General features: G+C 43.1%; 3 protein-coding genes across 5 annotated transcripts in view; 1 reads left to right on the top strand and 2 right to left on the bottom strand.

The window, feature by feature from the left end:
• The window catches only part of EEIG2 (EEIG family member 2), a 78264-nt gene extending 34439 nt beyond the window's left edge, over positions 1–43825 (top strand). For all 3 annotated transcript variants that reach the window (XM_056523442.1, XM_056523441.1, XM_056523440.1), the window contains exons 3-12: positions 4548–4668; positions 5527–5556; positions 7818–7934; positions 14613–14659; positions 16279–16382; positions 16478–16573; positions 35380–35566; positions 39392–39519; positions 41594–41663; positions 43590–43825. In XM_056523442.1, coding sequence (XP_056379417.1) covers positions 4548–4668; positions 5527–5556; positions 7818–7934; positions 14613–14659; positions 16279–16382; positions 16478–16573; positions 35380–35566; positions 39392–39519; positions 41594–41663; positions 43590–43632 — 943 coding nt within the window. In that variant the 3' untranslated portion in view covers positions 43633–43825. The remainder of the gene's footprint in view (positions 1–4547; positions 4669–5526; positions 5557–7817; positions 7935–14612; positions 14660–16278; positions 16383–16477; positions 16574–35379; positions 35567–39391; positions 39520–41593; positions 41664–43589) is intronic.
• Positions 43826–56041: 12216 nt separating this feature from the next.
• Positions 56042–148859, bottom strand: ASPM (assembly factor for spindle microtubules). Its single transcript, XM_056523443.1, has 30 exons — positions 148466–148859; positions 138656–138799; positions 135164–136826; positions 134140–134232; positions 132949–133056; positions 128481–128627; positions 126791–127036; positions 120998–121065; positions 119349–119490; positions 119027–119157; positions 112643–112818; positions 111582–111727; positions 110373–110458; positions 108785–109003; positions 107723–107927; positions 107012–107160; positions 106184–106312; positions 103312–103506; positions 96135–100628; positions 93567–93716; positions 92576–92742; positions 87512–87671; positions 85220–85429; positions 82178–82327; positions 80424–80615; positions 70646–70838; positions 70098–70252; positions 67583–67759; positions 65237–65409; positions 56042–57273 (listed from the first exon to the last, which is right to left on the bottom strand). The coding sequence occupies exons 1-30, from the start codon at positions 148709–148711 to the stop codon at positions 57171–57173; spliced, it is 10617 nt and encodes a 3538-aa protein (XP_056379418.1). The 5' UTR covers positions 148712–148859; the 3' UTR covers positions 56042–57170.
• A 3620-nt stretch (positions 148860–152479) lies between these two features.
• Positions 152480–177914, bottom strand: ZBTB41 (zinc finger and BTB domain containing 41). The gene is made up of 10 exons (XM_056523452.1): positions 176418–177914; positions 176120–176327; positions 173473–173542; positions 172048–172195; positions 170842–170971; positions 170309–170404; positions 170070–170176; positions 168898–169003; positions 167257–167345; positions 152480–160651 (listed from the first exon to the last, which is right to left on the bottom strand). The coding sequence occupies exons 1-10, from the start codon at positions 177436–177438 to the stop codon at positions 160119–160121; spliced, it is 2508 nt and encodes an 835-aa protein (XP_056379427.1). The 5' UTR covers positions 177439–177914; the 3' UTR covers positions 152480–160118.
• Positions 177915–288358: the final 110444 nt, after the last annotated feature.

The following is a 288358-nucleotide window of genomic DNA, read 5'->3' on the forward strand; positions in this document are numbered from 1 at the left end:
TGTATAGCAAAACATGTTACTGCAATCCTTTTCTGTGAGAAATACTTTATTTTCTAGAAAAATTTCAGGGGTGCCAACATTTACGGCCATGACTGTATATTATTGTTGTGATATTTGGGTGTGCACCTGTATATACAGTGAGTAGTGTTCTGTGCTATTTTGAATTCTGTGTAGCCGCACTGTTCTGCACCCCAGTCACCATATGTAGCTGAGCCCCCCCCCCGCCTGTTCATATTCATCCCTATGATGTCTTGACGAAATTGATCTTTAGAAGTTTTGAGAATTCTTAAAGGGGTTCTCCGGTGCTCACACATCTTATCCCTTATCCAAAGGATCCGCCGCTGGGGACCCCCGTGATCTTGCACGCGGCACCCCGTTTTTAATCAGTCCCCGGAGCGTGTTCGCTCTGGGTCTGATTACCGCCGACCACATTGCCGGCGGCATGTGATGTCACGCCTCCGCCCCCGTGTGACGTCACGCTCCGCCCCTCAATGCAAGCCTACGGGAGGGGGTGTGACAGCTATCACGCCCCCTCCCGTAGGCTTGCATTGAGGGGCGGAGCGTGACGTCACACGGGGACGGAGGCTTGATGTCACACGCCGTCTCCCCTGTGGTCGCCGGTAATCACACCCGGAGCGAACACGCTCCGGGGACTGATTACAAACGGGGTGCCGCGTGCAAGATCACGGTGGTCCCCAGTGGCGGGACTTCCGCGATCAGGCATCTTATCCCCTATCCTTTGGCTAAGGGATAAGATGTCTAAGCACCGGAGTACCCCTTTAACCCTCTTGACAATTCGGCTTTATTTCACATAATGTGCGGCTGTCGGTGGGCACAAGTGCCTATGGATTTCGGCACATTACAGGTGTCCTAGCAAGAAGGTGACTATGCCCTATGAGGACTACACTACAAACAAGACCTACCTATGGTTGTGGGTACTAAATATATTACATTCTACAACAATTGACAATGAGTTGTAGAAAGGCGACAGGACAGGCCCCTTTTTTAATCTCTTTGGAGCCCATTGGAAAAACAATTATATGATGTCATTAAGGGAGCTTTTATAACCCCATGTCAGCATGTTTGAGACTCATTGTCATTGGCGAAATGTTGAGGGGGCATTGTGTAGGTGTTTTTAACCAAGCAGTATGCAATAGTCCTCGTTTGAGGAACATCACCTGCAGAGATGTCCCTCATATAATATTAATGTGTAGTTGGATAGAGCCAATTTAGCCTAAGTACTATTTCCAAATAAGATAATGAGGGGCAGTTTGCACACAACATAGTTTTTAATTGTGTGTTTTTTTTAACTTTGATACTAATAGATAATGTACATAGAGCACTTTATATTATTGGTTGGTAAATTTTGCGTTTAGTGACCACCCCAAGGTGGTTTATCGTGTGTACTATGCCCTATGAGCTCATCAGGAAGTTAGTGGAATAATTTTTTCTATGCTTCCAATTCCAGAATTCAGGGTGCTGCAGCTAAAATAGACATGCTGGTGTACATGCGCATAATATAGGGCAGCATTATGTGATACACAATGACTGCTTCTTCCATTCTGTCTAGCTGTGACTGCACCTGCGCAGGCTTAAGACTTTAGCTCACTATTAAAAGCATTATCCTGTCATTAAATGGGTACTGTCACTTTAAAAAAAACTTTTGACATGTTCTAGAGACATGTCAAAAATTTGATTGGTCAGGGTCTGAGTGTTTAGACCACAACCAATTGCTAGAACAAGCTGAGAGAAGAGCGTGTTAAGTCAGACAAACTTACAATGTAAGTCTATGGTATCGTCTTGATCAGCTTGCGTCTCTAGGACATGTCAAAAGTTTTTTTTTTTATATATCGGGTACTCTTGAAAAGTTACCAGAGAATTGGTATAACTGTCTTATCCTACCGATCACAAGAACTGAGGTCAAGAGTCCCCCAATTGGTGCGATAGCATTCATACTTAACACGCACACAATTTCTTTAGGGCTTTTGAACACTGGGGATCTGAGCTCAGCTATGTTTGGAAGTTCTAAAGAGAGTGAATATATGCATGGCCGAGCATATGTTCTGCCATAGAGTTCTGCCATCTGACTAGTGAGGGTCTGACCTTGACACCTCCCACCAATCACGAACACTGAGGTCTAAGTATCTGACTGTGGGGGGCTGGCTATTGATACAATCCACCAATCACGAGAACTGGAGTCTACTGTCCACCAAGTGGGCTTTATTCACTTGGTGGACAGTAGACCTCAGTTCTCCTAATTGGTGAAGGTGTCAATGGCCAGACCCCCACCAGTCAGATACTTAGACCTCAGTGTTCATGATTGGTGGAGGTATCAACAGCCAGACCCTCACTAGTCAAAGTATCTATCTGACTGGTGGGGTTCCAGCTGTTGATACCTCCACCAATCACGAACACTGAGGTCTAAATATCTGACTGGTAGGGGTCTGGCCTTTGACACCTCCACCAATCACGAACACTGAGGTCTAAGTATCTGACTTATGGGGTTCCGGCCACTGATACCTTCATCTGACTAGTGAGGGTCTGGCTATTGATACCTCCACCAAACACGAACACTGAGATCAAGTATCTGACTAGTGGGGTTCCGGCCATTGACACCTCCACCAATCACAAGAACTGGGGTCTACTGTCCACCGATCCGCATTCATTCACTTGGTGGACAGTAGACCTCAGTTCTTCTAATTGCTGAAGGGGTCAATGGCCAGACCCCCGCCAATCAGATACTTATCCTCCATAGAGGTTAAAGGGGTACACCGGGGAACTAAACCCATAGCCCATCCTTTCCCTCTCACCAACCTATGTATTTGTCTAAATATCATTCATTAGCTGTATACAGCAGTTTCCTTCTTTCAGCTGTCACTTACAGGCAGGAAATGAGAGAAAAATGTAATTCTCAAATCCACCTTGTCTTGGTGTAAACCCCTCACTGAGACTAGCCCCCACCCTTCAGGAAAACACCACCGGATTTCTGTCTGATTTCTCTTTGGTCTAGAGCTCTGGCTGTACCCCCCCCCCCTCTTGTGAGGAGCTTGTGAGCTGTGAGAGAAAAGCAGTGAAGATTCTTAGCCACAACTGAGCACATAGCTGCTGTTTTTCTGCTGAATATCTAATCACTGACTTCTGCTATTCAGAGCACAGCATGATTTATTGCCGGGGGAAGGAAGTCTGAAAGAAAACACATGTAAAGTGTCTGAGCTGCGGTGTAATCATGCACACAGATAGTGAAAGCAGTTAGCTGGCAGCCATTACACAGAGCTGCACTGACTTCTGGGGGTTGTAGTCTGGGCTGCAAACAAGGAAAACATATTTAGGAGACATCAGGGGCCAAAGGAGCAGACAAAAGCACATGAATAACTACAGGGGACACAGAGCAGGTATTGTGGTGGCTTTGGGGCATTTTATTATTTTTCTTAACTTCCCTGGAGTACCCCTTTAACTAACCTATAAAATCACTAACGACAGAAGAACCCCCAACGGTTACTATGCCGACTAGAATAATACATAAAGCGCCCCTTGATTTTCTTAAATTTTTTTGTGGAAAGAAATAAAGAAAATCTGTCACGACCAATGCATCCTGTGTTACCAGGAGCAATATTGTGGAGATGGGTCCAGGATCTCTGCGCATATTTTTAGGGTGGTTAGTAAGCTAAAATGGCTCGGGCCCAGCGCTTGCTATTGAATTGATCTGTGGAAAATAAAATAAGGAACAAATCTGCTTTGGTATCTGACTGGCTCGAGGAAGCGATGAGTCAGGATCTCAGGAAGCAATGTCCTACATCAGCCGTGCGCTGAGCAATTTTTGTTTAGTTGCCACGAGCGACCAAAAGTGCCAAAACCACATCTGTAACCAGAGTGTAACCCGAGCGTACATGTAATGACGCCCTGGACCGTGACTGAAATAAGATTTACTACCGAAGCGGGAAGTATCAAAAATAAAGTCATACATTTCGTTTCACAATTTTGCCATTGGAAAGAAACCTGTCTGGAATTACCTAGATCCAAGTACATTGTTTCCCAACCAGCACGTCCTCAGCTGTTGCAAAACTACAACTCCCAGCCGTTGGCTGTCCGGGCATGCTGGGAGTTGTAGTTTTACAACAGCCAAAGGCGCACTGGTTGGGAAACCGTGATCTAGTGATTCAGGAACTACTTTGTCTTAGCTCAGAAAATTATATATATAATATATATGTCATTGTAATAGAAATAAAAAATAGTTAAAAAAAGCACACACATATATATATATATATATATATATATATATATATATATATATATATATAAAATTAAAAATAAACAGTTATATATATAAGAAAAATGTAGTCTGATTTTTATTTTATTCATTCATTTTTTTAATTTACTGTATTCATTTATTTATTTTTCTTCCCCCGCAAGATGCAGCACCGCTCTCGTGGGTATTGCCTGGTATTGCAGTTTTATGCCCCTATTATTTGTATAGGCCGGTTTGTTTTATACTTGCACTTATATAATTTATTTATTCATATAATTTATTTATTTATTTATTTTTGCAGAGAGGTTGTCCAAGCGAACTGTGTCCACTGGAAGAAATGCTTTTCTTTCATGTGCAAGATGAGCGCAAGTGCGGCCTCCGGTATCCTGGACCCGTGTATCTGCAGAGTATCCGTCCGCAAGGTAGGACTACCCCCCCCCCCCCCCCATCTACAGGATGGCGCAATATGAATGTGTGAAAGCGATGACACTGTAATGGATAAATCATATGATGGCTCCAAACAGGGACCAGCAGGAACCTATAGACTAGTGTTTCCCAAGCAGGGTGCCTCCAGCTGTTGCAAAACTACATCTCTCAGCATGCCCGGACAGCCAAAGATTCGGCCTGCTTGGAGTTGTATTTTTGCAACAGCTGGAGGCACCCTGCTTGGGAAACTCTGTTCTAAAGGATATATCCTTTATATGATGCCATCTGCCCTATAAATAGGGGGGTGATTCATGGCACAGCTGTATGCAGATGCTAATGGAGCCATCCTTCATCCTTCTAAAGCAGCCTTTCCCACCCAGTGTGCCTCCAGCTGTTGCAAAACTACAAAAAAGTTGTAGTTTTGCAACAGCTGGAGGCACACTGGGTGGGAAACAATGCTTTATACTTTCTAAAATGGGATCTGTGATTGTTTTGTCATCCTTCCATTATTTTGATTGCAAGACTAGTGCGACTTTTTACATAAAAAAATTACCGATACCCCTGATTAAAGGGGTACTCCGCCCACAGACATCTTATCCCCTATCCACGCCCACTCCCATAGAAATGAATGGAGAGGGCGTGGTGGGATGTCACATCTCTGGCCGCCCAAACCCAGCGTTTTTAAACGTACTGTAGTATGCCGGGTGTGGCATGCGTCCTGCATGGAGATCGCAGGGGATAAGATGTCTGTGGGTGGGGTACCCCTTTAAAATGTCTACTGTAAATGTCTTGATATCTCTTATTTCATGTAAAACGCTTAAATCGCTGATCTCGTTCTCTTTACCTGTTTTTAGGAACTGAAAGGCGGAAAAGCATATGCAAAGGTAAGACTGGTAACTAGTATTTACAGATCGGTTGTTATATGAAATGGAACTGTAGTTATTACTATTAATATTTAAAAGAAATGTATCTCCAAGATTTTTTAACTGTTTAGAGCCAGAGACTGAAATATGTTCTTTTTTTAATTAATTTTTTTTTTTTTTTTAAATCTGCTTCTATTTTCAGATATTTTTTTTTTTTTGTACATTATTATTTAGGGCAGATATCTTGCCTGTTTTTAACAGAAATGCTTTACGGCAAGTCCCATGGGCATAGACAATAATAGACAGGAGCTGTACCCTTCTCATGAGTTGAAAAGGTTACTGAGCATGCTCTGTGACTTTTCCACAGGGAGGGGGAGGCTGAGCTCTGAGCTTCAGCTATTGCTTTACTTTTGTCTTCTCTATCTATAGGTGTCACCTTTTTCTGTACAGTTCACTTTCCAGCAGCCTCCTCCTTAACATCACAGACTGAAGAGGAGGTCTCCTGTGTGAGGTCTAGTGGCCAAAATGAAAACTACAAGAATTTGGAATTATTTTACAATATAGATTGTAAAATGGAAAATTTGAAAAAAACATCACAATGTGCTTAAAGGGGTACTCCACTGCTAGACATCTAATTCCCTATTCAAAGGATAGCGGATTAGATGTGTGATCACAGGGGTCCCCCTGCAAACTTTTGCAGCACTCGGCATTCTAAACAAACGCCGGATTCCTGCGGCAGTGGTCGTGACGTTGTGTCTGTGATGTCACAATCACGACCTCCGGCTCCGAGCATTCTGAACAAAATGTTCAGAACGCTGGAGCACCGGAGTAGCCCTTTAAATCCTGGTGTTTATCCTTTCATGGCCTCTAATTCCCTTGTTTATCACACTGCATGCAGTTCACTGAGGAGGAGAGGGTGTTCAAATTTCCTCCCTCACTCCTCAGTGGTGATAACTGGCTGCTCTGTGCACTGAGGTCCTGTGACATTTCACCTGGATCACACAACAGGCTGATTGACAAGCCAGGAAACTGCACAGAGCCCTATTGTCCCGCCCACATTTCCTGTATTTTGACTCTACACAGAGACACACAGGCAGTAGCTGCAGGGACAAGACAGTGTTCTGGACAGTGGAGGGACCTCTAGTGGTAATAAGTATAGAGCATGTTTTCACCCCAAAATATACACATTTTTTTAACCAATGTATATTACAAATACACATATAGTGTCATTATGTACATTATATACATTTTTTTTTGCATTTATTTGAGGTTAGGGAGATATATAAATATATATATATATATATATATATATATATATATATGTGTGTGTGTACACAGACATTTTGGGGGGCAGGGGCGGAACTAAAAAAAAAATCATATATGTATGTATCGCTATAGTAAGGGCAGAGGCCACTGTCTCACCTTTGACCTGGAATTTAAATGGACACTGTCATATATTTGACCAATCACAAGAGCAAGAAATGAACGCTTAGTACATTCTTTCCCGACTCTGAATCTCGTGACCAGGACAGACTTACAACGTAAGTCTATGAGGCCATCTAGGTTCTTGATAAAGTCCTTGTTATGCGTCGGTGACTGAACACTCAGGCCCCGACCCTTAAAAACCTTTGGTGTGTTCCCTAGAGACAGTAATGTACATTATCTATGATAGTTGGGAAGCATAGGAAGAAGGTAGCGGCTACCTGGTAGCCCATGTACCTAAAATTTAGATAATCGCACTTAAAGGGGTATTCCAGGAAAAACACTTATTTTATATATATTAACTGGCTCCAGAAAGTTAAACAGATTTGTAAATTACTTCTATTAAAAAATCTTAATCCTTTCAGTACTTATGAGCTTCTGAAGTTAAGGTTGTTCTTTTCTATCTAAGTGCTCTCTGATGACACGTGTCTCGGGAACCGACCAGTTTAGAAGCAAATCCCCATAGCAAACCTCTTCTAAACTGGGCGTTTCCTGAGACACGTGTCATCAGAGAGCACTTAGACAGAAAAGAACAACCTTAACTTCAGAAGCTCATAAGTACTGAAAGGATTAAGATTTTTTAATAGAAGTAATTTACAAATCTGTTTAACTTTCTGGAGCCAGTTGATATATATAAAAAAAATTTTTTCCTGGAAAACCCCTTTAACGTTTTGGGTCTTTTTCTCTATGTTGCTGTTTGTTTGATAAATGTTCTCCTGTTACGTTAAGCATAGTTCCAATATTTAATTTTTTATTTTCTCCTGTTATTATTGTTTTTGATTGTTTGTTTGTTGTATCAGCTCGGCTTTGCAGACTTGAACCTTGCAGAATTTGCTGGATCTGGTAACACTGTTCGGAGATGCCTCCTAGAGGGATATGACACCAAAAACACAAGACAAGATAACTCTATCTTAAAGGTTTAGTAAAATTTGATTCTTTTTGATTATCACCTGCATAAATTTCTTTCATCCCTGTAATGCAGTGTCTCCCAACCAGGGTGCCTCCAGCTGTTTCAAAACTACAACTTCCAGCATGCCCGGACAGCCAACGGCTGTCCGGGCATACTGGGAGTTGTAGTTTTGCAACAGCTGGAGGCACCCTGGTTTGGAAACACTGCTGTAGTGAGATATTTGTGAGATCATTCACCCACGACTATATTTGATCATATGGATGGTTATGTTACGGATCACTACAAATGCAGACATATATTTTTTATATTACAATACAAGAAAACAATAGGAAAAAGTTGCAAGTCGGTTCACCGTCCATATGAACACCATCCAAAAAGGGAAAGTGAATTATGCATGGGCAGCATGGAGAAAAGCAGCGGGCTGGATACTAGTGTAAACTAGTAGACGATATCCAAACAATGATTCCAGCTCCCAAATATAAAAAGAAAAACTTTAATAATTCACATTAAAAATAGGGGGGAAAAAAAAACGTTGAGATATTTCATACTGAAAAACGTATCCTCTATCCGCAAGATAGGGCATAAGTTTTAGATCGCTGGGGGTTCCCGGCGGTCGACCCCCCTGCAATCTAAAACTTTTCCCCTATCCTGCGGATCTCCTGTAGGAGACCCCCAAAAAATTAGGTTTAGAGGTTAGGATTAGGGGTAACGATTAGGGTTAGGGGTTGGGATTAGGGGTAAGGATTAGGGTTAGGATTAGGGGTAAGGGTTAGGATTAGGGGTAAGGGTTAGGATTAGGGTTAGTATTAGGGGTAAGGATTAGGGGTTAGGATTAGGGGTAAGGGTTAGGATTAGGGGTTAGAATTACTGTTAGGTTTAGGGGTAGGGGTTAGGATTAGGGGTAAGGGTTAGGATTAGGGGTAGGGGTAATGGTTAGGATTAGGGGTAAGGGTTAGGGGTAAGGGTTAGGATTAGGGGTAAGGGTTAGGATTAGGGGTTAGAATTAGGGTTAGGATTAGGGGTAAGGGTTAGGATTAGGGGTAAGGGTTAGGATTAGGGTTAGTATTAGGGGTTAGGATTAGGGGTAAGGGTTAGGATTAGGGGTTAGAATTACTGTTAGGTTTAGGGGTAGGGGTTAGGATTAGGGGTAAGGGTTAGGATTAGGGGTAGGGGTAATGGTTAGGATTAGGGGTAAGGGTTAGGGGTAAGGGTTAGGATTAGGGGTAAGGGTTAGGATTAGGGGTTAGAATTAGGGTTAGGATTAGGGGTAAGGGTTAGGATTAGGGGTTAGAATTAGGGTTAGGATTAGGGGTTAGGATTAGGGGTAAGGGTTAGGATTAGGGGTAAGGGTTAGGATTAGGAGTAAGGGTTAAGGGTAAAGATTAGGGATAGGGTAAATATTAGAGGTTAGGATTAGGGTTAGGGAGTGAGAGGGAGTCGGCTGTAAAGCAGAATAGTGTGTCCCTGGGTGGGTCACATTCCGCTACAGGGACACAGTTTTCTTCATTACACCAAAATGGAGAGTCACAACCCTCCACCGAAGCGGGGGCTGCCACACCCCTTTCATATATCTCTATGGGAGAACTTTTGGCTATCTTCGGCTCTCCCATAGAGATATATGGAGGTGGCTTGGAGGCCCCCCGCTTCGAGCGGGGGTCATGAAGCTACATTACAGAGGAGAGCTGGGTCCCCGTACAGAAGATCACCGGGGGTCCCAGCGGTCGGACCCCCCCGCAATCTTAAACTTAGTCACAGCGTTATGGTAATCTCACAACATAGCCATTTAACCCCAAGACAAGCGCAGATCCTTGCTAAGCATGTCCATTACTGTCTGGCAGGTAAATGCTAAAATGCTCCAGGAAGATCTTTTCTTTTTTGAATTTCTTTTCAGTCTGACCACAGTGCTCTCTGCTGCCACCTCTGTCCATGTCAGGAACTGTCCAGAGCAGGAGCAAATCCCCACAGCAAATCTCTCCTGCTCTGGACAGTTCCTGATATGGACAGAGGTGTCAGCAGAGAGCACTGTGGTCAGACTGGAAAGAAATTTAAATAAAAAAAATAAGAACTTCCTGTGGAGCATACAGCAGCTGATAAGTACAGGAAGGATTAAGATTACTTAATAGAAGGAATTTAAAAATCTGTTTAACTGGCCATTCAGCTTCCATAAATCTTGGTATAAAGGGGTATTCCAATTATTTTTATTATTATTGTTATTATTATTTTTTTTTTAAATGGACTGTCCCAATCCGCTGCTGCTGCCTTCGTTGCGACAACACTAGGTCCTCACGGCTCATTCTGAATAATAAGCTTTTAGTATGAAGAGTTGGAATCTATAGTATATCTTCTAACAGGGCTCGATGGGGTGACGCCTATAAGGATGCATGCTCCATTGAAACAGATGAAATCAATGGGATTATTATGTATTTCTTTAACACTCTAAAGCAGCGTTTTCTACCCGGTGTGCCTCCAGCTGTTGCAAAACTAAAACTCCCAGCATGCCCGGACAGCCGTTGGCTGTCCGGGCATGCTGAGAGTTGTAGTTTTGCAACAGCAGGAGGCACCCTGGTTGGGAAACACTAATTTTAAAGTGATATATGCAAAAACATGTAGCATTATAATGATAGATGCCCTTTGAAAACATTACAATCCACCTTCCTATTAGCTAATGAATACAAATGTCAGCACAGACTGAATCGCTGTGACAGCCATTAATCTAGAAGCGCGTCGTGTGCGTGCGCTTCAGCCCCAGAACTCATCTGGAAGATCTTCCGTCATTGCTGGAATAGTAATCACAGTCTATCTGAGGACATCATTGTGAATTATTAAATCTGCTTCTTCCTGGCTAATGCACTCAAATGCTCTGGGATATAAACACTTTCATATCCCAGAGCAAACATCTTATCCCCTATCCTTTTGGATTAGATTCATCAAGACATGTGCAAAGGAAAAGTTGACCAGTTGCCCTTCGCAACCAATCAGATCGCTTCTTTTATTTTCCAGCTGCCTTTTCAAAAATGAAAGAAGAGATCTGATTGGTCAACTTTTCCTCAGCACAGGTCTTGATGAATCTCCCCCAAGATATATAAAGCCGCAATACTCCTTTAATTTCCCAGGAATCACTGCAGCTCTGCTCTGCCGTCCAGCTCACTCTCTGAAAGCAGCCCCCACCCTCCCGCACTGAGCAGCAGAGAGAAGTTCAGTGTGTGATTGGCTGAGACCAATACTGCTTGCGCCGTTTTTTTCTTCCGCTATTCCCGTCAAAAAACAACGGCGCCCGACAGCCCCCATAATAGTTAATGATGTGCCCCGTCACGAGAACAGCAGTTAAAGGCACAAAAAGAAGAGACTTTAACAGCTGTTCTTGACGGGGAGCAACAGCAGTGGGAAAGGGGCCTTACCGAGTTCACCATGACCACCTCCTCCAGAAGAGAGTTCCACAGTCTCACTGCTCTTACAGAAAAGAACCCTCATCTGTGCTGGTGTAGAAACCTTCTCTCCTCTAGACGTAGATAATGCCCCCTTGTTATAAATACAGTCCTGGGTATGAACAGATCATGGGAGAGATCTCTGTACAGTCGTCCCTCAAGTTACAATATTAATCGGTTCCAGGACGACCATTGTATGTTGAAACCATCGTATGTTGAGACCATAACTCTGGAAACCTGGTAATTGGTTCTGAAGCCACCAAAATGTCATCCAAAAATAGGAAAAAGTGAGGATTAACGATAAATACAGTGGTCCCTCAACATACGATGGTAATTTGTTCCAAACGACCCATCGTTTGTCGAATCCATCGTATGTTGAGGGATCCGTGCAATGTAAAGTATAGGAAGCTGTACTCACCTGTCCCCGCCACTCTGGATCAGGTCCCCACCGCTCCCGATGCTGTCCCAGGGGCTCCCGATGCTGTCCCGCTGCTCCGGTGTCTTCTTCAGGATCCTCCGGCTTCTTCCACATCTTCTGCAGGGTCCGGGCCTCGCTTTCTGGTGACGTTATTACGTTGCCGCGCCAGCGCTGCGTGCGTAGTGACGTAATAATGACGCCAGAAAGCGAGGCCCGGACCCTGGAGAAGATGCGGAAGACGCCGGAGGATCGCGAAGTGGACCCGGAGCATCGGGAATAGGTAAGTGAACATGCCCAGGATGCTTAAACTGCTATCCGACAGGAGCTTAAGCATTTTGCGCTGTCAAATAGCAGTTAATGCGATGGCCCCGACATATAAAAGCATCGTATGTCGATTTTATCATATGTCGGGGCCATCGCAGGTCGGGGGGGTCACTGTAGGTAGATAACTAATACAGATAAAGCAAATCCTTACATATAAAAGTAAGAAAGATCTGCAGGGAGCTGTAAATCACTGTCTATTTCAGTGTTTCCCAACCAGGGTGCCTCCAGCTGATGCAAAACTACAACTCTCAGCATGCCCGGACAGCCAAAGGCTGTCCGTGCATGCTGGGAGTTGTAGTTTTGCAACAGCTGGAGGCAACCTCTTTGGGAAACACTGGTCTATGTGGAGGACAGGAGCTTCTTCAAGGTCCTGTAAAGAACACGCAATGTCCTAAAAAAAGGAAAATGGAGCCGCCCTCACCTGGTGTCCAAAGGAGCAGCTAACCCTGGTACAGGTAAAGAGTACAGAACAATGTAATACCTCCCTGTACTGTAGGGGGCGCTACCAGACACCAGTCAGTGCATGCACTTTAGGAATACACGGATTTTAGCAGTGAAATATCCATTCTGATTGGTCGGTTCTTCCAGCCATTGACATGTTTCGCAGATTCCATAGCATTGTATGTTGAGTCTGGTTTCAAGTTACATTGGTCCAGAAAAGACCATTGTATGTTGAAACTATTGTATGTTGAGGCCATTGTAAGTTGAGGGATCACTATACTGTCCCCTGATATATTTATACATAGTTATTAGATCTCCCCTAAGCCTTCTTTTTTCTAAACTAAATAACCCTAATTCTGATAATCTTTCTGGGTACTGTAGTCCTCCCATTCCCCTTATCAGTGCAGGGCAGAAACCACATGATCTCTGTCTATCAGGAAGGTGGGGGCTGCTTTCAGAGAGGGACTTGGACAGGGATACAGTGGATGGCTAGATGACATATTTTCCTCACTCCCTGCATGTAAGTGACAACTGAAAGAGGAGACACTGCTCTATATAGCTAAGAAAGATATTTACACAATCAAATAGGTTGGTGAGAGTGAAAGAATGGGCTATGGGTTTAGTTCCCCGGAGTACCTCTTTAAATGTTCACTCGACTCCATCGACTTTTTCAGGATAAGGAGGAGTACCACAATTCCTGACCATTATGTAACTTCTATATGGCCTTATTTTACCAGCTTTTCACTCTGCCCTATCCCAGAGCTAGTGGGTGGAGACGAGACTTTATATGGCTCCATAGACTGAAATCACACAGAGAAAGGGATTCTGCTCCCATATATATCTATTGTACACCCAAAGAAGCAGCAGCAGCATGGAGGACTTTGCAGAGCAGAAGTGATCCGAGTAAGGCTAAGTTCTAATCAGCATTGTGCTCTGTCCTATACTGGGTCTGATAGTCGGGCGTATGTTACTTAACTAAGGGTCCATTCTATGATATCTGAGGTAGATATGTGTGATGAATTCGGCCGAAGTGCAGAGAAAAAACAACCACGTGAGATCAAGTTTGGCTATCCGCTCTCTCTCTACTGACTGGCTCAGTCTAGGAGCTCTTCTATATTACATTTTCTTACTTAAAGGGGTACTCCGCTGCTCAGCGTTTGGAACAAAATGTTCCGAATGCTTAGAGCTGGCGCTGGGAGCTCGTGAAGTCATAGCACCGCCCCTTACGACGTCACACCCCGCCCCCTCAATGCAAGTCTATGGGAGGGGGCGTGACAGCCGTCACGCCCCCTCCCATATACTTGCATTGAGGGGGCGGGGGTGTGACATCATGAGGGGCGGGGCTATGATGTCACAAGCTCCCAGCGCCAGCTCTAAGCATTCGGAACATTTTGTTCCAAATGCTGAGCAGTGGAGTACCCCTTTAACAGGACAGTGAAGGCGGACAATAAACATTTAGAGCAATAACATTATCGAAAGAAAGAAAAGTATCAAAACTGGAAAGTGGAATTTTACAAGTATTCAAAAGTGAAAATATTATTTTATGTCAAAAGTTCAATGCAGGTGCAACCTAGAGACAGATCTTCGCTATGACAGTAGTTCTGTGGCTTCAGTTTTAACATGTGTCTAGCTTCTGCATGTGGCTCACCAATCCCTCTGTTCTGCTGCTCACTCACTCTGACATCCACTGCTCAGGAAGGGGCATGTAAGAGGCAAGTACTAAGCCCGTTCTCACCATGCATTATTTCAGTCAGGAGTATGATAGGATAGGACACGAGTGAGCACAGAGGAGTGCTAGTCCTTCCCTCACTTACTGGACTTTGTCCCAGCCTGTGCCTCAGCTGGGACAAAGATGATGCTGCAGCCGGACAGGATTATGTTCTGAATGGTATAGGGACCCCTAGTGGTCTTTTTTTTTTTTTTTTTTTTTTTTTTTTTTTTTTTTTTATAAGCAATGATTTCTATAAAGAAGAGAACATTTTTATGAAGTGTGTTAAAAAGCTTAATGTTTGCCAAGTTTTTGATTCTGACACTGCCCATTTAACTTTCTTATAGTAAACTTTGTATCTGTCTGTAGGTTGGAATCACTATGCAGCTCATGTCTGGAGACCCCTGCTTTAAAACGTAAGTTACAAAACATATGTACACTGCGTTTTATTGTGATTGTACTGATAGAAATGCCCATCACCTACTTGGATACAGATAGAAGCCATGGTTCCTTTGTGTAGATATAAAGGGTTATTAAATACATGTCCCCTCCAGACTATAGGTAGAAAACCACACCTTTATCACTCTTTTGATGAGGCAGCAAGGAGCCCCCCTTCACATCACTGGTCTTGTCCTGAGCAGACAGGAAGGGAGGGGGAAGCAGAAACAGGAGCTCTGCATTCAGAAAGTGTGACGTCACAGCTACAGGCAAGACGGCACAGCTTTTATGGACTATCTGCGCACCAGGGCTAATAACATATTAGTAAATTGATTTATTATGCTTTTTAACACCAGATCCATAGCAGATTACTATGTCATATTTTCCATAATGTAAGGTAATACAAAACTTTCAATAGGGCGAGCTGCAATACCAGGTACAGCCACTGCCAAATGTACAGCCACTGCAACACCTTCTGTCAGATAATCCACAGGGGTGTCAGACCCCCGTGATCTCATGTCATGTTGATGATCTATCCTAAAAGATTGGGTATCAATAAAAAAAGTCTCAGAAACCCCTTTGAAGCTTTATTAAAAAATATAACTGTTGCTGTGTAGTGAGGTAAAATTAGAAAATTTTCTAGTCACATTAAATGATGAGGGTCCGAAAGGGGTACTCCGGTGAAAAACAATTTTTTTCTTTAAATCAACTGGTGCCAGAACGTTACACAGATTTGGAAATTACTTCTATTTAAAAATGTTAACCCTTCAAGTACTTATCAGCTGCTGTATGCTCTAGAGGTACTTCTTTTCTTTTTAAATTTCTTTTCATTCTGACCACAGTGCACTCTGCTGACACCTCTGTCTGTCTCAAAAACTGTCAAGATCAGGAGCAAATCCCCATAGCAAACCTCTCCTGCTTGGGACAGTTCCTGAGACAGACACAGGTGTCATCAGAGAGCACTGTGGTGAGACTGAAATTTTTTTTTTTTTTATAGAAAAGAACTTCCTCTGGAGCATACAGCAGCTGATAAGTACTGGAAGGATTAAAGGGGTATTCCAGGCCAAAACTTTTTTTTATATATCAACAGGCTCTGTAAAGTTAAACAGATTTGTAAATTACTTCTATTAAAAATCTTAATCCTTCCAATAGTTATTAGCTTCTGAAGTTGAGTTGCTGTTTTCTGTCTGTTTTCTGATGACTCGCATCCCAGGAGCTGTGCAGCTCCTATGGGGATATTTTCCCATCATGCACAGCTCCCGGGACGTGACATCATCATTGAGCAGTTAGACAGAAAACTTCAGAAGCTAATAACTATTGGAAGGATTAAGATTTTTTAATAGAAGTAATTTACAAATCTGTTTAACTTTCCGGAGCCAGTTGATGTATAAAAAAAAAAAGTTTTTTCCTGGAATACCCCTTTAAGATTTTTTAATAGAAGTAATTTACAAATCTGTTTTAACTTTCTGGCTCCAGTTTATTTAACAAAAATAGTTTTTCACCTGAGCACCCCTTTAGACTGAAGTCCCCTCTATTAACTTAGAATTCCCTAGTTAGGGGGACCCCACTTTTCTAACATAAACCCTTTTGCTTCCAGACCACCGTCCACCGCCACCTCAATTGCCATAACTGGAGATTCGGACTCTTTGCACGAAGACCGGAAAGGACGTGAGACCATGAAGCTGCACTTGGGAGTTGCCGGTATGTACTTCATTCATTTTCCTGATATACTCTGATATTCTCTCCGTCTCTTCTCGTTTTAATGTATAACGTATATATATCTATATTATTTTGAGACCTTTCGTCAAAGAGCGCCTCCGTCCCTGACGAACTCGGAGCATGCGGACATTCCAGGACGTCGAGTTACGCCAGTCAGCAGTCTAAAGCATCAGGTACTCGCACTTTATACGCTCAAGGAAAAGGCACAATGGAGGGTTTGTCTTTTTTCCTGAAGAATAAGATAATCTTGCTCAACCTGCCCGTCCTGTGGTGGAGTCTGTGACTTTTATTGTTTTAGTTGGAATGTGCTTCCTACATTTAAATTATAATTTTTTTATTGATTAGAGCCAAATACTGAAAATTGTTCTTTTTTTTTTTTTTGTCTAGTCTGTTACTATTTTCTGATTATAATTTTACATCTTAGGCTGCATTCACACCACGTTTTTGCAATACAGTTCCCATATCAGGTTTTTGATGAAAAACTGATTCCTCAAAACCTGACTAAACTGTATCAAAACGTGTGTACAAAGTTTAATCGGTATACGGTTTAAAAAATGATGTCCGGTTGCATCCGTTTTTTAAGAAAAAAATGTATACGTTTTTAACTTTTCACTCCATTATGAATAAAGTTTCACTTGTTTTGATTGAAATTCCAAGAAAACAAAAATGTGTAAAGTCAAAAAACGTATGGTGAAAACTGGATGGAACCGTACGCACATACAGTTCTGTACGGTTCCCATTGACTCCCATGTTAAAAAAAAAAAAAAAAAAAAAAACATACGGTTTAATACAGTTTTTCACCCGGACCCAAAAACCGTGGTGGGCTACAGTTTTGAGTACGGGAAAAAAAAACTGACAAAACCTTACAGGATGCAAAACTGACACAACCTGATGCATCTTTTGGCATACTGTTTTCAATGGAGAGTCAATGCTTACGGTTTTCAATACGGTTCCGTACGGTTTTCACATAGAAAACGTATACGGGAAATGTACCGCAAAAACGTGGTGTGAATACAGCCTTACATCTAGAGATTATCTTAAAGGAGTACTCTGCCGAAAAACATCTTATCCCCTGTCCAAAGGATAGGGGATAAGATGTCTGATCGCCGGGTTCCCACCGACTGGCACTCTAGTCATCCGTGCACAGAACGAACTCCGCTCCGTGTCGGATGACTGGCAACTACAGCCACCACTCCCCCTCCATTCATGTCTATGGGTGGAGGCGTGACGGCTACGTAGTAGCCGTCACGCCTCCTCCCATAGACATGAATGGAGGGGGCGTGGCATGACGTCATAAACACAGAAGCTCCAAGCTTCTGTGTTCTGGACGCCGCCGATGCTGCCAGCCCAGAGATTGCGGGGGTCCCCTGTGTCCGGACCCCCGCGATCAGATCAGATTGGTTCCTATGCCCTTTGGGGCTCTCAAGCTAAATTTAGTCTGATTAGTAGCATTGTGGCTCAGTGGTTAGCACTGTTGCCGTGCAGCGCTGGGGTCCTAGGTTGCAATCCCACCAAGTGCAACATCTGCGACAGATTTTGTATGCTGTTCTTCTGTTTGCGTTGGTTTCCTCCGGTTAGTCCAGTTTCCTTGCACGCGGCAAAATAACATACTGATAGTTTAATATAGATTGTGAGTCCCAATGGGGATAGAGACCAATGTAAGTGTACTATGGAATCTGTGTATGTATGTTCCAGTATCACGTCCAAACGGCTAAAGATATTAACATGAAACTTGGCCACATGTTACTTATATGTCAACAACAAACATAGGATAGGTGATTTAACCCTTACTCACCCCCATTTGCCAGGGGCGGGGTTTTTGTTTAAAGTCCAATACAAGTCAATGGGAAATATATGTTACTGCATAACTTCCAAACGGCTGGAGATATTTCGATAATACTTGGTTACATGTTACTTATATGTCCACTTAAAATATTGGATAGTTAATTTAACCCTTAACTACCCCCATTTGTGAGGGTCAGGGTTTTTGTTTAAAGTCCCATGCAAATCAACGGGAAATGTATGTTCCCACATAACTTCCGTACGGCTGGAGATATTTCAATAATACCTGGTACACATATTACTTATATGTCAAATAAAAATATATGATAGTTAAATTAACCCTTACATACACCCTTATATAAAAGATGGGTTTTTGTTTCAAGTCCTATGCAAGTATATGGGACTTCCAGTACCTTACTCCACAAGCTCCGCTCTGCATCTCTTGGTGAATGTGACAGTCCGGCTTGAAATGAGGTCGAGATAGGAGGTCGGGATATGAGGTTGAGATATGAGGACGGAATATGAGGACTTGATAGGAGGTCGAGATATGAGGATGGGATATGAGGAGGGGATATGAGGTCGAGATAGGAGGTCAGGATATGAGGATGGCATACAAGGTCGGGATATGAGGACGGGGATAGGAGGACGGGGATAGAAGGTCAAGATATGAGGTCGAGATGTGAGCTTGAAATATAAGGACAGGATATGAGGACGGGATGTGGGGTTGGGATATGAAAACAATATATGAGGACGGGATATGAAGTCAAAAGCTTCTTCCTTTTTATTGATTTTTCTCCCCAACAAGCATTAGGAAGGAAAAACCGAGATATATATAATTTTTTATTTTTTCTGCTATGTATTTTTATTATTATTATTATTAACAGTATGTTTTTGGAGTGTGGGAGGAAACCCACACAAACATGGGAAGAACATACAAACGCCTTGTAGATGTTGTTCCCAGTGGGACTTAAACCTCGGATCACAGCACTTCAAGGCAACAGAACTAACCACTGACCCACCATGCTGCCACTAATCCCCTGAACCAGGCACTGCTGTTCTCAGCTATAGGAGCTGGGTCGCTATTGCACCTTTTGCTGTGTCAGCTATCCATCTCTCTACATGGCCTTTAGCACGGCACAATCATCACCTGTACGAGCGTTCAGCTGGGCGTTTGTTCGGTCCTGCAATTGGCCGACAAAGGAGAAAATGTCGGACCGGTGATATTGCAGAAACGAATAAAGATCAGTTATAGGACCACGGAGCAAACAGATGGGATTTGCCAAAAGGTTGTAAAAAAAAAAGCATTAAATATATAGAATGAAGTGCAACAAAAAAAAGTTGAGTTTTTTATGCACAACACGGACAGGGGCCGTTGGCTGTCTGGGCATGCTGGAAGTTGTAGTTTTGCAACAGCTGGAGGCACATTGGATGGAAAACATTGGACAAGGATGATGATATCTTGTAGATTTCCAGCCTCGTAGAACATTTCACAAGCAGATCTTGCTGATAGAGACGTGTATTTCGGACTTGTGGTGCGAGGAGCTTCTCATCTCTTTTGCAATAAAATTCACAGCATTCCGATGACTCACACTCTGCTGTTACTCTGCTAAATATTTTCTTAGGTTGCTAATGCCCAGTAATCTTATATCAATATTCCATAGACAGAATTGTCTCGAACAAAGAAGTTTCGCCTTCGTCTTTTTTTTTCTTTTTTGTGTGTATTAGACAAACCTTAAAGGGATATTCTGGGAAAAAACATTTTATCCCCTATCCAAAGGATAGGGGATAAGATGTCTGATCGCGGGGGTCCCTGCAGCACCCCCGCGATCTCCCTGCAGCACCCGCATTCTATGGGGGTGCTGAATCTCCAGTTTCGGAAATCTCCGGGTTTCTGGTACTGGGGACATGATGTCACGCCACGCCCCCTCCATTCATGTCTATGGGAGGGGGCGTGGCAGCCGTCACGCCCCCTCCCATAGACATGAATGGAGGGGGCGTGGCGTGACATCACATCCCCAGTCCTGAAAACCCGGAGGTTTCCTATATATATAATGCAAATGATACCTAACATATGTAGACAGGTTTAGGCTTATGGCGACTGCCAACCACTTCTGTGCCTTGTTTCCTTTAGCTATTTTAAAGGGGGTCACCCCACCATAAAAGCAATAAAGGTTTCCCTGTCATATTACTAAACAAAATTATTCTTCTCTGCATTCCTCTCTTTACATGTCTTTTTTATGTGTCTATCCTCTGTATTTGGCTCACAAATCCCTCTGTTCTGCTCACTCATTCTGACTCCGCTGCTCAGGAAGGGGCATGTCCGAAGCAAGCACTGAGCCCGCCCTCACTTTCCATGCATTCACTTCCTCCCTGAGTCTGCTGTGCTGTGCTGGTGCTCTTCATCCAATCACTGCAGGCTGCTCAGTAACCCCCTCCTCTCTGTTTTCATGCTGCAGTCTGATAGGATAGGAATGAGCACAGAGGAGTGCTAGTCCCGCACTCACTTCCTGGACTTTGTCCGAGCCTGTGCTTTAGCAGGGACAAAGATGATGCTGGAGCCGGACAGGATTATGTTCTGGATGGTATGGAGACCCTTTAGTGTTCTTTTTTTTTTTGTTTGTTTGTTTGTTTTTTTATAAGCCATGATTTCTATGAAAAGGAGATAACACTTTTATAAAGTATATTAATGTTTTGCCAAAATGTACAACATGCATAAAGTTTTTAAATCTGACAGTGTCCATTAAAATATTATTCTATCCATTGCTTAGATCGTAAAAATTAAAGGGGTACTCCACCCCTAGACATCATATCCCCTATCCAAAGGATAGGGGATAAGATGTCTGATTTTCGGGGTCCCCTGTGATCTCGGCTGCGGCACCCCAGACATCTGGTGCACAGAGCGAACTTCGCTCTGTGGCGGATGATTAGTGATGCGGGGCGGAGGCTCGTGACGTCACGGTCACTTCCTGCTCGTGATGTTACGGCCATGTCCCCTCAATGCAAGTCTATGGGAGGGGGCGTGACGCCCCCTCCCATAGACTTGCATTGAGGGGGCATGGCCGTGACATCACGTTTGTGCACGGCCGTGACATCACAAGCCTCTGGTGCTGAACCCAACTCTCTTAACGAATGCCGGGTGCAGCACGGAGATTGCTGGGGTCCCCAGCGGCGGGACCCCCGCGATCAGACATCTTATCCCCTATCCTTTGGATAGGGGAAATGATGTCTAGGGGCGGAGTACCCCTTTAACATTATTTGCCTTTGATATGCTGTTATGAAATTGATCCAGTAAAGAGTAATGACATTTGCTTAGGTAGTATGGCCCCACCTGGTGTTCAGAGAGTATGGCAGTGTGCATATCCACCTACTGAGCGGAGTGCTAGAGGATACACACTCAGTCACTTTCTTGCCTTACAGTCTCTGCCAGAAATCAGCCGACAAATGGGCAAAAGCTAATTTGTCTCTTGATGGGAGCTTTTGAGCCATTTATATTATAACAGTAGGCTGCACGTGGTCCTGTGTAAACAGGTTATATGCGCCTGATAGTGATGAATTTAATGGGCCTCATAAGCGATCGATCAATCATGCAAACAAGTGCCTGATCATTGAAATCAGCGCTCATCATCTGCAGCCCGTCAGCCCATCTAGAAGGGCCCTAACACAGATTAAATAAATCATATTTTAAACGGGCACTGTCAGATATAAAAACTTTTTATATGTTGTACATAAGTTTTTCTAATATACTTCTTAATTTTTTTATTTTTTTTTACATTTTATTAAATAAAACTGCCTTTGAAAATCCCACCACTAGGGGTCCCCATACCTCCTGGGACACTGATGAGTACCACAGCATCATGAGCTTGTCCAAGGGTCATGGACACGCGATGGCTGATTGACAAGGCTGCAGGAGGAACACAGCCTGCAGCAACACTGCTGTATTACCAAACATGTGCCTCCAGCTGCTGCAAAACTACAACTCCAAGCATGCCTGACAGTCTTGTAGTTTTGCAAACGCTGTAGGCACACAGCTGAAGGCAACACAGCTGCAAACACTTTACCTCCAACTATTCCAAAACTACAAGTCTCAGCATTACAGGACTGCATAAGGATGATACACATGAATGACAAAGGGAAAATATATAAAAAGTATGCATAAAAAACCACTGTACTTTTAGCACTAAACCTTTGCACTAATTTAGGAAGATGTAATTTGTACACTCACCATAATGTCTTTGGTGGTAGAGTACAGGCAATCTTCAATAATAATTTTGTGTGTGTGTGTACGTACAGCATAAAACCAGAAAGGAAAGGGTTACAGAGCAGGGCTGCCAGTTACCATCCAGAGTGAGTCAGCAGATTGAGGGAGGGGGAGGAGTCATAACAGTGCAGGCAAGGGAGGACATGCCCTCTCCCTTTGGATAGATGGAAAAAAAACATCGAGCAACTGTAATATGGTATTTTTTTGTGAAATATGGGTGATAGATACATAAATTACATATATATGATCAGGATGAGGTACTGAGATCTGACAGGTACGCTTTAAATATTTATTATCTTTCTTGACAGAGCTGATATGCCGGTTGACGCCTTGTTGCTTCATAGGATGTTATGTTAAGGGGTGTGACAAATTATAGCATTGTAACCATATACTGTAACATAGTTCATAGTTAAAAAAAGACAAGAATCAGTAAAGTTCAACCTATATCCCTAATGAGTCCCTAACTGAGTAGATCCAGAGGAAGTCAAAAATAAACCCTCATACTAGAGGTAAAAATTCCTTCCCGACTCCAAATATGGCACCAGAATAAATCCCTGGATCAACGTTCTGTCCCTATAAATCTAGTATACATAACAAGCAATGTTCTTACTCTCCAAAAATGCATCCAGGCCCCTTTTGAACTCTTTTACCGAGTTCACCATGACCACCTCCTCTGGCAGAGAATTCCACAGTCTCACTGCTCTTACAGTAAAGAACCCCCGTCTGTGCTGGTGTAGAAACCTTCTTTCCTCTACACATAGAGGATGCCCCCTTGTTATAAATACAAGAAGCTGTCCGACTCGGTGGTAAGACTCTCTGTGAGGCTGTGTTCACACCCGCATCATGAGTTCTGTTTTTAAAGGATCCACTATGGATCTATTTTATAATGGATTCTTATATATCCCATTGATTTATAATGTGGCCATCAGGTTCACATTGCGTTTTTCTGCCACTGACCTCACTGTCAATGACAAGAAAACCTTGACACCAGTGTGAACTGAACCTTGTAAAAGAGCTTTTAAAAAAACTATAAACAGATAGCAAACCCAGGACAGGTCTCGGCTGTAGACGCCTGTGCCTGCAGCTACTGACCCCCCACCCAAAAATACTTGTTCTGCAAAAACATTCAGGAATGAGCACGGTCCTGTCCTCTTTAAGTAGGGGGCTGGTTTTGGTGAATTTTAAGAATGTCTCTCAGTTTACACTTTTTTCCCATAGTTTCTTACCTTGTAACAGTTCTTTTTATTCTACTATTTGTATATGGCGGAAAGCAAATATTTGCCTTGTACTTTTGGACGTGCCAGGGAGATAACTCATTCCTGTGTAAACATTTCAAGAAACATAGACAAAAAGTCAGGTGCTGAAATGGATTCGCTCAAAACACTTTTGTTTGACCAAACATTTCACAGGGAACATGAACACATACTGTATCCGCTGCCGATCTGATGTTGTGGACTTCATGCTGTTAAATTAATACAAATAATTGAACGCAGCATCACATGGTATGGTATGTGTGACTGTACCCTTAAAGGGGTACTCCGCCCCTTGACAATGTTATCCGCCCCTAGATGTCTGATCGCTGTGGACCCCCGTGATCTCTGCTGCAGCACTCCAGACATCCAGTGCACAAGGCAAACTTCACTCCATGCCGGATGACTGACGATGCGGGGCTGAGGCTCGTGGCGGCACGGCCACACCCCGCTCGTGACATCATGGCCACTCCCCGCTCCTGACATCAGGGCCACGCCCCGCTCATGACGTCACGGCCAGGGCCCCTCAATGTAAGTGTATGGGAGGGGACTGACGACAGTCACGCCCCCTCCCATAGACATCAAATGAGGGGGTGTGGCCGTGATGTTATGAGCCTCCTACGCTGCACCTGATGCTCTAAACTAACGCTGGGTGCAGCAGGGAGATCGCGGCAACAGTGGGACTCCCGCAATCAGACATCTAATCCCCTATCCAAAGGATAGGGGATAAGATGTCTAGGGGCGGAGTATCCCTTTAAAGATTCAGACCAGCGTTGTGGTACAGGGTAAAGGTAAATACACATAAGATGGCTGTTGGCCATACTGTCGCTCTCTTGGGATCGGAGGCTTCATGTGTTCAGATGACAGATGGTTGGATAAGTCACTGCCAGACACCTCTTGTTCATCTTCCTTAAAGACAATATGCCCGTGCCCGATCCTCCGGGGAGATTTATCAAAACCTGTCCAGAGGAAAAGTTGCTGAGTTGCCCATAGCAACCAATCAGATCGCTTCTTTCATTTTTCCGAGGCCTTTTCAAAAGTGAAAGTAGTGATCTGATTGGTTGCTAGGGGCGACTCGGCAACTTTTCCTCTGGACAGGTTTTGATAAATCTCCCCCCCTTGTCTCTCACAACAGATGATGAGTTGGAGGCCACCATACACATTAGAGCTAGTCCTGCCGAAGTACCAGGTTTAGCCGCCACATGGTGCCTAAAACTGCAACTAGGCCTTATGCAGCTGCTGTATGTATTTTGTTATATACCAGTGATAATCATGTACATGACGTTAGTAAAAAAAAAATATTGCACAAAGCCGATTACAATATGGCAGAACATATATATATATATATATATATATATATATATATATATATATATATATATAAAAATATAATCTGGCTCCAGAAAGTTAAACAGATTTGTAAATTACTTCTATTAAAAAATCTTAATCCTTTCAGTACTTATGAGCTGCTGAAGTTGAGTTGTTCTTTTCTGTCTAAGTGCTCTCTGATGACACCTGTCTTGGGAACTTTCCAGAGTAGAAGCAAATCCCCATAGCAAACCTCTTCTACTCTGTGCAGTTCCCGAGACAAGCAGAGATGTCAGCAGAGAGCACTGTTGCCAGAAAGAAAAGAACTCAACTTCACCAGCTGATAATTAATGGAAAGATTAAGATTTTATAATAGAAGTAATTTACAAATCTGTTTAACTTTCTGGAGCCAGTTGATATATATATATAAAAAAAAGTTTTTTTTCCTGGATAACCCCTTTAATTATTTCTGCACAGTCTGCTTGGAAATGCCTTGCCCTGTTCCTGAACACTGGGGGAGATTTATCAAAATTTGCCCAGTTGCCCATAGCAACCAATCAGATTGCTTCTTTAATTTTTAACAAGGCCTCTGCAAAATGAAAGAAGCGATCTGATTGGTTGCTATGGGCAACTAGACAACTTTTCCTTTGCACTGGTTTTGATAAATCTTCCCCCCACTGTTCCTATATCTCTTTATAGAGGGGGCCTGTCATAGTTTCGTGATGCCCATGGTTCTGAAAAACTGGTGTTGGGTCCCTTTTTAAAGGGGTACTCCTGTGGAAAACTTTTATTTTTTTCTTTAAATCAACTGGTGCCAGAAAGTTAAACAGATTTGTAAATTACTTCTATTAAAAAATCTTAATCCTTCCAGTACTTTTTAGGGGCTGTATACTACAGAGGAAATTATTTTCTTTTTGGATTTCTCTGATGTCACGACCACAGTGCTCTCTGCTGCCCTCTGCTGTCCAGAGCAGGATATGTTTGCTATGGGTATTTCCTCCTGCTTTGGACAGTCCCTAAAATGCACAGCAGAGGTCAGCAGAGAGCACTGCGGTCATGACATCAGAGAAATCATTTCCTCTGTAGTATACAGCCCCTAAAAAGTACTGGAAGGATTAAAAAAAATTTTAATAGAAGTAATTTACAAATCTGTTTCACTTTCTGTCACCAGTTGATTAAAAAAAAAATAAAAAAATTCTGCGGGAGTACCCCTTTAAGTGTTTTTGCTTATGCCAGTGTATCACAATCTGTGACTCTCTAGACCAGTGTTTCCCAACCAGGGTGCCTCCAGGTGTTGCAAAACTACAACTCCCAGCATGCCTGGACAGCCAACGGCTGTCCAGGCATGCTGGGAGTTGTAGTTTTGCAACATCTGGAGGCACCCTGGTTGGGAAACACTGCTCTAGATGTTATGATAAAACTACAACTCCAGTCATGCCCTGATAGCTGCAAATAGAGAAAGGTGGAGAGTATATGGCGCCATTTTACATTACTTTCAATTGAACCTTATACGATGCGTTCGGAAAGCCTTCAATCTTTTTTTTTTTTGCATTTTGTTATTTTGCAGCCTTGTGCTAAAATAATTCTTATTATGATGGTGGAAAAAACTTTTTTATTTTTTATTATTTTTTTTTTAATTTTAGCACCAGACTACAACATAACACAAAATGTGAAAAAAAAAAGATAAGACTTCCCAATGTACTTCCCATTTCTTATGAACATGGTACATGAGGCTCCGGCGCGGCCCGACCGTATGGCATCCATTATTTACGGCTGTTGACAGCCTCTGAGAACACGGAGCTGAACAGCAGTGATTGTGTGAAGGACATGGCAGATAAAAGCTTGTCGCACTCTTCTGGTAAGAGCCCAGCGGATGCCACCTCTGCCAACCTTGTCATTACGTGGAGATGTTTCTTCCCATGTGCAGTCATGTAGATGGATGAATGTAAATCCAGTGCTGGGAGCTGGCTAGACTGGTTACCTTTTGCATTCTTCCCTGCTTTACATATGACTTTGACTAAAACCAGATCTGCAAAACAAACAGGAGATTTTGTGATTATCATTTTATAGTACATTATGTAGCAGCTCCTTGAATTCCAAGGACAAAAAACACAGATTTGAGTATATTTTACCTAAAAAAAGCAATATCTAAGGACCCATGACGTACCGGTACGTCATGAGTCCGCTCCCGTTCTATAACGCGGGTCGGGCCCGGCCTCTAACAACGTCCGGGACCCGTGGCTAATAGCGTGCGGCACTGATCGCGGTGCCGCGCGCTATTAACCCTTTAGACGCGGCGTTCGCGTCTAAAGTGAAAGTATATCATTGCAGGTTAGCTCAGGGGGCTGTTCGGGATGTCCGCGGCGAAATCGCAGCATCCCGAACAGCTGTGACACAGCAGGAGGGTCCCTTTCCTGGTGTCCGTTTGCCGAATGACTGCTCATTGCCTGAGATCCAGGCATGAGCAGTGAAGCGGCCGAATCATTGATCAATGGTTTCCTATGAGAAACCATTGGTCAGTGTAAAAGATCAGTGTGTGCAGTGTTATAGCCCCCTAGTGGGGGAAAAAAAAAGTGAATAAAGATTATTTAACCCCTTCCCTAATAAACGTTTGAATCACCCCCCCTTTTACCATAAAAAAAAAAAAAAAAAACTGTGTAAATAAAAATAAACATATGTGGTATCGCCGCGTGCGGAAATGTCAGAATTATAAAAATATATCGTTAATTAAACCACACCACGGTCAATGGTGTACGCGCAAAAAATTCCAAAGTCCAAAATAGTGTATTTTTGGTCACTTTTTATATCATGATCAATAAGTCCTATCAATGCAAAAATGGTACCGTTAAAAACTTCAGATCATGTCGCAGAAAATTAGTCTTCATACCGCCCCATACGCGGAGAAATAACAAAGTTATAGGGGTCAGAAGATGACAATTTTAAACGTATACATTTTCCTGCAAAATCAAACCTATATAAGTAGGGGATCATTTTAATCGTATCGACCTACAGAATAAAGAGAAGGTGTCATTTTTACCGAAAAATGTACTGTGTAGAAACGGAAGCCCCCAAAATTTACAAAATTGTGTTTTGTTTTTTTTTTCAATTTTGTCTCGCAATGATTTTTTTTTTTCCGTTTCGCCGTAGATTTTTGGGTAAAATGACTGACGTTATTAGAAAGTAAAATTGGTGGCGCAAAAAATAAGCCATCATATGGATTTTTAGGTGCAAAATTGAAAGAGTTATGATTTTTTTAAAGGTAAGGAGGAAAAAACAAAAATGCAAAAAAACGGAAAACCCCCGGGTCCTTAAGGGGTTAAAGGGGTGCTCCGGTGGAAAACCTATTTTTTTTTTTTTTTTTTATCAACTGGTGCCAGAAAGTTAAACTTATTTGTAAATTACTTCGATTAAAAAATGTTAAAGGGGTTATCCAGGAAAAAAACTTTTTTTTATATCTCAACTGGCTCCAGAAAGTTAAACAGATTTGTAAATTACTTCTATTAAAAAATCTTAATCCTTTCAGTACTTATGAGCTTCTGAAGTTTAGGTTGTTCTTTTCTGTCTAAGTAATCTCTGATGACACCTATCTCGGGAACTGCCCAGTTTAGAAGAGGTTTGCTATGGGGATTTGCTTCTAAACTTCAGAAGCTCATAAGTACTGAAAATATTAAGATTTTTTAAAAGAAGTAATTTACAAATCTGTTTAACTTTCTGGAGCCAGTTGACATATAAAAAAAAAGTTTTTTCCTGGAATACCCCTTTAATCCTTCCAGTACTTATTAGCTGCTGAATACTACAGAGGAAATTATTTTCTTTTTGGAACACAGTGCTCTCTGCTGACATCATGACCACAGTGCTCTCTGCTGACATCTCTGTCCATTTTAGGAACTGTCCAGAGCAGCATATGTTTGCTATGGGGATTTTCTCCTACTCTAGACAGTTCTTAAAGGGGTATTCTAGGAATTTATATATTTTTTTACTATGCTACAGGGGTTGTAAAGTTAGTGTAGTTCATAATATAGTGTCTGTACCTGTGTGTGATGGTTTTCTCACAATTCTTATGTGATTTTTACCCCAGTATTTCATTTTGACAGCATACAAAATGACTGTTGTCTCAGATTTTTCCCAGCATGCAATGCGGCTGAGACCTGACTCACTAGTCAGCTGTTGACAGGGAGCCTGTCTGCTTCAATGGGTGGAGGGATCAATCTGCAACTAATGCAACAGCTGTCGGCACCCTGATTGAAAACCACAGGTCTGAAGCTCATTTATGTTTCAGTGGGTGGGGTGGCTGATGTGTGGGAGGGAGGAAAATGGAATTGTGGGATTTGTAGTCAAAAAAAGAAAAGTCAAACAGGAAATACCAGTTCACAAAAAGCTAGCCATAGTGTTATGGTAATCTCACGACATAGCCATTTATCCCCAAGACAAGCGCAGATCCTTCCTAAGCATGTCCATTACTGTCTGCCAGGTATGTACTAAAATCACCTTATGGTGGAGAACCCCTTTAAAATGGACAGAGATGTCAGCAGAGAGCACTGTGCTCGTGATGTCAGCAGAGAGCTCTGTGTTGTTCCAAAAAGAAAAGAATTTCCTCTGTAGTATTCAGCAGCTAATAAGAACTGAAAGGATTAAGATTTTTTAATAGAAGTAATTTACAAATCTGTTTAACTTTCTGGCACCAGTTGATTTAAAAAAAAAAAAAAAAAAGTTTTCCACCGGAGTACCCCTTTAATGTGCAAAATAACTTGGCAACATGTCAAAAGTTTTGATCGGTGGGGGTCTGAGTGTTCAGATGTTGACCGATCAGGAGAACGAGCCAGAAGACTATACGGCCGCGAGCTCCTCTCCCTGCTTTGTGTCACCTGATCAAGACACGCTCCATAGACTCCCATTATAAGTGTATCTCAATCACGTGATACAGAGCCGAGCAAGAACGCAGTCTCCTCCTGGCTTGTTCTCCTGATCGGTGGAGGCCTTAGAAACTCCCCACCAACCAAAACTTTTGACATATCAAAAGTTTTTCCCAGTGACAGGGCCCATTAAAGGAAGTACTAAAGGGAAGCATCACCTGGAAGCAAACTGCATTGTCATCATTTTTCCAATCCTTATTCATTACTACACTGCTCATAAATATAAAGGGAACACGTAAACAACACAATGTAACTCCAAGTCACTGACACTTCTGTGAAATCCCACTGTCCACTCAGGAAGAACACTGATTGACAATCAATTCCACATGCTGTTGTGCAAATGGAACAGACAACAGGTGGAGATTATAGGCAATTAGCAAGACACCCCTAATAAAGGAGTGATTCTGTAGGTGGTGACCACAGACCACTTCTCAGTCCCTATGCTTCCTGGCTGATGTTTTGGTCACTTTTGAATGCTGGCGGTGCTTTCACTCTAGTGGTAGCATGAGACGGAGTCTACAACTCACACAAGTGGCTCAGGTAGTGCAGCTCATCCAGGATGGCACATCAATGCGAGCTGTGGCAAGAAGGTTTGCTATGTCTGTCAGCATAGTGTCCAGAACATGGAGGCGCCACCAGGAGACAGGCCAGTACATCAGGAGACGCACCAACCCAGCAGCAGGACCGCTACCTCCGCCTTTGTGCAAGGAGGAGCTGGAGAAGCACTGCCAGAGCCCTGCAAAATGACCTCCAGCAGGCCACAAATGTGCATGTGTCCACTCAAACGGTCAGAAACAGACTCCATGAAGGTGATATGAGGGCCCGACGTCCACAGGTGGGGGTTGTGCTTACAGCCCAACACCGTGCAGGATGTTTGGCATTTGCCAGAGTACAAGAAGATTGGCAAATTCACCACTGGTGCCCTGCGCTCTTCACAGATGAAAGCAGGTTCACACTGAGCACATGTGACAGACGTGACGGAGTCTGGAGGCAACGTGGAGAATGTTCTGTTTCCTTAAGTTTTTGAGCAATGTATTACAAAGCCAAAGTCCAAGAGGTCAGCTCACTTGGGTGTGGTGCACGGCCAGCTCCGCAAACAGACTGCACACATGATCAAATTGATCCAAAAGGCCAGCATTTGTTGAAAGTAAAACGCTTCTTTTTTGAGAATCCAAAAAATAGTTTATGACGAATGAAGAAAACCACAAGAGCATTCCTGAGAAGTCCCAGAAGGCCTGGTTTCGTGTCTTGCGATTCAATTCTTAGTTGTAATCAAGAGACGCAAGACTCGAAACGCGTCCTTCTGAGCTTTCCTAGGGATGCTCGTGTTATTTTCATCATTGGGCGTACACTATTTTTATGGATCCTCAATGCTACAAATGCTGTCCTTTTGGATCAATGTGATTGTGTGTGCAGACCATTACTATTACGTGCCATATAAGTCTTCTTCAAAATCCTGGATGCAGTTAATGTAATAGATAGTAAAATGATTGGTGAAATAGATAGACATTGGAAGGCTCGTACCTTACTGAATCCCCCCCAAAAAATGGGCCCATGTGAACCCACCTATTACAAGAGAATAAATATAAAATAATAACATGAAATACAATGACACCACTTATGAACTGTAATTAAAGGGGTATTCCAGGAAAAAACTTTTTTTTTTTTTTATATCAACTGGCTCCAGAAGTTAAACAGATTTGTAAATGACTTCTATTAAAAAATCTTAGGGTGAGATTTATCAAAACCTGTCCAGAGGATGAGTCCAGAGGATCGCTTCATTCATTTTCAAAGAGGCCTGTGAAAAATGAAAGAAGCAATCTGATTGGTTGCTATGGGCAACTCAGCAACTTTTCCTCTGAACAGGTTTTGATAAATCTCCCCCTTAGTCCTTTCAATAATTATGAGCTGCTGTAGTTGAGTTGTTGTTTTCTGTCTGGCAACAGTGCTCTCTGCTGACATCTCTGCTTGTCTCGGGAACTGCACAGAGTAGAAGAGGTTTTCTATGGGGATTTGCTTCTAAACTGGGCGGTACTTGAGACAGGTGTCATCAGAGAGCACTTAGACAGAAAAGAACAACTCAACTTCAGCAGATCATAAGTACTGAAAGGATTAAGATTTTTTCATAGAAGTCATTTACAAATCTGTTTGACTTTCTGGAGCCAGTTTATATATATATATATATATATATATATATATATATAGTTTTTCCTGGATAACCCCTTTAATATTATTCCACCAGTTGCAGTCCACTAGGGATATCCCTGGTATGATATAGCGCCAATTTAAATGTCTCAAGCGAGCTGTACAGTATCTGTATTGGTGGCCTAAATGCAATAGTTGTTTGCCACAGATATACGGTAGTTATTTTCCAGGTAATAAAGGATTATTCAAATTAGACAATTTCTCTCCAGTTAATATCACTAATAGCGGATAATATCACTAATATCAGATAATATCTTTAATAGCAGTGATATTAACTGGAGAGTAATTGTCTAATTTCCTTTAATCCTTTATTACCTGGAAAATAACTATATCTGTGGCAAACAACAATTGCATTTAGGCCACCAATACAGATACTATAATACAACAATATTGTAATTTTATATTTTATCCTTAATAAATATTGTAATTATAAATAGGTCGAGTCCAGATATTTTGAGATCTTGATCGCTAACATATTTGTGACTGGTGAAATAATTCGCTTTTGTTAGCGGTGATAAATGACAAACATACAAAGGGAGAGATTTATTAAAACCTGCCCAGAGGAAAAGTTGCTGAGTTGCCCATAGCAACCAATCACATCGCTTCTTTCATTTCTGAAAAGACTGCTGAAAAGTGAAAGAAGCAATCTGATTGGTTGCTATGTGAAACTCAGCAACTTTTCCTTTGGACAGGTTTTGATAAATCTCCCCCAATGTGTTTTAAGTTAAAACATGGAAGCATGGCTCTGTTGTCTGGCCATACCTCTACTGCAGTCATACACAGACAGGCCAATCTAAAAAAAAAATAATAATAATAATCTATCGTATCATGTCATACAAATGTATGTTAAGTAGAAATGTAGTGTATGATATATATATATACGAGAGGAGCAGAGATCTTATTATTAGAAAAGGTCCTTATGGTCATGTTAACATATTACTCCCTAGTGCAGTTGTATTCAACAGGTTTTGGTAAAGATAGACTTGGTAGTCTGGGTTTGCAGTCAAGTTGAAGAAGTTGTCTTGGTTACATTTTTCCAAACCTTTGTAGAACTGTACATAAATATTTATTATTTGTAAGTGGGAATACCAGACCCTAGAATTAAGTTCCAGATTGGACCCATAAATTCATTTAGACCTTCGATCAATCTCTTAAGCTCATTCAGACCTAGACCAGACATCTAAACTCATTCAGATCCCAGACCAGACATCTAAACTCATTCAGATCCCAGACCAGATATCTAAACTCATTCAGATCCCAGACCAGACATCCAAACTCATTCAGATCCCAGACAAGACATCTAAACTCATTCAGATCCCAAACAAGACATCTAAACTCATTCAGATCCCAGACCAGACATCTAAACTCATTCAGATCCCAGACCAGGCATCTAAACTCATTCAGATCCCAGACCAGACATCTAAACTCATTCAGATCCCAGACCAGACATCTAAACTCATTCAGATCCCAGACCAGACATCTAAACTCATTCAGATCCCAGACCAGACATCTAAACTCATTCAGATCCCAGACCAGACATCTAAACTCATTCAGATCCCAGACCAGACATCTAAACTCATTCAGATCCCAGACCAGACATCTAAACTCATTCAGATCCCAGACCAGACATCTAAACTCATTCAGATCCCAGACCAGACATCTAAACTCATTCAGATCCCAGACAAGACATCTAAACTTATTCAGATCCCAGACCAGACATCTAAACTTATTCAGATCCCAGACCAGACATCTAAACTCATTCAGATCCCAGGCCAGACATCTAAACTCATTCAGATCCCAGGCCAGACATCTAAACTCATTCAGATCCCAGGCCAGACATCTAAACTCATTCAGATCCCAGACCAGACATCTAAACTCATTCAGATCCCAGACCAGGCATCTAAACTCATTCAGATCCCAGACCAGGCATCTAAACTCATTCAGATCCCAGACCAGGCATCTAAACTCATTCAGATCCCAGACCAGGCATCTAAACTCATTCAGATCCCAGACCAGGCATCTAAACTCATTCAGATCCCAGACCAGGCATCTAAACTCATTCAGATCCCAGACCAGGCATCTAAACTCATTCAGATCCCAGACTAGGCATCTAAACTCATTCAGATCCCAGACCAGGCATCTAAACTCATTCAGATCCCAGACCAGGCATCTAAACTCATTCAGATCCCAGACAAGACATCTAAACTCATTCACATCCCAGACCAGGCATCTAAACTCATTCAGATCCCTAAACAGATCCAGACCCCTAACCTCATTCAGACCATAGATCTAACCTCTAAACAGTTCAGACCCTAGACCAACTCCCTAAACAGATTCAGACCCCAGACTAGAAAAGTACCCTAAACTCCTTCTAATCCGGTTAACCCTCGCGATCATACAAAACTCATTTTGATCGTAGTTTAGCTCCCTAAAGAAATTCAGACACCAGACAAGACCTCTAAACTCAATCAGACTCTAGATCATGCTCTTAAACTCATTTAGACCCAAGACCATACTTCATTTAAATTCTTAGATGCCTATACAGATTCAGACCGGAGATTAAACCCCTAAAATTATTCAGACCCCTAAACTCATTCAGAACTTGGATCTGACTAAAAAGATTGAGACCCTCTACCAGTTTCCTAAACTCATGCAGACATTTAAACTCATGTAGACCCCAGACAAAAATGTCTAAACTCATTTAGAACCCTGAACATATAGAAACCCTAGATTCAGAAGTCCTTAAGAACCGCAATCTCTGAACTTATCTAGAACACTGACTAAACCCCCAATTATAATTCAGACCACAGACCAGGCTCCTAAATATAATCAGACTGCAGACCAGACGGCTAAAATGAATTCATAACGAAGACAGTGACGGGCAACATTTTCTCTGTATACTGTATATTGCATTTATTCAGCATTGGTATCATGTACTAGATGTAATGGAATATTTTTGAACCTTGTCCCCTGCTATAGCTACTGGACTGTGTGATCTTGTGCAAATTGCATGTATCCAATAGAAAACCATTTGGTATTTATGATCCTATTTTGCATTTGTCCAAGTCTGCATGAATAAACGTGAGCTGAAAGCGTCCATGAAGTGACCCATCTGTGCTTTTTGAAGCATAAAATGTAGAATTTGCCATACATATTATATCTGACGCACACTGTCTGACCTCTGAATTGTTGGGTTTTAATTATTATGGTACAAAAATAGAAGATTACAAGCTTTTTCTTTCTATTATGTTTCCTTTATTTAGGATACAGCACAAGCCACTCACGGTCTTCCAGTTTGTCCGAGTTGAGCCATCGGAGAAACACATCGGTAGGCAGCGCCTCCACTGGAATCGGGAGTATTCCAGAACCAAGTGAAGAGGACAGCAACAGAGCTGCAGCATTTAACCAGGAAATAAAGGAAGAAGGGTCTTCCTCGGAAAAACTAAATAGGTACAGCAGAGACATCAATATCATGTGTAGAGTTAAAGGGGTACTCCGGTGGAAAACTATTTTTTTATTTTTTTTTTTTAATAAACTCGTGCCAGAAAGTTAAACAGATTACTCCTTTTTTTAAATATTAATCCTTCCAGTACTTATCAGCTGCTGTATACTACAGTGAAAGTTGTATGTTTTTTTCTGTCTTAACACAGTGCTCTCTGCTGCCATCTCTGTCCATGTCAGGAACTGTCCAGTGTCCAAGCAAATCCCCACAGCAAACCTCTCCTGCTCTGGACAGTTCCTGACATGGACAGAGGTGTCAGCAGAGAGCACTCAAAAAGAAAAGAACTTACTCTGGAGCATACAGCAGCTGATAAGTACTGGAAGGGTTAAGGATTTAAATAGAAGTCATTTACAAACCTGTTTAACTTTCTGGCACCAGTTGATTTAAAAAAAAAAATTTCCACTAGAGGACTCCTTTAAGTCTTCCAATTGTGACTTGTCCAACTGTAGAGAAGAATAGCAGCCCTCCAGGAATATAATCCACAAATAGTGGGGGACCATATGAAAAGAGTAGTGTGATTTTCGCACCACTTTTTACCCTGTTTTGTTCAAAATATTTGGTGCAAAATTCAGTAAAATTGGCTCAAAAATCACACTACATTTTCAAAGAAGTTTACTCCAATTAAAAAAAGTTAGATTTTACATGATGCCAGGACACAGGTCAACTCTGGGCATCGCAGATCGGGCCTTTGCACGGCATTAACCCTTTAGATGCCACAATCAAAGGGTCCCGATCAGCTGAGTGGACGATGGGAGGGCCCTTACCTGCCTCCTCGCCGTCCGATCGGTGCTCTGAGGCTCTGGCCAGCGATGGCAGGCTAGAGCAGCAGAACACCAATAACACTGATTTATGCTATGCAATGGCAAAGCATTGAACAGTGTATGGAATCTACAGATTCCATGATATAACCCCCTATGGGGTCTTAAAAAGAGAGAAAAAAAAAGGGAATAAAAGGGAATTAACCCCTTCCCAAATAAACATTTGCATAACCCCCCTTGTCCCATTTTTTTTAAATAAAATAATATAATCAAAATAAACAATCATGGTACTTCTGCATGTGTAAATTTCTGAACTGTTAAAATATAAGATTAGCTAAACCGTACGGTCGATGGCGTACAAGTAAAAAAAACAATTTCAAAACTGTGCATTTTGGATCACTTCATACACTTAAAAAAAAAAAAAGAAGAAGCGATCAAAAAGTCCCTTCAAAATAAAAATGGTACCGATAAAAACTACAGATCACTGCGCAAAAAAATAGCCCTCATATAGCCCTGTATGTTGAAAAATAAAGGGTCAGAAGATGACAATTTTAAACATACTAATTTTGGTGCATGTAGTATATAACTTTCTTTAAAGTAGTCTAATAAAATATAACCTACATAAATTGGGTAGAATTAAGATAAGGTGTCATTTGTACCAAAAAGTGCTCTGCGTAGAAACAAAGCCCTAAAAAGTTACAAAATGGTGTTTGTTTTTTTTTTTGTTTTTTTTCAATTTCACCCCACAAATATATATTTTTTTGGTTTTGTTGTAGATTTTGTTATGAAATGATTGATGTCATTACAAAGTACAATTAGTGACGCAAATAACAAGCCCTTACATGGGTCTGTAGTGCAAAATTTAAATCTAAATGATTTTTAGAAGGGGAGGAAGAAAAAACTAAAGTGCAAAAACAAAAATTGGTCTGGTCCTTAAAGTGTACCTGTCATCAACAAAAACTTTTTATATATTGTAGGTAATACTATTATATGTATTTGTAATATACATTGGTTAAAAAATATGTATATTTTTGTCCCTGCAGCAATTGCCTGTGTGTCTCTATGAGGAGTCCAAATACAGGAAGTGAGGGAGGACAAGCAGGGCTCTGTACACCGAGGACAAGCAGGGCTCTGTACACCGAGGACAAGCAGGGCTCTGTACACTGTAGCTCTGTGACATGCTCCTGGCTCACACATGAGGATGATTGACAAACGAGGAGCTGCTTGTCCTGTCCTTACTTCCTGTATTTGGACTCCTCACAGGCAATAGCTGCAGGGACAGCACTTTTTCACCCATAAATATACACGTTTTTTAACCAATGTTTACAAATATACATATAATTGTATTATCTACATTATATATTAAAAGTTTTTGTTGAAGACAGGTACACTTTAAAGGGGTACTCCAGTGGAAAAAAATTTTTTTTTATATCAACTGGTGTGGTGTCAGAAAGTTTAACAGATTTGTGAATTACTTCTGTTTAAAAATCTTAACCCTTCCAGCACTTATCAGCTGCTGTATACTACAGAGGAAGTTATTTACTTTTTGAATTTCCTTTTTGTCTGACCACAGTGCTCTCTGCTGACGCCTCTGTCCATTTTAGGAACTGTCCAGAATAGGAGCAAATCCCAACAGCAAACCTTTCCTGCTCCAGACAGTTCCTAAAATGGACAGAGGTGTCAGCAGAGAACACTGTGGTCAGACAGAAAGGAAATTAGAAAAGAACAGAACTTCATGTGGAGCATACAGCAGCTGATAAGTACTGGAAGGATTGAGATTTTTAAATAGAAGTAATTTATAAATCTAACTTTCTGGCAGCAGTTGATTCAAAAAAAATTTTTTTTTCCAGGGGAGTACTCCTTTACAGTGAAAATTGGCTGAGTCCTTAAGGAGTTAAATTGGCACAAAATTGTTACATTTAGGCGCAAAATGGGAAAAAAGTTGTCCGAAACCAAAACCTATTTTTAAAGCCACAGGAATGAGTTATGAAAATGTGGTGTGAAAATAAAAGGTGCAAATTACACAGGTTATTTGTTTGTTTAGCCAACGTCCATAGACAATGTTCCAACCCATCTATATAATCTTTCTCAAGCCTCACCCTATAGACGGTATGAATGGTTGCTGGCACAATAAACACACTTGCCCTCATTTACTATTGCAAACCCGACATGTTTTGTCGGGTTGTGCCCCAGAATCTGTCACATTGCGCCCGAAATTCTGCCTGCGTCAGATTTTGCGCCAGCATTGAAAAATCCCAACTAACTCTCCATTTTGCTAAGAGAACTCGGGGAAAGGGGCGTGACCACGGGGAAAGGGGGCGTGGTCTCAGAAAAGGGGCGTGTTTCCGAAATTTTCACAAAAACCCAACATATTTACAAAGGTTTCCACATAAAATGTGGTGGATTTGAGCTGAGGAAAACCCGACCGATCAGAGCAGGTGTGAGATAAAGCAAAGTGTAGGGAAACCGTAGTAAATACCGTGGAAAATAAATTGTAGGGAATTAAAACCCGCAAAGAAAAATACACTCCACTCAGTTGCTGAGTTGCCCATAGCAACCAATCAGATCGCTTCTTTCATTTTTCAGAGGTCTTTTCAAAAATGAAAGAAGTGCGCTGATTGGTTGCTATGGGCAACTGGGCAAATTTTCCTCTGCACAGGTCTTGATAAGTTGCCCATAGCAACCAATCAGATTACTTCTTTCACTTTTGAAAAAGGCCTCTGAAAAATGAAAGAAGCGATCTGATTGGTTGCTATGGGCAACTCAGCAACTTTTCCTCTGGACAGGTTTTGATGAATCTCCCGCTATATTTCTAGAGGGCTGCTATTTGTCTCTACTGTGGATTTGCCATTGACGGTTGGCCCCTTGGAGCCTTGCACCCAAACATTTCTGCCCTATTATTGGTGTGGACTTGTCTGACCAGTGATTGTGGTTGTTGCCAGCTGAATACGGTACTTATAATTAATACAGTGTAAATGGCTGTTCTAAATGTTACCGTGTCTTCTTCACCCATAGGCCTCCGGTGAAGCAGGACTCTGTTGAGTCACAGCTAAAAAGAGTGGACGCCACCCGCGTGAATGCAGATGACGTCATAGAAACAATTCTCCAAAGCCAGGATTTTACCCTCGACTCAAGTGCAGAAGGTAAATAGGTTTATTATGTAGCAGTCTCCTAACTTTAAAAACTTGTGACCCATTGTAGAGACAAGTCAAAGTTTTGATCGGTCGGGTCTGAGTGTTCAAATCACTAGAATGAGCCAGGAGAAGTGCGCACTCACGAGACAGACTTCTCTTCCTGCCCATTCTAATGATCAGTGGGAATATGAACACTTGGACCCACCAAAATTTTTGACTTGTCTCCGGGACATGTGAATTTTTTTTTAAAGCAACAGGTACGCTTTAACCCCTTCCCCTGGCATGTCATGTGGCCTTAAAGGGGCTATCAACCATAAGATGATTTTAGAACGTACCTGGCAGGCAGTAATGGACATGCTTAGGAAGTATCTGCGCTTGTCTTGGGGCTAAATGGCTATGTTGTGAGATTACCATAACACTGTGGCTAACTTTTTGTGAACTTGTATTTCCTGTTTGACTTATGTTTTTTTTACTACAAATCCCACAATGCCATTTTCCTCCCTCTCACACATCAGCCACCCCACCCATTGAAACATAAATGAGCTGCATCCATTCAAAAGACCTGTGGTTTTCAATCAGGGTGCCTACAGCTGTTGCATTAGTTGCAGATTGATCCCTCCACCCATTGAAGCAGACAGGCTCCCTGTCATCAGCTGACTAGTGATGTCAGGTCTCGGCCGCATGGCAAGCTGGGAAAAAATCAGAGACAACAGTCATTTTGTATGTTGGTAAAAATAGTGAGGTGAAAATCACATAAGAATTGTGAGAAAACCGTCACACACAGGTACAGACACTATATTATGAACTACACTAACTTTACAGCCCCTGTAGCATAGTCAAATAAAAAAAAAATCCTGGAATCCCCCTTTAATGCCCAAGCAATTTTTTTCACAGCTTTTCCATTGTCGTCTTCTAAGCGCCGTAGCTTTTATTTGTTTATTTATTTATTTTTTTTGTCAACAGAGCCATATGAGGGTTTTTTTCCCCTTTTTTTGTAAGCTATTTTTGATTAAAAAATTTTTTTAAAGTAAGAAAATAGCAGTTACAAAGAAACATCTAGCAAAGTGCAAATACATTAAAGAAAGGCACAGGTACGTGTCACAGTACCTACAATGGCATTAAAGGGGTACTCTGCTGGAAAACATCTTCTCCCCTATCCCAACGATAGGGGATAAGATGTCTAGTTGCGGGGGTCCCGCCGAAATCTCCGCTGCGGCACCCCAGTCATCCAGTGCATGGAGCGAACTCTGCTCCGTGCCGGATGACTGGCGACTACAGCCCCCACACCCCCTCCATTCATGTCTATGGGAGGAGGCGTGAGGTCACGAACACGGAAGCTCCAGCGGCGCGACCCCTGTGATCAGACATCTTATCCCCTATCTTTTGGATAGGGGACAGATAAGATGTTTTCCAGCGGAGTACCCCTTTATCATGGAACATAATCAAGAACATAAGACTATAGACCATATGTAACACAGAGACAGAAAAAAGTCTTCCCATCAAATCCCAATCCACACAGAGGGACAAAAGAATGGGGGGGGGGGATAGGAGGAGCACATTTTTTTTAATTTTTTTTTATTTTTACTTTTTCACTAGTCTGACAAGGGGACTGACGGCAATCACCAGATCGCTGGCATAATATACCGCACTAGTTCTCTAGTGCAGTGTATTCTGCCTGTCAGCATAACACTAACATGCAGTGTACCCGGCCATGCTGAACAGCTGGGTACACAAACACCATTGCAAACCTGGGGGCCTGCTGCCATGGAAACCGGAGAAGAGAAACGCTGGAGTCCGGTTCCCTGGGGCTGCTGCAGGTTAGCGGCATACATACGATCCTCACATGCAGCAGTCATGAATAGACCTCGGTATGTGATGGGTTAAACTACCAGGTGCGCAGGTTTCTCCCTGGTTGGGAACCACTGGCGTAGTGTCTACTCGCAGCAGCTGTACCTACTTGTCAGAGTTCTTCAATGACACAAGCAGGAAAGCCATTTCCTTCTATGTAATGAAAAGTGTAAATATTAATTATATTAGATTATATGATATTGATATCATTCTTTTTTATCTTTGCTTTTTGTAGAAGAAGGTCTAAGGCTGTTTGTGGGTCCTGGAGGGAGCACGGCTCTTGGAAGTCATCATTTACCAAACAGGTAAGTGCTACAGGACTAAGAGATAAAGAGAGGGGGTTCAAATTTACTGTTAAATAAAAAAATATATATTAACGCCTTTTTTTTTCTCCATGAATAAAAGAGAAATCTAAATAAAATTCAACTTCTGACAGTCCAGTGCAACGTTCTATTCCCCTCCCAGCATAAGCATGGTAAGTATAAAGGGCCGCCCTGCTCTCCCCTCTTACTGGCCACTCCGTATTCACAATAGGATGCCAATGAACACCCGCTCCACTCCCCTCTGCATTGCCGATTCACACAGCGCTTGCTGACAAGCCCAGTGTAAGGCTGCATTCACATCACTTTGTGACTAACGGCTACCGTACCCCATTTATTTCAATGTGCCGGACTGAAAACCATGGTATGCTGCAGTTTTCAGTCCCACAACAAAAATGTATGCAGTCCTAAAAGAGTCTGTCCTGCACATTAAATGGGTACTCTAGTGGAAAAAAAAATTCTAATCAACTGGTGCCAGAAAGTTAAACAGATTTGTAAACAACTTCTATTAAAAAATCTTAATCCTTTCAGTACTTATGAGCTTCTGAAGTTAAGGTTGTTCTTTTCTGTCTAAGGGCTCTCTGATGACACGTGTCTCGGGAACCGCCCAGTTTAGAAGAGGTTTGCTATGGGAATTTGCTTCTAAACTGGGCGGTTCCCGAGACATGTGTCATCAGAGAGAATTTAGACAGAAAAGAACAACCTTAACTTCAGAAGCTCATAAGTACTGAAAGGATTAAGATTTTTTAATTGAAGTAATTTACAAATCTGTTTAACTTTCTGGAGCCAGTTGATATATAAAAAAAAGTTTTTTCCTGGAATGCCCCTTTGAAAATCTTAATCCTTCCAGTACTTATCAGCTGCTGTACCCTCCTGAGGAAGTTGTGTAGTTATTTGCTGCCTGACCACAGTGCTCTCTGCTGACACCTCTGTCCGTGTCAGGAACTGTCCAGAGCAGAAGCAAATCCCCATAGAAAACCTCCTGCTCTGGGCAGTTCTTGACATTGAAGACATTGAAGAGAGCACTTTGCTAAGACTGGAAAGAACTACACAACTTCCTCTGGAGCATACATGAGCTGGAAGGATTAAAGGGGTATTCCAGGAAAAAAACTTTTTTATATATATATATATATCAACTGGTTCCAGAAAGTTAAACAGATTTCTAAATTACTTCTATTAAAAAATCTTAATCCTTTCAGTACTTATGAGCTTCTGAAGTTAAGGTTGTTCTTTTCTGTCTAAGTAATATCTGATGACACCTGCCTCGGGAAACGCCCAGTTTAGAAGCAAATTCCCATAGCAAACCTCTTCTAAACTGGGCGGTTCCCGAGACACGTGTCATCAGAGAGCACTTAGACAGAAAAGAACAACCTAAACTTCAGAAGCTCAAAAGTACTGAAAGGATTAAAAAATTTTAATAGAAGTAATTTGCAAATCTGTTTAACTTTCTGGAGCCAGTTGATATATAAAAAAAAGTTTTTTCCTGGAATACCCCTTTAGAAAAAAAATAGTTTTCCACCCGAGTCTTGTAGGGATACGGCAGCAGCCGGTTTTCACATTCTTCCGCCGGATCCGGCTCCCGCGTACCCCAAACTTGATGTGAATGCAGCCTAACTCTGACACGCTCCGCCAGTCTCATAAAGTAGCATTTTGTAAGTGCCTTTCGGTCCACACTCGGACCCGAGTGTAAATCGGCTGGCGACACTGTGGAGCGGAAACTACGTCCTATTGGGAAAACGAAGCACCTGGTATGAAGGGGGGAGCAGGGCAGCCCTTCACCCCCACCGTAAATATGCTGGGAGGGGAATATATATAACATTGCACTGGTGTGACCCTTTAACCATAAAGATAAAGAAAGATCCGGAGTTGTCCGTGTGTCTCAGCGTCTCCTCTGCTTTTCTTTTTTCCCAGGGTCGGAGCCGGAGCCTACGAACAGGTCGTCATCAAACGCTGAGAAGTCTACAAGTGAAGAGTGGTTTTGTGGGAAATATTTATTATCCAGCCTATATGGTTTAATACTTTGCAGACTTTTATATGGGGGGGGGGGGGGGAATAAACATGTTTTTAGTTTTCCAAGTGACCATGCATGCCGTGCAGCCATAGGTCAAGGATGGTTCTCTTATCATCCCAGATTTATATGAAAATTGTTTTGTTGGCAGAGGTCAACTTGCGGACCTCCAGAGGTTGCAAAACTACAACTCCCAGCATGCCCGGACAGCCAACGGCTGTCCGGGCATGCTGGGAGTTGTAGTTTTGCAACTTCTGGAGGTCCGTCGGTTGGAGAACCACTGTCCTAGAGCATCTCAACGGCCAATGATCACATTGACCGCCATCAAAATCTCCCCTGAACATGGATGGCAAGTGCACTTGAATTGATCTAAACGTATCTGACAGTGATGGGCATCCTCTTAGCCACATTAGGTACAGACCGTTGCTGCAATTGTCACATGACTAGGTCCATGAAGTGCATTCTTATGAAGCACTGGTTCCACAGATGACATTGTATTCTATGGGATATAATGTATCGTAGACAGAAGACCAACTAGGCTAGAGACCAGATTGAAGTGCAATTTATAGACTAAATCAGCAGCCGAGCGGTGTGATATAATAAACCTAATATAACCCACAAGATGCTAAAATGCAGTGATATGCTTATACAGGTTAAATATTAGAAGGTTTAGCGATAGGGAAAATTCCCCTACGGCGCTACATTCATACAAGTATGTCCGTCCTTTAGCTTCCCTCTTGGCTCTTCATATCTAAACCTAAGTGGTGTGAGATGGCCCGCTTCGGGAGAAAAAAAAAGAATTGTGATATTTCCGAGACTCTGTTGGGAGTTGTTTTTGCTATCCTTAACACTATGTGGCCACCCAGTGGTTGCGCTGTGAATTGCACCCTGTTGGTATCAATATATATATATATATATATATATATATATATATATATATATATATATATATATATATATATATATATATATAGTATAAATATAAAATAAATATAGTATAAGTATAAATTAAATTAGATTTTTATATTATAATATATATATATATATATAATATAGTAGAAATATAAAATAAATATATATATATATATATATATATATATATATTCATGTATATTTTAGAATATATATATATATTTTTATATTATATATATTATAAAAAAATATATATTATAAAATATACATAAATATATATTTATTTATTCTGTATTTATAATATTTTTTTATATATATGTATATAATATAAAAATCTATATAGATTATAATATATATATATTATAATAAAAAAATATATATATTAAAAAAATATATAAATATATATTTATTTTATATTTATACTATATATATATATATATATATATATATATATATATATATACCGTATATATACATATTTTTTTATATATATATATAGATATATATTATAATATAAAAAAAAAAATATATATATATATATATCTATCTCTATAGTCAGCGGTATGCACACATCACTTTTAGAAGTCTGCAGATTGAGCTTGCACTTGGCGATTTTTGCTGTCCAGAAGGCATATTACCAAAGAGTAAAATTTTACAGTCTTATTTTACAGTCTTAAGGCATGTTCCTATATGGCAGTGTTTGGAATCTTGTACCATACAGCATCCAATGCAGTCTGTATTTTTTGGGGGGGATTCACGCAGACAAAAAAAAATGTTGTATATTTGTATAGGATAGTGTTTACCAATCAGTGTGCCTTCAGCTGTTGCAAAACTACAACTGTCCGAGCATGCTGGGAGTTGTAGTTTTGCAACAGCTTGAGGCACCCTGATTGGGAAACACTGGGATAGAGATACAGAGGCATATCAGTCTCCCAATGCACATCTGTGAGAGACCCCATTAGAGCTCTATACAGAAAGGCACAGTAATGATTGTTTTTAACTGTGGATACGAAAACCATAGTTAACCAGATAGCAACACTGCTTCTGCTGTGATGTACTGGACAAACCACCGCTTAAAGGGGTACTCCACCCACAGACATCTTATCCCCTATCCAAAGGAGATGGAGTATGCCTTTTTTTTTTTTTACTCAACTGGTGCCCGAAAGTTAAACAGATTTGTAAATCCCTTCTATTAAAAAAAATCTTAATCCTTCCAGTACTTTTTAGGGGCTGTATACTACAGAAGAAATCCAAAAAAGAAATGCATTTCCTCTGATGTCATGACCAAAGTGCTCTCTGCTGTCCATTTTAGGAACTGTACAGAGCAGGAAAAATCCCCATAGCAAACATATGTTGCTCTGGACAGTTCCTAAAATGGACAGCAGAGGTCAGCAGAGAGCACTGTGGTCATGACATCAGAGGAAATGCATTTCTTTTTTGGATTTCTCTTTAGTATACAGCCCCTAAAAAGTACTGGACGGATTAAGATTTTTTAATAGAAGTGATTTACAAATCTGTTTAACTTTCTGGCACCAGTTGTTTTAAAAAAAAAAAGGTTTTCCACGGGAGTACCCCTTTAAATTACTTTCAGGGTTTTCTGGGCTCAAAATATTAAAAAATAAAAAGTTATACATCTCTATAGTGTCAGCAGATGTAGAATATGATTGATAAATATTTAGTTTTTTTTAGTTCTGATTTTATATCCTTGTCCCAGATCAAGCTCCTTGCTGTATTTCAGGAGAGGGGTGCATTAGTTTCATCTATAGCTGAAAACTACATACAACAAAATCCCCCATGATGCATGACAGATTCCGCTGGGTAAGGTGCTATGGAGCATTTCCACTGCAGCTACGGCAAAGTAGACTCACTAGCTGTTGGGTAACCAAGTCCAATTTATGTGATCAAAGAAGCAAATGTCCAACATTATTCAGTGCAGTAAAAGATTTCTAGGTTTATTTTATGCTGATGTGCCGATAAAATAAACAATGGCACGTTTCTGGTCTTCCTAAAACTTAGTCGTACCATGAGTAAGGATCAGGAAGACCCAAAATGTGTCAGTGTTTATGCTCCGTAATGATGTACTGATAAAAATAAATTCCCAACGCATTTCAGGTCTTCCTGACTCTTAGTTATACCATGACTAAATGTCAGAAAGACCCGAAACGTGTCTGTTTACACTGTGTAATGCTGGTGTTCATACACACACACATATATATATAAAACACTGATCTATTTCGTGTCTTTCTGACCCTAAGTCATGACTTTTAGTTATACCATGCTCTGGAATGCTGGTGTTCTGATATAATAAAACATACAACTTTTTACTGCACGAAATGCCGCTGGACCTTCACTTCTTTTGACTCATTTGGATAATAACTAGGAGCGCTGCTGCTGAGGCGATACACAGGTGCATACAGGAGGTTGAAGCTGTCCATTTGCTTCAATAGATGTAGGAGATGTCACCATCACAGGAACATGAAAGAGAAGGCACAATCACCTGAGGGGGGAGGGGGCATTAGTGAAATGGGTCTCTTTTATATAAATATTTGTTACGCTTAAAAGAACAATGGTAAAAGCTAAGAAAGGAAAAAAACCCTTTTAAGTGCAGGAATTCAGTATGGATAGATAGATAGATGTATGTATGTATGCATATATGTGTACAGTGGGGATCAAAAGTTTGGGTACCCCAGGTAAAAAGAAAAGATGGAAAAATCTCCAAAAGGCATCAAATTACAGATTAGACATTCTTATAATATGTCAACAAAAGTTAGATTTTATTTCCATCATTTACCCTTTCAAAATAACAGAAAACAAATAAATGGTGTCTGCAAAAGTTTGGGCACCCTGTAGAGTTATTATCTTGTACTGCCCCTTTGGCAAGTATCACAGCTTGTAAACGCTTTTTGTAGCCAGCCAAGAGTCTTTCTATTCTTGTTTGAGGTATCTTTACCCATTCTTCCTTACAAAAGTCTTCCAGTTCTTTGAGATTTCTGGGCTGTCTGTCACGCACTGCTCTTTTAAGGTCTATCCATAGATTTTCACTTATGTTGAGGTCAGGAGATTGTGAAGGCCATGGCAAAACCTTCAGTTTCCGCCTCTTTATGTAATCCCCAGTGGATTTTGAGGTGTGTTTAGGATCATTATCCATTTGTAGAAGCCATCCTCTCTAACTTCAGCTTTTTCACAGATGGCATCAAGTTAGCATCCAAAATTTTCTGAAATTTTATTGAATCAATTTTTCCTTCTACTCGTGAGATGTTCCCTGTGCCACTGGCTGCAATACAACCCCAAAGCATGATTGATCCACCCCCATGCTTAACAGTTGGACAGAGGTTCTCTTCATTAAATTCTGTTCCCCTTCTTCTCCAAACGTACCTTTGCTCATTCTGGCCAAAAAGTTTAATTTTAACCTCATTGGTCCACAGAACTTGTTTCCAAAATGCATCAGTCTTGTCTATATGTTCATTTGCAAAGTTCAAACGCTGATTTTTGTGGTGAGGACGTAGAAGAGGTTTTCTTCTGATGACTCTTCTATGAAGACCATATTTGTACAAGTATCTCTTTATAGCGGAATAGTGTACCACAACTCCAGTGTCTGCCAGATCTTTCTGAAGGGATTGTGCAGTCAAACCTGGGTTTTGAATTGTTTTTCTCACAATCCTGCGAGCTGTTCTGTCTATTTTCTTGGTCTTCCAGATCTTGCTTTTAACTTTCACTGCCATTTCTTAATTACATTCCAAACAGCGTATATTGACTATCTTCTTATAGCCTTCTCCAGCTTTGTGAGCATCAACTATTTTCAGTTTCAGATTTCTAGACAACTGCTTAGAAAAACCCATGGTGCTGATTGTTGGGGCAAGGTCAGATGAGTCTGGGCATTTAAAACCTTTGAGATTGACATCTCCTGGTCTTCCCAGATGATGATTGAGAACAATCTATGACACTGGCAGGTCTCAGCTTTGCAAAGGGGGCAGTGCATGTTCTAAATTCTGCAGGGTGCCCAAACTTTTGCAGACGCCATTTTTTTGTTTTCTGTTATTTTGAAAGTGTAAATGATGAAAATAAAATCTAACTTTTGTTGACATATTATATTCTTATAATATGTCAACAAAAGTTAGATTTTATTTTCATCATTTACACTTTCAAAATAACAGAAAACAAAAAAATGGCGTCTGCAAAAATGTCTAATCTGTAATTTGATGCCTTTTTGGAGATTTTTCCATCTTTCCTTGGCTTCTTTATGCACATTAGTACAAATTTTTACCTGGGGTGGCCAAACTTTTGATCCCCACTGTATATATGTGTATAAATATATACATACATACATACAGCATTCACATAACCATTCCACTTCAGCTTCGCATCCATAGCATATTGAATAAATACGGCATTCCCCTTATAGATAGATGCTAAACTTAAGGTAGAACACAGAATGTGCAATAGCCTTGTCTTAGACAATCATAGGACCATGTCCAGTCAGAGGTCTCCCAGCTATCATGTGCAGCATTCTACAATGTTGATGCATTGCATGGGCCAAATTGTGGACCTCCAGCTGTTGCAAAACTACAACTCCCAGCTGTTGGCTGTCCGGGCATGCTGGGAGTTGTAGATTTGCAGCAGTGTGGAGACCACTGCAGTAGACTTATGTCCTTACCATTTTCCTGCAAAACTGGATTTAGAGTATAGATAAATAGATATATTTATACAAATATATAATGTGTGTCTATATATATATATATATATATATATATATATATATATATATACACACACACACAAAAACTAAAAAATATATATTTTATATCTAGATATATATTTATATGAAATATATATTTATAAGAAATATATATTAATATTTATCTATATATAAAATAAATATATATATGACACTATCCAGTGCAATGTATACAGATCTTTGATCTTTCTAATATGACCATCAATGTTTATATCTAGCGCTCACCAGTCATCTTCTCTCCATTGACTCCCCATGGCATGCGTATCCATTATCCAACGTAAATGTACAGTAAGAATTTCACTATTGTGCTAAACAGGTGAAAAAGAATATTCTAGTGTGGTAATCTGCCATCAAAGGACCAAGGAATGGGTCTTTGGGTATCGCTGTATGTCGTACATTACACTACATATAACCTGTACCCCCCCCCCCCCCCCCCACTACCTTCGCTAGGCGCCCATATTGTATATTAGCGCTGACCACGCGACTCGCTAATGTTTACACGGTTCTATTACGCGGGGGATTCCTTTACGGTAAAGACTATCACAAATTGTTCTTACATGTTGTATTTGTTCTGTGTATAGTGAATCTATAGACTCCTTATAGGAAGGATTAACTAGAATAGACTGGAAAATGGGATAATTTTTATGGGGGAAAAAATGAAACCTTTCATTTATGGTGCAATTTTGAATTTTTGGTTTGTTAAATTGTATTTTTTATATATATATTATATATAGCATTTGCTGGTGTTGTGTTTTATTTTATGACCCTTTTCTAAAAAATAAAAAAATAAATTAAAAAACTGAGGTGCTGGTACACTTGACTGGCACCGGTGACTTGCAGTAAATACACTGCTCAAAAAAAATAAAGGGAACACTTAAACAACACAATGTAACTCCAAGTTAATGACACTTCTGTGAAATCCCACTGTGCACTCAGGAAGAACACTGATTGACAATCAATTTCACATGCTGTTGTACAAATGGAACAGACAACAGGTGGAAATGATGGGCAATTAGCAAGACACCCCCAATAAAGGAGTGGTTCTTCAGGTGGTGACCACCGACCACTTCTCAGTTCCTATGCTTCTTGGCTGATGTTTTGGTCACTTTTGAATGCTGGCGGTGCTTTCACTCTAGTGGTAGCATGAGACAGAGTCTACAACCCACACAAGTGGCTCAGGTAGTGCAGCTCATCCAGGATGGCACATCCATGTGAGCTGTGGCAAGAAGGTTTGCTGTGTCTGTCAGCGTAGTGTCAAGAGCATGGAGGCGCTACCAGGAGGCAGGCCAGTACATCAGGAGACGTGGAGGAGACCGTAGGAGGGCAACAACCCAGCAGCAGGACCGCTACCTCCGCCTTTGTGCAAGGAGGAGCACTGCCAGAGCCCTGCAAAATGACCTGCAGCAGGTCCCAATTGTCCACTCAAATGGTCAGAAACAGACTCCATGAGGATGGTATGAGGACCCGATGTCCACAGGTGGGGGTTGTGCAGGACGTGCTGGACCGTGCAGGTTTGCCATTTGCCAGAGAACACCAAGATTGGCAAATTTGCCACTGGCGCCCTGTGCTCTTCACAGATGAAAGCAGGTTCACACTGAGCAGATGTGACAGACGTGACAGAGGCTGGAGATGCCGTGGAGAACGTTCTGCTGCCTGCAACATCCTCCAGCATGACCGGTTTGGCGGTGGGTCATTAATGGTGTGGGGTGGCATTTCTTTGGGGGGGTCGCACAGCCCTCCATGTGCTTGCCCTGGGTTTCTCCTAATGTAAGACAATGCTAGACCTCATGTGGCTGGAGTGTGTCAGCAGTTCCTGCAAGAGGAAGGCATTGATGCTATGGACTGGCCCACCCGTTCCCCAGACCTGAATCTGATTGAGCACATCTGGGACATCATGTCTAGCTCCATCCACCACAGACTGTCCAGGAGTTGGCGGATGATTTAGTCCAGGTCTGGGAGGATATCCCTCAGGAGACCATCCTCCACCTCATCAGGATCATGCCCAGGCGTTGTAGGGAGGTCATACGGGCACGTGGAGGCCACACACACTACTGAGCCTCATTGGGACTTGTTTTAAGGACATTAGATAAAGTTGGATCAGCCTGTAGTGGGGTTTTCCACTGTGATTTTGAGTGTGACTCCATATCCAGACCTCCATGGGTTGATAAATTTGATTTCCATTGATAATTTTTGTGTGATTTTGTTGTCAGCACATTCAGCTATGTAAAGATGAAAGTATTTCATACGATTAGTTCATTCATTCAGATCTAGGATGTGTTATCTTAGTGTTCCCTTTATTTTTTTGAGCAGTGTAAATATATTTAAAATATTTGTGGATTTAGACCTGTGATGGTCTATACCAGTGTTTCCCAACCAGGGTGCCTCCAGATGTTGCAAAACTACAACTCCCAGCAAGCCTGGACAGCGTTTGGCAGCCTTTGGCTATCCAAGCATGGGGGGAGTTGTGGTTTTGTAATATCCGAGGCACCCTGGTTAGGAAACGCTGGTCTATACCCTAGACCTCCAACCGGTGTGCCTCCAGCTGTTGCAGAACTACAACTCCTAGTATGCCCGGACAGCCAGCTGCCTGCCAGGAGTTGGTTTTGCAACAGCTGGAGGCACACTGGTTAGGAAACACTGCCCTAATTGTTTCCACCCCAGGGTGTTTTCTAATTCTTGATAACCATATCACGTATTTCACGCTGCGGATTCTACTACGAGTAGATGCGCAGGACTACCCCGCCGCAGCCCTGTGTGTGCAGTAAGGTTTGGAGGCGGGACCATGTATCAGTCATGTTGGCATGCTGGGACCAGCCTCCGAATCTTTCTGCATACACAGTACTGGGCCCTGTATGTTTGCTTATAGCAGAATCTGCAGCGTATTTCACGCTTTATGCACTACGTGTGATCTGACCTTTAGTACCTATCATCCATCAGACACATTCATGTGCTCTAAGTGGAAAAGGATGAGCCACTTCCAGACACTTAGAGAACAATAGGGTCAGGCAGTTAAAACCCAACTTGCCCGACCCTTCTCTGCCCCTAATGTTTATTGGCACCTGAACAATCTTAGCTACTTCTGCCTGTGGCTGTCCAGGCATGCTGGGAGTTGCAGTTTTGCAACAGCTGGAGGCACACTTGTTAGGAAACACTGAGCTATAGCTATCAATGTTTCCCTTCTGCAGACATGGCAGTGCCCATCTCCTAAAAGAGAACTCCAGCCAAAATTAACTTACCCCCTATCCACAGTATAGGGTATAAGCAGCTGATTGTGAAGGGGTCTGACCGCTGGAACCCCCTGCGATCTCCTAGTAAGGGCAGTGTTTCCCAACCAGGGTGCCTCCAGGTGTTAGCAAAACTACAACTCCCAGCATGCCTGGACAGCCAAAGGCTGTCCAGGCATGCTGGGAGTTGTAGTTTTGCAACACCTGGAGGCACCCTGGTTGGGAAACAATGTCCTAGTAAGGGTCTCTTCGGCACTCCCATAGAAATAAATGGAGTGATCACCCTCCTTGTGATCAGCTACTTATCCCCTATCCTGTGGAGTTCTCCTTTAAATAAAGCGTTATCACTCTTCACAATATTCAGGAAATTTTGACAATTGACGAGATTTATAGAAATGTGGAATTTTGCTGTGACCCAATGTTTTGTTTTATAAAAACTTGTGCAATGTTAAAAAAATAATTAAAAAAAATGGTGGACAGCGACTACTCCCAGTGCTTTAATTTCCAAACCTGCCTTAGAAAAACACATGACCCATAACCTGAATTGGTTGCTATTGGTAACAGTTGCGTTTTGCACTAGTTTTTATGAATCTCCACCGCGCACAGCCATTTTCACAGATGCCTTAAAACCAGTGTTTCCCAAAACAAAAAGCCTCCAGATGCTGGGAGTTGTATTTTGCAACAGCTGGGGACACATTGGTTGGGAAACACTGCCCTAGAGGTTTCCTCCACACTATCAGTGTATCCCCATCATGCTGAGAGTTGTATTTTTTGCAACAGCTGGAGGCACACTGGTCGGGAAACACTGACATAGTGTGAAGGAAACCTCTAGGGCAGTGTTTCCCAACCAATGTGTCTCCAGCTGTTGCAAAATACTACTCCCAGCATTTTTTTTTTATTTTTTTATCTAATGTGCTGGAGGATGACTTTGAGTTAAGAATTTGCCTTTGGCTGTCCGGGCATGCTGGGAGTTGTAGTTTTGCAACAGCTGGAGACACCTTGTTTGGGAAACACTGCCTTAAACTATTTTTTTTTTTTCGATTGGATCAGTGCAGATTTAGAATTTTTTTTTTTAAATGTGTGCAGAAAATGCTGTCATTTACTTAAAATAATTAAAGTGGATTGTGGTTGTGAGCATTGGTACCAGAGATAGAAAAAGCTTCTTACGTCTCGAATCGCGACGTTACAGTGATTCGATATGTCACGAACTTCTCGGCTCAGCGGTTGCTGACTTTATCCTGCATAAATTAGTTCAGCTTTCAGGTGCTCCCGCGGACTGGAGACTCTCTCCTGGGACTGTATCCACCTTTTCCAGCCCACCGGAGCACCTGAAAGCTGAACTCATTTATGCAGGCTAATGTCAGCAACCGCCGAGCCGAGAAGTTCGTGACGAATCGAATTTACTGTAAGTTCACTCATCTCTAGTCTCGATCCCTGGCTGTACCAGTCTTAAGTTTCAGAGGTCACTTTTTTACAAAAGTTTTTGTATTCTTATTATTGTAAAGTATTTGTAAATGTGAGGTCTTCCTTCTGAATGCAAATAAAGTCTTATCCTCAAGTCACTTTGTTTTTTGTTCTACTTTTATTTTCGGATTTCTCCAAGAGAGCAGAAAGCCGGGTGCAACACTTTCCACTTGTGACAGACCAAAGCCACACCGGGGCAGAGCCAGCCCTCCATTGAAGTTGCTGCAAACCCATTTTAAAGGGGGGGCACTCCACTATTTTAAAACGTATTAGGGGAGATTTATCAAAACCTGTGTAAAGGATGAGTGGAGCAGTTGCCCATAGCAACCAGATTGCTGCTTTTGTTTTCAATAAGGCCTGTGAAAAGTGAAAGAAGCTCTGACTGGTTGCCATGGGCAACTGCACCACTCTTCCTCTGCACAGGTTTTGATAAATCTCCATTGAAAGGGATCCGACCTCTGGGACCACTAGCCATCTCCAGAAGGGGCCACGCGTCCTCCTATTGACATGAATGGATGGGGCGTGGCATGACTTCGCGAACGGGGAAGATGGAAGCTTCCGTGTTCCTGACGCCGCCGCTGCAGATACAGAGATCGTGGGGGTCCCCAGCCAGGGACCCCCGCACTCTAAAATCTTATCCCCTAGGGGATAAGATGTTTGCGGCAAAGAACGCCTTTAATGGGCATCTAAAGTCCTACCCCCTCCAACTGATACCAATTCCCCTTTTCCTACAGATACGGGATGAATTTTAAAAGTAGTAGAGGTACCCTTTTAGTTTGGCTATCAGTGGTCCCCTAATTTACAATTGCCTCAGGTTACAATATTTTAGGTCTTTTTCTGGACCATTGTAACATAAAACAAGACTCACCATACAATGCTACAGACCGTCCAGATCTATACAACATGTCAATGGCTCGAAGAACTGATCAATCAGAATGGGCATTCACTGGTAAAACCCCTGTATTACTGAAGTGTATGCACTGACTGGTGTCTGGTAGCGCCCCCTACAGTACAGAGAGGTATTACATGTTCTGTACTCTTTACCTGTACCAGGGTTATGTGCTCCTTTGGACACCAGGTGAGGACGGCTCCATGTAACTTTTTTAGGACACTGTGTACTGTACAGGACCCTGAAGAAGCTCCTGTCCTCTACATAGACAGTGATTACCGCTCCCAGCAGATCTTTATTACTTTTATATGTAAGGATTTGCTTTATCTATATAAGTTATCTACTTATTTTTCAACAATACTCACTTTTTCATAACATACAATGATCGTCCTGGAACCAATTCATATTGTGGCTTGAGACACTGATCAGGAGTGGAGCTGTTTTTGCAAGAACAAGCCCTTTACATGAGAAAATTTATTATTTTAAAGACCATTGGCTGTTTAATATTAAAGTGTAACATCACCTTACTATTATGGTGCAGATACCTTCTTCATCCAGAAATAATGTTACCCAACACATCACAGCTGAAGCCGACCACAGACTGTATAAATGACTCCACTGAGGTCACAGGACAGGGATTCTCAGCTTAATAGCCCATTTTCAGATGATACATTATGGATTAAAGGGGTACTCCATTAGAAAACTTTTTTTTTTAATAAAATGGTGCCAAAAAGTTAAACAAATTTGTAAATTACTTCTATTTTAAAAAAAAATCTTAATCCTTCCAGTACTTATCAGCTGCCGTATGGGCCACAGGAAGTTCTTGTCTTTTTGAATTCCCTTTCTGTCTGACCACAGTGCTCTCTGCTGACACCTCTGTCCATTTTAGGAACTGTCCCATCCCATGTCCATTTTAGGAACTGTCCCAGCACATCCCATTAGCAAACCTCTCCTGCCTGGACAGTTCCTGACATGGACAGAGGTGTCAGCAGAGAGCACTGTGGTCAGACAGAAAGAAAATTCATAAAGAAAAGAACTTCCTGTAGATCATAAAAACAGCTGATAAATACTGGAAGGATTAGGATTTTTTAATAGAAGTAATTAACTAATTTGTTTAACTTTCTGGCACCAGTTGATTTAAAAAAAAATGTTTTCCAGTGGAGTACCCCTTTAAGTCTGTGTTTCCATTTTCAGGAAGCACAAACACAGGAACAGTGCTGTGTAGAGTTCTAACAAAAGATGATCTAAGCTAAGACGTGTCAGAACAGACACTTCCTCTTTAAAATCACATGAACTAGGTCCATCCTGGGGTAAAGAACTTTAATAGACCTTGAGCAGAATTATTATTGTCATTTTACCCCCTTTTGGCAGGGCGTACGCCATGTGTATGTCCCCCACAATTATCTAAGAGGTGCACGTTCTTCGTAAACAGCAAAATAGCTTAGAATGTGCAAAAATGTGGATTTGCTGGAAAAAAATGTGCCAATTTTTAAAAGTTGCTAATAGATCACAACCATTGCAAAAGCTAACATGCCAGATTACATTTAAGTTGTGTTCTTGAAAGAAATTATATATTTTTCAAAACATTGAGACTGTTCACCTATTGTGCAAATAAAATTCAAATTAACTGTTGCCGTAAAGTTACAGATTTGAAAACTACTTCTAATTAATAATCTTAATCCTTCCAGTACTTATCAGCTGCTGTATGCTCCAGAGGAAGTTGTGTAGTTCTTTTCAGTCTGACAACTCTGTCCATGTCAGGAACTGTCCAGAGCAGGAGAGGTTTGCAATGGGGATTTGCTCCTATTATGGAAGTCCCTGACACTACTGGGCACTGCCTGAGAATGTAACACAGTGAAACCCCTGCAAACATGGCTGTGTATAGGAATCCCATGAGTTCAATGATACAATGTTAAAGAGTACTTGTCATCAAACCATATTTTCTAAACTAACACAGATTATATTTCCTAACTATTACTAACATATTTGGAGATATTAAGCACTGTATTTTTAATTTTTTTTTTAGCTGTACAAAAGGCTATTTACAACAGGAACATATAATACAGCGGCGTTCCAAAAAAAAAAATTTTTTACAGCTATGATTAGCAGCATAACACTGCGATGATAAAAGAGGCTCAGCTCCAATATACAAATATTGAAAGGAAAAGGAAAAAAAAGTGCTTTACATTAAAAAGTAAAAATATCCAAATTTACAATCTTTAAAAAAGAAAAAAAAAAATCCAGAATTTGGTCATCAGACTCATATGGGCATGCCGAAGGTCACCATCACCATCTGAATGGCTTTCAAGGGGTCGATCACTTCCCGCATGTTGTCTTTTCTTAGCACCCAGTCAGGCTTTATTCTGTAAAAATATTTTGGATAAGAAAATAATTTGTAACATACGAAAAGATAATCCTAAACAAAACATACATAAAAGGAGCAGGCTCAGTCACGGTTCAAAGATGGCGCTACAGTTGCCAAGGTATCGGTGTGATCTAATGGCAGGGGTAGATGACAACTGGATCTGTGAACAGAAGGATCAGACTACAAAGTTTTTTTGTAGTCTGTGACCATGGAGACACATAGGACTGTAAAGTCACAAAATGTTAGATTTTTTTCTTTCTTCCAAAATTGCTTAAAAGGGGTTGTCCATTGATGAAACATTTTCAACTGTAATAAATAAAAATATTTAACATTGGCAAATAAAAAAATTTTTTTACCACTTTTCTGTGACCTTTAAAGGAGTACTCCGGCGCTCACTTTTTTCATTTTATCCCGTCCGGGCTGCAAAATAAAAGAAAACACACTTTCTCTTACCGGCCAACGAGCCCCAGTACAGGTGTTCGGTCCCCTGGCTGTATTCTTCTTACTTCCTGTTAGTCCGGCACGTCACACGGAGCTTCAGCCTATCACCAGCCGAGGCGGGACATCGCTGCGGCCGGTGATAGGCTGAAGCTCCGTGTGACGTGCTGGGCTAACAGGAAGCAAGAAGAATACAGCCCGGGGACCGAACACCTGTACCGGAGCTCTGGGGGCTCATTGGCAGGTAAGAGAAAGTGTGTTTTCTTTTATTTTGCAGCCCGGACAAAATGAAAAAAGTGCGCGCCGGACTACTCCTTTAAATCTTTTCTTCTGCTTTTCAAGCAAATCTGCTCTGTTGTGTTCATGAGCCCAACTTCCTCTCTGCTATACATCCTGTAATGGACTTATTGTTCCTGTGTACACTCTAGCTTGGAATTCAGTCAATTCTACCTATCTCCCACATGGTGGAAGACTATAGAGTTGGCTAAATTTCCAGCTAGTGTGTACACAGGAACAGGAAGTCCATTACAGGATGTACACCAGACAGGAAGTTAGGCAATAAAGACAGTGCAGACCGTTTGTATTAAAAGCAGAAGATAATCATAAAATACTTAAAGGTGGTAAAATAACTTTATTTACCAATATATGTTCATTTATTAGACAGTTGAAATTTTGTTTTATTGTCAGACAACCCCTTAAAGTTTATCTGCACACACTGCAGCCTTTCAATGGAACACTCACTGAAACATACACTTGTTTCTAATATAAAGGGACAGAAAAGGACACAAACTTGATATAGATATATATAATGTAATATAAATATATAAATAAATGTTCTATCTATACACACACACACACGTATAATTTTGACATGACCTAGTTTTGATCAGTGGGGTCTGGGGACTAAGAACACCACATTAATAAAACAAAAAAGCAGAAGCACTTTGCTTATCACAGTACCCCTCCTTATTGGCTATGCTAATTCCGTTGAAGCACATCGTGTAGACTTTATGCATCCTCACAATGCTTCCTCTGCAAGCTGATCGCTTTTGCCCCCTTTATTTTAGTTATTGTTGGTTTTAGTTTCGTTACTTTTTGCTTTTTTTTGCTTTTGACTTTTTATTTATTTATTTATTTTTTTACTGCTTTTAGAATGGAGTCTTTTACATATGTTTGAGCTTTTTTTAAAGCAAAAACGCCATAGCCTCAGCATGCTGCGATTTAAGAAAACGGTCACAAGCCAAAAAAAATAAAATAAAAAAGCCAACGTAGAGTGGAAAAAAAAATGCAGAGTAGGTTTTGTGCTTCATAATAAACTTCTAGCCAACATCTGGCAGCTGCGTTATTTTCACACAAAAAAAAAAAAAAAAAATGCATCAGGTATGGCAGTTTTTTGGCACTTTTGCAGCACCCCTTTCTCTATCGGCTCCATTGGGGGACACAGACCGTGGGTGTATGCTGCTGTGTGTGACACTATGGTAATTAAAAAAATCAGCTCCTCCCAGCAGGATATACCTGTCTTCAGGCTCTGAGCTAGTCAGTTTAAGCTTAGTGTCTGAAGGAGGTGGACATGGTCTGGATTCTCCAGACCAGGTCTTCTGATTTTTTATTTTCCTAGTATAGGGACGTGTTAAGAAAAGGAATAAAAAACTTTCAGTTTTCAGGTGGGGGCTCAGGGACTCCGGTTCCCTGTTTCCCCATTGTGAGTAAGGGGGCACAGACATTGCGTTTATATCGCTGTTCACCCCCCCTCGCCAACGGTCAGCGTCTGGGTGGTACCTCATGGGTCCGGGTCCCCCTATTTCTCTGCTCACCTCGCTCGCGCATAGCAGCCAGGCGTGATGCAGGGACCATAAGCTGACTGAAGACTTCACTGAAGACTCCATTAGGTAAGTACTTCCCCCTTTTTTTCTCCATAGGTACGGACTCGCAACCTCTGGAGACCCCCTGTTTTAGGCCCACCTTCAGTTATGGGGCTTGATTATACAGGGGCTGCACTTTATGCTGGGGGAGCAGTGGCACCTGAGGGGGCATATATTATAAGGCACCTTACTTTATGGGGCATATAGTATGGGGCACTTTATTATGTGGTGTGTGTGTGTTGGTGCAACTACTACAGCACCTTATATGTGGCTGTCAGCCGCGGCACTGCTCCGGGCCGGGCGCTCTCAGTGCCGGCTTACTTTCGTTATGCTTCTACTGCCTCTACTCATTCTCATTCCCCTGGTGAACTGATGGACGAGGCTTCCGAGCCAGCATCTGACTCAGAGGATCGCTCAGACTCAATTGCAATGGTGAACTTATTGGTGACAGCCATAAGAGACACCTTTCACTTGGAGGACCCAGGATCTTCGGATGTCAATCCAGGAGTATCCTTTCATCGTGCTAAGCCAGCACCTCAAAGGTTCAGCTCTCACGCTGACTTTGACGACATTCTGGAATCCGCATGGAAACATCCAGACAAGAGGTTCCCGGGAATCAAGAGCGGTATCCATTTGACAAGGACTTTTTCGCTAAGGTGGTTTCCCCTCCCTCAGTGGATCCACCAATCTCCCGGATCTCTAAGGCGACTACACTGCCTCTGCCTTCAAGGATCCTGCGGACAAGAAGGTAGAATCTTTAGCGAAGTTTCGCTTCTGAAGCAGCTGGCTCTTCTCTTCTTCCCATCTTCGCCTCAACATGGGTGTCCAAGGCCCTGTCGGAGTGGTGCCAAAAGCTCCATCAGGATATCTCAACGGGATCCCCCCCCCCCAGAGGATCTATCTGCTCTGGCTCTCCAATGCGCTAAAGCTGGGGACTTTCTGTGCACAGCTTCCATGAAGTCAGCCCGTTCTACCTTTGCTGTGGGTCACCTAGCGGCTCTCCGCCACTCTATGTGGCTTAAAGCTTGGAATGCGGATGCCGCTTCCAAAAGGTCTCTCACTGAGCTTCCCTTTACGGGTGGCCGTCTTTTTGGAAAACGCCTTCATGAGATTATCTCTGAGGCAACGGGAGGTAAGAGTTCCTTGTTACCTCAAAATAAGGCTCGCCCTACTTCCCAGAGGAAGTCATTTTCCTTTCGGTCCTTTCGGACCTCTGGCCCCAGTAAAGGGTCCGGGCAGGCGCCCTCGTGGGACAAGAAGGCTCCCTCATTCCGGGCACGCCCGTCTTGGAAGTCGCACTCCAACCGGTCCGGCCGTTTTGCACCCAAATCGGGCAACCGCAAACCCTCTTCTGCATGAAGTTTTCTTTTCGGGTGGGAGGTAGTCTCTTGTTCTTCCGACACATCTGGACTTCACATCCCTGACCCAAGAGTCCTGAATGTGCGGTGTCCAACAGTTACTGGATCTAATTCGCCTCCCTTCTGAGGGATCGCTTTTTTTTCGATCCCACGCCCCCCACTCCTCTGGTGAAGCAATTTCGAGCGGCTCTCCAGTCTCTGCTTCTCCAGGGGGTTATCGTTCCCGTTCCTCCAGGGGAATGTTTTCTATTCAAATCTCTTTTTGTGGTCCCCAAAAAGGACGGTTCTGTGCGACCAATCCTAGACCTCAAACGTCTCAACAGTCACCTTCTCATCCGCCACTTCAGAATGGAATCCCTCCGTTCGGTGGTGGCATCCCTGGAACAAGGAGTTTCTTTCATCGGTGGACATCAAGGATGCCTACCTCCATGTGCCAATATTTCCGGGCCATCATTGGTACCTCCGCTTTGCGGTTCGGGAGGGGGCACTTTCAATTCGTAGCCCTCCCCTTTGGTCTAGCCACGGCTCCTCTGGTCTTTACAAAGATCCTTGCGCCAGTGATGGGCCTGTTACGGTCAAGGGGGATCTCTGTGATACCCTCTCATCAAGGCTCCAACCAGAGCCCAGACTCGGGAGAATCTGGACGTCACTCTCCACACTCTGACTCGCTACGGGTGGATGGTCAACCGGGACAAGTCAGTCCTCCGTCCTACCCAGTCTCTAACCTTCCTGGGACTTCGATTCGACACGGCCTCTGCCCGAATTTGTCTTCCGCCGGACAAACGTCTGGCGCTCCGGTCGGGGGTCCGCTCCCTTCGGACCCAGGTATCAATCTCCATCCGCACTTGTATGGAAGTCCTGGGTCGGATGGTGGCAACTATGGAGGCCGTACCCTTTGCCCAGTTTCATTACTGCCCCCTTCAACTGGTGATTCTCTCTCGATGGAACAGGTCTCCCCTGACCCTCGATCGTCAGATTGTTCTCCCCCCGCAGGGTCCATCAGTCTCTGCTCTGGTGGCTCCGCTCCCCCCTTCTCCAAGGGCGGTCCTTTCTTCCCCTTCACTGGCAGGTTGTTACAACGGATGCCAGCCTGTCGGGCTGGGGTGGCGTGTTCAGGGATTGGACGGTTCAGGGACTCTGGTTTCCCCCGGAGACCCTTCTTCCGATGAACATATTGGAATTACAGGTGATTCTTCTTTGTCTTCATTGGGAGTCCCGTCTTCAGTCCCGTCCTGTCCGCGTTCAGTCGGACAACGCCACAGCCGTGGCGTACATAAATAGTCAGGGTGGCAGTCGCAGCTCGGCAGCCATGGCCGAGGTGACCAAGATTCTCACCTGGGCTGAGAACAAAGTTCCGGCCATTTCGGCGATTCACATTCCGGGAGTGCTCAACTGGGAAGCGGACTTCCTCAGTCAGTCCTCACCCGACCCCGGCGAGTGGTCTCTTCATCTGGAGGTCTTCGCGCAGCTCTGCGACCTCTGGGGCATTCTGGACGTGGACCTCTTCGCGTCCCGGCACAATCGGAAGATCCTTCCTTTGTGTCCAAGTCCCGGGACCCTCAGGCTCTGTCCGTGGATGCCCTAGTGATTCCTTGGGCGGGGTTCGCCCTACCTTCCGATCCTTCCCAGGGTGCTGAGGAAGCTCAAGGCAGAGGACGTCCCCGCCATTCTGGTAGCTCCAGATTGGCCCCGAAGGTCGTGGTACGCCGACATAGTCAGGCTCCTGGACGAAACTCCACTGCGCCTTCCGCTCTGCCCGGACCTATTTTCTCAGGGTCCTCTTTGCCACCCCAATTTACAGTCGCTGCATTTGACGGCGTGGCGGTTGAGACCGCGGTTTTGAGGGCCCGCGGGTTCTCTCCCCAAGTCATTCACACCATGCTCAAGGCTCGTCAGCCCTCCTCTGCAAGAATTTACCACCGTACTTGGAGGTCTTATTTTCGTTGGTGTGAAGCTCAGGACTTCTCCCCGGTGACCTTCTCGGTTACCTGTCTTCTCTCTTTTTTGCTGTCGGGGCTGGAACTGGGGTTGTCTCTCAGTTCCCTTAAAGGTCAGGTTTCGGCCCTTACTGTTCTTTTCCAGCGACCCCTGGCTTCTAATTCTCATGTCCGGACCTTCCTGCAAGGAGTGGCACATGCTGTTCCTCCTTATCGGTCACCTTCTCCCCCTTGGGACTTGAATTTGGTTCTGAGTGCCCTTGAGGGTGCACCCTTTGAGCCCCTTAGCGGTGTGTCTTTCTGCCTCCTTTCCTGGAAAGTGGCGTTTCTTGTGGCTATCACCTCCATCCGGAGGGTGTCTGAACTGGCAGCTCTTTCCTGCCGTTCTCAGTTTCTGGGGATCCACCAGGACAAGGTCGTTTTCCGGCCAGATCCTTCCTTTTTACCTAAGGTGGTCTAGGCCTTTCATCTCAATGAGGACATTGTCCTCCCGTCCTTTTGTCCGGCTCCTTCTCATCCTAAGGAGCGCTTGCTACACAAGCTGGATGTAGTTCGGGCTGTTCGGTCTTATCTCTCCATCAGTTCTTCGTTTCACCAGTCTGATTGCTTTTTCGTCCTTACGGAAGGTCGTTGCAAGGTACAACCTGCTTCCAAGGCCACCATTTCTCGGTGGATTCGGTCCTCCATTTCGGAAGCCTATGGCTGTAAGGGGAAGATTCCTCCTTTCAGGGTTGTGGCTCATTCCACTCGTTCTGTTGGGGCATCCTGGGCTCTCCAGAATAGAGCCTCGGCCTTGCAGATTTGCAAGGTGGCTACCTGGTCGTCTTTGCACACTTTCTCGAGGTTTTACCAAGTTCATACTTTCGCATCGGCTGATGTTAGTCTGGGTCGTAAGGTGTTGCAGGCGGCAGTGGATCGGCCGTCTGCCTGATTACTTATCTGCCCACCCAAGGGACGGCTTTGGTACGTCCTACGGTCTGTGTGCCCCAATGGAGCCGATAGAGAAAAGGAGATTTTTCTTTAAACACTTACCGTAAAATCTCTTTCTCGAAGGATCCATTGGGGGACACAGCTCCCGCCTCTTTTTTGGGTTTTTTCCTTGGTTCTCTGTCCGAGGGTGTGTTCAGTTATGTTTTTTCTTCTGGTTCTCGGACAGTTTTGGGTTTTCTTTGACCTATTGGTCTCCTCCTATTGCTCTGGAACTTAAACTGACTAGCTCAGAGCCTGAAGGCGGGTATATCCTGCTAGGAGGAGCTGATTTTGTTATTACCATAGTGTCACACCTCCTTAGAGACAGCAGCATACACCCACGGTCTGTGTCCCCCAATGGATTCTTCGAGAAAGAGATTTTACGGTAAGTGTTAAAAAAAATCTCCTTTTTGCCTTGCACTGTACCAGTTTTGCATAGTGTTCCTAAAAGGGGTGCTCTGTCCACAGACCTCTTATCCCCTATCCAAAGGATAGGGGATAAGATGCCTGATCACATGGGTCCCGCTGCTGGGGACCCCTCCGCGATCTCCATGCAGACACCCATCATTTGAAACCGTACGTTTAGAATGCTGGGTTTGGGTGGCTGGAGACATCACGCCACGCCCCCTCCATTCATGTCTATTGGAGGGGGCGTGACAACCATCAAGCCTCCTCCCACAGACATGAATGGAGGGGGGGTGATGTCACATCGCCGGCCGCCCAAACCCAGCATTATAAACATACTGTTTCAAATGGTGGGTGTTTGCATGGATATCGCGAGGGGGGGGGGGGGGGGGGGGGCGGTGGGTTGTCGCAGCAGCGGGACCCACGTGATCAGGCATCTTATCCCCAATCCTTTGGATAGGGAATAAGATGTCTGTTGATGGAGTACCCCTTTAAAATCTGAGTATGGCTTTGAGACTCTAGCACTTCTGCACGGGTGAAGGGCAATACAATGACTTGTGCACGGTTGCCAAAATCCTCTTTTTAACCCTCTAGATACAGAACATAAAAAGTAGAGATGAGCGAATTTACAGTAAATTCGATTCGTCACGAACTTCTCGGCTTGGCAGTTGATGACTTATTCTGCTTTAAATTAGTTCAGCTTTCAGGTGCTCCCGTGGGCTGGAAAAGGTGGATACTGTCCTAGGAGACTCTTTCCTAGGACTTTATCCACCTTTTCCAGCCCACCGGAGCACCTGAAAGCTGAACTCATTTATGCAGGAAAATTCATCAACTGCCGAGCCGAGAAGTTCGTGATGAATCAAATTTACTGTAAATTCGCTCATCTCTAATAAGAAGCATCTCTGCAAAGCTACAAGAAGGAATTTTATTTCCACTTCTTGTGACTTCAGCAGTTAAAGTATAACAAACCAATATTAGCGGATAGATCATACCTCGAAACAATTCTCGTGCGCACTGGCGTTGCCTGGAAGGAGAAGTTCCCAAGATTTTGTGAATTGTTCAGCTGTTGCCGGATATTTCTCGCGGTGTCCATCTTGTGCTTTCGTGCGGTCAGTTTGTAAATGCTGCCGATACGGTCTACAGCTTTAGGTATGGCACGGATTTCCTGAGAAGAATAAACCCGGTTCAGTAAATTCAGTGTATTAGCAAACCATGTGTAAAATCACATTCATACAACTAAGGATTCTTCTATATTTTATGGATATTGTTATGTTGCAGAAGGAAATAAAGGGGTACTCCGGTGAAAAACAATTTTTTTTAAATCAACTGGTGCCAGAACGTTAAGCAGATTTGCAAATTACTTCAATAAAAAAAAAATATTAATCCTTCCAGTACTTATTAGCTGCTGTATGCTCCACAGGAAGTTCTTTCCTTATTTTGTCTGTTATTTTGTCTGACCACAGTGTTCTCTGCTGACACATCTGTCCATGTCAGGAACTGTCCAGAGCAAGACAGGTTTGCTATGGCGATTTTCTTCTGCTCTGGACAATTCCTGACATGGACAGAGGTGTCAGTAGAGAGCACTGTGGTCAGACAGAAAATAACTCCTCCACTTCAGCTGATAAGTACTGGAAGGGTTAATATTTTTGTAATAGAATTCATTTAAAAAACCTGTTTAACTTTCTGGAGCCAGTTGATAGGAATTAAAATTGTTTTTTTTGGAATACCCCTTTAATCCACTGGTTGGTGCTTTATCTTTGGGAATTTATCAAGGGTTGTGTAGGTCAACGATGCTACACTTTTAAATTTATGTGGCGATAATATATATTTAAGAAATTCAAAAAGAAAATAACTTCCTGTGGATCATACAGCAGCTGATAAGTACTGGAAAGATTAAGATTTTTAAATAGAAGTAATTTCCAAATCTAGAAACAAACATTTCAACCACCCCCTCAAGGACACCACCCTACTGGGTGCACAGTGAAAAAATGGTTTGAAGACAGTTTGTTTGAACAATGCAAAAAATATTTATTAAAATACAATTAAAATTATTCAATTAAACATTTTTTATTGAATAATTTTAATTGTATTTTAATAAATATTTTTTGCATTGTTCAAACAAGCTGTCTTCAAACCATTTTTTCACTGTGCACCCAGTAGGGTGGTATCCTTGAGGGATGGTTGAAATTTAGTTTCTAAATTTATTTTACTCAGTCAGTGGGGACTGATTTGTCAACCACAATTTAACCTCGTAGACAAGGTTGTGAGCTGCACAGACATTTCCATTTATCTCTAATTTACAAATCTGTTTACTGTATTTTTAGCCGTATAAGACGCACTTTTTCTTCCCCAAAACTGGGGGAAAAAGTCGGTGCGTCTTATACGGCAAATACACCCCTATCGCGGCGGTCCCTGTGGCCCTCAACGTACGGGACCAGCAGCTAATACAGGACATCACCGATCGCAGTGATGCCCTGTATTAACCCTTCAGATGCGGCGATCAAAGCTGACCGCCGCGTCTGAAGGGAAAGTGACACTAACCCCGCTGTTCAGTCGGGCTGTTCGGGACCGCCGCGATTTCACCGTGGCGGTCCCGAACAGCCCGACTGAATAGCCGGGTTAATGCTTACAGGACACCAGGAGGGACCTTACCTGCCTCCTCGGTGTCTTCTCCGTTCAGGGATCCCCTGTATGACCGGCGCTCTCCTTCCTCCTCATCAAGTCGTTGCGTACGTGCGTAACGACGTGATGACGGCGACGGAGAGCGAGGATACTCGGCCGGCAGCAGAGCGACAGGGACACGGCGACAGCGATGGAGCGACATCCAGGGCAGTGGAGACGGGTCCGGAGCGGCGGGGATACGTGAGTATTACCTCCTGCAGTGGTCTTCAATCTGCGGACCTCCAGATGTTGCAAAACTACAACTTCCAGCATGCCCGGACAGCCAACGGCTGTCCGGGCATGCTGGGAGTTGTAGTTTTGCAACATCTGGAGGTCCGCAGGTTGAAGACCACTATTGGGTTCAAAATCTTAAATTTTTTAGATTTTGCACCTAAAATAGGGTGCGTCTTATACGCCGGTGCGTCCTATAGGGCGAAAAACACGGTAACTTTCTGGCACCAGTAGATAAAAAAAAAAAACTTTAAGCAAGATCCGTGGTCTCCAAAACTGTGGACATTCACCTGTTGCAAAATTACAACTCCCGGCATGCCTGGACAGCCGTTGGTTGTCCGGGCATGCTGGGAGTTGTAGTTTTGCAACAGCTGGAGGTCCATAGCTTAGAGACCACTGGGCAAGATGAACACACACAATACAATCACTTTCCATCGGGCACCTACCCGAGCTCTTTGGGAGTTCAGGGCGAAGATCGCCAGGAGGCAACAGGTCTTTGTAAAAATGCTGCCCCCTTTATCGGACACTTTGTCTCCAGCTTTCTCCCTGTAGATCTGCATCAAGTCGAGGAGAACGTCCACGGAATTCTCCACCTCGTAAACCGCAGATGCCGTCTTTTCATACTGTAGAGAAAGTAAAGAAAGAATTCCAGATTTGTTTTTTTTTTTGTGAACACAACTGCATGAGGCATTCTATACAACTATCCATTAAGGAGGCAGAAAACACTGAAGATGTGATGTTTTAAGGCAGATAATCTTTGAAGAAAGTGTTCATGGTAGAAAGGAGAATGAGAACGCACCACTTTATCAAGGCAATCCTGCAGCGCAGTCACTGATAGGACAGGTGATATCCACAGTATAAGGATAAATAGGGGTGCACGAGATGAAGCAGAAAAACAAAATCCAGAAATGTAGGTCTGTAGAAACAAAGCTTCAGCACTCACCTATGTTCCAATAATCCTTTATTTGAGCATCAAATCCGAAGAAAACCGCTGGCCAGGGGTGGGGAGGGAGAGAGGCAACTAGTTTCGCGGGTGAAACCGCTTTGTCTGGCCTTACCTCGTGTCTCCACAGATGCACCTATACCTGGGCGCTGGGGTGACGTCACCCAAAAGGGGAGGGGTGAACGAAACCTGGTCGGGTAAGTGGAAAAAATAATATGGATGCTCCTGCAGCGGCGTCCTCTCTCCCTCCCCACCCCTGGCCAGCGGTTTTCTTTGGATTTGATGCTCGAATAAAGGATTATTGGAACATAGGTGAGTGCTGAAGCTTTATTTTTACAGACCTACAACCTTTAAAGAAAGACACCGTAAAATTTACACTGCTGCTTTACCCCAGACAAAATTTTAAGAAAAAAAAATATAATAATTACATTAATTATTATTAATTATTATTATTAGTATCTACTACTATTATTACTATTAATTAATAAATACATTTTATATATTATAAATTAATAAATTATAATTTAGTATATTATAATAAAAAAAAATATAATTACATACCGTATATACTCGAGTATAAGCCGAGTTTTTCAGCACGATTTTTCGTGCTGAAAACACCCCCCTCGGCTTATACTCGAGTGAACTCTCCACCCGCAGTGGTCTTCAACCTGCGGACCTCCAGAGGTTTCAAAACTACAACTCCCAGCAAGCCCGGGCAGCCATCGGCTGTCCGGGCTTGCTGGGAGTTGTAGTTTTGAAACCTCCGGAGGTCCGCAGGTTGAAGACCACTGCGGCCTTCGACATCATCCAGCCCCCTCTCACCCCCCTTTAGTTCTGTACAGTACTCGCCTCCGCTCGGCGCTGGTCCGGTCCTGCAGGGCTGTCCGGTGAGGAGGTGGTCCGGTGGGATACTGGTTCCGGGCTGCTATCTTCACCGGGGAGGCCTCTTCTAAGCGCTTCGGGCCCGGCCCCAGAATAGTCACGTTGCCTTGACAACGACGCAGAGGTACGTTCATTGCCAACGTACTTCTGCGTCATTGTCAAGGCAACGCCTCTATTCCGGGCCGGAAGCGCGGAGAAGAGGCGCCCCCAGTGAAGATAGCAGCCCGGAACCACTATCCCACCGGACGACCTCCTCACCGGACAGTCCTGCAGCACCGGACCAGCGCCGAGCGGAGGTGAGTACTGTACAGAACTAAAGGGGGTGAGAGGGGGCTGGATGATGTCGAAGGCCGCAGTGGTCTTCAACCTGCGGACCTCCGGAGGTTTCAAAACTATAACTCCCAGCAAGCGCGGACAGCCGATGGCTGCCCGGGCTTGCTGGGAGTTGTAGTTTTGAAACCTCTGGAGGTCCGCAGGTTGAGGACCACTGAGGGCGGATGATGACAAGAGGATGATGAAGGGGGGGGGGGGGGGTGGGATGATGACAAGAGGATGATGAAGGGGGGGTGTGGGGGATGATGACAAGGGGATGATGACAGGTGATGATGATCTGGATGATGACAGGCGGTGATGATGATGAGGATGTTAATGACGGGGGTCTGGATGATGACAGGGGGGGATGATGTATTTCCCACCCTAGGCTTATACTCGAGTCAATAACTTTTCCTGGGATTTTGGGTTGAAATTAGGGGTCTCGGCTTATACTCGGGTCGACTTATACTCTAGTATATACGGTACATTATTAAATAAATTAGGTGTTATTAAGTTGTTTTTATAAAAATATTTTATTACATTATTATTGTTAGAATGGTTATTAAAAATATTACCCAATTATTAGTGTGTATGTAAATAATAATTATAATAAATATTACCACATTTTTTATTATTATTAGTATTAATAACAATTTTAACAATAATGATCTAATAAATAAAATAAATATTTTTATAAAAACTTCTGAACACCTAATAATTTAGTAAGAATTTATTTAATAATAATAATTTACTAAATTAATACATTATAATTAAATCCTTTATAAAATATTTTTATTATTGATAATCACATCTACATTCATTACCTTTGTAAGATTGAGCAGCACTTGGATAGCCAGCTTGATCACTTCCATGCAGGGAAGGCTTCGGTTGCAGCTTCGAATCAGGGTAAATATGGTCTTTATGGCTCCGCTCTGCGCCATGTTCTCACAGCAAACAGAAGAGAGTCTGGTGGCAACTTCTACAGAACAGTTAAGGGACACACACGACATGTAAGACTCACAAGGTCACAATAAAAGATCTAAGACCGTGTTTACCAACTAGGGTGCATCCGGCTGTTACAAAACTACAATTCCCAGCATGCCCAGACAGCCATAGACAAATACTTAACTCGCAAAGAGTCATCCTCCAGCACACAGAAGAGGAAAAAAACCTTGTAGAAGAAACCTCTAGGCCAGTGTTTTCCAACCAGGATACCTCCAGCTTTTGCAAAACTACAACACCCAGCATGCCCAGACAGCCGAAGGCTGTCTGGGCATGCTGGGAGTTGTAGTTTTGCGACAGCTGGAGGCACCCTGGTTGGAAAACACTGATATAAGACTGAAGATGTTGCCATATGAAAGCACAATCTCACCAAGATGCTGCAGAGCGGCCAGGATATAGGAGAGATGTTTGTAGGTCAGCAGGTAATTCAGCGCCACCATCGTCCTGTTACATAGACGATCTTCATCTTTGATTTGTTCGTTTACTTTTCTTAGACTCGTGCGCAACTTTTTCACTGCTTTGGTATCGGAACGTTTCCTCCACTGGTGACCTCTCCAGAGAGCCTGCGGGGAAAAGATTATCAACTTCAGTACGGAACTGAACTTTGTATCTCGTACAAAAATAAGCATAATACACTATATCAATATTCATTTAACCCCTTAAGGACGCAGGACGTAAATGTACGTCCTGGTGCGGTGGTACTTAACGCACCAGGACGTACATTTACGTCCTAAGCATAACCGCGGGCATCGGAGCGATGCCCGTGTCATGCGCGGCTGATCCCGGCTGCTGATCGCAGCCAGGGACCCGCCGGCAATGGCCGACGCCCGCGATCTCGCGGGCGTCCGCCATTAACCCCTCAGGTGCCGGGATCAATACAGATCCCGACATCTGCGGCAGTTCGCGATTTAAATGAACGATCGGATCGCCCGCAGCGCTGCTGCGGGGATCCGATCATTCATAACGCCGCACGGAGGTCCCCTCTCCTTCCTCCGTGCGGCTCCCGGCATCTCCTGCTCTGGTCTGTGATCGAGCAGACCAGAGCAGGAGATGACCGATAATACTGATCTGAAAAATCCCCTCCCCCAATAAAAAAGTAAAACGTCAGTTTTCTCCTATTTTACCCCCAAAAAGCGTAAATATTTTTTTTTATAGACATATTTGGTATCGCCGCGTGCGTAAAGTTCCGAACTATTAAAATAAAATGTTAATGATCCCGTACGGTTAACGGCGTGAACGAAAAAAAATTAAAAAGTCCAAAATTCCTACTTTTTTAATACATTTTATTAAAAAAAAAAATTATAAAAAATTTATTAAAAGTTTTTTATATGCAAATGTGGTATCAAAAAAAAGTACAGATCATGGCGCAAAAAATGAGCCCCCATACCGCTGCTTATACGGAAAAATAAAAAAGTTATAGGTCATCAAAATAAAGGGATTATAAACGTACTAATTTGGTTAAAAAGTTTGTGATTTTTTTTTAAGCGCAACAAGTATATAATAATGGGTATCATTTTAATCGTATTGACCCTCAGAATAAAGAACACATGTCATTTTTACCATAAATTGTACGGCGTGAAAACGAAACCTTCCAAAATTAGCAAAATTGCGTTTTTGTGGGGAAATTAAAACGAAAAATAGTGTTTTTTGGTTGCGCCATACATTTTATGATATAATGAGTGATGTCATTACAAAGGACAACTGGTCGCGCAAAAAACAAGCCCTCATACTAGTCTGTGGATGAAAATATAAAAGAGTTATGATTTTTAGAAGGCGAGGAGGAAAAAATGAAAACGTAAAAATGAAATTGTCTGAGTCCTTAAGGCCAAAATGGGCTGAGTCCTTAACCTCTTCAGGACATAGGGCGTATGGATATGCCCTGCATCCCGAGTTCTTAAGGACCGAGGGCGTATCCATACGCCCGTGGGAATTCCGGCCCCCACCGCTAGCCGGTTGGGGACCGGAGCCGGATGCCTGCTGAAATCGTTCAGCAGGCATCCCGGCATATCGCCCAGGGGGGTCATTATGCCCCCCCATGTCGGCGATCACCGCAGATCGCTGGACAATTCAGTCCAGCGATCTGCGGCGATTCCGGGTCAATCGGGTCTCCAGTGACCCCATGACCCGGAATTACTGGCTGTTCGGGGCCGTTCGGCCCCGAACAGCCAGAGCCTGCAGGGGTGAGGTGGCACTGGTGCCACCTCACGATCGCCCTGATTCGTCGGCCGGATTACCGGCCGACCAATCAGGGCGCCTGCTGCGGGTGTCACTCCCGCACCCGCTCCGCCCCTCTTCCGGAGGGCGTGATCGGGTGCGGGACGTGCACCCCGGGTGCTGGGGACCCCGATCCCCGGCGCCCCTGTTGGGATCGGGGCCCCAGGAGCAGCTGCGGCGGCGGAGACGAGGGACTGACCTGCAGCGTCTGGATCGTTGGAGGTGAGTGACAGCCTCCTGCTGTTGCTTAGCAACAGCTCCCAGCATGCAAAAAGGGCATGCTGGGAGCTGTAGTTATGCAACAGCAGGAGGCAGACCACCACAACTCCCAGCATTCCCTTATGGGCATGCTGGGACTTATGGTTTTGCAACAGCTGGAGGCACATTCTTTCTATGGAAAAGTGTACCTTCAGCTGTTGTATAACTACAACTCCCAGCTTGCACAAACAGCTAAAGTGCATGCTGGGAGTTGTAGTGGTGCATCTGCTGGTTGCATAACTACAACTCCCAGCATGCCCGTTGGCTGTCGGTGACTGCTGAGAGTTGTAGTTTTGCAACAGCTGAAGGCACACTGGTTGTGAAACACTGAGTTAGGTCACAAACTCAGTGATACATAACCAATGTGCCTACAGTTGTTGCAAAACTGCAACTCTCAGCAGTCACCGACAGCCAACGGGCATGCTGGGAGTTGTAGTTATGCAACAGCTGGATGTCCCCCCCAATGTGAACGTACAGGGTACACTCACATGGGCGGAGGATTACAGTAAGTATCTATATAAATCCAAAAAGCGAGTAAAGAAAGAAGTACCGCACTCACCCACTGTCAAAAGCCGGGAACGGGAGAGGTTTATTTCAGATCATAAGATCGGAATAACAGGTGCAGGACGTGGAGGAGAGAAAAAAGCCACACACGACTAGTTTCACGCCGGACGGCGCTTTCTCTGGCTGACTTGGCTACGTAGCCAAGTCAGCCAGAGAAAGCGCCGTCCGGCGTGAAACTAGTCGTGTGTGGCTTTTTTCTCTCCTCCACGTCCTGCACCTGTTATTCCAATCTTATGATCTGAAATAAACCTCTCCCGTTCCCGGCTTTTGACAGTGGGTGAGTGCGGTACTTCTTTCTTTACTCGCTTTTTGGATTTATATGAATACTATACCGTTACCTGCACCTCCAGGTCTAGCCTGGATTATCAGTCCACCTGCACAGCCTCGCATTGTATGCTAAGAACTTCACCTGTTACTAAGGGAGACCACACAATAGTGCCACTCATCTTGTTGGACTGCTTACAGTAAGTATCTGGCTGCAAATTTGAGCTGCCGCAAACTTTCTGCTGCAGCTCAAATTGCCAGCGAGAAACTACTGTGAACCCCCGCCCGTGCGACTGTACCCTAAAAACACTACACTACCACAAAAAATAAAATAAAAAGTAAAAAACACTACATATACACATACCCCTACACCGCCCCCCTCCCCTCCCCAATAAAAATGAAAAACGTCTGGTACGCCACTGTTTCCAGAACGGAGCCTCCAGCTGTTGCAAAACAACTCCCAGTATTGTCGGACAGCCGTTGACTGTCCAGGCATGCTGGGAGTTTTGCAACAGCTGGAGGCACCCTGTTTGGGAATCACTGGCGTAGAATACCCCTATGTCCACCCCTATGCAATCCCTAATTTAGGCCTCAAATGCGCATGGCGCTCTCACTTTGGAGCCCTGTCGTATTTCAAGGCAACAGTTTAGGGTCACATATGGGGTATCGCCGTACTCGGGAGAAATTGTGTTACAAATTTTGGGGGGTATTTTCTGCTTTTACCCTTTTTAAAAATGTAAAATTTTTGGGAAAACAAGCATTTTAGGTAAAAAAAAAATTTTTTTTTTACATATGCAAAAGTCGTGAAACACCTGTGGGGTATAAAGGTTCACTTAACCCCTTGTTACGTTCCCCGAGGGGTCTAGTTTCCAAAATGGTATGCCATGTGGGTTTTTTTTTGCTGTCCTGGCACCATAGGGGCTTCCTAAATGCGGCATGCCCCCAGAGAAAAATTTGCGTTCAAAAAGCCAAATGTGACTCCTTCTCTTCCGAGACCTGTAGTGCGCCAGCAGAGCACTTCTCACCCCCATATGGGGTGTTTTCTGAATCGGGAGAAATTGGGCTTCAAATTTTTAGGACTAATTTCTGCTATTACCCTTTTTAAAAATAAAACATTTTTGGGAAAACAAGCATTTTAGGTAAAATTATTATTTTTTTTTTTACATTTGCAAAAGTCGTGAAACACCTGTGGGGTATTAAGGTTCACTTTATCCCATGTTACATTCCCCGAGGGGTCTAGTTTCCAAAATGGTATGCCATGTGGTTTTTTTTTGCTGTTCTGGCACCATAAGGGCATCCTAAAGGTAACATGCCCCCCAAAAACCATTTCAGAAAAATGTACTCTCCAAAATCCCCTTGTCGCTCCTTCGCTTCTGAGCCCTCTACTGCGCCTGCCGAACACTTTACATAGACATATGAGGTATGTCCTTACTCGAGAGAAATTGGGCTACAAATACAAGTAAAAATTTTGTCCTTTTACCCCTTGTAAAAATTCAAAAATTGGGTCTACAAGAACATGTGAGTGTAAAAAATGAAGATTGTGAATTTTCTCCTTCACTTTGCTGCTATTCGTGTGAAACACCTAAAGGGTTAAAATGCTGACTGAATGTCATTTTGAATACTTTGGGGGGTGTAGTTTTTATAATGGGGTCATTTATGGGGTATTTCTAATATGAAGACCCTTCAAATCCACTTCAAACCTGAACTGGTCCCTGAAAAATACTGAGTTTGAAAATTTTGTGAAAAATCGGAAAATTGCTGCTGACCGTTGAAGCCCTCTGGTGTCTTCCAAAAGTAAAAACACGTCAATTTTATGATGCAAACATAAAGTAGACATATTGTATATGTGATCCAAAAAAAAAATGTATTCGTAATATCCATTTTCCTTACAAGCAGAGAGCTTCAAAGTTAGAAAAATGCTAAATTTTCAAATTTTTCATCAAATTTACGGATTTTTCACCAAGAAAGGATGCAAGTATCGACAAAAATTTACCACTATGTTAAAGTAGAATATGTCACGAAAAAACAATCTCGGAATCAGAATGATAACTAAAAGCATTCCAGAGTTATTAATGTTTAAAGTGACAGTGGTCAGATGTGCAAAAAACGCTCCGGTCCTTAAGGCCAAAATGGGCTCCGTCCTGAAGGGGTTAAGGGGTTAAAAGAGTAGTGCAGTGAAACATAACTTCACGCCGGGGTCCGAGCGCTGGGACCCCCCACAATCTCCTGAACAGGGCCCCGGCAGTCTGCTGGAAGGAGGCATGCTGACCCCCACACTGAGCGATGGCAGACACCCCCCCCCCCTCCTCCATGTATCCCAGAACTCGGAACCCGATCTATAACTTATCCCCTATCCTTTGGATAGGGGGATAAGTTATGTTTCACTACAGAACTCCTTTAATTTAGCAACGTACTGTGTAAATTCATTGTATAATACAGTATATCGAGCCCGAACTAATCCCACAATAAAAGGAGTTTTAGGGGTCGTTTTTCATTTTTATTTATTTTTCCCCATGTATGGATCTGTGAGAGTCCCTTTTTCGTGACGTGATCTGTAGTTTTTTTTTTTCTGAACCATTTTGTTCAAATGAGACTTTTTTGATCATATTTTATAAAAAGTTTCCTAAAATATATGATCTGGCAGCCCGATCTAATCCATTTCAACTTTGGTTAGAGAGCCATCTCATTTTCTGTTTACGCTCTCCTAAAATATGATCTGACCAAAAATCTGCAATTCTGGCATATGGTAGTTTTTCCCTTAATCCAGTTTACTAAGTAGGGTCATTAAAGGGGTATTCCAGGCCAAAACTTTTTTTTTTTTTTATATATCAACTGGCTCCGGAAAGTTGAAACAGATTTGTAAATTACTTCAATTAAAAAATCTTAATCCTTCCAATAGTTATTAGCTTCTGAAGTTGAGTTGTTGTTTTCTGTCTAACTGCTCAATGATGATGTCACATTCCAGGAGCTGTGCAGTTCCTATGGGGATATTCTCCCATCATGCACAGCTCCCGGGACGTGACATCATCATTGAGCAGTTAGACAGAAAACTTCAGAAACTAATAACTATTGGAAGGATTAAGATTTTTTAATAGAAGTAATTTACAAATCTGTTTAACTTTCCGGAGCCAGTTGATATATAAAAAAAAAGTTTTTCCCTGGAATACCCCTTTAAGTACCTGTCATCAAATCATATTTTCTAAACAAACTCTGATTATATTACCTAACTACTCCTAACACCCCTCCAGCCCTTAATTTTTTAAATTTTTTTAAAGCTCAGAAAAAATTAAGTATAGGTGTCCCCCTATGAAGAGCGACCCCGAAAAGGAGATTCTTTTTGTACTCACCGTAAAATCTCTCTCTCGTAGCCTTCATTGGGGGACACCTATACTGATGGGTAATATGCTCTTGCCACTAGGAGGCGCTGACACTAGGAAAAAGTTGGCTCCTCCCTGGCAGGATATACCCGCCTACTGGAAGTGAGGTTAATCAGTTTTGTCACAAAGCAGTAGGAGAAGCCAAGAACCTAGAAAAGAATCCCGGATAAAAACCCAATAACCGGAAAAGATTATCCAGACAAAAAAGAATAACTAAGTGGGTGATGTGTCCCCCAATGAAGGCTACGAGATTTTACGGGGAGTACAAAAATAAAATCTCCTTTTCTCGGTCGCTCTTCATTGGGGGGGGGGGGGGGGGGGGACACCTATACTGATGGGATGTACCAAAGCAGTCCCCTAGGGAGGGAAAAAACTACCAACAGCAAAAGGGGAATCAGTCCAGAGACCGAACCCTCTCGACCCCAAGACCTGCGGACGAGATCCCGGGCAGAGACCACAAAGGCCCACAAACTGTGCTCCCGGGAGAACCCCCGTCCATGGAGAAGGACTAGGACGCCAAGGAAGAGACCGTCCTATGTAGAGACTCCAATGCTACGGTCCAGGAAGAGAGACAAGAAAAGGTCGACTAGGAAGCCAGATGGGCTGGAACCATCCCGGGAGGAGGTAGGAAATAACTCCAAGGAACACAGAACCAGACAGAGGGCTAACCCGGCTGGAAAAAAAAATGAAAAAGGGCACTTAACAAGAGAACCCCTGGCGGAAAAAAAGCACCAGGGAGAGCAGCATACGCATGAGCAGAATAAGAGTATGGAAGGTGGAGACCAGAAAAACACTGGAAAAAAGAAAGAAGGATGGAGATGGCTGTGGAGAGGCCTGATGCAGAAAGTCGATGACCAGAACAGCTGCAGACCAAAAACCTTTGTCCCAGGGGCCCGCTGCAAGCACCTGGGAGGCAAAAACAGCTTGAGTAGAGTAATCCGGATGACCGGAACGCCCACCGCACCCGGGAGTACATTGACCCATGGAGGAGGAGATGGAAGGAATAAGGCCAAAAACGGAGAAGAATGCCTGAAAAGGGGCCTCCCGAAACACCAGAGCGTCAGACATGGTAACTGGAGATACCAGGGTCACCTGGAAGATGTACACCTATAGCGTAAGTAAAGCCAACTTCGCGAAACGCTCCGGGTAACAAACTTCTACGTCTAGACAAGAGGAAATGTGGTACAGGAAGACCACCCCACAAACAGGACTGCGGAGAAGTCGGGGCAGGAGAGCTAACCTGCCCAAGACCACACATCATCACTAAGGCCCAAAGAACCAGAAGGGTCGACCAAGAAAGGAAGACATGCCACAACATTCTAGGATAGTGTCCAAGACACAGACTAACCAGACATGAACCCCAGCAGTCAAAGCGAACTGAAGCAACATCCCGTCAGGACGGAAACGGAGGGGCAAACAAAAGGGGATGTTACTCCAGAAGCTGTAGTGTCAGATATTAAACTGATAAAAACAGATGTGACAGGCCAAGGCTGTAATAGCGCTTGGTTGCCACAAGTGGGAGCTCAAGAAGCAATGAAAAATCCAGCGCGCAATACAATTGAACCCCCCCACCCCCCACCAGAGCCGGCCTCAGACTAGAAGCAAAGGGCACCAGGCCGTGTGAACAGGGGCGCTAGCTGCACGATATGCGGCCATTACAGGAAGGGGGCTGGGGAACTGGCTGAAAGACGCCCTGGAGTAACCGGCCGCATGGGGAGCAGTAAGCAGGCTAGTGTGCCATGTGGGACCAGCTGTAGGTCTCCAGTCAGCCCATAAAGAACACGGCCAGGACACTTATTCCCAGGCGCCTCTTCCCAACAGCAATTTTAAGATCTCTCGACAGGTGTTCAATCGGATTTAGATCTGGACTCATTGCTGCCACTTCAGAACTCTCCAGCGCTTTGTTGCCATCCATTTCTGGGGCTTTTTGACGTATGGTTGGGGTCATTGTTCTGCTGGAAGACCCAAGATCTCGGACACAAACCCAGCTTTCTGACACTGCTGTACAGTGCGACCCAAAATCTGTTGGTAATCCTCAGATTTCATGATGCCTTGTACACATTCAAGGCCCCCAGTGCCAGAGGCAGCAAAACAACCCCAAAACATCATTGAACCTCCACCATATTTCTGTAGGTACTGTGTTCTTTTCTTTGTAGGCCTCATTCTGTTTTCGGTAAAACAGTAGAATGATGTGCTTTACCAAAAAGCTCTATCTTGGTCTCATCTGTCCACAAGATGTTTTCCCAGAAGGATTTTGGCTTACTCAAGTTCATTTTTGGCAAAATGTAGTCTTGCTTTTTTTATGTCTCTGTGTCAGCAGTGTGGTCCTCCTGGGTCTCCTCCATAGTGGGGTCCTCCTGGGTCTCCTACCATAGCATTTCATTTCATTTAAATGTTGATGGATAGTTTGCGCTGACAGTTCTGCTCCCTGAGCCTGCAGGACAGCTTGAGTATCTTTGGAACTTGTTTGGGGCTGCTTATCCACCATCAGGACTATCCTGCATTGACACCTTTCATCAATTTTTCCTTTCCGTCCATGCCCAGGGAGATTAGCTACAGTGCCATGTGTTGCACACTTCTTGATAATGTTGCGCACTGTGGACAGAGGCAAATTTTGATATCTGGAGATGGACTTGTAACCTTGAGATTGTTGATATTTTTCCACAATTTTGGTTCTCAATTCCTCAGACCGTTCTCTTTCTGTTGTCCATGCTTGCATCCACAATGCAAAGACTAAGTGAACTTCTCTCCTTTTTCTCTCCAAAGGAGATAACTTTCAGGTGTGATTTTTATATTGCCCACACCTGTTACTTGCTCCAGGGTGAGTTTAAAGGAGCATAACATGCTTGAAACAATCTTATTTTTCCACAATTTTGAAAGGGTGCCAATAATTTTGTCCAGCCCATTTTGGGAGTTTGGTGACATTATGTTCTATTTGCCTTTTTTCCTCCTTTTTTGGTTTAGTTCCAATACACACAAAGGGAATAAACACATCTATAGCAAAACATGTGTTACTGCAATCCTTTTCTGTGAGAAATACTTAATTTTATAGAAACATTTTAGGGGTGCTAACATTTACGGCCACGACTGTATGTACTTGCATTGCATTCATCACCTATATACAGCCATGATATGTAACCTGGAATCGCCATCTTTTCTGTGACTGTAGTCTGTGCCTTTACCCTCCGTTTATGCCTTTTTTAAATGGTTTTTTTATGTATATTCATTAATAAAGTTTTTTATTATTTTGTGATGAATCTTAGTGGTTGGTGTTCTTTTTTGGGGGGGTTAATTTAGATTATATCCCAGTCTAGGCTTTTCTTTGCCCTTTTTTTTTCTTTTTTTTTTCCGAGTAGTCAATTTACAAACTTACTACCCAAAGACATTAGGAAAAATGTAGCAAAATTAGCATAGAGCATAAATAACAGACACATATACGTGGATCCTACATCATTAATATGCAGTTGGTACCTGGAATTTTACGATTCCGCTCATCACTTTAGCATGTTTCCTACGTTGAAGGAAAACCCTGACACTTCTCTGGATTTTAGAGGCGGCTTCATGTCTGCGATGTAACCACGCTCGTACTGCGCGCTGCAAGGTGATAGTCTTCTGCCGCATCACATGGAAGTTTCTTTGCTGTATTCTTGATCGATACCATCTCTGCAAAAGCAAATCGCATCCTTGAAGATCTAAAGATGGCCATAAACCTTCAATATGTCTACCAATGGCAGAGACTACTTTCCCTTTGGAACAAAAGATGGGAGAACCAGTGGATTTCAGTGGGACTAGATCGATTTTTTTTTTTTAATAGATTAGAGAGCCAGACAGCGAGAGAGCCAGACAGCGAGAGAGAGAGAGAGAGAGAGAGAGAGAGAGAGAGAGAGAGAGAGAGAGAGCCAGACAGCGAGAGAGAGAGAGAGAGCCAGACAGCGAGAGAGAGAGAGCCCAGACAGCGAGAGAGAGAGAGAGAGAGCCAGACAGCGAGAGAGAGAGAGAGAGAGCCAGACAGCGAGAGAGAGAGAGAGAGAGAGAGAGCCAGACAGCGAGAGAGAGAGAGAGAGAGAGAGAGCCAGACAGCGAGAGAGAGAGAGAGAGAGAGAGCCAGACAGCGAGAGAGAGAGAGAGAGAGAGAGAGAGAGGAGAGAGAGAGAGAGAGCCAGACAGCGAGAGAGAGAGAGAGAGAGAGAGAGCCAGACAGCGAGAGAGAGAGAGAGAGAGAGAGAGAGAGAGCCAGACAGCGAGAGAGAGAGAGAGAGAGAGCCAGACAGCGCGAGAGAGAGAGAGAGAGAGAGAGCGCGAGAGAGCCAGAGAGAGAGAGCCAGACAGCGAGAGAGAGCGAGAGAGCCAGACAGCGAGAGAGAGAGAGAGAGAGAGAGAGAGAGAGAGAGAGAGAGAGCCAGACAGCGAGAGAGAGAGAGAGAGAGAGAGAGAGACAGACAGCGAGAGAGAGAGAGAGAGAGAGAGAGAGACAGACAGCGAGAGAGAGAGAGAGAGAGAGAGAGAGAGAGCCAGACAGCGAGAGAGAGAGAGAGAGAGAGAGAGAGAGAGCCAGACAGCGAGAGAGCCAGAGAGAGAGAGAGAGAGCCAGACAGCGAGAGAGAGAGAGAGAGAGAGCCAGACAGCGAGAGAGAGAGAGAGAGAGAGAGAGAGCCAGACAGCGAGAGAGAGAGAGAGAGAGAGAGAGCCAGACAGCGAGAGAGAGAGAGAGAGAGAGAGAGAGAGAGAGCCAGACAGCGAGAGAGAGAGAGAGAGAGCCAGACAGCGAGAGAGAGAGAGAGAGCCAGACAGCGAGAGAGAGAGAGAGAGAGAGAGCGCGACAGCGAGAGAGAGAGAGAGAGAGAGCGCGACAGACAGACAGACAGAGAGAGAGAGAGAGAGAGCCAGACAGCCGTTGGCTGTCCGGGCATGCTGGGAGTTGTAGTTTTGCAACAGCTGGAGGAACACTGGTTGGGAAACACTGCTCTATGGGATTGTCTTGGTCGCTGGTTGGGAAACACTGCGAGAGATTAATTGTTCGTCTCAGTTCAGTGGCACATAGCTGAACGCTTTTCTTCCGCCTTGTTTTAGAAAAATCAGTTGGGGTCCCAACACTGAGGCACGACAGATTTAAAAACGTGAGACATGTTTTGTTTTGGTTTTTATTCAAAATGACGGTGCCCATTTAACATTACACCCCGGCGTTCACACACCATAATGGCAGGGTGTCTTAATAAAGTACATACCTGAATGTAAAGGACATAGGCAATTTGTGTCTGCGCCTTTCTGAGAATCAGGTGTTTGCGGAAAAATCTCTGGATCCGCACAGCACATAGATGGTGATGGACAGAAGAAGTGAACTTCACCAGTTGCCTCTCTCGAGTCAGACGTGCAACCTGAAAAACAAAAGGTATTGAAGCCAAAACTCATAAAGTGAAGACTGAACAGAAAGTCAGTGCGAAGTATGTGTGCGCAAATCTTAAACTGGTCACATGTGAAAGCTTCCACTTTCCACTTTTAGTTTAGGCCTCCAAAAAATACATTTTGGCAGCATGTTGTGAAAGCCTCAGGAGCATATTGTAAAGGATGGACACCTGTGCGGATTTTTCTCTTTTTCTTGATTATTTTCTAAACTTTGTTAAAGGGGTACTCCGGTGGAAAACTATTTTATAAAAAAAATTTTTTAAATCAACTGGATTACTTCTATTTAAAAATCTTAATCCTTCCAGTGCTCCAGTATCAGATGCTGTATGCTCCAGAGGAAGTTGTGTAGTTCTTTCCAGTCTGACCACAGTGCTCTCTGCTGACACCTCTGTCCATGTCAGGAACTGTCCAGAATGCAAGCAAATCCCCATAGCAAACCTCTCCTGCTATAAACAGGTCCTAAAATGGACAGAGTTGTCAGCAGAGAGCACTGTGGTCAGACAGAAACGAACTACACAACTTCCTGTGGAGCAAACAGCAGCTGATAAGTACTGGAAGGATTAAGATATTTGTAATAGAAGTAATTTACAAATATGTATAACTTTCTACCACCAGTTGATAAAAAAAAATTCGCCGGAGTACACTTTTAATAGTCTTTATTAACTATTTCCTACCATTGAGCAGCTAATAAGACAAAAACTAGATAAGTCTGTAAGACCGTCTGTTCTCCCTATAAGAGATGATAACAGAGGGAGGTTATAGACCAATTCAGATAGTACACAGGGGAAATAAAGGCAGAGAATCATATATGTTGTGTACAAGTATATAGAGAAAACAAATTTTAGTAGCTGTACAAGCAAAAGTAGGCAAAATGTTCAATTAAGATTTATGGGGAAAGTGTGTGTTGCACCATAAAAGGTACAAAACAAGAGAGGAGGAAAAAAAAAAATAAAGTTTTACAAAAGAGTAAAACTTTAAGACAGAATATTGCCAGCAGTATTATTTAGGAAATAGTATAAAAAAATCGGTATCTCAAATACTAGTCCTATTTGTAAGTGGATTTCCCATCATAGCTCTGCAGATTCTTCATCCTCAGAATCAGTAGGGAGCCTCTTACTTATCGGAAAGTGACATTGTAAGCTGGCAGTGAAGTGAATAGGAGTTAAGCTACAGTATGTCTGTCTGCTTCAGGCTCTGTTCCCTGTGTGTGTCGCAGAGGCCATGGCTCTGGCAAATAGCTGGTCAGCAGAGTGCCAAGTCATGGACACCACCGATAAGATAACTTAAGGGGTACGCTGGTGAAATTTTTTTTTTTTTTTAAATCAACTGGTGCCAGAAAGCTATGCAGATTTGTAAATTACACAAAGCAAGAAATGTAGATGGCACTCACCAAAGTCGTAGCTTAATAATCTTGAATGTTGTGAATAGGAGTGCGGTGTCAGGCAGGTATCGTGGCAGAGACGCAGAGGACTTCCACACTGAGGTCCACAGCGCCTCCCCCACAATTCAAGATTATTATATCAACATGTCCTGCTTTGTGTAATTATGGAACTGTCTACCACTCTCTAGACTGAGCACCTATACAGTCGGTTTGCCTCATTTAATACACCTGCCTAAGCTCCCTAACTACAGCAGTGCCGGTTTTTCTGTCTCTCCAATAAAGTATTCAGATTTGTAAATTATTTCTATAAAAAAAATAAAGAAAAATCTTGATCCCTCCAGTACTGATCAGCTGCTATATGCTCCACAGGAAGTGGAGTTGTTCTTTTCGGTCTGACCACAGTGCTCTCTGCTGACACCTCTGTTCATGCCATGAGCTGTCCAGAGGAGGAGTGTTATGTGGATTTGCTTCTAACTCTGGACAGTTCCTGATATGGACAGAGGTGTCAGCAGAGAGCACTGTGGTCAGACTGAAAACAACAACAAAGAACTGTACTTCCTCTGTAGTATACAGCAGCTAATAAGTTCTCGAAGGATTAAGATTTTTAAATAGAAGTGAGATTACAAATCTGTTTAACTTTCTGGCACCAGTTGATTTGAAAAGAACAAAAAACAGTTCCCCTCTAAAGGGGTATTCCGCCCCTAGACATCTTATCCCCTATCCAAAGGATAGGGGATAAGATGTCAGTTCGCCTAGGTCTTGCTGCTGGGGACCCCCAGGATCCCCGCTGCGGCACCGCGCTATCATTACTGCACAGAGCGAGATCGCTCTGTGCGTAATGACGGGCGATACGGGAGACGGAGCAGCGTGACGTCATGGCGCCGCCCCTCGTGACATCACGGCCCGTCCCCTTAATGTAAGTCTATGGGAGGGGGCGTGACGACCACCCCTCCCCCTCCCATAGACTTGTATTGAAAGGGGCGGGCTGTGACATCACAAGGGGCGGAGCCGTGACGTAACGATGCTCCGGCCCCTGTACCGCCCATCATTACGCGCAGAGCGAACTCGCTCTGTGCTGTAATGATAGCGCGGTGCCGCAACGGGGATCCCAGGGGTCCCCAGCAGCGGGACCGCGGCGATCTGACATCTTATCCCCTATCCTTTGGATAGGGGATAAGATGTCTAGGGGCGGAATACCCCTTTAAAGGGCATATTCACATGTGCCACTTTTGCTGTGAATCTAAAACTGCTTAATCAATATAAATAAATTGTTCAACACAGGATCAAATCTGCAATAGAAATGGCAGACGAGAATAGAGAAAATAAATAGGAATTAATAAATTTAAGAAAAACAAAGAATTCTGAAAGTATTTGGTTTACAGACAAACACCCATGAGACAACCTCCGCAGCACGACTTCTATGAGGAATATACACTCTGCATCATGTATAATCAGATGTATATTCTGTATTTGCTGTAGTCACCTGTCTTCTGAGCAGCCAGCCCCGGGCACAGGCTTGTATTCTGATGACGGAATTCTTCCCTTGTATGTATTGTAGCTGCTCACGTCTTCCTTGTTGCAGAGCCCTGAAGCGCTGCTGGAGTGTCACCGCTGCAGCTTTCAGCCTGAGGTAGCGCCGCCGATGCCAAAAGCCTCTGAACGCTGCTTGTATGACGCAGGCCGCACGCTGCATCTAACAACAATAAAACCAGGAGAGAAACTTTAAAATTTATGATTTACAGACAGAAAAGTTGAGTCATTTACAGGCTGTGTGTAAATGGGTCATAAAAAAATAACTTCAAGGCTACGCTCACCTGGCAGACTTTTCAAGCGAAATTCCGCACATTTTAGTACACATTGTGTTAAGAGATGAGCGAACTTACAGTAAATTCGATTCGTCACGAACTTCTCCGCTCGGCAGTTGATGACTTTTCCTGCATACATTAGTTCAGCTTTCAGGTGCTCCGGTGGGCTGGAAAAGGTGGATACAGTCCTAGGAAAGTCTCCTAGGACTGTATCCACCTTTTCCAGCCCACCGGAGCACCTGAAGGCTGAACTAATTTACGCAGGAAAAGAAATCAACTGCCGAGCCGAGAAGTTCGTGACTAATCGAATTTACTGTAAGTTCGCTCATCTCCAATTGTGTTAAATGGGGATTCCGCTGTCTACAGTGGAATCCCTTTGAAGTCAATAGGGATTTGAATTCTGCCCAGAACCTGTGTGTTAAAGTGTCCCTTTCGTCAACAAAAACCTTTTATATAATGTAGATAATACCATTATATGTATGTTTGTAATATACATTGCTTAAAAAATGCGTATATTTTTGTCCCTACAGCTATTGCCTGTGTGTCTCTATGAGGAGACCAAATACAGGAAGTAAAGGTGGACAAGCAGGGCTCTGTGCAGTAAGAAAAAGCAGGACATAAACATGCTCTATAACCGTGGTCTCCAACCTGCGGACCTCCAGATGTTGCAAAACTACAACTCCCAGCATGCCCGGACAGCCGTTGGCTGTCCGGGCATGCTGGGAGTTGTAGTTTTGCAACATCTGGAGGTCCGCAGGTTGGAGACCACTGCTCTATAACATGCTCCTCAGGATGATTTACAAGCCAGGAGTCCCTGCACAGATCCCTGCTTGTCCTGCCCTCACTTCCTGTATTTGGACTCCTCATAGAGACACACAGGCAATAGCTGCAGGGACAGCATTTTTTCACTCATAAATATACACAATTTTTAAGCAATGTATATTACAAATATACATATAATGGTATTATCTACATTATATAAAAAGTTTTTGTAGACGTCAGGTCACTTTAAGGACGTCACTTTAAGTAAGTCACTTTAAGCGTGCACAGAAATTCGGCAGCCAGCTTTGCAGAACAGAACTTGAGCGTAATCACAGAATTTCCACCATGTGAACATAGTCTAATGCTGAGAGGGGTTTCAACCCAGAGGAAAGAAAGAAAGAAATTGAACTCCAAAAAGCGTTCACCCCTTGAAACCAACAGCAAAAAGAGGATGATCACACAGGGGTAATTTGGAACTTGGCCTAGAGGAGAGACCAAAAGGCTTGAAAACACATTCGCAACACAATAAAGAGCTCTGGAAAGAAAGGGAAGGAAAATTTGTTGCGCAGAATTTTGCTCTTTATAGTTGTTGCTAGAGATGAGCAAACTTACAGTAAATTCGATTCGTCACAAACTTCTCGGCTCGGCAGTTGATGACTTATCCCGCATAAATGAGTTCAGCTTTCAGGTGCTCCCGTTTGCTGGAAAAGGTGGATACAGTCCTAGGAGACTCTTTCCTAGGAATGTATCCACCTTTTCCAGCCCACCGGAGCACCTGAAAGCTGAACTAATTTATGCTGGAAAAGTCATCAACTGCCGAGCCGAGAAGTTCGTGACGAATCGAATATACTGTAAGTTCGCTCATCTCTAGTTGTTGCAGTAACTTTGGCAACTTTTCTATGCCACAAAAAAAAAAAAAAAAAAAAACTAAACCCATAATACATTGCCTCCCAAACTTTATCAAATGCATTTTTTTTGTGTTTGTAGGATACACCCAAGAATAAATCTTTGAATCCCTTAAAAACAGCTCTTCTAGAAAAGTCTCCTAATGCATCTATAGTGTAATTCAGTGACCTCCAACCTGCACCTCTCCAGCTGCTGCAAAACTACAACTCCAAGCATACTTTATCATGTACTGGAGCGCCACAGGCTTAGGGCACCAGTGGAATTTTAACATCAGTGTGGAGGAAAAAATTGAGAAAACCTACCTTGTGAATCTCTCTTCTGACAACATTTCCTCTGTACACAGACTGGAGTCTTTTTGCAGCTTCTTGTTTTTGCATAAAGTCTTTGCGGATAGTCCTTGACCAAAGGGTCTCCCGCCATCTCCTCTGGATGCACACAGAAGCCTTTCGGGTTCTTATAAACCTTACCCCACAAAAAGAAATGCAGCCATTATGGATCTATTAGCATGCTCTTTTATGTTTTTATTGCACAAATAGTTATCCAGGAAAATTATATTTATATTCATATACACACACTATATACCGTATTTATCGGCGTATAACACGCACTAAAAATTTTAGCCTAAAGTCTGTGTGCGTGTTATACCCCGATACACCCCCAGGAAAGGCAGGAGGAGAGAGGCTGTCGCTGCCCGCTTCTCTCCCCCTGCCTTTCCTGGGGTCTAGAGCGCTGCTGCCGGCCCTTTTCACCCCCTGGCTATCGGCGGCGCTGCCCGTTCTGTCCCCCTGACTATCGGTGCCGGCGCCGATAGCCAGGGGGAGAGAAGCGGCGCCGACAGCCAGGGGGAGAGAAGGGGCAGTGGCACCCATTGCCTCCCCCCATCCCCGGTGGCATAATTACCTGAGTCGGGTCCGTGCTGCTGCAGGCCTCCGGCGTGCGTCCCCTGCGTCGTTGCTATGCACGGCGCGGCGCACTGACGTCATGCGCCGCGCCGTTCAGCGCATAGCAACGACGCGGGGGACGCACGCCGGAGGCCTGCAGCAGCGCGGACCCGACTCAGGTAATTATGCCACCGGGGATGGGGGGAGGCAACGGGGCAGCGGCGCCGGCAATGGGTGCCGCTGCCCCTTCTCTCCCCCTGGCTGTCAGTGCCGCTTCTCTCCCCCTGGCTATCGACACTGGCAGCGGCGCCGATAGCCAGGGGGTGAGAAGGGCCGACCGCAGCGCTCTAGACCCCAGGAAAGGCAGGGGGAGAGAAGCGGGCAGCGACGGCCTCTCTCCCCCTGCCTTTCCTGGGGGTTTATCGGGGTACACACGCGCACACACGCACCCTCATTTTACCATGGATATTAGGGTAAAAAACTTTTTTTACCCAAATATCCTTGGTAAAATGAGGGTGCGTGTTATAGGCCGGTGCGTGGTATACCCCGATATATATATATATATTAATAATATATAATATAATATATTAATAATATATAATATAATATATTAATAATATATAATATAATATATTAATAATATATAATATAATATATTAAAAATATATAATATAATATATTAAAAATATATAATATAATATATTAAAAATATATAATATAATATATTAAAAATATATAATATAATATATTAAAAATATATTAAAAATATATTAAAAATATATTAAAAATATATTAAAAATATATTAAAAATATATTAAAAATATATTAAAAATATATTAAAAATATTATATTAAAAATAAAATATATTAAAAATAAAATATATTAAAAATAAAATATATTAAAAATAAAATATATTAAAAATAAAATATATTAAAAATAAAATATATTAAAAATAAAATATATTAAAAATAAAATATATTAAAAATAAAATATATTAAAAATAAAATATATTAAAAATAAAATATATTAAAAATAAAATATATTAAAAATAAAATATATTAAAAATAAAATATATTAAAAATAAAATATATTAAAAATAAAATATATTAAAAATAAAATATATTAAAAATAAAATATATTAAAAATAAAATATATTAAAAATAAAATATATTAAAAATAAAATATATTAAAAATAAAATATATTAAAAATAAAATATATTAAAAATAAAATATATTAAAAATAAAATATATTAAAAATAAAATATATTAAAAATAAAATATATTAAAAATAAAATATATTAAAATAAAATATATTAAAATAAAATATATTAAAATAAAATATATTAAAATAAAATATATTAAAATAAAATATATTAAAATAAAATATATTAAAATATAATATATTAAAATATAATATATTAAAATATAATATATTAAAATATAATATATTAAAATATAATATATTAAAATATAATAAAATATATTAAAATATAATAAAATATATTAAAATATAATATAATATATTAAAATATAATATAATATATTAAAATATAATATAATATATTAAAATATAATATAATATATTAAAATATAATATATATAATATATAATATAATATATAATATATATAATATATAATATATATAATATATAATATATATAATATAATATATATAATATAATATATATAATATAATATATATAATATAATATATATAATATAATATATATAATATAATATATATAATATAATATATATAATATAATATATATAATATATATAATATAATATATATAATATAATATAATATATATAATATAATATAATATATATAATATAATATAATATATATAATATAATATAATATATATAATATAATATAATATATATAATATAATATAATATATATAATATAATATAATATATATAATATAATATAATATATATAATATAATATAATATATATAATATAATATAATATATATAATATAATATATAATATAATATAATATAATATAATATAATATATAATATATATAATATATAATATATAATATATAATATATAATATATAATATAATATATAATATATAATATATAATATAATATAATATATAATATAATATAATATATAATATATATATATATATATATATATATATATATATATATATATATATATATATATATATATATATATATATATATATATATATATATATATATATATATATATATATATATATATATATATATATATATTATATATATATATATATATATATATATATCCTGCCACACCTGTTTTTAGGTTGTGTGTGGTATCGCAGCTAACTTTCGTTGAAGTCAATGGAGTCAAATTGCTATACCACATACAACCTGAAGACAGGGGTGGTGTTTTTGCAAGAAATTATCTCTGTTTTTCAATTCCTGGATAACACCTTTAAAGGGGATATGCAGGAAAAAAAATGTTTTATAAATCAACTGGCTCCAGAAAGTTAAACAGATTTGTAAATTATATAAAAATGTGGGAGCTCTACGTAAAAAGAGAAAACCTATACCGAGGATACTGCGTTGCACATACCCATGTGCCAAGAAAGAGTACTAATAGTGTAAAAAGGGGAGGCAGTCCTTCTAGGCTAGGTCAGAGTAAACGATATAAGGTCAAAAATTAGAAGAAAGAGGGAGAGAGAAAAAAGAAAAAGTGTCTAAAATAGCAGAAAATGATAACATTTATTTGGAAAAATGATGTGAGGTCTGCGGCAGGGCCCTTGTCCTAGACTGGTCACTAGATAAAATGGTTACAATGGTATAAAATGCTAAAAATATAAAATATACACAGTGGTATTGCACTTCACTAATTGGACAATGAGACAATTAAAGTGCGGCAATGGGACAGTGCAAACAGTATCTGTTTAGTTATACTGTAAAGTCATATTATAGGAGCCGGTATTAGTCCAGATGAAAGTACATAGCAAAAAAGTTGATAATCCAATAAGGCAAATTTTCGGTAGCTCTGGAGCCTCCCAGATTGGGGCCCACTATAAACGTTTTTAGGTGCAGAGATACAGGCGATGCCCCCTCTACCCCGACGGCACGGGGACTGAATGCAAGAGGGCAATCGCTATACAGTTCAGGCACTTAGTGCCTCTTACCGGCTACAGTGTGCACAGTCAGGTGAGTGCAGCTGTGCTTGCGATCCGGATACACGTCCCTCTGTCCCCGCGGCACGGGAGAAATGTAGGAGGGGTGATATGATCCGGTGCTGGGGGTTGGAGATGATGGCTGGGAAGCAGCATGTGGCAGGGCTGTGAAGCCTAGCGGTTGTAGCAGCGTATGGCAACGCTGGAGGTATCCTCTCTACCCCGGCGGCACGGGAAGCAGGTGAGAGAGTAGGTGAGGACCGGCAATGCGGTAACGATTGTCTCAGATGATGTGCAGGGTTGTGCATCCGGATCGCAAGCACAGCTGCACTCACCTGACTGTGCACACTGTAGCCGGTAAGAGGCACTAAGTGCCTGAACTGTATAGCGATTGCCCTCTTGCATTCAGTCCCTGTGCCGCCGGGGTAGAGGGGGCATCGCCTGTATCTCTGCACCTAAAAACGTTTATAGTGGGCCCCAATCTGGGAGGCTCCAGAGATACCGAAAATTTGCCTTATTGGATTATCAACTTTTTTGCTATGTACTTTCATCTGGATTAATCCTGGTTCTTATAATAGGACTTTACAGTATAACTAAACAGATACTGTTTGCACTGTCCCATTGCCGCACTTTCATTGTCTCATTGTCCAATTAGTGAAGTGCAATACCACTGTGTTTATTTTATATTTTTAGCATTTTATACCATTGTAACCATTTTATCTAGAGACCAGTCTAGGACAAGGGCCCTGCCACACATCATTTTTCCAAATAAATGTTATCATTCTCTGCTATTTTAGACACGTTTTCTTTTTTTTCTCTCTTTCTTCTAATTTTTGACCTTATATCTTTTACTCTGACCTAGCCTAGCAGGACTGCCTCCCCTTTTTACACTATTAGATTTGTAAATGACTTCTATTAAAAAAAATCTTAATCCTTTCAGCACTTATGAGCTGCTGAAGTTGAGTTGTTCTTTTCTGTCTAAGCGCTCTCTGAGAACACGTGTCTCAGGAACCGCCCAGTTTAGAAGCAAATCCCCATAGAAAACCTCTTCTACTCTGTGCAGTTCCTGCGACAAGCAGAGATGTCAGCAGAGAGCACTGTTGCCAGATAGAAAACAACAACTCAACTTCAGCAGCTGATAATTATTGAAAGGATTGAGATTATTTAATAGAAGCAATTTAAAAATCCGTTTAACTTTCTGGAGCCAGTTGATATAAAAAAAAAAAAAAAAAAAAGTTTTTTTGCAGGAATACCCCTTTAATTCTCTTTGTATTTTACAAGATAACAACAAATCCTACTAGGCATGCTGTTATCCTCTCTACAATGCCAGTGCCCACTTACCTTGCCCTTTCCTGGTTGGCTCTCACACGTCTTTGAAGATTCTCCACAGTCCTGAGGAGGGTGATGTAGTTCCTACGGACAGTCCAGGATCTATAATACCTCTGGATGACACAAGCAGCTTTCTCTTTCCTTAATAACGTCCTGGTTTGTGACCCTCTGTAGGCAGCCTGAATTTAGCAAAAACAAAGTAAAATATGGGATGCCAGCCATTCATGCTAGGGAGTCAGACATTGAACCAAGATCCCAGGGCTGTAGGTTGTACAGTGGTCCCTCAACATACGATGGTAATTCGTTCCAAATGAACCATTGCTACCCGAATCCATCGTCTGTTGAGGGATCCGTGCAATAATATAGAAAGTTACACTCACTTGTCCCCGCTGCTCCGGACCGGCAACACTGCCCTGGATCGTCGCTCTCCATCGCAGTCATCACGTCACCACGCTCGCCGCTCCTATTGGATGACGGGACGGCGTGCGCAGCGACGTGATGATGACGAAGGAGAGCAACGGCCATCCGGAGGAGCCTGAAGAGGACGGTCCGGAACGTTGGGGACAGGTGAGTGACACTCACCGGACCACACAGGGCCCATTAAACGGCTATCCGGCAGCAGCTGAAGCAGTCTGCGCTGCCGGATAGCCGTTTATGCGATAGCCCCGACATACAAAAGCATCGTATGGTGATGCTGCCTTCAACATGCGATGGACTCTGAGAGTGATGGTATGGTGAAATGATCGTATGTCGGGGCCATCGGGGGGGGGGGGGTCACTGTACATTAATAGGGAAACTGTGGCCCTTCTTGTATACTCATCTTTCCCATCCAGGGTGTCGCCAGCTGTTGCAAAACTACAACGGCTGACCGGGCATGCTGGGAGTTGTAGTTTTGCAACAGCTGGAGGCACCCTGTTTGGAAAACACTTCTATATGAGATGTCCCAATTCCTCGGGAAAAATAAAAACAATGTGCCTCTCTTCTATAAAATGCATAGTTTTACCTGCAGAACAATGGCCGCCGCTCGGAGCCTTATGTAGTAGTGCCGATGGAGCATCTGCAAACAGCGCGCTCTGTATCTCTGTTGTAGGATTAATGCAGCCTGTTTATACTGGAAGAAAGTCTGTCTTTGAACATATCTGCGCCAATGGGTCTGTAGAGAAAGAAAAAAATACATTTTATCTCTGTTCTCATGAAGCTGGACCCACACGAATGAGCTATATGCTCTTAAATGGACACTGTCACTTAAAAAAAAAAAAAATTTTATATTATATACACATATATATACACATTTGACATGTCCCAGACACACTTCAAAAGTTGAGATTGTTAAGGGTCTGAGTGTCCAGATCTTCATTGATCGGGAGAAATCTGTGCTCTCTTCCGTCACATGATCAAAACACGCTCTATGGAGTCTATGGAGTCTGCCTCAATCATGTGACACAGAGCAGGGAGGGGAACACACAGCCTTCTCCCTGCTCTCTCTTGATCCAAAAGCTTAGACCCCCACCGATCGATTTGTTTACACTAATGTGGTCTTAACCCACCTATTTATGCAAACTGTCTTCTATCTAATGTATATGGGGTCTCCCGACTATGCACCGCCAAACGGAGAGAAAGCTATGTCTGTTGGATTTTAACATAAGTGATCCAGCAGCAACTTACTCCCTTCTACCCATTCAAAACGTATGCACACTCAGGTATGTCAAGCATGCATGCACCAGTGCAGGGGGAATCGGGAGGAAAAAATATTGGGTGAACAACAGCCACCTAAGGTGTACGGCCAGATTAGCACGTGACTGCAAGGGGATCTATAACAATGGAGACACATAGCTCGGCATTAGGCGGTGAGGACACAAAATAGTAGGAAATGTTCAATTACTGTGATTAAAGACAACTTTTTACGTGTTGCAAGTTTTTTATTGCAACGGGTCTCACTCCTTGCCTTGGCAGTCGTGGGCCTCATGTGATCAATAACTTTTGATATGTCTGAGCAACATGTTAAGAGAGTGGTTTTTAATGACAAGAAAGCTTTAAAGAAAACCATTTAAAAAGATTTGCATTACAGTGGTCCCTCAAGTTACAATATGAACTGGTTCCAGGACGACCATTGTATGTTGAATCCATTGTATGTTGAGATCATAAAACTCTATGGAAACCTGGGAATTGGTTCTGAAGCCACCAAAATGTCATCCAAAAATAGGAAAACGTGAGGTTTAAAGGAAAATAAGTAGATTAATATAGATGAAGCAAATCCTTACATATAAAAGTAATAAAGATCTGCTGGGAGCTGTAATCACTGTCTATGTAGAGGACAGGAGCTTCTTCAGGGTCCTGTACAGTACACAGTGTCCTAAAAAGTAACATGGAGCCGCCCTCACCTGGTGTCCAAAGGAGCAGCTAACCCTGGTACAGGTACAGAGTACAGAACATGTAATAGCTCCCTGTACTGTAGGGGGCGCTACCAGACACCAGTCAGTGCATACACTTCAGTAATACAGGGGTTTCACCAGTGAATGCTCATTCTGATTGCTCAGTTCTTCCGGCCATTGATACGTTTCACAGATCTAGACTGTCTGTATGTTGAATCTGGTTATAAGTACCATATATACTCAAGTATAAGACGACCAAAATATATATGCCAAAGCCCCCAATATCACCCCAAAATCCCAGGAAAAGTTATTGACTCGACTATAAGCCTAGGGTGGCAAATACATCATCACCGCCTGCCATCGGCTGTCCGGGCTTGCTTGGAGTTGTAGTTTTGAAACATCTGGAGGTCCACAGGTTGAAGACCACTGCAGTCTTCGACATCATCCAGCCCCCCACCCTCTCACCCACTTTAGTTTTGTACTCACCTCCGCTCAGCTGGACATTCGTGTGAGCTGGTCCGGGCCATCTGTGCTGCCGGTGGGGAGGGATAGTCGTTTCGGGCTGTCCATCTTCACCGGGGGGGGGTTCTTCTCCACGTTTCGGGCCCGGAATAGAGGCGTTGCCTTGATGACAACACACAGGGACGTTGCTAATGAACGTCCCTGTGCGGTGTCGTCAAGGCAACGTGACTATTCCGGAGCCGGGCCCGAAGCACGGAGAAGAGGCCCCCCCGGTGAAGATGGACAGCCCGGAACGACTATCCCTCCCACCGGACGGTCCTGCAGCACAGATGGCCCGGACCAACGCACCCTAACGTCCTGTCGAGCGGAGGTGAGTACAAAACTAAAGGGGGTGAGGGGGGGATGGATGATGTCGAAGACCGCAGTGGTCTTCAACCTGCGGACCTCCAGAGGTTTCATCTGGAGGTTCGCAGGTTGAAGACCACTGAGGGCGGAGAGTTCACTCGAGTATAAGCCGAGGGGGGTGTTTTCAGCACGAAAAATCGAGCTGAAAAACTCAGCTTATACTCGAGTATATACAGTAACAATGGTCCAGAAAAGACCATTATATGTTGATACTATTGTATGTTGTGGCCATTGTAAGTTGAGGGATCACTGTATTTCTATTTTTTTTTAAAATACATTGGAACAATATCTTTTTTTCTACAAAATAGATTTTTACATTGATAGCTACCCACCTGAATTATTACGGCAGCACACCGAGCCTTCATAAACCTCCTCTGAGCACAATATCTTCGTACTGCTGCCTGCAGACAGATCACTCTTCTCCTGAACTCCAGGTAAGCCATCCTCTGCTGCCTCATAAGAATAAGGGATCTGTATCGCTGCTGGAGGAGGATAGCCGAGGTTCTCTCCTCATGATATAGCGTCATCTCTCTGTGCATCCTGTAGAGGGCCTGCAACGTCACAGCCGATCTTCTGAGCAGCACAAACCTCCTCCGACACACAACCATACGTAGGTGAGCCTGTATTTTTCTTGCAGCTTTTTCTTGGCGCACAATCCTTCGTGCCTGCAACCCCCTGAACGCTGACTGGATTACTATAGCGGAGGTCCTCAACGATAGATACCGCGTTCTCTGCACACGACCTTGGAGACATCTTCTGAACCAGTTCTGTATACAGCGAGCAGATGCCTCCATTACTTTGAGCCTTTTCCTGACCAGATAGGCTCTGAAGGCGGCTTGGATGGCCACCGCTGCAGACTTCATCTGTAAGAAGGTTTTTCTTTTCCGATACATCTTGAAAGTGGCCTGTATTACCAGAGCAGCTTCCGTCTGCCTCAATTCTTTTTTCCTTTTCATGGCACGGAATGCAGATTGTATGCACCTTGTTGCGTTCCTTAGTTTCGTGAACTGCTGGACAGCTTCATCTCTTAACAAGTTTGCTCTAAATCGTGACTGAATTCTCCTTGCTGCTTGTTGCAAGGTGATATAGGATTTCCTTTGTCTGTACATACGATGATAGGACTGGATCGCTACCGCTGCTTGTTTTTTCCGCTCCACTCTCTCCCTGGCTTTATGTGCTCTCCATGCGGACTGGATGCAAACTGCAGACTTCCGAAGTTTAAGAAAATCCCCACGTTCAGATCTGCCGAGAATCAACGCTCTATATCGTCTCTGGAGACTCACTGTCGCAGCCCTCAGTTTTCTATATTCCTTTCTTTGCAGATAGGCTTTAACACACTTCTGGACGCTTGTGGCCGAATGGTGCATGCATTTTATCTGTCTTCTCACTTTTGCTCCCCTAAAGGCTGCTTGAAGCAATACTGCAGATCTTCTTGTGGTTTGGTAGAAATGCAAATCTCGGTCCCTTGACTTCTTCTCCCTGTATCGTTGCTGTATAGTTCTGGTGGCTTTTATCAGACTTTTGTAGTATGCGTGATAAACGTACATGCGGAAACCAGACTGGATGACAGTGGCAGCTTTATTCATTGCATTAATATTTCTGCGAACTCTCACTCCCCTAAATCCTGCTTGAATTGTGACAGCTGAGCTACGCATCTTTAGAAACTGCCCTTGTACCCGGCGACATTCGATGACTGAGCGGTACCACATCTGGATCTTGCAGGCTGCCTCACGCTGAGCCCTATACACAACCAGACTTCTGTGCATCCTGAAATAAGCTTGTATTTTTGCTGCCATTTTGTGTTTATGACCAAGCTCTTTTCTTATTTTATATCCTCTATAATAAGCCTGAATATGAGATGCTGCTTTTCGCATTGACCGATAGTTCCGGTAATGTCTGCGTGTAGCAACAGTTGCTCTATAAAGTCTCTGAATGCGAATGGTTGTTTCCTTTAATTCCAGGTACAGACTACGTTCAACGTACATCCTGAATTGTCTCTGGATGATCATAGCTGCTCTTTTCTGGTTTCTGAGTTCTTTTCTGACGAGCCAACCTCTACAACCGGCCTGGATACAGATGGTGGCATCTCTAATGAAAGAGTAGCGCAAAACTTCAAAGTCCCTCATCTTCTTTGCCCGGTATCTCTGCTGCACCACCCGTACAGCCCATTGAGTCTGTTCATAATTCTGTTTGCTTCTATACATCCTGTATGCTGTCTGGATTTTGGAAGCAGCTTTGTGCATTTTAGTTATTGCTTGTCTCGTCTTCGCACCCCGATAAGCAGCCTGAAGTTTTATTGCAGATTCTCGTAACTCTAAGAATTCTTCTCTAGTATGTAAAGCAGATCTATATGACCTGTAATGACTCTGTATTGTGATTGATGCACATTTTAGATTCCTATAATACTTTTTAGTCCTATGCATCCTAAAGAGGGCTTGGACGACTATGGCGGCCGAGTGCATATGCTGCAGCTTCTTCCTCTCTCTGAAACCCCTGTACGCAGCTTGCAAAACCAGAACGGCCCTTTTTAACTTTATGAACTCTTGTCTATGATGATCGCCAAGTCTTTTTAACCTAACTCTTCTCTGAACAATTACAGCTGCCCTTTGCAGCGCTAGAAAACGGCGTCTTTCTATAAGTGACCTGACAGCCCACTGGATGATCCTGGCTGCACAGCGTTTAGCTTGGAATTGATGCCGCAGCTGCATTGTCCGGTAAGATGACTGGATGCATAAAGCAGCACGTCTAATGTTGCAGTACAGTATCCTCTGTTTATTCTTCTCCTGACAGGCGCGGTAGCGACGTTGAACAGCTATAGTGACCCGTCTTAACTTGTTAAAGTAACATCGTTGTTTGAACATTAGATATTGCGACTGGATCACAGCTGCAGCCACATGCATGCGACCGATCCGCTTCCTGGCACTTCTTCCTCTCCAGGCCGCCTGCACAGTGTACGCAGCTTTCTTTAGGTTCACATATTCATCTTGCACTTTCCTGCCTTGCAGTACTGTTCTGTATCGCTGCTGGATCACAACAGCCGACTGCCTTATTTTCAGGTACTCTACTCTCTGTTTGTGCATCCTATAGATGGACAGGATCAAAGTTACAGACTTTTGCATCTGCATTACTCTTTGTCTTGTTTTCCTCCCTCTGTAGACAGACTGAAGTTTGATCACCGTCCTCCGGAGCTGAACATATTCTGTTCTTTGCCTCCGAGCAGCTATGGCTGTGCGGTACCACCTCTGTATTGTGGTTGTGCCCATCCTCCATTTGTGATATTGTTTTTTTATTCTGTAGGAGCGGTAGTATCCCTGAATAGTGCAGGCTGCTTTGTGAAGATCTAAAATACTCTTCCTGGTCTTCCACCCCCTATAGGCAGCTTGAAGGACTGTAATGGCTGCTTTTGTCCTCAAATACTGGGATCGCTGACACTTCTGTGAAAGGTAAGCCCTGTAGCGCATCTGAATGAGCTCAGTAGCCTGCTTTAGGGTCTTATACTTGGTTTGGCAGACATGCATTCTGTAATAGGATTGCATAAGACTTGCTGCTTTGTGCAACCTCAGAATCTCTAGTCTATCTTTTCTGCCCCTCCAGATGGCTTGTATCTTTGTTACCATCAGACATAGCTGAAGGTATTTTTGCCTTTCCTTTCTACCAGTCAGTACAGCCCGATAGCGCCGCTGGATCGTTAAGGTCGCCTTCTTGATCTTTTCAAACCCCTTCTGAGCAAGGTACCGTCTGACCGCAGACTGGATGACAATGGTGGCAGCATTCTGCTTGCGAAGTTGCCTCCTCACTTTAAAGCCCCGGTATGAGCTTTGTATAACCACAATGGCCTTCTTAGATTTTAGGAAATGTTGCATATCTTTCTTTTTTTGTTTTTGACCTCTGTACCAACTCTGAATAGTAAGCGCAGATTGCCGCATGTTCAGATAATGCTTCCTTGCTCTACAACGTCGGTAGTTTGCTTGTATGGTCATCGCAGCGGCGTGCTGAATTCCCAATCTTTTACGCACTATGTACCCCCGGTAGATTGCTTGTATCTGAACTGCAGACTGTCTAATTAGCAAGAAAGTTTTCCTATGATGCACACGGTCATTGTGAGCCTGAAATCTCCTCTGTAGGACCACGGCAGCTCTGTAAGTTGCGAGATACTCCTTTCTTGCCTTGTGCATCCTGTAGTACGCCTGCAATGTTGTTGCAGCTTCATTGCACACCTTCATTCTCTCTCTCACCAGGTATCCTCTTATGACGGATTGTATTCTAACACAGGCGGCCTTTTTCCTGCAGAACGATTTTCTCTCTTCAAGCATTAAGCGGTTTGCTCGAACTAGTCTTTGTAAAATTAAAACCTTCTGCTTCAGGACAATATAACGATTCCGTTCTTGCTTCATTTTAAACAGTGATTGTATCCTTAGGGCGGCAGCCCGCAAGGTCAGGTATTTGTGCCGTTGACTAAACATACGGTACTGTGACTGAATTATAATGGCAGCATCTGTCTTGGCTTCCAGCTTGCGCTCCCGCCATCTCCTGTAGGCTTTCTGAAGCACCAATGCAGCTTTATTCTCCCTTTTCATCTTGTCACATTTCCACCTCCTATAAGCAGACTGGATAACGGCAGTAGCAGCTTTTAGGCGACAATAATGGTTACACTCCTTTGTAGCCAATAGCCAAGAGCGAACATGATCTTGAATGACCCTCACAGCATGCAGCGTCCTTTGGTATGAAGCCACAGCAATCTTCGCTCGGACTCTTGCTTGCATGAGGACTACGTGTGCCTTAAGGGATCTGAAGTATTTTAGAGCAGCAAAACCTCTCCAGCGTTTCTGTAAAACAAAAAGTAATGTTTAGTTTTTTGTACTTCACAAAAAAAAAAACCAGAAGCTTAGATTTCGCACACTACATGTACAACATGGAGACTGTGCTGAGGATTTACGGTAGATTTCACCTCGCTGCATTGAAAGAGGTAAAAACAGAAAGTGATATGATGTGGATGAATTAATCCGCACCACAGGTCAGAGCTAAATATTTTTTTTATTTTTAGCAACAAACAAAACCAAGTTTATTGTGGTTCAAGATAGCTAGACAAAGCCTTGAATTTCCCGGGGCGCAGCCCGGGTGTCAAAGCAATAATAGTGAAATAACATAAATAACCGAACATAGGTATGCCAAGACATCAGGTATAAGGACACAAAGTAAAATAGCAAAGGGCGTGCCAGGGAGACTAATACAGCGAGAATGGGTATCTAACGTCTGGGGAGTATGAGGAAGAGATCCATGGGGACCATACAGACTCAAACCTGTCCACCGCAACCTTTATAATAGCATTGAGTTTCTCCGCCAACATAATAACATTAACCCGATCCACCACCCTTTGTAAGGACAAAGACGGTTGTTTCCAACAAGTAGCAATATGTATACGTGCAGCTATTAGGATAAACTGCGCTAGACGGAAGATCTTGTTAGGCATGTTAGTAGGATGGGCCCCCAGCAAACAAAAGGTAGGTTGAAGGGGGCATCTAGAGGAACACACAACTCTCAATAGAGCTATTACAGAGTTCCAAAACTGTCTGACAATCGGGCAACACCACCAGATAGGATACATGTTCCCCGCCAGGGGGCAGCCCCTGAAACATAGCGGGGAGACCGTAGGATAAATGGCGTGGAGCCTAGAGGGGACATAATAGGCCCTATGTAGAATTTTCAAGGAAGTTTCAGTAAGAGATACCTGTCAGCTGCCTTTAGTAAGAGTCTCGCAACTTGCCTGCCACTTGTCAGGTGTGAGTGTAACATGGAGGTCGGATTCCCATTGTATCATAAAAGGGAAGTTTGCAATCTTTTGGGGGAGAGTTCAGGTGTGCATAGACCAGGGAAAGCAAACCGGAGCGAAGAGGTGAATATAGGGCGGTAGATTCAAAGAAGGATGAAGAGACAGTATTAGAAGGAGGGGACAGTGTGGACAAAAAGGAAAACATTTGACGAAGACGGAGGAGTTCAGAGCCAGGAGGTGAGTGCTGTAATATGAATGCCTCCATCGTCGTCAACTTATTGTGGGATAAAAAGTCATGGAGATACCTAAAATTATTAGGTGTCCACCACGCAAATGGGGTTGTATGTAGACCAGGGGGGAAAAAGGGGTTATGACAGAGAGGGGTGAGAGGAGAATCAGCAGATTGCAAAGAAAACTTAAAACGGACCCTTCGCCAAAGAGACAGAGTATAGAGTCAACAAAGCAGAAGAAGGAAGAAGACGGGAGACAGATGGTATAGACCAGAGGAGAGTGGAAGGAGAATACGGGGAAGTGAGAGAGGATTCTAGGCATACCCACAGGGGAGCACCAGAGGGGGCATGAAACAACATAAGCTGAGCTAGCCTAGCTGCATGGTAGTACCTAGTAAAGTTTGGCACAGACAGACCACCCAAACGTTTATGAAGATACATAATTTTCCTCGGAATACGGGGGGGCCCTTCCACGCCAAATAAAACAAAACACATCTCTCTGCAAAGCACGGAGATCAGCAGGCGGGACTGGGATAGGGAGAGAACGAAATAGATAAAGACGACGGGGGAGCACAACCATTTTAACCCGCCCTAACCACGACAGAAAAGGCAGGTCCCAGTAGCGAAGGTCAGAACGGATAGACTGGAAAAGCGGAGGATAGTTAGCCTGATACAGCGTAGAGATAGTTGGGGTAAGGATAGTGCCCAGGTAGGAAAGTTTAGAAGTAGAGTCTGGGAAGCCAAAGTTCAGATTAATTAGCTTTTGTGTGGGGTGTGGAAGATGGAGATAGAGGGTCTCTGATTTGGAGTTGTTGATCCGTAAGCCCGAAAGGGCTGAAAAGCGAGAGAGAATACTGAACAGATTAGGGAGGGATACAAGGGGGTTGGTGATGGTAAGGAGCAAATCAACAGCAAATGAACTGAGTTTATAGTGATCAGAGCCTATCCTCGCACCCGTCACATCATGAGAGGCACGGATAGTGGCCGCCAGGGGTTCCATCGCCAGCGCAAAAAGATATATATTTTTTATTTTAAATTTATTTACTTTATTTTTAAGATGAGGGGACATTAATGACTGACACACTGGGAGATAATGTGACACTAATGACTGGCAAGGAGAGATAAGGGGACACTAAAGACCATGGGAAGATGAGGAGATACTAATGCCTGTGACACCCATTTGGGAGATGAGTGGACACTAATGACTGACACGGGGGGATAAGGCGACACTAATGAATGACAGAGAAAATGGGAAGCTAATACCTGTAACACGGGGGAGATGAGGGGATACTAATGACTGACACAGATTGTGCTATCAGGGAGATGAGATGACAATGACTGATCATATGACGTGTGGTGTAAAATGACATGACTTGATGCATCATGCCTCCTCTCTTTTTTGCTGGCTCCTAGATTGATAAATCAAGCCCTGCCCTATGGATTTATGTAGTGAATAATATTCAAAAACACAAAAAAAAAATAAAGTCAGAAGAACATTTTTTTACGCACCTGAATAACTACAGCAGCACAAGTCTCTATTTCTTTTCGTCTTAAAGTTCTTAATTTCACCAACTCCTTATAGGCCTGGTATCTTCTCCAGCACTTTTGGATAAGGACGGCAGAGGTTGTTCTCTTCAGAACCCGACGTCGTGACAGGAAGCTGCGCACCACACGCTGGACCACACAGGCTGCATTGTGCTTTTTCTGAAAAATCAAAATGGGAGGGAAATAAATCTAGAGTCATTAAGTCAAAATACCCAAACTCCTAGTTACGTCCAACTGTTTTTATGGGCACCTTCAGCATATTTCAGTACAGTGGTCCCTCAAATTACAATATGAATTGGTTCCAGGAGAAACATTGTATGTTGAAATCAAAACTATGGAAATCCAGAAAAAGATTAATCACCCAAGAGGCTCCTCTGCTTCACGGACAGTGCTAGGCAGCATAAATGGCTCCTAGAGCAGTGTTTACAAACCAGTGTGCCTCCTGCTGTTGCAAAACCAACTCCCAGCCTGTCCGGACAGCTGTTTGCCATCCAAGCATGCTGGAAGTTGTAGTTTTGTAACAACTGGAGGCACACTAGGTGGAAAACACTGTGCTAGACTCTATAAATCAATTTATACATAGACAGAAACTTCTCCAGGGTCCTGTACAGTACGCAGTGCACCGGAGATACAATATGGAGCCGCCCTCACCTGGTGCCAAAAAAAGGAACTAGTACTGGTAAAGGTAAAGGGCAGAACAGTACCGCACTATACTATAGGGAGGCGCTACTAGACAGCAAATCAGTGCATGTACTTAAATATTACAGAGGTTTTACTAGTGAAATGCCCACTCTGATTGGTCAGATCTTTCGCCCATTCACACGAGCCACGGATCTGGGCTATTTCTGGAATTGTATGCTGTGTATAGGTTCAAGTTACAATAATCCAGAAAAGACCATTGTGTGTTAAATCTTGTAACTCAATATAAATACTTAAATGGGCACGGTTATGAAATAAAAAAATTGATATGTTGTAGTACTTAAGTACTACAACATATCTCTAATATAGTTTAATTAAAAAAAGTTATTTTAAACCAGTTTAAAATTACTTTTAAATTCGGCCACTAGGGGTCGCCCTCCTAGTGTCCGAATGCATTCGGCAGTGACGTCACTACAGAATTTCGTCTCATTTGAGCGAGCACAGTGAAATCCAGGGCTGCGCCTTGGCTCCCTGGACTCACACACTGGCCGCCTTCCTGCTGCATATTCTCCCTGCAGCAGAGAGGCATGTGGCTCTTACCTCTCTTACAGCCGTGGCTCCAGTTGGGATACGCCGCCTCCTCACTGCTCCTCGCAGCTGTGTCCTGTCATTACCGGGGGGAGCGCTTTATACGGAGAGAGGGGCGCCATTTACAGGAGGGCCCATCACACACTGAGCAACAAGCGTGTGCCCGGCTTCCTGTCAATCCTCCAGAAACAGAGACAGTTTCCAGAGTGTACGGGCATGACAGGAAGCCGGGCACACGCTTGTTGCTTGCTACGGACCCCCGCTCATGGTCCGGCACAGGTGAGGGGGGGGGGGGGGGGGGGGAGGGGCGATATTGGTCAGGGGCTGGGTGTCTTCCAACACAGGGTGCCTCCAGTTGTTTCACCACTACAACTCCCAGAATGCCCTGACAGCAAATAGATGTCAGGGCATGCTGGGAGTTGTAGTGGTGAAACAGCTGGAGGCACCCTGTCAGGAGAACTAAGGGCGGAAGTCGGCCCCCAGCAGGCATCAGTGACGTGGTGCCTGCTGGGTAAGTCTGCCTGGTAGTGAGCACACTACCAGGCAGACAAAATGCCATTTTTAAGATAATAAAAAAATATATAAAGGCAGGGAGGGGGTTAGGGATAGATGGGCAATAGGCAGGGACAGAAAGAAAAAGAAAAAAAATAGAGGATGGTGGGAGCTACCCTTTAAATATTGTAACTCAATGTAACTTGAGGGACCATATGCCACATTAAAAATGTAGTTCACTCTGTAGAGCAGGAAGCTGAGCAGATATATTTGTTTGCAAGAACTAAAACATAATTTAATTAATTAATTAATTACATACATCTTTTGATTCTGGTCTTTAGGAGTCCGGTGAGCGGTCCTAATCAAAATCACTGAAAGTTCCCTTTATATGCCCACTAATAAGGGGAGGCTGTTAAGTATTAATTAGGACCACCCATTGAACACCTAAGGCCATATAATATATATACACATATACACACACATACACACTGTTTCTTCTCAGCTCCTTCTGCTCTATACCACTGAGCCAACAAACAGGACTGTATTTTTAATGTTCAACAAATTCTCCAAAATAAGAAAAGAGGTGGATCACTCAGCGCTCCGATGCTGTGCACTTTATCAAGAGATGAATACAGTGGCTACACGCGGATAGAAGTAAACGGCAGGGCAAGAGGTGTTGCGGAGCCCCGTCCGAAGCGACGGCGCCGTTTCAGGCCCCATGGGCGTTTCTTCAGGCCCGGAATTCCGGGCCTGAAGAAACGCCCCGGGGGCATGAAACGGCTTCAGACGGGGATCCGCAACACCTCTTGCCTTGCCGTTTACATCTATCCGCGTGTAGCCACTGTATTCATCTCTTGATAAAGTGCACAGCATCGGAGCGCTGAGTGATCCGCCTCTTTTCTTATTTTGGAGAATTTGTTGGACAGCAACTGCATTAGCGTGAGCACCACCGTTACACCAGCACTATCCCCCGACAGTCATACAGCTATCTACAAATCCCTGAGCAGTGCCAGGTGCTCTGTTATAGTCTGTATTTTTAATGTGACAGGTTCCTTATTAAGGAATAAAACTTTTGGGTCTTAATATAAATCTATGTATTACTCATATGAGCCCCTACCTGTAGCAGCTGTTCTTCTGCTGCCAGTCTGTGTTTTCTCCAAGCTGCCTGTATGACTCTGGCTGCCCGAGCTTCCTTGCGAATATCCAGAAGCCGAGCACAAAGAAATGAAAGGTAGATGATCACAACCTGTAAAAGAAAAAAAAAACATTAGCTTTAATAAAAATAAATTCAGATTTACAAGCTTTTATAAGGATTTAATGCAATGTAATAAAATCACGTAACAGATGCTGTGCCCTTCTGTTATATTTGCGATGTAGAAATTATGAATTTTTGGGGGCATTCGATAATTTATAGACCAGGCATAGGCAACCTTCAGCACAGCAGATGTTTTGGACTACATTACCCATTATGCTTTTGCAGCATTTTGACAAAGAGCATCATGGGAGATGTAGTCAAAAACCATCTGCAGTGCCGAAGGTTGCCTATGCCTGTTATACACAGTCCATTGGACTTAAGTACTAGGTAATTGGCTGTAGATGGCACATGCACGCCAATCGCAGCCATCATCTTGTAGACCGGTCCACAAGACTATGCTCTGGAGATACCCATTGTATAAGCCTCTATTGCTATTATGTAAATAGACAGCTTTACACTATGGAGGTGGGACCTGGCATGCAAGGTATGCCGAGTCCTGCCTCCATTATGTAAATTGGCCATTTCTAGATTAACAATGTCGGTTATTACAGTGGGTACATCTCCAGAATAGGACTTCAGATCCAGATAAGCGATACCTCATTGTAATCTGGTTCACCCACACTATAACCCCCTGTATTGGGTTTAAAGCAAGTGAACTCGCTGTCAGTCATTATGAAAGGTTTCCCATACCTTTTCATCTGGTATAGTATTAGACATGTCAGAGTGATGGATCATCGCAGGGATTCCTCCAAGGTCGGATACAGCATTCTGCACCAGACTGAAGTTTGCCTTCTCATTCTTTAGCAGCTCCTCAAACAAAGCTGAAGACGATGCAGAACCTGGAGGGGAAAAAACGGGTCCAAGTTAGTAATTGGCAGCTGATTCAGTGGTCTGGCGGTGGAACAGGAGAAGACAGAAGTGGTTCAGGTGACCAACCCCAGTGCACCAATGTACTGTAAGCCTACAGGATAACTATCAATATATTTTAATTAGTGGCAAGGCAGTATATATGGTGTAATTACCCTTTTATTCTACACTTATTCCGAAGAAAACTGACGCAGAAATAAGTGCAAAGTCCACATAATTTATGCTCCATTTACCATGGAACAGAAAGGGGCACGTCCCAAGAGGAATAAAGTGAGACATTTTTCCTGCTAATTCCCTAATGTGATCATATCCTAAGACAGTAAGGGCAAGTTCACACTGGACAGATTAGTTGCAAACTTGTGTAGGCAAAGTCTTCAGTGCACTACAACGGCAACCAAATCAAAGTGACTATACAAGCCTCTTGGTGCAAATGGTCTGCAGCAAATTCAAATTTTGTGAATTCCTAATAATTCTTGCTCATTTCTTTTCATTAACAAGCACGGTAATAAAAGTCCTATACAAAACACAGGTTACCTTGATCATACATTGCTGGCAACATATCCAAAGAGCTGTCGGAGTCCGAGGAAGAATTCAGACCTATGGTTCCAGTTCTACTGCACTCCACGGTCTGAGTTGTTCGCTCACGTATAGTATCGGCTGGCACGTAACTCGGGTGGTAATGATTGAGGAGGTAACAGAATATCCGGCCATCAGAAAAGGACACAGTGAAGTTTTCAATCTGCCAGAAATGATAAGACGTCAGTTGGTTAAACTTTTATTTGATTAAAAAAAAAAAAAAATTATATAAAACAAACAACAACAACAACAACAACAACAACAACAACAACAACAACATAATTTAAATAAGCAATATAATATATAAATATATACAATAATATCTAATATATTATATATGTATAATATTATATACACACACACACACACACACACCATTTTTATTTATTATTTCTCTCTCCACTTAAAGTGTACCTATTAATAAGAAAAAGAAAACTTTTGCCATGTTCTTGGGCAGAGTTTCCCAACCAGGGTGCCTCCAGATGTTGCAAAATTAACTCACAGCATGTCTGGACAGCCTTTGGCTGTCCGGGCATGCTGGGCGTTGTAGTTTTGAAACAACTGGAGGCACCCTGGTTGGGAAACACTGCACTAGGAACAATTTAAAACGAGCAGGAATAGACATGGACGGCCACTAGTTTTTTGGCAGACCTGGACACTGGTCCCTAAGACTTACATTAGGAGGCCGTCCTGGTAATGTGACATCAGGAGAGAACGCACTGGGGAAGATTTATAAAAACCTGTGAAGAGTGATGCAGCTGCCCATAGCAACCAATCAGCTCACTTTAAAGAAATGAAAGACGCAATATGATTGGTTGCTATGGGCAACTGCACCACCCTTCCTCTACACAGGTTTTAATACATCTCCCCCACTGAGCAAACACTTTCTGTCTCGTTCTTGTGATTGGTCGGTGTCTGACCACTAGGACCCTAACCGATCAACACTTAATATGTCTCTACTACCATCGGATACGAGACTACACTAAATAGTAAATCATTGCATTCATATAGACATCTTACCTTTGTGCTATAGAAGGCACATACAGCATTAACCCATTCCATAAGCAGCAGGACTCGTTCGCTGTAGTTGTCAGGTGTGAAAGTGTCGCTGACGCGTTTCTTTGATATTGTTGGTGCAGAGAAAGCTCGGAGGGCGGCAAGCCTTTTCTGCACACTGTAAGTGTGTCTTAGAAACTTTATCTCCTCCTTCAAGTGATCAGTATTGAGCAAGACGTCCACCTATACAATTACAAGCAAGCTTTAGTAGGTTCTCACAGTTTAAGTATATCGTACAATAATGCAAAACACAACATAATAGTCATTACATTAGGGGCCACATTTATAGAATGGAGTTTTTTTTATGCCACTCAAAGTTAGGATGCCTTAATACATTTACACTGTAAACCCTGAAGCGCTGGTGCAAGGCAGGGTTTCCCAAACAGAGTGCCTCCATCTGTTTCAAAACTACAATTACCAGCATGCCCGGATAGCCTTTGGCTGTCTGGCATGCTGAGAGTTGCAGTTTTGCAACAGCTGGAGGCACCCTGGTTGAGAAACACTGGTGCAAGGTATTTTACAGGAATCATGTTCTCCTTTACAGGAAAATATTGCAGTACTTTACAACTTAATAAGGAAAACTAAGATTTCTTCCCCCGCACTAACCAGCGGTACTTGCTGGTAGTGCGGAGGATGCTGATCAGTTTGAACCTTACTGTGCCCGGATCCACCGTGCCGTTCGCCCGTTATCTTCTATTATCGGTATATTCAAATGAGGTGCTAACTGGCACTCTGACGTCAGTGCCGGGCCGCAGCGCCGCCCAGCTCATCAATATTCCTCCCCTCTCTTTTCATTACGGAGCAGGGAGAAGAGGGAGAGGCGGAGGTAGGGGAGGAATATTGATGAGCTGGGCGGCGCTGCGGTCCGGCACTGACGTCAGAGTGCCAGTTAGCACCTCATTTGAATATACCGATAATAGAAGATAACGGGCGAACGGCACGGCGGATCCGGGCACAGTAAGGTTCAAACTGATCAGCGTCCCCCGCACTACCAGCCAGTACCACTGGTTAGTGCGGGGGAAGAAAGCCGACAGTTTTCCTTTAATTACAAAAAGCATGTCATCTGCACATACGAGCCAATGAGCAGATATTAGAGCTTATTACTTCCAAAAACAGCGCCTCCCCTGTCCTTGGGTTGTGTGTAGTATTACAACTTGGCTCCACTCACTTTAATCGAACTGAGCTGCAATAACACAAACAACCTGAGGACTACTGATGGCCTATCCTGAGGCTTGATAGTCAGTTTTAAAGCAGAGTTTCCAATTAAGGGTGCCTCCAGCTGTTGCAAAACAACAACACCCAGCAAGCCAAGATAGGAATTTTAGCATGCCAAGATAGGAATGTAGTTTAGCAACAGCTGGAGGCACCCTGCTTAGAAAACACTGTCCTAAAGGCTCTTTAAACTACTTTAATGGTTTTCACCATATCAGACTTACTAGTTGTAGTCCATCCTAGAAACCTGTCTAGCACAGAGTCAGTGAATGAGGGATTTGCATGTGGATTCCTCACTTTTTTCTTAATAAAAATAATTTAAAAAAAGCAGCATTTATACCTGAAATGTGAATACAATATGCCACAGCAATGCCAGGGTACGTTCACGATGCCTGTCCACAATGTCCTTGGGAGTGACACCGACACCTACAAAACACAGTTACATAATAGTGACAATACACAATAGTAAAGCCTTTGGCTGTCCGGGAATACTGCCAGTTCTAGTTTTGCAACAGCTGGAGGTGCACTGGTTAGGAAACACTGGTAGAGAGTTATTGAACAATAAACATTAATGCCAAGTCATGTCTGGATTAACCGGGTTTCCCTAGAAATGCAAGTCCATGGTGGGAGTCTGTCCTTTGTGGTTGGTTGAGTAATACAGATAGTGATCCCTCAACTTACAATGGCCTCAACATACAATAGTTTCAACATACAGTGGTCTTTTCTGGACCATTGTAACTTGAAGCCAGACTCAATGTACAATGCTATGGAATCTGCGAAACGTGTCAATGGCTGGAAGAACTGACCAATCAGAATGGATATTTCACTGGTAAAACCCCTGTATTCCTAAAGTGCATTCACTGACTAGTGTCTGGTAGCGCCCCCTACAGTACAGGGAGGTATTACATGTTCTGTACTACTCTTTACCTGTATTACTGAAGTGAATGCACTGACTGGTGTCTGGTAGCGCTCACTACAGTACAGGAGGTATTACATGTTCTGTATTCTTTACCTGTGCCAGGGTTAGCTTCTCCAAGGGTGGCTCCATTTCCCTTTTTTTAGGACATTGCGTGTTCTGTACAGGACCCTGAAGAAGCTCCTGTCCTCTACATAGACCATTGTTTCCTAAAGAGGTTTCCTCCAGCTGTTGCAAAACTACAACTCCCAGCATGCCCGGACAGCCGAAGGCTGTCCGGGCATGCTGGGAGTTGTAGTTTTACAACAGCTGGAGGCACTCTGGTTGTGAAACACAGAAATAGACCGTGATTTACAGCTCCCTGCAGATCTTTCTTACTTTTATATATAAGGATTTGCTTTATCTGTATTAGTTTTCTACCTATTTATCTTTAATCCTCACTTTTTCCTATTTTTGGTTGACATTTTGGTGGCTTCAGAACCAATAACCAGGTTTCCATAGAGTTATGGTCTCAACATACGATGGTTTCAACATACAATGGTCGCCCTGGAACCAATCAACATTGTAACTTGAGGGACCACTGTACTTAAATATTTTGTAGAAATTGGAATCCTATTATAGAGAGTAACTCACCACGTTCATCTTTTATCTCGACTCCCCTTTGTGTCAAAACATTAAGAGCTACTTCAATATTGTGCATTTTCTGCAGGCGGCTTATTGCTGGGACTCTCAGCTTCTTAGATAAGCTCCAGTTCTGAGTGAGAAGTTCCATCGTCCTCCTGTTTACAGAAGAGAGCAATGCATGAAGCTATGTATACAAAGCTCTTACTTACCATCAGTGGGGTAATCTTTGTCTGAGCTGGCAAAAAATCTTGTGAAGACCTTAAAGGGGTGCTCCGGCCCTAAAACATCTTATCCCCTATCCAAAGGATAGGGGATAAGAGGTCTGATCGCGGGGGTCCCGCCGCTGGGGACCCCTGCAATCTAGCATGCAGTACTCACCTGTGAGCACTGCAGGAAGTGCTGGAGGCCTCCCGACCACGGGGACGGAGTATCGTGACGTCACGACTCCGCCCGGTGTGATGTCACAATCCGCTCCCTCAATGCAAGTCTATGGAAGGGGGCGTGACTGCCGTCACGCCCCCTCCCATAGACTTGCATTGAGGGGGCAGATTGTGACATCACACGGGGCGGAGTCGTGACATTACGATACTCCGTCCCTGTGGTCGGGAAGCCTCCAGCACTTCCTGCAGTGCTCACAGGTGAGTACTGCATGCTAGATTGTGGGGGCCCCAACGGAGGGGCCCCCGCGATCAGACATCTTTTCCCCTATCCTTTGGATCGGGGATAAGATGTCTTAGGGCCGGAGCACCCCTTTAAAAAGGGTATTAAAATTTATCCCAATCCACGAAATAGAGTTGCGCTGGTCTGACCTCAGGTACTCAAGTCTCCCGTCAGAATAGATTGGGGTGTTAAATATGCGCACTGCCACTCAGTTCTCTACAGGAGTGCAGGGAACAGGCAAGCATTGCCTGTAATGCTGGGCACAAACATCTATAATTGACTTCACAGGTTACCCCCAGCTCTGAAACTTAAGCCCCTTTGCTGACCTAGTATCGGCCAAGCAAACAAAGACCAAAAATATACGTGTGTTAAATATAGGTAATGACGATTTAGACAAAAAAAATACTCACACTAGACGAACGCCGCACTGCAAATCCACAGCCAGGTTTGTCACCGCAAAGTCAAATTCATCTAGAGGAGTCTGGACGTGGCCGACCGCTAAACCTAAATAGCCGAGGTGACGCGAGAGATCTCCTTCTCCGCTCAAGAAGTCACGAGAGAAAGCCAACAGTAGGTCCTTACTAGCCTGCAAGGAAAATATACAGAATATCAGGAAATTCTATGGCAAGAGAACAGATAACAGTGACCATTAATATCTTTGTGTATTGTCCTCAGTCAGGACAGCAGTGTGACCGGCAGATCTCCTGTCAGGGAAATTTTTTAAATTAATTTATTTATTTTTATTTTTTTAGCAAATTGGGTGGTGGGACCATTTAATATTTTTTTTTTTTACATTCTGCAACTGAAAACCATTCCAATTTATCTAAATAAGGATATAAATAGGACAGCTGCAGAAATTTCTTCAACAAGTCAGACACACATGAATTCACCCTTTATGTTCACACTGTCAAATGATTAAAATTGTAAAATTTAGCTACAAATATGGACATATTTTTGCAAAATGTGTTGGATGAAAGAGCGGCCACCAGTGCGCACATTGTATGAAAAGCGATAGCTCCTAACAGACATTAAAAAGGAGATTTTTTTAACATTTACCGTAAAATGTCTATCTCGAAGGATCCATTGGGGGACACAGACCGTGGGTGTATGCTGCTGTCTCTAAGGAGGTGTGACACTATGGCAACTAAAACGGTTGGCTCCTCCCAGCAGGATATACCCGCCTTCAGGCTCTGAGCTAATCAGTTTAAGTTCCAGAGCAATAGGAGGAGACTAACAGGTCAAGACAAACCCCAAACTGTCCGAGAACCAGAAGAAAAAACATAACTGAACACACCCTCGGACAGAGAACCAAGGAAAATCCCAAAAGGGTGGGAGCTATGTCCCCCAATGGATCCTTCGAGAAAGATTTTACGGTAAGTGTTAAAAAATCTCCTTTTCTCTATAGGCTCCATTGGGGGACACAGACCGTGGGATGTACCAAAGCCATCCCTTGGGTGGGCAGATAAGCAGTCAGGCAGACGGCCGTTCCACTGCCGCCTGCAACACTATACGGCCCAGACTAGCATCAGCCGATGCGAAGGTATGAACTCGGTAGAACCTCGAGAAAGTGTGCAAAGACGATCAGGTAGCCGCCTTGCAAATCTGCGAGGCCGAGGCTCTATTCTGGAGAGCCCAGGATGCCCCAACAGAACGGCTAGAATGAGCCACAACCCTGAAAGGAGGAATCTTCCCCTTACAGCGGCCTCCGAAATGGAAGACCGAATCCACCGAGAAATGGTGGCCTTGGAAGCAGGTCGTCCCTTGCGACGACCTTCCGTAAGGACGAAAAAGGAATCACACTGACGAAACGAAGAAGTGATGGAGAGATAAGACCGAACAGCCCGAACTACATCCAGCTTGTGTAGTAAGCGCTCCATAGGATGAGAAGGAGCAGGACAAAGACGGGAGGACAATGTCCTCATTGAGATGAAAGGCTGAAACCACCTTAGGCAAAAAGGAGGGATCTGGCCGGAAAACAACCTTGTCTTGGTAGATCACCAGAAACAGAAAACTGCAGGAGAGAGCTGCCAATTCAGACACCCTCCGGATGGAGGTGATGGCAACAAGAAACTCCACTTTCCACGAAAGGAGGCGGAAAGACTCCTCTCTAAGGGGCTCAGAGAGTGCACCCTGGAGAGCACTCAGAACCAAATTCAAGTCCCAAGGGGGAGAGGGTGACCGATAAGGAGGAACAGCATGTGTCACTCCTTGAAGGAAAGTCCAGACATGAGAATTAGAAGCCAGGGGCCACTGGAAAAGAACAGTAAGGGCCGAAACCTGACCTTTAAGGGAACTGAGAGACAACCCTAGTTCCAACTCCGACTGTAAAATGAGAGAAGACGGGGAACCGAGAAGGTTACCGGGGAGAAGTCCTGAGCTTCACACCAACGAAAATAAGACCGCCAAGTAAGGTGGTAAATTCTTGCGGAGGAGGGCTTACGAGCCTTGAGCATGGTGTGAATGACTTGGGAAGAGAACCCGCGGGACCTCAAAACCGCGGTCTCAACCGCCACACCGTCAAATGCAGCGACTGTAAATTGGGGTGGCAAAGAGGACCCTGAGAGAGCAGGTCCGGACGGAGCGGAAGGAGCAGTGAAGTGTCGTCCAGGAGCCTGACTACGTCGGCATACCACGACCTTCGGGGCCAATCTGGAGCTACCAGAATGGCGGGGACGTCCTCTGCCTTGAGCTTCCTCAGCACCCTGGGAAGGAGCGGAAGGTAGGGCGAACCCCGCCCAAGGAATCACTAGGGCGTCCACGGCCAGAGCCTGAGAGTCCCAGGACTTGCACACAAAAGGAAGGATCTTCCAATTGTGCCGGGACGCGAAGAGGTCCACGTCCGGAATGCCCCAGAGGTCGCAGAGTTGTGCGAAGACCTCTAGATGTAGAGACCACTCGCCGGGGTCCTCGGGTGAGGACTGACTGAGGAAGTCCGCTTTCCAGTTGAGCACCCCCGGAATGTGAATCGCCGAAATGGCCGGAACCTTGCTCTCCGCCTAGGTGAGAATCTTGGTCACCTCGGCCATGGCTGCCAAGCTGCGAGTGCTGCCCTGTCAATTTTTGCACGCCACGGCCGTGGCATTATCCGACTGAACGCGGACAGGACAGGACTGAAGACGGGACTCCCAACGAAGACAAAGAAGAATCGCCCGTAATTCTAATATGTTTATCGGAAGAAGGGTCTCCTGGGGAGACCTGAGTTCCTGAACCGTCCAATCCCTGAACACGCCGCCCCAGCCCGACAGGCTGGCATTCGTTGTAACAACCTGCCAGAGAAGGGGGAAGAAATGACCACCCTTGGAGAAGAAGGGGGGGAGCGGAGCCACCAGAGCATAGACTGACTGACCCTGCGAGGGAGAACAATCTGACGATCGAGGGACAGAGGAGACCTGTTCCATCGGGAGAGAATCACCAGTTGAAGGGGGCGGTAATGAAACTGGGCAAAGGGTACGGCCTCCATAGTTGCCACCATCCGACCCAGGACTTCCATACAAGTGCGGATGGAGATTGATGCCTGGGTCCGAAGGGAGCGGACCCCCGACCGGAGCGCCAGACGTTTATCCGGCGGAAGACAAATTCGGGCAGAGGCCGTGTCGAATCGAGTTCCAGGAAGGTTAGAGACTGGGTAGGACGGAGAACTGACTTGTCCCGGTTGACCATCCACCCGAAGCGAGTCAGAGTGTGGGAGTGACGTCCAGATTCTCCAGGGTCTGGGCTCTGGTTGGAGCCTTGATGAGAAGGTCGTCCAGATAGGGTATCACCGTGATTCAACTCGACCGTAATAGGCCCATCACTGGGCAAGGATCTTTGTAAAGACCCGAGGAGCCATGGCTAGACCGAAGGGAAGAGCTACAAATTGAAAGTGCCCCTCCGGAACCGCAAAGCGGAGGTACCGATGATGGCCTGGGAATATTGGCACATGGAGGTAGGCATCCTTGATGTCCACTGATGAAAGGAACTCCCCTTGTTCCAGGGACGCCACCACCGAACAGAGATTCCATTCGGAAGTGGCGGATGAGAAGGTGATGGTTGAGACGCTTGAGGTCCAAAATTGGATGCACAGAACAGTCCTTCTTGGGAACCACAAAAAGATTTGAATAGAAACCCCGTAACCATTCCCCTGGAGGAACGGGGACGATAACCCCCTGGAGAAGCAGAGACTGGAGAGCCACTCGAAATTGCTTCGCCAGAGGAGGATACCGGGGGGCCCGGGAGCGAAAAAGCGATCCCTCGGAAGGGAGGCGAATTTGATCTGGTAACCGTTGGACACCACATCCCTGACCCAAGAGTCCTGAATGTGAGAGGTCCAAATGTCTCGAAAAAACAAGAGACGACCTCCCACCCGAAAAGAAATTGCGGGTGGGGGCCTCACTTCATGCAGAAGTGGGCTTGGGTTGCCTGATTTGGGCGCAAAGCGGCCGGACCGGTTGGAGTCCGACTTCCAAGACGGGCGTGGCCGGAACGAGGGAGCCTTCCTGTCCCTCGAGGGCACCTGCCCGGACCCTTTGCTGGAGCCAGAGGTCCTAAAGGAAAAGGGCTTCCTTTGGGAAGTAGGGCGAGCCTTATTTTGAGGTAACAAGGAACTCTTACCTCCCGTTGCCTCAAAGATAATTTCATCAAGGAGTTTGCCAAAAAGACGGCCGCCCGTAAAGGGAAGCTCAGTGAGAGACCTTTTGGAAGCGGCATCCGCATTCCAAGCTTTAAGCCACATAGAGCGGCGGAGAGCCGCTAGGTGACCCACAGCAAAAGCAGAACAACGAGCTGCCTGCATGGAAGCTGTGCACGGTCTGTGTCCCCCAAGGTCTGTGTCCCCCAATGGAGCCGATAGAGAAATAATGAGCATATTTATTTGCCGATATCTATATATATATATCTATCTATTTAAAACTCAATGTGTGTGTGTGTGTGTGTGTGTGTGTGTGTGTGTGTATGTTCCAGCATCACGTCCGAAAGGCTAAAGATATTAACATGAAACTTGGCACACATTACTTATATGTCAACAACAAACATAGGATAGGTGATTTAACCCTTACTCACCCCCATTTGCCAGGGTCGGGTTTTTTTTTTTTTAAGTCCCATACAAGTCAATGGGAAATATGTTACTGCATAACTTCCAAACAGCTGGAGATATTTCGATAATATTTGGGTCACATGTTACTTATATGTCCACTTAAAATATAGGATAGTTAATTTAACCCTTAACTGATTAAAGTCCCATGCAAATCTACTGGAAATGTGTGTTCTCACATAACTTCCATACGGCTGGAGATATTTCAATAATGCCTGGTACATATATTACTTATATGTCAAATAAAAATATATGATAGTTAAATTAACCCTTACCTACACCCTTATATAAAAGATGGGTTTTTGTTTCAAGTCCCATGCAAGTATATGGGACTTCCAGTACCTTACTCCACAAGCTTCGCTCTGCATCTCCTGGTGAATGTGTAAGTCCGGCTTGCAAGCCACACCCCATCTCATAAAGACACGCCCACTGTTTAGGCCCCAAGCCTTTTATTCTCTACCCTTTTTGTGCATCGATCTGGCTTGCAAATCACGCCCAGTCCCACAAAGCTACGTCCCCTTCTATTTTCAGCTTACAATATCTTCATCACAAATCAGTCCCAACTGAGGCGGGATAGGAGGTCGGGATATGACAACAATATATGAGGACGGGATATGAAGTCAAAAGCTTCCTTCTTTGTCGATTTTCCTCCCCAACAAGGATTAGGAAAGAAAAACCGGGCAACGCCGTGTAATCCGTAAGTAAGTAATAAATAACTTTCCTTCCTCTGGGTAGGGAGACTGTGTTTATATGCTTGTATAAAAATGTAAAAGAAAAATGTTATAATTAATATATATATATATATATATATATATATATATATATATATATATATATATATATATATATTTATTATGGACAGCAACTAACGATTATTATTGAGAAATCAATTTGTTGCTTTAGCCCTACATACCTGTCCCAGTCCGTTGTTCAGTTCAGGCGGTAGACTTGGGGAATGGGTGGAGCTTCCTGACTTCACCAAGGAAGCAGCAGCAGTGACGTCAGGAAGCTCCGCCCTACAGCCCGAACAAGAGAGAACGGAGGAAAAGAACTGTACAACGGACGGGGACAGGTATGTAGGGCTGAAGCAACAAATCAACTAATTGATAAAAATAATAATAGGAGAGATAGAGAGCCAAAAATTGCAAAATTTTGTCCCACATTTTTTTTGTTGCTGCCATATTTAATTTTTTTTTTCAACTTGTCAAAATTGCCGATTTTGATGCCAAATTTTACATCCCGGAAAATTCTGGTGGAAGCATCTCATGTAATGTTCCATGATTACTAGTGCCCAGACAAGTGATAACTGTATAAATAAAACATTTCTAGGGCTAAAATGTGGGTGCCGTTGAAAGAAGAAAAAAAAATTTTGTAACATTTTCAATAAATTGATTAAATAACACCTTTTCCCAAAAAACTAAAGAGAAAAAAAAAAAAGTTATTTCTGTGATTTCTACACTAGCAAAAAGCTGGTGTAATTTTCTCACCCCTCTCTCTACACTCATGTAAAACATGAAACTTACATAGCCACGCCCACTTTTGCAAAACTGGTAACTAGTGTAAACCTTGGTTCATTCTCATGTAAAACACTTTGAATAGGTCATGTCAACTTTTTAATAGCAAAATTTTGGCGCAAAGCGAGACTTTTTTTTTTTATGTTAAGAGTTTTCAATATGACCCTCACTGTGTGAACATAGCCTTATACAATTCTATAAAATGTACCTACCTTGAATTCGGCATCCTTACAGAACAAGCAGGGGTCGTGATCGATGAGTCTGGACTGTTTGGCATGGTCAAGGAAGAAAACCAACAGCAACAACTTCTTCAAAGTGAACTTGGATAGAGCCTCTTCATGACCTATAACAGATGAAGCCAGAGAAACTGAGCAATGTCTCACCATATGGAGGACACGTTTATACAGCCAGGTTTCAGACATCTAAACATTTTTCTTGTTTTGTATACATATAAGACTGTTTTCTATTGAGGTCTATGATATCTGCTATTTTGAGACTAAAAAGTTCAGATTTGCCCAATGCATCAGTACTCACCATCACGATACAGGTGCGGGACGGAGGGGTGTCTGTATTCTGCTCCAATGTCCGGGTTCCAAAGCAAGCGATTCAAAATGAAAACGGCAAGGCCGGTGACATCACTGTTACTTTCCAAAGAAATTAGCTCTCCGTATATAGTCTGCCGAGCAAACAAGGTAACAATTAAGGTAACAATTCATATAACAACATTGTACATAAAAAGTCTTCACCCCTATTAGGACAAATTTTTGTAGGCACGGTGCAGCAGAATTCTACTGAAAACAATAGGAGTGTGCTGCAACGGAATTTCAGAGCAGAATTTTTCTGCCGGATTCCGTACAGAAATTTCGAGATATGCCCCCAGTAGCTAGGTGGTGAATCCACCCTCTATAAAAGGTAGAAGCCCCCAGTAGGTAGTCAGGTAGGGAACCTCCTATTAGGTAGATGCCCCATTAGTTTCCCCCAAATAAGTCCCCTCCAAAAGAAAATAATAAAAATTCCTCTTGCCTCTACTCCGTTACTGCACTAAGACCTCTGCTGAGTATCAGCTGAGTAATCCAGAGTGATGCAGAACCTGGTCCTTGTCTTAGTTATCTGGAGTAGAGCAGGACCTGCCGCGTGCTGAAATAATTTCAGCGCACAGCAGATCCTGCACCACGCCGGATAACTGAGCCAAGGAGCAGGTCCTGCACCAAACAACAAAACAAAAAGGAGAAGGTCCTGCACCCTTCTGTTATTCGGAGACAAGAGAAAGAGGCCTGAGCGCAGGAACGGAGGGAAGGTGAAAAGGATTTACTATTTTTTATGGAGCATTGGGATGGTTATCTGACGCATTTGCACGAGTACAAGTACTCATGCAAATGTCTGGTATCAGGGCCGATAATGATACCAGTGTTTGTATTGAAACATCCCTTCTTATAACTACTTGAGGCTCATTTAAAGAAGAAGTCCCATGTAAAAAAAAATGAATCCCCTATCCAAAGAATAGGGGATGAGTGTCTGATCACTGGAACCCTGCACGATCTCCTGTCTGGCTATCCTCGTGCACACCAGCTTGTGTATCTCCTGCTCTCCCATAGAGATGCATGGAGGGCAGTGTAGACCCCCGCTTCTTGGGCATGAAGCCAGAGCTCCGCACAGGGGATAACAGGGGGGTGGGAGATACATTTTCCAATATAGGCCTTCTCCATTAAATACAGCACACATTATTTATAAAAGATAATCGTCAGATTTACGGATCAGGCAGCATTCAGAGGCCGATTAAGTGAGTGATGAGTGATTATGTCTGGAGTACGTAGAATCAGTCCAGTTCTGTGGGGCAGTGGAGGCTGAATCTGCTCCCAACATTCTAAGGCAGTGGTCTTCAAACTGTGGCCCTCCAGATGTTGCAAAACTACAATTCCCCGGCATGCTGGGAGTTGTAGTTTTGCAACAGCTGGAGGACCACAGTTTGAAGACCGCTGTTCTAAAGGAATATATGAATCCAACTACTGGGCGAATGCAGCCATAATGCTGTGAGCTACAAACCCTGATGAAGTAACTAGAAGGACAAATGCAAAGTAACCCTGCAATAGACAGAGAAAGCAAGAACCTATAAGAGAGCATGTGATAAAAAGATGACAGACAGTTAAATAGATAAACCACATTGTATATACAAAAGGTATTACCTCAAGTCCTACACGAAGCCACAACGGATTATAGGAGAGAAGCCAGTTAACGATTTTCTGACGTTCGCCTAGAAAAAAAAAAAAAGATCCAATACTGAAAAACTTGCAGTAGTTCTTTATAGAGTACACCGCAGCAATTTACTCAATTTTTTTGGGGGGGCTGGGATTTACTATTGGGTATACATTATTTTTTTTTTTTTGCAAAAAAAGTTTTGTGCAAAAAATTCTGACTTTTTCCATTGCTTTCAATGCCCCCAACACTTTGGAAAAATGTAAATGGGCACCATTAAAAGGATAAACTACAGCTCCAAAAGTCATACAGCTCCAAATGTCGGGTCCATTTATTTTAGTTCCACTCCGCTAAAGAGAGCAGTATACAGTGGTCCCTCAAGTTACAATATTATTTGTTCCAGGATGACCATTGTATGTTGGGACCATAACTCTATGGAAACCTGGTAATTGGTTCTGAAGCCCCCCAAAATGTCATCTAAAAAATAGGAAAAAGTGAGGATTAAAGTAGATAAGTAAGAGAGATAAAGCAAGTCCTTACATATAAGTAAGAAAGATCTGCTGGGAGCTGTAATAGCTGTCTGTGTACTGTACAGGACCCTGAAGAAGCTCCTGTCCTCTACATAGTGTCCTAAAAAAGTTACATGGAGCCGCCCTCACCTGGTGTCCAAAGGAGCAGCTAACCCTGGTACAGGTAAAGAGTACAGAACATTTAATACCTCCCTGTACTGTAGGGGGCGCTACCAGACACCAGTCAGTGCATGTGCTTCAGTAATAAGGAGATTTTTTTGTACTCCCCGTAAAATCTCTCTTGTAGCCTTCATTGGGAGACACCTATACTGATTGGTATATGCTCTTGCCACTAGGGGGGCACTGACACTAGGAGGAAAAAAAAAAAAAAAGAAAAAAAGTCAGCTCCTCCCTGGCAGGATATACCCGCCCACTGGAAGTTAGGTATTCAGTTTTGCCACAAAGCAGTAAGAGAAGCCAACACAGAAATATTTCCGAAGGACCCTAGAAAGGAATCAGAGATAAAAAATAAAAGAAACAAAACAGGGGAATCAGTTCAGAGACCGAACCCACTCGACCTTAAGGCCTGCAGATGAGATCCCGGGAAGAGAGAACCAAGGCCCACAAACTGAACTCCCGGGAAAACCCCCGTCCATGGAGAAGGACTAGGACGCCAAGGAAGAGACCGTTCTATGTAGAGACTCCAAAGCCACAGTCCATAAAGAGAGACAAGAAAAGGTTGACTAGGAAGCCAGAAGGGCCGGAACCATCACGGGAGGAGGTAGGAATCAACCCCAAGGAACACAGAACCAGACTGACAGAGGGCTAACTTGGCTGGTAAACAAAAATGGAAAAAAGGGCATAAACAAGAGAACCCCATCCAGAGTCAACCAAGCCAAGAGAATATGGTGGAAAAAAAGACAGGGAAAGCAGCGTACGCCTGAGCAGAAGGCAAGTACGGAAGGAGGAGACCAGAAAAACACTGGAAAAAAGAAAGAAGGATGGAGACTGGCTGTGGAGAGGCCTGGTGTTGAAAAATCTATGACCAGAACAGCTGCAGACCAAAAACCTCCGTCCCAGGGGCCCGCCGCAAGCACCTGGGAGGCGAAATAAGCTTGAGTAGAGTAATCCAGATGACTGGAATGCCCACCGCCCTGGGAGTACATTGACCCACGAAAGAGGAGACGGAAGGAATAAAGGCCAAAAAGGGAGCGGAATGCCCTGAAAAGGGGCCTCCCAGAACACCGGAGCGTCCAGCATAAGAACTGAAGGTACCCGGGTCACCTGGAAGACGTACACATAAAAATAAACGGCCAAAGGGAGCATCCCGGAACACTGGAGCAGCCGACATGGGAAACTGAGGTTCCCGAGTCGCCTGTAAGATATACACCTTTAAAGTAAACCCAACGTCTGCGAAAACACTCCGGGGACAAACTTATACGTTTAGACAAGAAGAAGTGCAGTACAGAAACACCGCCCCACAAATGGGACCGCGGAGAAGTCGGGGCAGGAGAGCTAACCTGCCCAAGACCACAACCATCACTAAGGCCCAAAGAACCAGAGGGGCCGACCTAGAAAAGAAGACACGCCACAGCATACTAGGATAGTGTCCAAGACACGGACATGAACCAGACATGAACACCAGCAGTCTGAGCAAACCGAGGGGGAGGTTACTCCAGAAGACTGTAGTGTCCGTGTAGCGCAACTGACACTGACAAGGAAGGAGGAACAAACCCCTCCAGGGAGATTGCACCGAGGGAGGAGGAAAGCAATGGCAGAACCCAAACAACAGATGGTGCTAGACCGGCTGTCACTGAGCCCTACATAGTGCATAAGCTCCTCCAGAGGAGAGTGCCAAGTCTGTATGAGCAGCAGAAGATAACCAAGAAACAGGAAGAGAGCCAGGCGGCAAAAGTGCGCAGCTCAGCTGATCGCTCTCAGCATAAAACAAGGGCCAAGCCAGTTGCCCCACCTACATAGAGGAGGGGAAAACAAGGGGTGGTCTCTATGAAACCCAGGCCCAGACCATGCCAAGCTCCCTGATCCCCGTACCACATGTGGAAGGGGGATGATCAAAGTGAGCCAGGCACTATAGGAGCAGTGAAATGCCGCCTGAAGGTAAGAGGGCAAAAGTACTGGGTGGACGTAGTCCCCAGAAACCCTGCAACAACATATCAAGGAATGGAGGAGCTAATTTGAGTACTGACTACGAATGGAAGTAGTAAAGCACACATACCCCCAAAGCGTTGAGGGGGAACACCTCAACATGGTGTAAGCCTAGACCAGAATGGCATCAACGGAGGCATTCTAGTCATTCCCTAAGGCAACAGAGCCGGCGTCTGAACCACCCTGCACAGGAACCCACGACAGACACCTGGAGGCATGGGGGGGGGGGGGTTGAACCAACTGTGCCGCCTCATCCTGCCCAATGCCAGAGGAGTTCGACCGCCTAAACCTGTGGAAACAAGATCACAGGAAGGCCCTAGGCACACCCCACAGAAAATAGGGAAGGTGGACTCTACACGTGCAGAGTGGCCTGGCATATGTAGGGACACAGAGGGCATGCTAGATGAACACTGCCCCCGGAGCCAGCCTCAGACTAGGAGAAGCATGGGGGGGGGGGGGGAGGGACTTGTGGTAAGATGTGGCACCCAGCAGCATAAATGGGGCGCTGGACACACGATCTGCGGCCATTACAGGAAGGGGGCTGGGGAACTGGGTGAAAGACGCGGCCCGTTCCTCCCCCACCGGGGAAGCACCTGGCCGCATAGGGAGAACTGAGGGCAGTCGGCCACGTAGACCCGCTGCCTGCAGCTGTAAGAACGCGGCCAGGACATTGCACCTGGCCGCAGCAGATACGAGTAAGCGGGCTGATGTGCCCGCAGTAAAAACGCGGTCAGCCGGGTGGGAATGGAGACCCGCTGCCTGCAGCTATAGGTCTCTGGTCAGCCTATAAAGAACCCAGCTAGGACACTGCGCCTGGCCGCACAAGGTAGTAAGCAGGCAGATAACTCCCCCACTGAGGAAGCGGAAACCCTCTGCCCCAGAGAATGAAACCGGGGCAGCAGCATAGAGTCTCCGGCCGGTAGTGAAGATAATGCTCCTGAACCCCAACCTGAAAAAGGGAAACAAAAGGGAGATAAAAACCTAACTAAACAGCCCTTACTTGAAAATAAAAAAAAGACCAGGTCTGGGGAGCTCAAAGACCTGTGCCTGCCTCCTACTGGCACTAGCTAAAACTGATTACCTCACTTCCAGTGGGCGGGTATATACTGCCAGGGAGGAGACAACTTATTTTCCTAGTGTCAGCACCTCCTAGTGGCAAGAGCATATACCCATCAGTATAGGTGTCCCCCAATGAAGAGCAACCGAGAAACAGGTGCTTTACCAGCGAATGCCCATTCTGATTGGTCGGTTCTTCCCGCCATTGACATGTTTCACAGATCTGGACTGTCTGTACATTGTATGTTGAGTCTGGTTTCAATTTACAATGGTCCAGAAAAGACCACTGTATGCTGAAAATATTGTATGTTGAGGCCATTGCAAGTTGAGGGATTAGTGTACAGAATTGCCGGAACTTACATAGCCTTACATTGCAGTCAATAGGAGTGTACTTGAAGTGATAAATACCCTTTAGGGTGTATTCACACATATAGCATATTGCGCATACAGTGGTCCCTCAACATACGATGGTAATTCGTTCCAAACGAGCCATCGTTTGTCGAATCCATCGTATGTTGAGGGATTCGTAAAATGTAAAGTATAGGAAGCTGTACGCACCTGTCCCCGCCGCTCCCGATGGTGACCCCGGGCCTCCGCTGGGCTCGCCACTGTCTTCTCCGGTCCTCCGCTGTCTTCCGCAAGGCCTTACTGGGCCTGCGTAGCGACGTCATTACGCCACTGCGTACGCCATTCCTATTGGATGACGTGCGCAGCAGCGTATTGACGTCATCGGAGAGGGCCGAGAAGACACCGGAAGACCAGCGCTGGACCCGGAGGGCACCCCAGAGCATCGCGGAGGGGTAAGTAATACTTACAGCACCACACGGGGAACATTAAGCTGCTATCCGGCAGCAGCTTAAGCATTTTGCGCTGCCGGATAGCACTTAATGCGATGGCCCCGACATAAAAAAGCATCGTATGTCGATTTGATCATACGTCGGGGCCATCGTAGGTCACTGTATTTGATGCGCAGGATTTGAAGTTGCAGATTTAAAACTGTGCTCAGTTATTTAGCCGACATTGAAATCTGCAGCTTCAAATCCTGCACATCAAATATGTGCAGGATACTGTACGTGTGAACGTACCCTTAAGGGGCATTTAAGCGGGATTTTACACAAAGTGTCCTTGTCATTATACAAAACCTTTGGACATGTTGGAGGGTCATGTAAAAAGTTTTGAACAGTCAAGAAACTCAAAATTCTCTTTTTCATCTCTCATTCCTCCTGTTATTTCTCCTTGAAACTTAGAAATAAAATTGACAACTAGTTGTTACCAAGCTGGGACCTTTGAGGAGATCTGTCAAAACCTGTGCAGAGGAAAAAGTGGAGCAGCTGCCCCTAGCAACCAGACTGCCTCTTTTTAAAAATGAAAGTAGCAATCTGATTGGTTGCTATGGGCAACTTCTTAGCCAAACTTGTGCAGAAGAAGTCGCCCATAGCAACCGGATTGTCTTTTTAAAAAGAAGGTAGCAGTCTCATTGGTTGCTATGGGCAACTTCTGCTCAAGTATTGCTAAATCTTCCCCCCGTGTCCCTACACCAGTGTTTCCCAACCAGTCTGCCTCCAGCTGTAGCAAAACTTCAACTCCCAGCATGCCCGGACAGCCAACGGCTGTCCGGGCATGCTGGGAGTTGTAGTTTTGCAACAGCTGGAGGCACACTGGTTGGGAAACACTGCCCTGCACTGGTTCTATCCAGTCAGAACTGATACTGTCAGACAGGGTTGGAAGTGGCCCTAACTGGTATGATACAAATTTTCAATTTATTTATAAATTTCTATGAGAAATAACAGGCTTTTCAGTGCAATTTTGACATTTTGAATGGTCTTCTCAAAAAGGTGTTGCTGTATTTACACACATTTATGCGGTTCTTTAAGTCTGAAAGAGAAGCCAAACGGAAAATACTAAAAAATAAATAAAAATAAAAAAAACACAACATTAAAAAATAAAACAACACACACACACACACACACCATACAATACAACATAAAGTCACAGATATATATGGATCAATGGTGAATACAAAGCAACACACACACAGAGACTTCCCCGTACCAATGTCCTTCCACAGATGTCGGTCTTTCCTCACTAGAAGACGCCGAGCCTCGATCTCCACCTCTAGTCTCCGGATCGCTCTCACCACAGGTTCTGAGGTAAAGAGGCGGCAGGCGGATCTCCTCAACTTATTCAGCCTGCAGCGCGCCGTGTAGGCTTTAAGGGACACCTCTTCCTTGGTCGGGGCCTTTGGCACGCTGGCTTTATGATTGTTCTCCGCACCGAGGATCAATGCGGCTGCATTAACTACAAAGAGACACAGAAAAAAATTTACATCAGACCAAAGAACTACTGGATAAAGTTTGAAGGAGCCTCCGGTTATATTCGATGGTAAATTTCGAATTGTTGCAGAAATGTCCGTGGGAAAAAAAACAAAACATGAGTTCTATTCATCGGACAGAGTTCTTCAATATGAATGGGGTGGTCAGAGAAGTCTCTGAAACAAGCTCTGCTGCATCAAACTTATCTGCAAGCGGCAAGTTAAAGGGGTATTTCGGCCTTATACATAAGATTTCTGATCGAAGGGGTCCCCCGATGGGACCCCCGCGATCTCGGTGCAGACAGAGACGTCACGGCAACGCCTCCCTCGTGCCGTCACATCACACCCCGTCCGTTCATGTCTATGGGAGGGGGTGTGACGGCCGCCACACCCTCTCCCATAGACATGAATGGAGGGGGCGTGGTGTGACGTCGTGAGGGGGAACGTAGCCGTGATATCACGTCTGGGAGGCAGCGCCTGGCACAGAATGCAGAGGGCTGCACCAAAGATTGCGGGGGTCCCAGCGGCGGGACCCCCTGCAATCAGACATCTTATCCCCTATCCTTTGGGGGGGATAAGATGTAAAAGGTCGGAATACCCCTTTAAAAGGTGGTGGGGGGGGGGGGGGGGGGTTTATTGGTTTACCCTGTTTTTGTGGCATCGATTTGTAGCAGTTGCTATTTAACCCTTGAAAGACCTTGCTAGATTTTGTTTCAACCAGTGGATTAAAAGGGGTATTCAAAAAAAAATAAAAAAATAAAAATATTTTAATTCTTAAACAGATTTGTAAATTAATTCTATTACAAATATCTTAGCCCTTCCAGTACTTATCAGCTGAAGTGGAGTTGTTCTTTCCAGTCTGACCACAGTGCGTGCTCTCTGCTGTCACCTCTGTCTGACTCAGGAACTGTCCAGAGCAGGATAGGTTTGCTATGGGGATTTGCTCCAACTCTGGACAGTTCCTGAGACAGACAGAGGTGTCAGCAGAGAGCACTGTGGTCAGACTGAAAATAACTCAACCTCAGCAGCTGATTTTTTTAATAGAAGTAAATCTACAAATCTGTTTAACTTTCTGGAGCCTGTCGATATAAAAAAAAATGTTTTTTACTGGAATACACCTTTAAATGGGCCGCACAGCTCCAGTAGGTTCTGCAGTCTCTCCATTATATACCAGGTATAGCGGCCTAGTTTTTGCAGTAGCCGTGTCTGGTATTGATGCCAAGTCCTATAAACTTGAATGGGACTGCACTGCAGACCCAAGTAAAGCCAGTACAAGTTGTACCGAGCTGTATCTGGTTAGAAAACTGGCTGAAGCGCCATGACTACTTCATTCAGCTGGTTGTGGAGGTGTCGGACCCCCTCTGATATCATATTGCTGGCCTATTCTAAACCTGAGAGACATAGGTGGATAATGTTTCTTAAGCGACAAACCTTTCATAGAATCTGTTTTCACAGCAAAGTCATCCGGAGTGAGAATGAAGTTCAGCCACCAGGTAAAGCCCCGTTCCTGCTTCGCCATCCAACGTTCGTCATAAAACATGTTCTTGGCAGCAAATGGCATCGGGTGTCGAGGAATAACTTAGAAAAAAAAAAAAAAAAAAAGACAAAAATAAATAAATAAAAAACACAAGAGGATTGTGAACAGTCGACATATACACTTCATAAGTTATGTATTGACTAGTTTTTTTTATTTTTGAAAGGATTAAAGTCAGATACTGAAAAAAGTAATTTTCCCAATTTTATTTCTATTTACGGGCATGTTGGGAGTTGTAGTTATGCAACAGCTGGAGGCACCCTGGTTGGCAAACACTGAAATAGCTCATTATGGCGAAGGAGCAGAATCTAATCAGACCGTTCAAGGTTTCAACTTCAGGACAGCTGTCCCGATACAAATACTGGTATCTGAACAGATACTGGACATTTGCACGAGTACTTGTACCTAATCCGATACCTGCCAGTGGGACCCCCGTCGGCAGGTATCAAGGGGGTGCCCTGTGCATGCTATTGAACTACGCGGCATGCTCAGCAGCTGAGCGCACATCATAGCCGGGACCTGTGACTAAGGCCAAACATCACAGATCACGGTGATGTCCGGCATTAACCCATTAGATCCTTAACCATTTTGACCGCGGCGTCTAAAAATCCTGAAATAACTGCTCAGGGATGCTGATCGGGATCACTGCAGCTACATCAGTGTCCCTATCAGCTGAGAGGACGTCTGGAGGTCCCCTATTGTGCTCCGTGCCAGCCGATCATCGCTTCTATACTGCAGCCAGCCATGACAGGCAGTAGTAAAGGAGCGCCGATAACACTGCTCAATGTTTTGCAATATATAGAATAGTACTGATCAATGTATGCAATCTACAGATGTCCCTATGGGGACTATAAAATAGTGGAAAAAAGAATGTGAATTAACCCCTTTCTTAACCCCTTAAGAACCCGGGCTTTTTCCGTTTTTCCTCCTTAACTTTAAAAAATCATAACTCTTAAGTTTTCACCTAAAATTATATATAATGGCTTAATTTTTGCGTCACTAATTCTACTTTGTAATGACATTAGTCATTTTACCCAAAAATCTACGGTGAAACGGGAAAAAAAAAATCAATGTGCAACAAAATTGATGAAAAACACTATTTTGTAAGTTTTGGGGGCTTCTGTTTTTACGCAGTACATTTTTTGTCAAAAATGATACCTTATCTTTATTCTGTAGGTCCATACGGTTAAAATGATACCCTACTTGTATAGGTTTGAATTTGTATCACTTCCGAAAAAAAATCATGAATACATGCAGGAAAATTTATACGTTTAAAATGGTCATCTTCTGACCCCTATAACTTTTTTATTTTTCTGTGTTCAGGGCGCTTTGAGGACTCATTTTTTGCGCCGTCATCTGAAGTTTTTAGCGGTACCATTTTTGTTCTGATCAGACTTTTTGATCACTTTTTATTCACTTTTTTGTGGTATAAAAAGTGATCAAAAATGCGCTATTTTGGACTTTGGAATTTTTTTGCGCGTAGGCCATTGAACGAGCGGTTTAAAAAGCGGTATATTTTTATATTTCGGACATTTCCGCACGCGGCGATACCACATATGTTTATTTTTATTATTATTTACATAATGTTTTTTTTATTTTTGGAAATGCCGGGTGATTCAAACTTTTATTAGGGGAAGGGATAATTGAAAGGGTTAATGATTTTTTACACTTTTCTTATGCAATATTATAGCTCCTATAGGGGGCGCTATAACATTGCATGTACTGATCTTTTACACTGATTGATCCATCTCCATAGGAATGGATCAATCAGTGTTTTCGGCGATTGAATGCTCAAGCCTGGATCTCAGGTTTGAAGCATTCATTCGGCGATCGGACAGCACAGGAGAAGGTAAGGAGACCTCCTCCTGTGCTACAGCTGTTCGGGATGCCGCGGCGATCCCGAACAGCTCCCTGAGCTAGCCGGCACATTTTACTTTCGTTTTTAGCCGCGCGGCTCAGCTTTGAGCGCACGGCTAAAGGGTTAATAGCGCGCGGCACAGCGATCAGTGCCGCGCGCTATTAGAGGCGGGTCCCGGCTTCACTATGACGCCGGGCCCGCCGCAATATGATGCGGGGTCACCGTGTGACCCCGCGTTATATCGCAGGACCGGGACTCATGACGTACGCATACGTCATGGGTCCTTAAGAGGTTAATAAAGGTTTAAATCACCCCACCTTTTCAAAAAGTTTAAAGGAAAACGGACATGTTTTCTCCCGCACTATCCACAGGTACTGATGGATAGTGCAGGAGACGCAGATTCCTATGAGCCTTACCTTGGCCGGATCCTCCCGGTCGTTCGCCAGCAATCATAGTTTTATTATATGTGGAAATCTGGCTGTAACTGGCACGGGCGGGGCTTCTGTAGCTTAACTGGCATTGACGTCAGTGCCGCTTATGAATATTCATCCCTCCTGCTCTCCCTCTCTTCGCCGCTCCTAACTGGAGGAAGGGGGGGGGGGGATGAATATTCATAAGAGGATGGCGCTGCGGACGAGTGGCTCTGACGTCAGTGCCAGTTAAGCTACAGAAGCCCCGTCTGTGCCAGTTACAGCCAGATTTCCACATAAAATAAAACTACGATTGTGGGCGGATCCAGCCAAGGTAGGGATCGTAGGAATCAGTGTCTCCCGCACTATCCATCAGTACCTGTGGATAGTGCGGGAGAAAACATGTGACAGTTTTCCTTTAACCCCTCAAGGACTCAGCCCATTTTGGCCTTAAGGACTCAGACAATTTAATTTTTACGTTTTCATTTTTTCCTCCTCGCCTTCTAAAAATCATAACTCTTTTATATTTTCATCCACAGACTAGTATGAGGGCTTGCTTTTTGCGCGACCAGTTGTCCTTTGTAATGACATCACTCATTATATCATAAAATGTATGGCGCAACCAAAAAACACTATTTTTGTGGGGAAATTAAAACGAAAAAAGCAATTTTGCTAATTTTGGAAGGTTTTGTTTTCACGCCGTACAATTTCTGGTAAAAATGACATGTGTTCTTTATTCTGAGGGTCAATACGATTAAAATGATACCCATTATTATATACTTTTATATTATTGTTGCGCTTAAAAAAAATCACAAACTTTTTAACCAAATTAGTACGTTTATAATCCCTTTATTTTGATGACCTATAACTTTTTTATTTTTCCGTATAAGCGGCGGTATGGGGGCTCATTTTTTGCGCCATGATCTGTACTTTTTTTTGATACCACATTTGTATATAAAAAACTTTTAATACATTTTTTATAATTTTTTTTTTAATAAAATGTATTAAAAAAGTAGGAATTTTGGACTTTTTAAATTTTTTTTCGTTCACGCCGTTCACCGTACGGGATCATTAACATTTTATTTTAATAGTTCGGACATTTACGCACGCGGCGATACCAAATATGTCTATAAAAAATGTTTTTTACGCTTTTTGGGGGTAAAATAGGAAAAAACGGACGTTTTACTTTTTTATTGGGGGAGGGGATTTTTCACTTTTTTTTTACTTTTACTTTTACATTTTTTTTTACACTTGAATAGTCCCCATAGGGGACTATTCATAGCAATACCATGATTGCTAATACTGATCTGTTCTATGTATAGGACATAGAACAGATCAGTATTATCGGTCATCTCCTGCTCTGGTCTGCTCGATCACAGACCAGAGCAGGAGACGCCGGGAGCCGCACGGAGGAAGGTGAGGGGACCTCCGTGCGGCGTTATGAATGATCGGATCCCCGCAGCAGCGATGCGGGCGATCCGATCGTTCATTTTAATCGCGAACTCCCGCAGATGCCGGGATCTGTATTGATCCCGGCACCTGAGGGGTTAATGGCGGACGCCCGCGAGATCGCGGGCGTCGGCCATTGCCGGCGGGTCCCTGGCTGCGATCAGCAGCCGGGATCAGCCGCGCATGACACGGGCATCGCTCCGATGCCCGCGGTTATGCTTAGGACGTAAATGTACGTCCTGGTGCGTTAAGTACCACCTCACCAGGACGTACATTTACGTCCTGCGTCCTTAAGGGGTTAAAAAAAAAAAAAAAATTATAATATTATATATATATATATATATATAAAGATAAAACTTTTTTTTTTTTTTAAACACCCTGTCAAATGACATTTAATTGGTAATTGGAGTTTAAAAAAAAAAATGTTTTTTTAAAGTAGCGGTACTTGTACTCTGTCTTAAAAAAAAAATATTTTTTTTTATCGGGACAACCCTAGTTTCCACTGTATGAAAGAAACCTGAAGTAAAACATTTAAAAGTAACATAAAAGTTATTGCGATATTACAGTAGCAGACTGTTTCTACCGGTTCTGTATAGTTACTGGCACAATCGACTAGAAACACACATTCCAGTAGGAGACCCCTCTCACCTGTTTTGGGCGGCCTCATAAACGTCAGCTTTGACTGGGCGACGGCAATGATTCTATTGGAATTCTTAAAAGTGACGGCGGAGTGCAGCTGTGGTAGTCCTGTGTTATCTAACAATGTAAAGGGAAGAGCGACTTATCCTAATGCTCTGAGGGTACAAGCATTTAGTCACATACAACATGACTTATTTGACAGTTCTGCCTCAAAATGTATGTAAGCTTCCATAATTATTTAATGTCTGCTGTACTGTGAAAGTGCCAGGTCTGCTGTAAAGTGCCACAAGATAAATCCCCTAGGGGTCTCTGGGCCAATTTAAGTAATGTTTTAATAGCACACTGTACCAGTGACCTTTCTAGGTAGTACACCGAGTGTCCGAGCTGCAGCAGGGCACTGGAGTACACTAGATAGCAATGATAAAATAGTAGTCTGCATGACAGACACTTTGTGATCCCATTAGAGAGGATTTAACTGGGCAAAGTGTTGATAATTTTAAATACCACTGCCATCTAGTGGCAATAAATGTGCAACACACCAAGTTGAAAATTATTTTAATGAGCATAATTAAAAGTTATATTTTATGGGGGTTCTTTAGTCAGGGTTAACCCTGAGGGGATTTATTCCCCAAGTAGGTTTTGTGTTACCAGGTCTACTGTAAAGGGGTACTCTGCTGTAGAACATTTTATCTTAAACATTATTCACACCCGGCCCAACCTGATTTCAGATCATTACTTAAAATTAAAAAAAATTAAAAAATAAAAAAGAAAGAAATCTCTATCTGGATAGTTATTACCCATGTAAAAGGACTGGGGAAAGAGAAACATATGAGGGGCTGTACAGAAATAGAAAAACAACTATCATGTCTAAGTGAGGGGGCATGACTGCTGTGTTGGCCCGAAGCCAGCGTTCTGGCATCCTTTGGATAGGGGGGGGGGGGGGAGGGATAAGATGTCTAGGGGCGGAGTACCCCTTTAAAGCTAGAACAAGGTCTTTCTTATTGGTATTATAGCAATGTCATACGTTGCACATGTGGCTCTATGCAAAGGACAAAGGATTATTTTGGGTAAAAAAAATTAAATAAAAAGATATTATTAGAACAATAAACCGTAAAATCAATAAATGTTTAATGTTTTTCCATTTTTCGCAAAAAAATAAAAAAAACATTTTTTTGTTTTTCCAACCAGACATTTCCATACCTCTAGGATGCGTTTTTGCCAGAATAGGTTTTGTTTTCATAGCTTCAGATTTGATGTTGTGGCTGTTTCCAGCTTTTTTCAGTGATGAGTTGGCTGGAAAATGATATAAGAAATGTCAGAAGAAAACAATTGGGTTGTGTTATTTATATAAACCGATGACTGAAATTCATCCACTATACAGGAAGAGGAGACGTCATATTTTAGATTGAGATTTTACATCCAATCATAGCACCCAGACTGGCTGAACTCTGGGGAATGGGTAAACTAATATATAGTTATTGTGGTTAAATACGTTGCAGATGGGCTACATGTGACCCTACCCTTAGGGTAGGTTCACACATACAGGATCCTGCGCAGGATTTGTAACTGCAGATTAGAAGTTGTGCTCAGTCATTTAGTTTACATTGAAATCTGCAGCAGAAAAATCCTGTGCATCAAATCTGCGTACGTGTGAACATACCCTTAAGCGGTATTCTGGTACAAGAAAATGTTGCTGTGGCTAATCTGAAAATATAAGAAAGAAAAAAACAAACGTATCTACCCCAGTCCCCCGCTGCTCTTTCCAGGCCCCCACTTCACGTCACTTTTGACTGTTTCTGGAATGGTATTTCAAAGGAGGACCCGCCAAATTACTAGCAAACAGGACATTACTGTGACCAGTAATTGATATCTCAGGATCAGGAACGAGCAGTGAAGAGCTGGGGACCAGAAGGAGTTGTAGTACGAGCAGCAGGGGAACCAGGTAGGTAAGTATCGTCTGTCTTGTATGGTCCTATACATAGTGAAGCTGGGACCTAGCAATAGATGGATTATTGGTCATATGATTCTTCATTGGGCTGATTCATTGAGGGATTATCCGGATCAAGGATGTTCTATCAATCAAGCACTAACAGAACTAGAAGCGACAATATAACATGTATACTGGATGATAATAACGTTTATAAAATAGTCCCCAAAATGCAATTCTAAATATGGTGTCACCACTTAACTCTTGCAGACCTTTCTGTGTTCCTTATAGATTTACCTGATCTGTTCTGCGGCACCCGCTTGCTCACATGCTGTGAGGGCGTTGGTTTGGAGATCTTCTTGGCCAGGGTGGTAGCATTCTGTATGGAGTCACTGGACATCGCTGTAGCATCTCTAGAGATTTCCTCACTTCTTCTCTTGCGGCCACAGATGGACAAAGGCTTAGATACCTTCACAGCGGATTCTGAGCTGCTGGTGGAACTCTGTAGACTAAGAACCGTAGAGTCTGAAACGCTTATCACCGGCAAATCTGGCAAAAGAACGGCCTGAGAGTCAACACCTCCATCGGATTCAATGTTCTTCAGTCTTCGGCGGGACTTTGGCTGGGGGTTATGCTGCGTTTCCAAGCGATCCGCTGCCTTGACTTTCACCACAGTGGCTGAGGCTATAGGTGGCTTTACAGGAGCCTTGGTGGCCGCTTCATTATTGATCACTAGATGTTTAGGTTGGTTTTCAATGTCCTCTTCAGCCTTTACTGATATTATGGGCAATTCTGGAAGATCCTTTATGTCGGTCACATCATCATTTAGAAGAGATTGAAGTCTCGGCTGTTTTCCGCTGCAATCTCGTACTTTTGTAACAGTGGCCGATATTACGGGAGGTTTTATGGAGTTTATCACATCACTTGTGTCTTCAGAGAGTGGAGACTGAGCCTTCACCTTAGTGACGGTGGATGTTATTATTGGCGGCTTGGATACAGTTCTGTCATTTCCTTTTTGCTTTTTTACACAGAAAGTTAACCTGGCGCTAGGCGGCTCCAGATCCTCTAATGTTCGTGTCACCGTCACCTCTTCTTGGATGACAGACGACTTACAAGGTGTATTTAAGCTAAACCCATCAAAAGCTACTGCCTGAGCTGGAGGCGTAAGAAAGTTTTCTTTTACAAACTGATCCGGTGACAGGATCGGGGTATGCGGCGCCGCTGTCAGATACTCATCCGAAACCACATAGCTGTTATTGACAAACGAGTCCGGACTTAAAATGTTCCTTTGCGGCGTCCCCGAGACTAGAGGAGGACTCTGGCTCCTGGAGACGACACTTCTGTGGAGTTCATGAGAAGATTCATGGAAGGAGGAAGATGTGTGAGAACGTTTCACTGTCACCTCAGTCTTACAGAACTCTGTAGGAGACACCGTAGGGTAATCTGTGTGCTCATGGATTATACCAGGGGTACAAATAAAATGACCGTGATGAATAGTCCCAGGGTGAATCGGGGATATTGATACTTTGTTTATTCTCTGTTCGCTCTGAGTCCACTCTTCTTCGATGAGCACGTCTCTATGGATAGTAGACGTGGTGGTAGTAACTTCTTCAATGGTCTCGCTGTACTCAGTCGTACACAGGACCGAATAGGTTTTTGACCTCTTTAGTGACCCTGGAGTAAAGTCCTGGAGCTGGTTGGTAAGAGGACTAATCAATCCGGCTGGAAGTCTATGTTCTGAACTTTGTCTAGACTCTCTGACCGGAGAAGGGCCGGTGCGCAGATTCTCACAGGACTGCAGAGGGCTCCTTGTCCTCTGCGCCGCCCCAAGACCGCTCTTCTGCGGCACGATGAAGGTTTTGTTTTTTCCATCATGAGCACAAGGAGCTTTGGTCTTCAGACAAGAAGCTTTGGATCCCACAGGAGAATATTTCTTTTTAACAGTATTCCATCTGCTTCTCTGTAAAACATTAAATGTGTTGAAGACATTAAAAAGGGGTATTCCGGCCAAATATTTTATTTATCCTATATGCCCAGGCTGCGGCCATTAAAATATTATACTTTATCTAACCTTTCCCATGCCGCCAGTCTCTGTCTCCTATCCTCAAGCCCTGGTCTTCTTCCTGGTTTTGGTCACGTTACACTGTGCATATCTAATTGGCGGCCATGGCGATGTCCAACCTCAGCTGGTGATGTTATATAGCAGGCCCTGCCGCTCAGCCTATGACTGGCCAAGGTAGGACAGCACTATGATCATCTACTATCTGAGTGCAGTGTGACGTGTCAGGCTCCAAAACCAGAAAGAAGATGGGGCTGTAGGAACAGAGACCCAAATCGGAAGCACCTGGAAAGTGGCCAGAAGTAAGTTATAGTTTATTATTTTAAATGGTGGCAGCCCAGACATATAGGATAAATAAAACATTTGACCAGAGTATTCTTTTCAAAAGGGGTTGTCATTTGAAAATTATCTTCTCTAATTGGGAGGGGACCAACCACTAGAAACCTTGCGATCTTTAAAGGGTACCTCTCATCAAATAAACTTTTGATATATTTTAGATTAAAGAATGTTGAATAACTTTCCAATAGCATGTTAATGAAAAATATGCTTCTTTCTATTGTATTTTTCCCGATCAGTCCTGTCAGCAAGCATTTCTGACTCCTGCTGGAGTCCTAAACACTCAGAGCTGCCAGCCTGCTTTGTTCACAGCCAAACAGGCTGTGAACAAAGCAGGCTGGCAGCTCTGAGTGTTCTCCTTTGTGAACAAAGCAGACTGGCAGCTCGTAGTGTTTAGGACTCCAGCATGAGTCTGAAATGCTTGCTGCCAGGACTGGTAGGGAGACCCCTAGTGGTCATTTCTTCAAAGTGGAAAATTAAATAGAAAGAAGCATATTTTTTAATAACATGCAATTGTGAAGTTATTCTGCATATATTAATCTATAATATATCAAAAGTTTTTTTTGATGAGAGGTACCCTTTAAACCGGAACCTCAGCTCTCAGAGAGAGCACATGCTGTAGACGGCACATGCTATATTATATAGGAGCGCCAAAGCTACCAGAACACAGCACTGCCCAGACAAACGAATGGAGTGCACGCAGTCTACAGTACACACGGTCACAGGAGGTCAGGTTACAGAGATCGCGGGGGCTCCCAGTGCTCTTTCAGATACTTATCCTCTGGTTACCTGGTGGATAAGGAATAAGATAATTTTTAATGGACAACCCCTTTAAAGAATTTGCTCTGAAATTGAATATTATTAATGAACACACTAGAAACTAATACGATGGACATTCAAAAAGTTTCTGCACTTTATATCTTTGTTGGAAAATAGTGTAGTGACTGGTCACATGTCAGCCCGTCACAGAACGAGTAACGGAATTTGTTTTTGATGTAGATTTTTTTGTTTTGAAAAAAATAAAAAAAATGATAAAATAAAATCTGCCCCACTGCTATTTATTGAGGCAATGTGCCCACAAAAACAGCTACTCTTATGGAACTCACTAATGTGGTCCGTTGTGTTAAATAGCATAACCTAACAAAATGGGCCCCACTGCTGTTCGTTACAGTATGTCGGCATCTCGTTCTTGGCAGGATACCAACAGTTACCTCTAAATCAGTGGTCTTCAAACCTGCGGACCTCCAGATGTTGCAAAACTACAACTCCCAGCATGCCCGGACAGCCAACGGCAGTCCAGGCATGCTGGGAGTTGTAGTTTTGCAACATCTGGAGGTCCGCAGGTTGAAGACCACTGCTCTAAATGTTGTGTGTTCCTAGCCTTGGGCGTTTACCTTTTTTTTCACAGGAAGCTCGGCGCGTCCCAACAAAACGGCCTGGTGCTTCACAACATCGTTCAGAAGAAACGTCAGCAGTTCTCGGATCCCTCCTTCCTCTAGTGGGGTCCATGTGATCGTAAGCGGAAAAGTTTCATAAGGCTGAAAACAACAGAAATGTAAGGAGGTCAGCAGAATAGAAGGTCAGAATTTACTATGTAACATTAAAGGGGTACTCTGCCCCTGGCATCTTATCCCCTATCCAAAGGATAGGGGATAAGATGTCAGATGGCCGTGGTCCCGCTGCTGGGGACCCTGGGGATCGCTGCTGTGGCACGAGTTTGCTCTGTGCGTAATGACGGGCGATACAGGGGCCGGAGCAGCGTGACATCACGGCCCATCCCCTTAACCCCTTAAGGACCCAGCCATTTTACACATCAGGACCCCTGTCACTTTAAACATTAATAACTCTGGAATGCTTTTAGTTATCATTCTGATTCCGAGATTCTTTTTTCGCGACATATTCTACTTTAACATAGTGGTAAAATTTTGTGGTAACTTGCATCCTTTCTTGGTGAAAAATCCCCAAATTTTATGAAAAATTTGAAAATTTTGCATTTTTCTAACTTTGAAGCTCTCTGCTTGTAAGGAAAATGGATATTACAAATATTTTTTTATTTTATTCACATATACAATATGTCTACTTTATATTTGCATCATAAAATTGACGAGTTTTTACTTTTGGAAGACACCAGAGGGCTTCAAAGTTCAGCAGCAATTTTCCAATTTTTCACAAAATTTCCAAACTCACAATTTTTCATGGACCAGTTCAGGTTTGAAGTGGATTTGAAGGGTCTTCATTTTAGAAATACCCCACAAATGACCCCATTATAAAAACTGCACCCCCCAAAGTATATAAAATGACATTCAGTCCGTGTTTTAACCCTTTAGGTGTTTCACAGGAATAACAGCAAAGTGAAGGAGAAAATTCACAATCTCCATTTTTTACACTCGCATGTTCTTGTAGACCCAATTTTTGAATTTTTACAAGGGGAAAAGGGAGAAAATGTATACTTATATTTGTAGCCCAATTTCTCTCGAGTAAGCACATACCTCATATGTCTATGTAAAGTGTTCGGTGGGCGCAGTAGAGGGCTCAGAAGCGAAGGAGCGACAAGGGGATTTTTGAGAGTACATTTTTTTTAAATGGTTTTTGGGGGGCATGTTGCATTTAGGAAGCCCCTATGGTGCCAGAACAGCAAAAATCCCCCACATGGCATACCATTTTGGAAACTAGACCCCTTGAGGTACATAACAAGGAATAAAGTGAGCCTTAATACCCCACAGGTGTTTCACGACTTTTGCTTATGTAAAATAATAAAAATAAAAATTTCACTAAAATGTGTGTTTCCCCCCAAATTTCACATTTTTGCAAGGGTTATTAGCAGAAAATACCCCCCAAACATTGTAACCCCATCTCTTCTGAGTATGAAGGTACCCCATAAGTTGACCTGAGGTGTACTATGGGTGAACTACAATGCTCAGAAGAGAAGGAGTCATATTTGGCTTTTTGAGCGCAAATTTTGCTCGGGGGCATGTCGCATTTAGGAAGCCCCTATGGTGCCAGGACAGCAAAAAAAAAAACAAAAAACACATGGCATACCATTTTGGAAACTAGACCCCTCGGGGAACGTAACAAGAAACAAAGTGAGCCTTAATACCCCACAGGGGTTTCACGACTTTTGCATACGTAAAAAATAAATTTAAAAAAAAAATCACTAAAAGGTGTGTTTCCCCCCCAAATTTCACATTTTTGCAAGGGTTAATAGCAGAAAATACCCCCCAAAATTTGTAACCACATCTCTTCTGAGTATGGAGGTACCCCAAAAGTTGACCTGAAGTGCACTACGGGCGAACTACAATGCTCAGAAGAGAAGGAGTCATATTTGGCTTTTTGAGAGCAAATTTTGCTCGGGGGGCATGTCGCATTTAGGAAGCCCATATGGTGCCAGGACAGCAAAATAACCCCCACATGGCATACCATTTTGGAAACTAGACCCCTTGAGGAACGTAAGAAGGTGTAAAGTGAGCATTTACCCCCCACTGGTGTCTGTCATATCTTTGGAACAGTGGGCTGTACAACATTTTTAATTTGCACAGCCCACTCTTCCAAAGATCTGTCAGACACCAGTGGGGTGTAAATTCTCACTGCACCCCTCATTACATTTCGTGAGGGGTGTAGTTTCCGAAATGGGGTCACATGTGTTTTTTTTTTTTTTTTTTTTTGCGTTTGTCAAAACCGCTGTAACAATCAGCCACCCCTGTGCAAATCACCTCAAATGTACATGGCGCACTCTCCCTTCTGGGCCTTGTTGTGCGCCCCCAGAGCACTTTGCGCCCACATATGGGGTATCTCCGTACTCGGGAGAAATTGCGTTACAAATTTTGGGGGGCTTTTTTCCCTTTTACCTCTTGTCAAAATGAAAAGTATAGGGCAACACCAGCATATTAGTGTAAAAAGTTTATTTTTTTTACACTAACATGCTGGTGTAGACCCCAACTTCACCTTTTCATAAGGAGTGAAAGGAGAAAAAGACCCCCAAGATTTGTTAGTCAATTTCTCCCGAGTACGGCGATACCCCATATGTGACCCTAAACTGTTGCCTTGAAATACGACAGGGCTCCGAAGTGAGAGCGCCCTGCGCATTTGAGGCCTGAATTAGGGATTTGCATAGGGGTGGACATAAGGGTATTCTACGCCAGTGATTCCCAAACAAGGTGCCTCCAGCTGTTGCAAAACTCCCAGCATGCCTGGACAGTCAACGGCTGTCCGGCAATACTGGGAGTTGTTGTTTTGCAACAGCTGGAGGCTCCATTTTGGAAAGAGTGGCGTACCAGGCGTTTTTCATTTTTATTGGGGAGGGAGGGGGGCTGTGTAGGGGTATGTGTATATGTAGTGTTTTTTACTTTTTATTTTATTTTGTGGTAGTGTAGTGTTTTTAGGGTACAGTCACACGGGCGGGGGGTTACAGCGAGTTTGAGCTGCCGCGCAAAGTTTGCTGCATTGCAAACTTGCAGCCCGATACTCACTGTAAGCCGCCTGCCCATGTGAGTGTACCCTGTACATTCCCAGGGGGGACCTTCAGCTGTTGCAAAACTACTACTCCCAGCATGCCTGAGAATGTTTGGGAGTTGTGATTTTGCAACAGCTGGAGGCACACGGGTTGGGAAACACTGAGTTAGGAAACAATGTTTCCCAACCAGTGTGCCTCCAGCTGTTGCAAAACCACAACTCCCAAACATTCTCAGGCATGCTGGGAGTAGTAGTTCGGCAACATCTTTAGAGCCAGATGTTGCCGAACTACAACTCCCAGCATGCTTGGAGTTGTAGTTTTGCAACATCTGGAGGACTAGTTTGCAGACCACTAATACAGTGGTTCCCAATCTGTGCCCTTCCAGCTGTTGCAAAACTACAACCCCCAGTATGCCAAAACTGTCCAGGCATGCTGGGAGTTGTAGTTCTGCAACATCTGAAGGGCCAGATGTTACAGCACTACAACTCCCAGCATGCCTGGACAGTAAGGGCATGCTGAGGATGTGTAGTTTTGCAACATCTGGAAGGGCACAGTGGTCCAAAAACTGGACCTCCAGATGTTGCAAAACTGCAACTCCCAGCATGCCCAGACGCCAAGGGCTGTCTGGGCATGCTGGGAGTTGTAGTTTACAGGGTCCTATTACAGCAATGCATGTCGCTTTACGGCGACGTGCATTGCTGTAAAGGGCCCGACCGCGGCTGAAGAGGAACTCACCTGTCGCCGCCATCTTCATCGTCTGGATCCGGGTCTTCAGGGACGAGGTAAGTACCGGGGCTGGTCCCCAGCACTCCCCCGTCCCCCGCCGCGTCCTCCGGTCTTCCTCCCGTCCTGTCCCGACTTTCAGGGGCCGGGCAGGACGGGAGGAAGTAACCGTCCCCCCTCCTGCGATTGGTCGGTTAACTAACCGACAGATCGCAGGGTATAGGAGGAGGTGGCAGGCTTGCCACCTCGCTCCGATACTCCAGCATGGTCCTGGCTGTCTGTGACAGCCGGGATCATGCGAAATTACCGGGCGGTCGGGTCCCAGAGACCCGGTCAGCCCGGTATCGCCGCAGATCGCAAGGGCGATTTCCCTTGCGATTTGCGGCGATCACCGACATGGGGGGCCTACATGGCCCCCCTCGGCGTTTGCCCTGGATGCCTGCTGAAGGATTTCAACAGGCATCCAGTTCCGATCTCTGCCCGGCGCGCGGCAGAGAGCGGAAAACGCCAGGACGTACAGGGACGTCCTGGGTCCTTAAGGCCCAGGGTGCGGGGACGTCCCCGTACGTCCTGGGTCCTTAAGAGGTTAACGCAAGTCTATGGCAGGGGGCGTGACGACCGCCACACCCCCTCCCATAGACTTGTATTGAAAGGGGCGGGCCGTGACGTCACGAGGGGCGGAGCCATGATGTCACGCTGCTCCGGCCCCTGTATCGCCCGTCATTACGCATAGAGCAAACTCGCTCTGTGCAGTAATGATAGCGCGGTGCTGCAGCAGCGATCCCCGGGGTCCCTAGCAGCGGGACCCCGGCGATCTGACATCTTATCCCCTATCCTTTGGATAGCGGATAAGATCTCTAGGGGCGGAGTACCCCTTTAAATGTATACGCAGGTAAAAAGTTAGCACCTAGTTGGGCCCTGCAGGTTTATAAGGCCGGGTTCACATAGCCCAAAATGTGCAAAATGTCCGCCTGGAAAATTCGGCCGGACATATCGCACATTTGAATAATCCGACAGGCGCTAGGACCGCTCAGAAATGCGCAGTCTCATAGACAGCAATACATTTTCGAGCAGAATCTGCAAAAAGGATAGACAAGTCTTTTCTTTCTGGAGACATTGAAACCGGAATTTTCACGGCAGAAATATCTGCTGCAGAAATTCTGCCATGAGTACAATCCCAATTAAATCGATGGGACTCTGCTGCAGCAGAATTTCCGTGTGGAATATTCCTCCAGAATTCCACTCGACATTCCGGCGTGTGAACATAATAGCCTAATAGGGCAGTATCCTGTAATCAGACAGAATAAGTGCCGAACGAGGGAGTGAAGTGCCCTAACGTGAGCCTCACCCAGCTATATTTAGAAATCGGAGAACGTCCCCAACCAGTAAAAATTTTGGACACGTTTGTAGGACACATTGAAAGTTTTTCTATACAGCGGGTACATGGAATAGAAAAAAAAATAAATAAATATATCTCATATAGGATTTGTATATCCATATTTTCATCCCTAAAGTATTTTTTTTAATATGTATGTTTTAAAACTCTTCCAGTCTCTTTAGAGGACATTTATGAGCAATCATTTGATTTAGGGCTGCACAATTTAACACAAAGAGTCAAATAGCAATATTATAGAGTACCTGTCAAACCATATTTTCTAAACTAACTCTGATTATATTCCCTAACTACTCCTATCACCCCTTCTGCCCTTAAAAAAAAAAAAAAAAAATTATACCTTTCCCCTTGCTTACATTGTGTGAGCTCCAAGCAGGAGAAAGTGGGCGTTCCCCAGCAGGTGCGACGTCACTGAAGCCTGTGAGAGCTGTGCCCTGCCATGCACTTCCTGAGTTTGGACTGCAAGTCCGGGTGGAGTCCAAACTAACTGTTTGACTTGTGCAGGGAAAAAAACAGAGCCATCTAGTGGCCGTTTTTTCAAACATATAAAAAAGGCTGAAAATATTAACAGCAAGTAAATAGCAAAGTGTCTTCTAAATACATAAGGAAAAATATATTAAATGGGTACTCTCTAAACTATATTTTTTTAATTAAAAAGATAATGCCAAAATAAATATCTTTCTAATGTAAAAAAAATAAAAACGTTTTCACAGTTTTTTTTTTTTACATTACAAAACCTGGCCACTAGGTGTCACCCTATATGGCTCAGGAATCCTTTCCCCAACCACAGCCCCCCCCCCCCCCTGACGTTGAGCACGTTCAGACCACTGCTGGGCAAGCAGTGTGGTTCGGCATGGTCCAAAATGCTCGCTCACAGCTCGCTCTCTGCCTGTATATGAAACGGGCAGAGAGTGAGCACAGTGCCCGGAAGCGCGCAGCGCGCAAAATTTAAATATCACCACCCCCTGCATCTCCCTCTTCTCTGTTCAGCTTGTGCACGCGCAGCGCCTTTAATTTAAATGTCAACGCCCCACGCATCTCCCTCTTCTCAGTGCAGGAAGATGGGCGGAAGGCGGCCGGCCTGGCTTCAGTTGACATCACACCTGCCGGGCCACGCCCACTTCCTGCTCTCCGCAGAGAGCTCTACACTGAGCTACCGAAGAGGCTATATAAAAAAGGTATTTTAATGGGGTTTTAGATAAAAATAAATACAGGGATAGAGGTAGTTAGTGTCAGGGACAGATGGGGAGGGGGTTTAGAGAAAGTTTAGTTAATGATAGCTACTCTTTAAAAGTTTAGTTTGGCGACCGATACTCTAAATATTTGCAATTATCTTTCATTTGAATTTCAGCAGCCAACGACCCGGGACCCGACATACGTGTGTGTGTTATATGGTGCAGAGGGATGGAGGACATTTATATACTTAAAAAAAAAAAATTATAATAATAAGATACTTACCTAGCCATGGTCCACCAGGACTGCCGCAGATCAAGTTCCCTTCCAAGCGTTTCTGGGCATCTTCTGTACTTCCTTCTTCAGAAACAAACAGCTGGTTGCAGGACCTTCTTGCTCAGCCAATCTCTGGCCAAGATAGGACACTGTTGAGCTAAGCGGGAAGGTCCTGCAACTAGCTACTTGTCTCTGAATAGGGAAGCAAAGAAGACACTGGGGAGAACGGGATCTGCAGCAGACCAGTTTTTTTTATGTTACCCTGGGCCCGGTACCATATTAAGGGGGATGGACATGACACTGGGGAGGGGCAGGGACTACGGCGGCAAATTTGACAATATTGCAATCTCATATCAAAATTGCAATATTTACCTACATAATCACAATACTTCATTTTCCCCAATTCATGCAGCCCTAAATTTGATTGCTTATATAGATCAATGAAATGCTTATGTATCGATCAGTCGGGCTGGTTCTCTGACAACCAATCGGCACCCCACAATTTGTTGAGGCACATGCCATCTAACTTCCTGGTCACTAAAGGCTCCGTAGCTGTCATTCTAAAACAAAACTAAAAATAGTTTTGAGATGCTCAAGAAACACGTCAAAAGTCTTTATTGGTCGGGGGAAAGGAGGAGGGGGGGGGGGGGGCAGAGCCACGAGACGGGCGGCTGAAAAACTTCTCCCCCTGCTCTGTGTCTATGAGACCTGGACGGCCCCACAGACTTACCGTATATACTCGAGTATAAGCCGAGTTTTTCAGCACGATTTTTCGTGCTGAAAACACCCCCCTCGGCTTATACTCGAGTGAACTCTCCACCCGCAGTGGTCTTCAACCTGCGGACCTCCAGAGGTTTCAAACCTACAACTCCCAGCAAGCCCGGGCAGCCATCGGCGGTCCGGGCTTGCTGGGAGTTGTAGTTTATAAACCTCTGGAGGTCCGCAGGTTGAAGACCACTGCGGCCTTCGACATCATCCAGCCCCCTCTCACCCCCTTTAGTTCTGTACAGTACTCACCTCCACTCGGCGCTGGTCCGGTGCTGCAGGACTGTCCGGTGAGGAGGTGGTCCGGTGGGATAGTGGTTCCGGGCTGCTATCTTCACCGGGGAGGCCTCTTCTAAGCGCTTCGGGCCCGGCCCCAGAATAGTCACGTTGCCTTGACGATGACGCAGAGGTACGTTCATTGCCAACGTACTTCTGCGTCATCGTCCAGGCAACGCCTCTATTCTGGGCCCGAAGCGCGGAGAAGAGGTGCCCCCGGTGAAGATAGCAGCCCGGACCACCTCCCCACCGGACCACCTCCTCACCGGACAGCCCTGCAGCACCGGACCAGCGCCGAGCGGAGGTGAGTATTGTACAGAACTAAAGGGGGTGAGAGGGGGCTGGATGATGTCGAAGGCCGCAGTGGTCTTCAACCTGCGGACCTCCAGAGGTTTATAAACTACAACTCCCAGCAAGCCCGGACCGCCGATGGCTGCCCGGGCTTGCTGGGAGTTGTAGTTTTGAAACCTCTGGAGGTCAGCAGGTTGAAGACCACTGAGGGCGGATGATGACAAGAGGATGATGAAGGGGGGTGGGGATGATGACAAGTGGATGATGAAGGGGGGGTGTGGGATGATGACAAGTGGATGATGAAGGGGGGGTGTGGGATGATGACAAGGGGATGATGAAGGGGGGGGGGGGGTGTGGGATGATGACAAGGGGATGATGAAGGGGGGTGGGATGATGACAAGGGGGGTGTGGGATGATGACAAGGGGATGATGACAAGGGGGGTGTGGGATGATGACAAGGGGATGATGACAGGTGATGATGATGAGGGTCTGGATGATGACAGGCGGTGATGATGATGATGAGGATGTTAATGACGGGGGTCTGGATGATGACATGGGGGGGGATGATGTATTTCCCACCCTAGGCTTATACTCGAGTCAATAACTTTTCCTGGGATTTTGGGTTGAAATTAGGGGTCTCGGCTTATACTCGGGTCGGCTTATACTCGAGTATATACGGTACATTACGTGTCCTGTCAAAACTGTGCAAAATTATAACTCCGTTCGCTCCGTCACTGATTTTATCATATTTTGACAGGTAAAATGTAATAAATAACGCAGTTGACAGCATTACGGCTCTGTTCACACTATCAGCTTTGGCGCAGAACGTGGCAGATCCCAAAATAAGTCACTGGCGTCCATTGTGGGAGACTAGGTTGTTAGCTGTCATTCTGGCAGGTCCGGCGCTGTCGTCACAGATGCGAACAGAGGCTTAGACTATCTTTAAAAGGAAAGTGGGGGGCGCGGTCATCTGTTTGGTTTCTATTATGCAGCAGAAAATGCGAAGTGTGAACGGAGCCTAAAACATTGGGCGCTACAGCGGTAGATTTGGGGAAGAATGGCGCAGCAGGTTCCAATATAAGTCGTATCTGTTATATGAAGATGCTGTCGCTTTTGTTATATGCGAAAACGTGACTCAAGTGTGAACAGAGCCAAAGCTTTGTGCAGAGTAGTGCTAAGCGCGAATATTCGAAATGCTAATTTTTACCGCGAATATTGGCTCTTTGTGAAGATTTAGACTATAGTGATATATATTCGTAATTACAAATATTCACTTTTTTTTTGAGAATTTATGCCAATATTCATGCGACTATCAGCATTTCCAGACTGGACACTGATCCCTCCTTTCTTTTAAGTGAAATATATAATTGCGCATGCGAACTATGTAAATTTCATTACGAATTTTCGCATATAAAAAAAAAAAAAAAAACAGCGAATATGCGACGAATATTCATCCATATATTCGTGAAACATCACAAATTTGAACATGGCCCCTGCCGCTCATCACTAGTGCATAGTCCTATCGCCAACTGTTGCAAAACTACAACTCCCAGCATGCCCGGACAGCCTTTGGCTGTCCAGGCATGCTGGGAGTTGTAGTTTTGCAACAGCTGGAAGGAAAGTCACAGGTTAGGGAAGACTAATAGACAAAGTTTAGCACAAGCAACCTTCGGCACTGCAGCTGTTTTGGACTACATCTCCCATGATGCTCCTTCAGCCAAAATACTGCCAAAGCATCATGGGAGTTGTAGTCCAAAACATCTGCCGTGCACTATATATATATATATATATATATATATATATATATATATATATATATATATATATAGTGATGCTGGGAGTTGTAGTTCCACATACCGGTACTAGGATCTCGCTCTCCGGCACGCTGAAGCCTCGGTGCTGGGGCAGCTTGTGCACGGTGACCACGGCCGGGTCCTCCGAGGGATTCCTCAATAATAGAACCGCACTGCGGGCCGAACCGGGCCGGACACAGCCGAAACTGACGAACGGCGGCCGGGAGAAGTGAGTGAGGCAAAGCACCGGGGTATCCTCCGGGGGCGGCTTCTTGTCTCCCCCCGCCGCCGGGGGCGATATACTCAGCATGTCCCGCTGTCACCGCCGCTCTCCTATACACCGCAATGTCTACAGCTCCGGGACAGACACACACAGGATTCAAAACTACGGAGGTCGCTGATAGGTCCAACCGTCCAGGATCATTCCGCCCACATTGTGGGCTCATCCAATCGCAGCACGAGGTGGATAGACGTTCTAGCCAATCAGCGCCCTCGCGATTTGACATGAGGCGTGGCCAAGGAAAGGAAACCAATGAGAGGACTGAGATTTATTTAAAAAAGCAACTTCCGGGCGTGGCTTCCGGTGGCCACGTGACGGCAACAGGGAAAACAACTGCGTAACAACCGCATCACCAGGAGGAGGAGGAGGTGCGGTACCGCCGACACTATGAAGGTTATTTACAGCAGCAACAGATATAGTGCTGGGTTCACTCCTAGAGTTCCGTGCACACTGTCATTTAACCACCCCGACCATTTGTACCTTAAGGACCCGGCCATTTTTTGCACATCTGCCCACTGTCACTTTAAGCATTAATAACTCTGGGATGCTTTTACCTTTCATTCTGATTCCAAGATTGTTTTTTCGTGACATATTCTACTATATTATGTTAGTGGTAACATTTTGTTGATACCCACATCATTTCTTGGTGAAAAATTCCAAAATTTGATGAAAAAATAGAAAATGCTGCATTTTTTCTTTTTTTACTTTGAAGCTCTCTGCTTATAAGGAAAATGGATATTCCAAATAAATTTATATATTGATTCACATATACAATATTTCTACTTTATGTTTGCATCATAAAATTGATGAGTTTTTACTTTTGGAAGACACCAGAGGGCTTCAAAGTTCAGCAGCAATTTTCCAATTTTTCACAAAATTTTCAAAACCGGAATTTTTCAGGGACCAGTTCAGTTTGAAGTGGATTTGAAGGGTCTTCATCTTAGAAATACCCCATAAATAACCCCATTATAAAAACTGCACCCCCCAAAGTATTCAAAATGACCTCATATGTGTATGTCAAGTGTTCGGCGGGCGCAGGGGAGGGCTCAGAAGGGAAGGAGCGACAATGGGATTTTGGAGAGTGAATTTTGCTGAAATGGTTTTTGGGGGGCATGTCACATTTAGAAAGCCCCTATGGTGCCAGAACTGCAGAAAACCCCACGTGGCATACTATTTTGAAAACTACACCCCTCAAGGCACGTAACAAGGGGTCCAGTTACCATTAAAGGGTAGCTCCCACCATCCTATTTTTTTTTTCTTTCTGTCCCTGCCTATTGCCCATCTATCCCTAACCCCCTCCCTGCCTTTAAATTTTTTTCTACTATATTAAAAATGCTTTTTTATCTGTCTGGTAGTGTGCGCACTACCAGGCAGACTTCCCCAGCAGGCGTGACGTCACTGATGCCTGCTGGGGGGTCCGACTTCCGCCCTTAGTTCAACTATACAGGGTGCCTCCAGCTGTTTCACCACTACAACTCCCAGCTTGCCATGACATCTATTGGCTGTCAGGGCATGCTGGGAGTTGTAGTGGGGAAACAACTGTAGGCACCCTGTGGTGAAAACAGTCTCAGCCGCAGCTGCCACACATCCCGCTCCCCCAGGCCCCGCCACGCAACACCCCCCATCCTTCTCCCTCCATCCGCCCGAAAAAGACATTCCGCTCCCCCAAACTCTGCAACTCCATCACCCTCAAACCAACCCACCCCCACCCAAAACTACAAGAAGAAAGTAATTTGTAATGTATTATAAGACCTCAGATCAGACTTACCCATCAGGAGGATCAGCACAGCAATGAGTGCGCGCGCTGCCTTCGGACAGGGTAACAGGGGCGGGGCCGCGCGCGAGGCCAGTGGAGCTGGCCAGTGCGCGCAGCCCCAGCTATCAGCGTGCTCGCTCTCGCCTGTTTGATTGACAGGCGGGAGCGAGCATCGCAGTGACTGAATTTCGACTCGTTGCCAGGCTTAAATGAGTCAAAATTCTGTAGTGACATCACTGCCTAATGCATTCGGCCACTAGGAGGGTGACCCCTAGTGGCCAAATTTAAAAGTGATTTTAAACTGGTTTAAAATCACTTTTTTAATTAAAGTATATTAGAGATATGTTGTAGTACTACAACATATCAATATTTTGATTTCATGACAGTGCCCATTTAACACCCACACAGGTGCAATAGCACCGCGGGCTAGGGGTTACAAACTACTGCACCACCAACCATGGCCGTAACCTACATTTACATGCCGTAGTCAACTTTGAAAGCCGGATGTAAATGGTTAAAGGAGATATGTCATGTACAAGGACTTATCCCCTATCCGCAGAATAGGGGATAAGGTTTAGATCTCGGGGGTTCGACTGCGGTGACACCCCCCCCCCCCCCCCCCCCCCGCACAGGCCCCTGGGAGTGCTGGAGATAGGCGAACGGCTCTCCCATAGAGATATATGGAGGGGGCGTGTCAGCCACAGATTCTGTTCCCGGAAAGAGCAGAAGGCCCCTGCAGGACCCCCCAGTCGTACCCACTGCAATCTAAAACTTATCTCCTATCCTGCAGATAGGGGATACGTTTTGCACATCTATTCACACGTACAGTATACTGCCCATATTTGATGCACAGGATTTGAAGTTGCAGATTTGGTGCTGTGTTTAGTCACTTAGTTTACCTTGAAATCTACATATTAATGTATGTGTGAATAAACCATTAAAAGGAGTCCTCTAGTGCAGACTATTCCTCCTCTGTTGCGCCCGGGCTAAAAAAAAAAAGAAAAAAAAAAAAAGAATGTTCACTCACCTTCCTGCATTCCCCCAAAGCGCCGCTAATGCCTACAGCTGATCAGTCCTCCAGTCCCGTCTTCTTCCGTGTGCACAGATCATCACATGGCCCTTAGCCTATCACCGGCCACAGGAATGTCCCGCTGAGTCCGTGCACACGGAAGTAGGAAGAAGCCCAGACCGAAGGACGGATCAGCTGTAGTGGCACCTGGGGGAACGCAGGAAAATGAGTGAAAGTTTATTTTCATTTTTTTTTCAGCCTTTAAGGTGATCAGCTATTACCCCGGTACCTAACACACCAGGACATAAATTAAGGTTCTGAGCAGCATACCAACTATGAGGCGACCGCAGGAGCTATAAGCAGCCGTGCACCTTCAGTCAATGATGGTTCTCAATCGCTGCCCCCCTAACCAATCCGTATCCCTGCAAAATGTGTGCAGGGGTCCGATCAGTTTAAAGGAGTACTGTAGTGGAATATAACTTCCTATCCTTTGGATAGAGGATAAGTTATATAGATCACGGGGTGTCCGACCGATAAGACTTCCCGCAATCTCCTGTACAGGGCCACAGCAGTCCTCAGGAACTGCCGCGCCGTCCCCAGCAGGAAGCCGCGGCCGACATGCCCCCTCCATGTATCTCTATGGGATACTTGGAGGGGGCATTTCAGCCACCGCAACATGCGGGAATGGAACACCCCCTTCCTGCGGACTGCCGTGGCCCCATACAGATCACAGGGGGGCCCAGCGGTCGGATGCCCCTACGATCTATAACTTATACCCTATCTTTCGGATAGGAGAAGTTATATTCCACTACAGCATTCCTTTAATTGTCCGCCAGAGGTTCGCTTACCTGCTTCGTACGGGTCCCGGCTTGATCTGCTGCAAGACCCTGCTGAGCCAGGCTCTACCAGCAGATCACCGATAACACTGAGTAATGTTACGCAACAGCATTACTCAGTCTAAGCAATCCGATGAGTCCCCTATGGTGACTTAAAGTGTAAGTAAAATAAAAAGTATTTCACGCGTCAATAATCAATTATTTTACATTTTTATTTAATGCATAAAAATTTTCATGGTAAATTTCGAGTCTGTTTCACATTTTTCTATACACTATTGCTTTCATTATATGACCTAACACAGACATGTTCAACAATATGTAGGTAGACAATATAAATCAGCTAAACCCTCCCCTAGTATCCAGGTGTAGTAAAGTTTTTAGGCAAAATAAATACAACTTTGTGATACCTACTGTAAAAAAATTTAATGTTGAACAAAAATGTAATGTAAGAACAAAGATAGCAGAGTTTATTAATAACCTGCAATATATGGGCTTTGGGCATAAAAAGTAAAGGATTACCCCTTGACCACTTAGATTTAAATACATATCCATTAAAAAATGTAGGCCAAAAATGCCCGGTAGTTTTGCAACAGCTGGAGGCACCCTGGTTGGGAAACACTGCTGTGGGGAATCATCTGACAGCTACCAAGTGCCATACAGAGTAAATGGAGCAATGGCCTAAGCAAATACACTGCTGGGGCATTCACTGGGGGGCAAGGGACCCCTGTTTTATGATCAGTGGGAGATCTGACTACAGGGGCCCCCACTGAGCAGAACAGGTGTCCCTTGTCCCCCCTTAGTAACTGAAGCGGGAGCCTGCATGATCAGCTACTACTTCAGTCACTCACTATGGTACTTAGGGTGCATTTACACCATGTTCTAACAATCCGGCAGCCGGATACGGTGGGAGAATTTAAAAAAAACGGGCGATGCCATGTCCCTGCCGCTCCCTATTCATTTCAATGAGCCGGACGGAGTCAGCAAGTGACTCTAGTCAGCTCATTTTTTTAACCGCTTTGGTTGCCGGAATAAAACCCACGGCAGACCATGGTTTTCAGTTTGGCAACAAAACCAGATACGGTACAAAAATGAGTCGACCAGAGTCACTATCTGACTCTGTCCGGCTCAGTAAAGTGAATGGAGCAGCGGACGGTTTTAAAATTCTCCTACCGTATCTGGCTGCCGTATTGCCAAAACATGGGGTGAATGCACCCTTACAAAGATAAGCCATCCCAAGATGATAAGATACAATCTGAGGCAAACACCTTTAAAAACAGCACACAGATATACAGGAATTTGGCACCCCCCAACCCCCCCCCCAAAGGGAGAGAAAAAAAAACATCAGTGACTGAGGTGCAGAGCAATGCAATAAAGGACAGGAGACAGACCCACATAGTAAATATTGTAAATGGAAAAAAAACTACAGATCACAGCACAAAAAACAAGCCCTCATTCAACCCTGTATATAGACAAAGTTATAGGGGGCAGAATATGGCAATACAAATAATTTTTTGGGGGGGATAATTGTTGTAGTCATACTGGCCCGAAGAATAAAAAGAATATGTCGGTTTTACCACACAGAATATGGCTTAACCCTTTAAGGACTTTTCAGTTTTTGCATTTTTGTTTTTTCTTCCTTACCTTTTAAAATTCATAACCCTTTAAAATTAAATTTTCCACCTTAAAATCCATATTATGGATTATTTTTTTGTGCCACCAATTCTACTTTGCAGTGACATTAGTCATTTTACCCAAAAATCTACAGCGAAACAAAAAAAAAAAAAAAGATTGTGCGACAAAATTGAAAAAAAACCCCGCCATTTTGTAACTTTTGGGGGCTTCCGTTTCTGCGCAGTGCATTTTTCGGTAAAAATGACACCTTCTCTTCATTCTGTAGCTCCATATGGTTAAAATGATCCCCTACTTATATAGGTTTAATTTTGTCGTACTTCTGGAAAAAATCATAACTACATGCAACTTTATTTATCCGCATACGGGGATGTATGAGGGCTCATTTTTTTGCGCTGTGATCTGAAGTTTTTATCGATACCAGTTTTGTTTTGATCGACCTTTTTGATTGCTTTTTATTTATTTTTTTATGGTATAAAAAGTGATCGAAAAAACCCTATTTTGGACTTTGGAATTTTTTTTAACGTGTACGCCATTAACCGTGCGGTTTAATTAATGATATATTTTCATAGTTCGGACATTTACGCACACGGCGATAGCACATATGTTTAGATTTCTTTTTTTTTGAGGGGGGGGGGGACACGGGACTATAACATTGCACACACTGCTTTCCTACACTGATCACTGGCATTGATCAGTGTTATTGCCGCTCAACTGCTCCTGCCTGGATCTCGGGCACTGAGCAGTCATTCGGGGATTGGACAGTGAGGAGGCCAGTAGGGATCCTCCTCGCATCCTGCAAGCTGTACGGGACGCCACGATTTCACCACGGCGGTCTCGAACAGCACCACTGAGCTGCTGGGAAGGTTTCACTTCAGACGCGGTGATCAACTTTGAAGGGTTAATACTGGGCATCACCACGATCGGTTATGTCCGGTATTTGCCACGGGTCCCAGGCGTTGATGGCCGCCGGGACCGACCCGATATGATTATATCGCGGGAGTCGCGCAGGACGTAAATATACATCCTGCGTCATTAAGGAGTTAAAAACCAACAATTTTTTTTTTTTTTTCACAGTCCTAAATTTTTTATTAGGCTCAGTTAACATCCGTGTTGGAGTTTCATTCACAGAATCTGTATAAAGGGAACCAAACAGCAGCATCACCTGCACTAACCTGATCATACAAGGTAACAGATAATGCAGATGGTAACACAGGTTAGAGTTTCATAATCTGACATTCCGGAGATAGACGGAAAATTCCTAAAATGTTAATTAATTTGAAGCACTGAGGGAGTCCCCAGCCCCTTGGTGCACCGTTCTATTCACCTGGCTGGATCATATAATACAGTCCCCATTATAAATACAGTGACCTACGATCATTTCAACATACGATGGGCTCTCAGAGGCCATCGCATGTTGAAGGCAGCATCAACATGCGATGCTTTTGTATGTCGGGGCCATCGCATAAACGGCTATCCGGCAGCGCAGACTGCTTCAGCTGCCACCGCAAAGCCGTTTACGGTGCCCCTTGTGGTCCACTGATGATCACTTACGTGTCCTCGGGGCTCTGTAGTGTACTCCTCAGGATCCCCTGCATCGCCAGCGCTCTCAGTCGTCATCACGTCGCCGCCCCGTCATTCTAAGGAGCGGCGTGCGTAGCAACGACGGAGAGAGACGTTCCCAGGCAGCAGAGACCTTCCCGGAGCGTTGGGGACGCGGCAACAGCGATGGAAGGCGACATCCAGGGCAGCGGTGACGGTCCGGAGCGGCGGGGACACGTGAGTATAACCTCCAATACCAGTGGTCTTCAACCTGCGGACTTCCAGATTTTGCAAAACTGCGGGGATTTGTAGTTTTGCAACATCTGGGAGGTCCGCAGGTTGGAGACCACTGTCCTATACTTTACATTGCACGGATCCCTCAACATACGATGGTTTCAACAAACGATGGTCCATTTGGAACGGATTACCATTGTATGTTGAGGGACCACTGTATTCATCTTCTCTTCAGCACCCTGCTGTGTCCGCTTCATCATGTGCAGCCCTGGACCACAAGCGCACATGCATCCCTTCTACGTGCTGCAGGAGACAAACTAGGCGGCCAGAACGGTGCACAAAGGGACCGGGAACCCCCCCCAGTGCTCCAAGATCATTTGCATAATAGAGTTTATCTATACATGTCTGGAATGGAAAGATATTAAAAAGGTTAAGCGCGTTAAAGTCTCACCCACACTATGGAGGAGATTCATCAAAACCTGGAACCAGATGAAGATTCCACCAGTTACCCATAGCAACCAATCAGATCACTTCTTTCTTTTTAAAAATGCATCTGAATAAATGAAAGAAGTGATCTGATTGGTTGCTATGGGCAACTGATCAACTTTTATTCAGCACAGGTTATTGATAAATCTCCTCCTTTGACCCTATATAAGCAAGTGCAGGTGATGCTGCTGACAGATTTATTTTAACCCCTTGCCGCAGAACGCCGTTTATAAACAGCGCAGCGGCATGGCAGGGGTATAAGGAAAGCTCAGGAGATGTCCGGCATTAACGTAATCAAAGTTTATCACAGTGTCTAAAAGTACCGAAATCTGTTCCCAGCAGCTCAGTGGAGCTGATCGGGACCATCGCGCGGAAATTGCGATGACCCAATCAGCTGTCCGGACAGAGGCCTGACGCTCGATCAGCGCTTCTATGCTGCAGCCAGCTATTGCAGGCTGGAGCAATATAGCATAGCATTGAAAAGTGTATGCAATTCAAGGATTGCACGTAATAGTAAATAGTAAAATTGTGTGAAAAATAAAAAAAAAGTTAATACATGTGATTTGACTCCTTCCCGAATAAAAGTTTGAATCACCCCCCTTTTCCTGTTTTTAAAATAAAATTATGTAAACAAAAAAATATATATAATGTGGTATTTACACGCACATAAATGTCCAAACTGTTAAAATATAATGTTCATTTAACCACACGGTCAATGGCGTAAAAAAAAAAACAGTCAAATATTGTGTATTTTGGTCAATTCTAATACCAGAATTTTTTTTTTATACAAAATGATCAAAAAGTCCCATCAAAACAGATAGTATCATAAAAACTTAAGACCATGGCGCAAAAAAGTATACGTCCCCATATACGGAAAAATAAAGAAGTTATAGGGGTCAGAAGAGGTCAAGTTTAAAGGTGTACTCCAGCAGTAATTTTTTTTGTCTGCTCAAATCCTGCTAAAAACAAACACCAGGGGGACGCCATTAGTTGTGCAGCTGACCACCCAGTTCCGTTTTTCTGTAGTGACCCCGATCGGTGCCTCTGATGCGAATATGAACTTAGCCTTATGGTAAAATACAAGGTGCCATTACAGAGTACAATTGGTCCAGCAAACAAAAAAAAAAGAAAGAAAGAAATACAGCTCTGAAGATGGAGAAAGAAAGAAAAAATATGGCTTTTAGAAGTTTGGGGAGGGGGAAAAATAAACTGTCCGTGTCCCCAAGGGGTACTCTGCTGCTAGACATCTTATCCCCTATCCAAAGGATGTCTGATCGCGGGGGTCCCACTGCTGGGGCCCCCTGTGATGTCCCGCAGCACCCAGTATTCTATACAAACACTGTGTTCCTGCTTTAGTGGTCGTGACGTCACGGCCACGACCCCTCGTGATGTCACACCACGTCCCCTCCATTCATGTCTATGGAAGTGTCGGCAAGTGGAGAATCTGTAGTGTGAATGGGCCTTGACTATTTGAGTCAGCCATGTTTATGCCTATACAATCCCTGTGTATGGAGTTAGGCCATGTTCACACGGCAGAACAGCTCAGAATATCCACTGCAGCAGAGTCCTACTGATTTCAATGGGATTTTGCTGCACTGTGCACATGGCGGAATTCCCACGGTGGAAACATCTGCCACGGAAATCCTGGTTTCGGCATGCACAGAAACAATGAATGTTTATTGTGACTGTGGCTTCCGCTCGGAAATGCATTGGCGAGCGGTCCTAGCGCCAGCAGAACATGCACATTTGCTAAATGTCTGCCTTTGTTTTCCTGGTCATTCCGCAAATTTTCCGCTGTGTGAACATAGCCCAAGCCTGAATTTCTTTTAAGAAATCAGCTTTTTAGGAAATTTCTCTTAACAGCTTCCCACCCTTTACATCAAGGGACGAAAGAAAATGCAGCAATTTAGATAAAAACATAAAAAATTTATACCCCAGTCTCAAGTATAACTAGAAAGTTTTGGGGAGATATTGCTTGCCTCAAAATGTGAAAAATAAGGCTTTGGTTGTTATCTTGGGCAAAACTAGCCATATACATTAGACGGATCACATCACATGTTGAGGAGTATACCACCAGATTTATTTTAAGGCCAGCATTATTATTAATCTCTTTCCTCTGAGATATCAAACATTGGGGGGATTGGAGAATCATTTAACCCATAAATAAATTTGTCATATATTTAGAGCAGCGTTTCCCATCGAGTGTGCCTCCAGCTGTTGCAAAATGTTGTGAGTTGTAGTTTTGCAACAGCTGGAGGTACACTAGTTGGGACATAGTGGTTTAGAATATTTGACTGACAGATATTCCACCTGCCCCCATACAAACACTCAGCTCAGCCCAACCAAGCATATGTGTTCTGAATAAAGAGAGGGGAGTAAGTCAATGCCAGACTCCTCCGGCAGCGGCTTATCTCCTCTGAAAACTAAAAGGATCACATACGTCGAAATCCAGCAACCCGGCATATGTCACCACGTGAAGTTATGACAAACCTATCACATTACATGACAACGTGTACAGCCACCTCTAGCACAAAGGGCCAATACTAAAAGAGAGTTATCCAGGATTAGGAAAGCAGAGCCGATTTCTTCCCAAAACAGCACCATGCCTGTGTGTATAGTACTGCAGCACCGTTCCATTGAAATTAATGGAGCCACTTAGTTATACCGCTCACAACCTGAGGACAGGAGTGGGACTGTTCTTGAAAAAAATTAAAAAGTACTCTATTTTTCTATTCCTGGATAACCCCTTTAAGTGACCACATTCTAATTGCATAAAACGAACCTTTAGGGTAGGGTCACACGTAAAGGATCCGCAGCGTAGTGCACTGCGCATGTGTCTGAGTGGACTCGCCGAATCACAGGCCCCCTGTGTGGCTGCTCGTGGCGGCGGATTGCCGCTGCGAGCAGGCCAGAGGTGGGGGAACAGGTGGGTGGCAACAGCTGGAGGCACAAAACGGGTCGGGTCACCACCGGGTCAGTTACGTGTGACCCTACCGTTAAGAAATTTTTTAGGAACTTTTTTTTTTCTTTTTAAGGACAGTAACATTTATACCTGATATACTGATTTATTAGGTCTAAAATTAAATTTAAAAATCTGGTTTACACTTAATCTTTGGTATGAGGAAGTAGTTTTTTTTTTTTTTATGATTACGCTATAAATAAGGTGTGGCATAGGAAACGGTTACGGATGGTAACCGCGCTATCCTACAGCCGTCTAGAGATCAAAGTAACTTGCTTGCTCCCATCTACAAACATTCACAGATCGCACAGATAAAACTGAAAAATTCATCGTACAGCAGTGTAAAAACAAGTTAAATAAACAACGTAGATAAACGCAGCGTCTGGGTGCGTTCAGACGTATTGGGATTTGTGGCGCAGATTAAAGAATGGGGTTTCGAAATCTTCACCAGCATGTAGCATTGTGGCCTGTAAACTGTGGACCTCCAGCTGTTGTAAAACTACAACTCCCAGCATGCCCGGACAGCCAACGGCTGTCCGGGCATGCTGGGGGTTGTAGTTTTGCAACAGCTGGAGGCACACTGGTTGAGACACAATTGAAATAGCATACTGGGGATTGTAGTTTTGCAACAGCTGGAGGCCCATCGTTTAAAGACCGAGAAGCTAAAGGTTGCCAGGGCATGATGGGCGTTGTAGTTTTGCAACAGCTGGAGGTCCACAGTTTGGAGACCACCGATCCACGTGGAAAAACAATAATGATGCGGATTCCAGTCATGCTCATTCTGCTGCAGTGTATAGGGCTGAAATGCGCAGCAAAACCCGCCCATGTGGATTCTGCTGCGGCATAGTTGTGGCGGGATCAGTGCCAGAGAAATATTGTCATGTCTGAACACACCCTTAGGTGTTTCCCAAGGGTGGTGCCTGCCCTTAACCCCTGTAGTGCAGCCGCTGCGTTCTACATAACGAAAGTGGAATGTCTCCCCAATGTCAGCGATGCTCAGCGCCGGAAACAGTTTGCACAGTCGGCTGAGGGTCCAGCCCAAGCAATGTGCCCAAATATGAATGTTCTCTGGTCTCCATGATTTGTTCAGGTCTGACGGGATGTAAAAGAGTCGCAGGCTGAGGGTTAAGTGTGTATTTTTCCAAGAACGCCAAGTCAGGGGGTCGCTGGTAGTCATTGGGCTGGGCCAGCACAGAAGATCCAGCATGTGTCTCCAGTTCGGCCTCATTTTCGCCCATTTCAACCGGGACCAACGTGATGGGGACACATATATCAGCGTCCGAACTCTGGGAGGCGGCCGGGTAGGTCTTTGCCTCCTCTCGCGCTGCGTCTTCCTCCTCTGCCTTAGAGCCGTGAACGTGGTCAATGTGATACTTGAGCTTATCCTTCCGCTTGAAGGTGGCATTGCAGTGCTGGCAATTGAAGGGACGTGCATCTGAATGTATGACTAAATGTTTAGTCAGAGTCTTTTTGATGCGAAATGACTGGTTGCAGATCTGGCATTTGTACGGCTTCTCGCCTGCGGATCAAATAAATGGTCACTCATTCTGCACCTAAATCATAAAACATTCTATGTAGTCTTAGGAAACCTAGGAAGCAATTTCTGGTGCAAGTAAACCTTGTTCAACTTATATCACAGTGTACAGTACACAATGATATTAAAGGAGTAGTCCAGCTTAGAAAAATTTGTCAGTGTCAGATCTCGGGGGTCCGATCGATGGGACCCCCAGCGATCTCCTGGACGGGGCCCTAGCTCACCTCCTGCACAGAGCTGTGGTGGCAAAACTACAACCCCCAGCATGCCCGGACAGCCGTTGGCTGTCCGGGCATGCTGGGAGTTGTAGTTTTACAACAGCTGGAGGTCCACAGTTTACAGGCCACAATGCTTCATGCATCTCTATGGGAGAGCTGGAGATACCCGAGTACAGCTCTTCGGCTCTTCCATAAAGATGAATGGAGGGTGTGTGCCGACCCCTGCTCCATACAGGAAAAGACTCGCGGGAGGTCCCAGTGGTCGGACTGCCCGCAATCTGACACTAATCCCTTATCTTATGAATAGGAAATACATTTTTTTTAAGCTGGATAACCGCTTTAAAGTGGTAGTTCAGGGAACTGAACTTATCAGACACTTATCCCCCTCCTGGACGAACGCAAGTGACAGTCCGTACAGCCAATCACTGGCTGTGGCGGGATCTCAACAGGGCCTGGTAATGAAGTTCAGTGTGGATAGGGGATAAGTGATCTTGTTTTATTTGAAAGAAATTAGCTTTCCATTATCATAAGTAGAACAGAACTGTCCCCTCAAAGAGAATCTGACAGCTGTTTCACCAGCACTTAACTCAATATACTGGGTAATAATGCGGGTGAAGAGCTTTAAAATGAGGGGTTACTTAAATCTGCTGGATAGGTGCAGTGTGGTAGTAAATAGTTCTATTCCTGATACGGGGGGGGTGAACCGTATCTCCTTACCTGCGCCACTGAAGCCACGCTATGCCCTACTTTGGGGTGTAGCATCGCAGAGTGCTCGGCTCCACCAGCCCCCAACCCACCCCCGCAAGCTCTCACATCCCATTGACTTAAGAGTGAAGAAGTTGCATACTCAAGACAGGGGTGGGCTGTGGGCAGAATATAGAGGAGGCAGGAAAGCGCCCCGACTACAATACGTGGTGAAGTGCATTAAGAATAAAACTATTTACTACCATAACATTGCACATAACCAACGGATTGAAGTAAGTAACCCGTCATTTTACAGCTATTCATCCGCACTATAACCTAGTATATTGGGTTTAGGGCGGGTGAGCCTGCTGTCAGGTTCTTATTAAAGGAGTAGTCCGGCGTGCACTTTTCTTATTTTATCCGGTCCGGGCTACAAAAGAAAAAAAAAAAAAAGAAGAAGACAAACTTTCTCTTACCTGCCATCGCGCCCCAGGATCTCCGGTACAGGTGTTCGGTGGCCGGGCTGTTTGCTTCTTACTTCCTGTTAGCCCCACACGCCACACGGAGCTTCAGCCTATCACCGGTCAAGGCGGGACATCGCTGAGGCCGGTGATAGGCTGAAGCTCCGTGTGACGTGTCGGGCTAACAGGAAGTAAGAAGCAAAAAGCCCGGCCACCGAACACCTGTACCGGAGCTCCTGGGGCGTGTTGGCAGGTAAGAGAAACTTTTCTTTTTGCAGCCCGGACGGGATAAAATTAAAAAAGTGTGCGCCGGACTACTCCTTTTTTTTTGCAGCCTGGACCAGATAAAATAAGAAAAGTGCGCGCTGGACTACTCCTTTAAAGCACAAAAAATGTAAACATTTTTTTTTTTTTTTTTACAATCTACTTTACTATTTTCTGAGTTAGTCTAAACTCACATTGTGTATGTGCCCTCTCTGTCACAGGTACATCAGCTTAATAAAGATTTATCCATGCACAGACAGGCATGGGCCCCAGTGATTTCAAAGACACAAACAGTGAGCTAGTGATTACATTCAGGACATTTTGGAAGCATATACAGTGGTGCCTCAACACAAAATAGTAATTGATTCTGAGACGATCATTGTATGTCGAGTTCATAGTGCCTGAAATGTCAACCCAAAATTAGAAAACATGAAAAAAAATTTAAAAAATAAATAAAAAACACAAAAAAGTACAAATAACCATTATATTTAAAGGGTACCTTTCATAAAAAAAAACTTTTGATATATTATAGATTAATGTATGCAGAATAACTTTCCAATTTCTTTCCAATAACTTTCCAAAATATGCTTCTTTCTATTTAATTTTCCACTTTGAAAAAAATTACCACAGGGATGTGGGACAAGTAGTTTTGCCCGACGCCCGGGACAAGTAGTTTTGGGCGCCGGGCAGGTGAATTTTTCATAGATTTAGCCCTGTATCGGCTAGCAGGGCCGGACCGACTTCAGAAATCTCCCCTCACACCGTCACTCAGGGTGTATGGAGGGGGCGGCGGCCCCCAGCTGATTTCAGTAGCCGGGGGCCGCTGCTCAGAGAACCCACCCTGTGCCCCAGTCTGTCCTCCTCACACACAGAAATCCTCAGCCCCGTGCAGTGCAGTCTGTCCTCCTCACACACAGAAATCCTCAGCCCCGTGCAGTGCAGTCTGTCCTCCTCACACACAGAAATCCTCAGCCCCGTGCAGTGCAGTCTGTCCTCCTCACACACAGACATCCTCAGCCCCGTGCAGTGCAGTCTATCCTCCTCACACACAGAAATCCTCCCCAGCCCCGTGCAGTGCAGTCTATCCTCCTCACACACAGACATCCTCAGCCCCGTGCAGTGCAGTCTATCCTCCTCACACACAGACATCCTCAGCCCCGTGCAGTGCAGTCTATCCTCCTCACACACAGAAATCCTCCCCGTGCCCCAGTCTGTCCTCCTCACACACAGAAATCCTCAGCCCCGTGCAGTGCAGTCTATCCTCCTCACACACAGAAATCCTCAGCCCCGTGCAGTGCAGTCTGTCCTCCTCACACACAGAAATCCTCAGCCCCGTGCAGTGCAGTCTATCCTCCTCACACACAGAAATCCTCAGCCCCGTGCAGTGCAGTCTATCCTCCTCACACACAGAAATCCTCAGCCCCGCGCAGTGCAGACTATCCTCCTCACACACAGAAATCCTCAGCCCCGTGCAGTGAAGTCTGTCCTCCTCACACACAGAGATCCTCAGCCCCGTGCAGTGCAGTCTGTCCTCCTCACACACAGAGATCCTCAGCCCCGTGCAGTGCAGTCTGTCCTCCTCACACAGAAATCCTCCCCAGCCCCGTGCAGTGCAGTCTGTCCTCCTCACACACAGAAATCCTCCCTGTGCAGTGCAGTCTATCCTCCTCACACACAGAAATCCTCCCCGTGCAGTGCAGTCTATCCTCCTCACACACAGAAATCCTCCCAGTGCAGTGCAGTCTGTCCTCCTCACACACAGAAATCCTCCCCGTGCAGTGCAGTCTGTCCTCCTCACACACAGAAATCCTCCCCGTGCAGTGCAGTCTATCCTCCTCACACACAGAAATCCTCCCCGTGCAGTGCAGTCTGTCCTCCTCACACACAGAAATCCTCCCCGTGCAGTGCAGTCTGTCCTCCTCACACAGAAATCCTCCCCGTGCAGTGCAGTCTATCCTCCTCACACACAGAAATCCTCCCCGTGCAGTGCAGTGCAGTCTGTCCTCCTCACACACAGAAATCCTCCCCGTGCAGTCTATCCTCCTCACACACAGAAATCCTCCCCGTGCAGTGCAGTCTATCCTCCTCACACACAGAAATCCTCCCCGTGCAGTGCAGTCTGTCCTCCTCACACACAGAAATCCTCCCCGTGCAGTGCAGTCTGTCCTCCTCACACACAGAAATCCTCCCCGTGCAGTGCAGTCTGTCCTCCTCACACACAGCAGTCATTATGGAGGTCAGGAGCTGTGCACAGATGTCCTCTCTACCCTCCCCCCCTGCTCTGTGTTTTCCCCATGCAAACTTGCAGCCTCTCCGTGGTAGATGAGGTCCTGAGGAGACAGAGTAGGGGGAGGGGGATGGAGCTGTGTGCGGGGGAGGAGCTGTGTACCGAGCTGTGTTCGTCCTTGCTCTCCCCCTGCTTCTTGTGTAATGTAGAAGCAAGTGAGTGTGAAGCAGTGTGAGGAGGCCGAGCATGCAGGCGGCGGGAAGTGTGTTTGTATATGTATGTAATGTATAATTAGGGGGGTGTATCAGCGGCGGGTGTATGTGTGATGTGTTCATATGTATGGTGTATATGTATGGTTTGAGTGTGTGTGTGATGTGTTTATGTGTGATGTGTGTATGATGTGTGTGTATGTGTGTGTGTGTATGAGGTCTGTGTATGTATGATGTGTGTATGATGTGTGTGTATATGTAATGTATGATGGGGAAGCAGCGGCGGGTGTATGTATGATGTGTCTGTATGTATGATGTATGTATGTAATGTATAATATAGGGGGCAGTGGCCGGTGTATGTCTATGTATGGTGTGTGTGTTATGTATAATATAGGGGCAGTGGCCGGTGTATGTATGATGTGTCTATGTATGATGTATGTATGTAATGTATGATATAGGGGGCAGTGGCCGGTGTATGTATGATATGTGTATGCATGTATGTTTTGTACAGGGCGGACTGACAAGTGCTGCTGCCAGTTGTGCTATTTAATTTTAGTTATTTTTAGTGGCTTCTGGCCACTCGCACTAAATTGCACCCCCAGAATCCCACCCCCCTTCATACTCACATGTCGACCAAGAGCCACACGGATGCACGCAAACACGCCCGAACCAAAACTACAACTCCCAGCATGTTGCACCGTAACCTAAACTGTAGAACTATAAAGTGTAACATGCTGGGAGTTGTAGTTTTGGTTCGGGTCAGCTGCAGAGCCATAGGCTGTATCAGGGCATGCTGGGTGTTGTAGTTACTAACTGTAATTCCCAGTATTCCTTGACACAGAATATGGCTCTGCAGCTGACATGAACCAAAACTACAACTCCCAGCATGTTCCACAATAACCTTAACTGTACTACTATACAGTGCAACATGCTGCAACACCCACACAACCATAGGCTGTATCAGGGCATGCTGGGTGTTGTAGTTATCTAGTAACTAAATGCAACTTCCAGCATTTTCTGACACATAAATTAGAGTAAATAAAATGCACCATATAAACTGGAGAAGCAGAACCCCCCCCCCCCCAGTAACACAGCGTTGTTCAGTGTTATCCAATCAAAAGACTCCGTGTATAAGTCCCTATGAAGACTGAAAATTAATGATTACAATATTTTAAAAAGTGCGTATATATGTGAATAAGCCCCTTTCCTAATAAAAGTTCTGATAATAAATGGTTCCGTTAAAAACTACAGATCCCGGCACATAAGATTACCCTCATACATCCCTGTATATGGAGAAATTGGAGTTATAGGGGTCAGATGGGGGGGGGGGGGGCTTGCCTCGGGTGTAAGCTAGCTCTCCCGCCGCTAATAGTCTGGCATGCTGCGATCGCCGTGGCCGCTATTAAACCATTAGATAACCGCTGTCTAAGTTGACAGCAGTGTCTAAAGGGATCTTGTAACCATCCCTGGTGGTCTAGTTGGGGGGGGTCGTACTATTTTGGTTGAAATTATTTCCTCTACCAGGACAAGTGGATTTTCTTGAGGGACAAGTAGATTGTGTTCCGCTTTACTCCCTTGGACAAGTAGTTTTTTTTTTTATTTCCACACCCCTGGACCACTAGAGGTCTCCCTACCAGTCTGGGCCACAAGCCCTTTTTAAAGATTTTAGACTCATGCTGGATTCCTAAATCTCAGACTGCAGCTGGGACACAGACAAGCTCAGCTGGCAGCTCTGAAACTTCTCCTATCTCTCTTCTCTGTTTACAACTGCATGTGCAGAGAGAAGAAAGATCAGAGCTCAGATAGTAAAATGAGAATGAGAAGAAATAGAATGAGGGCATGCAGTCAGGCAGAGTCAGTAGTATGCCCTGCTGTGCTATGAGCACAGTGCTGGCTCCTGCCTGTCTGATTGACAGGCAGGGAGCAGTGCTGAGCTTGTCTGTGTCCCTGCTGCAGTCTGAGATTTAGGATACCAGCATGAGTCTGAAATCTATCAAAAGGGCTTATGGCCAGGACTGGTAGGGAGACCTCTAGTGGTATGATAGGGCCTGAAGAAGCGCTAATGCGTGACACGATCCGTAGCCCGAAGGTCTCTACTAACGTCCCCTCTCCCCACCTGTCCACATGGATGATATGTGATTCTGAATTAAGAAGTCTACTGCAGATTTACGGTCAGTGCTCCGTGCTTTCTTCTCTATCAGACTACAATATTTTTTTAATAACATGCAATTGGAAAGTTATTCTGCATACATTAATATATAATATATCAAAAGTTCTTTAGATGAAAGGTACCCTTTAAAAGCTAAAGGATTGGGGATAAGTGTCTGATTGGGGTCTCCCCCATGATCCCTTGAATGGGGTCTGGCTCTTACGTCAAACACTGGCAGCTGCTGCTTCTCACTAGAGCGCATCAGCCCCCACCCTAGGAGACACGCTGGTGCTGAATAGCAGTGACGGACCACTCAGCCAATCACCGGCTGAGACATGAAACTTAAGTGAAGCATAGGCTGCTGTTATGTATACTTACCAGAATGGGTCCTGAAGTGCATTTCAAGACTTGATTTTCCTTTAAAGACTTTCTTGCATACTTCGCATTGATGAAATGTGGCCTTGTACCTGCAAAATAGAGAAAAGTGACTGACTGGAAAAAAAACTCCAAATTGTACATTACCTGGACAAGATAGACATACAACATGACATGATAGCAAGAGCAGAGGTAGTTATTGTGATATCTCAGAAAATCTACAGGGTCATTCTTTCTCATGTCCAATGTCAAAATGCAGGGTTGGTCACACATGTACACTGCTGCTCCGTTTAAACAGAATCTGTCAACTGGAGATCATGCTCAGACCAAAAATGTCAGAAAGGATGCGCTAAGCAGCAACATGCACACCTCATTTCTTCATCTCCCAAAACCCTGCCTTGATTAATTGATGTGTACAACGGAGTTCTAAAAGACGAGCCATGTAGGTCAATGGTGGCGGGGAGGGAGGAGTGCATCATGCGGATCACACCACCTCTTTGACACTTTAGCTCTGAGCCTGATCTAGAGTTGACAGATGCTCCTTACGGACCAGGAGAAGACATCTGAGAATAGCACTTATCTCTCTTTATCAGACCCAAAGGGCTGAATGGAGCAGCAGCATGCTTGTGCAATCACCAATCCAATCAATGAGAGGGATAGGACCCACATTCTCATGATCACTGGGGGTCTCAGCAATTGGAATCACATTAATCAAACAATCATCCCCTCTCCTGTAGATAGGTGTAAAAAGTGTTGCTCTTTAATTCTTGAAATTAGGTATGCCATAACGGAACTATATATTCAGACAATGGCAATAATAAAGGTATTACACCAAATAGTGTCTGTTTGGTTTTATCACTTGAGAATATACCATAGTGAGTGCACCTTGGCAATTGCCGATTCACTGAACTATAAAGAAAAGGGGAATTCATAATTTGTTTACAGCTGGAGGCAGTGGCAAGATTCTGAGGGTACAATCACATTACATTCTGGCCCCTTTAAATCGCATCTATAGGCATCACGCTGAAAACGAAATGCCGACGTATACTGTTAACAAAGCAGCGGTCGAATGGAGTCGCCCCTAATGACTAAGTTGAGGACGTATTCACTATTTTAAGTGGACTCATGATGGGGGCTATTGCGCTTTTGAAACAGCACATACATCCCAAACTGAGTCACTAAGTAATTCAGTTCGGCCACAGAAGTGAATAGGGCGCACTGCTCCCGTTAACAGTATACGTCGGTATCCCATTTTCGGCAGGATGCCAATGGATGTGATCATAGCCTGAACCCTTAGTTTAAAAAAAAAAAAAAAAACGCTGTGCTAGAAGTATGCCTTCTGCTCTGGTAAAACAGACTCATGTTTTTTCTCTGCCACAAAAACAGAAACACAGGTCCCCAAAAAAATGCACTTGTCTTTGCTGCATAGCGTGAAGTTGGTTTTCTAGAATAAGCAAGTCAGCCCACATGTGGTTTGGTTGCACTCAGATACTAAGTTCCCCCTGAAGTTCTGCAATCTGAATCATGACGGCTAAATACCCAAAATGGAAGCTCCAAATATGACAGTGCTGCAGTAAACTATAGACTGGCAACAGCAACATAATAAAAGTATATGGTATTATCAATAGTAAAGATTGTGCTTACTTCTGCCAAACCTTCTCTCCTAGATGAACACTTTTATAATGTACAGTCAGATGGTCACGACGACCAAAACATTTCCCACATTCTTCACACTGATGAGCTTTTTCTCCTTTAAAAAGATAAAGCAAATATATAAGCAAAACATTTTCATCGTTGTTCTTTAGCACTCCTTATACTATATGTATAATACACATCAGCATGAACCCCTTCCCAAACTATCATATATAGTAAAGTCTCCCTTAGCGGACACCTCCCAATAGGGGACACCTCCCAATAGCGGACAGTTTTTAATTCCCCAGCATCCCATTCAACAATGTAATTGCACCCTCCGAATAGGGGGCATTCCCAATAGCCGATGAACCCGAAAGGGGACAAAACACTCCCAATTGGGGACAACCAGCCTTATGTGCCGGCCCTACCTTGTACACAGGGCCGCCGTCAGAGGGTACAGCCAATACCCCAGTAAGGGGCCCAGGCCCCCCGCTGCAGAAGCCCCAGCACAGGAGCAGAAGACAGTGGTCTCCTTCTTCTGTAAGTCTGCTGGTGCTGGCCACATCATTCGCCTCCCCCCCCCCCTCCTTCTCTAATCCCTCCCCCCCCCCCCCCACTTTATTTTCCCTGAGCCAAATCATCCCCTCCTTTATTACCCCCCGGGGCCATATAATTTCCTTTTGATCCCCCATGTGCTATTTCATTCCCCTTTATCCCCCTGAGCCACTTCATAAAGAGGGGGTGATGAATTTACACAGGGGCTAATAAGGGGTGAATGATGTGGCACAGGGGTAAGGGGGGGGGCAATAATTTGGCACAAGGCACTGGGGAATAAGAGTGGGATGAAATGATACAGGGGAGGGATAGGGGGTGATTAAACAGCATTCAGAGATTGTACTGTTATATTGCTTTTTATCATTTTTTATAGGTAATTACACTCTGGAGTGAGTGCAGGACAGTATTCCGTCATTAAGAAAGTTTTTGAGCCTTTTTCCCCCAATAAGGGACATCTCTCAATAGCGGACATTTTTTATTCCCCGTGAGTGTCCGCTATTGGGAGATTCTACTGTTACATGTACAGGCAACGCCACATTAGCTGTGCCTCAAGCAACTATCTGCCAGCACTACCAGCCGGAATCAAAGAAAACTCTGAACTTTCACACATTTAGTTATCTTGACCTTACCAGAATGTATCTTTTTGTGTTTAGTGAGGTGATCGTGGCGGATGAACGTCTTCCCACATTCATCACACTCGTAGCGTTTATCATCATGGTGGACACGAAGATGCAGTCTATTAAAAAAAACAAAAAACAAAAAAAAAGCAACATATTTGTGGGTTAGCTTCCACATGTAAAGCTATATCCTAATGCATGATGGTTACACTTAAACTGTGGCACTCTTTATCTTTAACCGATATTGTTACCTGTACGAGCTACCATGACGGAAATTCTGCCCACAAATACTGCATAGGTGTGGCTTTTCCCCACTGTGAATTCGTAGATGCTCCTTCAGTGTTGTCCTGGCAAAAAGTAAAAACAGAAAAATTTTCACTTTCCATCAGCTATAGCATATCTACATGTTACCAGGGACACGCATAATCTGCTAAAAAGCAACAAAGCTGGAAAAAATAAATAAGTAAATAAAACATTGCTAAGTTGGACTTCACAACATATGGGAAAATAATAGAGAAGGAAACTTTCAGGACAATATTAAAAATGTAGATGCAAAATGTATATAATGTAGATGTACATAAGATACATATAAACAAAAATATAGTTCTAAACATAATAAAAACCCACAATATGTCACATTCTGGAAAAAAAATCAGGGCAGCAGGTGTCAACATTTCTTTTTTCTAGCATCTTCTGGAGTCTGTACAGGGTCTCAAACATGTCTGATCTAACATATTGTAATGTTCTTCCCTGACCTACACTCCCAGCTTTCCTCATTCCTTACCTTTCTCTTACCGATTTTCCACAGATGAAGCAGGTCCACTTCCTCTTCCCTCCGTGTGTATACTCAATGTGACGCTTTAGATTTCCAGAGTCATTAAACTGACGTCCACAAATGTCACATGGGAAAGGACCTAAAAGGCAAAGAAACCCTGTGAAATTGTGCAAATGACATTTATTCCTCACACTGTCCTATCTGCTGGACTGCAGAACAAGCAAGTCATAGGTCTAGATGTGGATTGTCTATTGATAGTTACAGATCTTAACCCTTTAATGACGCAGCCTTGTTTTGGCTTTAAAGGGGTTATCCAGGGAAAAAATTATTTTTATATATCAACCGGCTCCAGAAAGTTAAAAAGATTTGTAAATTACTTCTATTAAAACATCTTAATCCTTCTAAAGTGGAGTTGTTCTTTTCTGTCTGACAACAGTGCTCTCTGCTGACATCTCTGTCTCGGGAACTGCACAAAGCAGAATAGGTTTGGTATGGGGATTTGCTTCTACTCTGGACAGTTCCCGAGACACGTGTCATCAGAGAGCACTTTGACAGAAAAGAACAACTCAACTTCAGCAGCTGATAATTATTAGAAGGATTAAGATTTTTAAATAGAAATAATTTACAAATCTGTTTAACTTTCTGGAGCCAGTTGATATATATAAAAACATTTTTTTCCTGGATAACCCCTTTAACCTGTTAAGGACTATAACGTGGGGCCACGGCGTGGCTAATAGTGAAAGTAAAACAATGCCGGTTAGCTCAGGGAGCTGTTCGGGATCGAAGCAGCGAAATCGCGGCATCCCGAACAGCTTACAGGACAGCCGGAGGATCCCTACCTGCTTCCATGCTGTCCCATTTATAAAAAAAAAGGGTAAATAAAAATAAACATACGTGGTATCGCCGCGTGCGAAAATGTCAAAATTATAAAAATATATCATTAATTAAATCGCACAGTCAATGGCGTACGTGCAAAAAAATTCCAAAGTCCAAAATAGCGTATTTTTTTTCACTTTTTAGATCAATAAGTCCTATCAATACAAAAATGGTCCCGCTAAAAACTTCAGATCACGCCGCAAAAAATGAGCCCTCATACCGCCCCATACATTGAAAAATTAATAAGTTATAGGGGTCAAAAGATGACAATTTTAAATGAAAAGACAAGCCCTACTAGGTTATGTTTCATTCAACATGTAAAATACAAAACCTTCATACCCAGGTGATATTTTTCTTGATGCTTCAGCCTTTTAAAGCGCGATTTGAACTGTTCATCGCAGTAAGTGCATTTAAATGGCTTGTCCTGTGAATGGAGGATCATGTGCTCCTGTAAATGGGGCCGCCGTGTGAAAGATTTATTGCAGATCTAAAAAGAAAAAAAAAAAAAACAGCAACATAAAACATCAAGCCAATAAGCAGAGTTAAAAATAATTTGTGAAGGTGACAGGACTATTTGTACAGGAAATCATATGTGGATTAAACTATATATATATATATATATATATATATATAGATAGATAGATAGATAGATAGATAGAGAGAGAGCAATAAATTCATGCAGATCTCATGCTTCAATCTCACTTTTGTGCTTGTGTCATTAAAGGGGTATTTCGGCCTTAGACATCTTGTCCCCTATCCAAAGGGTAGGGGATAAGATGTCTGATCGTAGCCTCTGGCATTCTGTGAAGGGCGCAACTACAGAGACGTGACATCACGACCACGCCCCCTTGTGACGTCACACCATGCCCCCTCCATTCATGTCTATGGGAGGGGGCGTGACTGCCATCACGCCCCCTCTCATAGTCTTAAATGGAGGGGGCAAGGCCGTGACGTCAAGTCTTGGCCTCGAAAGCAGCACCTGGAACGGAATACTGGGGGCTGCGCAGAGATTGCGGGGGTCCCAGCGGCGGGACCCCTGCGATCTGACATCTTATCCCCTATCCTTTGAATAGGGGATAAGATGTCTAGGGCCGGAATACCCCTTTAACACAATTCTGGAAATGTATGATTACTGACTAAGATAGTCAGCATAAACTAGCTAAGGCTGGGTTCACACCACGTTTTGTTAAATACGGTTCCCGTATATGGCTGGGAGGAGGGGGGCGGGGCTTAATCGCGGCACCCGCACTCAGCCGTATTCGGGAACCGTATTTAATGCATGTCTATGAGCCGACCGGAGTGAACTGCAGCTTCCGGTCGGCTTCGTTTTCGGCCGTATGCGGTTTCCCGACCGCAGGCAAAAACGTGGTCGACCGCGTTTTTGACTGCGGTCGGGAAAGCGCATACGACCGAAAACGAAGCCGACGGGAGGCTGTGGTTCATTCCGGTCGGCTCACAGACATGCATTAAATACGGTTGCCAAATACGGCTGAGTGCGGGCGCTGCGATTAAGCCCCGCCCCCCTCCTCCCAGCCGTATATGGGAACCGTATTTAACAAAACGTGGTGTGAACCCAGCCTAAGCCTTTCAGAATAGAAGCCTGTGTGTCAATAACACAGGCACAGCTCATGTTCAGGTGCGATCACCATGATGTCATGGCGTGCCACTGTGGCTTTATGTAAGGCAATCCATGATGTGGTGGCTTAAGGGGTTAATAAGACATTTTGCAGTTATTATATTGTACGCATTGATCAATACTCTTACATCACATTTCCATCCGTCACTCTTTATTCTTTTGATAGTGAGAAATTCTTGTGCATTTTCAGCGTGGAACCTGCCAAACAAGATCAAATTAGCATTGTGTATAAAGACTGGGTAAGACACCTTTGCCACTCATAGCAACTGGCATCAAAGTTTCAGTTTTCCATTGCACTGAAGTGAAAGGCATAGGCACAAAAAACACAATTACACTATACATAATAAAGGTGTATTCCAGGTATTTTTCTAAAAAGGCTGAGGCTGCTATTAAAAAGAAACAAAAAAAACTGTACTCACCTTGCCTGCTCCCCTGCCGCCGCTGTTTCCACAGTGCCCAGTCTTTAAGCTCAGCACTTTCTTATGTCACTGTCAACACATAGAAGTGCTGGTATAAGAAAAAAAAAAAAAAAAAAAAAAAGACCGACACAAGGGCGCCTCGTGTATTACCACTAAGTCTCTTGAGATATAAATCAAGCAGGAGGCACAAAGAGCCCTTAGGTAATTGCTCACTTGCGTATAAACCCACATACAGGTGGTGTAGGAAAAATTACCGTAAAATGGCGCTGCCAGTTCCAAGTGGAGTATAACAAACCAAAACCAGAGATGCATTAGTACAAAACAATGGAGAGGTTTACTGTTGTAAAATAAAAAAATTAAAACAGATAACGCATTTTGGGGGAGCCACCCCCTTCCAATCACCAGTTAAGGCTGGATACCACTTCAGCGAAAAGAGCTGTGACGAGGAAGGCAAGTATTTTTTTTTTTCTTTTTTTATCTCCAGCCTGAGTCTAATTACATATAAAACAAAGTCCCTGGAATTCCCCTTTAGGGTTAGTTCACATGTCCATATTTTTTTGCTGCAGCAGATTTTGCCACCCACTGAAGTCAATGGGCAGCAAAATCTGCAGCAACAAATATATATATATATATATATATATATATATATATAGATATGTGAACTGATCCTAAAAGATTCCATTCACACGTGCAGATTATGAGTTTGCTACCATTGACTTTAACAGGTCCGCAGAAAACCTCTGCCACTATTGCGGATTTTCTGCTAACCCACCGGAGTCAATGGTAGCACAATCTGCAATGGGTTTTCCGCAGCACATACACCGGAAAATCTGCCCTAAATCCTCTAGGTGAGAACAGACCGTAAAGGTGTATTCCCAACTACAGTATTTTGCGCATACTTCATGCTGTTTATTTGAATCTGCAGATTTTATGCTGTCTATTTAAATGTATACTAAATGATTGAACCTAGCTCCAAATCTGCAGCATCAAATATATGCAGGATACTGAACGTGTGAATACACCCTTCATAAAAAATAAATGTAGTCTAACATTCTTAAAATAGAAGACAAAAACATAAAAGAGACCTCTTGGGTTACACTGCTATTAAGCTTAAAGGGGTATTCCAGGCCAAAACTTTTTTTTTATATTTCAACTGGCCCTGGAAAGTTAAACAGATTTGTAAATTACTTCTATTAAAAAATCTTAATCCTTCCAATAGTTATTAGCTTCTGAAGTTGTGTTGTTGTTTTCTGTCTAACTGCTCTCTGATGACTCACGTCCCGGGAGCTGTGCAGTTCCTATGGGGATATTCTCCCATCATGCACAGCTCCCGGGACGTGACATCATCATTGAGCAGTGAGACAGTAAACTTCAGAAGCTAATAACTATTGGAAGGATTAAGATTTTTTTAATAGAAGTCATTTACAAATCTGTTTAACTTTCCGGAGCCAGTTGATATATATAAAAAAAGGTTTTGCCTGGAATACCCCTTTAAAGGAGTACTGTGGTGCAGGACAATGTATCCCCTATCCACAGAATAGAAGGATAAATGTCTAATCACAGGGGAAGCCCTGTCCATCTCCAGCTCTCCCATAAGAATACATGGAGGGGGCGTGTCGGGCACTGCTTTGTGTGGGGGTCAACACAGCTCTGTACATTCGTGCATGGGAGAGCCGGGGCGCTGTGCAGGAGATCGGGAGGGTCCCAGCAGTCGGACCCCCGTGATTAGACATTTATCCCATATCCAATAAATTGTCCTGCACCACACTACGCCATTTAGGTGTTTCTTTCACTTTAAATAACTTTTGAGATTTCAAAAGTCTTTTTCGGTGGGGGTTTAGTGCAGAGAACACCATCAATCAGGAGAACAAGTGGACATATGCAAGCGCTAGTGTGCTTTACTATCAGTCTCTCAGCGATCTTTGTCTTACTACATTCTAAGTACACTACCATATGCTTCTTCCAGCTTGTTCTCCTGATCGGTGGGGGTCTCGGCACCAAAACCCTGACCGATGAAAAAAAAAAAAAAAAAAAAAACTTTTGCCAGCCATCGGTTGTCCGGGCATGCTAAGAGTTGTAGCTTTTCAACAGCTGGAGGCACATTGTTTGGAAAACATTGTTCTAGAGACATGTCAAAAGATTTTAAGTGACAGTGTCCCTTTAAAAATAGTGTATCCCCTATCTGTCCACTGCCCCATACATGCAGGGCCCCTATCTTAACATTCCGGACCCCCACAATCATCCTGTAGATAGGGGATATGTTTTTTAGGGCTGGAATACTCCTTTAAGTCATTAGGCTCTACCATCCCATAGAAAATAATCAGCTCACAAAACGGACATCACATATGTAGCCCACCTCTTGACGTGTTTAACAAGGGTCTTCCTACTGGCATGGAGCTTGCTGCAAAACGGACACTTGTGGTCCTTCCTGGGCAGCTCTGTGTCACTGTTGTGCCTCTTGCGGTGCACCGTCAGGTTGGATTTGGTGGAGTATCTCATGTTGCAGATGTCGCACTCGAACGGCTTCTCTCCCGTGTGGACGCGAGTGTGACTTTCGTATTTACCTGGGAAATAAAATAACATGTCAGACGTCCACCATACGATGCTGCTACCCCTACACTCCTGACACACAAAGTATGACAACATTCACCTACCTACTCGATCAAATACTTTTTCACACTTTGGGCACTTTAAATACTTTTTGCTGCTTTTCTCTAACACGACAGGGGCGAGACCATCGGGAAAGGTCCCAAGTGAACCCGGATTGTCCTGGGTGTCTTCAGGTTTATCCAGGCCCTCGCTGGGTCCCTGGTTGCTTTCAGATACCTCCTCCCCATTCTCTCCTTGCACGGACCGGTCACCTTCCTCCACCTCGCTGCTGGAGTCCTCAGACTCGGAGGCATCCTGACTGCTTTTGTAGGATTCACTACTCGATGAGCTGTCACTTTCTTCTTCTTCCTCCTCATCCTCCTCTTCTTCTTGATCTTCGAACTTTGCCGGACACTTCCTCCGCCGGGCAGACTTCCTGGTGGAAGAGTCAGGGTCCTCACCATCTGTCGCCCCGCACTGATGGGCTCGGTCCATGTGGTTCTCCAAGGATTTTTTGTAGCAGAAGACTCGATCGCACAGAGGACACTTATGACTGTGTTCCGGTTTGCTCCCCTCCGCGTTTTCGTCTGCAGGTAATTGTTCGGCGTCTTTGGGAGCCAACAGCTTGACGGCGTCTATGATATCAAGAAACTTCGCCGCTTCTAAGACGGCGCCGATCTCTTCCTCCGAAACCAAAAACTCTGATGTGTACAGAAAGTCAAGCAAATGTTGGAAAACCGCACTGCCAACGTGTTCTAGAGTCACCGCCTCTGTGTCGGGGTTCTTACTCAGACAGGCATGGAAATAGCTGCTCCCCACCGCCACCACCACCTTGTGCACCGGAAACTCCTTCCCCTCAACCACGATGACCAGGTCGCAGAATGAGCCAGGACGCTGGCGGTCGTCGTTCAGATATTTCAGGAGGTTCTTGTTGTAGTGAAGAGACGTCAGGACTCTGCGCCCATTGGAGACACCATAAATATCTGGATCGCCATGGATACATGTGTCATCTTCAGTCGCCGGCTCCTTTTCGTTCGCTTCTGGTAAGTTAATGTTTTTTGGACCCAATTTTCTCCTTTTCTTCATTGTTAAAAATATAAATAAATGTTAAAAATGCTTAAAATTTAGGCTTCCAGCAAGTGGTTAAAATGTGTCTTAAATCCTTTAAAACCCATAAGGTATAACAGAGCTCAGAGCTGGAATAGGCCAGCAGACAGGTCCGCCCTTACATTGTAGAACCCGGGTCCATTGCACCCGCTAAATGTAAAAGATGCCAGCTATCTTGTCACCGTTCACACCTGACGGTACCGCACGTATATAAATCCCTGTACGTCATATTAACGGAACCTCCGCATCACATGACCCCCTCAGAAGCGACCGCAAGAGATTCAAACTGCAGCCGAGTCATCCCAGACGCACAGACTAGCCGATAGCAGAGAAAACACTTCCGGAAACGTCACTTCCGCTCAGCGGCGCCGCCATGTTTCCGAAGTCCAATTGTCCTCAAGGTTTTGTCATGGTAACAAATGGATGACGTAGTTACAATGAAAGTATTATGGTATAAGACGGTGTTTCCCAACCAGGCCACCTCCAGCTGTTGCAAAAGTACAACACCCAGCATGCCCGGACAGCTAAAGGCTGTCCGGGCATGCTGGGAGTTGTAGTTTTGCAACAGCTGGAGGTGCCCTGGTTGGGAAACACTGCACAACATCTGCTATCCGCAGCCTTCATACATTATAACTGCTGTAAAGGTAATTGAACGTTTCTTTTGTAGCGGCTGTCAAGGAGACGCCGTTGCTATGACAGCGCAATCACAGCTTTCCTTTCTTCTAGTTTAGAAAATTGAAAGAAGCTTTTGTTTTCTATCCTATTTGTTTTCTATTAAAGAGGTGTTATGATTGGTTGCTAAGGGCAACAAAGCCAGACTGTTTGTATACTGTATATACATATACCGTATGTGTGTGTGTATATATATATATATATATACAGTGGTCCTCAACATACGATGGTAATTCGTTCCAAATGGACCATCGTTAGTTGAAACCATCGTATGTTGAGGGATCCGTGCAATGAAAAGTATAGGAAGTTATACTCACCTGTCCCCGCCGCTCCGGACCATCTCTGCTGCCTGAGATTGTCGCTCGTCATCACGTCACTGCGCACGCCGCTCCTATTGGATGACGGGACGGCGTGCGCTGCGATGTGATGATGACGAAGGAGAGCGATGGCAATGCAGGGGGGTCCTGAAGAGAACGGTCCAGAGCGCCGGCGACAGGTGAGTGATCATCACTGGACCACACGGGGCACCGTAATAGGCTATTTGGCAGCAGCTGAAGCAGTCACCGCTGCCGGATAGCTGTTTATGCGATGGCTCCGACATAAAAAAAGCATCGTATGTTGATGCTGCCTTCAAAATGCATTGAAATTATCGTATGTCGGGGCCATCGTAGGTCGGGGGGTCACTGACTGTATGTATGTATGTATATATATATATATATATATATATATATATATATAGTGTGTATGTATGTGTGTGCATATATCAAAGAATACCCAGAATGCCCGCGGAGTGCCTAATGGCCTTCTGAAGCTCCGTTACACCAGGAGTGGTGGCCTTGCCCTGAGGCAAATACTCAAAAATTCTCTCTCTCTCTCCCCCTCTCTCTCTCTCTCTTCCTCTCTCTCTCTTCCTCTCTCTCTCTTCCTCTCTCCTCTCTCTCCACATCCAGGTACACAGTAGTAGAGTAGTAGGTGCAGGCAGGTCTATGGGGTCCCAGTCACAGGGCCCAAAAGCATATCCAGGATATATATATATATATATATATATATATATATATATATATATATATACCTTTAGGGCTTGTTCACACAACAGATGTCTAGGAGGAAAATATACTTGCTGATTTCCTCTGTGGATCAGAGCCCCTTTCATTGAGCAGAAATGATCCAGAATCAGTGCTTATTTTCTGTAGAATATTTACCATAAATAAGCACCAAAATTACATTTCCTATTGATTTATGACCTTTTACTAATGTTAAAGTGTACCTGTCGTCAAAAAAAACTTTTTATATAATGTAGATATCATTATATGTATATTTGTGATATACATTAGTTAAAAAATATGTGAACTCACTTAATGTAAACAAACCCTTATTTGCTGCAAAAGCACAGAAATACATAATATGCCATGTGTGGTGTCATCCGCACTGCACACTGCTGCTCCACAGTTGCAATGTGTGAATCTAGCCATAGCCCCGCCTTTACATACATATTTTTACATCCGTGTTACTTAGGCTACATTCACACTACATTTCGTCCATACAGGGATTGGATACTGCTGGGAGATGGGAAAACCAGACGCTCCCGTATCCCAGCCGGACCCGGCCCCTTTCTCATTCATTTAACCTCTTCAGGACGCAGGGCGTATGCATACGCCCTGCATCCCGAGTCCTTAACCCCTTAAGGACAATGGACGTACTCCTATGCCCCCGTTTTCGAGTCCTTAAGGACCGAGGACGTAGGAGTACGTCCTGTCCATTCCCGGCCCCCCGCCGCTAGCCGGAGGGGAGCCGGTGCCCGATGCCTGCTGAAATTGTTCAGCAGGCATCGCGGCATATCGCCCAGGGGGGTCATTATGCCCCCCCATGTCGGCGATGGCCGCAGATCGCTGGACAATTCAGTCCAGCGATCTGCGGCGATTCCGGGTCAATCGGGTCTCCAGTGACCCGGAATTACTGGCTGATCGGGGCCGTCAGAGACGGCCCTGAACAGCCATAGCCAGCAGGGGTGAGGTGGCACTGGTGCCACCTCACGATCGCCCTGATTCGTCGGCCGGTTTCCCGGCCGACCAATCAGGGCTCCTGCTGTGGGTGTCACTCCCGCAACCCGCTCTGCCCCTCTTCCGGAGGACGTGAGCGGGTGTGGGATGTGCACCCCGGGTGCTGGGGACCCCGATCCCCGGCGTTAATGTTGGGATCGGGGCCCCAGGAGCGAAGGTGGCGGCGGCGGGACTGACCTGCGTGGCGTGGATCAGCAGCAGTAGGAGGTGAGTGACAGCCTCCTGCTGTTGCTTAGCAACAGCTCCCAGCATGCAAAAAGGGCATGCTGGGAGCTGTAGTTATGCAACAGGAGGAGGCAGACCACCACAACTCCCAGCATTCCCTTATGGGCATGCTAGGACTTATGGTTTTGCAACAGCTGGAGGCACATTTTTTCTATGGAAAAGTGTACCTTCAGCTGTTGTGTAACTACAACTCCCAGCTTGCACAATCAGCTAAAGTGCATGCTGGGAGTTGTAGTGGTGCATCTGGTGGTTACATAACTACAACTCCCAGCATGCCCATTGGCTGTCGGTGACTGCTGAGAGTTGTAGTTTTGCAACAGCTGAAGGCACACTGAGTTAAGTAGAAAACCAGTGTGTCTCCAGCTGTTGCATAACTACAATCCCCAGCCAAAGTAGTATGCCTCCAGCTGTTGCATAACTACAAGACCCAGCATGCCCTTCCGCTGTCCGTACATGCTGGGGGTTGTAGCTTTTGCAACAGCTGAAGGCACACTGGTTGCAAAACACTGAGTTTGTTACCAAACTCGGTGTTTCACAACCAGTGTGCCTCCAGCTGTTGCAAAACTACAACTCCCAGCATGCACTGATAGACCGTACTTGCTGGGAGTTGTAGTTTTGCAACAGCTGGATGTTTCTCCCCCCCCCAATGTGAACGTACAGGGTACACTCACATGGGCGGAGGATTACAGTAAGTATCCGGCTGCAAGTTTGAGCTGCGGCAAATTTTCTGCCGCAGCTCAAACTGCCAGCGAGAAACTACTGTGAACCCCCGGCCGTGTGACTGTACCCTAAAAACACTACACTAACAAAAAATAAAATAAAAAATAAAAAACATTACATATACACATACACCTACACAGCCCCCCTCCCCAATAAAAATGAAAAACGTCTGGTACGCCACTGTTTCCAAAACGGAGCCTCCAGCTGTTGCAAAACTACAACTCCCAGCATGCACTTATAGACCCTACATGCTGGGAGTTGTAGTTTTGCAACAGCTGGATGTTCCCCCCTCCCCAATGTGAACGTACAGGGTACACTCACATGGGCGGAGGTTTACAGTAAGTATCTGGCTGCAAGTTTGAGCTGCGGCACTACACTACCAAAAAATAAAATAAAAAGTAAAAAACACTACATATACACATACCCCTACACAGCCCCCCTCCCCAATAAAAATGAAAAACGTCTGGTACGCCACTGTTTCCAAAACAGAGCCTCCAGCTGTTGCAAAACAACTACTCCCAGTATTGCCAGATAGCCGTTGACTGTCCAGGCATGCTGGGAGTTTTACAACAGCTGGAGGCACCCTGCTTGGGAATCACTGGCGTAGAATGCCCCTATGTCCACCCCTATGCAATCCCTAATTTAGGGCTCAAATGCGCATGGCGCTCTCACTTTGGAGCCCTGTCGTCTTTCAAGGCAACAGTTTAGGGTCACATATGGGGTATCGCCGTACTCGGGAGAAATTGTATTACAAATTTTGGGGGGTATTTTCTGCTATTACCCTTTTTAAAAAAGTAAAATTTTTGGGAAACCAAGCATTTTAGGTAAATTTTTATTTTATTTATTTTTTACATATGCAAAAGTCGTGAATCACCTGTGGGGTATAAAGGTTCACATTACCCCTTGTTACGTTCCCCGAGGGGTCTAGTTTCCAAAATGGTATGCCATGTGTTTTTTTTTTTTTTTTTTGCTGTTCTGGCGCCATAGGGGCTTCCTAAATGCGGCATGCCCCCAGAGCAAAATTTGCTTTCAAAAAGCCAAATGTGACTCCTCCTCTTCTGAGACCTGTAGTGCGCCAGCAGAGCACTTTTCACCCCCATATGGGGTGTTTTCTGAATTGGGAGAAATTGGGCTTCAACTTTTGGGGGGTATTTTCTGCTATTACCCTTTTTAAAAATGTAAAATTTTTGGGAAACCAAGCATTTTAGGTAAAAAAAAATGTTTTTTTTTTTACATATGCAAAAGTCGTGAAACACCTGTAGGGTATTAAGGTTCACTTTGCCCCTTGTTACGTTCCCCCGAGGGGTCTAGTTTCCAAAATGGTATGCCATGTGTTTTTTTTTTTTTTGCTGTTCTGGCACCATAGGGGCTTCCTAAAGGTGACATGCCCCCCAAAAACCATTTGTCGCTCCTTCCCTTCTGAGCCCTCTACTGCGCCCGCCGAACAATTAACATAGACATATGAGGTATGTGCTTACTCGAGAGAAATTGGGCTACAAATACAAGTAAAAATTTTCTCCTTTTTACCCCTTGCAAAAATTCAAAAATTGGGTCTACAAGAACATGCGAGTGTAAAAAATTAAGATTGTGAATTTTCTCCTTCACTTTGCTGCTATTCCTGTGAAACACCTAAAGGGTTAATACACTTATTGAATGTCATTTTGAATACTTTGGGGGGTGTAGTTTTTATAATGGTGTCTTTTGTGGGGTATTTCTAATATGAAGACCCTTCAAATCCACTTCAAACCTGAACTGGTCTATGAAAAATAGCGAGTTTGAAAATTTTGTGAAAAATGTCAAAATTGCTGCTGAACTTTGAAGCCCTCTGGTGTCTTCCAAAAGTAAAAACTCATAAATTTTATGATGCAAACATAAAGTAGACATATTGTATATGTGAATAAAAAATTTTTTTATTTTGAATATCCATTTTCCTTACAAGCAGAGAGCTTCAAAGTTAGAAAAATACAAAATGTTCATTTTTTTCATGAAATTTGGGGATTTTTCACCAAGAAAGAATGCAAGTTACCATAAAAGGATAGGGGATAAGTTTCAGATTGTGGGGTGTCCGACCACTGGGCCCCCCCCCCCCCCCCCGCGATCTCCTGTACGGGGCCCCGACAGCCTGCGGGAAGGGGGCGTGTTGACCACCGCACGAAGCAGCGGCTGACACGCCACCTCAATACAACTCTATGGCAGAGCCGAAGCGCTGCCTTTGAAGTGAAGGGCATTTGAAAAGGTAAAGGGGTTCTCCACCATAAGGTGATTTTAGTATGTACCTGGCAGACAGTAATGGACATGCTTAGGAAGGATCTGCACTTGTCTTGGGGCTAAATGGCTATGTTGTGAGATTACCATAACACTGTGGCTAGCTTTTTGTGAACTGGTATTACTTGTATGACTTTTATTTTTTTTACTACAAATCCCACAATTCCATTTTGCTCCCTCTCATACATCAGCCACCCCACCCATTGAAACATAAATGAGCTGCATCCAGTCAAAAGACCTGTGGTTTTCAATCAGGGTGCCTATAGCTGTTGCATTAGTTGCAGATTGATCTCTCTCCCACCAAGCGATCACTCCATCCATTGAAGCAGACAGGCTCCCTGTTATCAGCTGAATAGTGATGTCAGGTCTCAGCCGCATTGCAAGCTGGGAAAAATCTGTGACAACAGTCATTTTGTATGCTGTTAAAAAGAAATATTGCAGTGAAAATCACATAAGAATTGTGAGAAAATCGTCACACACAGGACTCAGGGTTTTTCCATTTTTGCACTTTCGTTTTTTCCTCCTTACCTTTTAAAAATCATAACCCTTTTCAATTTTCCACCTAAAAATCCATATTATGGCTTATTTTTTGCGTCGCCAATTCTACTTTGCAGTGACATTAGTCATTTTACCCAAAAATGCACGGCGAAACGGAAAAAAAAAATCATTGTGCGACAAAATCGGAAAAAAAACGCCATTTTGTAACTTTTGGGGGCTTCCGTTTCTACGCAGTGCATGTTTCGGTAAAAATTACACCTTATCATTATTCTGTAGGTCCATACGGTTAAAATGATACCCTACTTATATAGGTTTGATTTTGTCACACTTCTGGAAAAAATCATAACTACATGCAGGAAAATTTATACGTTTAAAAATGTCATTTTCTGACCCCTATAACTTTTTTATTTTTCCACGTACAGGGCAGTATGAGGACTCATTTTTTGCGCCGTGATCTGAAGTTTTTATCGGTATGATTTTTGTTTCGATCGGACTTTTTGATCACTTTTTATTCATTTTTTTAATGGTATAAAAATTGACCAAAATACGCTTTTTTGGACTTTGGAATTTTTTTGCGCGTACGCCATTGACCGTACGGCTTAATTAATGATATATTTTTATAGTTCGGACATTTACGCACGCGGCGATACCACATATGTTTATTTATTTTTTTTTTTTACACTGTTTTATTTTTTTTATGGGAAAAGGGGGGTGATTCAAACTTTTATTAGGGAAGGGGTTAAATGACCTTTTTTAACACTTTTTTTTTAACTTTTTTTTTTCAGTGTTATAGGTCCCATAGGGACCTATAACACTGCACACACTGATCTCCTATGCTGATCACTGGCGTGTATTAACACGCCTGTGATCAGCATTATCGGCGCTTGACTGCTCCTGCCTGGATCTCAGGCACGGTGCAGTCATTCGTCGATCGGACACCGAGGAGGCAGGTAAGGGCCCTCCCGGTGTCCGATCAGCTGTTCGGGACACCGCGATTTCACCACGGCGGTCCCGAACAGCCCGACTGAGCAGCCGGGTCACTTTCAGTTTCACTTTAGAAGCAGCGGTCAGCTTTGACCGCCGCTTCTAAAGGGTTAATACCGCACATCGCCGTGATTGGCGATGTGTGGTATTAGCCGCGGGTCCCGGCCGTTGATGAGTGCCAGGACCGACGCGATATGATGCAGGATTGCGGTGCGATCCCTCTTTATATCGCGGGAGCCGGCGCAGGACGTAAATATACGTCCTGCGTCGTTAAGGGGTTAAAGGGGTATTCCAGGCAAAAACTTTTTTTTATATATCAACTGGCTCCGGAAAGTTAAACAGATTTGTAAATTACTTCTATTAAAAAATCTTAATCCTTACAATAGTTATTAGCTTCTGAATTTTTCTGTCTAACTGCTCAATGATGATGTCACGTCCCGAGGGCTGTGCATGATGGGAGAATATCCCTTGCATGATGGGAAAATATCCCCATAGGAGCTGGACAGCTTCTATGACGTGAGCCATCAGAAAGCAGTTAGACAGAAAACAGCAACTCAACTTCAGAAGCTAATAACTATTGGAAGGATTAAGATTTTTTAATAGAAGTAATTTACAAATCTGTTTAACTTTCCGGAGCCAGTTGATATATAAAAAAAAGTTTTTGCCTGGAATACCCCTTTAACAAAAAACCCCGGGGAGGGGATAGAAAAAGGTTACTATTAAATAGGGAAACATTCTGGATGTTTGTACTTAACCCCTTATGGTCCAAGCATTTTTCTGTTTAGGCATTTTTGTTTTTTCCTCCTTACCTTTTAAAAATCATAACCCTTTAAATTTTGCACCTAAAAATCCATACGATGGCTTATTTTTTGCGCCACCAATTCTACATTGTAATGACATCAGTCATTTTACCCAAAAATCGATGGCGAAACGGAAAGAATATCATTGTGCGACAAAATTGAAGAAAAAACACCATTTTGTAAATTTTGAGGGCTTCCGTTTCTACGCCGTAAATTTTTCGGTAAAAAATGACACTGTGGCCCTCATTTACTTAGAAAATCGGGTTGTAAGTCTATGTTGCTTTCTTACCCGACTGCTTTTTTCCCCTGGTATTTATTATTATGTCGCATCCTGTTTGTCGCACGTGGGTTTTGTTGGTTTTGGTTTCCAACTCCTCTGAATTGTCGGGAAAAAATCCACAACAATTCAACAAATTCGGGTGGGAAAGCTCAGAAATGTCGGGTTACGCCCCTTTTTCAGGTTTGGGAGAATCCACATCGGGTCCGTCGGGAAAAAATGTTACATCGTGTCGCAGACTGGCGCACGATGTCTGCGACATGTCGCAGACAAAGATTCGCCAAAAAAACCCGACAAAACGAGTCAGGTTTAGAATAGTAAATGAGGGCCTTTATCTTTACTCTGCAGGTCCATACGGTTAAAATGATACCCTACTTATATAGGTTTGATTTTGTCGTACTTTTGGAAAAAATCATAACTACATACACGAAAATGAATACATTTAAAATTGTTCTCTTCTTACCCCTATAACTTTTTTCTTTTTCGGTGTACGGGGTGGTATGAGGGCTCATTTTTTGCGCAGTGACCTGAAGTTTTAATCGGACTTTTCGATCGCTTTTTATTCTTTTTTTTATGGTATGAAAAGTGACCAAATATACGTTATTTTGGACTTTGGAATTTTTTTGCGTGTACAACATTGACCGTGCAAAACTACAACTTCCAGCATACACAAACAGCAAACGGCTGCTGGGTGTTGTAGTTGTGTGCCTCCAGCTGTTGCATAACTACATATCCCAGTATGGACTTCGACGATCAGTACATGCTGGGAGTTGTAGTTTTGCAACAGTCAGAGGCACACTGGTTGGAAAATACTGAGTTAGGTAACAGAACCTAACTGAAGGTTTTCCAACCAGTGTGCCTCCAGCTGTTGCAAAAGTACAACTCCCAGCATGCACGGTCTGTCATTGCCTGCTGGGAGTTGTAGTTTTGCAACAGCTGGAGGTTTCCCCCCCATGTAAATTTACAGGGTACATTCACACAGGCAGGGCTTTCCTGCTTCAAGTTTGAGCTGTTTCAAATTTTCCGCCACAGCTCAAACTCCTGGCGGGAAACTCACTGTAAACCCCCTGACTGTGTGAATGTACCCTAAAAACACTACACTACACTAACACAAAATAAAAAGTAAAACACTACGTATACACACACCCTTACACTGCCCCCCCCCCCCCAATAAAAATGAAAAACGTATCATACGGCAGTGTTTCCAAAATGGAGCATTCAGCTGTTGCAAAACAACAACTCTCAGCATTTCCGGACAGCCATTGACTGTCCAGGCATGCTGAAAACGTAACAACAGCTGGAGGCACCCTGTTTGGGAATCACTGGTGTAGAATATTTTTGATAGCGGAGACAATTGTAACGCTTGCATCCAGGTCTGTCCCATGTAAATCCCTAATTTAGGCCTCAAATGCGCATGGTGCTCTCTCACTTTGGAGGCCTGTCGTATTTCAAGGAAACAGTCTTGGGCAACATATGGGGTATTTCCATACTTGGGAGCAATTGCTTTACAAATATTGGTGGGGCTCTTTCTTTTTTTACCCCATATGAAAAGGAAAAGTTGGGGTCTACACCAGCCTGTTAGTGTAAAAAAATAAAAATGTTTACACTAACATCTTGGTGTTGCCCCATACTTTTCATTTCAAAAGAGGTAAAAGGAAGAAATGATCCCCCAAATTTGTAAAGCAATTTCTCCTGAGTACGGAAATACCCCATATGTGGACGTAAAATGCTCTGCGTGCGCACAACATGGCTCAAGAGTAAGAGCTCACTATGTACATTTGAGGCGTAAAATTGCACAGGAGTGGCAGATTTTACAGCGGTTCTGACAAACGCAAAGAAATAAATACCCACTTGTGACCCCATTTTGGTAATGACACCCCTCACGGAATGTGACAAGGGGTATAGTGAGCCTTAAAGTTAAAGTTGGATTGGAAAAGGAAAAAAAAAATTCACACTAAAATGCTGGTGTTTCACAAGGGAAAATAAGGAAAAAGCCCCCCAAAATTTGTAACCCCATTTTCTTCTGAGTAAGAACATACCCCATATGTGGATGTAAAGTGCTCTGCTGGCACACTACAATGCTCAGAAGCGCCATTGGGCTTTTAAAGAGAAAATTTGTCTGGAATTGAAGGCCACGTGTGTTTACAAAGCCCCCATGGTGCCAGAACAATGGAACCCCCCACATGTGACCCCATTTTGGAAACTACACCCCTCATGTAATGTAATAAGAGGTGCAGTGAGCATTTACACCCCACAGATGTCAGACAGATTTTTGGAACAGTGGTCTGTGAAAATAAAAAAAAATATTTTTCATTTGCACAGACCACAGTTCTAAAGATCTGTTCTGCACCCCTTATTAAATTCTGTGAGGGTGTAGTTTTCAAAATGGGGTCACATATGGGTTTGTAAACGCACATGGCCTCCGACTTCCATGCATCAGCAGAGCACTTGACGTCCACACATGGGATATTTCCATACTCATAAGAAATGGGGTTACAAATTTTAGGGGGCATTTCTCCTATTACCCCTTGTAAAAATTTAAAATTTGGAGGGAAAACATCATTTTAGTGAGAAAAATTGGGGGGGCATTTACACATCTGACTTTAACGAAAAGTCGTCAAACATTTGTGGGGTGTTAAGGCTCACTGTACCCCTTGTTACATTCCTCGAGGGGTGTTGTTTCCAAAATAGTATACTATGTTTTTTTTTTGCTGTGCTGGCACCATAGGGGCTTCCTAAATGTGACATGCCCCCCAAAAACCATTTCAGCAAAATTCACTCTCTAAAATCCCATTGTCGCTCCTTCCCTTCTCTAGTCCTCTAGTGCACCCACGGAGCAATTTACATCCACATATGAGGTATTTCCTTACTCAAGAGAAATGGGGTTACACATTTTTGGGGGATTTCTCTCCTTTTACCCCATGTAAGAATTAAAAAAATGGCTCTACAAGAACATGCAAGTGTAAAAAATGAAGATTTTGAATTTTCTCCTTTGCTGCTATTCCTGTGAAAAACCTAAAGGGTTATTCCTGGCAAAAACATTTTATCCCAAAGGATAGGGGATCAGATGTCTGATCGCCGGGAGCCCGCTGCTGAGACCCCCCGCAATCTCCCTGCAGCACCCGCATTCTATGCGGGTGCTGAGTTTCCAGTTTCGGAAACCTCCGGGTTTCCGGGCCTGGGGACGTGACGTCACGCCACGCCCCCTCCATTCATGTCTATGGGAGGGGGAGTGACATATTGCATATGTGAACCAATATATAATTTATTTGGAATATCCATTTTCCATACAAGCAGAGAGTTTTAAAGTTAGAAAAATGCTAAATATTCAATATTTTCATGAAATTTGGGGATTTTTCACCAAGAAAGGATGCAAGTAGCGCCGAAAATTTACCACTATGTTAAAGTAGAATATGTCACAAAAAAAACAGCATTCTAGGAATCAGAATGAAAGGTAAAAGCATCCCAGAGTTATTAATATATAAAGTGACAGTGGTCAGATTTGCAAAAAAGGGCTGTGTCTTTAAGGTGAAAATGAGCTGCGTCCTTAAGGGGTTAAATGATCCGACTGGAGTCAGATAGTGACTCCAGGCAGCTCATTTTTGCCCTGTATCCGGTTTTGTGACCGGACTTAAAACCGTATACCACAGTTACCACTGAAATCACATTACTATCAAGACACCTATTGATATTGATGTGATTTCAGTGAATCTGTTTGTGTGAAAAATTTCTGTGTTAAAATTTTTGCTGCAGATCCAGATTCCGCTGAAAGAATTTACATGTCAATTGCATTGCCACCTATGGAGACGGTGTAGTTGTCCTAATGCTGGTTTATTGTGCCAGTGCCTGGTGAATGACATTTCCCCATGTGAATGGGGCCTGAGGGTCGGTTCACACTGTACAATCTCCTTATTGCCTGGAATCCTTGTGGAATCGAAACCCCATTGATGTCATTGGAAAGTCCTGACAATGATTATTTTCAGCTTCAAGAATGTATTGCAACCAAAATTAACTTATGCCCTATCCACAGGATATGAGATAAGTAGCTGAGCTCTTGGGGGGGGGGGGGGGGGGGTAATTTGTCCAATACCACATTGGACACTGTGATGGAAGTCTGACAAAACATTTTAACACCTTAAGGACGCAGGGTTTACAGGTACTCCCTGACGTCCTGGTACTTAAAGGGGTTCTTCGGTGCTTAAACATCTTATCCCCTATCCAAAGGATAGGGGATAAGTTGCCTGATCGCGGGAGTCCCGCCGCTGGGGACCCCCGGGATCATGCACGCGGCACCCCGTTTGTAATCAGTTCCCGGAGCGTGTTCGCTCTGGGACTGATTACCGGCGACTACAGGGCGGCGTGTGACGTCACGCCTGCGCCGGCGTGTGACGTCATGATCCGCCCCTCAATGTAAGCCTACGGGAGGGGGCGGGATAGCCACACTCTGCCTGCCCTGTAGTCGCCCGTAATCTGACCCGGAGCGAACACGCTCCGGGGACTGATTACAAACAGGGTGCCGCTTGCCTGATCCCGGGGTTACCAGCGGCGGGACTCCCGTGATCAGGCATCTTATCCCCTGTCCTTTGGATAGGGGATAAGATGTTTACGTAACGGAGAACCCCTTTAAGGACTCAGGGCGTACCTCCTGAATCCCGTTACCAGGCTTTAAAGCCTTCTCACGAGGGCAGAACGCTTTAAAGCTGGTGGGTCCCAACTGCTTTCAGCAGCCAGGACACAGGGTTAATGCCGGGCATCGCCGATTGGGCCGATGGCTGGCATTAACCGCATCATCTAAAGTGAAAGTAAAACTAACCCGGTGACAGAATCGCGATGTCCCGATCAGCTTGCTTGACGATGGGAGGGTCCTCACCTGCCTCATCGTAGTCCGATCGCCGATCTACTGTGCCATGCCTGCTCTGCAGGCTGGAGCAGCAGAGCACCGATAACACTGATAAATGCTATGCTATGGCATAGCATTAATCATTGTATGCAATCAAAAGATTGCATGCTGTAGCAAATTAAGCATAAAATGTAAAAGAAAAATAAGTTAAAAAATGTGAATAAGCCCCCTCCCCTAATAAAAGTTTGAATCACCCCCCTTTTTTAAATAAAATTTTTTTAAATAAAATCGAGTAATAAAAAATAAAAATAATCACATCCTTACATAGTTAACCCCAAACCTCTCCCCCGATAAAAATTTATAGGGATGAGCGAATCAAATCTGATGAATCTGAATTCATTACGAATTTCAGGAAAAAATCGCTCCGCAACGAATATGATTATCGCCACGATTCGATCCCACAAATCATATAAAGTTACATACATAGTTAGTACTGTCGAAAAAAGACATATCTCCATCAAGTTCAACCAGGGAATTAAGGGGTAGGGGTGTGGCGCGATATTGGGGAAGGGATGGGATTTTATATTTCTTCATAAGCATTAATGTTATTTTGTTCCAGGAATGTATCTAATCCTGTTTTAAAGCTGTTAATTTTTCCTGCTGTGACCAGTTCCTGAGGTAGACTGTTCCATAAGTTCACAGTTCTCATGGTAAAGAAGGCGTGTCGCCCCTTGAGACTAAACTTTTTCTTCTCCAGACGGAGGGAGTGCCCCCTCGTCCTTTGGGGGGGTTTAACCTGGAACAGTTTTTCTCCATATTTTTTGTATGGGCCATTAACATACTTATATACGTTTATCATATCCCCCCTTAAACGTCTCTTCTCAAGACTAAACAATTGTAACTCCTTTAATCGCTCCTCATAGCTAAGATGTTCCATGCCCCATATTAGTTTAGTCACGCATCTCTGCACCCTTTCCAGCTCCACAGTGTCCCTTTTATGTACAGGCGACCAAAACTGAACAGCATATTCCAGGTGAGGCCGTACCAATGCTTTATAAAGGGGGAGTATTATGTCCCTGTCCCTTGAGTCCACGTCTCTTTTGATACATGACAATATCCTGCTGGCTTTGGAAGCAGCAGCCTGACATTGCATGCTATTCTGTAGTCTGTGATCTACAAGTACACCCAGATCCTTCTCTACCAGTGACTCTGCCAGTTTAATCCCCCCTAAGACATACGACGCATGCAGGTTATTAGTACCCAGATGCATAACTTTACATTTACCCACATTGAACCTTATTTGCCAAGTGGATGCCCAGACACTTAGTCTATCCAAGTCATCTTGTAACTTATGCACATCCTCTATAGACTGTACTGTGCTATAAAGCTTGGTGTCATCTGCAAAGATAGAAACAGAGCTGTTAATACCATCCTCTATATCATTGATAAATAAATTAACAGCGGGCCCAGTACTGAACCTTGGGGTACACCACTAATTACCGGGGACCAATCAGAGTACGAATCATTGACCACCACTCTCTGGGTATGATCCATGAGCCAGTGTTCAATCCAGTTACAAACTAAAATTTCCAAACCCAAAGACCTTAACTTACCTGTCAGACGTCTATGAGGGACAGTATCAAATGCTTTAGCAAAATCCAGAAACACTATATCCACAGCCATTCCTCTGTCAAGGCTTCTACTCACCTCTTCATAAAAGCAAATTAGATTGGTTTGACAACTTCTATCCTTAGTAAACCCATGCTGGCTATCACTTATAATACTATTATCCCCTATGTATTCCTGTATGTAATCCCTTATAAGTCCTTCAAACAATTTACCGACAATGCACGTTAGACTTACCGGTCTATAATTGCCTGGGGAAGACATAGAGCCCTTTTTGAAGATTGGCACCACATTTGCATTGCGCCAGTCCCTTGGCACAATACCAGACACCAGAGAATCTCTAAATATCATGAACAGGGGTACAGATATTACTGAACTTACGTCTCTAAGAACTCTTGGGTGTAGTCCATCCGGCCCTGGAGATTTGCTTACATTTATATTACTTAACTTACCTTGTACCATCTCTACATTAAGCCAGTTCAGTACATTACATGATGTGTTACCATCACTGACCTGGCCAATGTCAGCTCCTTTTTCCATAGTGTATACAGAACTATAGAACCCATTCAGTAGCTCCGCCTTCTCTTGATCGCCCGTGACAACCTCCCCATTATCATTATTAAGGGGTCCTACATGCTCTGTCCTTGGTTTTTTTGTATTTATATATCTAAAAAAATATTTAGGATTAGTTTTGCTTTCTTTGGACACCTGTCTCTCGTTTAGAATTTTTGCTGTTTTTATTACATTTTTACAGATTTTATTAAGCTCCTTGTACTGTTTAAATGTTATAGCTGACCCAACAGATTTGAATTTTTTGAAGGCTATTTTTTTGTTGTTTATTGCTCTTTTAACATCATTTGTCAGCCATGTAGGATTTAGTTTTAATTGTTTATATTTGTTCCCCTTTGGTATATATTTAGCTGTATAGTTATTTAGAGTTGATTTAAAGATGTCCCATTTACCTTCTGTATCAGTATTTGAGAACACCTCCCCCCAGTCTATGTCCTGTAGTGCAGCTCTCAGCCCAGGGAAATTTGCCTTTTTAAAGTTATATGTTTTTGCCTTCCCCGCCTGTCTTTGTTTTATACATTTTAAGTCAAAAGTAACTATATTGTGGTCGCTATTACCAAGGTTTTCCCGCACAGTTACATTACCAACCAGCTCTGCGTTGTTGGAAATGATCAGATCCAACAAGGCATTACTTCTTGTTGGGTCCTCCACAAACTGGCCCATAAAATGATCCTGCAATAAATTTAGGAATTTTCTCCCCTTTGTAGTTTTAGCCAACCCCGGACCCCAATCTATATCTGGATAGTTAAAATCTCCCATTATTACCACTGTACCTGCCCGGGCGGCCCTCTCTATTTGTTTATGAAGCCGAACTTCTATCTCTTCAGTGATATTAGGGGGTCTGTAGATTACCCCAAATATTATTTTTTTAGTATTTCCCTCCTTTTGTAATTCTACCCACAGTGATTCCACCTCCTCAGAATCATCACACACTATGGCATCGTTCACACTGACTTTCATACCACTTCTTACATACAGACAGACTCCACCACCTTTTCTGTTCATTCTATCCTTGCGAAACAATGTAAACCCCTGCAGATTGACAGCCCAGTCATGTGAGGAGTCCAGCCATGTCTCAGTGACCCCAACTATATCAATATGTTCCTTCAGTATCAAGGCCTCAAGCTCCCCAATTTTATTTGCTAGGCTTCTAGCATTTGTGAACATACACTTTACATTTCCATCCTTTATGTTATTGGGGTTAATGGGATTCAAGGGTGTAAGTTTTATTTTCCTATGAAGCCTATTCCTATTAACTATTCTAACCCCTCCCTCCGCTCCACCCCCAGGTACATTTATAATTCCTACCTCTCTATCTACACTTTCTTCCCCCTCTTTGCTGTAGGTTCCCTCCCCCCAAGTCCCTAGTTTAAACACTCCTCCACCCTTCTAGCCATCTTCTTCCCGAGCAAAGCTGCACCCTCCCCACTTAATTAAACTCCATTTAGTGCGGTTCAGGCTCCAGGGCATCTAAGATGACAGTGTGGTAGAGGGTGTGATGCAAAGGGCACATGGAATTACCCTAGGGGCAGATGGCATTAACCCCTTGTATTCGTGATGCCAGTGCGTGGTTTATCCTCAAAACCACCCGAAGGTATACCGCTAGATCCTGGGCTAGGCACGGGGGCAATAATGCTACAGATGCTAATATATATAACACTCTAGGGCCAGAACTATTTATCTCAGTCATTTTGAAATATTATTTATTTATTCATACATTTTAAGGGATATATATCTTATTTTTATGGGAAGGAGGGCAGGATTAAAATATTAGGTTTAAATGCTGGGTGCCGGCTTCGGGGATCACCCAGCCCCCTCGTGACGTCACACCCCATCCCCCTCCATGGAAGTTTATGGGAGTGGGTGTGATCTTCATCACGTCTCCTCCCATTGACTTGCATTAAGGGGGCATGGAGTGACATAACGAGGGGGGGGGGGAGACCCCCGAAGCCCGCACCAAGCGTATGGAACTAAATTTCCCGAACGCTGGGGATTCCTGCAGATAAAAAACAGATATTAGGGATCATATATGTTCCTAATCTCTGTATCTGAGATATGATTGTGTTATATAAAAAGCTATCCATAGACGATATACTTATAAACAACACATATATCTTCATGTAAAAGGTAGAGACTGTGACATCTCTGCAGGTCTAGATTTTACATCTACGCTGATTGTTATCAGTAATTAATATAAATATTAATTACCTGTCTCGTAGTTCATTTATTGCAGCTGACGGGGGTATGTGTCAGGTATACCTTCTCACTGGGCATCAGTCACCTGTAAAAAAGACACAACTATGATAACATGTTCCTGATACATGCTACAGATGCTAAAATATGTAACACTCTAGGCCCAGAACTATTTATCTCAGTCCTTTTGAAATATTATTAATTTATTCATACATTTTAAGGGATATGTATCTTATTTTTAATTTTTGTGGGAAGGAGGGCATGATTAAAATATTAGGTTTAAATGCTGGGTGCCGGCTTCGGGGATCACCCAGCCCCCTCGTGACGTCACACCCCATCCCCCTCCATGGAAGTTTATGGGAGTGGGTGTGATCTTCATCACACCTCCGCCCATTGAATTGCATTAAGGGGGCATGGAGTGACATAATGAGGGGGGTGCGACCCCCGAAGCCCGCACCAAGCGTTTGGAACTAAATTTTCCGAACGCTGGGGATTCCTGCAGATAAAAAACAGATATTAGGGATCATATATGTTCCTAATCTCTGTATCTGAGATATGATTGTGTTATATAAAAAGCTATCCATAGACGATATACTTATAAAAAACACATATATCTTCACGTATAAGGTAGAGACTGTGACATCTCTGCAGGTCTAGATTTTACATCTAGCCTGATTGTTATCAGTAATTAATATAAATATTAATTACCTGTTTCGTGGTTCTTTTATTGCAGCTGACGGGGGTATGTGTCAGGTATACCTTCTCACTGGGCATCAGTCACCTGTAAAAAAGACACAACTATGATAACATGTTCCTGATACATGCTACAGATTCTAATATATATGTAACACTCTAGGGCCAGAACTATTTATCTCAGTCATTTTGAAATATTATTTATTTATTCATACATTTTAAGGGATATATATATCTTATTTTTATTTTTGTGGGAAGGAGGGCAGGATTAAAATATTAGGTTCAAACGCTGGGTGCCGGCTTCGGGGATCACCCAGCCCCCTCGTGACGTCACACCCCATCCCCCTCCATGGAAGTTTATGGGAGTGGGTGTGATCTTCATCACACCTCCCCCATTGACTTGCATTAAGGGGGCATGGAGCGACATAACGAGGGGGGGGGGGTGCGACCCCCGAAGCCCGCACCAAGCGTTTGTAACTAAATTTCCCGAATGCTGGGGATTCCTGCAGATAAAAAACAGATATTAGGGATCATATATCTTCCTAATCTCTGTATCTGAGATATGATTGTGTTATATAAAAAGCTACCCATAGACGATATACTTATAAACAACACATATATCTTCATGTAAAAGGTAGAGACTATGACATCTCTGCAGGTCTAGATTTTACATCTAGCCTGATTGTTATCAGTAATTAATATAGATATTAATTACCTGTCTCGTGGTTCCTTTATTGCAGCTGACGGGGTTATATGTCAGGCTCACCTTCTCACCGGGCATCAGTCACCTGTAAAAAAGACACAACGATGATAACATGTTCCTGATACATGCTACAGACGCTAATATATGTAACACTCTAGGGCCAGAACTATTTATCTCAGTCATTTTGAAATATGATATATTTATTGATACATTTTAAGGGATATATATCTTATTTTTATTTTTGTGGGAAGGAGGGCAGGATTAAAATATTGGGTTCAAACGCTTGGTGCTGGCTTCGGGGATCACCCAGCCTCCTCGTGACGTCACACCCCATCCCCCTCCATGGAAGTTTATGGGTGTGGGTGTGATCTTCATCACACCTCCACCCATTGACTTGCATTAAGGGGGCATGGAGTGACATAACGAGGGGAGGCGACCCTCGAAGCCCGCACCAAGCGTTTGGAACAAAATTTCCCGAACTCTGGGGAGTTGAGTACCCCTTTCAGACTTAAATCTGCCGTCAGTCAGCCCACGGACTAAAGTAAACTTGTAAACTCTGCGGTCATTCTAGTCTATTCTTTTACATATTGAAAAAGGGATTCCTGCAGTTAAACAGATATTAGGGATCATATATGTTCCTAATCTCTGTATTTGAGATATGATTGTGTTATATAAAAAGCTATTCATAGACGATATACTTATAAACAACACATATATCTTTATGTAAAAGGTAGAGACTGTGACATCTCTGCAGGTCTAGATTTTACATCTAGCCTGATTGTTATCAGTAATTAATATAAATATTAATTACCTGTCTCGTGGTTCCTTTATTGCAGCTGACGGGGTTATATGTCAGGCTCACCTTCTCACCGGGCATCAGTCACCTGTAAAAAAGACACAACTATGATAACATGTTCCTGATACATAATACAGATGCTAATATATAAAACACTCTTGGGCCAGAACTATTTATCTAAGTCATTTTGAAATATTATTTATTTATTCATACATTTTAAGGGATATTTATTTTATTTTTATGGGAAGGAGGGCAGGATCAAAATAATAGGTTTAAATGCTGGGTGGCGGCTTCGGGGATCACCCAGCCCCCACGTGACGTCACACCCCATCCCCCTCCATGGAAGTTTATGGGAGTGGGTGTGATCTTCATCAAACCTCCACCCATTGACTTGCATTAAGGGGGCATGGAGTGACATAACGGGGGGGGGGGGGGGCGACCCCCGAAGCCCGCACCAAGCGTTTGGAACTAAATTTCCCGAACTCTGGGGAGTGGAGTACCCCTTTCAGACTTAAATCTGCCGTCAGTCAGCCCACGGACTAAAGTAAACTTGTAAACTCTGCGGTCATTCTAATCTATTCTTTTACATATTGAAAAAGGGAGTCCTGCAATTAAAAAACAGATATTAGGGATTATAAATGTTCCTAATCTCTGTACCTGAGATATGATTGTGTTATATAAAAAGCTATCCATAGACGATATACTTATAAAAACACACATATCTTCATGTAAAAGGTAGAGACTGTGACATCTCTGCAGGTCTAGATTTTACATCTAGCCTGATAGTTATCAGTAATTAATATAAATATTAATTACCTGTCTCATGGTTCCTTTATTGCAGCTGAAAGGGGGTATATGTCAGGTATACCTTCTCACTGGGCATCAGTCACCTGTAAAAAAGACACAACTATGATAACATGTTCCTGATACATGCTACAGACGCTAATATATGTAACACTCTAGGGCCAGAACTATTTATCTCAGTCATTTTGAAATATTTTTAATTTATTCATACATTTTAAGGGATATATATCTTATTTTTATTTTTGTGGGAAGGAGGGCAGGATTAAAATATTAGGTTTAAACGCTGGGTGCCGGCTTCGGGGATCACCCAGCCCCGTCGTGATGTCACACCCCATCCCCCTCCATGGAAGTTTATTGTAGTGGGTGTGATCTTCATCACACCTCCGCCCATTGACTTGCATTAAGGGGGCATGGAGTGACATAATGAGGGGGAGGGGCGACCCCCGAAGCCCGCACCAAGCGTTTGGAACTAAATTTCCCGAACACTGGGGATTCCTGCAAATAAAAAAACTGATATGAGGGATCATATATGTTCCTAATCTGTGTATCTGAGATATGATTGTGTTATATAAAAAGCTATCCATAGACGATATACTTATAAACAACACATATATCTTCATGTAAAAGGTAGAGACTGTGACATCTCTGCAGGTCTAGATTTTACGTCTAGCCTGGTTGTTATCAGTAATTAATATAAATATTAATTACCTGTCTCATGGTTCCTTTATTGCAGTTGATGGGGTTATATGTCAGGCTCACCTTCTCACCGGGCATCAGTCACCTGTAAAAAAGACACAACTATGATAACATGTTCCTGATACATGCTACAGACGCTAATTTATATAATACTCTAGGGCCAGAACTATTTATCTCAGTCATTTAGAAATATTATTTATTTATTCATACATTTTAAGGGATATATATCTTATTTTTATGGGAAGGAGGGCAGGATCAAAATATTAGGTTTAAATGCTGGGTGGCGGCTTCGGGGATCACCCTGCCCCCACATGACATCACACCCCATCCCCCTCCAAGGAAGTTTATGGGAGTGGGTGTTATCTTCATCAAACCTCCTCCCATTGACTTGCATTAAGGGGGCATGGAGTGACATAACAAGGGGGGGGCGACCCCCGAAGCCCGCACAAAGCGTATGGAACTAAATTTCCCGAACGCTGGGGATTCCTGCAGATAAAAAACAGATATGAGGGATCATATATGTTCCTAATTTCTGTATCTGAGATATGATTGTGTTAAATAAAAAGCTATCCATAGACGATATACTTATAAACAACACATATATCTTCATGTAAAAGGTAGAGACTGTGACATCTCTGCAGGTCTAGATTTTACATCTAGCCTGATTGTCATCAGTAATTAATATAAATATTAATTACCTGTCTCGTGGTTCCTTTATTGCAGCTGACGGGGGTATGTGTCAGGTATACCTTCTCACTCAGCATCAGTCACCTGTAAAAAAGTCACAACTATGATAACATGTTCCTGATACATGCTACAGATGCTAATATATGTAACACTCTAGGGCCAGAACTATTTATCTCAGTCATTTTGAAATATTATTTATTTATTGATACATTTTAAGGGATATATATCTTATTTTTATTTTTGTGGGAAGGAGGGCAGGATTAAAATATTGGGTTCAAACGCTTGGTGCCGGCTTCGGGGATCACCCAGCCTCCTCGTGACGTCACACCCCATCCCCCTCCATGGAAGTGTATGGGTGTGGGTGTGATCTTCATCACACCTCCACCCATTGACTTGCATTAAGGGGGCATGGAGTGACATAACGAGGGGGGGGGCGACCCCCGAAGCCCACACCAAGCGTTTGGAACAAAATTTCCTGAACTCTGGGGAGTTGAGTAACCCTTTCAGACTTAAATCTGCCGTCAGTCAGCCAACGGACTAAAGTAAACTTGTAAACTCTGCGGTCATTCTAGTCTATTCTTTTACATATTGAAAAAGGGATTCCTGCAGTTAAAAAACAGATATTAGGGATAATAAATGTTCCTAATCTCTGTACCTGAGATATAATTGTGTTATATAAAAAGCTATCCATAGACGATATACTTATAAAAAACAAATATATCTTCATGTATAAGATAGAGACTGTGACATCTCTGCAGGTCTAGATTTTACATCTAGCCTGATTGTTATCAGTAATTAATATAAATATTAATTACCTGTCTCGTGGTTCCTTTATTGCAGCTGACGGGTGTATGTGTCAGGGATACCTAATCACTCGGCATCAGTCACCTGTAAAAAAGACACAACTATGATAACATGTTCCTGATACATGCTACAGATGCTAAAATATGTAACACTCTAGGGCCAGAACCATTTATCTCAGTCCTTTTGAAATATTATTTATTTATTCATACATTTTAAGGGATATATATCTTATTTTTATTTTTGTGGGAAGGAGGGCAGGATTAAAATATTAGGTTTAAACGCTTGGTGCCGGCTTCGGGGATCACCCAGCCCCCTTGTGATGTCACACCCCATCCCCCTCCATGGAAGTTTATTGTAGTGGGTGTGATCTTCATCACACCTCCGCCCATTGACTTGCATTAAGGGGGCATGGAGTGACATAACGAGGGGGAGGGGCGACCCCCGAAGCCCGCACCAAGCGTTTGGAACTAAATTTCCCGAACGCTGGGGATTCCTGCAGATAAAAAACAGATATGAGGGATCATATATGTTCCTAATCTCCGTATCAGAGATATGATTGTGTTATATAAAAAGCTATCCATAGACGATATACTTATAAACAACACATATATCTTCATGTAAAAGGTAGAGACTGTGACATCTCTGCAGGTCTACATTTTACATCTAGCCTGATTGTTATCAGTAATTAATATAAATATTAATTACCTGTCTCGTGGTTCCTTTATTGCAGCTGACGGGGGTATATGTCAGGTATACCTTCTCACTGGGCATCAGTCACCTGTAAATAAGACACAACTATGATAACATGTTCCTGATACATGCTACAGACGCTAATATATGTAACACTCTAGGGCCAGAACTATTTATCTCAGTCATTTTGAAATATTATTAATTTATTCATACATTTTAAGGGATATATATCTTATTTTTATTTTTGTGGGAAGGAGGGCAGGATTAAAATATTAGGTTTAAACGCTGGGTGCCGGCTTCGGGGATCACCCAGCCCCGTCGTGATGTCACACCCCATCCCCCTCCATGGAAGTTTATTGGAGTGGGTGTGATCTTCATCACACCTCCGCCCATTGACTTGCATTAAGGGGGCATGGAGTGACATAACGAGGGGGAGGAGCGACCCCCGAAGCCCGCACCAAGCGTTTGGAACTAAATTTCCCGAACGCTGGGGATTCCTGCAGATAAAAAACAGATATGAGGGATCATATATGTTCCTAATCTCTGTATCTGAGATATGATTGTGTTATATAAAAAGCTATTCATAGACGATATACTTATAAACAACACATATATCTTTATGTAAAAGGTAGAGACTGTGACATCTCTGCAGGTCTAGATTTTACATCTAGCCTGATTGTTATCAGTAATTAATATAAATATTAATTACCTGTCTCATGGTTCCTTTATTGCAGCTGACGGGGTTATATGTCAGGCTCACCTTCTCACTCGGCATCAGTCACCTGTAAAAAAGACACAACTATGATAACATGTTCCTGATACATGCTACAGATGCTAAAATATGTAACAATCTAGGGCCAGAACTATTTATCTCAGTCCTTTTGAAATATTATTTATTTATTCATACATTTTAAGGGATATATATCTTATTTTTATTTTTGTGGGAAGGAGGGCAGGATTAAAATATTGGGTTCAAACACTTGGTGCCGGCTTCTGGGATCACCCAGCCCCCTCGTGACGTCACACCCCATCCCCCTCCATGGAAGTTTATGGGAGTGGGTGTGATCTTCATCAAACCTCCTCCCATTGACTTGCATTAAGGGGGCATGGAGTGACATAACAAGGAGGGGGGGCGACCCCCGAAGCCCGCACAAAGCGTATGGAACTAAATTTCCCGAACGCTGGGGATTCCTGCAGACAAAAAACAGATATAAGGGATCATATATGTTCCTAATCTCTGTATCTGAGATATGATTGTGTTATATAAAAAGCTATTCATAGACGATATACTTATAAACAACACATATATCTTTATGTAAAAGGTAGAGACTGTGACATCTCTGCAGGTCTAGATTTTACATCTAGCCTGATTGTTATCAGTAATTAATATAAATATTAATTACCTGTCTCGTGGTTCCTTTATTGCAGCTGACGGGGGTATGTGTCAGGTATACCTTCTCACTGGGCATCAGTCACCTGTAAAAAAAGACACAACTATGATAACATGTTCCTGATACATGCTACAGACACTAATATATGTAACACTCTAGGGCCAGAACTATTTATCTCAGTCATTTTGAAATATTATTAATTTATTCAAACATTTTAAGGGATATACATCTTATTTTTATTTTTGTGGGAAGGATGGCATGATTAAAAGATTAGGTTTAAACGCTGGGTGCCGGCTTCGGGGATCACCCAGCCCCGTCGTGATGTCACACCCCATCCCCCTCCATGGAAGTTTATTGGAGTGGGTGTGATCTTCATCACACCTCCGCCCATTGACTTGCATTAAGGGGGCATGGAGTGACATAACGAGGGGGAGGAGCGACCCCCGAAGCCCGCACCAAGCATTTGGAACTAAATTTCCCAAACGCTGGGGATTCCTGCAGATAAAAAACAGATATGAGGGATCATATATGTTCCTAATCTCTGTATCTGAGATATGATTGTGTTATATAAAAAGCTATCCATAGACGATATACTTATAAACAACACATATATCTTCATGTAAAAGGTAGAGACTGTGACATCTCTGCAGGTCTAGATTTTACATATAGCCTGATTGTTATCAGTAATTAATATAAATATTAATTACCTGTCTCGTGGTTCCTTTATTGCAGCTGACGGGGGTATGTGTCAGGTATACCTTCTCACTCGGCATCAGTCACCTGTAAAAAAGACACAACTATGATAACATGTTCCTGATACATGCTACAGACACTAATATATGTAACACTCTAGGGCCAGAACTATTTATCTCAGTCATTTTGAAATATTATTAATTTATTCAAACATTTTAAGGGATATATATCTTATTTTTATTTTTGTGGGAAGGAGGGCAGGATTAAAATATTAGGTTTAAATGCTGGGTGCTGGCTTCGGGGATCACCCAGCCCCGTCGTGATGTCACACCCCATCCCCCTCCATGGAAGTTTATTGGAGTGGGTGTGATCTTCATCACACCTCCGCCCATTGACTTGCATTAAGGGGGCATGGAGTGACATAACGAGGGGGAGGAGCGACCCCCGAAGCCCGCACAAAGCGTATGGAACTAAATTTCCCGAACGCTGGGGATTCCTGCAGATAAAAAACAGATATTAGGGATCATATATGTTCCTAATCTCTGTATCTGAGATATGATTGTGTTATATAAAAAGCTATCCATAGACGATATACTTACAAACAACAAATATATCTTCATGTAAAAGGTAGAGACTGTGACATCTCTGCAGGTCTAGATTTTACATCTAGCATGATTGTTATCAGTAATTAATATAAATATTAATTACCTGTCTCGTGGTACCTTTATTGCAGCTGACGGGGGTATGTGTCAGGTATACCTTCTCACTCGGCATCGGTCACCTGTAAAAAAGACACAACTATGATAACATGTTCCTGATACATGCTACAGATGCTAATATATATATAACACTCTAGGGCCAGAACTATTTATCTCAGTCAATTGGAAATATTTTTTATTTATTCATGCATTTTAAGGGATAAATATCTTATTTTTATGGGAAGAAGGGTAGAATTAAAATATTAGGTTTAAATACTGGGTGACGGCTTCGGGGATCACCCAGCCCCCTCGTGAAGTCACACCCCATCCCCCTCCATGGAAGTTTATGGGAGTGGGTGTGATTTTCATAACACCTCCTCCCATTGACTTGCATTAAGGGGGCATGGAGTGACATAACGAGGGGGGGGGGCGACACCCGAAGCCCGCACCAAGCGTATGGAACTAAATTTCCCGAACGCTGGGGATTCCTGCAGATAAAAAACAGATATTAGGGATCATATATGTTCCTAATCTCTGTATTTGAGATATGATTGTGTTATATAAAAAGCTATCCATAGACGATATACTTATAAACAACACATATATCTTCATGTAAAAGGTAGAGACTGTGACATCTCTGCAGGTCTAGATTTTACATCTAGCCTGATTGTTATCAGTAATTAATATAAATATTAATTACCTGTCTCGTGGTTCCTTTATTGCAGCTGATGGGGGTATGTGTCAGGTATACCTTCTCACTCGGCATCAGTCACCTGTAAAAAAGACACAACTATGATAACATGTTCCTGATACATGCTAAAGACGATAATATATGTAACACTCTAGGGCCAGAACTATTTATCTCAGTCATTTTGAAATATTATTAATTTATTCCTACATTTTAAAAGATATATATCTTATTTTTATGGGAAGGAGGGCAGGATTAAAATATTAGGTTTAAATGCTGGGTGCTGGCTTCGGGGATCACCCAGCCCCCTCGTTACGTCACACCCCATCCCCCTCCATGGAAGTATATGGGAGTGGGTGTGATCTTCATCACACCTCCTCCTAATGACTTGCATTAAGGGGGCATGGAGTGACATAACGAGGGGAAGGGGCGACCCCCGCACTAAGCGTATGGAACTAAATTTCCCGAACGCTTGGGATTCCTGCAGATAAAAAACAGATATGAGGGATCATATATGTTCCTAATCTCTGTATCTGAGATATGATTGTGTTATATAAAAAGCTATCCACAGACGATATACTTATAAACAACACATATATCTTCATGTATAAGGTAGAGACTGTGACATCTCTGCAGGTCTAGATTTTACATCTAGCCTGATTGTTATCAGTAATTAATATAAATATTAATTACCTGTCTCGTGGTTCCTTTATTGCAGCTGACGGGGGTATATGTCAGGTATACCTTCTCACTGGGCATCAGTCACCTGTAAAAAAGACACAACTATGATAACATGTTCCTGATACATGCTACAGACGCTAATATATGTAACACTCTAGGGCCAGAACTATTTTTCTCAATCATTTTGAAATATTATTAATTTATTCATACATTTTAAGGGATATATATATCTTATTTTTATTTTTGTGGGAAGGAGGGCAGGATTAAAATATTAGGTTTAAAAGCTGGGTGCTGGCTTCGGGGATCACCCAGCCCCCTCGTGATGTCACACTCCATCCCCCTCCATGGAAGTTTATGGGAGTGGGTGTGATCTTCATCACACCTCCGCCCATTGACTTGCATTAAGGGGGCATGGAGTGACATAACGAGGGGAAGGGGCGATCCCCGCACTAAGCGTTTGGAACTAAATTTCCCGAACGCTTGGGATTCCTGCAGATAAAAAACAGATATGAGGGATCATATATGTTCCTAATCTCTGTATCTGAGATATGATTGTGTTATATAAAAAGCTATCCATAGACGATATACTTACAAACAACACATATATCTTCATGTAAAAGGTAGAGACTGTGACATCTCTGCAGGTCTAGATTTTACATCTAGCCTGATTGTTATCAGTAATTAATATAAATATTAATTACCTGTCTCGTGGTTCCTTTATTTCAGCTGACGGGTGTATGTGTCAGGGATACCTTCTCACTCCGCATCAGTCACCTGTAAAAAAGACATAACTATGATAACATGTTTCTGATACATGCTACAGATGCTAATATATGTAACACTCTAAGGCCAGAACTATTTATCTCAGTCATTTTGAAATATTATTTATTTATTGATACATTTTAAGGGATATATATCTTATTTTTTATTTTTGTGGGAAGGAGGGCAGGATTAAAATATTGGGTTCAAACGCTTGGTGCCGGCTTCAGGGATCACCCAGCCCCCTAGTGACGTCATACCCCATCCCCCTCCATGGAAGTTTATGGGAGTGGGTGTGATCTTCATCACACCTCCACCCATTGACTTGCATTAAGGGGGCATGGAGTGACATAACGAGGGGGGGGGGCGACCCCCGAAGCCCGCACCAAGCGTTTGGAACAAAATTTCCCGAACTCTGGGGAGTTGAGTACCCCTTTCAGACTTAAATCTGCCGTCAGTCAGCCCACGAACTAAAGTAAACTTGTAAACTCTGCGGTCATTCTAGTCTATTCTTTTACATAATGAAAAAGGGATTCCTGCAGTTAAAAAACAGATATTAGGGACAATAAATGTTCCTAATCTCTGTACCTGAGATATAATTGTGTTATATAAAAAGCTATCCATAGACGATATACTTATAAAAAACACAGATATCTTCATGTATAAGATAGAGACTGTGACATCTCTGCAGGTCTAGATTTTACATCTAGCCTGATTGTTATCAGTAATTATTATAAATATTAATTACCTGTCTCGTGGTTCCTTTATTGCAGCTGACGGGGGTATATGTCAGGTATACCTTCTCACTGGGCATCAGTCACCTGTAAAAAAGACACAACTATGATAACATGTTCCTGATACATGCTACAGACGCTAATATATGTAACACTCTAGGGCCAGAACTATTTATCTCAGTCATTTTGAAATAATATTAAGTTATTCATACATTTTAAGGGATATATATCTTATTTTTATTTTTGTGGGAAGGAGGGCAGGATTAAAATATTAGGTTCAAACGCTGGGTGCTGGCTTTGGGGATCACCCAGCCCCCTCATGATGTCACACCCCAACTCCCTCCATGGAAGTTTATGGGAGTGGGTGTGATCTTCATCACACCTCCGCCCATTGACTTGCATTAAGGGGGCGTGAAGTGACATAACGAGGGGGAGGGGCGACCCCCGAAGCCCGCACCAAGCGTTTGGAACTAAATTTCCCGAACGCTGGGGATTCCTGCAGATAAAAAACAGATATGAGGGATCATATATGTTCCTAATCTCTGTATCTGAGATATGATTGTGTTATATAAAAAGCTATCCATAGACGATATACTTATAAACAACACATATATCTTCATGTATAAGGTAGAGACTGTGACATCTCTGCAGGTCTAGATTTTACATCTAGCCTGATTGTTATCAGTAATTAATGTAAATAATAATTACCTGTCTCGTGGTTCCTTTATTGCAGCTGACGGGGGTATATGTCAGGTTCACCTTCTCACTGGGCATCAGTCACCTGTAAAAAAGACACAACTATGATAACATGTTCCTGATACATGCTACAGATGCTAATATATATAACACTCTAGGGCCAGAACTATTTATCTCAGTCATTTTGAAATATTATTTGTTTATTCATACATTTTAAGGGATATATAACTTATTTTTATGGGAAGGAGGGCAGGATTAAAATATTAGGTTTAAATGCTGGGTGCTGGCTTCGGGGATCACCCAGCCCCCTCGTGACGTCACACCCCATTCCCCTCCATGGAAGTATATGGGAGTGGGTGTCATCTTCATCACACCTCCTCCCATTGACTTGCATTAAGGGGGCATGGAATGACATAACGAGTGGGTGGGCGACCCCTGAAGCCCGCACCAAGCGTATGGAACTAAATTTCCCGAACGCTTGGGATTCCTGTAGATAAAAAACAGATATTAGGGATCATATATGTTCCTCATCTCTGTATCTGAGATATGATTGTGTTATATAAAAAGCTATCCATAGACGATATACTTATAAACAACACATATATCTTCATGTAAAAGGTAGAGACTGTGACATCTCTGCAGGTCTAGATTTTACATCTAGCCTGATTGTTATCAGTAATTAATGTAAATAATAATTACCTGTCTCGTGGTTCCTTTATTGCAGCTGACGGGGGTATATGTCAGGTTCACCTTCTCACTGGGCATCAGTCACCTGTAAAAAAGACACAACTATGATAACATGTTCCTGATACATGCTACAGATGCTAATATATATAACACTCTAGGGCCAGAACTATTTATCTCAGTCCTTTTGAAATATTATTTATTTATTCATACATTTTAAGGGATATATATCTTATTTTTATTTTTGTGGGAAGGAGGGCAGGATTAAAATATTAGGTTTAAACGCTGGGTGCTGGCTTCGGGGATCACCCAGCCCCCTTGTGATGTCACACCCCATCCCGCTCCATGGAAGTTTATGGGAGTGGGTGTGATCTTCATCACACCTCCGCCCATTGACTTGCATTAAGGGGGCATGGAGTGGCATAACGAGGGGGAGGAGCGACCCCCGAAGCCCGCACCAAGCGTTTGGAACTAAATTTCCATTTGTCAGGCTCACCTTCTCACCGGGCATCAGTCACCTGTAAAAAAGACACAACTATGATAACATGTTCCTGATACATGCTACAGATGCTAATACATGTAACACTCTAAGGCCAGAACTATTTATCTTAGTAATTTTGAAATATTATTTATTTATTGATACATTTTAAGGGATATATATCTTATTTCTATTTTTGTGGGAAGGAGGGCAGGATTAAAATATTGGGTTCAAACGCTTGGTGCCGGCTTCGGGGATCACCCAGCCCCCTCGTGACGTCACACCCCATCCCCCTCCATGGAAGTTTATGGGAGTGGGTGTAATCTTCATCACACCTCCTCCCATTGACTTGCAATAAGGGGGCATGGAGTGACATAACGAGTGGGGGGCGACCCCCGAAGCCCGCACCCAGCGTTTGGAACTAAATTTCCTAAACTGTGGGGAGTGGAGTACCCCTTTCAGTCTTAAATCAGACGATCTACTTATAAACAACACATATATCTTCATGTATAAGATAGAGATTGTGACATCTCTGCAGGTCTAGATTTTGCATCTAGCCTGATTTTGAAACCATTATAATGGCTAAACCTAATAGATAATATAAACATAAATTCTTGTTTTATGTTATAAGAGGAGGTGTGTGTCTCTGTTGGAATTGTCCTGTTAAAAGTTCAAAGATCTCTCATATTAATTTCCTATAACCCCTGTTAAATGTCTAAATATGATTATTGTATGTGACATACTAAGTGTTTTGCCTTTACATGTATGCAACACTACCAATATGAATATACATTATCAATATATAATACTTCCACCCCAACTCTTTGTGTAATAGAATTGAATAGACAGTATATACTTGATCACTTGTAAACATCAGCAAAGTGTATAGTTAAATATTTAGATAGGAAAAATGTATATTAATATTTTGACATTATATTTAATATATCTAGTCATCATTTGCAAGTCTAGTACTCAGATTTATTCTGATCAATATTTAGGATTTTTACCTCTCCTGTGTCATGTTGTCCTCTTCCTCATCTCCTCATGTTTGTGTGCGCTTCCTTTTTTATGTTGGGAGTTGCACTTATGCAACAGCAGGAGGCACAAATGCCTCACCTCCTGCTGCTGCCACCGCCAGCCAGGATCCTGCCGCTGATCATGTTGCCGCCGCCGAGGCTGATCATGATGTTGCCGCTGCCGACCATGTTGTCGCCACAGGTACCCCTAACAGTTCCCAACATGCACACACTCTGTCCTCTAGCAAGACGGGTGCCAACCAGCAGGAGCAGTGAATGTTCGGCCTGTCCCGGCTAACCAATCACAGCGATAGTCAAGTGGCACCAGTGCCACCTCACTCCTGCTGCTTAGGGGTGATTGGTGCTGTCTTGGTCCCTTATTTTCCATGTCATCGGGTCACCAGAGACCAGAATTGACTGGCATTTCACAGCGATCTACAACAAGGGGGGGTCTCAGGACCCTCCTTGGCAATAGGCCAGGACACTGCCCCATAATTGTACAGCTCTGTGCGCTAAGATGCGCTTGGCAGCACTGTACATTTATGGCATATGTCCTTAAGGGGTTAAAGCGTTACTGTCATTAGTAAATAAAAATAAATGCTTAAATCAGTGTAGTAATGTGCCCAAAGACTTGTATGCATAAAAAATGCATGTGTTAATATGTAAAATACCTTTTGATCTATATATTCCTGTAATGAGTTTTTATGATTTCCTCTCAGAGGCTGGGGGTGTTTCCCCTGTAGTATGATGAACCCCTCCCCCCTCCCCTGTCATGAGGTCTGCACAAACATTTTTACACTTGTACAGGTTTCTGTCTAAATGCATGCTCTATATAACTATAATGCAGCCATATATGCTCTATATACTAGTTTAGGACCTTGTATTGCTTGTCACTGTACATGTAAATGCTTCTCCTGAAGAGGCTGCAAGCTGTCTGGATCTCACAGGTGTTCTCTTCACACAGTTGAAAGCTGCAATGATACACTGCACTGATTGAGCAGAGGAGAGATAGAACCACACCCCCATTCCCCCTCCCTTCAGAATTTCAGTCCCTTTCTTGTCAGGACCAAAGAGCCCTAGATACCAGGGTTTGTTATCAAAATTTGAAAAGACAGAGACCCCTTGTGGCCATGTTTTTATTTATTTCACCTCTTTAGCAATAAATTTTTTTAAGGAAGTATATTAGGAAAATGCTTAGTTTTTAATGAAGCATTAAATGGTAATAACAGTAACAATGTATTAAAGAAAAAAAGAAAACAAAGGTCTATATTAACCCTTTAAGGACCAGGCCAATTTTCACTGTAGGACCAGAACGTATTTTGCACATCTGACCACTGTCACTTTAAGCATTAATAACTCTGGGATGGTTTTACCTTTCATTCTAATTCCGATATTGTTTTTTTGTGACATATTCTACTTTATGTTAGTGGTAAAATTTTGTTGATACTTGCATCATTTCTTGGTGAAATATTCCAAAATATGAAGCTCTCTGCTTGTAAGGAAAATAGACATTCCAAATAAATTATATTTTGATTCACATATACAATATGTCTACTTTATGTTTGCATCATAAAGTTGACATGTTTTTACTTTTGGAAGACATCAGAGGGCTTCTAAGTTCAGCAGCAATTTTCCAATTTTTCACAAAATTTTCAAAATCGGAATTTTTCATGGACCAGTTCAGGTTTGCAGTGCATTTGAAGGGCCTTCCTATAAGAAATACCCCACAACTGACCCCATTATAAAAACTGCACCCCTCAAAGTATTCAAAATGACATTCAGTAAGGGTGTTAAACCTTTAGGTGTTTCACAGGAACAACAGCAAAATAAAGAAGAAAATTCTAAATCTTCATTTTATACACTCGCATGTTCTTGTAGACCCAGTTTTTGAATTTTTACAAGAGGTAAAAGGAGACAAATCCTCTCAAAATTTGTAACCCAATTTCTTTCGAGTAAGGAAGTACCTCATATGTGTATGTCAAGTGTTCAGCGGGCGCTGTAGAGGGCTCAGAAGGGAAGGAGGATTTTGGAGAGTGAGTTTTTCTGAAATGGTTTTTTGGGGCATGTCACATTTAGGAAGCCCCTATGGTGCCAGAACAGCAGAGAAAACCCCACATGGCATACCATTTTGGAAACTACACCCCTTAAGGCACGTAACAAGGGGTCCAGTGAGCCATAACACCCCACAGGTGTTTGATGACTTTTCGTTAAAGTCGGATGTGTAAAAGTCGGATGTAGGAATTTTTTTTTTTTTTCACTAAAGTGCAAGGGTATTTAATGAAAATTCGTCAAACACCTGTGGGGTGTTAAGGCTCACTATACCACTTGTTACATTCCTTGAGGGGTGTAGTTTCCAAAATGGGGTCACATGTGGATATTTATTTTTTGCGTTTAAGTCAGAACCGCTGTAAAATCAGCCTCCTCTGTGCAAATCACCCATTTAGGCCTTAAATGTACATAGTGCGCTCTCACTCCTGAGCCTTTTACGCCCACATATGGGGTATTTCTGTACTCAGGAGAAATTGCGTTACAGATTTTGGGGGTCTTTTTTTCCTTTTACCTCTTGTGAAAATAAAAAGTAAAGGGCAACACCAGCATGTTAGTGTAAAAATTTTCTTTTCATAAGGGGTAAAAGGAGAGGAGGAAATTTGTAGTGCAATTTCTCCCGAGTATGGAAATACCCCATATGTGGCACTAAACTGTTTCCTTGAAATACGACAGGGCTCCAAAGTGAGAGAGCGCCATGCGCATTTGAGGACTAAATTAGGGATTGCATAGGGGTGGACATAGGTGTATTCTACGCCAGTGATTCCCAAACAGGGTGCCTCCAGCTGTTGCTAAACTCCCAGCATGCCTGGACAGTCAGTGGCTGTCCGAAATGCTGGGAGTTGTTGTTTTGCAACAGCTGGAGGCTCCGTTATGGAAACACTGCTGTACAATACGTTTTTAATTTTTATTGGTGGGACAGAGTAAGGGGGTGTATATGTAGTGTTTTACCCTTTTTTATGTGTTAGTGTAGTGTTTTTAGGGTACATTCGCACTGGCGTTTTACAGTAAGCTTAACGCTAGGAGTTTACGCTGCAGCAAAAAATTTGCCGCAGCTCATACTTGAAGCAGGAAACCTACTGTAAACCCGTCCGTGTGAATGTACCCTGTACATTCACATGGGGGGGGGGGGGGCAAACCTCCAGCTGTTTCAAAACTACAACTCCCAGCATGTACTGACAGACCGTGCATGCTGGGAGATGTAGTTATGCAACAACTGGAGATACGCAACTACAACTCCTAGCATGTTGAGACAGTTGTCTGGGCGTGCTGGGATTTGCAGTTTTGCAACATCTGGAGGTCTACAGTTTAGAGACCACTGCACAGTGATTTCCAAACTGTGGACCTCCAGATGTTGCAAAACTACAAATTCCAGCATGACAGCTGTCTGGGCATGCTGGGAGTTGTAGTTTTGCAACATCTGGAGGGCAACAGTGTAGAGACCACTGTGTTGTGGTCTCAAACTGTAGCCCTCTAGATGTTGCTAAGCAGCCAGCCGCACGACATGCCGCCTGCGATCATCGCCCGCAGGGTAAGTTGATCTTCGGCGCCGGTCCCCTTCGTTTCCCTGTCCTGCCCCGCCTATTGTGGGTGGGCAGAACAGGGAAAATGAAAGTTAACCCCCCCCCCGCACCCGATCTTCTATTAGACGTCGCTTCTAGATGCCCAATAGCAGGGATAGGAGGGGTGGCACCCCTGCCACCTCACTCCTATCTCTTCAGGGGGATCGTGGGTCACCATAAACCCGTAATGACCCGGAATCGCGCAAATCGCAAGTGTGAATTCACTTGCGATTTGCACCGATCGCCTACATGGGGGGTCTAATGACCCCCCTGGACATTTTCGCGGGGTGCCTGCTGATCGATATCAGCAGTCACCCCGGTCCGGTCCCCGCCCGGCACACGTCTGGGACCAAAATTCCCACGGGCGTACAGGTACGCCCTTGGTCCTTAAGTACCAGGGAGTAAAGGCGTACCTGTATGCCCTTGGTCCTTAACAGGTTAATGCATTATGTGAAATTTTACATATTTAAATGTACCAGGATTACAATATTATTTGAGAGATATAAGATTTCTAATCCCCATGTACTCACAATGTTTTGATAACTGTTGCCCTTGGTTATGACCCATTATGGCGGGGTAACACATGCTCAGTTCAGCTGCAGTCTCCTGAAGTTAATGGCAGTTTGTCTCCACTGTGCTTATAAGCAAGGAGGATTGTGGGAAAGTGTGTGCTCTGTTGCCTGACAACATTAGGGTTAGAGCAGTGGTGTCCAAACTGCGACCCTCTAGATCAGTGGTATTCAACCTGTGGACCTTCAGATGTTGCAAAACTACAACTCCCAGCATGCCCAGGCAGCCAACGACTGTTGGCTGTCCGGGCATGCTGGGAGTTGTAGTTTTGCAACATCTGGAGGTCCTCAAGTTAAAGACCACTGCTCTAGATGTTGCAAAACTACAACTCCTATCATGCCTGGACATGCCTGAACAACTATTGGTTGCAGCTATAGTCAGTTGGATGCAACCAATGGCTGTCTGGGCATGCTGGGAGTTGAAGTTTTGCAACATCTGGAGGACTGCAGTTTGGATACCACTGGGTTAGAGCTCAGAGAGGAAACTCGATGATCAAATCCAGGGATATAAGTTATTTTCCTTAAAAACAGCACATTTATAACCCCCCCCCCCTTTTTTTTTATTTTATTTTATTTTTTATTTTATTTTTTTCACATTTGTACCCCTTTGATTATATGTGTGGGGCACACATCTGATTTTACCAAATTTGCTTTGTGGGACAATCCTGTTAAGGAAAATTCAATGTATGCATTTCTTTTTATGATTCAGTATTAAAAGTCAAACATGAAATCCAGCATTATAATAGTTAAATATACATTATTTCAACCTAATTTTTTTTTTAACGTTATAACAGGAGGTCATGTTAAAGGTTACAGATCTCTTATATCACTTCCCTGTCACCCCCATTAGTAGGTCACATACACTGAACATATAGGTGTGTTTTAGACAGTTAGGTGCTTCCCTTTCTATTTACCGAAAACTCTACATATAGGGGAGACTTATCAAAACCAGTGCAGAGAAAACATTGACTAGTTGCCCATAGCAACCAATCAAATAACTTATTTTTCAGAGGTCTTGTTGAAAATGATAAAAGCTGATCTGATTGGTTGCTATGGGCAACGGGTCAACGTTATGGGGGAGATTTATTAAAACCTGTCTAGAGGAAAAGTTGCTGAGTTGCCCATAGCAACCAATCAGATTTCTTCTTTCATTTTTGAAAAGGCCTCTACATAATAAAAGAAGTGATCTGATTGGTTCCTATGGGCAACTCAGCAACTTTTCCTCTGCACAGGTTTTGATGAATCTTCCCCTTTGTCTCCACTGGTTTTGATAAATCTCCCCCTTTGTGTAATAGAATTGAATAGACAGTATATACTTGGTCATTTGTGAACATCAGCAAAGTGTATAGTTAAATAATTAGATTTAATACAATTTACATTATTATTTTGACACCTCATATGTAATAGATCTAGACATCATTTGCAAGTCTAGAACTCTAGATGTATTGTGATCAATATTTAGGATTTATTTACCTCTCCTGTGTCATCTTATCCTCTTCCTCATCTTCTGCTCTTTGTCTGCGCTCCCTCTGATCGCTAATGCCTGAACTGTACTAGTGGCTGGTAGAGATAGCTCCAAACACTTGATGATGTCACATGTGTGATGTCATAAGGGAAGGTTATCAAAGAAAGCCGGTAAGGCCACTATATGATTTTATAGTGTTATTTTTAATGGGGCCTGTCAGGCTTCCTTTGTGATATCTAACATTTTACCAGGCAAAATATTAAAGAAGGTTGTGCAATATATAAAAAAAAATCCCCATTATGTGAAAAATAAAAATTATCTTAGAAGGCGAGGAGGAAGAAGAAAAAAAAGAAAAGAAATGAAAAGCAATGAATTGGGAAGGGTTTAACCCCTTCCCGACCTATGACATACCTGTACGTCATGGGTGGCAAGGTGTTCCCGACCCATGACATACAGGTACGTCATGAACATTTTTGCCGCTACTCGCAGCATCCCGCAGCGCCCGGTAAGATGGTGGCTATCACTGATAGCCAGCCATCTTACCATGCGACCACGGGGGGTTTCATCCCCCACCCCCCCCCCCAGCGATCTCCGCTATCAGCTAGTCAAATCTGACTAGCTGATAGCAGCGTTTCGCTATCAGAATACTTAGCAGCGCGGTGTGTGAGTCCCGAACACGGGGATCGGGACACACACCGCTCTGCTAAGTGTCCCTTACCCGTCCCCCGGCGTCACTTACCCGGCCATGCGGTGTCCCGAGCGGTCCCGGTGAGAGCGGCGTCCTCCAGGCGGTCCCGGCGGCGCTGCGTCCCGGAGGTGAGTTTCCAGCAGCAGTGCGGCATCTTCATTGGCAGCAGTGAGATCGCCGTAAAGCGATCTCACTGCTGCCTCTGGGAGTTTCAAAACTGCAACTCCCAGCATGCGCAGACAGCCTTTGGCTTTCTGGGCATGCTGGGAGTTGTAGTTTTGCAACATCTGGTCTCCAATCTGTGCTCTTCCAGATGTTGCAAAACTACAACTCCCAGCATGCTCAGTCTGTCCAGGCATGCTGGGAGTTGTAGTTCTCTAACATCTGAAAGAACACAGATTGGAGACCATTATACAGTGGTCTCCAAACTGTGGACCTCCAGATGTTGCAAAACTACAACTCCCAGCATGCCCAGACTGCCCAAGAATGCTGGAAGTTGTAGTTCGGCAACATCTGATCCTTCAGATACAGTATTGCCGAACTACAACTTCCAGCATGCCTGGAGGCACACTAGTTGGGAAACATTGTCTGTTTCCTATCTCAGTGCCTCCAGCTGTTGCAATTGTTGCAAAACTATAACTCCCAGCATGCACTGACAGACCATGCATGCTGGGAGTTGTAGTTTTGCAACAGCTGGAGGCACACTGGTTTGGAAACACTAAGTTTGGTTGCAAAACACTTGAAAGTTTATTACTTAACTTAGTGTTTCCAAACCAGTGTGACTCCAGCTGTTGCAAAACTACAACTCTTAGCATGCACAGACAGCAAAAGGGCATGCTCGGAGTTTGCAACAGCTGGATGTTTGCCCCCTCCCCCCAATGTGAATGTACAGGGTACACTCACATGGGCGGAGGTTTACAGTGAGTGCTGCAAGTTTGAGATGGCGCAAATTTTGCGCTGCAGCTCAAACTCCCAGCGGCAAACTTGCTGTGAACCTCTGCCCATGTGACTGTACCCTAAAAACACTACACTACACTAACACTAACCTAAAATAAAAAGTAAAAAACACTACATATACACATATCCCTACACAGCCCCCCCTCCCCAAAAAAATGAAAAACGTCTGGTACGCTACTGTTTCCAAAACGGAGCCTCCAGCTGTTGCAAAATGATAACTCCCAGTATTGCCGGACAGCCATTGACTGTCCAGGCATGCTGGGAGTTTTGCAACAGCTGGAGGCACCCTGTTTGGAATCACTGGCGTAGAATACCCCTATGCAAATCCCTAATTCAGGCCTCAAATGCGCATGGCGCTCTCACACTTTGGAGCCCTGTCGTATTTCAGGGCAACAGTTTTGGGACACATATGGGGTATCGCCGTACTCGGGAGAAATTGCCTTACAAATTTTGGGGGGCTTTTTCTTCTTTAACCCCTTATGAAAAGGTGAAGTTGGGGTCTACACCAGCATGTTAGTGTAAAAAAATAAATTTTTTACACTGACATGCTGGTGTTGCCCTATACTTTTCATTTTCACAAGAGGTAAAAGGGAAAAAAGACCCTCTAAATTTGTAATGCAATTTCTCCGAAGTACGGAGATACCCCATAAGTGGACGCAAAGTGCTCTGGGGGCGCACAACAAGGCCCAGAAGGGAGAGTGCACCATGTACATTTGAGGCGATTTGCACAGGGGTGGCTGATTGTTACAGCAGTTCTGACAAACGCAAAACAATAAATATCCATATGTGACCCCATTTTGGAAACTAAACCCCTCACGGAATGTAATAAGGGGTGCAGTGAGCATTTACACCCCACTGGTGTATGACTGATTTTTGGAACAGTGGTCTGTGAAAATTAAAAATAAAATGTTTCATTTGCACAGTCCACTGTTTCAAATATCTGTCAAACGCCAGTGGGTTGTAAATGCTCACTGCACCCCTTATTAAATTCCATGAGGGGTATAGTTTCCAAAATGGGGTCACATGTGGGGGGGTCCACTGTTCTGGAACCATAGGGGCTTCCTAAATGGGACATGCCCCCCAAAAACCCTTTCAGAAAAACTCACTCTCCAAAATCCCATTGTCGCTCCTTCCCTTCTGAGCCCTCTACTGCGCCCGCCGAACACTTTACATACGCATATGAGGTATTTCCTTACTCGAGAGAAATTGGGTTACAAATTTTAGGGTGATTTCTCTCCTTTTACCCCTTGTAAAAATTCAAAAATTGGGTCTACAAGAACATGCGAGTGTAAAAAATGAAGATATAGAATTTTCTCCTTCACTTTGCTGCTATTCCTGTGAAACACCTAAAGGGTTAAAACACTTACTGAATGTCATTTTGAATACTTTGGGGGGTGCAGTTTTTATAATGGGGTCATTTATGGGGTATTTCTAATATAAAGACCCTTAAAATCCACTTCCAACCTGAACTGGGCCCTGAAAAATTGCGATTTTGAAAATCTTGAGAAAAATTGGAAAATTGCTGCAGAACTTTGAAGCCCTCTGGTGTCTTCCAAAAGTAAAAACTTATCAATTTTTTTTATGCAAACACAAAGTAGACATATTGTATATGTGAATCAATATGTAATTTATTTGGAATATCCATTTTCCTTTCAAGCAGAGACTTTCAAAGTTAGAAAAATGCTAAATTGTCAAAATTTTCATGAAGTTTTTAGATTTTTTACCAAGAAAGGATGCAAATATCAGTGAAATTTTACCAATAATATAAAGTAGAATATGTCACGAAAAAACAATCTCGGAATCAGAATAATAAGCAAAAGCATTCCAAAGTTATTAATGTTTAAAGTGACAGTGGTCAGATTTTCAAAAAATGCCCAGGTCCTGAAGGTGAAAATGTGCTGGGTCATGAAGGGGTTAATAGGGTCTGTCACATTTCTGATACACAGGGCTGTATTTGCAACCAGGAACCTGGGGGAGACAGCATAAGAAAAATGATAAATTCTTATGATGTAGCTGCTGCCGCCATGATGTGTCCTACAGGAAAATAATGAACCTTAGTTAAACCCAAATGAGTCAGAACAGCCGCTCATTACATTGTGGATTTGTGACTGATTTCACCATTTTCTGTGTATAGGATGAGAGATCCAAAGTGAATCTGAAACAGAATCCGCAAGTAATGCATGCAGTTTTGCTGCATATTTGTGACAGATCTGCATTATAAAATAGGGTTTGAGGTGGATATACATCAGCGGAAATCTGCTGCCAAAAATTTGGTACAGAGAGCCTCCCCCTTTCAAACTCAAAGCACGAAATATGGGTTGATTTTCTGGGCATGCTGGGAGTTGAAGTTTTCCAACGTTTGAAGGGCCACAGCTTGGAGACCATTGTACAGTGGTCTCTGTACTGTGACCTTCCATATGGTCTGTCCGGGCCAATCGGGTCTCTGGTGTCCCGAAAAAAAAAAGTGTAACAGGTGCTGTCCGACACAGCACCAATCACCCTTGGCCACCAGTAGCGAGGTAGCAAAACTACAACTCTCAGCATGCCTTTTGACTTTCCATGCATGCTGGGAGTTGTAGTTATGCAACAGCTAGAGCACATGGACGGGTTTGCAGTTAGTTTCCTGCTCTGAGTTTGAGCTTTGGTAAATCTGCCATGGCTCAAACTTGTAGTGAGAAACCTGTTGTAAACCCGACCATGTATGTATAGTAAAAACACAATGCACGACACTACACTAACACAAAATAGTCCGAACTCTACATATATACACCCTGGTAGTCCGAACTATTAATGTGGTGTCTGGTAGGGAAGGGCAGATGTTGTTATCTCTTAGGGCAGATGGTATTAACCCTTTGTGTTCGTGATGCCAGGGCGTGGTTATCCTATACACCACCCGAGGTATGGCCGATGATTCCTGGGCCAGGTGCAGGGCAAATAATCACTCCGATGCAAGGTTACGAAACAACGGCTTTTTACTGAGGCAGACAAAGTGATAAAGTCTGTACAGCTCAGTTTAAGCCCAAGGAGATGCACGGTGAATTTTAGGAAGCTTATGAGCTTGCTGGGTTTTGTAGTGGACTTGGACTGACTTGTGCAACCCACCTTGACTTTGGTAAATGACACTTGACTATCTTGACTAGACTTCTTCCCTGTATTTGTACTTACCGCCAGGAAAGTAAATGACACTTGACTATCTTGACTAGACTTCTTCCCTCTATTTGTACTTACCGCCAGGTTTTGACTTTCACCTGCAGGTGTTAACTTATAGTTGATGCGTGGCTGCAGTACTAGGCCTAGGGCCTCCCTCACTATAGGTGATAAAATAGTCCTGATGAGTGTGGGGCCAGGGGACATGGACTGAGTCCGCCTGATAGGACTGACATGGGTACGGAATGGCACATTCTGTACTGGGCCACCACATTAAAATTTAAGGTTAGCTAAACTGCACACAAGTACAAGTAAAAAATACCAAAGTCCAAAATTGTGCATTTTTGGTCACTTCATATACCATAAAAACATTGATAAAAAGCGATCAAAAAGTCCCATCAAAAACTATAATTAATATAAATATTAATTACCTGTCTCGTGGTTCCTTTATTGCAGCTGACGGGGGTATGTGTCAGGTATACCTTCTCACTGGGCATCAGTCACCTGTAAAAAAGACACAACTATGATAACATGTTCCTGATAAGTGCTACAGACGCTAATATATGTAACACTCTAGGGCCAGAACTATTTATCTCAGTCATTTTGAAATATTATTATTTATTAACCCCTTCAGGACGGAGCCCATTTTGGCCTTAAGGACCGGAGCGTTTTTTGCACATCTGACTACTGTCACTTTAAACATTAATAACTCTGGGATGCTTTTAGTTATCATTCTGATTCCGAGATTGTTTTTTTTGTGACATATTCTACTTTAACATAGTGGTAAATTTTTGGCGATACTTGCATCCTTTCTTGGTGAAAAATCCGTAAATTTGATGAAAAATTTGAAAATTTTGCATTTTTCTAACTTTGAAGCTTTCTGCTTGTAAGGAAAATGGATATTACGAATACATTTTTTTTGGTTCACATAAACAATATGTCTACTTTATGTTTGCATCATAAAATTGACGTGTTTTTACTTTTGGAAGACACCAGAGGGCTTCAACGGTCAGCAGCAATTTTCCGATTTTTCACAAAATTTTCAAACTCAGTATTTTTCAGGGACCAGTTCAGGTTTGAACTGGATTTGAAGGGTCTTCATATTAGAAATACCCCATAAATGACCCCATTATAAAAACTACACCCCCAAAGTATTCAAAATTACATTCAGTAAGTGTTTTAACCCTTTAGGTGTTTTACAGGAATAGCAGCAAAGTGAAGGAGAAAATTCACAATCTTCATTTTTTACACTCACATGTTCTTGTAGACTCAATTTTTGAATTTTTACAAGGGGTAAAAGGACAAATTTTTTACTTGTATTTGTAGCCCAATTTCTCTCGAGTAAGGACATACCTCATATGTCTGTGTAAAGTGTTCGGCGGGCGCAGTAGAGGGCTCAGAAGCGAAGGAGCGACAAGGGGATTTTGGAGAGTACGTTTTTCTGAAATGGTTTTTGGGGGGCATGTTGCATTTAGGAAGCCCTTATGGTGCCAGAACAGCAAAAAAAAAACACATGGCATACCATTTTGGAAACTAGACCCCTCGGGGAATGTAACATGGGATAAAGTGAACCTTAATACCCCACAGGTGTTTCACGACTTTTGCAAATGTAAAAAATAAAAAATAAAATTTTTACCTAAAATGCTTGTTTTCCCAAAAATTTTTTATTTTTAAAAAGGGTAATAGCAGAAAATACCCACCAAAATTTGAAGCCCAATTTCTCCTGATTCAGAAAACACCCCATAGGGGATATATATCTTATTTCTATTTTTGTGGGAAGGAGGGCAGGATTAAAATATTAGGTTCAAACGCTTGGTGTCGGCTTCGGGGATCACCCAGCCCCCTCGTGACGTCACACCCCATCCCCCTCCATGGAAGTTTATGGGATGGGGTGTGATCTTCATCACACCTCCACCCATTGACTTGCATTAAGGGGGCATGGAGTGACATAACGAGGGGGGGGGGGGCGACCCCCGAAGCCCGCACCAATCGTTTGGAACAAAACTTCCCAAACTCTAGGGAGTGGAGTACCCCTTTCAGACTTAAATCTGCCGTCAGTCAGCCCACGGACTAAAGTAAACTTGTAAACTCTGCGGTCATTCTAGTCTATTCTTTTACATATTGAAAAAGTGATTCCTGCAGTTAAAAAACAGATATTAGGGATAATAAATGTTCCTAATCTCTGTACCTGAGATATGATTGTGTTATATAAAAAGCTATCCATAGACGATATACTTATAAAAACACATATATCTTCATGTAAAAGGTAGAGACTGTGACATTTCTGCAGGTCTAGATTTTACGTCTAGCCTGATTGTTATCAGTAATTAATATAAATATTAATTACCTATCTCGTGGTTCCTTTATTGCAGCTGACGGGGGTATATGTCAGCTATACCTTCTCACTGGGCATCAGTCACCTGTAACAAAGACACAACTATGATAACATGTTCCTGATACATGCTACAGATGCTAATATATATAACACTCTAGGGCCAGAACTATTTATCTCAGTCATTTTGAAATATTATTAATTTATTCATACATTTTAAGGGATATATATCTTATTTTTGTGGGAAGGAGGGCAGGATTAAGATATTAGGTTTAAATGCTGGGTGCCGGCTTCGTGGATTAACCAGCCCCCTCATGACGTCACACCCCATCCACCTCCATGGAAGTTTATGGGAGTGGGTGTGATCTTCATCAGACCTCCTCCCATTGACTTGCATTAAGGGGGCATGGAGTGACAAAACAAGGGGGAGGGGCGACCCCCAAAGCCCGCATAAACCGTATGGAACTAAATTTCCCGAACGCTGGGGATTCCTGCAGATAAAAAACAGATATTAGGGATCATATATGTTCCTAATCTCTGTATCTGAGATATGATTGTGTTATATAAAAAGCTATCCATAGACGATATACTTATAAACAACACATATATCTTCATGTAAAAGGTAGAGACTGTGACATCTCTGCAGGTCTAGATTTTACATCTAGCCTGATTGTTATCAGTAATTAATATAAATATTAATTACCTGTCTCGTGGTTCCTTTATTGCAGCTGACAGGGTTATATGTCAGGCTCACCTTCTCACCGGGCATCCGTCACCTGTAAAAAAGACACAACTATGATAACATGTTCCTGATACATGCTACAGATGCTAATATATATAACACTCTAGGGCCAGAACAATTTATCTCAGTCAATTGGAAATATTTTTTATTTATTCATGCATTTTAAGGGATATATATCTTATTTTTATGGATAGGAGGGTGGGATTAAAATATTAGGTTTAACTACTGGGTGACGGCTTCGGGGATCACCCAGCCCCCTCGTGACGTCACTCCCCATCCCCCTCCATGGAAGTTTATGGGAGTGGGTGTGATCTTCATCACAACTCCTCCCATTGACTTGCATTAAGGGGGCATGGAGTGACATAACGAGGGGGGGGGGGGGGGCGACCCCCGAAGCCCGCACCAAGCGTTTGGAACAAAACTTCCCAAACTCTAGGGAGTGGAGTACCCCTTTCAGACTTAAATCTGCCGTCAGTCAGCCCACGGACTAAAGTACACTTGTAAACTCTGCGGTCATTCTAGTCTATTCTTTTACATATTGAAAAAGGGATTCCTGCAGTTAAAGATCAGATATTACGGATAATAAATGTTCCTAATCTCTGTACCTGAGATATAAATGTGTTATATAAAAAGCTATCCATAGACGATATACTTATAAAAAACACATATATCTTCATGTATAAGGTAGAGACTGTGACATCTCTGCAGGTCTAGATTTTACATCTAGCCTGATTGTTATCAGTAATTAATATAAATATTAATTACCTGTCTCGTGGTTCCTTTATTGCAGCTGACAGGGTTATATGTCAGGCTCACCTTCTCACCGGGCATCCGTCACCTGTAAAAAAGACACAACTATGATAACATGTTCCTGATACATGCTACAGATGCTAATATATATAACAGTCTAGGGCCAGAACAATTTATCTCAGTCAATTGGAAATATTTTTTATTTATTCATGCATTTTAAGGGATATATATCTTATTTTTATGGGTAGGAGGGTGGGATTAAAATATTAGGTTTAACTACTGGGTGACGGCTTCGGGGATCACCCAGCTCCCTCGTGACGTCACTCCCCATCCCCCTCCATGGAAGTTTATGGGAGTGGGTGTGATCTTCATCACACCTCCTCCCATTGACTTGCATTAAGGGGGCATGGAGTGACATAACGAGGGTGGGGGGGAGGGCGACCCCCGAAGCCCGCACCAAGCGTTTGGAACAAAACTTCCCAAACTCTAGGGAGTGGAGTACCCCTTTCAGACTTAAATCTGCCGTCAGTCAGCCCACGGACTAAAGTAAACTTGTAAACTCTGCGGTCATTCTAGTCTATTCTTTTACATATTAAAAAAGGGATTCCTTCAGTTAAAAAACAGATATTAGGGATAATAAATGTTCCTTATCTCTGTACCTGAGATATGATTGTGTTATATAAAAAGCTATCCATAGACGATATACTTATAAACAACACATATATCTTCATGTAAAAGGTAGAGACTGTGACATCTCTGCAGGTCTAGATTTTACGTCTAGCCTGATTGTTATCAGTAATTAATATAAATATTAATTACCTGTCTTGTGGTTCCTTTATTGCAGCTGACGGGGGTATGTGTCGGGTATACCTTCTCACTGGGCATCAGTCACCTGTAACAAAGACACAACTATGATAACATGTTCCTGATACATGCTAAAGATGCTAATATATGTAACACTCTAGGGCCAGAACTTTTTATCTCAGTCATTTTGAAATATTATTAATTTATTCATACATTTTAAAGGATATGTATCTTATTTTTTATTTTTGTGGGAAGGAGGGCAGGATTAAAATATTAGGTTCAAACGCTGGGTGCCGGCTTCGGGGATCACCCAGCCCCGTCGTGATGTCACACCCCATCCCCCTCCATGGAAGTTTATTGGAGAGGGTGTGATCTTCATCACACCTCCGCCCATTGACTTGCATTAAGGGAGCATGGAGTGACTTAACAAGGGGGAGGGGCGACCCCCGAAGCCCGCACCAAGCGTTTGCAACTAAATTTCCCGAACACTGGGAATTCCTGCAGATAAAAAACAGATATTAGGGATCATATATGTTCCTAATCTCTGTATCTGAGATATGATTGTGTTATATAAAAAGCTATCCATAGACGATATACTTATAAACAACACATATATCTTCATGTAAAGAGACTGTGACATCTCTGCAGGTCTAGATTTAACATCTAGCCTGATTGTTATCAGTAATTAATATAAATATTAATTATCTGTCTCGTGGTTCCTTTATTGCAGCTGACGGGGGTATGTGTCAGGTATACCTTCTCACTGGGCATCAGTCACCTGTAAAAAAGACACAAATATGATAACATGTTCCTGATACATGCTAAAGACGCTAATATATGTAACACTCTAGGGCCAGAACTATTTATCTCAGTCATTTTGAAATATTATTAATTTATTCATACATTTTAAAGGATATATATCTTATTTTTTATTTTTGTGGGAAGGAGGGCAGGATTAAAATATTAGGTTCAAACGCTGGGTGCCGGCTTCGAGGATCACCCAGCCCCCTCGTGACGTCACACCCCATCCCCCTCCATGGAAGTTTATGGGAGTGGGTGTGATCTTCATCACACCTCCACCCATTGACTTGCATTAAGGGGGCATGGAGTGACATAACGAGGGGGGGGGGGGGCGACCCCTGAAGCCTGCACCAAGCGTTTGGAACTAAATTTCCCGAACTCTGGGGAGTGGAGTACCCCTTTTAGTCTTAAATCTGCCGTCAGTCAGCCCACAAACTAAAGTAAACTTGTAAACTCTGCGGTCATTCTAGTCTATTCTTTTACATAGTGAAAAAGGGATTATTGCAGTTAAAAAACAGATATTAGGGATGATAAATGTTCCTAATCTCTGTACCTGAGATATGATTGTGTTATATAAAAAGCTATCCATAGACGATATACTTATAAACAACACAGATATCTTCATGTAAAAGGTAGAGACTGTGACATCTCTGCAGGTCTAGATTTTACATCTAGCCTGATTGTTATCAGTAATTAATATAAATATTAATTACCTGTCTTGTGGTTCCTTTATTGCAGCTGACGGGGGTATGTGTCAGGTATACCTTCTCACTCGGCATCAGTCACCTGTAAAAAAGCCACAACTATGATAACATGTTCCTGATACATGCTACAGCTGCTAATATATGTAACACTCTAAGGCCAGAACTATTTATCTCAGTCATTTTGAAATATTATTTATTTATTGATACATTTTAAGGGATATATATCTTATTTCTATTTTTGTGGGAAGGAGGGCAGGATTAAAATATTGGGTTCAAACGCTTGGTGCCGGCATCGGGGATCACCCAGCCCCCTCGTGACGTCACACCCCATCCCCCTCCATGGAAGTTTATGGGAGTGGGTGTGATCTTCATCACACCTCCACCCATTGACTTGCATTAAGGGGGCATGGAGTGACATAACGAGGGGGGGGGGGCGACCCCCGAAGCCCGCACCAAGCGTTTGGAACAAAATTTCCCAAACTCTAGGGAGTGGAGTACCCCTTTCAGACTTAAACCTGCCGTCAGTCAGCCCACGGACTAAAGTAAACTTGTAAACTCTGCGGTCATTCTAGTCTATTCTTTTACATATTGAAAAAGGGATTCCTGCAGTTAAAAAACAGATATTAGGTATAATAAATGTTCCTAATCTCTGTATCTGAGATATGATTGTGTTATATAAAAAGCTATCCATAGACGATATACTTATAAAAACACATATATCTTCATGTAAAAGGTAGAGACTGTGACATCTCTGCAGGTTTAGATTTTTCGTCTAGCCTGATTGTTATCAGTAATTAATATAAATATTAATTACCTATCTCGTGGTTCCTTTATTGCAGCTGACGGAGGTATATGTCAGGTATACCTTCTCACTGGGCATCAGTCACCTGTAAAAAAGACACAACTATGATAACATGTTCCTGATACATGCTAAAGACGCTAATATATGTAACACTCTAGGGCCAGAACTATTTATCTCAGTCATTTTGAAATATTATTAATTTATTCATACATTTTAAAGGATATATATCTTATTTTTTATTTTTGTGGGAAGGAGGGCAGGATTAAAATATTAGATTCAAACGCTGGGTGCCGGCTTCGGGGATCTGCCAGCCCCCTCGTGACGTCACACCCCATCCCCCTCGATAGAAGTTTATAGGAGTGGGTGTGATCTTCATCACACCTCCACCCATTGACTTGCATTAAGGGGGCATGGAGTGACATAACGAGGGGGGGGGCGACCCCCGAAGCCCGCACCAAGCATTTGGAACTAAATTTCCCGAACTCTGGGGAGTGGAGTACCCCTTTCAGTCTTAAATCTGCCGTCAGTCAGCCCACAAACTAAAGTAAACTTGTAAACTCTGCGGTCATTCTAGTCTATTCTTTTACATATTGAAAAAGGGATTCCTGCAGTTAAAAAACAGATATTAGGGAGAATAAATGTTCCTAATCTCTGTACCTGAGATATAATTGTGTTATATAAAAAGCTATCCATAGACGATATACTTAGAAAAAACACATATATCTTCATGTATAAGGTAGAGACTGTGACATCTCTGCAGGTCTAGATTTTACATCTAGCCTGATTGTTATCAGTAATTAATATAAATATTAATTACCTGTCTCGTGGTTCCTTTATTGCTGCTGACGGGGTTATATGTCAGGCTCACCTTCTCACCGGGCATCAGTCTCCTGTAAAAAAGACACAACTATGATAACATGTTCCTGATACATGCTACAGATGCTAATATATATAACACTCTAGGGCCAGAACTATTTATCTCAGTCAATTGGAAATATTTTTTATTTATTCATGCATTTTAAGGGATATATATCTTATTTTTAAGGGAAGGAGGGTGGGATTAAAATATTAGGTTTAACTACTGGGTGACGGCTTCGGGGATCACCCAGCCCCCTCGTGACGTCACACCCCATCCCCCTCCATGGAAGTTTATGGGAGAGGGTGTAATCTTCATCACACCTCCTCCCATTGACGTGCATTAAGGGGGCATGGAGTGACATAACGAGGGGGGGGGGCGACCCCCGAAGCCCGCACCAAGCGTATGGAACTAAATTTCCCGAACGCTGGGGATTCCTGCAGATAAAAAACAGATATTAGGGATCATATATGTTCCTAATCTCTGTATCTGAGATATGATTGTGTTATCTAAAAAGCTATCCATAGACGATATACTTATAAACAACACATATATCTTCATGTAAAAGGTAGAGACTGTGACATCTCTGCAGGTCTAGATTTTACATCTAGCCTGATTATTATCAGTAATTAATATAAATATTAATTACCTGTCTCGTGGTTCCTTTATTGCAGCTGACGGGGGTATGTGTCGGGTATACCTTCTCACTGGGCATCAGTCACCTGTAACAAAGACACAACTATGATAACATGTTCCTAATACATGCTAAAGATGCTAATATATGTAACACTCTAGGGCCAGAACTTTTTATCTCAGTCATTTTGAAATATTATTAATTTATTCATACATTTTAAAGGATATATATCTTATTTTTTATTTTTGTGGGAAGGAGGGCAGGATTAAAATATTAGGTTCAAACGCTGGGTGCCGGCTTCGGGGATCACCCAGCCCCGTCGTGATGTCACACCCCATCCCCCTCCATGGAAGTTTATTGGAGAGGGTGTGATCTTCATCACACCTCCGCCCATTGACTTGCATTAAGGGAGCATGGAGTGACTTAACAAGGGGGAGGGGCGACCCCCGAAGCCCGCACCAAGCGTTTGCAACTAAATTTCCCGAACACTGGGAATTCCTGCAGATAAAAAACAGATATTAGGGATCATATATGTTCCTAATCTCTGTATCTGAGATATGATTGTGTTATATAAAAAGCTATCCATAGACGATATACTTATAAACAACACATATATCTTCATGTAAAGAGACTGTGACATCTCTGCAGGTCTAGATTTAACATCTAGCCTGATTGTTATCAGTAATTAATATAAATATTAATTACCTGTCTCGTGGTTTCTTTATTGCAGCTGACGGGGGTATGTGTCAGGTATACCTTCTCACTGGGCATCAGTCACCTGTAAAAAAGACACAAATATGATAACATGTTCCTGATACATGCTAAAGACGCTAATATATGTAACACTCTAGGGCCAGAACTATTTATCTCAGTCATTTTGAAATATTATTAATTTATTCATACATTTTAAAGGATATATATCTTATTTTTTATTTTTGTGGGAAGGAGGGCAGGATTAAAATATTAGGTTCAAACGCTGGGTGCCGGCTTCGAGGATCACCCAGCCCCCTCGTGACGTCACACCCCATCCCCCTCCATGGAAGTTTATGGGAGTGGGTGTGATCTTCATCACACCTCCACCCATTGACTTGCATTAAGGGGGCATGGAGTGACATAACGAGGGGGGGGGGGGGGGGGGCGACCCCTGAAGCCTGCACCAAGCGTTTGGAACTAAATTTCCCGAACTCTGGGGAGTGGAGTACCCCTTTTAGTCTTAAATCTGCCGTCAGTCAGCCCACAAACTAAAGTAAACTTGTAAACTCTGCGGTCATTCTAGTCTATTCTTTTACATAGTGAAAAAGGGATTATTGCAGTTAAAAAACAGATATTAGGGATGATAAATGTTCCTAATCTCTGTACCTGAGATATGATTGTGTTATATAAAAAGCTATCCATAGACGATATACTTATAAACAACACAGATATCTTCATGTAAAAGGTAGAGACTGTGACATCTCTGCAGGTCTAGATTTTACATCTAGCCTGATTGTTATCAGTAATTAATATAAATATTAATTACCTGTCTTGTGGTTCCTTTATTGCAGCTGACGGGGGTATGTGTCAGGTATACCTTCTCACTCGGCATCAGTCACCTGTAAAAAAGCCACAACTATGATAACATGTTCCTGATACATGCTACAGCTGCTAATATATGTAACACTCTAAGGCCAGAACTATTTATCTCAGTCATTTTGAAATATTATTTATTTATTGATACATTTTAAGGGATATATATCTTATTTCTATTTTTGTGGGAAGGAGGGCAGGATTAAAATATTGGGTTCAAACGCTTGGTGCCGGCTTCGGGGATCACCCAGCCCCCTCGTGACGTCACACCCCATCCCCCTCCATGGAAGTTTATGGGAGTGGGTGTGATCTTCATCACACCTCCACCCATTGACTTGCATTAAGGGGGCATGGAGTGACATAACGAGGGGGGGGGGGGGGGGCGACCCCCGAAGCCCGCACCAAGCGTTTGGAACAAAATTTCCCAAACTCTAGGAAGTGGAGTACCCCTTTCAGACTTAAATCTGCCGTCAGTCAGCCCACGGACTAAAGTAAACTTGTAAACTCTGCGGTCATTCTAGTCTATTCTTTTACATATTGAAAAAGGGATTCCTGCAGTTAAAAAACAGATATTAGGCATAAAAATGTTCCTAATCTCTGTACCTGAGATATAATTGTGTTATATAAAAAGCTATCCATAGACGATATACTTATAAAAAACACATATATCTTCATGTATAAGGTAGAGACTGTGACATCTCTGCAGGTCTAGATTTTACATCTAGCCTGATTGTTATCAGTAATTAATATAAATATTAATTACCTGTCTCGTGGTTCCTTTATTGCAGCTGACGGGGTTATATGTCAGGCTCACCTTCTCACCGGGCATCAGTCACCTGTAAAAAAGACACAACTATGATAACATGTTCCTGATACATGCTACAGATGCTAATATATATAACACTCTAGGGCCAGAACTATTTATCTCAGTCAATTAGAAATATTTTTTATTTATTCATGCATTTTAAGGGATATATATCTTATTTTTATAGGAAGGAGTTAGGGATTAAAATATTAGGTTTAACTACAAGGTGACGGCTTCGGGGATCACACAGCCCCCTCGTGACGTCACACCCCATCCCCCTCCATGGAAGTTTATGGGAGTGGGTGTGATCTTCATCACACCTCCTCCCATTGACTTGCATTTAGGGGGCATGGAGTGACATAACGATGGGGGGGCGACCCCCGAAGCCCGCACCAAGCGTATGGAACTAAATTTCCCGAACGCTGGGGATTCCTGCAGATAAAAAAACAGATATTAGGGATCATATATGTTCCTAATCTCTGTATCTGAGATATGATTGTGTTATATAAAAAGCTATCCATAGACGATATCCTTATAAACAACACATATATCTTCATGTAAAAGGTAGAGACTGTGACATCTCTGCAGGTCTAGATTTTACGTCTAGCCTGATTGTTATCAGTAATTAATATAAATATTAATTACCAAGCTCGTGGTTCCTTTATTGCAGCTGACGGGGGTATATGTCAGGTATACCTTCTCACTGGGCATCAGTCACCTGTAAAAAAGCCACAACTATGATAACATGTTCCTGATACATGCTACAGATGCTAATATATGTAACACTCTAAGGCCAGAACTATTTATCTTAGTCAGTTTGAAATATTATTTATTTATTGATACATTTTAAGGGATATATATCTTATTTCTATTTTTGTGGGAAGGAGGGCAGGATTAAAATATTGGGTTCAAACGCTTGGTGCCGGCTTCGGGGATCACCCAGCCCCCTCGTGACGTCACACCCCATCCCCCTCCATGGAAGTTTATGGGAGTGGGTGTGATCTTCATCACACCTCCACCCATTGACTTGCATTAAGGGGGCATGGAGTGACATAACGAGGGGGGGGGGGGCGACCCCCGAAGCCCGCACCAAGCGTTTGGAACAAAATTTCCCAAACTCTAGGAAGTAGAGTACCCCTTTCAGACTTAAATCTGCCGTCAGTCAGCCCACGGACTAAAGTAAACTTGTAAACTCTGCGGTCATTCTAGTCTATTCTTTTACATATTGAAAAAGGGATTCCTGCAGTTAAAAAACAGATATTAGGTATAATAAATGTTCCTAATCTCTGTATCTGAGATATGATTGTGTTATATAAAAAGCTATCCATAGACGATATACTTATAAAAACACATATATCTTCATGTAAAAGGTAGAGACTGTGACATCTCTGCAGGTTTAGATTTTACGTCTAGCCTGATTGTTATCAGTAATTAATATAAATATTAATTACCTATCTCGTGGTTCCTTTATTGCAGCTGACGGAGGTATATGTCAGGTATACCTTCTCACTGGGCATCAGTCATCTGTAAAAAAGACACAACTATGATAACATGTTCCTGATACATGCTAACGACGCTAATATATGTAACACTCTAGGGCCAGAACTATTTATCTCAGTCATTTTGAAATATTATTAATTTATTCATACATTTTAAAGGATATATATCTTATTTTTTATTTTTGTGGGAAGGAGGGCAGGATTAAAATATTAGGTTCAAACGCTGGGTGCCGGCTTCGGGGATCTGCCAGCCCCCTCGTGACGTCACACCCCATCCCCCTCCATAGAAGTTTATAGGAGTGGGTGTGATCTTCATCACACCTCCACCCATTGACTTGCATTAAGGGGGCATGGAGTGACATAACGAGGGGGGGGCGACCCCCGAAGCCCGCACCAAGCATTTGGAACTAAATTTCCCGAACTCTGGGGAGTGGAGTACCCCTTTCAGTCTTAAATCTGCCGTCAGTCAGCCCACAAACTAAAGTAAACTTGTAAACTCTGCGGTCATTCTAGTCTATTCTTTTACATATTGAAAAAGGGATTCCTGCAGTTAAAAAACAGATATTAGGGAGAATAAATGTTCCTAATCTCTGTACCTGAGATATAATTGTGTTATATAAAAAGCTATCCATAGACGATATACTTAGAAAAAACACATATATCTTCATGTATAAGGTAGAGACTGTGACATCTCTGCAGGTCTAGATTTTACATCTAGCCTGATTGTTATCAGTAATTAATATAAATATTAATTACCTGTCTCGTGGTTCCTTTATTGCTGCTGACGGGGTTATATGTCAGACTCACCTTCTCACCGGGCATAAGTCACCTGTAAAAAAGACACAACTATGATAACATGTTCCTGATACATGCTACAGATGCTAATATATATAACACTCTAGGGCCAGAACTATTTATCTCAGTCAATTGGAAATATTTTTTATTTATTCATGCATTTTAAGGGATATATATCTTATTTTTAAGGGAAGGAGGGTGGGATTAAAATATTAGGTTTAACTACTGGGTGACGGCTTCGGGGATCACCCAGCCCCCTCGTGACGTCACACCCCATCCCCCTCCATGGAAGTTTATGGGAGAGGGTGTAATCTTCATCACACCTCCTCCCATTGACGTGCATTAAGGGGGCATGGAGTGACATAACGAGGGGGGGGGGGGCGACCCCCGAAGCCCGCACCAAGCGTATGGAACTAAATTTCCCGAACGCTGGGGATTCCTGCAGATAAAAAACAGATATTAGGGATCATATATGTTCCTAATCTCTGTATCTGAGATATGATTGTGTTATCTAAAAAGCTATCCATAGACGATATACTTATAAACAACACATATATCTTCATGTAAAAGGTAGAGACTGTGACATCTCTGCAGGTCTAGATTTTACATCTAGCCTGATTATTATCAGTAATTAATATAAATATTAATTACCTGTCTCGTGGTTCCTTTATTGCAGCTGACGGGGGTATGTGTCGGGTATACCTTCTCACTGGGCATCAGTCACCTGTAACAAAGACACAACTATGATTACATGTTCCTAATACATGCTAAAGATGCTAATATATATAACACTCTAGGGCCAGAACTTTTTATCTCAGTCATTTTGAAATATTATTAATTTATTCCTACATTTTAAAGAATATATATCTTATTTTTTATTTTTGTGGGAAGGAGGGCAGGATTAAAATATTAGGTTCAAACGCTGGGTGCCGGCTTCGGGGATCACCCAGCCCCGTCGTGATGTCACACCCCATCCCCCTCCATGGAAGTTTTTTATTGGAGAGGGTGTGATCTTCATCACACCTCCGCCCATTGACTTGCATTAAGGGAGCATGGAGTGACTTAACAAGGGGGAGGGGCGACCCCCGAAGCCCGCACCAAGCGTTTGCAACTAAATTTCCCGAACACTGGGAATTCCTGCAGATAAAAAACAGATATTAGGGTTCATATATGTTCCTAATCTCTGTATCTGAGATATGATTGTGTTATATAAAAAGCTATCCATAGACGATATACTTATAAACAACACATATATCTTCATGTAAAGAGACTGTGACATCTCTGCAGGTCTAGATTTAACATCTAGCCTGATTGTTATCAGTAATTAATATAAATATTAATTACCTGTCTCGTGGTTCCTTTATTGCAGCTGACGGGGGTATGTGTCAGGTATACCTTCTCACTCGGCATCAGTCACCTGTAAAAAAGACACAACTATGATAACATGTTCCTGATACATGCTACAGATGCTAATATATGTAACACTCTAAGGCCAGAACTATTTATCTCAGTCATTTTGAAATATTATTTATTTATTGATACATTTTAAGGGATATATATCTTATTTCTATTTTTGTGGGAAGGAGGGCAGGATTAAAATATTGGGTTCAAACGCTTGGTGCCGGCTTCGGGGATCACCCAGCCCCCTCGTGACGTCACACCCCATCCCCCTCCATGGAAGTTTATGGGAGTGGGTGTGATCTTCATCACACCTCCACCCATTGACTTGCATTAAGGGGGCATGGAGTGACATAACGAGGGGGGGGGGGGGGCGACCCCCGAAGCCCGCACCAAGCGTTTGGAACAAAATTTCCCAAACTCTAGGAAGTGGAGTACCCCTTTCAGACTTAAATCTGCCGTCAGTCAGCCCACGGACTAAAGTAAACTTGTAAACTCTGCGGTCATTCTAGTCTATTCTTTTACATATTGAAAAAGGGATTCCTGCAGTTAAAAAACAGATATTAGGCATAAAAATGTTCCTAATCTCTGTACCTGAGATATAATTGTGTTATATAAAAAGCTATCCATAGACGATATACTTATAAAAAACACATATATCTTCATGTATAAGGTAGAGACTGTGACATCTCTGCAGGTCTAGATTTTACATCTAGCCTGATTGTTATCAGTAATTAATATAAATATTAATTACCTGTCTCGTGGTTCCTTTATTGCAGCTGACGGGGTTATATGTCAGGCTCACCTTCTCACCGGGCATCAGTCACCTGTAAAAAAGACACAACTATGATAACATGTTCCTGATACATGCTACAGATGCTAATATATATAACACTCTAGGGCCAGAACTATTTATCTCAGTCAATTGGAAATATTTTTTATTTATTCATGCATTTTAAGGGATATATATCTTATTTTTATGGGAAGGAGTTAGGGATTAAAATATTAGGTTTAACTACAAGGTGACGGCTTCGGGGATCACACAGCCCCCTCGTGACGTCACACCCCATCCCCCTCCATGGAAGTTTATGGGAGTGGGTGTGATCTTCATCACACCTCCTCCCATTGACTTGCATTTAGGGGGCATGGAGTGACATAACGATGGGGGGGCGACCCCCGAAGCCCGCACCAAGCGTATGGAACTAAATTTCCCGAACGCTGGGGATTCCTGCAGATAAAAAAACAGATATTAGGGATCATATATGTTCCTAATCTCTGTATCTGAGATATGATTGTGTTATATAAAAAGCTATCCATAGACGATATCCTTATAAACAACACATATATCTTCATGTAAAAGGTAGAGACTGTGACATCTCTGCAGGTCTAGATTTTACGTCTAGCCTGATTGTTATCAGTAATTAATATAAATATTAATTACCAAGCTCGTGGTTCCTTTATTGCAGCTGACGGGGGTATATGTCAGGTATACCTTCTCACTGGGCATCAGTCACCTGTAAAAAAGCCACAACTATGATAACATGTTCCTGATACATGCTACAGATGCTAATATATGTAACACTCTAAGGCCAGAACTATTTATCTTAGTCAGTTTGAAATATTATTTATTTATTGATACATTTTAAGGGATATATATCTTATTTCTATTTTTGTGGGAAGGAGGGCAGGATTAAAATATTGGGTTCAAACGCTTGGTGCCGGCTTCGGGGATCACCCAGCCCCCTCGTGACGTCACACCCCATCCCCCTCCATGGAAGTTTATGGGAGTGGGTGTGATCTTCATCACACCTCCACCCATTGACTTGCATTAAGGGGGCATGGAGTGACATAACGAGGGGGGGGGGGCGACCCCCGAAGCCCGCACCAAGCGTTTGGAACAAAATTTCCCAAACTCTAGGAAGTAGAGTACCCCTTTCAGACTTAAATCTGCCGTCAGTCAGCCCACGGACTAAAGTAAACTTGTAAACTCTGCGGTCATTCTAGTCTATTCTTTTACATATTGAAAAAGGGATTCCTGCAGTTAAAAAACAGATATTAGGTATAATAAATGTTCCTAATCTCTGTATCTGAGATATGATTGTGTTATATAAAAAGCTATCCATAGACGATATACTTATAAAAACACATATATCTTCATGTAAAAGGTAGAGACTGTGACATCTCTGCAGGTTTAGATTTTACGTCTAGCCTGATTGTTATCAGTAATTAATATAAATATTAATTACCTATCTCGTGGTTCCTTTATTGCAGCTGACGGAGGTATATGTCAGGTATACCTTCTCACTGGGCATCAGTCATCTGTAAAAAAGACACAACTATGATAACATGTTCCTGATACATGCTAACGACGCTAATATATGTAACACTCTAGGGCCAGAACTATTTATCTCAGTCATTTTGAAATATTATTAATTTATTCATACATTTTAAAGGATATATATCTTATTTTTTATTTTTGTGGGAAGGAGGGCAGGATTAAAATATTAGGTTCAAACGCTGGGTGCCGGCTTCGGGGATCTGCCAGCCCCCTCGTGACGTCACACCCCATCCCCCTCCATAGAAGTTTATAGGAGTGGGTGTGATCTTCATCACACCTCCACCCATTGACTTGCATTAAGGGGGCATGGAGTGACATAACGAGGGGGGGGCGACCCCCGAAGCCCGCACCAAGCATTTGGAACTAAATTTCCCGAACTCTGGGGAGTGGAGTACCCCTTTCAGTCTTAAATCTGCCGTCAGTCAGCCCACAAACTAAAGTAAACTTGTAAACTCTGCGGTCATTCTAGTCTATTCTTTTACATATTGAAAAAGGGATTCCTGCAGTTAAAAAACAGATATTAGGGAGAATAAATGTTCCTAATCTCTGTACCTGAGATATAATTGTGTTATATAAAAAGCTATCCATAGACGATATACTTAGAAAAAACACATATATCTTCATGTATAAGGTAGAGACTGTGACATCTCTGCAGGTCTAGATTTTACATCTAGCCTGATTGTTATCAGTAATTAATATAAATATTAATTACCTGTCTCGTGGTTCCTTTATTGCTGCTGACGGGGTTATATGTCAGACTCACCTTCTCACCGGGCATAAGTCACCTGTAAAAAAGACACAACTATGATAACATGTTCCTGATACATGCTACAGATGCTAATATATATAACACTCTAGGGCCAGAACTATTTATCTCAGTCAATTGGAAATATTTTTTATTTATTCATGCATTTTAAGGGATATATATCTTATTTTTAAGGGAAGGAGGGTGGGATTAAAATATTAGGTTTAACTACTGGGTGACGGCTTCGGGGATCACCCAGCCCCCTCGTGACGTCACACCCCATCCCCCTCCATGGAAGTTTATGGGAGAGGGTGTAATCTTCATCACACCTCCTCCCATTGACGTGCATTAAGGGGGCATGGAGTGACATAACGAGGGGGGGGGGGGCGACCCCCGAAGCCCGCACCAAGCGTATGGAACTAAATTTCCCGAACGCTGGGGATTCCTGCAGATAAAAAACAGATATTAGGGATCATATATGTTCCTAATCTCTGTATCTGAGATATGATTGTGTTATCTAAAAAGCTATCCATAGACGATATACTTATAAACAACACATATATCTTCATGTAAAAGGTAGAGACTGTGACATCTCTGCAGGTCTAGATTTTACATCTAGCCTGATTATTATCAGTAATTAATATAAATATTAATTACCTGTCTCGTGGTTCCTTTATTGCAGCTGACGGGGGTATGTGTCGGGTATACCTTCTCACTGGGCATCAGTCACCTGTAACAAAGACACAACTATGATTACATGTTCCTAATACATGCTAAAGATGCTAATATATATAACACTCTAGGGCCAGAACTTTTTATCTCAGTCATTTTGAAATATTATTAATTTATTCCTACATTTTAAAGAATATATATCTTATTTTTTATTTTTGTGGGAAGGAGGGCAGGATTAAAATATTAGGTTCAAACGCTGGGTGCCGGCTTCGGGGATCACCCAGCCCCGTCGTGATGTCACACCCCATCCCCCTCCATGGAAGTTTTTTATTGGAGAGGGTGTGATCTTCATCACACCTCCGCCCATTGACTTGCATTAAGGGAGCATGGAGTGACTTAACAAGGGGGAGGGGCGACCCCCGAAGCCCGCACCAAGCGTTTGCAACTAAATTTCCCGAACACTGGGAATTCCTGCAGATAAAAAACAGATATTAGGGTTCATATATGTTCCTAATCTCTGTATCTGAGATATGATTGTGTTATATAAAAAGCTATCCATAGACGATATACTTATAAACAACACATATATCTTCATGTAAAGAGACTGTGACATCTCTGCAGGTCTAGATTTAACATCTAGCCTGATTGTTATCAGTAATTAATATAAATATTAATTACCTGTCTCGTGGTTCCTTTATTGCAGCTGACGGGGGTATGTGTCAGGTATACCTTCTCACTCGGCATCAGTCACCTGTAAAAAAGACACAACTATGATAACATGTTCCTGATACATGCTACAGATGCTAATATATGTAACACTCTAAGGCCAGAACTATTTATCTCAGTCATTTTGAAATATTATTTATTTATTGATACATTTTAAGGGATATATATCTTATTTCTATTTTTGTGGGAAGGAGGGCAGGATTAAAATATTGGGTTCAAACGCTTGGTGCCGGCTTCGGGGATCACCCAGCCCCCTCGTGACGTCACACCCCATCCCCCTCCATGGAAGTTTATGGGAGTGGGTGTGATCTTCATCACACCTCCACCCATTGACTTGCATTAAGGGGGCATGGAGTGACATAACGAGGGGGGGGGGGGGGGCGACCCCCGAAGCCCGCACCAAGCGTTTGGAACAAAATTTCCCAAACTCTAGGAAGTGGAGTACCCCTTTCAGACTTAAATCTGCCGTCAGTCAGCCCACGGACTAAAGTAAACTTGTAAACTCTGCGGTCATTCTAGTCTATTCTTTTACATATTGAAAAAGGGATTCCTGCAGTTAAAAAACAGATATTAGGCATAAAAATGTTCCTAATCTCTGTACCTGAGATATAATTGTGTTATATAAAAAGCTATCCATAGACGATATACTTATAAAAAACACATATATCTTCATGTATAAGGTAGAGACTGTGACATCTCTGCAGGTCTAGATTTTACATCTAGCCTGATTGTTATCAGTAATTAATATAAATATTAATTACCTGTCTCGTGGTTCCTTTATTGCAGCTGACGGGGTTATATGTCAGGCTCACCTTCTCACCGGGCATCAGTCACCTGTAAAAAAGACACAACTATGATAACATGTTCCTGATACATGCTACAGATGCTAATATATATAACACTCTAGGGCCAGAACTATTTATCTCAGTCAATTGGAAATATTTTTTATTTATTCATGCATTTTAAGGGATATATATCTTATTTTTATGGGAAGGAGTTAGGGATTAAAATATTAGGTTTAACTACAAGGTGACGGCTTCGGGGATCACACAGCCCCCTCGTGACGTCACACCCCATCCCCCTCCATGGAAGTTTATGGGAGTGGGTGTGATCTTCATCACACCTCCTCCCATTGACTTGCATTTAGGGGGCATGGAGTGACATAACGATGGGGGGGCGACCCCCGAAGCCCGCACCAAGCGTATGGAACTAAATTTCCCGAACGCTGGGGATTCCTGCAGATAAAAAAACAGATATTAGGGATCATATATGTTCCTAATCTCTGTATCTGAGATATGATTGTGTTATATAAAAAGCTATCCATAGACGATATCCTTATAAACAACACATATATCTTCATGTAAAAGGTAGAGACTGTGACATCTCTGCAGGTCTAGATTTTACGTCTAGCCTGATTGTTATCAGTAATTAATATAAATATTAATTACCAAGCTCGTGGTTCCTTTATTGCAGCTGACGGGGGTATATGTCAGGTATACCTTCTCACTGGGCATCAGTCACCTGTAAAAAAGCCACAACTATGATAACATGTTCCTGATACATGCTACAGATGCTAATATATGTAACACTCTAAGGCCAGAACTATTTATCTTAGTCAGTTTGAAATATTATTTATTTATTGATACATTTTAAGGGATATATATCTTATTTCTATTTTTGTGGGAAGGAGGGCAGGATTAAAATATTGGGTTCAAACGCTTGGTGCCGGCTTCGGGGATCACCCAGCCCCCTCGTGACGTCACACCCCATCCCCCTCCATGGAAGTTTATGGGAGTGGGTGTGATCTTCATCACACCTCCACCCATTGACTTGCATTAAGGGGGCATGGAGTGACATAACGAGGGGGGGGGGCGACCCCCGAAGCCCGCACCAAGCGTTTGGAACAAAATTTCCCAAACTCTAGCAAGTAGAGTACCCCTTTCAGACTTAAATCTGCCGTCAGTCAGCCCACGGACTAAAGTAAACTTGTAAACTCTGCGGTCATTCTAGTCTATTCTTTTACATATTGAAAAAGGGATTCCTGCAGTTAAAAAACAGATATTAGGTATAATAAATGTTCCTAATCTCTGTATCTGAGATATGATTTTGTTATATAAAAAGCTATCCATAGACGATATACTTATAAAAACACATATATCTTCATGTAAAAGGTAGAGACTGTGACATCTCTGCAGGTTTAGATTTTTCGTCTAGCCTGATTGTTATCAGTAATTAATATAAATATTAATTACCTATCTCGTGGTTCCTTTATTGCAGCTGACGGAGGTATATGTCAGGTATACCTTCTCACTGGGCATCAGTCACCTGTAAAAAAGACACAACTATGATAACATGTTCCTGATACATGCTAAAGACGCTAATATATGTAACACTCTAGGGCCAGAACTATTTATCTCAGTCATTTTGAAATATTATTAATTTATTCATACATTTTAAAGGATATATATCTTATTTTTTATTTTTGTGGGAAGGAGGGCAGGATTAAAATATTAGGTTCAAACGCTGGGTGCCGGCTTCGGGGATCTGCCAGCCCCCTTGTGACGTCACACCCCATCCCCCTCGATAGAAGTTTATAGGAGTGGGTGTGATCTTCATCACACCTCCACCCATTGACTTGCATTAAGGGGGCATGGAGTGACATAACGAGGGGGGGGCGACCCCCGAAGCCCGCACCAAGCATTTGGAACTAAATTTCCCGAACTCTGGGGAGTGGAGTACCCCTTTCAGTCTTAAATCTGCCGTCAGTCAGCCCACAAACTAAAGTAAACTTGTAAACTCTGCGGTCATTCTAGTCTATTCTTTTACATATTGAAAAAGGGATTCCTGCAGTTAAAAAACAGATATTAGGGAGAATAAATGTTCCTAATCTCTGTACCTGAGATATAATTGTGTTATATAAAAAGCTATCCATAGACGATATACTTAGAAAAAACACATATATCTTCATGTATAAGGTAGAGACTGTGACATCTCTGCAGGTCTAGATTTTACATCTAGCCTGATTGTTATCAGTAATTAATATAAATATTAATTACCTGTCTCATGGTTCCTTTATTGCTGCTGACGGGGTTATATGTCAGACTCACCTTCTCACCGGGCATCAGTCACCTGTAAAAAAGACACAACTATGATAACATGTTCCTGATACATGCTACAGATGCTAATATATATAACACTCTAGGGCCAGAACTATTTATCTCAGTCAATTGGAAATATTTTTTATTTATTCATGCATTTTAAGGGATATATATCTTATTTTTAAGGGAAGGAGGGTGGGATTAAAATATTAGGTTTAACTACTGGGTGACGGCTTCGGGGATCACCCAGCCCCCTCGTGACGTCACACCCCATCCCCCTCCATGGAAGTTTATGGGAGAGGGTGTAATCTTCATCACACCTCCTCCCATTGACGTGCATTAAGGGGGCATGGAGTGACATAACGAGGGGGGGGGGGGCGACCCCCGAAGCCCGCACCAAGCGTATGGAACTAAATTTCCCGAACGCTGGGGATTCCTGCAGATAAAAAACAGATATTAGGGATCATATATGTTCCTAATCTCTGTATCTGAGATATGATTGTGTTATCTAAAAAGCTATCCATAGACGATATACTTATAAACAACACATATATCTTCATGTAAAAGGTAGAGACTGTGACATCTCTGCAGGTCTAGATTTTACATCTAGCCTGATTATTATCAGTAATTAATATAAATATTAATTACCTGTCTCGTGGTTCCTTTATTGCAGCTGACGGGGGTATGTGTCGGGTATACCTTCTCACTGGGCATCAGTCACCTGTAACAAAGACACAACTATGATAACATGTTCCTAATACATGCTAAAGATGCTAATATATATAACACTCTAGGGCCAGAACTTTTTATCTCAGTCATTTTGAAATATTATTAATTTATTCCTACATTTTAAAGAATATATATCTTATTTTTTATTTTTGTGGGAAGGAGGGCAGGATTAAAATATTAGGTTCAAACGCTGGGTGCCGGCTTCGGGGATCACCCAGCCCCGTCGTGATGTCACACCCCATCCCCCTCCATGGAAGTTTATTGGAGAGGGTGTGATCTTCATCACACCTCCGCCCATTGACTTGCATTAAGGGAGCATGGAGTGACTTAACAAGGGGGAGGGGCGACCCCCGAAGCCCGCACCAAGCGTTTGCAACTAAATTTCCCGAACACTGGGAATTCCTGCAGATAAAAAACAGATATTAGGGATCATATATGTTCCTAATCTCTGTATCTGAGATATGATTGTGTTATATAAAAAGCTATCCATAGACGATATACTTATAAACAACACATATATCTTCATGTAAAGAGACTGTGACATCTCTGCAGGTCTAGATTTAACATCTAGCCTGATTGTTATCAGTAATTAATATAAATATTAATTACCTGTCTCGTGGTTCCTTTATTGCAGCTGACGGGGATATGTGTCAGGTATACCTTCTCACTGGGCATCAGTCACCTGTAAAAAAGACACAAATATGATAACATGTTCCTGATACATGCTAAAGACGCTAATATATGTAACACTCTAGGGCCAGAACTATTTATCTCAGTCATTTTGAAATATTATTAATTTATTCATACATTTTAAAGGATATATATCTTATTTTTTATTTTTGTGGGAAGGAGGGCAGGATTAAAATATTAGGTTCAAACGCTGGGTGCCGGCTTCGAGGATCACCCAGCCCCCTCGTGACGTCACACCCCATCCCCCTCCATGGAAGTTTATGGGAGTGGGTGTGATCTTCATCACACCTCCACCCATTGACTTGCATTAAGGGGACATGGAGTGACATAACGAGGGGGGGGGGGGCGACCCCCGAAGCCCGCACCAAGCGTTTGGAACAAAATTTCCCAAACTCTAGGAAGTGGAGTACCCCTTTTAGTCTTAAATCTGCCGTCAGTCAGCCCACAAACTAAAGTAAACTTGTAAACTCTGCGGTCATTCTAGTCTATTCTTTTACATAGTGAAAAAGGGATTATTGCAGTTAAAAAACAGATATTAGGGATGATAAATGTTCCTAATCTCTGTACCTGAGATATGATTGTGTTATATAAAAAGCTATCCATAGACGATATACTTATAAACAACACAGATATCTTCATGTAAAAGGTAGAGACTGTGACATCTCTGCAGGTCTAGATTTTACATCTAGCCTGATTGTTATCAGTAATTAATATAAATATTAATTACCTGTCTTGTGGTTCCTTTATTGCAGCTGACGGGGGTATGTGTCAGGTATACCTTCTCACTCGGCATCAGTCACCTGCAAAAAAGCCACAACTATGATAACATGTTCCTGATACATGCTACAGCTGCTAATATATGTAACACTCTAAGGCCAGAACTATTTATCTCAGTCATTTTGAAATATTATTTATTTATTGATACATTTTAAGGGATATATATCTTATTTCTATTTTTGTGGGAAGGAGGGCAGGATTAAAATATTGGGTTCAAACGCTTGGTGCCGGCTTCGGGGATCACCCAGCCCCCTCGTGACGTCACACCCCATCCCCCTCCATGGAAGTTTATGGGAGTGGGTGTGATCTTCATCACACCTCCACCCATTGACTTGCATTAAGGGGGCATGGAGTGACATAACGAGGGGGGGGGGGGGCGACCCCCGAAGCCCGCACCAAGCGTTTGGAACAAAATTTCCCAAACTCTAGGAAGTGGAGTACCCCTTTCAGACTTAAATCTGCCGTCAGTCAGCCCACGGACTAAAGTAAACTTGTAAACTCTGCGGTCATTCTAGTCTATTCTTTTACATATTGAAAAAGGATTCCTGCAGTTAAAAAACAGATATTAGGCATGAAAATGTTCCTAATCTCTGTACCTGAGATATAATTGTGTTATATAAAAAGCTATCCATAGACGATATACTTATAAAAAATACATATATCTTCATGTATAAGGTAGAGACTGTGACATCTCTGCAGGTCTAGATTTTACATCTAGCCTGATTGTTATCAGTAATTAATATAAATATTAATTACCTGTCTCGTGGTTCCTTTATTGCAGCTGACGGGGTTATATGTCAGGCTCACCTTCTCACCGGGCATCAGTCACCTGTAAAAAAGACACAACTATGATAACATGTTCCTGATACATGCTACAGATGCTAATATATATAACACTCTAGGGCCAGAACTATTTATCTCAGTCAATTGGAAATATTTTTTATTTATTCATGCATTTTAAGGGATATATATCTTATTTTTATGGGAAGGAGTTAGGGATTAAAATATTAGGTTTAACTACAAGGTGACGGCTTCGGGGATCACACAGCCCCCTCGTGACGTCACACCCCATCCCCCTCCATGGAAGTTTATGGGAGTGGGTGTGATCTTCATCACACCTCCTCCCATTGACTTGCATTTAGGGGGCATGGAGTGACATAACGATGGGAGGGGCGACCCCCGAAGCCCGCACCAAGCGTATGGAACTAAATTTCCCGAACGCTGGGGATTCCTGCAGATAAAAAAACAGATATTAGGGATCATATATGTTCCTAATCTCTGTATCTGAGATATGATTGTGTTATATAAAAAGCTATCCATAGACGATATCCTTATAAACAACACATATATCTTCATGTAAAAGGTAGAGACTGTGACATCTCTGCAGGTCTAGATTTTACGTCTAGCCTGATTGTTATCAGTAATTAATATAAATATTAATTACCAAGCTCGTGGTTCCTTTATTGCAGCTGACGGGGGTATATGTCAGGTATACCTTCTCACTGGGCATCAGTCACCTGTAAAAAAGCCACAACTATGATAACATTTTCCTGATACATGCTACAGATGCTAATATATGTAACACTCTAAGGCCAGAACTATTTATCTTAGTCAGTTTGAAATATTATTTATTTATTGATACATTTTAAGGGATATATATCTTATTTCTATTTTTGTGGGAAGGAGGGCAGGATTAAAATATTGGGTTCAAACGCTTGGTGCCGGCTTCGGGGATCACCCAGCCCCCTCGTGACGTCACACCCCATCCCCCTCCATGGAAGTTTATGGGAGTGGGTGTGATCTTCATCACACCTCCACCCATTGACTTGCATTAAGGGGGCATGGAGTGACATAACGAGGGGGGGGGGGGGGGGGGCAACCCCTGAAGCCCGCACCAAGCGTTTGGAACAAAATTTCCCAAACTCTAGGGAGTGGAGTACCCCTTTCAGACTTAAACCTGCCGTCAGTCAGCCCACGGACTAAAGTAAACTTGTAAACTCTGCGGTCATTCTAGTCTATTCTTTTACATATTGAAAAAGGGATTCCTGCAGTTAAAAAACAGATATTAGGTATAATAAATGTTCCTAATCTCTGTATCTGAGATATGATTGTGTTATATAAAAAGCTATCCATAGACGATATACTTATAAAAACACATATATCTTCATGTAAAAGGTAGAGACTGTGACATCTCTGCAGGTTTAGATTTTTCGTCTAGCCTGATTGTTATCAGTAATTAATATAAATATTAATTACCTATCTCGTGGTTCCTTTATTGCAGCTGACGGAGGTATATGTCAGGTATACCTTCTCACTGGGCATCAGTCACCTGTAAAAAAGACACAACTATGATAACATGTTCCTGATACATGCTAAAGACGCTAATATATGTAACACTCTAGGGCCAGAACTATTTATCTCAGTCATTTTGAAATATTATTAATTTATTCATACATTTTAAAGGATATATATCTTATTTTTTATTTTTGTGGGAAGGAGGGCAGGATTAAAATATTAGGTTCAAACGCTGGGTGCCGGCTTCGGGGATCTGCCAGCCCCCTTGTGACGTCACACCCCATCCCCCTCCATAGAAGTTTATAGGAGTGGGTGTGATCTTCATCACACCTCCACCCATTGACTTGCATTAAGGGGGCATGGAGTGACATAACGAGGGGGGGGCGACCCCCGAAGCCCGCACCAAGCATTTGGAACTAAATTTCCCGAACTCTGGGGAGTGGAGTACCCCTTTCAGTCTTAAATCTGCCGTCAGTCAGCCCACAAACTAAAGTAAACTTGTAAACTCTGCGGTCATTCTAGTCTATTCTTTTACATATTGAAAAAGGGATTCCTGCAGTTAAAAAACAGATATTAGGGAGAATAAATGTTCCTAATCTCTGTACCTGAGATATAATTGTGTTATATAAAAAGCTATCCATAGACGATATACTTAGAAAAAACACATATATCTTCATGTATAAGGTAGAGACTGTGACATCTCTGCAGGTCTAGATTTTACATCTAGCCTGATTGTTATCAGTAATTAATATAAATATTAATTACCTGTCTCGTGGTTCCTTTATTGCTGCTGACGGGGTTATATGTCAGGCTCACCTTCTCACCGGGCATCAGTCACCTGTAAAAAAGACACAACTATGATAACATGTTCCTGATACATGCTACAGATGCTAATATATATAACACTCTAGGGCCAGAACTATTTATCTCAGTCAATTGGAAATATTTTTTATTTATTCATGCATTTTAAGGGATATATATCTTATTTTTAAGGGAAGGAGGGTGGGATTAAAATATTAGGTTTAACTACTGGGTGACGGCTTCGGGGATCACCCAGCCCCCTCGTGACGTCACACCCCATCCCCCTCCATGGAAGTTTATGGGAGAGGGTGTAATCTTCATCACACCTCCTCCCATTGACGTGCATTAAGGGGGCATGGAGTGACATAACGAGGGGGGGGGGGGCGACCCCCGAAGCCCGCACCAAGCGTATGGAACTAAATTTCCCGAACGCTGGGGATTCCTGCAGATAAAAAACAGATATTAGGGATCATATATGTTCCTAATCTCTGTATCTGAGATATGATTGTGTTATCTAAAAAGCTATCCATAGACGATATTATACTTATAAACAACACATATATCTTCATGTAAAAGGTAGAGACTGTGACATCTCTGCAGGTCTAGATTTTACATCTAGCCTGATTATTATCAGTAATTAATATAAATATTAATTACCTGTCTCGTGGTTCCTTTATTGCAGCTGACGGGGGTATGTGTCGGGTATACCTTCTCACTGGGCATCAGTCACCTGTAACAAAGACACAACTATGATAACATGTTCCTAATACATGCTAAAGATGCTAATTATATAACACTCTAGGGCCAGAACTTTTTATCTCAGTCATTTTGAAATATATTAATTTATTCCTACATTTTAAAGAATATATATCTTATTTTTTATTTTTGTGGGAAGGAGGGCAGGATTAAAATATTAGGTTCAACGCTGGGTGCCGGCTTCGGGGATCACCCAGCCCCGTCGTGATGTCACACCCCATCCCCCTCCATGGAAGTTTATTGGAGAGGGTGTGATCTTCATCACACCTCCGCCCATTGACTTGCATTAAGGGAGGCATGGAGTGACTTAACAAGGGGGAGGGGCGACCCCCGAAGCCCGCACCAAGCGTTTGCAACTAAATTTCCCGAACACTGGGAATTCCTGCAGATAAAAAACAGATATTAGGGATCATATATGTTCCTAATCTCTGTATCTGAGATATGATTGTGTTATATAAAAAGCTATCCATAGACGATATACTTATAAAAACACATATATCTTCATGTAAAAGGTAGAGACTGTGACATCTCTGCAGGTTTAGATTTTTCGTCTAGCCTGATTGTTATCAGTAATTAATATAAATATTAATTACCTATCTCGTGGTTCCTCTTATTGCAGCTGACGGAGGTATATGTCAGGTATACCTTCTCACTGGGCATCAGTCACCTGTAAAAAAGACACAACTATGATAACATGTTCCTGATACATGCTAAAGACGCTAATATATGTAACACTCTAGGGCCAGAACTATTTATCTCAGTCATTTTGAAATATTATTAATTTATTCATACATTTTAAAGGATATATATCTATTTTTTATTTTTGTGGGAAGGAGGGCAGGATTAAAATATTAGGTTCAAACGCTGGGGTGCCGGCTTCGGGGATCTGCCAGCCCCCTTGTGACGTCACACCCCATCCCCTCCATAGAAGTTTATAGGAGTGGGTGTGATCTTCATCACACCTCCACCCATTGACTTGCATTAAGGGGGCATGGAGTGACATAACGAGGGGGGGGCGACCCCGAAGCCCGCACCAAGCATTTGGAACTAAATTTCCCGAACTCTGGGGAGTGGAGTACCCCTTTCAGTCTTAAATCTGCCGTCAGTCAGCCCACAAACTAAAGTAAACTTTGTAAACTCTGCGGTCATTCTAGGTCTATTCTTTTACATATTGAAAAAGGGATTCCTGCAGTTAAAAAACAGATATTAGGGAGAATAAATGTTCCTAATCTCTGTACCTGAGATATAATTGTGTTATATAAAAAGCTATCCATAGACGATATCTTAGAAAAAACACATATATCTTCATGTATAAGGTAGAGACTGTGACATCTCTGCAGGTCTAGATTTTACATCTAGCCTGATTGTTATCAGTAATTAATATAAATATTAATTACCTGTCTCGTGGTTCCTTTATTGCTGCTGACGGGGTTATATGTCAGACTCACCTTCTCACCGGGCATCAGTCACCTGTAAAAAAGACACAACTATGATAACATGTTCCTGATACATGCTACAGATGCTAATATATATAACACTCTAGGGCCAGAACTATTTATCTCAGTCAATTGGAAATATTTTTTATTTATTCATGCATTTTAAGGGATATATATCTTATTTTTAAGGGAAGGAGGGTGGGATTAAAATATTAGGTTTAACTACTGGGTGACGGCTTCGGGGATCACCCAGCCCCCTCGTGACGTCACACCCCATCCCCCTCCATGGAAGTTTATGGGAGAGGGTGTAATCTTCATCACACCTCCTCCCATTGACGTGCATTAAGGGGGCATGGAGTGACATAACGAGGGGGGGGGGGGCGACCCCCGAAGCCCGCACCAAGCGTATGGAACTAAATTTCCCGAACGCTGGGGATTCCTGCAGATAAAAAACAGATATTAGGGATCATATATGTTCCTAATCTCTGTATCTGAGATATGATTGTGTTATCTAAAAAGCTATCCATAGACGATATACTTATAAACAACACATATATCTTCATGTAAAAGGTAGAGACTGTGACATCTCTGCAGGTCTAGATTTTACATCTAGCCTGATTATTATCAGTAATTAATATAAATATTAATTACCTGTCTCGTGGTTCCTTTATTGCAGCTGACGGGGGTATGTGTCGGGTATACCTTCTCACTGGGCATCAGTCACCTGTAACAAAGACACAACTATGATAACATGTTCCTAATACATGCTAAAGATGCTAATATATATAACACTCTAGGGCCAGAACTTTTTATCTCAGTCATTTTGAAATATTATTAATTTATTCCTACATTTTAAAGAATATATATCTTATTTTTTATTTTTGTGGGAAGGAGGGCAGGATTAAAATATTAGGTTCAAACGCTGGGTGCCGGCTTCGGGGATCACCCAGCCCCGTCGTGATGTCACACCCCATCCCCCTCCATGGAAGTTTATTGGAGAGGGTGTGATCTTCATCACACCTCCGCCCATTGACTTGCATTAAGGGAGCATGGAGTGACTTAACAAGGGGGAGGGGCGACCCCCGAAGCCCGCACCAAGCGTTTGCAACTAAATTTCCCGAACACTGGGAATTCCTGCAGATAAAAAACAGATATTAGGGATCATATATGTTCCTAATCTCTGTATCTGAGATATGATTGTGTTATATAAAAAGCTATCCATAGACGATATACTTATAAACAACACATATATCTTCATGTAAAGAGACTGTGACATCTCTGCAGGTCTAGATTTAACATCTAGCCTGATTGTTATCAGTAATTAATATAAATATTAATTACCTGTCTCGTGGTTCCTTTATTGCAGCTGACGGGGGTATGTGTCAGGTATACCTTCTCACTCGGCATCAGTCACCTGTAAAAAAGCCACAACTATGATAACATGTTCCTGATACATGCTACAGATGCTAATATATGTAACACTCTAAGGCCAGAACTATTTATCTCAGTCATTTTGAAATATTATTTATTTATTGATACATTTTAAGGGATATATATCTTATTTCTATTTTTGTGGGAAGGAGGGCAGGATTAAAATATTGGGTTCAAACGCTTGGTGCCGGCTTCGGGGATCACCCAGCCCCCTCGTGACGTCACACCCCATCCCCCTCCATGGAAGTTTATGGGAGTGGGTGTGATCTTCATCACACCTCCACCCATTGACTTGCATTAAGGGGGCATGGAGTGACATAACGAGGGGGGGGGGGGGCGACCCCCGAAGCCCGCACCAAGCGTTTGGAACAAAATTTCCCAAACTCTAGGAAGTGGAGTACCCCTTTCAGACTTAAATCTGCCGTCAGTCAGCCCACGGACTAAAGTAAACTTGTAAACTCTGCGGTCATTCTAGTCTATTCTTTTACATATTGAAAAAGGGATTCCTGCAGTTAAAAAACAGATATTAGGCATAAAAATGTTCCTAATCTCTGTACCTGAGATATAATTGTGTTATATAAAAAGCTATCCATAGACGATATACTTATAAAAAACACATATATCTTCATGTATAAGGTAGAGACTGTGACATCTCTGCAGGTCTAGATTTTACATCTAGCCTGATTGTTATCAGTAATTAATATAAATATTAATTACCTGTCTCGTGGTTCCTTTATTGCAGCTGACGGGGTTATATGTCAGGCTCACCTTCTCACCGGTCATCAGTCACCTGTAAAAAAGACACAACTATGATAACATGTTCCTGATACATGCTACAGATGCTAATATATATAACACTCTAGGGCCAGAACTATTTATCTCAGTCAATTGGAAATATTTTTTATTTATTCATGCATTTTAAGGGATATATATCTTATTTTTATGGGAAGGAGTTAGGGATTAAAATATTAGGTTTAACTACAAGGTGACGGCTTCGGGGATCACACAGCCCCCTCGTGACGTCACACCCCATCCCCCTCCATGGAAGTTTATGGGAGTGGGTGTGATCTTCATCACACCTCCTCCCATTGACTTGCATTTAGGGGGCATGGAGTGACATAACGATGGGGGGGCGACCCCCGAAGCCCGCACCAAGCGTATGGAACTAAATTTCCCGAACGCTGGGGATTCCTGCAGATAAAAAAACAGATATTAGGGATCATATATGTTCCTAATCTCTGTATCTGAGATATGATTGTGTTATATAAAAAGCTATCCATAGACGATATCCTTATAAACAACACATATATCTTCATGTAAAAGGTAGAGACTGTGACATCTCTGCAGGTCTAGATTTTACGTCTAGCCTGATTGTTATCAGTAATTAATATAAATATTAATTACCAAGCTCGTGGTTCCTTTATTGCAGCTGACGGGGGTATATGTCAGGTATACCTTCTCACTGGGCATCAGTCACCTGTAAAAAAGCCACAACTATGATAACATGTTCCTGATACATGCTACAGATGCTAATATATGTAACACTCTAAGGCCAGAACTATTTATCTTAGTCAGTTTGAAATATTATTTATTTATTGATACATTTTAAGGGATATATATCTTATTTCTATTTTTGTGGGAAGGAGGGCAGGATTAAAATATTGGGTTCAAACGCTTGGTGCCGGCTTCGGGGATCACCCAGCCCCCTCGTGACGTCACACCCCATCCCCCTCCATGGAAGTTTATGGGAGTGGGTGTGATCTTCATCACACCTCCACCCATTGACTTGCATTAAGGGGGCATGGAGTGACATAACGAGGGGGGGGGGGGGGGGCGACCCCCGAAGCCCGCACCAAGCGTTTGGAACAAAATTTCCCAAACTCTAGGAAGTAGAGTACCCCTTTCAGACTTAAATCTGCAGTCAGTCAGCCCACGGACTAAAGTAAACTTGTAAACTCTGCTGTCATTCTAGTCTATTCTTTTACATATTGAAAAAGGGATTCCTGCAGTTAAAAAACAGATATTAGGTATAATAAATGTTCCTAATCTCTGTATCTGAGATATGATTGTGTTATATAAAAAGCTATCCATGGACGATATACTTATAAAAACACATATATCTTCATGTAAAAGGTAGAGACTGTGACATCTCTGCAGGTTTAGATTTTACGTCTAGCCTGATTGTTATCAGTAATTAATATAAATATTAATTACCTATCTCGTGGTTCCTTTATTGCAGCTGACGGAGGTATATGTCAGGTATACCTTCTCACTGGGCATCAGTCATCTGTAAAAAAGACACAACTATGATAACATGTTCCTGATACATGCTAACGACGCTAATATATGTAACACTCTAGGGCCAGAACTATTTATCTCAGTCATTTTGAAATATTATTAATTTATTCATACATTTTAAAGGATATATATCTTATTTTTTATTTTTGTGGGAAGGAGGGCAGGATTAAAATATTAGGTTCAAACGCTGGGTGCCGGCTTCGGGGATCTGCCAGCCCCCTCGTGACGTCACACCCCATCCCCCTCCATAGAAGTTTATAGGAGTGGGTGTGATCTTCATCACACCTCCACCCATTGACTTGCATTAAGGGGGCATGGAGTGACATAACGAGGGGGGGGCGACCCCCGAAGCCCGCACCAAGCATTTGGAACTAAATTTCCCGAACTCTGGGGAGTGGAGTACCCCTTTCAGTCTTAAATCTGCCGTCAGTCAGCCCACAAACTAAAGTAAACTTGTAAACTCTGCGGTCATTCTAGTCTATTCTTTTACATATTGAAAAAGGGATTCCTGCAGTTAAAAAACAGATATTAGGGAGAATAAATGTTCCTAATCTCTGTACCTGAGATATAATTGTGTTATATAAAAAGCTATCCATAGACGATATACTTAGAAAAAACACATATATCTTCATGTATAAGGTAGAGACTGTGACATCTCTGCAGGTCTAGATTTTACATCTAGCCTGATTGTTATCAGTAATTAATATAAATATTAATTACCTGTCTCGTGGTTCCTTTATTGCTGCTGACGGGGTTATATGTCAGGCTCACCGTCTCACCGGGCATCAGTCACCTGTAAAAAAGACACAACTATGATAACATGTTCCTGATACATGCTACAGATGCTAATATATATAACACTCTAGGGCCAGAACTATTTATCTCAGTCAATTGGAAATATTTTTTATTTATTCATGCATTTTAAGGGATATATATCTTATTTTTAAGGGAAGGAGGGTGGGATTAAAATATTAGGTTTAACTACTGGGTGACGGCTTCGGGGATCACCCAGCCCCCTCGTGACGTCACACCCCATCCCCCTCCATGGAAGTTTATGGGAGAGGGTGTAATCTTCATCACACCTCCTCCCATTGACGTGCATTAAGGGGGCATGGAGTGACATAACGAGGGGGGGGGGGCGACCCCCGAAGCCCGCACCAAGCGTATGGAACTACATTTCCCGAACGCTGGGGATTCCTGCAGATAAAAAACAGATATTAGGGATCATATATGTTCCTAATCTCTGTATCTGAGATATGATTGTGTTATCTAAAAAGCTATCCATAGACGATATACTTATAAACAACACATATATCTTCATGTAAAAGGTAGAGACTGTGACATCTCTGCAGGTCTAGATTTTACATCTAGCCTGATTATTATCAGTAATTAATATAAATATTAATTACCTGTCTCGTGGTTCCTTTATTGCAGCTGACGGGGGTATGTGTCGGGTATACCTTCTCACTGGGCATCAGTCACCTGTAACAAAGACACAACTATGATAACATGTTCCTAATACATGCTAAAGATGCTAATATATGTAACACTCTAGGGCCAGAACTTTTTATCTCAGTCATTTTGAAATATTATTAATTTATTCATACATTTTAAAGGATATATATCTTATTTTTTATTTTTGTGGGAAGGAGGGCAGGATTAAAATATTAGGTTCAAACGCTGGGTGCCGGCTTCGGGGATCACCCAGCCCCGTCGTGATGTCACACCCCATCCCCCTCCATGGAAGTTTATTGGAGAGGGTGTGATCTTCATCACACCTCCGCCCATTGACTTGCATTAAGGGAGCATGGAGTGACTTAACAAGGGGGAGGGGCGACTCCCGAAGCCCGCACCAAGCGTTTGCAACTAAATTTCCCGAACACTGGGAATTCCTGCAGATAAAAAACAGATATTAGGTATCATATATGTTCCTAATCTCTGTATCTGAGATATGATTGTGTTATATAAAAAGCTATCCATAGACGATATACTTATAAACAACACATATATCTTCATGTAAAGAGACTGTGACATCTCTGCAGGTCTAGATTTAACATCTAGCCTGATTGTTATCAGTAATTAATATAAATATTAATTACCTGTCTCGTGGTTCCTTTATTGCAGCTGACGGGGGTATGTGTCAGGTATACCTTCTCACTGGGCATCAGTCACCTGTAAAAAAGACACAAATATGATAACATGTTCCTGATACATGCTAAAGACGCTAATATATGTAACACTCTAGGGCCAGAACTATTTATCTCAGTCATTTTGAAATATTATTAATTTATTCATACATTTTAAAGGATATATATCTTATTTTTTATTTTTGTGGGAAGGAGGGCAGGATTAAAATATTAGGTTCAAACGCTGGGTGCCGGCTTCGAGGATCACCCAGCCCCCTCGTGACGTCACACCCCATCCCCCTCCATGGAAGTTTATGGGAGTGGGTGTGATCTTCATCACACCTCCACCCATTGACTTGCATTAAGGGGGCATGGAGTGACATAACGAGGGGGGGGGGGGGGCGACCCCCGAAGCCCGCACCAAGCGTTTGGAACAAAATTTCCCAAACTCTAGGAAGTGGAGTACCCCTTTTAGTCTTAAATCTGCCGTCAGTCAGCCCACAAACTAAAGTAAACTTGTAAACTCTGCGGTCATTCTAGTCTATTCTTTTACATAGTGAAAAAGGGATTATTGCAGTTAAAAAACAGATATTAGGGATGATAAATGTTCCTAATCTCTGTACCTGAGATATGATTGTGTTATATAAAAAGCTATCCATAGACGATATACTTATAAACAACACAGATATCTTCATGTAAAAGGTAGAGACTGTGACATCTCTGCAGGTCTAGATTTTACATCTAGCCTGATTGTTATCAGTAATTAATATAAATATTAATTACCTGTCTTGTGGTTCCTTTATTGCAGCTGACGGGGGTATGTGTCAGGTATACCTTCTCACTCGGCATCAGTCACCTGTAAAAAAGCCACAACTATGATAACATGTTCCTGATACATGCTACAGCTGCTAATATATGTAACACTCTAGGGCCAGAACTATTTATCTCAGTCATTTTGAAATATTATTTATTTATTGATACATTTTAAGGGATATATATCTTATTTCTATTTTTGTGGGAAGGAGGGCAGGATTAAAATATTGGGTTCAAACGCTTGGTGCCGGCTTCGGGGATCACCCAGCCCCCTCGTGACGTCACACCCCATCCCCCTCCATGGAAGTTTATGGGAGTGGGTGTGATCTTCATCACACATCCACCCATTGACTTGCATTAAGGGGGCATGGAGTGACATAACGAGGGGGGGGGGCGACCCCCGAAGCCCGCACCAAGCGTTTGGAACAAAATTTCCCAAACTCTAGGAAGTGGAGTACCCCTTTCAGACTTAAATCTGCCGTCAGTCAGCCCACGGACTAAAGTAAACTTGTAAACTCTGCGGTCATTCTAGTCTATTCTTTTACATATTGAAAAAGGGATTCCTGCAGTTAAAAAACAGATATTAGGCATAAAAATGTTCCTAATCTCTGTACCTGAGATATAATTGTGTTATATAAAAAGCTATCCATAGACGATATACTTATAAAAAACACATATATCTTCATGTATAAGGTAGAGACTGTGACATCTCTGCAGGTCTAGATTTTACATCTAGCCTGATTGTTATCAGTAATTAATATAAATATTAATTACCTGTCTCGTGGTTCCTTTATTGCAGCTGACGGGGTTATATGTCAGGCTCACCTTCTCACCGGGCATCAGTCACCTGTAAAAAAGACACAACTATGATAACATGTTCCTGATACATGCTACAGATGCTAATATATATAACACTCTAGGGCCAGAACTATTTATCTCAGTCAATTGGAAATATTTTTTATTTATTCATGCATTTTAAGGGATATATATCTTATTTTTATGGGAAGGAGTTAGGGATTAAAATATTAGGTTTAACTACAAGGTGACGGCTTCGGGGATCACACAGCCCCCTCGTGACGTCACACCCCATCCCCCTCCATGGAAGTTTATGGGAGTGGGTGTGATCTTCATCACACCTCCTCCCATTGACTTGCATTTAGGGGGCATGGAGTGACATAACGATGGGGGGGGCGACCCCCGAAGCCCGCACCAAGCGTATGGAACTAAATTTCCCGAACGCTGGGGATTCCTGCAGATAAAAAAACAGATATTAGGGATCATATATGTTCCTAATCTCTGTATCTGAGATATGATTGTGTTATATAAAAAGCTATCCATAGACGATATCCTTATAAACAACACATATATCTTCATGTAAAAGGTAGAGACTGTGACATCTCTGCAGGTCTAGATTTTACGTCTAGCCTGATTGTTATCAGTAATTAATATAAATATTAATTACCAAGCTCGTGGTTCCTTTATTGCAGCTGACGGGGGTATATGTCAGGTATACCTTCTCACTGGGCATCAGTCACCTGTAAAAAAGCCACAACTATGATAACATGTTCCTGATACATGCTACAGATGCTAATATATGTAACACTCTAAGGCCAGAACTATTTATCTTAGTCAGTTTGAAATATTATTTATTTATTGATACATTTTAAGGGATATATATCTTATTTCTATTTTTGTGGGAAGGAGGGCAGGATTAAAATATTGGGTTCAAACGCTTGGTGCCGGCTTCGGGGATCACCCAGCCCCCTCGTGACGTCACACCCCATCCCCCTCCATGGAAGTTTATGGGAGTGGGTGTGATCTTCATCACACCTCCACCCATTGACTTTTATTAAGGGGGCATGGAGTGACATAACGAGGGGGGGGGGGGCGACCCCCGAAGCCCGCACCAAGCGTTTGGAACAAAATTTCCCAAACTCTAGGGAGTGGAGTACCCCTTTCAGACTTAAACCTGCCGTCAGTCAGCCCACGGACTAAAGTAAACTTGTAAACTCTGCGGTCATTCTAGTCTATTCTTTTACATATTGAAAAAGGGATTCCTGCAGTTAAAAAACAGATATTTGGTATAATAAATGTTCCTAATCTCTGTATCTGAGATATGATTGTGTTATATAAAAAGCTATCCATAGACGATATACTTATAAAAACACATATATCTTCATGTAAAAGGTAGAGACTGTGACATCTCTGCAGGTTTAGATTTTTCGTCTAGCCTGATTGTTATCAGTAATTAATATAAATATTAATTACCTATCTCGTGGTTCCTTTATTGCAGCTGACGGAGGTATATGTCAGGTATACCTTCTCACTGGGCATCAGTCACCTGTAAAAAAGACACAACTATGATAACATGTTCCTGATACATGCTAAAGACGCTAATATATGTAACACTCTAGGGCCAGAACTATTTATCTCAGTCATTTTGAAATATTATTAATTTATTCATACATTTTAAAGGATATATATCTTATTTTTTATTTTTGTGGGAAGGAGGGCAGGATTAAAATATTAGGTTCAAACGCTGGGTGCCGGCTTCGGGGATCTGCAAGCCCCCTCGTGACGTCACACCCCATCCCCCTCCATAGAAGTTTATAGGAGTGGGTGTGATCTTCATCACACCTCCACCCATTGACTTGCATTAAGGGGGCATGGAGTGACATAACGAGGGGGGGGCGACCCCCGAAGCCCGCACCAAGCATTTGGAACTAAATTTCCCGAACTCTGGGGAGTGGAGTACCCCTTTCAGTCTTAAATCTGCCGTCAGTCAGCCCACAAACTAAAGTAAACTTGTAAACTCTGCGGTCATTCTAGTCTATTCTTTTACATATTGAAAAAGGGATTCCTGCAGTTAAAAAACAGATATTAGGGAGAATAAATGTTCCTAATCTCTGTACCTGAGATATAATTGTGTTATATAAAAAGCTATCCATAGACGATATACTTAGAAAAAACACATATATCTTCATGTATAAGGTAGAGACTGTGACATCTCTGCAGGTATAGATTTTACATCTAGCCTGATTGTTATCAGTAATTAATATAAATATTAATTACCTGTCTCGTGGTTCCTTTATTGCTGCTGACGGGGTTATATGTCAGACTAACCTTCTCACCGGGCATCAGTCACCTGTAAAAAAGACACAACTATGATAACATGTTCCTGATACATGCTACAGATGCTAATATATATAACACTCTAGGGCCAGAACTATTTATCTCAGTCAATTGGAAATATTTTTTATTTATTCATGCATTTTAAGGGATATATATCTTATTTTTAAGGGAAGGAGGGTGGGATTAAAATATTAGGTTTAACTACTGGGTGACGGCTTCGGGGATCACCCAGCCCCCTCGTGACGTCACACCCCATCCCCCTCCATGGAAGTTTATGAGAGAGGGTGTAATCTTCATCACACCTCCTCCCATTGACGTGCATTAAGGGGGCATGGAGTGACATAACGAGGGGGGGGGGGGGGCGACCCCCGAAGCCCGCACCAAGCGTATGGAACTAAATTTCCCGAACGCTGGGGATTCCTGCAGATAAAAAACAGATATTAGGGATCATATATGTTCCTAATCTCTGTATCTGAGATATGATTGTGTTATATAAAAAGCTATCCATAGACGATATACTTATAAACACATATATCTTCATGTATAAGGTAGAGACTGTGACATCTCTGCAGGTCTAGATTTTACATCTAGCCTGATTGTTATCAGTAATTAATATAAATATTAATTACCTGTCTCGTGGTTCCTTTATTGCAGCTGACGGGGGTATGTGTCGGGTATACCTTCTCACTGGGCATCAGTCACCTGTAACAAAGACACAACTATGATAACATGTTCCTAATACATGCTAAAGATGCTAATATATATAACACTCTAGGGCCAGAACTTTTTATCTCAGTCATTTTGAAATATTATTAATTTATTCCTACATTTTAAAGAATATATATCTTATTTTTTATTTTTGTGGGAAGGAGGGCAGGATTAAAATATTAGGTTCAAACGCTGGGTGCCGGCTTCGGGGATCACCCAGCCCCGTCGTGATGTCACACCCCATCCCCCTCCATGGAAGTTTATTGGAGAGGGTGTGATCTTCATCACACCTCCGCCCATTGACTTGCATTAAGGGAGCATGGAGTGACTTAACAAGGGGGAGGGGCGACCCCCGAAGCCCGCACCAAGCGTTTGCAACTAAATTTCCCGAACACTGGGAATTCCTGCAGATAAAAAACAGATATTAGGGATCATATATGTTCCTAATCTCTGTATCTGAGATATGATTGTGTTATATAAAAAGCTATCCATAGACGATATACTTATAAACAACACATATATCTTCATGTAAAGAGACTGTGACATCTCTGCAGGTCTAGATTTAACATCTAGCCTGATTGTTATCAGTAATTAATATAAATATTAGTTACCTGTCTCGTGGTTCCTTTATTGCAGCTGACGGGGGTATGTGTCAGGTATACCTTCTCACTCGGCATCAGTCACCTGTAAAAAAGCCACAACTATGATAACATGTTCCTGATACATGCTACAGATGCTAATATATGTAACACTCTAAGGCCAGAACTATTTATCTCAGTCATTTTGAAATATTATTTATTTATTGATACATTTTAAGGGATATATATCTTATTTCTATTTTTGTGGGAAGGAGGGCAGGATTAAAATATTGGGTTCAAACGCTTGGTGCCGGCTTCGGGGATCACCCAGCCCCCTCGTGACGTCACACCCCATCCCCCTCCATGGAAGTTTATGGGAGTGGGTGTGATCTTCATCACACCTCCACCCATTGACTTGCATTAAGGGGGCATGGAGTGACATAACGAGGGGGGGGGGGGGGGCGACCCCCGAAACCCGCACCAAGCGTTTGGAACAAAATTTCCCAAACTCTAGGAAGTGGAGTACCCCTTTCAGACTTAAATCTGCCGTCAGTCAGCCCACGGACTAAAGTAAACTTGTAAACTCTGCGGTCATTCTAGTCTATTCTTTTACATATTGAAAAAGGGATTCCTGCAGTTAAAAAACAGATATTAGGCATAAAAATGTTCCTAATCTCTGTACCTGAGATATAATTGTGTTATATAAAAAGCTATCCATAGACGATATACTTATAAAAAACACATATATCTTCATGTATAAGGTAGAGACTGTGACATCTCTGCAGGTCTAGATTTTACATCTAGCCTGATTGTTATCAGTAATTAATATAAATATTAATTACCTGTCTCGTGGTTCCTTTATTGCAGCTGACGGGGTTATATGTCAGGCTCACCTTCTCACCGGTCATCAGTCACCTGTAAAAAAGACACAACTATGATAACATGTTCCTGATACATGCTACAGATGCTAATATATATAACACTCTAGGGCCAGAACTATTTATCTCAGTCAATTGGAAATATTTTTTATTTATTCATGCATTTTAAGGGATATATATCTTATTTTTATGGGAAGGAGTTAGGGATTAAAATATTAGGTTTAACTACAAGGTGACGGCTTCGGGGATCACACAGCCCCCTCGTGACGTCACACCCCATCCCCCTCCATGGAAGTTTATGGGAGTGGGTGTGATCTTCATCACACCTCCTCCCATTGACTTGCATTTAGGGGGCATGGAGTGACATAACGATGGGGGGGCGACCCCCGAAGCCCGCACCAAGCGTATGGAACTAAATTTCCCGAACGCTGGGGATTCCTGCAGATAAAAAAACAGATATTAGGGATCATATATGTTCCTAATCTCTGTATCTGAGATATGATTGTGTTATATAAAAAGCTATCCATAGACGATATCCTTATAAACAACACATATATCTTCATGTAAAAGGTAGAGACTGTGACATCTCTGCAGGTCTAGATTTTATGTCTAGCCTGATTGTTATCAGTAATTAATATAAATATTAATTACCAAGCTCGTGGTTCCTTTATTGCAGCTGACGGGGGTATATGTCAGGTATACCTTCTCACTGGGCATCAGTCACCTGTAAAAAAGCCACAACTATGATAACATGTTCCTGATACATGCTACAGATGCTAATATATGTAACACTCTAAGGCCAGAACTATTTATCTTAGTCAGTTTGAAATATTATTTATTTATTGATACATTTTAAGGGATATATATCTTATTTCTATTTTTGTGGGAAGGAGGGCAGGATTAAAATATTGGGTTCAAACGCTTGGTGCCGGCTTCGGGGATCACCCAGCCCCCTCGTGACGTCACACCCCATCCCCCTCCATGGAAGTTTATGGGAGTGGGTGTGATCTTCATCACACCTCCACCCATTGACTTGCATTAAGGGGGCATGGAGTGACATAACGAGGGGGGGGGGGGCGACCCCCGAAGCCCGCACCAAGCGTTTGGAACAAAATTTCCCAAACTCTAGGAAGTAGAGTACCCCTTTCAGACTTAAATCTGCCGTCAGTCAGCCCACGGACTAAAGTAAACTTGTAAACTCTGCGGTCATTCTAGTCTATTCTTTTACATATTGAAAAAGGGATTCCTGCAGTTAAAAAACAGATATTAGGCATAAAAATGTTCCTAATCTCTGTACCTGAGATATAATTGTGTTATATAAAAAGCTATCCATAGACGATATACTTATAAAAAACACATATATCTTCATGTATAAGGTAGAGACTGTGACATCTCTGCAGGTCTAGATTTTACATCTAGCCTGATTGTTATCAGTAATTAATATAAATATTAATTACCTGTCTCGTGGTTCCTTTATTGCAGCTGACGGGGTTATATGTCAGGCTCACCTTCTCACCGGTCATCAGTCACCTGTAAAAAAGACACAACTATGATAACATGTTCCTGATACATGCTACAGATGCTAATATATATAACACTCTAGGGCCAGAACTATTTATCTCAGTCAATTGGAAATATTTTTTATTTATTCATGCATTTTAAGGGATATATATCTTATTTTTATGGGAAGGAGTTAGGGATTAAAATATTAGGTTTAACTAAAAGGTGACGGCTTCGGGGATCACACAGCCCCCTCGTGACGTCACACCCCATCCCCCTCCATGGAAGTTTATGGGAGTGGGTGTGATCTTCATCACACCTCCTCCCATTGACTTGCATTTAGGGGGCATGGAGTGACATAACGATGGGGGGGCGACCCCCGAAGCCCGCACCAAGCGTATGGAACTAAATTTCCCGAACGCTGGGGATTCCTGCAGATAAAAAAACAGATATTAGGGATCATATATGTTCCTAATCTCTGTATCTGAGATATGATTGTGTTATATAAAAAGCTATCCATAGACGATATCCTTATAAACAACACATATATCTTCATGTAAAAGGTAGAGACTGTGACATCTCTGCAGGTCTAGATTTTACGTCTAGCCTGATTGTTATCAGTAATTAATATAAATATTAATTACCAAGCTCGTGGTTCCTTTATTGCAGCTGACGGGGGTATATGTCAGGTATACCTTCTCACTGGGCATCAGTCACCTGTAAAAAAGCCACAACTATGATAACATGTTCCTGATACATGCTACAGATGCTAATATATGTAACACTCTAAGGCCAGAACTATTTATCTTAGTCAGTTTGAAATATTATTTATTTATTGATACATTTTAAGGGATATATATCTTATTTCTATTTTTGTGGGAAGGAGGGCAGGATTAAAATATTGGGTTCAAACGCTTGGTGCCGGCTTCGGGGATCACCCAGCCCCCTCGTGACGTCACACCCCATCCCCCTCCATGGAAGTTTATGGGAGTGGGTGTGATCTTCATCACACCTCCACCCATTGACTTGCATTAAGGGGGCATGGAGTGACATAACGAGGGGGGGGGGGCGACCCCCGAAGCCCGCACCAAGCGTTTGGAACAAAATTTCCCAAACTCTAGGAAGTAGAGTACCCCTTTCAGACTTAAATCTGCAGTCAGTCAGCCCACGGACTAAAGTAAACTTGTAAACTCTGCTGTCATTCTAGTCTATTCTTTTACATATTGAAAAAGGGATTCCTGCAGTTAAAAAACAGATATTAGGTATAATAAATGTTCCTAATCTCTGTATCTGAGATATGATTGTGTTATATAAAAAGCTATCCATAGACGATATACTTATAAAAACACATATATCTTCATGTAAAAGGTAGAGACTGTGACATCTCTGCAGGTTTAGATTTTACGTCTAGCCTGATTGTTATCAGTAATTAATATAAATATTAATTACCTATCTCGTGGTTCCTTTATTGCAGCTGACGGAGGTATATGTCAGGTATACCTTCTCACTGGGCATCAGTCATCTGTAAAAAAGACACAACTATGATAACATGTTCCTGATACATGCTAACGACGCTAATATATGTAACACTCTAGGGCCAGAACTATTTATCTCAGTCATTTTGAAATATTATTAATTTATTCATACATTTTAAAGGATATATATCTTATTTTTTATTTTTGTGGGAAGGAGGGCAGGATTAAAATATTAGGTTCAAACGCTGGGTGCCGGCTTCGGGGATCTGCCAGCCCCCTCGTGACGTCACACCCCATCCCCCTCCATAGAAGTTTATAGGAGTGGGTGTGATCTTCATCACACCTCCACCCATTGACTTGCATTAAGGGGGCATGGAGTGACATAACGAGGGGGGGGGGGGGGGCGACCCCCGAAGCCCGCACCAAGCGTCTGGAACTACATTTCCCGAACGCTGGGGATTCCTGCAGATAAAAAACAGATATTAGGGATCATATATGTTCCTAATCTCTGTATCTGAGATATGATTGTGTTATCTAAAAAGCTATCCATAGACGATATACTTATAAACAACACATATATCTTCATGTAAAAGGTAGAGACTGTGACATCTCTGCAGGTCTAGATTTTACATCTAGCCTGATTATTATCAGTAATTAATATAAATATTAATTACCTGTCTCGTGGTTCCTTTATTGCAGCTGACGGGGGTATGTGTCGGGTATACCTTCTCACTGGGCATCAGTCACCTGTAACAAAGACACAACTATGATAACATGTTCCTAATACATGCTAAAGATGCTAATATATGTAACACTCTAGGGCCAGAACTTTTTATCTCAGTCATTTTGAAATATTATTAATTTATTCATACATTTTAAAGGATATATATCTTATTTTTTATTTTTGTGGGAAGGAGGGCAGGATTAAAATATTAGGTTCAAACGCTGGGTGCCGGCTTCGGGGATCACCCAGCCCCGTCGTGATGTCACACCCCATCCCCCTCCATGGAAGTTTATTGGAGAGGGTGTGATCTTCATCACACCTCCGCCCATTGACTTGCATTAAGGGAGCATGGAGTGACTTAACAAGGGGGAGGGGCGACCCCCGAAGCCCGCACCAAGCGTTTGCAACTAAATTTCCCGAACACTGGGAATTCCTGCAGATAAAAAACAGATATTAGGGATCATATATGTTCCTAATCTCTGTATCTGAGATATGATTGTGTTATATAAAAAGCTATCCATAGACGATATACTTATAAACAACACATATATCTTCATGTAAAGAGACTGTGACATCTCTGCAGGTCTAGATTTAACATCTAGCCTGATTGTTATCAGTAATTAATATAAATATTAGTTACCTGTCTCGTGGTTCCTTTATTGCAGCTGACGGGGGTATGTGTCAGGTATACCTTCTCACTCGGCATCAGTCACCTGTAAAAAAGCCACAACTATGATAACATGTTCCTGATACATGCTACAGATGCTAATATATGTAACACTCTAAGGCCAGAACTATTTATCTCAGTCATTTTGAAATATTATTTATTTATTGATACATTTTAAGGGATATATATCTTATTTCTATTTTTGTGGGAAGGAGGGCAGGATTAAAATATTGGGTTCAAACGCTTGGTGCCGGCTTCGGGGATCACCCAGCCCCCTCGTGACGTCACACCCCATCCCCCTCCATGGAAGTTTATGGGAGTGGGTGTGATCTTCATCACACCTCCACCCATTGACTTGCATTAAGGGGGCATGGAGTGACATAACGAGGGGGGGGGGGGCGACCCCCGAAGCCCGCACCAAGCGTTTGGAACAAAATTTCCCAAACTCTAGGAAGTGGAGTACCCCTTTCAGACTTAAATCTGCCGTCAGTCAGCCCACGGACTAAAGTAAACTTGTAAACTCTGCGGTCATTCTAGTCTATTCTTTTACATATTGAAAAAGGGATTCCTGCAGTTAAAAAACAGATATTAGGCATAAAAATGTTCCTAATCTCTGTACCTGAGATATAATTGTGTTATATAAAAAGCTATCCATAGACGATATACTTATAAAAAACACATATATCTTCATGTATAAGGTAGAGACTGTGACATCTCTGCAGGTCTAGATTTTACATCTAGCCTGATTGTTATCAGTAATTAATATAAATATTAATTACCTGTCTCGTGGTTCCTTTATTGCAGCTGACGGGGTTATATGTCAGGCTCACCTTCTCACCGGTCATCAGTCACCTGTAAAAAAGACACAACTATGATAACATGTTCCTGATACATGCTACAGATGCTAATATATATAACACTCTAGGGCCAGAACTATTTATCTCAGTCAATTGGAAATATTTTTTATTTATTCATGCATTTTAAGGGATATATATCTTATTTTTATGGGAAGGAGTTAGGGATTAAAATATTAGGTTTAACTACAAGGTGACGGCTTCGGGGATCACACAGCCCCCTCGTGACGTCACACCCCATCCCCCTCCATGGAAGTTTATGGGAGTGGGTGTGATCTTCATCACACCTCCTCCCATTGACTTGCATTTAGGGGGCATGGAGTGACATAACGATGGGGGGGCGACCCCCGAAGCCCGCACCAAGCGTATGGAACTAAATTTCCCGAACGCTGGGGATTCCTGCAGATAAAAAAACAGATATTAGGGATCATATATGTTCCTAATCTCTGTATCTGAGATATGATTGTGTTATATAAAAAGCTATCCATAGACGATATCCTTATAAACAACACATATATCTTCATGTAAAAGGTAGAGACTGTGACATCTCTGCAGGTCTAGATTTTATGTCTAGCCTGATTGTTATCAGTAATTAATATAAATATTAATTACCAAGCTCGTGGTTCCTTTATTGCAGCTGACGGGGGTATATGTCAGGTATACCTTCTCACTGGGCATCAGTCACCTGTAAAAAAGCCACAACTATGATAACATGTTCCTGATACATGCTACAGATGCTAATATATGTAACACTCTAAGGCCAGAACTATTTATCTTAGTCAGTTTGAAATATTATTTATTTATTGATACATTTTAAGGGATATATATCTTATTTCTATTTTTGTGGGAAGGAGGGCAGGATTAAAATATTGGGTTCAAACGCTTGGTGCCGGCTTCGGGGATCACCCAGCCCCCTCGTGACGTCACACCCCATCCCCCTCCATGGAAGTTTATGGGAGTGGGTGTGATCTTCATCACACCTCCACCCATTGACTTGCATTAAGGGGGCATGGAGTGACATAACGAGGGGGGGGGGGGCGACCCCCGAAGCCCGCACCAAGCGTTTGGAACAAAATTTCCCAAACTCTAGGAAGTAGAGTACCCCTTTCAGACTTAAATCTGCCGTCAGTCAGCCCACGGACTAAAGTAAACTTGTAAACTCTGCGGTCATTCTAGTCTATTCTTTTACATATTGAAAAAGGGATTCCTGCAGTTAAAAAACAGATATTAGGCATAAAAATGTTCCTAATCTCTGTACCTGAGATATAATTGTGTTATATAAAAAGCTATCCATAGACGATATACTTATAAAAAACACATATATCTTCATGTATAAGGTAGAGACTGTGACATCTCTGCAGGTCTAGATTTTACATCTAGCCTGATTGTTATCAGTAATTAATATAAATATTAATTACCTGTCTCGTGGTTCCTTTATTGCAGCTGACGGGGTTATATGTCAGGCTCACCTTCTCACCGGTCATCAGTCACCTGTAAAAAAGACACAACTATGATAACATGTTCCTGATACATGCTACAGATGCTAATATATATAACACTCTAGGGCCAGAACTATTTATCTCAGTCAATTGGAAATATTTTTTATTTATTCATGCATTTTAAGGGATATATATCTTATTTTTATGGGAAGGAGTTAGGGATTAAAATATTAGGTTTAACTAAAAGGTGACGGCTTCGGGGATCACACAGCCCCCTCGTGACGTCACACCCCATCCCCCTCCATGGAAGTTTATGGGAGTGGGTGTGATCTTCATCACACCTCCTCCCATTGACTTGCATTTAGGGGGCATGGAGTGACATAACGATGGGGGGGCGACCCCCGAAGCCCGCACCAAGCGTATGGAACTAAATTTCCCGAACGCTGGGGATTCCTGCAGATAAAAAAACTGATATTATTGATCATATATGTTCCTAATCTCTGTATCTGAGATATGATTGTGTTATATAAAAAGCTATCCATAGACGATATCCTTATAAACAACACATATATCTTCATGTAAAAGGTAGAGACTGTGACATCTCTGCAGGTCTAGATTTTACGTCTAGCCTGATTGTTATCAGTAATTAATATAAATATTAATTACCAAGCTCGTGGTTCCTTTATTGCAGCTGACGGGGGTATATGTCAGGTATACCTTCTCACTGGGCATCAGTCACCTGTAAAAAAGCCACAACTATGATAACATGTTCCTGATACATGCTACAGATGCTAATATATGTAACACTCTAAGGCCAGAACTATTTATCTTAGTCAGTTTGAAATATTATTTATTTATTGATACATTTTAAGGGATATATATCTTATTTCTATTTTTGTGGGAAGGAGGGCAGGATTAAAATATTGGGTTCAAACGCTTGGTGCCGGCTTCGGGGATCACCCAGCCCCCTCGTGACGTCACACCCCATCCCCCTCCATGGAAGTTTATGGGAGTGGGTGTGATCTTCATCACACCTCCACCCATTGACTTGCATTAAGGGGGCATGGAGTGACATAACGAGGGGGGGGGGGGCGACCCCCGAAGCCCGCACCAAGCGTTTGGAACAAAATTTCCCAAACTCTAGGAAGTAGAGTACCCCTTTCAGACTTAAATCTGCAGTCAGTCAGCCCACGGACTAAAGTAAACTTGTAAACTCTGCTGTCATTCTAGTCTATTCTTTTACATATTGAAAAAGGGATTCCTGCAGTTAAAAAACAGATATTAGGTATAATAAATGTTCCTAATCTCTGTATCTGAGATATGATTGTGTTATATAAAAAGCTATCCATAGACGATATACTTATAAAAACACATATATCTTCATGTAAAAGGTAGAGACTGTGACATCTCTGCAGGTTTAGATTTTACGTCTAGCCTGATTGTTATCAGTAATTAATATAAATATTAATTACCTATCTCGTGGTTCCTTTATTGCAGCTGACGGAGGTATATGTCAGGTATACCTTCTCACTGGGCATCAGTCATCTGTAAAAAAGACACAACTATGATAACATGTTCCTGATACATGCTAACGACGCTAATATATGTAACACTCTAGGGCCAGAACTATTTATCTCAGTCATTTTGAAATATTATTAATTTATTCATACATTTTAAAGGATATATATCTTATTTTTTATTTTTGTGGGAAGGAGGGCAGGATTAAAATATTAGGTTCAAACGCTGGGTGCCGGCTTCGGGGATCTGCCAGCCCCCTCGTGACGTCACACCCCATCCCCCTCCATAGAAGTTTATAGGAGTGGGTGTGATCTTCATCACACCTCCACCCATTGACTTGCATTAAGGGGGCATGGAGTGACATAACGAGGGGGGGGGGGGGGGGGCGACCCCCGAAGCCCGCACCAAGCGTATGGAACTACATTTCCCGAACGCTGGGGATTCCTGCAGATAAAAAACAGATATTAGGGATCATATATGTTCCTAATCTCTGTATCTGAGATATGATTGTGTTATCTAAAAAGCTATCCATAGACGATATACTTATAAACAACACATATATCTTCATGTAAAAGGTAGAGACTGTGACATCTCTGCAGGTCTAGATTTTACATCTAGCCTGATTATTATCAGTAATTAATATAAATATTAATTACCTGTCTCGTGGTTCCTTTATTGCAGCTGACGGGGGTATGTGTCGGGTATACCTTCTCACTGGGCATCAGTCACCTGTAACAAAGACACAACTATGATAACATGTTCCTAATACATGCTAAAGATGCTAATATATGTAACACTCTAGGGCCAGAACTTTTTATCTCAGTCATTTTGAAATATTATTAATTTATTCATACATTTTAAAGGATATATATCTTATTTTTTATTTTTGTGGGAAGGAGGGCAGGATTAAAATATTAGGTTCAAACGCTGGGTGCCGGCTTCGGGGATCACCCAGCCCCGTCGTGATGTCACACCCCATCCCCCTCCATGGAAGTTTATTGGAGAGGGTGTGATCTTCATCACACCTCCGCCCATTGACTTGCATTAAGGGAGCATGGAGTGACTTAACAAGGGGGAGGGGCAACCCCCGAAGCCCGCACCAAGCGTTTGCAACTAAATTTCCCGAACACTGGGAATTCCTGCAGATAAAAAACAGATATTAGGTATCATATATGTTCCTAATCTCTGTATCTGAGATATGATTGTGTTATATAAAAAGCTATCCATAGACGATATACTTATAAACAACACATATATCTTCATGTAAAGAGACTGTGACATCTCTGCAGGTCTAGATTTAACATCTAGCCTGATTGTTATCAGTAATTAATATAAATATTAATTACCTGTCTCGTGGTTCCTTTATTGCAGCTGACGGGGGTATGTGTCAGGTATACCTTCTCACTGGGCATCAGTCACCTGTAAAAAAGACACAAATATGATAACATGTTCCTGATACATGCTAAAGACGCTAATATATGTAACACTCTAGGGCCAGAACTATTTATCTCAGTCATTTTGAAATATTATTAATTTATTCATACATTTTAAAGGATATATATCTTATTTTTTATTTTTGTGGAAAGGAGGGCAGGATTAAAATATTAGGTTCAAACGCTGGGTGCCGGCTTCGAGGATCACCCAGCCCCCTCGTGACGTCACACCCCATCCCCCTCCATGGAAGTTTATGGGAGTGGGTGTGATCTTCATCACACCTCCACCCATTGACTTGCATTAAGGGGGCATGGAGTGACATAACGAGGGGGGGGGGGGCGACCCCCGAAGCCCGCACCAAGCGTTTGGAACAAAATTTCCCAAACTCTAGGAAGTGGAGTACCCCTTTCAGACTTAAATCTGCAGTCAGTCAGCCCACGGACTAAAGTAAACTTGTAAACTCTGCTGTCATTCTAGTCTATTCTTTTACATATTGAAAAAGGGATTCCTGCAGTTAAAAAACAGATATTAGGTATAATAAATGTTCCTAATCTCTGTATCTGAGATATGATTGTGTTATATAAAAAGCTATCCATAGACGATATACTTATAAAAACACATATATCTTCATGTAAAAGGTAGAGACTGTGACATCTCTGCAGGTTTAGATTTTACGTCTAGCCTGATTGTTATCAGTAATTAATATAAATATTAATTACCTATCTCGTGGTTCCTTTATTGCAGCTGACGGAGGTATATGTCAGGTATACCTTCTCACTGGGCATCAGTCATCTGTAAAAAAGACACAACTATGATAACATGTTCCTGATACATGCTAACGACGCTAATATATGTAACACTCTAGGGCCAGAACTATTTATCTCAGTCATTTTGAAATATTATTAATTTATTCATACATTTTAAAGGATATATATCTTATTTTTTATTTTTGTGGGAAGGAGGGCAGGATTAAAATATTAGGTTCAAACGCTGGGTGCCGGCTTCGGGGATCTGCCAGCCCCCTCGTGACGTCACACCCCATCCCCCTCCATAGAAGTTTATAGGAGTGGGTGTGATCTTCATCACACCTCCACCCATTGACTTGCATTAAGGGGGCATGGAGTGACATAACGAGGGGGGGGGGGGGGGGGGCGACCCCCGAAGCCCGCACCAAGCGTATGGAACTACATTTCCCGAACGCTGGGGATTCCTGCAGATAAAAAACAGATATTAGGGATCATATATGTTCCTAATCTCTGTATCTGAGATATGATTGTGTTATCTAAAAAGCTATCCATAGACGATATACTTATAAACAACACATATATCTTCATGTAAAAGGTAGAGACTGTGACATCTCTGCAGGTCTAGATTTTACATCTAGCCTGATTATTATCAGTAATTAATATAAATATTAATTACCTGTCTCGTGGTTCCTTTATTGCAGCTGACGGGGGTATGTGTCGGGTATACCTTCTCACTGGGCATCAGTCACCTGTAACAAAGACACAACTATGATAACATGTTCCTAATACATGCTAAAGATGCTAATATATGTAACACTCTAGGGCCAGAACTTTTTATCTCAGTCATTTTGAAATATTATTAATTTATTCATACATTTTAAAGGATATATATCTTATTTTTTATTTTTGTGGGAAGGAGGGCAGGATTAAAATATTAGGTTCAAACGCTGGGTGCCGGCTTCGGGGATCACCCAGCCCCGTCGTGATGTCACACCCCATCCCCCTCCATGGAAGTTTATTGGAGAGGGTGTGATCTTCATCACACCTCCGCCCATTGACTTGCATTAAGGGAGCATGGAGTGACTTAACAAGGGGGAGGGGCGACCCCCGAAGCCCGCACCAAGCGTTTGCAACTAAATTTCCCGAACACTGGGAATTCCTGCAGATAAAAAACAGATATTAGGGATCATATATGTTCCTAATCTCTGTATCTGAGATATGATTGTGTTATATAAAAAGCTATCCATAGACGATATACTTATAAACAACACATATATCTTCATGTAAAGAGACTGTGACATCTCTGCAGGTCTAGATTTAATATCTAGCCTGATTGTTATCAGTAATTAATATAAATATTAATTACCTGTCTCGTGGTTCCTTTATTGCAGCTGACGGGGGTATGTGTCAGGTATACCTTCTCACTGGGCATCAGTCACCTGTAAAAAAGACACAACTATGATAACATGTTCCTGATACATGCTAAAGACGCTAATATATGTAACACTCTAGGGCCAGAACTATTTATCTCAGTCATTTTGAAATATTATTAATTTATTCATACATTTTAAAGGATATATATCTTATTTTTTATTTTTGTGGGAAGGAGGGCAGGATTAAAATATTAGGTTCAAACGCTGGATGCCGGCTTCGAGGATCACCCAGCCCCCTCGTGACGTCACACCCCATCCCCCTCCATGGAAGTTTATGGGAGTGGGTGTGATCTTCATCACACCTCCACCCATTGACTTGCATTAAGGGGGCATGGAGTGACATAACGAGGGGGGGGGGGGGGGGGCGACCCCTGAAGCCTGCACCAAGCGTTTGGAACTAAATTTCCCGAACTCTGGGGAGTGGAGTACCCCTTTCAGTCTTAAATCTGCCGTCAGTCAGCCCACAAACTAAAGTAAACTTGTAAACTCTGCGGTCATTCTAGTCTATTCTTTTACATAGTGAAAAAGGGATTATTGCAGTTAAAAAACAGATATTAGGGATGATAAATGTTCCTAATCTCTGTACCTGAGATATGATTGTGTTATATAAAAAGCTATCCATAGACGATATACTTATAAAAACACATATATCTTCATGTAAAAGGTAGAGACTGTGACATCTCTGCAGGTCTAGATTTTACGTCTAGCCTGATTGTTATCAGTAATTAATATAAATATTAATTACCTGTCGCGTGGTTCCTTTATTGCAGCTGACGGGGGTATATGTCAGGTATACCTTCTCACCGGGCATCAGTCACCTGTAAAAAAGACACAACTATGATAACATGTTCCTGATACATGCTACAGACGCTAATATATGTAACACTCTAAGGCCAGAACTATTTATTAGGGTACATTCGCACTGGCGTGTTACAGTAAGCTTACCGCTAGGAGTTTACGCTGCGGCGAAAAATTTGCCGCAGCTCATACTTGAAGCAGGAAACCTACTGTAAACCCGTCCGTGTGAATGAACCCTGTACATTCACATGGGGGGGGGGGGGGGCAAACCTCCAGCTGTTTCAAAACTACAACTCCCAGCATGTACTGACAGACCGTGCATGCTGGGAGATGTAGTTATGCAACAACTGGAGGTACGCAACTACAACTCCTAGCATGTTGAGACAGTTGTCTGGGCGTGCTGGGATTTGCAGTTTTGCAACATCTGGAGGTCTACAGTTTAGAGACCACTGCACAGTGATTTCCAAACTGTGGACCTCCAGATGTTGCAAAACTACAAATTCCAGCTTGCCCAGACAGCAAACTGCTATGTGGGCATGCTGGGAGTTGTAGTTTTGCAAGATCTAGAGGGCCACAGTTCACTGCACAGTGATCTCCAAACTTTGACCCTCCAGCTGTTGCAAAACTACAAATCCCAGCATGACAGCTGTCTGGGCATGCTGGGAGTTGTAGTTTTGCAACATCTGGAGGGCAACAGTGTAGAGACCACTGTGTTGTGGTCTCAAACTGTAGCCCTCTAGATGTTGCTAAGCAGCCAGCCGCACGACATGCCGCCTGCGATCGTCGCCCGCAGGGAAAGTTGATCTTCGGCGCCGGTCCCCTTCGTTTCCCTGTCCTGCCCCGCCTATTGTAGGTGGGCAGAACAGGGAAAATGAAAGTTAACCCCCCCGCACCCGATCTGCTATTAGTCGTCGCTTCTAGATGCCCAATAGCAGGGATAGGAGGGGTGGCACCCCTGCCACCTCAGTCCTATCTCTTCAGGGGGATCGTGGGTCACCATAAACCCGTAATGACCCGGAATCGCGCAAATCGCAAGTGTGAATTCACTTGCGATTTGCACCGATCGCCTACATGGGGGGTCTGATGACCCCCCTGGACATTTTCGCGGGGTGCCTGCTGATCGATATCAGCAGTCACCCCGGTCCGGTCCCCGCCCAGCGCACGTCTGGGACCAAAATTCCCACGGGCGTACAGATACGCCCTTGGTCCTTAAGTACCAGGGAGTAAAGGCGTACCTGTATGCCCTTGGTCCTTAACAGGTTAATGCATTATGTGAAATTTTACATATTTAAATGTACCAGGATTACAATATTATTTGAGAGATATAAGATTTCTAATCCTCCATGTACTCACATTGTTTTGATAACTGTTGCCCTTGGTTATGACCCATTATGGCGGGGTAACACATGCTCAGTTCAGCTGCAGTCTCCTGAAGTTAATGGCAGTTTGTCTCCACTGTGCTTATAAGCAAGGAGGATTGTGGGAAAGTGTGTGCTCTGTTGCCTGACAACATTAGGGTTAGAGCAGTGGTGTCCAAACTGCGACCCTCTAGATCAGTGGTATTCAACCTGTGGACCTTCAGATGTTGCAAAACTACAACTCCCAGCATGCCCAGGCAGCCAACGACTGTTGGCTGTCCGGGCATGCTGGGAGTTGTAGTTTTGCAACATCTGGAGGTCCTCAAGTTGAAGACCACTGCTCTAGATGTTGCAAAACTACAACTCCTATCATGCCTGGACATGCCTGAACAACTATTGGTTGCAGCTATCGTCAGTTGGATGCAACCAATGGCTGTCTGGGCATGCTGGGAGTTGAAGTTTTGCAACATCTGGAGGACTGCAGTTTGGATACCACTGGGTTAGAGCTCAGAGAGGAAACTCGATGATCAAATCCAGGGATATAAGTTATTTTCCTTAAAAACAGCACATTTATAACCCCCCCCCCTTTTTTTTAACATTTGTACCCCTTTGATTATATGTGTGGGGCACACATCTGATTTTACCAAATTTGCTTTGTGGGACAATCCTGTTAAGGAAAATTCAATGTATGCATTTCTTTTTATGATTCAGTATTAAAAGTCAAACATGAAATCCAGCATTATAATAGTTAAATATACATTATTTCAACCTAATTTTTTTTTTACGTTATAACAGGAGGTCATGTTAAAGGTTACAGATCTCTTATATCACTTCCCTGTCACCCCCATTAGTAGGTCACATACACTGAACATATAGGTGTGTTTTAGACAGTTAGGTGCTTCCCTTTCTATTTACAGAAAACTCTACATATAGGGGAGACTTATCAAAACCAGTGCAGAGAAAAAATTGACTAGTTGCCCATAGCAACCAATCAAATAACTTATTTTTCAGAGGCCTTGTTGAAAATGATAAAAGCTGATCTGATTGGTTGCTATGGGCAACGGGTCAACGTTATGGGGGAGATTTATTAAAACCTGTCTAGAGGAAAAGTTGCTGAGTTGCCCATAGCAACCAATCAGATTTCTTCTTTCATTTTTGAAAAGGCCTCTATATAATAAAAGAAGTGATCTGATTGGTTGCTATGGGCAACTCAGCAACTTTTCCTCTGCACAGGTTTTGATGAATCTTCCCCTTTGTCTCCACTGGTTTTGATAAATCTCCCCAATAGAATTGAATAGACAGTATATACTTGGTCATTTGTGAACATCAGCAAAGTGTATAGTTAAATAATTAGATTTAATACAATTTACATTATTATTTTGACACCTCATATGTAATAGATCTAGACATCATTTGCAAGTCTACAACTCTAGATGTATTGTGATCAATATTTAGGATTTATTTACCTCTCCTGTGTCATCTTATCCTCTTCCTTATCTTCTGCTCTTTGTCTGCGCTCCCTCTGATCGCTAATGCCTGAACTGTACTAGTGGCTGGTAGAGATAGCTCCAAACACTTGATGATGTCACATGTGTGATGTCATAAGGGAAGGTTATCAAAGAAAGCCGGTAAGGCCACTATATGATTTTATAGTGTTATTTTTAATGGGGCCTGTCAGGCTTCCTTTGTGATATCTAACATTTTACCAGGCAAAATATTAAAGAAGGTTGTGCAATATATAAAAAAAAATCCCCATTATGTGAAAAATAAAAATTATCTTAGAAGGCGAGGAGGAAGAAGAAAAAAAAGAAAAGAAATGAAAAGCAATGAATTGGGAAGGGTTTAAACCCTTCCCGACCTATGACATACCTGTACGTCATGGGTGGCAAGGTGTTCCCGACCCATGACATACAGGTACGTCATGAACATTTTTGCCGCTACTCGCAGCATCCCGCAGCGCCCGGTAAGATGGTGGCTATCACTGATAGCCAGCCATCTTACCATGCGACCACGGGGGGTTTCATCCCCCACCCCCCCCCCCCCAGCGATCTCCGCTATCAGCTAGTCAAATCTGACTAGCTGATAGCAGCGTTTCGCTATCAGAATACTTAGCAGCGCGGTGTGTGAGTCCCGAACACGGGGATCGGGACACACACCGCTCTGCTAAGTGTCCCTTACCCGTCCCCCGGCGTCACTTACCCGGCCATGCGGTGTCCCGAGCGGTCCCGGTGAGAGCGGCGTCCTCCAGGCGGTCCCGGCGGCGCTGCGTCCCGGAGGTGAGTTTCCAGCAGCAGTGCGGCATCTTCATTGGCAGCAGTGAGATCGCCGTAAAGCGATCTCACTGCTGCCTCTGGGAGTTTCAAAACTGCAACTCCCAGCATGCCCAGACAGCCTTTGGCTTTCTGGGCATGCTGGGAGTTGTAGTTTTGCAACATCTGGCGGTCTACAGTTTGGAGACCACTGTATAATGGTCTCCAATCTGTGCTCTTCCAGATTGTAGTTGTAGTTCTCTAACATCTGAAAGAGCACAGATTGGAGACCATTATACAGTGGTCTCCAAACTGTGGACCTCCAGATGTTGCAAAACTACAACTCCCAGCATGCCCAGACTGCCCAAGCATGCTGGAAGTTGTAGTTCGGCAACATCTGATCCTTCAGATACAGTATTGCCGAACTACAACTTCCAGCATGCCTGGAGGCACACTAGTTGGGAAACATTGTCTGTTTCCTATCTCAGTGCCTCCAGATGTTGCAATTGTTGCAAAACTATAACTCCCAGCATGCACTGACAGACCATGCATGCTGGGAGATGTAGTTTTGCAACAGCTGGAGGCACACTGGTTTGGAAACACTAAGTTTGGTTGCAAAACACTTGAAAGTTTATTACTTAACTTAGTGTTTCCAAACCAGTGTGCCTCCAGCTGTTGCAAAACTACAACTCCCAGCATGCACGGACAGCAAAAGGGCATGCTCGAAGTTTGCAACAGCTGGATGTTTGCCCCCTCCCCCCCAATGTGAATGTACAGGATACACTCACATGGGCGGAGGTTTACAGTGAGTGCTGCAAGTTTGAGATGGCGCAAATTTTGCGCTGCAGCTCAAACTCCCAGCGGCAAACTTGCTGTGAACCTCTGCCCATGTGACTGTACCCTAAAAACACTACACTACACTAACACTAACCTAAAATAAAAAGTAAAAAACACTACATATACACATATCCCTACACAGCCCCCCCCTCCCCAAAAAAATGAAAAACATCTGGTACGCTACTGTTTCCAAAACGGAGCCTCCAGCTGTTGCAAAATAATAACTCCCAGTATTGCCGGACAGCCATTGACTGTCCAGGCATGCTGGGAGTTTTGCAACAGCTGGAGGCACCCTGTTTGGGAATCACTGGCGTAGAATACCCCTATGCAAATCCCTAATTCAGGCCTCAAATGCGCATGGCGCTCTCACACTTTGGAGCCCTGTCGTATTTCAGGGCAACAGTTTTGGGACACATATGGGGTATCGCCGTACTCGGGAGAAATTGCCTTACAAATTTTGGGGGGCTTTTTCTTCTTTAACCCCTTATGAAAAGGTGAAGTTGGGGTCTACACCAGCATGTTAGTGTAAAAAAATAAATTTTTTACACTGACATGCTGGTGTTGCCCTATACTTTTCATTTTCACAAGAGGTAAAAGGGAAAAAAGACCCTCTAAATTTGTAATGCAATTTCTCCCAAGTACGGAGATACCCCATAAGTGGGCGCAAAGTGCTCTGGGGCCGCACAACAAGGCCCAGAAGGGAGAGTGCACCATGTACATTTGAGGCGATTTGCACAGGGGTGGCTGATTGTTACAGCAGTTCTGACAAACGCAAAACAATAAATATCCATATGTGACCCCATTTTGGAAACTAAACCCCTCACAGAATGTAATAAGGGGTGCGGTGAGCATTTACACCCCACTGGTGTATTTTTGGAACAGTGGTCTGTGAAAATTAAAAATAAAATGTTTCATTTGCACAGTCCACTGTTTCAAATATCTGTCAAACGCCAGTGGGGTGTAAATGCTCACTGCACCCCTTATTAAATTCCATGAGGGGTATAGTTTCCAAAATGGGGTCACATGTGGGGGGGGGTCCACTGTTCTGGCACCATAGGGGCTTCCTAAATGGGACATGCCCCCCAAAAACCCTTTCAGAAAAACTCACTCTCCAAAATCCCATTGTCGCTCCTTCCCTTCTGAGCCCTCTACTGCGCCCGCCGAACACTTTACATACGAATATGAGGTATATCCTTACTCGAGAGAAATTGGGTTACAAATTTTAGGGTGATTTCTCTCCTTTTACCCCTTGTAAAAATTCAAAAATTGGGTCTACAAGAACATGCGAGTGTAAAAAATGAAGATATAGAATTTTCTCCTTCACTTTGCTGCTATTCCTGTGAAACACCTAAAGGGTTAAAACACTTACTGAATGTCATTTTGAATACTTTGGGGGGTGCAGTTTTTATAATGGGGTCATTTATGGGGTATTTCTAATATAAAGACCCTTAAAATCCACTTCCAACCTGAACTGGGCCCTGAAAAATTATGATTTTGAAAATCTTGAGAAAAATTGGAAAATTGCTGCAGAACTTTGAAGCCCTCTGGTGTCTTCCAAAAGTAAAAACTTGTCAATTTTTTTATGCAAACACAAAGTAGACATATTGTATATGTGAATCAATATGTAATTTATTTGGAATATCCATTTTCCTTTCAAGCAGAGACTTTCAAAGTTAGAAAAATGCTAAATTTTCAAAATTTTCATGAAGTTTTTAGATTTTTTACCAAGAAAGGATGCAAATATCAGTGAAATTTTACCAATAATATAAAGTAGAATATGTCACGAAAAAACAATCTCGGAATCAGAATGATAAGTAAATGCATTCCAAAGTTATTAATGTTTAAAGTGACAGTGGTCAGATTTTCAAAAAATGCCCAGGTCCTGAAGGTGAAAATGGGCTGGGTCATGAAGGGGTTAATAGGGTCTGTCACATTTCTGATACACAGGGCTGTATTTGCAACCAGGAACCTGGGGGAGACAGCATAAGAAAAATGATAAATTCTTATGATGTAGCTGCTGCCGCCATGATGTGTCCTACAGGAAAATAATGAACCTTAGTTAAATCCAAATGAGTCAGAACAGCCGCTCATTACATTGTGGATTTGTGACTGATTTCACCATTTTCTGTGTATAGGATGAGAGATCCAAAGTGAATCTGAAACAGAATCCGCAAGTAATGCATGCAGTTTTGCTGCATATTTGTGACAGATCTGCATTATAAAATAGGGTTTGAGGTGGATATACATCAGCGGAAAGCTGCTGCCAAAAATTTGGTACAGAGAGCCTCCCCCTTTCAAACTCAAAGCACGAAATATGGGTTGATTTTCTGGGCATGCTGGGAGTTGAAGTTTTCCAATGTTTGAAGGGCCACAGCTTGGAGACCATTGTACAGTGGTCTCTGTACTGTGACCTTCCATATGGTCTGTCCGGGCCAATCGGGTCTCTGGTGTCCCGAAAAAAAAAAGTGTAACAGGTGCTGTCCGACACAGCACCAATCACCCTTGGCCACCAGTAGCGAGGTAGCAAAACTACAACTCTCAGCATGCCTTTTGACTTTCCATGCATGCTGGGAGTTGTAGTTATGCAACAGCTAGAGCACATGGACGGGTTTGCAGTTAGTTTCCTGCTCTGAGTTTGAGCTTTGGTAAATCTGCCATGGCTCAAACTTGTAGTGAGAAACCTGTTGTAAACCCGACCATGTATGTATAGTAAAAACACAATGCACGACACTACACTAACACAAAATAGTCCGAACTCTACATATATACACCCTGGTAGTCCGAACTATTAATGTGGTGTCTGGTAGGGAAGGGCAGATGTTGTTAACTCTTAGGGCAGATGGTATTAACCCTTTGTGTTCGTGATGCCAGGGCGTGGTTATTCTATACACCACCCGAGGTATGGCCGATGATTCCTGGGCCAGGTGCAGGGCAAATAATCACTCCGATGCAAGGTTATGAAACAACGGCTTTTTACTTAGGCAGACAAAGTGATAAAGTCTGTACAGCTCAGTTTAAGCCCAAGGAGATGCACGGTGAATTTTAGGAAGCTTATGAGCTTGCTGGGACTTGTAGTGGACTTGGACTGACTTGTGCAACCCACCCTGACTTTGGTAAATGACACTTGACTATCTTGACTAGACTTCTTCCCTGTATTTGTACTTACCGCCAGGAAAGTAAATGACACTTGACTATCTTGACTAGACTTCTTCCCTGTATTTGTACTTACCGCCAGGTTTTGACTTTCACCTGCAGGTGTTAACTTATAGTTGATGCGTGGCTGCAGTACTAGGCCTAGGGCCTCCCTCACTATAGGTGATAAAATAGTCCTGATGAGTGTGGGGCCAGGGGACATGGACTGAGTCCGCCTGATAGGACTGACATGGGTACGGAATGGCACATTCTGTACTGGGCCACCACATTAAAATTTAAGGTTAGCTAAACTGCACACAAGTACAAGTTAAAAATACCAAAGTCCAAAATTGTGCATTTTTTGGTCACTTCATATACCATAAAAACATTGATAAAAAGCGATCAAAAAGTCCGATCAAAAACTATAATTAATATAAATATTAATTACCTGTCTCGTGGTTCCTTTATTGCAGCTGACGGGGGTATTTGTCAGGTATACCTTCTCACTCGGCATCAGTCACCTGTAAAAAAGACACAACTATGATAACATGTTCCTGATACATGCTACAGATGCTAATATATATAACACTCTAGGGCCAGAACTATTTATCTCAGTCATTTTGAAATATTATTTATTTATTCATACATTTTAAGGGATATATATTTTATTTTTATGGGAAGGAGGGCAGGATCAAAATATTAGGTTTAAATGCTGGGTGGCGGCTTCGGGGATCACCCAGCCCCCACGTGACATCATACCCCATCCCCCTCCATGGAAGTTTATGGGAGTGGGTGTGATCTTCATCAAACCTCTTCCCATTGACTTGCATTAAGGGGGCATGGAGTGACAAAACAAGGGGGAGGGGCGACCCCCGAAGCCCGCACAAACCGTATGGAACTAAATTTCCCGAACGCTGGGGATTCCTGCAGATAAAAAACAGATATTAGGGATCATATATGTTCCTAATCTCTGTATCTGAGATATGATTGTGTTATATAAAAAGCTATCCATAGACGATATACTTATAAACAACACATATATCTTCATGTAAAAGGTAGAGACTGTGACATCTCTGCAGGTCTAGATTTTACATCTAGCCTGATTGTTATCAGTAATTAATATAAATATTAATTACCTGTCTCGTGGTTCCTTTATTTCAGCTGACGGGGGTATGTGTCAGGTATACCTTCTCACTCGGCATCAGTCACCTGTAAAAAAGACACAACTATGATAACATGTTCCTGATACATGCTACAGATGCTAAAATATGTAACACTCTAGGGCCAGAACTATTTATCTCAGTCCTTTTGAAATATTATTTATTTATTCATACATTTTAAGGGATATATATCTTATTTTTATTTTTGTGGGAAGGAGGGCAGGATTAAAATATTAGGTTCAAACGCTGGGTGCCGGCTTCGAGGATCACCCAGCCCCCTCGTGACGTCACACCCCATCCCCCTCCATGGAAGTTTATGGGAGTGGGTGTGATCTTCATCACACCTCCACCCATTGACTTGCATTAAGGGGGCATGGAGTGACATAACGAGGGGGGGGGGGGGCGACCCCTGAAGCCCGCACCAAGCGTTTGGAACTAAGTTTCCCGAACTCTGGGGAGTGGAGTACCCCTTTCAGTCTTAAATCTGCCGTCAGTCAGCCCACAAACTAAAGTAAACTTGTAAACTCTGCGGTCATTCTAGTCTATTCTTTTACATAGTGAAAAAGGGATTATTGCGGTTAAAAAACAGATATTAGGGAGGGGGCGTGTCCTGCAGTGCATGGCGGCGGTCGCATAAACCTTGTGCTCCGCTGCAGCCCAGGCCTAATAGCGGCTAAACAGCATTGATCCTGAGCATATCGCTACGGCAATTGTGCCCACCGGTACCTGATCTATCAGGGCACCTGATGATGACCCGGAGGCGAGGGAAAAAGAGCCCACTGAAGCTCACGGCGTTCTTTCCTGCTGCAGAGGCCTCACAAGATGGCGCGGCTCTGTGCGGGTCAGCGTCTCCGGCTACTGGAAGTGCCTCACCAGCGTCTTTATCCTCTCAGACGGGCTGCGCCCTGGAGGCTTCTCCTTCAACTCCTCCGATTCTCCTGACAGGCTGGTCGCCTTCGGTGCAGCAGGACCCGCAGGTACCGTTTTCCCCGATCTCTTCCAAGCCACTGGGAGCGGGGACCCTGCATACTAGAGGCCCAGGAGGCCCTGATGGGAGCTCTTCGTCGGCGCCCCTAACTGAACCTATTATGAGGGGGCTTCTCGCTGAGTTACATACCTCCATTCAGGGTGACATTAAGGCAGCCGTGTCCAATATACAGCATGAGATCTCCTCTCTTGGACACCGCACATCGCACATTGAGAACAAGATGGCGGAACTCACCTCTTCTCATAATGAAGTAGTGGACCTAGCTAATGGCCTGGAGGATGAGGTTACCGCTCTTCAACTTAAGATAGCTGATATGGAGGACAGGTCTCGCCGCAACAATTTAAGGGTGAGAGGGGTGCCGGAGTCTGTGAAAACGGAGGACCTCAACACCTTCCTAACGGATTATTTTGCATTGTTGCTGCCTCAGGCTTCCACCCTAGATCTGCTAATGGACAGAGTCCACAGGCTCCCTAAGCCCAAAACCCTACCTGCTGCTACACCAAGGGATGTGATTCTGCGCCTTCACTTTTACCATGTTAAGGAGCAATTGATGTTGGTGGCGCGCTCCTCACCCTCCCTACCTGATGGGTATTCGGGACTCCAACTTTACACGGATCTATCTGCTGCCACTCTAGCCAGGAGACGTGAGTTCAGTGCAGGGACTAAAGCTCTCAGAGAAAAAGGGATCCCTTATAAATGGGGATTCCCTGTGAAATTGATTATCACCAATAAGGGGTCCAAACATGTGGTCTCTTCCCCGGAGACCCTTTTGCAACTGTGTGCGGAATGGAACTTGCCTGTTGATCTGACTGCTCAGAGGTCCCTGGACATACCACATGCTGCAAAGATAGCTGAGGAATGGAAGGTTGTCTCCCACCGCAAGAAAAAAATCAAGACATGAACTGTTTCTCTGCCTTTAGACAGGCCTGTCCGACTTGACTCACTGGCTTGCGACTGGGGTATCCTTCCCCATCTTTTGGGTTACTTATCCTCTTAGTGCTCTGGATACTTTTCCTGAATGTTTAAACATTCGGCCTAACTGCAGTCGAATGTACTTACCTACCCCCATTAAGACCTACCACATGGTCTTTACTACTGCTTGCTCAATTTATCTGTTCTTTGTTGTTCGTTCTGTTTACTTGTTTTCTGTCCCGTTGGTCCTCCATCACTTACTTTCTCTGATAATGGATATGAGAGGCTCCTCTTGCGAGCTGCTAAGTGTAGATGTATCCTCTTCGACGGGAGTACCTGCTCCTTTTCAGTTTACTGTGCTAATGGTTCTGCTTTGCGTTGATGTATACTTTAATTATGGTTATTAAGGTTGTGTCTATGAATGTGCGGGGTCTTAACTCACCGTATAAAAGGTCTCTGGTGTGGAGGGAGGCTAGACGCCTGGCGGCCGATATCCTCTGTATACAAGAATCCCATTTATTAGCCCTAGATGCCCATAGACTCCAAAATAAGAGATATCCACATATCTATCAAGCGCATGCTGTTCACAAGAAGGGAGGAGTGGCGATTGCATTTAAGAACACCCTGACGGTTACTGTCCAGCACTCTGTGATAGATGATAGAGGTCGTTTTATAATTATTGTGTGCTTACTAAACAATGTTCAATATACCTTAGGCTCCTTATATGCGCCTAATGCGAAACAGTGTACCTTCCTCAGGGCATTCTTGCGCAAATTGGAGTCCTTGAGAAGGGGACACTGCCTACTGCTAGGAGATTTTAATATGACCATGTGGCCTAGTGTAGATTCTACTTCGCCCAGTTTGAAAAAAGAACCCACAGGTTTCTTCACTAGTGTGTCCCAAAATGACCTATATGATGTTTGGCGTATATCCCACCCCACGGAAAGGGACTTCACCTTCTTTTCTCATGTGCATAAGATATACACCAGAATAGATTACGCCCTTACCTCCCACTCTCTCCTATCATTGGTTTCAGAGGCCCAAATTATGCCCATAGAATGGTCGGACCATTCCCCCATAAGCGTAACCATTAAAGAATCGCATAGCCCCCGCCCGACCTATATTTGGAGACTTAACCCACTAATACTCCATAATCCTGAATACTCTGAAGCGACCCAGTTGGCGGTTGATGCCTACTTCCGCATTAATGATACTGGTGATGTCACAGACCCCATGCTTTGGTGTGCGTTTAAGGCTACAATTAGGGGCCACTTTATTAGCCAAACAGCCTATGACAGGAAGCTCCGCCAGACCAAAACACTAGAACTCCAACAGCGCCTTGCAGAATTACATAGGCGCAATAAGACCTCGTACTCTCCATCACTAGTAGGAGAAATTTCTCAGGTTGGTGCTACCCTACACTCCCTCTCTTTACACAGCTATGAGATGGCACTGAGAAGGCTCAAATTGACATGGTATTGGCAGGGTAATAGATCTGGCTCTATACTGGCTAAACAACTGTCACGATGCCGGCTGGCAGGTAGTGGATCCTCTGTGCCAGAGAGGGATTGGCGTGGACCGTGCTAGTGGACCGGTTCTAAGCCACTACTGGTTTTCACCAGAGCCCGCCGCAAAGCGGGATGGTCTTGCTGCGGCGGTAGTGACCAGGTCGTATCCACTAGCAACGGCTCACCTCTCTGGCTGCTGAAGATAGGCGCGGTACAAGGGAGTAGGCAAAAGCAAGGTCGGACGTAGCAGAAGGTCGGGGCAGGCAGCAAGGATCGTAGTCAGGGGCAACGGCAGAAGGTCTGGAAACACAGGCAAGGAACACACAAGGAACGCTTTCACTGGCACTAAGGCAACAAGATCCGGCGAGGGAGTGAAGGGGAAGTGAGGTGATATAGGGAAGTGCACAGGTGTAAACACTAATTGGAACCACTGCGCCAATCAGCGGCGCAGTGGCCCTTTAAATCGCAGAGACCCGGCGCGCGCGCGCCCTAGGGAGCGGGGCCGCGCGCGCCGGGACAGAACAGACGGAGAGCGAGTCAGGTAGGGGAGCCGGGGTGCGCATCGCGAGCGGGCGCTACCCGCATCGCGAATCACATCCCGGCTGGCAGCGGAATCGCAGCGCCCCGGGTCAGAGGACGTGACCGGAGCGCTGCCGCGGGGAGAGTGAAGCGAGCGCTCCGGGGAGGAGCGGGGACCCGGAGCGCTCGGCGTAACAGTACCCCCCCCCTTGGGTCTCCCCCTCTTCTTAGAGCCTGAGAACCTGAGGAGCAGACTTTTGTCTAGGATGTTGTCCTCAGGTTCCCAGGATCTCTCTTCAGGACCACAACCCTCCCAGTCCACTAGAAAAAAATTTTTCCCTCTGACCTTTTTGGCAGCTAAAATTTCTTTGACCGAGAAGATGTCCGAGGAGCCGGAAACAGGAGTGGGAGGAACAGACTTGGGAGAAAAACGGTTGAGGATGAGTGGCTTGAGAAGAGAGACGTGAAAGGCATTAGGGATACGAAGAGAGGGAGGAAGAAGAAGTTTATAAGAGACAGGATTAATTTGACACAAAATTTTGAAAGGACCAAGATAGCGTGGTCCCAACTTGTAGCTAGGGACACGGAAGCGGACATATTTAGCGGAGAGCCATACCTTGTCTCCAGGGGAAAAAACGGGGGGAGCTCTTCTTTTCTTATCCGCGAACTTCTTCATGCGTGATGAAGCCTGTAAGAGAGAATTTTGGGTCTCTCTCCATATGATGGAAAGGTCACGAGAAATTTCATCCACAGCGGGCAGACCAGAGGGCAAGGGAGTAGGGAGGGGGGGAAGAGGGTGACGGCCGTACACCACGAAAAATGGGGATTTGGAGGAAGACTCAGAGACCCTGAAGTTATACGAGAATTCGGCCCATGGGAGGAGATCTGCCCAGTCATCCTGGCGGGAGGAAACAAAATGTCGCAAATAATCACCCAAGATCTGGTTAATCCTTTCTACTTGTCCATTGGACTGGGGATGATATGCAGAAGAAAAATTTAATTTAATCTTGAGTTGTTTACAGAGAGCCCTCCAGAATTTAGACACGAATTGGACGCCTCTATCCGAGACAATCTGCGTAGGCAATCCGTGAAGACGAAAAATGTGTACAAAAAATTGTTTAGCCAACTGAGGCGCAGAAGGAAGACCAGGAAGAGGGATGAAATGTGCCATTTTGGAGAATTGATCAACGACCACCCAAATAACAGTGTTGCCACGGGAAGGGGGTAAATCAGTAATAAAATCCATACCAATCAGAGACCAAGGCTGTTCGGGGACAGGCAGAGGATGAAGAAAACCAGCGGGCTTCTGGCGAGGAGTCTTATCCCGGGCACAGATAGTGCAGGCACGCACAAAGTCCACAACATCCGTCTCCAGAGTCGGCCACCAATAGAAGCGGGAGATGAGTTGCACAGATTTCTTGATACCCGCATGACCTGCGAGATGGGAGGAGTGACCCCATTTGAGGATTCCGAGGCGTTGGCGAGGAGAAACAAAGGTCTTTCCTGGAGGAGTCTGCCTGATGGAGGCAGGAGAAGTGGAGATCAGGCAGTCAGGTGGAATGATGTGTTGCGGAGAGA

The sequence above is a fragment of the Hyla sarda genome, chromosome 6, assembly GCF_029499605.1.
Source record: "Hyla sarda isolate aHylSar1 chromosome 6, aHylSar1.hap1, whole genome shotgun sequence".
Classification (NCBI taxonomy): Eukaryota; Metazoa; Chordata; class Amphibia; order Anura; family Hylidae; genus Hyla; species Hyla sarda.

What these genes read in the sequence shown, in the direction of transcription:
- ZBTB41 (XM_056523452.1), bottom strand. Translation starts at nt 177,438, where the DNA reads ATGAAGAAAAGGAGAAAATTGGGTCCAAAAAACATTAACTTACCAGAA. An exon ending in GGAAAATCGGTAAGAGAAAG is followed by an intron (nt 170,405 to 170,841) that starts GTAAGGAATGAG and finishes ACTTTTTGCCAG; the next exon opens with GACAACACTGAAGGAGCATC. An exon ending in CGTCATGGTAGCTCGTACAG is followed by an intron (nt 170,177 to 170,308) that starts GTAACAATATCG and finishes TTTTTTTAATAG; the next exon opens with ACTGCATCTTCGTGTCCACC.
- ASPM (XM_056523443.1), bottom strand. Translation starts at nt 148,711, where the DNA reads ATGCTGAGTATATCGCCCCCGGCGGCGGGGGGAGACAAGAAGCCGCCC. An exon ending in CCCGCACCTGTATCGTGATG is followed by an intron (nt 119,158 to 119,348) that starts GTGAGTACTGAT and finishes CATCTGTTATAG; the next exon opens with GTCATGAAGAGGCTCTATCC. An exon ending in CGAGATAAAAGATGAACGTG is followed by an intron (nt 110,459 to 111,581) that starts GTGAGTTACTCT and finishes TGTGTTTTGTAG; the next exon opens with GTGTCGGTGTCACTCCCAAG.